Source organism: Macaca mulatta, chromosome 14 (assembly GCF_049350105.2).
Source record: "Macaca mulatta isolate MMU2019108-1 chromosome 14, T2T-MMU8v2.0, whole genome shotgun sequence".
Classification (NCBI taxonomy): Eukaryota; Metazoa; Chordata; class Mammalia; order Primates; family Cercopithecidae; genus Macaca; species Macaca mulatta.
In genome coordinates, this window is record NC_133419.1 from 77,737,701 (window position 1) to 77,989,375 (window position 251,675).

Below are 251,675 nucleotides of genomic sequence, written 5' to 3' on the forward strand. Positions count from 1 at the left end.
ACTCGGGAGGCTAAGGAAGGAGAATGGTGTGAACCCAGGAGGCGGAGCTTGCAGCGAGCGGAGATCGTGCCACTGCACTCCAGCCTGGGCAACAGAGCAAGACTCTCTCAAAAAAAAAATGTAGTTTTATTACTGCTTGTGCCTCAACTGTTTAAGTGAATATTAAAGGGCTTGGAGAAAAAAAAAAGTTTTCTCTGGCTAGTTGCAGAAGCAAAGTCAGAGAGATATATTTTAGCTGACCTGGAAGAAAACAAACATGTATTTTGTGAGTTACCTATGGGAGCCATGTGGCAAGAAACTGCAGGCATCCTCTAGGAGCTGAGTGGTCCCCAGCTGACAGCTAGCATGAAAATAAGACCTTAGTCCTACATCTATAAGGAAATGAATTCTACAACCAACCAGTGAGCCTGGAAGAAGACTCCCAGCTCCACATGAACCACAGCCTGAACCAACACCTGGGGGATTTCATTCAGTTTGATGAGGCCCTGAGCAGAAAATTCAGTCATGCTGTGCAGGCTTCTGACTTATAGAAACTATCAGATAATCTGTGTTGTTTTAAGCCACAAAGTTTATGGTAATTTGTTATGTAGCAATAGAAAACTAATGCAGGCAATAAATGTATTCAAGACATATAGAATTAGACAAGCTGCAAGTGTCTATGAATAGAGTTTCAGGGTTCTCTTGCCTTCATACTCTGCAGGCAGTAAAATATATAGGAATGTGTTGTGTTAGGATGCCTGGGCATGATCCACTGTCTGAATGGATATCTAGACATCCTAGTAGTAAACAGTCATTCCTACAGAGCCTAAATTGTGTTGGAAAGTTCACAGGACAACCAATGCTTCTGTCTTAACACCTAATGAATCAGACAACTCTACGAATCCAGAGGGGTGATCATTAATGATTCCTTAGTCCTCATCAAACTTACCAGTTTACCATCACAGTCTTAAAATCAGGGTGCAATCTTTGGGTTCTCATCACTCCTGTCTCCTGGATGGGCTATACCATCAGCTAGCATTCTCTATATCTCACCCATAAACTGTCAGTCTAATTGTTACCTGTTCTTTCAGCAACTGCATGGAGGCACTCCTGTACCTTTTGGGATTTTTTCCCCAATAAAACAACATTGGGGGTCACCAGTCTCATCACTTTTGACCCCTTGATCTAAAAGCCATTACCCCATAGCATAAGAGCCGTCAGCTCAGGCCGGGTGTGTGGTTTATGTCCGTAATCCTAGCACTTTGGGAGGCCAAGGTGGCTGGATCACTTGAGCTCAGGAGTTTGAGATCAGTATGGGCAACATGGTGAAATCCTGTCTCTACAAAAAAAAAATCATAATAATCATAAATAAAATAAAATAAAATCAGCTGGGTGTGATAGCTAATACTTGTAGTCCCAGCTACTTGCAGGGCTGAGGTGGGAGTATCACTTGAGCCCAGGAGGTGGAGGATGCAGTGAGCTGAGATCCCACCACTGCACTCCAGCCTGAGCAACAGAGTGAGATCCTGACCTCGAAAAGAAGAAAAAAAAAAAAAAAGCTGTCAACATAGTTGGTCTCCCCTAAGGGATATCTCTTTTACCTAAAATTGTGGTTAAAAAGGGTGACAATTTTTTTTTTTTTGAGACGGATTCTCACACCATCGCCTGGGCTGGAGTGCAGTGGCGTGATCTCGGCTCACTACAACCTCTGCCTTCAGGGTTCAAGCGATTCTCCAACCTCAGCCTCCCAAGTAGCTGGGATTACAGGTGCCTGCCACCATGCCCAGCTAATTTTTTTTTTGTATTTTTAGTAGAGACAGGGTTTCACTATGTTGGCCAGGCTGGTCTGAAACTCCTAACCTTGTGATCCTCTTGCCTCAGCCTCCCAAAGTGCTCGGATTACAGGCATCAGCCACCACGCCCGGCCCTGAAGGGTGACAATTTTATGAGTCAACTTGACTGGGACATGGGATGCCCAGATGGCTAGTTAACTGTTACTTCTGGCTGTGTCTGTGAAGGTATGTTCAGAAGAGGGGTGCACTTGATTTGGTGGACTGAGGAAAGCTGGTGGCACGCCCCAGCATAAAAGGGCATCATCCCTTCTGCTGATGGACTGAATGGAACAAAAAGGCAAAAGGAAGGTTGAATTTGCTGTCTGCCTGTTTTGAGTTGAGACATTGATCTTCTCCTGCCCTCACAGCTCCTGTCCTCAGTCCTTCAGACTCAGACTGGAGTCTACACCATTGGCTCCCTGGCTCTCCGGCCTTCAAACTATGCCACCAACTTTGCTGGGTCTCAAGCTTGTGGAGCAGATCCCAAGAGTTAGTCTCTGTAATCACATAAGCCAATACCTTACACAGTAGCCCCCCCTTATCTGCAGGAGATATGTTCAAGACCTCCAATGGGTGTCTAAAACCATGGATAGTACCAAACCCTGTATATACTATGTTTTTTTTTTTTTCCTATACATAGACCTATAATAAAGGTTAACATATTAGGCACAGTAAGAGATGAACAAGAGTAATAAAATAGAACAGTTATAACAATACATTGTAATAAAACGTATGTGAATGTGGTCTCTCTCTCTCTCCAAGTATCTTATTGTTCTGTGGGTTACTAAAACCACGGAAAGTGAAGCAGCGGCTAAGTGGGGACTACTGTACTAGATATCTTTTTTGCATCTCACATAGACCACCTCTTTAGGCCTTCCTAATCTTTGCTTTTTAGGAAAGAGCAACACCTTAGTAACACTGACATCTCAAGCTGCTCCTCACTCACAGCCAAGGGAGGAACATCAGGGAAGGTCCCATTTGATTGGCTCTGCTCAGGTAAGGTCATATGCCATTCTTTACACAAGGGGCATGTCATCAGGGGACATATTCCACATGATTAGTTTAAAATTCATCCAGTACTGATTCAGCCTTACTCTCAATGAACCCCTCCTGGGAGACAGCTTCCTCCAAGGTCATTAGTAACCACAGAATTCTGTCCCTGAAGAGATCATCACCAACTTCTACCTCAAGTCTCTGGTTCACAGTGAATCTAAGCTTCTCAGGAACTTAATCAAAGCTAGTCGTCCAGCCTTTCCTGCAGTGGAAGTCTCCTCATAGGTGACTCTAAGGTTCTTAAAAACAACCTTGGAATACCATCCTGGGTGATATCCCCCACCCCTAGATCTCCATTCTCAGGAATATAACTCTTAAATTCCTTGGCTTGGCAGGTTTTGTTTCTGCAACCGGTCAGTGACCCACAATCCCAGTCCTTGAATATGGTTGGCCAGCTGTCCTGTGCCAAGAGGGCATTTTCTCACCCAAGGTGAATCTTGGTTCTCTAATTCCTTGGTTGGTTTCCATAATACCCAGTTACTGCTGCCATTATGAAGCAGACAAGGGCAGCTGATAAGGCAGTATCCACTCCAGACCTTTTAGAGCCTGCTTTATTGGTGGAAACATGTGGTTACAGAACATTAGCCGGAGTGTGGAAACTCTAATGTCCATCACCTTCTGGGGCAAAGAAATGTAGTAGGGCCCAGATATCATACTCCAGAGAAGGACTCCAGGCACTGAGCCATGGGGATTATATTTTGCATACCTAAGAAGCACCACATCTTCTCTAGTAGTTATTAGGTGCTGTGATCCAATAGTAAAACCACACAACAGAACACTGGCCTCTAGCTCTGTTGTGCCATCTTTGAGTAGCATTTTCTCTGGTGTGATCGGAGCTGGGGCTCAAGCCTTATGGTTGTAGCTGTAGGATGTGACAGACCCGTGGCCTGATTAGCCACCTGAGAATTCTACCAGGTATGGCTGCCTTGAGCAGTTGGCTGTAGTCCATTATGACAGAGTTCTGCAGAAAGCCAACTCCTTTGGAAGGCCAGTCCTCAGAGAATTCATCTTGGACAAGTTAAAACTTTCCTCTCAAGTACTTACAGCCGGAATAATAAATGAACTAGAGCTACACACAAACTAGGTACATATATCTTAAAAACATAATCTTGAGTGGAAACAATAACAGGCACAAAAGAACGTATCTATTATGATATGTTTATTTAAAGTTCAAAAACTGGCCGAACTAAAATCAACTTGTATTGGAACACACCTGAATGTGATGAAAGTATAGAGAAAAGCAAGAAAGTTATTTAAATAAAAGTCAAGACAAGTGGTTACCTCTTGGGTGGGGGCTATAATGAGAAAGGGAAAGACAAGATAGAGAAGGTTCTTATTATCAGTGTTCCATTTCTTGATTTGATGGATACAAGTGTGTTTATAATTCTTCTTTAAACAATACAAATGGTTTTGGCCCATTTATCTTAATTTATATTTAACATAAAAGTGTTAAAAAGAAAGAATACACATTCAAGTATATAGTGGTAAAGGGGCATCCTATCTGCAACTTACCACTCTCAAATTGTTCAGAAAGAAACTATTCATTATTTCATATAAAAAATTAGAAAAGGAAAGAGAGAACAAAAGAAAAAAGGCATACTCCAATAGAATACTTTCATCTCCTTTTATTGACGGACATAGAAATTTATGCTGCAGAGGCAGTAGTACCTCAGAGCATGAGAAGGTAGTCAATGGGGCTGACATGACAAGTCACAATGCTGGCTGGGGGTCCTACCATAGTGGGAGAACCAAAACCACAAAAATAGCAGGAGGTAGCAAACATCCCCAACACCCAGTGTAAGCATTTCCATTGGCAGAGAGCTTGGCCATGCATCTTAAAAACAGGGTCCCCTCACAGCTGGCAGGGTATCATGTCAGGCCGCCAAATCCATCCAGAACTAACATGCAGTCTCTAATCTGGAGACTCTGTATTGTGACCAAAAGATTTAGACCATTAGAAGATCCAAGTTAATCTTTCAGCTCCTTACCCCAGGTAGAAAAAGGGGCTGAGTTCCTGAAACATCACACAAGTAGAGCTGGACAGGTGCTGATGCCCAGCCTTGCTCTAAAAGTAGTCACCTTTTTTCCCCTGACTTCTCAACAATGCTCTCACTCAGTATGTGCCCTAGAAAACCTCTCAATGTTATAAACAAGGGACAAGATAGGGGCAGCAGCCTAGGGTATGCAGGGAATCAAAAGCTGCTACATAGCCGAGAGCATTTCACAAGAAACAGCATGGGAACACTATTGGGTCAAGGTCCTCCCAAACAGCTGCTAGAAGCACACATAAAGAAAAATGTGGTTGTTCTCCCATGTCAGGATCAGCTGTGCCAAAGTCATGGTCCAGGAAGCTGAGCCTCTTCATGTCCCTGGCAGATTATCAAACCCCATGGCATTCCCAAGCTGTTCCAGTTTTCAAGTACAATGAGGTGTCTGGGCAGTTCAGTCACAGAAAAGCAAGCACTAAAGAAATCTCAACTGATTACAAATTGATATTATCAAACCATAAATTTATATAGTCAAGAATTAATTATAAGGGGATGGTTATGAAGGAGGTGAGGATTTTGCCGTATGGAAGACTAGAAACATTTATTCATATAAACTCTTAATCAAACCACCCTCATATCCATGAATTGGAAGGAAATTCCTTATTTAGAAGTGGCCATCATCTGATTAGTCATTCAGTTGCCATTCTCTTCAATGCTGGACACATGGTTTCCAAGGATCAAAGTCTTGAGAGCACTAGATCAGGAAATGGGAGAAGCAAGGCAAGGAGAAGAGGGCATCAGGAGTTGGAATTTCTGAAATGTGCATTTATCTCACAGAAGGCTTGGCACAATGAGGCTGGGGTGGGTGTGGTTTTAGTGATTGTTCTTTGTTGCCTCCTTTGCGGCAGCAATCAGTGGAGTGAGGCTGGAGAGGGGCTTGGCAATCTTCAGGAATTGATGCTAGAAAGGAGAAAAATAGCAAAAGACACATGACTATTTACCATTCTTCCCCAGTAAGCGTTACAAGACATAAGGGCATCCTTGTTTGTAAAGGGTGCTATGTGGAAAGCTTCCGATCATCCCCGAATTGAAGGACATCTTAAAACAGACCACTTTGGAAAACTGTTTGGCAGCATCTACTTACAGATAAACATACATCTACCTATACCCTAGTAATTACAATCCTAGGTATATTCCCAAAAGAAATGAGTTTGTATAGCCACCAAAAGATATACACAGAAATGTTCATAGAAGATTTGCTTATAATAGCCAATAACCAGAAAGAACCCAAATGTCCAAGAGAATGGAAAAATGAATAGTGTTATATTCATATAATACTACACAGAAAACTACATAGCAATAAAATAAGTAATCGGTACACTGACAATGGGTTGAATCTCACAGACATGTTAAGGGAAAGAAGCTAGACAAGCGAGTTCATATTGTTTTATTCCATTTCTTCTGAGGTAAGCCTAAACCATGGTGATAATCAGAATAATAATTACCTCTGGGGAAGGTATTGAGAGATCATGACCCAGTAGTATATTGCAATACTACAGTTTAGGAGAATTGATCTAGGAATTTATTGTTCTATCCTCAAATCCAATAATGCTAATTCATTTAGTAAAAAGTTCAGTAGCTTGGTCCTTTCCCAAATTACTTTCACTGCGCTGTACTTTGGGCCATACCTTCAACCTTTAATGACTATTTAGGAGAAAATATATGAAAATTGCATCTATATTTTCAGTAAAACTGTTACGGAAAACAATTCCCTTCTTTTTTTTTTTTTTTTTTTTGAGGCAGAGTCTCACTCTGTTGCCCAGGCTGGAGTGCAGTGGTATGGTGTCAGCTCACTGCAACCTCCACCTCCCGGGTTCAAGCAATTCTCCTGCCTCAACCTCCTGAATAGCTGGGACTACAGGCACCCACCACCATGCCTGGCTAATTTTTGTATTTTTAGTAGAGACGGGGTTTCGCCATACTGTCCAGGCTGGTCTCGAACTCCTGACCTCAAGTGATCCACCCGCCTCAGCCTCCCAAAGTGCTGGGATTACAGGCATGAGCCACCATGCCTGGCCTAACAATTCCTTATGTAATTCTCAGAGCCTCTTAACCAAAAATGGTGTTTTTTGTTTTTTTTTTGTTTTTAAACATTTAGTAGTAAAAAAGCTTTGTGTCTTAAAGATGTAGGATATTTCTTCTATTTGATAAAAAATATAGGAACTATCACATTTCCTTTTCTGCCCTGGCTACCAGGAAATTGAGAACCAAATTTGACCTCTAAGCATAATTATTCAACTCACATGAACATATCTGATTCTTCTGCCATACTTCTAATTCCCTTGATTAGTCATATTGTATATATGTATGTACACACACACACACACACACAAAGAGAGGGAAACATATATACAATATTCTTTGCTGAGAATTTTTTCAACTTCTGTTGGGACAGAGATAGTATAAAGAGCTACTGAGAACAAGAAGGTACTATTACTATGAAAGGAATAAAAGATCCTAGCTAAATCATGAAGATAGGAATTCCAATATATATCATCCTATGTATTTCTGTCCATAAGTGTGTTCTCACAGGAGAAACAGATGTGAAGCTTTTATGATTTACGATTCTCAAAGTCATGGTTTTCAATATTTACAATGTACACGAACAAGTTAAAAAGCCAGCTTTCTCAGATCACATGTTTCTACAATTCCCCTAAGTTGAGAGCAGCATGATCCAACACCGAACTGGAAGGCCTCAGTTTCCTTCTCTGTCTAATAAACAAAACAGACTAGATGAGCCCTAAGGGCTTTCCAGTTGTGATACTCTTTGAGCCTGTAAGAGCAGTGGCCAAGAGCATACACACTTCGGAGCCAAACAGGCTGAAATCCTGGATCTGCCACATATCAGCTATCATGGAAAAGTTACTAAATACTTGAAACCTCAGTTTCCTCATCTGTAAAAATGAGAATAACAGAACCTATAACTCATAGAGTTGTTGTGAAGGACAATATATAAAGTGCTTATTAGTGCCTAAATATATAAAGTGTTTAGTGCCTAAAATATGGTAAAGATTCAATATAATGCATTTATTACTAGTTATATTACTGTATCAGGAAGAAAACTTTAGAGGGCACTAACCTTTCAAGAACTATAGTTTGGTACTTAATTAAGAATGGTATCTTTACTAATCATAGGCTTAGCATATCGTATTTACACATTTCCCAGTGCCTACAGTTTGCAGAATACAACTCTCATGAACAGCAAAAGGGGTCCTACATTGTACTAAGAGACTTTTAGTCCCAACAGATACTAGAGACTAATGGGTTACACTTGGCAGAACCCAGATCTCATATCTAATAGGCCAGTACTCCATAATCAGTAACCTCAATTACAAAGAGATGATAAATATGTTCCAGAGGATGATATTCCAATGTAGGTTCTTCCAGCAATTTCATTCAATTCAATAAATATTTTTTGAGTACCTATCCTAAGTCAGGTTCTAGGTAAAACAAGAAACTCAGGGATTAATAAAATAGAGGTTATAATCCAGTAGGAAAGATTCATAATTAACACAGGGCAGTATGCTAGGTCCTGCCCTGCCCTGCCCTGCTCTGTCACTCCTGGGCTTTATAATACGAAAATAAATGACAGTGCATGCCTTCATAAAGTTGCACATGATACTTACTATTAAATCACTAGTGGGCAATACAATAAAAGAACACTTGTTATAAGAAATTGTACTGGAAACAAATATGTTAAATACAAATGACGTGGCCTGCTAAAGGCAATTTTTTCAACCATGTAAAATTATCAGGATTAGGGGGGTGGGAGTATAAAAGGCCTGGTAAACCCCTGACTCCGGGTTTCTCCACAAACTGGCAAAATCTCACTCTCAACAAGTAGAGTATCATTGCCATTATCTGAGGATTTCCAGTGAAGAAAGTATAGACTCCAAAAGCCATACTCACTAATTATCTTCTAAACTTATGTTCCATGGATGGGCATGGTGGCTCATGCCATGCCTGTAATTCCACACTTTGGGAGGCTATAGCGGGCAGATCGTTTGAGCCCAGCCTGAGCAACATGGCAAAACCCTGTCTTTACAGAAAATATAAAAATTAGGCAGGTATGGTGGTGCACGCTTGTAGTCCCACCTACTCTGGAGGCTAAAGTGGGAGGATCAGCAGAACCTGGGGAGGCTGGGGCTGCAGTGAGCCATGACTGCACCACTGCACTCCAGCCTGGGCAACAGACAGAGATCCTGTCTCAAAAAATAAAACATAAATAAAATAAAATAAACGTATGTTCCTTTGCTAAAAATGTATCCTTTGAGCTAATCCCAGCAAAAATATAACTTGCGTAAGATTTGGATGTCAGAGAGCCATTTCTCAACAAGACTCAAACAAACTCTGCCAGACTAATTCAAACAGAACAAAGGATGTGCTAATGAAAGATACAAGCAGGCCGGGCATGGTGGCTCATAACTGTAGTCCCAGCACTTTGGGAAACCGAGGTGGTCACATCGCTTGAACCCAGGAATTTGAGACCAGCCTAGCTAACACAGCAAAACCGCGTCTCTACAAAAAACTTTTTAAAAAATTAGCCCGGTATGGTGGCATGTACCTGTAGTCCCAGCTACTTGGGAGGCTGAGGTGGGAAGATCACTTGAGTGAACCCAGGAGAGGAAAACTGCAGTGAGACAAAATCACACCATTGTACACTCCTGCCCGGGTGACAGAGTGAGACCCTGTGGGGAGGTGAGAGTAAGGGAGGGGGGAAGGGAAAGGGGAGGGGGAGGGGGAGGGAGAGGGAGAGGAAAGGAAAGGAAAGGAAAGGAAAGGAAAGGAAAGGAAAGGAAAGGAAAGGAAAGGAAAGGAAAGGAAAGGAAAGGAAAGGAAGGAAGGAAGGAAAGGGAAAGGAAGGAAAAGGAAAGAAAAGAAAGGGAAAGGAAGAAGAAAAGAAAGAAAGGAAAGAAAGGAAAGGAAAAGGAAGGAGGGAGGAAGGGAGGAAGGGAGGAAGGGAGGGAGGGAGGAAGGGAGGATGGGAGGGAGGGAGGGAGGGAGCGAGGGAGGGAGGGAGGAAGGAAGGAAGGAAGGAAGGAAGGAAGGAAGGAAGGAAGGAAGGAAGGAAGGAAGGAAGCAAGCTACAAGCAAAGCTCAATAGGTGCTCAGAAAATGATTGTAAACTGAGCCTAGGAGAATGTGTAGAGTTTTAACAGGCCAAGAAAGAGGCTAAGAAAATAAATAAGCAAAGCCCCAGGGATAAAAGTTAGAGCAGTAGGAACAGAGTGAGGGTAGGAAATGGTAAAAGAGAAGCCTAGTTCTATAATATCCAGTACCTTACAGACAAACATGAAGTAAAAAAGGCCTGGTTTAGTGATTCCCTGAATTAGGTGCTTCCCTGCACAGGGACAGTTACCTGCAGCAGCTCTTTAGCTGAACCTCTCTTCTCCACATCCATCTCAAGACAGCGGTTCAGAAAGTCCCGGAAGATAGCTGACAGCTTCTCTGGGTTCTGAAGTTCTGGGGTCCCATTGGTGGCAATGAGGTACAAGGCCTGGCAATAAAAATGGTGAATCACCTTGAACTCCAACTGAGGCTCTCTCTTGTTCTCCATATACACATTCTAGAAATATGGTCAGCTGCTTTATGCTCTAGGATGCAAAGTAGCAGCTGTGTATATATACTGGAAAGAGTATGACCTAAGGATCAGGCTGAACATTTAAAGGCCATGAGACTATGTGCAACTTCCCTATCTGTAAAGTAAGGATGATGATAATGCCCATCTCACATATCTGTAAAAATAAGATAGTGTATTTGAAAGTACTTTGTAAACTTACGAAATATGTTACAGACCTAAGGGTTTATTATTATTATTATTATTATTTTTTTTTTTTTTTTGAGACAGAGTCTCGCTCTGTCGCCCAGGCTGGAGTGTAGTGGCAAGATCTTGGCTCACTGTAACCTCCACCTCCTGGCTTCAAGCGATTCTCCTGCCTCAGCCTCGCAAGTAGCTGGGATTACAGGTGCCCACCACTACACTCGGCTACTTTTTGTATTTTTAGTAGAGACAGGGTTTCACCATGTTGGCCAGGCTGGTCTCGAACTCCTAGACTCAAGTGATCCGCCTGCCTCAACCTCCCAAAGTACTGGGATTACAGATGTGAGCCACTATGCCCGGCTTTATTATTATTCTTGCTTACACATCTGAAGGGTTTATTATCCATTTAGCCTGTTGAAACATCTGCCCAGCTACTGGCAGAAATTATTCCTGGTGCCTTCACCTCAGTCATCCAAGAACTGATCTCTTCTAGCAGGAAAGGAATATTAAATATAAGTGAAAACTGTTGCCACCTTGGTCCCCTAAATGAAGCATCTCCTGGGAAAGGTAAAGAAAAACACAGTAAGACCAAATCTTTACAATCAGTCAGCACTTAATTCAAAGAGTACTTACATAAGCACTAATTTAATGGCCACAATTAACTCTGGGCAAGAATTATCATCCTCACTTCACAAATAAGGTACAGAAACATAAAAAGATATGTCTAGGGCCGGGCGTGGTGGCTCACTCCTGTAATCCCAGCACTTTGGGAGGCTGAGGTGGGTGGATCACCTGAGGTCAGAAGTTCGAGACCATCAAGACCAACCTGATCAATATGGCGAAATCTGGTCTCTACTAAAAGTACAAAACTTAGCTGGGCATGGTGGAAGATGCCTGTAATCCCAGCTACTCAGGAGGCTGAGGCAGGATAATCGCTTGAGCCTGGAAGGTGGAAGTTGCAGTGAGCTGAAATCACACCATTGCACTCTAGCCTGGGTGACAGAGTGAGACTCTGTCTCAAAAAAAAAATATGTGTGTGTGTGTGTGTGTCTAGGATCACTCTGTCTTGTTTCCAACATATCCCAGCAATTATTATCTTCAAATCTCTGCAAGGCCATTCTAAGGCAGGGAAGAATATGTTGCATGTGGAGTCAGAGGCAAAGCTGGGACCAAAGAATAGAAACTACAGAAGGTAGTTTCAGTTTGGTGCACTGAAGCAATTTCCAATAATCAGAGATATCCAAGGATGACATGAGCATGTAGATGACCACCTACCAGCAACAGTGCACAGGGAACTCCTGCACTAGATGGGAGGTGGGAATAAATGAGAAAATAAAAGCAATCAGAATAAATTTCACATTTGCCCACACAAAGATTACCAACCTATTTGCATCTGTGTTGATATGCTCTGTTACAAGGGATAAATTGTCCATGCTAATCTAATGTCCTTTACTTCAGTACTTGATCGAACCCCTCTCATCAACTTAAGGATATCACTTCTATAGTTGTCACTTCCTTTTTGTACATGACCATTTTCCTCCTCTCCACTAAATCATTCCCATTAGCACACAGACATCTTTTAGAAAAACCCTCCCTTGACTCCATTTTAAGAGAGTGTTCCATTTTTGTTACCCTTCCCAGCAAAATTCCTTTAAGAGAAAAAAAACCTGTTTATACATGCCATCTCAACGTCCTCTTCTTCCACTTTCATGAATTTAATTAGACTTTCATCCCCATCTCTCTACTGACAACTGATTGTTAAGGTCATTAAGAACCTCTACATTGGCAAATCCAATGTTCATTTCTCAGTTTCATCTTAACCTATCAATCACATTTGACACATAATCTACCCTCCTCCTCCTTCAGGAAGCACACTGTTCTATTCATCTCCAGGACACTTCACCTCCAAGATACTTCTCTGTTCTCTCACACTAGAAAGGCCATTCCTTGGTCTACTTTGCTAGTTCCTCCAACCTGTAAACAGTGGAATAACCTAGAGCTCAGTACTCAAATCTCTTTTCTTTAACAGTACTCATTCTCTAGGTGAGTGATCTCATCTACCTCTGATTTTAAATACCAACTATATATTATCTACTAATAAATTTATGATTATTGTCCTGACCCCTCACCCTTGAACTCCAGACTCTTAAGCCAAACTCTACTCCCAGCTCCACTTAAATGTCTAATTAACACTTCAAATCAGCACATTCAAAACCAACTCTTAATTACCCAACTTAAGTATGGTCTTCACCATTTCAACAGATGGCAACTGAATTTTTTCAGCAATTCAGACCAAAAATCGTGTAGTAATTGCTGATTCCTCTTTCTCTAATATTCAGTTCATCCTGTCAGCTAGTCCTTCAAGACATTTCCTGAGTCTGACCACTTCTCACTTCCACTCCTACCAAGACACCACCACTCTGAACTATTACAACAGTCTCTCGCAATCTATTTTCCATAAAAGCGGCCAAAATGATCTGTTTAAAACATAAATCAGATCACATTACTCCTCAGCTCAAAACCCTCTAATGACTTCCCAACTCTGCAGAATAAAATAACTTACGAGACAGAACTTCCCTCTCTGCTCTAAAATAGCACACCTCTTCCTCCATTACTCTTAACTTCCTTACTTTGCTTTTTCTCACAGCATTTACCATCTGTTACTACATATTAATTTATTTTATTTTCATTAGAATAGTTTCTTGCACTTGAAAGGGACTCAGATAGTTGTTGAATAAATGAATGAGTGACTTCTAATATTCCTTTTCTTTGACCATTTATATTTTAAGTTCAACAGTGACTAGTTGTATCCAGAAAAGGGATCTCCAGGTTGAAAGCCATAGAGAATAGCCTGGATTCTTATTTCCTGGGACTAGAGACAACAGCCCAAATAAATTGAAATAGGAATGGTAACACTCACTCTCAGAGGGTTTTCATTGAGGTATGGAGGCTCCCCTTCAATCATTTCGATGGCCATGATGCCCAGGGACCAGATGTCAACCTTGGGCCCATAGGCCTTTCGTGTCACAACCTCTGGTGCCATCCAGTATGGGGTTCCCACCATGGTGCTCCGTTTGCTCTGCTCTGGGGTTATCTGTGCACAGAATCCAAAATCAGCTAGAAAAGAAAAATAAGAGAAAGAACATACATTTAGGATATACACTCACTTCAGTAAGTGTTGACTGTGTGCCTACACGTAGGTGACAAGATCTGCCTGGCTTCCAGCTCTGCTATCCTTTGTCTCTCCAAAGTCACTTGACTGCCACCTTCATGTCTAGCTCCTAGCCTATTTCCTATTGAACCCTGAAGAGAAATAGGAGGAATATAAGAAACACCATCTCTGGCCTCCTATCTCTCCTTAAACCAGGGGACTTAGTGTTAAAGTCCAAGCTGCCCATTTTGGTCTTGATTGCTTGTCCCAGTTTTGCTTTGTTCTTGAAAAACCATTCTCATATTCTCAAATATGGCAACGAGGTCCTTGCCTTATTTCTTGGGCACGAGTCCTTGATTTAAACCCCAGTCACCTATGACTAAGCATGGCCCTGTTTTTATGCCCCAGGCCCAGGGCTGCTAGCAGTCCTTCCATAAACTGCCCATCCACCCATAACATAGCCTGTTTTTCTGGTCTACTGGTCTTTACACCTTTGAACAAAATGTTCTACCTGCCGTGGTTTTCACATTATATTGCAATTATAAATTTATTTAAATTAGGAAGTCTTTGAGAGTACGGATTATATCTTCTTACTTGTCCTCATATCCCTAGGACTGGCATGTACTAGACATTCAATAAAAGTTTGCTGAATAACTGAATGAAAGAAGTTACGCAAAACCCTTTTTTCTAATTATCTATTAAATGTTTTCCATACTAGATTGAGAAGGTAGGGAAAATGTACTCTCAGTGCCCATCACAGGACCTAGCACAGAGTAAGCATTCAGCCAAGTTTTTTGTGGTTGTTGTTAAATGTATACATGAATGAAAAAATAATGAAATGATATCCTATGATTAATATAGAAGAATATAAAACAGCCCTCATATCCCATGAAATAATAAAGACCCTTTGGTGAGTGTCGTGGTTACTATTATATGATGACCATCTCACAGGAGACAGGGCCCCACAGGGAGAGAAGTATTATCATTCCTAAGGCTCCTACTTACTTAGCTTGACAGAGCCATCCATTCCCAACAGAATATTGTCACTCTTGATGTCTCTGTGAATGACCTGGTTCGAATGCAAAAACTCCAGAGCCTGCAGACACTATTGAAGTGGTGTGGGCAGGGGGAGAAAGAAAGGACATACATATAATACAGAAGACTTAATAGAAAATCAACTAATTCAACCTCTTCACTTTAAAATAAAGGAAGTAAGGCCCCAACGAGTAAAAGGACTTGCCCCAAATCACTCGCAGAGCCATATCTAGAACCAAGTCTTCCATCTCCCAGCTAAACATTCTTTTAACACTTCATGCTGCCTTTCACCTTAAAATAGTTTTTTAAGTAAAGGAGTTCCTCCAATGGTTTTTTTTTTTTTTTTAATTAGATCCTTGGTAAAGAACCTAAGGCCCAAGAGAAATTACTGAAGAAAAATGGAAAGGATCTTATAATGACAGACTGGAGGAAAACAACAAATAAGGGTCATATTTGAGGAAGCAGACATATGGAAGTGATACTAGAAGCAGTAAGTTAGCAGGATAATCTTATTTTGGTGAGGAGATATTTTGTACTATTTTGGATATGCTGAATTTGACATCTGAAGACAAATGTCCAGTAGGCAACTGCATTTATAACTCTTAGTTTCCATACAGAGGTAAATATTTACAAGTCATTTGGGAAGAGATGATTTTTGTTTAAGTTACAGAAATGGTTGAACCTGGCAAAGGGTATAAGAGAAAGAGAAGAACCTTGGAAAACACCTATGGTACACAGGCAGAATGAGTAACAAAGAGACACAATGGTACAATTAAAATGCCTGGTTCTGCTGCTACCCCACTAACTATATAATTCTGGACTCCCATCTATAAAATGTGGGAATTAGATGAGATCATCTCAGCTTTTCTACTAAATCAATAATTTGCTTTCATTGACCCAAAACTAATTTTTTAGAAACTTCTACCAATTAAAAAACACTAAAGATATAAGTGAACAGGAAAATACTATTTAAATGGTCCTAACCTAATACTTTACTTTCTAAGAATATACCAATGGCTAAATTAAGAATAAAACAATATCCAGAATTGGGTTTTCCCTGAAAATGTAAGAGCTGCTCTTCTTACAAGGGTGGAGACATCTCAGGATGTCAGAAATTATGATGAAAAAGAATGATCTTGAGAAATTGGAACCTCATACATTGCTGGCAGGAGTGTAAAACAGTACAGCTACTACAGAAATGGTTTGGCAGTTCCTCAAAAGTTGAGTACAGAGTTGTCATATGACCAGCAATCCACCTGTAGTTATATACCCACGAGAATGAGAACATACCTCCACACAAAAACTGGTATATAAGTGTTCATAGAGTAATTTTTTATTTTTTATAACAGCTGAAAACAGAAAGAACTCAAATGTCCATTCTATTACTTGGCAATAAAAAGGAATGAGGTACTGATACATGCTACAAAATGGATGATTCTTTGAAACACAATGCTAGCTAAGTAAAAGAAGCCAATTACAAAAGAACAAATATTACATGATTCCATTTATATAAAATGCCCAGTACAGGGAAACTACAGAGGTAGAAAATAGATTAGCGGTTACATAGGGCTGGGAGAGTCAGGGCAGGGGACATGGGGATTGACTGTTAATGGATATTAATTTCCTCTTTGGAGTGATAAAAAGGATCTAAAATTCATTATGATGGTGGTTGTACAACTCTATGAACATACTAAAAGCTAGTGAATTATATACTCTAAATGGGTGAATTATATCTCAGTAAAGATGTTTTAAAAAGGAGATGATCTCTATTATAACTGAAGAATAGTAATATCATCTATTATACAACATTAACATTTTTTTCCAAGTGCTTTTTCATCCATATAGCACCCCTAAGGTATATACAGTGTGAATGTTACGATTTCCATTTTATAGATTAATAATGAGGCAAAATGATTTCCCAAAGTATACGTATGTATGTATTCTCCACTAGTGAAACTTGGTTCCTGAGGGTAAGCAGGTGTGGTGAAAAAAATCTTAGGTATTACAATGGTTTATGACCCTCCAAAGGGCCATAGTATGTAAACAGTTGACCTATGTATCTGTGATATTAAAATTTCATGGCAGGGAGTATGATTAGGAAAAAGGCTCCTTAAGAAGGAGACAATGAAAAGAAGGTTAAGAAATACTGCATTAGTAGTGGAACAAGGAAAAAAAGTCAGAACCCCTAAGAATCCCAGCCTGGTATTAATTCCATTAATTAATTCCAATTACTTGTGAATATTCTAGATCCCAAAGTTGTTTGCAAAGGGGACCATATTTTCTAGGGCAGTATTGATTTCACATTTTATTTTTCTTAACACTGATTAAATATGTAACTACATAATTTCAGCAGTATGCCTTCAGATCTTGTACCATCAAACCCCAATCACACTATTATACTCATCCCCACAAAATTCTGAACCTCATCTCATCTTCTATGCTTCCCCTAATTTCCTAACTTTTCTATTATGTTGGTGCAAAAGCAATTGTGGTTTTTGGCATTTTTTTTTTTTAAGTAATGGCAAAAACTGCAATTACTTTTGCATTATTGGGCCACCAGAAAGTTCTAGTCTGTCATCAGCAAAACACCCAATATCCTCAATGTCTCTGAATATTCCCTTCATCTTCTTGCTCTAATGGAAATGAAATGTGGTTATTCCCTGAGGACACTGTCCAGGCCTTCTGGAGGGCTTTTTTTCCTCTTACATCAGCATATTATTGATTCTAGACATTTAATCGCAATGAGGAGAAAGGGAATATCTATTTGACCTTTTTTTTTTTTCCTGGAAGTATTTTACCCTAGATTTTTGCTGGCTTGCTTTTATATATCATTCAGATGTTTACTCAAATCCATAGCAAAACCTTCCCTGAGTATTCCGTCTAAAATAGAACTTCCTCCATCACTACCTTCTTACTCTGCTTTATTTTCCTTATAGCACAAAAATAAAGCAAGAAAGCAGAATAAAAATGATTAAAATATATGCCCAGATAAAAGAGATAAAGGAATATATAATAATGTGCTTAGAGTGGTTATCTTTAAGACTGGAATTACGAGTGACTTTTTACAATATATACTATCTAGTACTTTATAATTTTTCTACATTGGGTAGAATAAAGTTATCTTTAAAGAAAAAAAAATCATGGTGATAGAAATGACAAACACAGGTACAATACAGGAATGATAGGAGTGTCAGCACTAATTTCTACCAATTCCACAGAGCCCAGACTGAGATCTCACTGGGTAGGGAACTTCAGGAGGCAGGAATACGGAGGCAGCTTTCTACCCAAGACTGCTTGGCCCTTGGCCTTACCTCACGGCACACAGCTGCAATCTGGCCTTCATCCATGCATGTTTCTGTCACCACGTCTGTCAAGGAGCCTCCAGCCAAGTATTCCATAACAACCCATAGCTCATCTCCCACGAGGTAACTGCAGGAATACAGATAAAGGGTGAGAGGGAACAATCAGAGTACTCTGAGCCATGGCACTGGGTTTCAAAGGCTAAGCATATACACAGAGTGAAACTACGTCTTAGCACAAAGTAAAGTAAAAGATTCTTTACTTTGGGGAAAAGCAGAATCTGGGGGACAAAATCACTAACTTTGAATTTCTCAAGGATGCTCCTGGAGAAAACCAAGCATACATGTTCTGTGAAACCCCAAAGGGCAGAACTAAGATCACTAGCTTAAAGTGATACAATAAAATTGCATTTCATCACAACACAAAGGAAGACATTCTAAAATTAGAAAGACTGACATGATTCCCTCTAGAAGCATCCAAACATTTTACAATGATAGGATTTACAGTCCATGTTACCCAAAGAAGAGAGAGCTACTAACCCTCCCAGAGAGTCCTACCAGATCTGAGATCTATGAGACCAAGTATTGGGTCTTGTTTAAGACTCTATCCCCAGAGTCCAGCACAGCAAATGCCAATATTTACTAAATAAATCAATGAATGAAATAAAAGATAACTAAAAATATTAAATGAAATAATGTTTATGAGTCCCTTAAAAGCTGCAAAGTGTTGTATACATAGTCATTATGCTGACAATTGACCTCTACTTTGAGTGTCTGTGATTCAAGAATGGAATGAATTTAGCAACGGCTTACGGAGCCAAAGCCGTCTGATAAGCCAAGGCTACCATTTAGTAAGGTATCCCCGGAGAGATTGTGGGCTCACACGAGTTAGAAGTGATGGCTTCACTCAGAGGTTGGATCACTCAACCCTATTACATGATAAATAAAAAGGTCACTTAGCCTATCTGGTCAATGTTTCCTTACTATAGAATCGGACAAATAAAAACAAGGTGAGCCTAGAGCCCTAAAGTCTTCTGCCAGTCTTGGACATAGACGCTGGATTGGGAAAAAAACATTCCTTGCACTGGCTTGAACTGTGTGGTATCATCTTATCTTCATCCTGATATTGGGAATACTGCTGGACAGATGTGGAGACTGTTGGAAGATTTTAACAAATGCACTCAAGCAAAGGGTAAGATTTGAATCCTATTTTTTTGACTACTAATCGACTGCTCTTTCCATAAAACTTTGTGTTCTGATTTGTAATTTTTAAATGTCCATGACAAATAAACATGACAGACTAAGTGTTTCTTCAACAATCTCTTTTGAGAGAGAAGACTATGGGGATTTGAACTGCTATGGTCTGAATGTTTGTGTCCCTCACAAGTTATATGTTGAAAATCTAATCACTAATGTTATTAGGAGGTGGGGCCTTTGGAAGGTGATTACATCCTGAGGGTTCTGCCCATGAGTTCATCCATATGTGATGGAGTTCCCCCTGGGACATCTCACAAAAACCACAGACCCTCATTTGTAACACCTTCACTGAATGCTCAGGTTAAGATCCTCTTCTATGATTTTACAGAGTGTACTTTTTTCTATACCAGACCAGGAACTATTTGAGGGCAAAGATAGCATTATTTACTTCTGATTTCCAGAGTAAAAGCCTCTGGGAATACCAGTAAAGGTATGATTAATAAACAAATCTATAAGTCTCTTAATCCTACTCCCAGAACACAAATTCCTTCAATAACATGGTCTTATCATTTAGATGCATCCACTGATGGGTAACTCACCATTTTGTGAGACAGGCCATACCCTTACTGACAGCTTTCATTTTTCCATATCCTGAGCCAAAATCTAAAACCCCTGTCGCCTTCAGTAGTTTGCACGAGCTATATTCTCTGTATAATAAGTTCTGAAAGAGATGATAAGGTACTAACTTTCAGAGGATTCTTCAGAGCCAGTCAGGACCCACATTAAGGAGACATAACCATCTCAAAGAAAAAGGCTTTATTCTTTACAGTGTTGGGAATGTCAAAGTTCAACTCTTTTCCTTTTTAAGGAAACTGAAGCTTACTAGTGTTTTAGATGCAGAATAAGAAGGCACCCTTATGAAATCGATCAGTAACAGGAAGAGGTAGCTGGTCATGCAATATAAGAGGTAAAGAAATTAGAGCCCAAGATATAGTCCAATTTCACCTCCACCTATGATGTCTCTGAACCCTGGGCAAGAAGCTTAACTTTTTTTTTGTTGTTCAGGTATCAGAGAAAAGAACCTGATATAATAGAAAGGGCATTGATATTGGTGCTAGGAATATTCAAATTCAAAACACTGCTTTGCTGTTTTATGGCTTACTACTCTTAGACAAGTTATTAACATCTATAAACCTCAGTTTCCTCGTCTGTAAAATATGGATAAAAAACCCTACCTCACAATGAGATACTGTTCGTGAAAGTGCTTAGTACAAAATAAAGCACAATACAAATATTATATACAACCACTCTTACTATTTTGAAAAACAATTTTGATGAGCTGGAATGATGGGCTAAAACAATAAAAATGGGACTTAATGAAGATAGTGAAAAAGCTCTGTATTTCCAGTTTAATGCAAGCTATGTAAAAAAAAAAAATCAGAAATTTTAGTTGACTGCAAACTTACTAGGAGTCAAAGCACACATCCTAAAAGATAAAACAAGAATGAAATCATTAAGCTGTGTTGAGTTTAGAAAGAGTCCCACTCTCTCCGTAGTGGTCAGATCTCAAATGAAACATCTAGTTCTGCACGTTGCATTTTAAGAGAACATAAACAAACAAGCAGTTATTCAGGAGGATGAGCAGAATAAGGAAAGACTTGGGATATAAAATGAGTTAAGGACCTAGATGTTTGACTCAGGCAGATGGGCTGGTAGGTTTCCCTTAGGCAAAACAAACAGTAATAGGATCAACTGTTACAAGCTACATGGTGGTAGAGTTCAGCCTAATACAGAAGGATTTCCCAGCAATAAAGGTGTCCAGCATTACACAGGGTCACCTACAGAGAGCTCAGCATCACAGAAGACTCTTAAATGGAGGCAGTTCTGAGTGCTGGCACCGCCCTCTTCTCTGACAGTCTACCAGTCAGTCCCAAAGGCCCTATCCCTCTGATGGGACCCACCACTCCATACCTGTCCAAGTAATTCACAATGTTTGGGTTCTTGTTTTCCCTCATGACCAGGATCTCATTAATAATCAGCTCTTTCTTGGGCTGCTGCTGAAGATTCATCTGCTTAATGGCCACCTGAAATCAGAGTATATTCAATGTGCAACCATAGTCATTCCCATTTATTAAGCACCTACTAAGTACCAGACCTTAAGTACTCAGGAAACAAAGATGAGTAAGATACAGTCTTAGCCCTCGAGTAATTCACAATTTGTCTATGTAGACCAGTGGTCTTCAAAGTGAGGTCTCAAGCCAGCATTATCATCATCTGGGAGCTTGTTGGAAATAAAAACCTGGGGTCCCACCCCAAATCTACTAAATCAGAAACTATGTGATGTAATAAGTCCTCCAGGTCACTGTGATATACACCAAAGTTTCAGAATCAAACTTTGGTGTAGAAAAATACTTTTAAAAAGTCACAACAGAAAAGAGATGCTATAACAGAGGTTCATATAAAATGCTAGCAAAACACAGAATACGGCAAAAGCCAAGAACTCTTTCAATCTGGCCAAGTATAGGGACTTCATAAAGGGAGAGGTGACTTTCTGAACCTGGTGTAGAAAGATAAATCAGAGTTGACCAGGTCAAGAAAGAATAGAAAAGGAGGATGAGAGTTCTATCTATAGAAATAATAAATTTCCAGACAACATGAATATAAGGTATACTTTAGTTTCTAAGGTACTTGGTATCAATTCCTTCTATACGTAAGGTACTATTATAAGGTGTTCTCAAATTTGTTATTTCATTTAATCTGCAAAGACACCTTGCGTGCTAAATATTACTAATGATTCAACAGATGGGGAAACTGTGTTTCAGAGAGGATGTGACTTGCATACATAGCTATTCAACAGCAAAATCAGGATTAGAACCCTCAAAAGGGATGCCAAGTTATCCTGTACATGTAGCCAGATTAATTTTCCCCCACAGTACACATTTGATAACCTTGTTCAAAAACTTACATGGCTCCTGGTTGCCTAGAAATGTTTCTCAGTACAACATTCAAAGTTCTCATGATCTGGCCCCTACTTTACTTCCAACTCTATTCCTTCACAGAGGAGTGTTCATGGAGAACACTCCATGTTCTCCCTGGTATCTAGTTCCCCTTCCTTTGTTCAGAATCTTCTCTTCATCTGGAACAGCCTGTATCATTTCCATACATTCAAAAGCTACTTACGCTTTGTATCCGGCCAAAGGAAACTTCATTCTCCAAACCCAATATGCCTTTTCCCTTCTTTAAAGCCCTATAAGATCATATTTATCCCTCTTTTATGGAACTTACAACTTGCTATCATGTGTAATGATTAGTTAGGGGTAGTGTATCAAGAAGTTTGAGGGCTTGACTGAAAGCCCAGAACCCCAATGCCAAACACAGGCCTTTACACACATAAGAGTTGGTGCTCAAGAAATGTCTGTAGAAAGAGGGCAAGAGAGAAGTCAATAGGTTGGTCAGTACTTTGTTTTTAAATAAAAACAACAAAAAAATGGCAATGGGCTCCTCTATCCCATAGGAGTATACTTTAAATTATTTTCTAAGTGTTCATTCTCTAGAGATATTTTGCCTTTTTCCTGCTTAGTGGACAAGAACACGAACATCTAATAGAACGAAGTTGTCTTTCTAGAAGCAGCAAGAAGTATAAAGAAGGAATGATTCAAACTTTTATGTGACAAATCCCTGACTCTATTATTTCTTCAAGTCAAGAATGGACAGTCTTTTGCAGAGACCAAGTTAATCATTAAGAATAGAAGTAATTCTGTAAAAAAATCTGACCACCTCCATTCCCTACCTCAAGTAAGGAAAAATTGCTTTGGAGTGGAGTTTCCTGTTAGGTCAAGCTTCTAGTCTGGTGGCAGCTGTCTATAACAGCTGAGCATTAGTTTTTCCTAACGTTTGAAAAGCAACATGTTGATCTAAAGATATTAAGTATAGTTAGCCCTTATAACACACATTAAGGACTGGAGCTAGAAGAATGTCTTTTGAGTTACTCATGCCATCTTGGAGGATGGGACACTGCTTATGAACCTCACAGTGGTCACTGCTGGCAGCAGCAAGGAAGGAGAGGCATAAAGAGGCTAACATGGAGGCTGGGGCAGGACATGGGAGTCCTTTTCTTTTTTCTTTTCCTTTCGAGACAGAGTCTTGCTCTGTTGCCTAGGCTGGAGTGCAATGGCAATCTCTGCTCACAGCAACCTCCGCCTCCCGGGTTCAAGCGATTCTCCTGCCTCAGCCTCCCGTGTAGCTGGGATTACAGGGATCCGCCATCACGCCTGGCTAATTTTGGTATTTTTAGTAGAAACAGGGTTTCACCATGTTGGCCAGGCTGGTCTCAAACTCCTGACCTCATAATCTGCCTGCCTCGGCCTCCCAAAGTGCTGGGATTACAGGCGTGAGCCATCGTGCCCAGCTGGGAGCCCTTTTCAATAGCTACTAACTATGGGCTAGGCTGTGTCCTTCATCTATCAGACCCCACCTATATAGGCTAGGATATAGCATTCCTATAACAGAAAAAGAACTAGACTTGAACTCTGAGAACTTAAGCTCAGGACCTGTCACTTACTGACCTTGACCAATCACAAGCTCTCTGAGCCTCAGTCTCTTCATCAATACGTTGAAGATAATCTCAACCTTGATTCCCCTCTTCTCAAGATTGTTTTGAATACCAAGTGAGACAATGGCAAATGCATTACTCACATATAAGTAAATAAGCAATAAAGTTAGACAATAATGAAAATGGTAATCATAGTAATAACATCATTTAATAAGTACTTGGCACAGCAACCACTCTCCCACCACTACTATTTATCAAATACCAACTGTGTGCCAGGCTCTGTGCTAGATGCCCTACTTATATTATCACAGTAAAACCTAACAGCCCTGCAAAGTAAGAATCATGATCTGCATTTTCAGGTAAGAAAATTGAGGCGAAGACTCAAGAAAATTCTAAGGTCATAATCAATATCCACAGGTCCATGTGACTCCAAAGGCTCTTCCAGTCTGTTCTTTCTATTATACACATTCTCTCTAAAAACACGCTTGAAAAATAATTGTTGATCTGTAACTGGAAGACTTCCCAGCACTAACATTCTTCCTATACGTGAGACAATAGGTCTGCCCTTCTCAGCTGGATAACCCCCAATAAGCACGCACTCACAAAGACCGAGAGCATCCTGCTGACTCCACTAAAGATTTATTCTCCCTGGGGCAGGAAATGAAGCCTTCCTGACCACACTGCATTAGCCACCCTGATGGACTCCCTTCCATTCATAGTTTTGTAACCACAAGGCAGGCATACAATGAATTTAAATTTCTCTTTCCTCTGGCCAGCTTCTCACACAGCCAGCCTCCAGGCCTTCCAGAAACCACCATCATCACCTACCTGCCTCCCATCAAGGACTGTGAGGCCTGAGAGGCCAGAAACACGACAAGGGACTCTAGTATCTAACCTCAGCTCTGTTGTGCTCTTGCAGCCCAAAACACACAGGATTAGGAGTCGAAGATTCTAAACCAGTCCCTGCTAATCGCTGACAATACAACTTTGCAAAAAAGTTATTTATACACCCTGAGCCTCAAATTCCTCAGCAGTAAAGAAAAAATAATATTACCTACCTCATAGAGTTCTTTTCAGGATTGGTATAACCTTCTTTATTTTAATCTCTGCATCATATTCACCATCATTAAAATGTCATGATAATACTATCCTTCCTTCCTCACCATTATTTTTACTTTAAGGCAGATTTCTGTCAATATTACAAGGCTTTTATATGTACACAAAGGAAATTACGGTCTCTTACATTTACACATGATTTTAATGTCTGTGAACTTTCACAGAATTCTTAGCATAAGGTGTGGCATAAAGCAAATGCTTTGTGGAATACATATATATGCATATGAGTAAAAATGAATAAATATGAATATGTAGTTCATAAAGTTTATAATGCATTTTCACATGTATTGCTTTACTGAATTCTTTCAACACTTTTGTGGACATTTTATCATGCACATTTTATAAATATATAAAATTCAGGCTCAGAGAGGTCAGATGACTTGCCCAAGGTTATATAAGTAGCTAAAGGCTTATAAGCATCTAGTTCTTTGCATTCTCACGTCAAAGAACAATGAATAAATCCTTAACCATAATAATGATTTTTAAAACTTGGCTTACCCTAGGTGGAGCCTTAATATTTGGCTTTAACACTTGAAAAACTCATGAGAGCCTAGTGAGATATATGCTACCGCTATTAACCATGACTTCTCCAGGATGCCACGTGGTTTCAACCACCAGAAATATAGAAGCACGTGTCTAGCAGCCTCCCTTACAGGACCCCAACTCTATTTTCATTGGAAGAAGAGGTGCCTCTCTCAATTGCTATGTCCCGGTACTCTCTGAAGAAAGAACTTCTCTGGGGCAGCTGCCATCCAGTTCACTGGCTGACACTCCTACTCTGCAACCAAATATTAGAATGCAAGGAAACCTCAAGTACTCTATATTCCCTTCTTAACTTCCTTCTACTGAATATAAGACCTTGGGTCAGCAGGCTTTAGCTATAGTTCTCATGGCTTAATGAAATGAGAGGGACAAAAAACTGCCTCCAAATAAATGAGGATTGCACTGTTCAGTGAAAAGTAAAGGTAGCACCAGTAGATTAGGAGTCAAGAGACATGGTTTAAATCTCCTGTAGATCAGATTTCTCCCCCAACCCCAGACTTGTATAAGCAACTATCCACTTGGCAATCAGGCAATATCCAATTTCTTTTTCCTTTCTCCTTGAATAATATCACTCACTTGTAAACAATGTTCACATTCAGTCAATCATCTAATCCTGTCGAACCTACCTGCTAAGTATCTCTCAAATCCATCCACTTCCCTCCATCTAACTATTTCACCTTAGTCCAAACCTTACGTTTCATCATGTTAGCCTGCTATTTGACTCTTGTATGCTACAGTAAGAAACTAGAAATGGTCCAGCTGGGCGCAGTGGCTCACGCCTGTAATCCCAGCACTTTGGGAGGCCGAGGCAGGAAGATCACCTGAGGTCAGGAGTTTGAGAGCAGCCTGGCCAACATGGTAAAACCCCATCTCCACTAAAAAATACAAAAATTAGCCAGGCATGGTGGCAGGTGCCTGTAATCCCAGCTACTCAGGAGACTGAGGCTGGAGAATTGTTTGAACCCAGGAGGCAGAGGTTGCAGTGAGCAGAGATCACGCCACTGCACTCCAGCCTGGATGACAGAGTGAGTCAACCCCATCTCAATTAAAAAAAAAAAAAAAGAAATTAGAAATGTTCCTATTTACCTAACATGGGCTAAAAATTAATCCCAAATAAAAAGAAACAGAACTAAAGGGCAACAGTGGGTGGTGGATACTCACCTCCTGTCCTGTGGCCACATCCATTGCAGTGTACACGGTGCCTGAAGCACTGAACAGTAAGGTGGCAGAGAAAGAGGGAAAAAAAATAGTGTTCAATGAAGTGATATTTGTCAAATGTAGTTCTACACACAATCTGTGAGTGTCAAAAACAACAGCAGTAAAAATAATCCTGTCCCTGCATCATCCATTCTCATACTTAAGAAGACATTAAGTGGTAGTAAAGAGAATGTAGGCTCTAGTGGCCAAGAGACCTAATTCCAACCTGCTACTTCTACCTAGTACCTACTAGGTAGGATCTTAAGAAAGTTATTTAACTTCTCTGAGCTTCACTTTCCTCATTTGTAAAGTGGACATAAGAGAATATAAGATAATTTAAATTGATTAGTTCATGTAAAGTACTTAGCCAATTGCATAACATATAACGGATGTTCAATATATATTAATTTCCTGTTCCTGCTTGCTTCTCTCTTCGCCTCCATCACCCTTGGCAAGTGGCTCTAATTTCTTCTGGCTTCAAACTCTTCATCTATAAAAGGGGTAAGATTAGATCTATGATTTTCAACTAGGGGGTGAGAGGTGAGGAGAAAGGGGTCTTGGAGAGAATTTCAGAATGTATTTGGGGGTGAGCCAGCATGTCTTATATATTTATCAAAAAGCAATATGAACTTTTGGGGTATCAGTAATATTCTTTTTCTTAATCTGGGTACTGGTTACATGGGCGTGTTCACTTTTTGAAAATTCATTGAGTTGTATACTTATATATGCTATCTTTGTGAAAATTTCCATCAAAAAACTATAAATAGTAAAAAACTATAAAAACTTGAAGAACCACACTGAATAATCTAATCTCAAAGTACCCTTCCTGCTCTAATATTATAGGATACACTTTGACCCTTTAAAATAAAATAACGGTTTTCAATCATTTATTCCATCAATAGGATATGTAAATTTTGTTTTCTGTAGTTTGTATTATAAAAGTGGTTTTTAGTTTTCATTTTTCAAACATAAAATGATATGAAATATACTCTTTCAAACATATATGTTCCCAGAAGATCTGAGGGTACCTCTGCCCCACCCCCAAGGTAAGAATGACCCCACTAGACACGTGTGTACACATATGTATGTAATTATACACACATTCATATATACAGACAGAGAAGGGGGAAAGAAATGCAGAAATAATGCTAGTAAAGTAATAATTCATTCAAAATAACTAAATCCATTCAAAATAACTAAAACCCTCATTTTATGCTTGTAACCATAAACCCTGTGTATTTACAGGTAAGTAATTTGTAAAACATATTTGTACCTATACATGCCATATGTTGGGTACATATGATGCAATTTGAAGAAAATTAAAATTCTGCTCTATTACAAGACTGCTTCCTAGGCAAGCCCTGAGATTATAATTCTTGGAGAAGTCAGGTCAATCCAGGGGGAAATGTCACGTGTAAGCATGCCTTGCAGCTAGAAACTATGGTCACCAGCTCCCTAACCATCACTCTCTAGTTGGGACCCTAGCTACATTCCTGGAAACTGTGATTATAACATATTGGCTATCAAATAAGGATTGGATGACTTGCATAGGCAGTTATTTCTTCGCTGCCTGATTATCCTGCCCCTAACTATCTTCTGTTATAAAGCTGGTATCTGTCTTCCTAACCCCATCCTTTCCTGATCCTACTAGATGTACTATTCTTAAAGGGCAAACATGCCCAAGCCTCAGGGCACTGGACATTTGGGGACTGTCTCCATGATTACAAAGTTCTAGAAAGCTACTCAGGCCCACTGGTTAATACCTATTTCTAACTTGAATAGACATATAATTAGACTATGAATTCCAAGTCCAAAAGAATAATAATCTTCAGGTCTTTAAGGAGAAATAAAAGCAAGCAAAAATTACAGTATTACCAATTCATCATATTGGTGTGGCATTTATATTTTAAAAATTATGCAACGTGGAAACATCAGCATAGGTGCTTAATAAATATTTCATTCTTCCTTTAGCACTAACAGACCTGTCAAGTAAGCAAGGAAAGAACATCGTGCAGATGTTGCCTATTTATAGGTCTCATATATCAGTAACTAAAAAACAAAACAAAACAAAAGTCACAAAAGTTCTGGAGTTTTGTAAAAGGCCCTCAATTTACAACCTGTCTTCCTTAAATTTACAGGAAGAAACTCCAGTCCAGAGAAGAAACCTGACTTGCCTATGCTTGTCCATGTACATTTCTGCTATATTCTTAATATCTCAATTTCACTACCTAAAGGAAATACCATCCCACATTACTCTGAGGTAAGCAAAATAATTTTTTTCTCAAGGTGTTAAATACCTTACACCAGTTCAGACTCACAAAAGCATGTCTAGTCTGAAAAACACTGCAACCAGAAAAAAACTGAGATCCACTCAAGCCCAGAGTTGTTTTGAGGATTAAACAATAAATGCAAATAACAGATGTGAATTGTAGAATGCTGTATAAACATAACCTTCCTATATTATGCAATCTTTTATCTTATTTTCGGAAATTCTTGGGTGTATAATTAAAAAAAAAAAAAAGAAAATTTCAATGACATCATTAGCAACAAAGCTTTCATTCCACTAACACTGAGAGCCAGACATTTTTATTTTTCAGTTTCTTTTTATCTCTTTTGGTGGGTCTTTAGAAATCTCATTATTTTTATTTTTTATAGAGAGGTATAACTTAATTTGCACAAATCTTAAGTGTACAACTTGATTTTTATATATCTACACACCCATGTGTTCACTATCAAGATCACCCCCAAAGATTCCCTCATGACTATTCCTACTCAACATCCTCCTCCCAGAAATAACTACACTGTTCTGACTTCTATTATCATACATTAGTTTGCTTGTTCTTGAATTTCACATAAATAGAATGACATAGTATCTGCTCTTTTATATCTGGCTTCTTTCACTCAAAAAAATGGCCAAACACTTTCAAAAGACACTACAGTCATTACCCCCAAAGATTCCTTCATGCCTATTCCCACTCTACATCCTCCTCCCAGAAATAACCACTATTCTGAATTCTATTATCATATATTACTTGTGCCTATTCTTGAATTTCATATAAATCAAATGAGACAGTATCTGCTTTTTCATATCTGGCTTCTTTCACTCAAAATAACAGCCAAACTTTAAAAACACAGGACAGTCATGTGTCACATAACGATGTTTCAGTCAACAATGGACCACATATGATGGTGGTCCTATAAGATTATGATGGAGCTGAAAAATTCCTATCACCCAGTAACACTGTAGCAGTTATAACGTCATAGCACAATTACTTTGTTTTTTAATAAATGTAATGTACAGTCTAAGTGTACAGGGTTTATAAAGTCTACAGTAGTGTATACAGTAATGTCCTAGGTCTCCACAATCACTCACCACTCACTGACTCACCCAGAGCAACTTCCAGTCCTACAAGCTCCATCCATGGTAAGTGCCCTATACAAATACACCTTTTTTTTTTTTTATCTTTTATGCTGTATTTTTACCATACCTTTTCTATGTTTAGATATACAACTACCATTGTGTTACAACTGCCTACAGTATTCAGTACAGTAACATGCTGTACAGGCTTGTAGCCTAGGAGCAAGAGGCTACATCATATAGCCTAGGTGTGTAGTAGGCTATACTATTTAGTTTTGTGTTCACTCTATGATGCTCACATGACAAAATTGCCTAAGGATGAACTTCTCAGAATATATCCCCTTTGTTAAGCAACATATGACTATACAATTGTTTGCCTATCTTTTTCTGTTGACTTGAGGTCCTTGAAAGCACCGATTGTCTCTGAATTCATAGTGCCTAGCACACAATAGGAACTCAGTTAAGATTTGCTGAATTCATTACACTGAGGGCAGCATACAAAATACAGAGAAGGATGAATGCCAGATGGATATATTCCGGCATCTACCTAGAAAAATAGGTCCTATTACACTAGTAGAAGGGTTTGTAGTTTGGGTCTTCCATTTTATATTAGTGCTGTTGGAGCTCAGTACTAGGACAAACAGGGTTCATCCAGAAAAGCAGAGTTATAATTTGGGAAGCTGGCTTTGTGCTAAGAAAAAAAATCGTTCTCTCACTGTCACTGCAGGGGTATTTTTAGCCACATGGTCAGCTAATGGCACATCTCTCACATTAAGTGCAATTCTGCCAAATCTGAAGTCATTCTAACATAACAACTCCAGATGGGTGAGGGGTGAAGTGGAGAAAGAAGAACAAGGTTTATGAGAGGCAAAACAAAAGCAAAATCATATATGCCAGCACACACACTTTAAAGTCATTTCTCCAGGGAAAGAAAATGCCCCTACTAACCCTTGTCCAATCTTCTCAAACCGTGTATATTTCTTCTTAGGATCGCCCACACTCACTATGCTTCCTTTGAAAGAAACAGAGACCATGAATCATTTTTTCCAAAATCAAGATACAAAAAAGGTCCCACATTTCCCCAAACCCTGGAGTTGGCATGGGTTAAAGAACTACCTCCAATAGCCAAAAAGCATTCTAAAGAGGCCCTCAGTTTTTCCCCCATAAGTCCCAACCAAAAGTTTCATCACCTTGACTGCTTTGATTCACAGCAAGCTATTCCATTTCTAAACTCCTAAAAGTCATTCATGTTTTAATTAATACAATCAGTAAATATTTACTCATTTAATACGCACCAAGCCATATGTTGTGTTAGGAATGAAGAGATATGACACAGTCAAGGCAGTTCCTGCTCTCTAGAAGGTCAATTTCATGGAGGAGACAGATAAGTAAGCATAAAGTTCCATGAAAACATAATTGCTATGATAAATACCAAAGGGGTACAGAAAGAGGCACCAAAAAAAAAAAAAAAAAAAAGACTGGAAAAGCTTCAGAAAGGTAACATATGGACTGATTTCTACTTTAAGTAAAAGCCAGAGAGATAAAGTAGAGAAGACGTTTACAACAAAGGATATTTCAAGCACAATAACATAGAGGTTTTCCATTGGGTTTTACAACTTGTATTTTAGAGATGGAGAAACTGAGGCCCACAGAAGGAAAGAAGATACTTCCCCAAGGTCACACAGCAAATTGGTGTCAGAGCTAAGATTAGGAGTTTCATTTTTAGTCTCCCGGTCCACTGTACTCTCCATTAACACCCAATTACTAGGAATTGGTACTTTTCACATATATTACTTCATTTGATTTGCAAATGAGACAAGTATTAACATCCCTATTTTAAAAATGAGAAAAATGAGGTTTAGAGAACAGTAGAAAATTGCCTAAGACAAGTCAGTGGCTGAGCAGAAGTTTCAACTCAAGTGTCCTAACTCCCAGGCCAAGTCTTAATTCTGAATCATAATTCTAAATGTTATTGTTAAAAAAACAAAACAAAACAAAACTCTGGTTTAGAGAAGAAGACTACATACAGGAGTAAACAGATGACTAGGGAAGTGGCTTTTCTTACTTTGTCATTTTATGAGGGATCCAGAAAAGGGCAATTTTTAAAACAGTGAAAATTTGTTTTAAAGTCATATACAAATTAATCAGGAAGAACTAGAGAACCAGAAAGCAATGCCAGTTTGCAGACGTCGCCAAGTCGGTCACATTGAATCCTTTTTGGAAGTAAGTAGACACAGTGAATAAATTAAAGCCCTTGTCAAATGATTCTTCCAAGCCCATAGATCAACCTAGTTCTTCCTTCTAATATGAATTCTCCTGCAGTTTACTGAAACACAGAAATAAGCTACCCTAACATACCCCCATTTCTGGCAGCTAAAGAAAGTAAAATGGAAGTTTCCACTTGACAGCAAGAGGCAGTATGCTCTACTTACAGGAACAAAAACTGTGTTCTAACCTCAGCCCTGTCACTTTTTAGCTGTGTGATTTTGGGCAGGATATTTAGCCTCCCTGAGCCTCAGATTATCTTAATAGCAAAAATTAGGATCACAACACTTTTCTTCACAGGGTTAATAAGAGAATTAAATTTTTTAAAAATCAAGAAAATATTTTGCTTGTCATTTGATACATAAAATGTTAACTTCCCTTCCCTCTTTTCCTACAACCAAGATGGCAGATCTGTCTTCTCCTAGGTCAATGGCAAAACATCAATAATCAATCACAGCGCCCTTTTCCACTAGGTCCTCAGTCTTTCTCAAGCATGGCATTCTAGACAATTCATTAGATGTCATCTCTATAACACATGCCTAGGGGTGAGGGGTACCCTGCCCTCAAAGTGAGCTATCTACACTCTCTCACCACATCCCCATCCTAACACAGTATCCAACCAGGGCTGTGAGATGGGGAACATAGGTGCAGAGGCAGGGTGGAGAAGCAGTCTGAGGCTAAGGTACCAAGCATGGCCAGCCAGCTGCATGGACCAAGCCTACGACCAGGAAATCTCTGTGCTTGACCAGTCATAAAGCAAAGAAAGGTTCAGAAAGTGACAAATTCCTTACGTAATTTCTCCAAGATCTCCTCATCAGACATTTTAGGCTTCTTCTTCTGCTTCTCAGTATTCCGGGTCAAAGCATCTGGTGGAGTGGTGTTATTTTCAGTAGGTGAAATGGGAGATGTAGCCACGTCCCGAGTTGAAGTGACAGGAAGTGGTTCAATCACAGACCGTGTGTATACCTGCATTATTGGGACAAAATTTTGGCAAGACCAGCCTTTGTCAGCACAGGGGAACCTCTCCTAGATGTGAGGTTAGAACATCCACAGAGCAAACCCCAATAAATTCATCCTTTCTCCTATGTCAAAATCTCTATTACTCCTCCTCTGTGCCCAGGCCCATCCATTCTGGGTAAAATGGCCTTCCTTACTCTCACTGTAAACAAAAGAAGTGAGTCTCAGCACTAAAGATATTCAATAGAGGCTAGACAACTATCAAAAGAAATTAGTTAAAGACAATTCTATTAGATAAGGATCCCCTTCATCTATAATATTTTATGCTTCCCCAAGCTAAAAGAAATATCCTGTATTCCCACAGCACTTTGCATTACTAGCACAACACCAACTTCTATTGAGTTATTCCCTCCTTACATCCTGAACCCTTGCAGGGAAGGAACTACTTTTGTTCTTCATCAAGAGGCAGTAGAGTGTGGTGATTTAGAACATAGACTCTGGGACCTGACTGCCTGAACTAAAATCCCAACTCTTATTCTTACCTTCTGCCTGACTTTGGGCAGGTTACTTAACTTCTCTGTGTTTCAGTTTCCTCATCTATAACATGGTGATAATAATGACACTTATCTTTGGGGTTGCTGTAGGAGTAAACTGATTAATATGTTAGGTAATCAGAATCATCCCCAGCAGACATTAAGCACTCAAACTTTACCTTTTAAAAATATTAAATGTCCTATTATTAATTTACATAACGTTTACTGAGAATCTACTTGTTGCCTCACCCTGTACAAAATGCTGCCCCATCCTCTCATTCTCATAAAGGAGGTGAGAAAATCATAACTACAAGGCAGAAAGTGATACACGTTATAAAAAAATGAGCAAGCTATATACTACTGAGGTACAGAAGTGATCATAAGTTATACTTTTTCCTAGGAGATGCTTCAAGGTATTTATCAGATTTTATCATAAAAATATCACAATTATCTTTTGGATAGTCCATAAACTGTATAAGGACAGGGAATGTGGGTCATTGATCCCTGAGTTTCTCCATCTAACCACTTACTAAAAAAAAGCAAGCATTCAGGTAAATATTTGATGGAATAAATAAACAAACAGGATCCTGCAGCTAGATCCTGAAGGATGGATAGGTTTCTGCAAAGAACGGAGGATCATTTATCTATGATGATCATTTATCTGGATGATGCAAAGCCATTGGCAGCAGTGGGACTCAAACCCATGGCTCCACAGAGACTAAAGCCTACTAAATCCTGCACCTTCGACTGCTTGACCAAGCTACCTTTTGACTGGAGAGGCTTTTAATAGGTGGAAATGGGAGAGAACTTTCCAGTAGTGGGAACAGCAATAAGCCAAGACACTGAGATCAGAGGTGATGGTTTCTTTCCTGATTACTACTCTAGTATAATGATTTCTCAATTTTCTATTCTTGTACCTGTAGACAAACTATATCCCAGGTATCTAAACCTATACTTTCATGCCCTGTCCTCTTTTGACTGTCTTGATATGTCTCCCTGAAGACAGAAACTTTGCCTTTTCCTTCTCTAATAGTCTCCTTCTCTGGCTCCTAGCACAGGTTTGTACACACAAAAATACCACTGTGCTATGGTGGAAAACAACCTGGAGTTGGCGTTAATTACCTGCTTTCAAATCCTGGCTCTTTAGTTTACTAAGAGATTGGGCAGATCAATTCACCTCTCCAAATCTCAGATGCTTCTTCTATAAATTAGGAATTAACAATACCCTTTTAGAAAGAAATGCTACGAAGATCAATTAATTAATTAATTAATTCAATATTTACTGTCCTCTGATATTTACCCACCTCTGCAGGTGCCAAGAACTATGTTAAACACTAGAAATACATATATATGGATTTCCTCTACTTTTTGAGGTGTTCATGGTTTAGTGGGGAAAAAAATGTTTTAAATGAACATGCCTACAAATAAAAAAAAACGTATCAGTGTTAACAACTCTCCAATTTTGAAGCCCATTTTCCCTTAAGGTAACTTTGTGACCTACAGAGAAAATGATTCCACAGATTCTGTTTATAAGTTCTCATCTTAAAAGGTCATATAATTCCTTTGAATTTCCTCCACAGCATCTCCAATAGTCACTCAACCAATTTCTGTTCGAACACCTCCCTGAATGCCGTATTCCAGAGGTAGCCCTTATTTATTTATTTATTTATTTATTTTCAAGATCACAGAAGTGCTAGATGGTTCCTTCATTATGGACCTAAACAAAGAAACACTAGTAGAGTATCATCTGATGGCAGGTCAGTGCTCAGTGATGCCAAATTAAGTAAAAGGCACGGGGACTAGATTTTTCAAAGCAAGGGTAGAGGGACTATGGCTATTCTTAGATGCAGGAACTTCAAAGAAAGTTAAACAGAAATCATTGCCAACATCCGGCATCAAAATGCACTCCTGATGCCCAGCATATTAATAGCGCTAATGTATTTATAAATTCTCTTGGGTCTTTCAGTATTATCGATAATGCTCTAAGAGGCTCAATGCTGCATATTTAACAGAGAAGAAAAGATCTGTAGCAAGACAATTTGTTGCTTCCCTGGAGACTGGAATAATTTATGTTTGTCCTGCACTAAGTAGCATCAATCCTGTATATCTTCCTGTCCTATCTGTGGAGAACAGGCTAAGCAAACCAAGACTGGATTGGTATAAACATCAATTACATAGGACACTTTGGGACTATCTACAAACCGATGATAAATAAATACACCATTTTTTGTCTTTAATCATACAGAAAGTACCTTTAGTCAAGGTAGTTCAGTGATTTCACCAGCTCCAAAATCTAAGGACCCCTACCAGAATATTAAATTTCTAGGTCTTAGCACCAACTCCTCCCTCTCCCCACTTACTCTAATAAATCACAAAACTGTCCAGGTCCCAAAGACTCACAGATTTTGTGTGCTCTGGGCGTGGAGCAATCACTGGTGGTGGGGTAGCATCATCATCATCATCATCCTCATCTTCTGAAACTGGTGGCACTGCAGGAGTCTCAGACACAGCCTTCACATTCTGTGCAAAGAAGAAAAGCAAGATGCATCTGGTCCAGCTGCCATGGAACTTAACTATCAGGATCACCAAACCCCCCAGGGAGAAACCCCAACCTGATACCCCTTCTGAAATCCACATTAGCCTCCAAGCTCTCACCTCCGTGTAGCTAGTCTCAGAAACTCAATCTGTTTCTCCCTCTTCTCTTAGCCATCATATCCACTCAATCCCTTGGAGCTTCCTTCTCCCACCCAAAGCCTAACTGTGAATGGGAAGCTAGCTTACAGCTTTTCTACCTGCCTCTCCCCCAACCCAACCCCTGAAGACAAGCTCACAGTACCTTCTTATTCTATGAATTTTGCTCTCCATACTGAATAGGAAATAAAGTATGAAATGTAGGGAAGGGATCAAAAGTTTCTAATTTTTCAAAATTCATCATTATAATTTCTTACTCTCTCCTGATATGGTAAATGGCAGTCTAAACAGGCTTTTGCCCTGTCCTTTTCCTCTCTTTGCAAAAATTTCCTGGACCCATTACGTCACCAGGGGTCCTCACCTCAACCTGAAGATAAAGAACATCAGCATCAGGATCATGTTGTCTAAAGAGAACAATGAATTTCTCCCCAGACTGGATACTATTTCCCTAAGCTTCCGCCCTACCCTGGAATGGAACTTATCACTAATTAGATCTGCTCACAATCTGTGACAACCTGATTTCCCCATGCAAACTGTAACAGAGCTGGGCCAAGAGTGGCAGGTTTTAGGGCAGGTCCAGGCAAAAATAGCATGCCATTACTGTTTATTACACAGAATTAAGAGACAAAATGCCTCCAAAACATGAGATTTTTGATAGAGACCAAATGATTCTATCATTTGGTCAGCAAAGAACCAGAGAGGCAATGGGGATCTTTTAATATATACTGATATAATTCAATAGTTTCAGGTATTTTCAGAGCACCTACTTTGTGCTCAGTAAGACTGATACTGTTGACATAAATGTACAAAGATGAAAAAGATGGTCCATGTCCTAAAGTAGTGACCATCTGGTATAGGCGATAGACAGAGGATGAGAGCCCCTCCTGCCTGACACCTGGAGCCTCCTAAGAGGAAGGTCAAGAGTCAGAATAACGGGATAAATGGAAGAACTAAGGAATAATATACTAGAGCTACTGACTGTGGAAGACTGTCTTTTACCACATTTGACATACAAAAGTAGGAAAAACTGGCACTCTCATAGACTTTAACAGGGCCTCCAGCACAAAGCATAACTTAAAAACTGACAGTGCTGGGCATATATAAGCAGTTGTGGTGACCACAGGCAATAAATCTGTCTTCTTGGTTTGAAGTTTAATCACCTGAGGAATGTGAAGGAAGAGGAGTGTTATAATTTGAGGGATGACCTTAAATCGTTTTCAGTTCCAAAACTCAAGAGAGGTTCTTTCCCTGTCAAAATATGTATTTCGATATTTTTCTGCTCTAATTTATTTTCTCCCCACTAGTCAACAAAATTTAACTAAAAACCTAATGTGGGAATAAAGTTGACTCAGCAAGGCTCTTCATCATCAGGTAGCCCTGGAGCTCCCCTGATGTATACTATAAACACTAGGTTTGTTTGCTTTATAAAACTGTAGAGAAGGGGATTTCATCACCTTCCTCAGTAAAAGATTCTGTCTTCCATAGGTGATAGCTTTGGGCAGTGATAATAACATCTGTCAGAGAGAGAAAGGTCTAGGTTATTACCTAGATTTTTACTTGTTAGCCCTGTGTCCTTGGGCAAGGGTCTAAGTTAAGTCTCACATTTTTAATATATAAAATAGGGATAATGACTACAGCTTTCTGCCTACCTCAGAGGGCCATTAAATGGATGAAATGAGGCAAAGTGAACATAAAATCACTGAAAATGGTAAAGAGCTAGAAAGATGTAAGGAATCAATTAAATTATCATTATGTCTAATAATCACAAATCTCTGTTTCAAACAAAAGCCACACATTCCACTATTCATCATCCATCTACCCATCTAGCCATCCATCCATCCATTCACTGTGTGCCAGGCTCCATTCTAGGCTCTGGGGCTAAATAAAGAATAAAACGGATAAAGCCTCTGGTTCTATAACTTACATTCTAGAAGAGAATAGAGTAAAAAACAATCACCAAAGTCTCTGCTCCACATAGGAGCAGAGATTGGTTGGGGGGTGGGGAGACACTATTTTAGATACCATAGGCATGGGCAAGCCTCTCTAATGAGATGTCATATAACAGTGACCTGAATGAATTAAGGGAGCAAGCCATGGGGCTGAGAAAAGGATATTCCTGGCAGATGGAAGAAGTTAAAGACTCTGAGACAGAAACATGCTTGGTGTGTTCCCACAACCCTTAAGAATTCTACCTATGTGGCTGTAACAAAGTCAGTAAGGGGAAGTAAGGAAAGAAACAAGGTCAGAAAGTTAGTTGGGAACCAGATTACGTCAAGTCAGAGAGGCGGTAATAATACCTTTGGAGTTTAGACCTAGAATAAGAAACCACTGGAGTACTGTGAGTAGAACAGTGATGTAATCTATACATTTTTTTCTTTTTAAAGTGTTTTATTAAGATGTTTCTCACAAATTAGAGAAAAGGTTTTTTTAATCAATGGCAATAAAATACAAATTCCTATTTTATAACAGAATAGTGAAAAGCACCAAAAAAAATTTGCACCTATGACTCTAACAAACTCAAGGGTTCCTTGTTCTCAGTTCTTTTAAAGTATAATCTGATAGAGTACTCAAAGCTTTCAGAAAGAGTACCAAATTTATTACTTCCTGAAATGTTGTATGAATAGCACTTTTATTCCTCATATGTTCAAACATATATACTAATATACCATCTCCACTGCCTTAAATACAAAAATATTCATCACAGGCAAGTTTTCTACTGCAAATAGGCAAAGAATATTAACTATAATCTATAATACTGTCTACTTTTTTGAAAACAAGATACTAGAACCAAAACACTGTAGAACACAAATGTTACTAATTTAAGAACCTACATCTTAACTTCAGATAGCATCAACTGTTCAACAATATTTTAAAGGTGTTTCTATATAAATTCATCTACCAGTTTGGGTTTTCTTTATTATGGAAATGTATGAATAGTACCCTGGATTACATCCTTGCAATCTGGGCATTTGCTTAAAGGTGTATATTCTTAGCATACTACCGGATGACAATAAGGAATAAATACATGGAAACGTCTTTGTCTGTAACTACTTTGTAAGTTCGTTCTTCTTGCGACTTCCTCAATTGTTCTTCTAGTGACAGATCTCAAACGTCCTCTGTTGGAATATACTTTACGTACTTTTCCACTGATATCAATTTTTAGTTTGATTTTCCTTCTTTTTTCTATTTCTTCTTCATTAGAAGTACTAACACAATATCACTGGCTACTTTATAATTCTCTCCAATTGTTAAGGTTTTATGTTGAATTGTCTGTTTTACCAGGCAGGATAGAATAATACTTAAAAACTGACATTTTGGAATCAACTAGCTTAGGATCAAATCATGCCTTTATCACTTACAAACTATGAGTTCTGGGTAAGATATTAACTCTCAGTTTCCTCAGATATGAAATACAGCCCGTATTAGTACTTACTTTAGTGTTAGTGTGAGGTTAAATGAGATAAAGCTATGTAAAATTCATTTTTAAAATACTCAAATATTAGCTATGATAATGATGTTGGCCAGATGATTAGAAAGTGCTCAGTATAGGATTGCTAAATGAATACGTCTTATCCAACAGTAGTATAAACTGGAATGAAATATCTAAATGATGCGGCACTCAACAATTGAAAAAGTGGAGATAATGGGAATAGGATTGTGAAGGAAGATACCAAAATGGCAAAGAACTGTACTATTAACTGACTTAAACCATTAGCCTACATTCTACAGTAAAAATTAGTGGGTCTGATGGTTTTTTTCACACCCTATAAAAGTTTGTTTGCTTTATCATATCTTCAACATGATCAAAACGAGCTCTCATTACAGATAGGCCAGTTAAAAAACCACCTTGGGAAGGCTCCAAGGTTCAGCTAAGATGGTCAAGGATAAGACTATATCCTAAGGCAATTTTGGGTGGCTGCTGCCTGATCAAATAGAAGTTTTAAGGTCAAGGAAAAATAGTGAAGAAGAAAATGACTAGGTACTGGAATCAAAACTCAAGGCTCTGGGCAGCTCAGAATGATATAATGCAAACAGATTGAAAATGGCCACTGAAATGTGACAACCCAACCCAGAGAGGAGATGGTAGCCAATGCATGTTCACCAAGCATTCTGTCCCAGTAGGAAGACTATGCTCACCCTACAACAAGATCAACTTGATACTTTTCCTTGGGATAGGGAGACCAAGGATTGATACCTGACTAAACATAAAATCTTTTCCCCACTCCGTGAGAAGCAGTATGGTAAAATGGAAAACAAACTGTATCAGGATTCAAGAAGTTCTTTCCATTAAACCCTCTGTTCCTTAGCCTCATAACCACTGCTTTCACTTAGGCACCATATTCTCTTACCTTTACTAATCCTTTACAAGTCTTCCTTATTGCTTTTTGGGCGCCCAGTCTTGCTTTCTCTAATGCATCTTTTATTATAGCCCAGAATAATCTGTCTTTTATCTTTTTAAAAATATTATAAGCAGACTGCCAGGTATGGCAGAGAGAGAAGACTGGCAAATCCTCTCCCCAAAAAGCAACTATAAATCTGGACAATATTGACAAAAACCATTTCAGTTCCCTGGAAATCCAACAAAGGTCAACAAAATACTGAGAAGTGTTCATGACTGATAAACTCCTGAACTCTGGGTTAAAAATAGAATCTCTGGCATTCTGGGTAAGGGATGCTCCCATCCATCCCAGCCCCAACTCCAGAAGTGTGGCGGTTCCACCAGGGCAGACCAGGGTATAACTGCATAGTCCAAGAACATTCACTTTCCGTTGGAGATGTGGGCAATGCCCAGGCCCAGTGGCACTGTCATTGGAAGTGACTTCCAAAGACGGTAGTGGCAGAGGGCCAACTATTCAGTTCTACTAGCCTGAGGTTACAGTCCTGAGTAGGGCAAACTAATTTCTGATAAGGCTATTCACAGGCACAGCAGACACTAGAAAAGCCACATGCTAATCACACATGCCTGGCTGTGTGCATGCACATAAAAGATTAAAAAGACCCCAACAGAAAGTAAAAGCTGGAACAGACTTGAAAAAGGCCTAAACAGTAAATGTACTCCCCTACCTACACACAGATCCATCAGTAGAGGAAAGAAGCCTTACAGAGTTGAAGTTTTTGAGCACCATCTCTGTCAAATCATTGGCTAAAGATTCAGCTAAGCAAACACAGAAGCAATCTCTGGAAAGCCGGGCTGCAATAAAACAAAACAACAAAACCACCACAAAAACAAACAAACAAAAAAACAAACACTGAGCAATGAAATCAATGACCACAGATAGAGACTATTTCACAGATTTATCCCTAGTAAGATAATACAAAACCAACAAATAAACAAAAAAGCTAGCAACTTTTTTTGGGGAGGGGGCTATCAGTATCCAGAATTGGTACAGAATATTATCTAAATATTGAATTTTCAACAAGAAATCGTAAGATATAGAAAGAAACAGGAAAGTATGCCCTAGGGGGAAAAAAGCAATCCACAGACACTCTCTGAATGTCCCCAAATGTTGGCTTTAGAGAATAAAGATTTCAACTCAGATATAAATACATTCAAAAAACTAAAAGAAACAATGTTTTAAGAGTTAAAAGAAAGCGTAACAACAATGAATCAAATTATCAGTAGAAATTACTTCAAATGAACCAAATGGAAATACTGCAGTTGAAGGATAAAATAACAAATGAAAAACTCACCAGAGAGCTAAACAAGGGATTCTATATGGCAAAACAATCAATGAATTTTAAAATGGAGGTCGGGCGCGGTGGCTCACGCCTGTAATCCTAGCACTTTGGGAGGCCAAGGTGGGTGGATCATAAGTCAGGAGTTTGAGACCAGCCTGGCCAATATGGTGAAACCCCATCTCTACTAAAAATATAAAAATAAAATTAGCTGGGTGTGGTGGCACGTGCCTATTGTCCCAGTTACTCAGGAGGCTGAGGCAAGAGAATCGCTTGAACTCAGGAGGCAGAGGTTGCAGTGAGCCGAGAAAGCGCCACTGCACTCCAGCCTGGGCGACAGAGCAAGACTCTGTCTCAAACAACAACAACAAAAAAGAAAATGGACCCATAGAAATTATCTAATACAAAGAACTGAGGTAAAAAAATTAAAGTAAAAAACAGAGCATCAAAGAATTGTGGAACAACATAAAGCACACCAGCATACATATAATAAGAGTCTCTGAGGAAGAAAAAAAAAAGCAGAAAAAAATATGTAAAGAAATAATAGATAAAACTTCCTAAATTTGATAAAAAATATTAATCTACAGATCCAAGAACCTCAATAAATCCCAGGTAGGAAAAACACAAAAAGATTCACACCTGGCTGGGCACAGTGGCTCATGCCTGTAATCCCAGCACTTTGGAAGGATGAGGTAGGTGGATCACTTGAGGTCAGGAGTTTGAGACCAGCCTGGCCAATATGCTGAAACCCCATCTCTACTAAAAATACAAAAATTAGCTGGGTGTGGTGGCACGCACCTGAAATCCCAGCTACTCAGAAGGCTGAGGCAAGAGTATTGCCTGAACTCAGGAGGTTGCAGTGAACCAAGATTGCACCACTGTACTCCAGCCTGGGCGACAGAGCGAGACTCCGTCTCAGTAAAAGAAAAATTAAAAAAAAAAAAAAAAAAAAAAAAAAACCACCTAAACGCACAGTCAGACTGCCAAAAACTAAAGCCAACATGAAAATATTTAAAGCAATTAGAGAAAACTGACATCATGTACAAGGCCAATCAGTATGATTAACAGCTAACTGCTGATCAGTATATTTTAAAAACCAAAATAAAAACTTCTGATCAGAAATAATGGAGGCCAAAAGGCAGTGGGATGACATATTCAAACAGCTGAAATTTTAAAAAATTGCCAATCAAGAAATTATACCCAAGAAAACTATCCTTCAAAATGAAGATGAAATGAAAACATTCCAGATTAACAAAGAGAAAGAGAATTTATGGCTATCAGATCTGATTTACAAGAAATATTCAGAGAAGTCCATCAGACTGAAAGGAAGTAATACCAACTAGTAACTCAAATCCACAAGTAATAATGGAGAGCAGAGGAAATGGTAAATATGTAGATTAACATGGAACACTCTAAAAAAATACTTTTTGTTATTTCTTCCATTAACTTCTTTAAAAAACATAATTGCATAAAGCAATTGTTAGGCTTCCAACATATACAGTACATACATGCACATACACACATTCATACACATTCGTGCATATGAATGAATGGCAGTAACAGAACAAAGAAGGGGCAGGGAATGAAGATACATTGGGAATTCAGTTACTATTAATGTGAAGTAGATTGTAATAAATTAAAATGTATAAGACATAAAATAGCCACCAAGAAATACAGTTTAAAAAAGAATTTAAATGATACAATAAAAATATTAATATAGTGGGGGAGGGGGGAGGGATAGCATTAGGAGATATAGCTAATGTAAATGATGAGTTAATGGGTGCAGCAAACCAACATGGCACATGTATACATACGTAACAAACCTGCACGTTGTGCACATGTACCCTAGAACATAAAGTATAATAAAAAAAGAAATATGCAAAGTAAAAAAATAAATATTAATACAAAAGAAGGCAGTGAAAGAGGAATAGAAAAAGTCAGAACCCATACAGAAAATAAATAGCAAATGGGTAAACATTAAGTCCAAACCTAACAAAAATTACATTAACATGAATAGTCTAAATACCCCAATCAAAAGGCAGAAATTGTCAGACTGAAAAGAAAAAAAGATTAGACTATATGTTGTCTACAAGCGACACATTATAGATTCAAATACATGAATAAATTGAAAGCAAAACAGGAAAATATGTACCATGCAAACAGTAACCATAAGAGCCAAAGTGGCTATATTAACACCAAAAAAAAGACTTTAAGAGAAGAAATATCATTTGAGACACAGAGACATTTCATGATAAAAAGTCAAAACAACTGATATACCAATTCTATCAATTATAACAATTATAAATATAACAACATAAACATATGTACACCTAACAAAGCAGTTTTGCATAAACCAAGAGATATTGGAATTAAAGTGAGAAAGAGACAATTCTATTATAGTTAGCAATTTTAATTCTAGTTGGAGATTTCATTACTCCACTCTCAATAATTAACTGAACTAGAAGGAAAATAAGCAAGGATAAAGGAACAACACTGACCTAACCAACATATAAAGAACATTTCAACCAATGTCTACAAAGTACATATTCTTTTCAACTACACATGGATCATTCTCCAGGATAGACTATATGCTGGGGCATAAAACACATTTCAATAAATTTAAAAAGACTGAAATCACATAAAATATACTATGTGACCACAGTCGAATTAAATTACAGATCAATAACAGAAAATACATTTTTTCAAAGAAGATATATAAATGGCCAATAAGCACATGAAAAGATGCTCAACATCATTATCCATTAGGAAATCCAAATAAAATCACAATGAGATACCACTTCACATCCACTAAAATGACTATAATAAAATGACAGACAACAACAGGGACAGGCAAAGATAGGCAGAAACTGGAACCTTCATAACTGCTGGTGGGAATGTAAAATGGTGCCAGCACTGTGGAAATAAGTCTGGCAGTTCCTCAAAAGGTTAAACATGAAGTTAACCACATGCCCCAGCAGTTCCATTCCTTAGGTATATACTCTCAAGAAATGAGACCACACAAGACCTTGTACGTGAATGTTCATAACTGCATTATTCATAATGACCAAAAAGTGGGAACAACCCAAGTACACATCAATTGATGAAAAGATAAATAAGGCCGGGCACGGTGGCTCACGCCTGTGATCCCAGCACTTTGGGAGGCCAAGGTGGGTGGATCACCTGAGGTCGGGAGTTCGAGACCAGCCTGACCAACATGGAGAAACCCAGTCTCTACTACACATACAAAATTAGCCAGGCGTGGTAGTGCATGCCTGTAATCCCAGCTACACAGGAGGCTGAGGCAGGAGAACTGCTTGAACCCGGCAGGCGGAGGTTGCGGTGAGCCGAGATCACGCCATTACACTCCAGTCTGGGCAATAAGAGTGAAACTCCGTCTCCAAAAAAAGAAAAAAAAAAACCGAAAAGATAAATAAAATGTAATGTATCCATACAAGGGAATATGATTTGGACATAACAATAAATGAAATACACCATACTGATACATGTTACAACATAAAGTTCAAAGCTAAGTAAAAGAGGCAACACGCAAAATACTACATGTTGTATGAGTTTATTTATATAAAATGTCTAGAAAGACAAATTTATAAAGACCAAAAGCAGATCAGCGGTTTCCTAGGGTTGAGCATGGGAGTTTAAATAAATGGTAAAAGGGCACCAGGGAACTTTTTCAGGTGATGGTGGCACAACTCTACAAATTTATTAAAAGTATTGAATTGTTCACCACCAATGAGCTTAAAATTCTAGTGAGCTTTTTAGTACCCCAATCATAAATATGAGCAGACCTCTGAATATGCAAGGAAAACCTCTAACATAAAAGTGTGAAACCAAAACAAATGAGGCAAAGGGCCACCTGGAAAAACCAGGCTAAACAGGGAGGAAAAAACACCCAAAGAAAGCCTATCATTAACTTCCTTAGAGAGAAGAAAATATATCAATTCTGGAAATAAGAATGCTATATATTTTCTTAAAATAGTGTTTGAAAATTAAACATGAGAATAGAAATGAAAAATTAAATTGACTGAAAGATGAAGTTGAGGAAGTCTCCTAATTCTTCAGAATAAAAACAAACGCAAGGAAAATAGAGAAAATCCTTTAAAAAATGGAGAATCAGTTTAAGAGGTCCAAGATCTAGGGCTGGGCGTGGTGGCTCACGCCTATAATCCCAGCACTTTGGGACGCTGAGGCGGGCAAATCACAAGGTCAGGAAATCGAGATCATCCTGGACAACATGGTGGAATCCCGTCTCTACTAATATACAAAAAAAATTAGCCGGGAGTGGTGGTGTGCGCCTATAGTCCCAGCTACTCGGGAGGCTGAAGCAGGGGAATTGCTTGAATTGGGAGGCGGAGGTTGCAGTGAGCTGAGATCGCGCCACTGCACTCCAGCCTGGTGACAGAGCGAGACTCCATCTCAAAAAAAAAAAAAAAAAAAAAGATGTTCAAGATCTAAATAATGGAGGTTCCAGGAAGAGAGAACAAAAGAAGCAAGGGGAAGAAATCATCAACAAAATAATTCAAGCAATTTCCTAGAACTGAGGGTAGAGTTTCCAGGCTGAAAGAGTTCACAAAGCTCCCTGCAGTATAAATAGATGTAAATAGGAATACAATTGTGAAATTTCAAAGCAGTGGTGACAAAGATGATCCTACAAGCTTTCTGAGTAGAAAAAAAGATTGGTCATATACAGGGAAGGAGAAATAAAATGGCTTTGGACTCAGCAGTACTGAAAGCTAGATGACAAAAGCGTAATGTTTTCCAAATTCTGATGAAAAAATATGTATAATCTGCAATTCTATAAGCAGTTAAAGTATTAATTAAACATGAGGGTAGCATAGAGAACACCCCCATTTTGAGACCTGAAAGATATTAAATGTTTACTTTCCATTTACTTTCTTAAATCTACGAGAGGATGTGCTCCACCAAATTCAAAAGTAAACAAAAAATAATGTAGACATGGCACAGAGAAAGTAGGAATACCAACACAAAAATGCAAAGGGATTGCCAAGACAATGGTGAAGGGAGATCGCAGAATGACAACTACTTATTACAAGGCTTTTAGTCCTACTTGACTTTTTTTTTTTTTTTTTCTTTTTTTTTGAGACGGAGTCTCACTCTGCCGCCCAGGCTGGAGTGCAGTGGCATAATCTCAGCTCACTGCAACCTCTGCCTCCCTGGTTCAAGTGATTCTTTTGCCTCAGCCTCCTGAGTAGCTGGGATTGCAGGCACACACCACCACGCCCAGCTAATTTTTTTGTATTTTTAGTAGAGATGGGGTTTCATCACGTTGGCCAGGCTGGTCTCGAACTCACCTCAGGTGCCCTGCCCACCTTGGCCTCCCAACGTGCTGGGATTATAGGCGTGAGCCACCATGTCTGGCCAATAAAAATATTTTTAAGTGAGTATTCTCAATCACCATCAACCCTAGAGGTAATTATTACTATTTGGTGTTTAGCCTTTCAGAAGTAATCTATGGGTGGTAATCTTTGATCTACACGTGTCCAAACGTATCTTTATATTGACACCTTATAGTTAAAATATTAGTTTGATTAGGTACAGAATTCTTGGTTCTAAACAATTTGCCTCATCTCTCTGAAGATACTACTGTTTTTTCCACTATTTCTAACGAGATGTCTGATGCTAATGTTCCTTTGGACATGAACCATATTCTCTTTGGAAGCTTTTAAGATTTTTCTCTTTATTCTTGGATCTCTTTTCAATTATCTGACTTGGTCATTAATAGGCCCTTCATATGAAGACTCATGCCTTTCTCTAGCTGGGAAATTTTTCTCCTAATATTTATTTATTTTTTCACTCTACTGCCTCTGTTCTCTACTTATGCTTGAATCCCCTTGACCAACCCTCTATTGTCATTTATTCTCAAATTTTTTATCTTTTATATCATTAATTCCCTATTTACTTATATGCATTTGTTGTTTAAACCTTATAACTTTCTTTTTTCTTTTTTTTTTTTTTTTTGAGATGGAGTCTCGCTTTGTCACCCAGGTTGGAGGGCAGTGGCATAATCTTAGCTCACTGCAACCTCTGCCTCCCAAGTTCAAGTGATTATCCTACCTCAGCCTCCCGAGTGGCTGGGATTACAGGCATGTACCACCACACCTAGCTAATTTTTATATTTTTAGTAGAGATGGGGTTTCACCATGTTGACCAGGCTGGTCTCGAACCCCCAACCTCGGGTGATACACCTGCCTCAGCCTCCCAAAGTGCTGGGATTATAGGTGTGAGCCACCGTGCCCAGCCATAAATTTATTTCTTACGTTTTTAATACTAAGAACACTCTTTCCTCCTCTGGTTGCTCTAATAGCAGGGTGTTTCTGTAGATGCAACAACTATAGATCCTCTCTGAAAATATTAGATTTTTAAAAAAGTTATTTCCTGAATTATCTATTTCCTCTGGGGTTAATTTTCTTTCCTTATCTTGGTCCCTCTCTTTAATGTTGTGTTTCTCTCAAATGTCTGGAGATCGTTGGCTATTCATTCATATTTATAAGTGAACGACAGATTAGTGTAATTAACATTAGTTTTTCTGAAACTTATGTAAGTCTGTTTTTCCACTGTCCTCCTCTGAATGGAGGTCTGATATGATCTGTTCGTGAGTTATGGAGAGATGGTTATTGGCAAGTGTTACTTTAGGGTACGCAGGCATGGAAAAGTAGAGATTCCCCTCCTCCCAGGTATCAAAAGTATGACAAATTTACTCTTGGGATGGAAAACTTTAATGTATTTTCCTTCACTGCAGAGCTACTTCTCCTGTTTCCTTTTCTTTATATCTGTGGTAGAATATTGCAGTTAACTCAGGTTCCTCTCTGTTTCTCTCTCAGGCCCCTATACCCACAGCAAGAGCTTTCCTCAAGTAGGCAGTTTACTTTCTCCAGAAAATTAGCTGATTTTAGCTTAGAATCAAATGCACCCACTGCCTTTTGTGCACTGTAAGGAGGAGGCTGCCCCTACTGTTTCAAAGGTAGAATTAAATTAATTTACCCTTGAAGATGGCCCATGACTCTTTCCTGCTTCTTGTATATATTCTTTCAGCCCATTTTCTCTGGAGCTACTTTCATTTTCCTAGGCATCTTCTCTTATACTTTAAGTTGTGGCTTCTTCTGCTCTGATCAATCTGACCTTTTCTGCTTTCTATCTTCCATGAATTCCTCACAACAGTTGATTTACGTCATGCTTTTGTTTTAGAACATTGCTTTTAATTTGATTTTTAAGAAATCATTTCTGAAATTAAGAAATTTGAGATAGCAAGAGAGATGGGCACATGAATTCAGTTTACTATCTTGATCCAATTTCTAAAGAAATCTAAGATGTTAGTTTAGACATCACATATCCAACTACATCAATCTTCTATTTAAAACACTCCCTCAGCTCCAGCATAAAGTCCAAGCTCTCTGGCCTAACATACTGGATCCTTAACCCAACTTTTGTTCATGCTGTCCATCACACAGGAAAGCACTGCCTTTTTCTCTGCCTGGTATCATTACCTGATGCTTACCTAACACTGTATTATAAATCCTTGTTTACATGTTCTGATTCACCACAAAAACTGTGAGACCAAGAGCAGAGATCTTACTAGTCCTTGACTTCTCAGCACCCAAAGAACCTATCATGTGGTAACTATTCATTTTATAAATGAGAATCAGGCATTAAAATGCCATGGAATCTTAGAGTCAGATCTCAGACCAGTGAACCACAGATAACAGAATTTAGAGCTAAAAGGGACTTTAAGATTATGTTTGTTAAACGAACAATGTTTTAAGGCCCAAGAACTCTGCAAACTTCCTTGTACTTCAGAGCAGAATAAATCACTCCATCAAATATAACCCCATTGTACATTATTCATGCCTTTCTTGCAGCCCTTCTCTCCCCAGTCTGTCATTAATTTTTTTTCTCAAGGATTAAGATAGTGCACGTTCATTTTTGTGTCACCTGTACTTTGGCATAAAGAAGATACTAACTCAATATTTAGGGTGTGAGTGAATACATGAATGCTCAGGAGAGCAGAATTTTGTGCTGGTTTCTACTACTAACTCAGTCAAACGTAGAGAGTGAGTCACTTAATCTCTCTGAGTCTTAATTTCTTAGGCAGCAATTGTATTTGATTATTTCACAAGTGGAATCATCTGTGTGAAACCAATATGGAAAATAATGACATGCTACCATAATACAAAACATTTCCTCCATGTAAAACTAGTAAGGATATATAGAGCACTGAGCTAGTGCTGGACAAATGTTCTGAATTGAGGGAGAACAATGTCCTTCACAGTCTTAGTAGTTTTAATTGTAGATACTAAACCAGTACAAGTTTTTACCAAGCAGGTGTTATCCTCCCTGCCATATGGCATGAACCCCAGGGCTCTTCCTCCTCAATAACAAACAACATAGCTACAGCTTTACTGCAGTCTCCTTTATAAGACCTCAATGACATCTTTTTTTGTTCCTTGCCACAGTGAAAAGAAACCCAAACTGGGATTCAGAAGACCCCAGTTCTAATGTGGTTCTAATTATAAGTCTTCAGGAAACTCTCTTTTTCTGCCTATGAAATGGAGATGACAATACTTTCTACATAGGTAATTGTGAGGCTAATCATGCTTATATAAAGTTTTTAACACAGTGCATCGTAGGCACTCAATATTGATGGCTATCACTCTTTCCACAAAAGCATAAAGACATTTGAGCCATGAAGCACAATTCGGCTTAAAGTCTCTTCTTCAATAATTTACTATTCAAAGATCCTGTATTTGCAAATTCTTTCCCATCTTTTAATTACATCTCTTCCATTTGATGAAAGGCAGCAGGAAGCGGGGGAAAGCAGTATAGGCTGGGAATCAGATGCCTATTGCCATTAACTCTTTTCCATTTCAGTTTTATCATCTATAAGGATAATAACTTACCTCAGTAAGCTCCTGTGAGGATTCAGAGAGTCGGTAAGAAAGGATCCAACAGGTTGCAAGGCACTGAACATGTGAATATTGTTTTTTATAATCAATAAGTGTAAAAATGACTCAGAATAAACCAGTACCCACGGTGGAAGCATGGTTCAAAGTATTTTGATGGTGACTCGGTATTGTGTTAGAACTTAACCACTCTCCTGCTTAAGTTCTTTAAGCTTCTCATCACCTTTAAGATAAGTCAAACTCCTACATGATTTGTCCCGCTTACCCCTACCACTCCTCCTCATCGCCCACCTCTACTTCCTTCACAATTCACATTCTAGTCATAACAAACCACTTCGCAGTTCCCTGTGCAAGTATACCTCATGAACTTCCTTGCCCACACACATGCTATTCTCTTTCTGTGTGGAATATCCGCATTTCCCCTTAATCTTTGCTCTAGATAACTAACTCATTCAACTCAGACTTTACCATCAGGAAGCTTTCTCTGACACCTCCAACCTTTCATTCAGTAAATGTTTACCAAATGCCAAGACTTGCCAGATGCAAACGGTATAACAATTAACAAGTCAGAAACAGCCCCTGGCTTCATGAAGGTTAGCATGCTGCACTATAATTATCTGTCTGTGCCTTCAAGCACAAATGGGAATCATGAAGAATTGGCTGCTTGAGGTCTTCAGCCTCAAGACTGGGAGGTTCTTAGGTATTGGGACATGTCTGACCATCTCTGTAATGTCACTTATTCACACCGGACTTGGCATAGTATAAACTAGGGCTTTTGCAAATGTTTAGTAAATCAGAATGGCATAACCACCTATGTACAAGAGACATCAGATGTAAAAAATAAATAGCAACCAGGTGTGGTGGCTCACACCTGTAATCCTAACACTTTGGGAGGTCGAGGCAGGAGGATCACTTGAAGCCAGGAGTTTGAGAACACAAAATGAGAATCCCATCTCTACCAAAACTTTTTAAAAATTAGCTGAGTGTGGTGGCTTATGCCTATAGTCCCAGCTATTCAGAGGGCTGAGGCAGGAGCATCACTTGAGCCCAGGAGTTTGAGTTTACACTGAGCTATGATCACACCATTGCACTCCCGCCTGGACAACAGAGCAAAACCTCATCTCTTAAAAAAAAAAAAAGGCAGTATTCTCTTACATGCATCACAATTTATTATTTATAGGACCCTTTAAAATACATCAACATCGCATTTTATCCTTGTAATTGCCCTGGGAAATAGAATTTGTAAGTTGAGAGAGACACAGAGATCCTCTAGTTTAATCCCCAGCCAATTCTTCATGATTTCTGTAACATCCATTCGAGTGTCAAAGCATTCATTACAACTTCAGAGGACAGAATGAATGACTTTAAATGAATAAAATCTGTTCCCTTCAACAATTAGTACTAATCTTGGTTTTGCAGACTCCATAGACCAAAGAGGAAATTTTCTTCTAAATGTAGGTATCTGAAGACACGTCCAGGTAAGGGCAGAGTATATCATTCTCATTTTATTGATGAAGAAATTGAAGCTCAAAGAGGCAAACTGACTTTCCCAAGGTTCAAAGCTACAAATTAAAAAACTGAACCTAAAGCCATATCTTCTGGTTCCAGAATTTCTAGAACATTTTACAACTATTATGAATCCATAAAAATTAAAAATAAAAAAATTATCACAAAGAAAGAATTTCTAGGACATTAAAGCTGAAAGGGACACTCCTATTTATTATATCTAATTTCTTTATTGGATAGATAGGAATTCTGAGGCCAAGGGTGCAGAAGTGACTAATATGAGTGCCTCCAGCTCAGGCTCTGCCTCTGCCACACCGTCTTGATCCTTACCTCCACGTCTGCCCACATCAACATAGAGTAAATACTTACCAAGGCATTAGAAGAATTATAATCCTCAGCTGACTTATCTGCACAGGAAGAAAGACAAGGGACTTAGTCAATAAACAATCACAGTTAATTCTTTCTTGACAGCAAAAGAAGTCTATCTGGTCAAGCACATGCCAGATTCAGAGAATAGTAATAGTATGACTGGTACTACAGGCTAGATATCATGCTAAATGCATTATACATATCACCTTCTTTAATCCTCATTATGGCTCTGAGTACTGTTATTATATCTACTTTTATTGATTTGGAAACAAGTTCAGAGATGTTAAGTACAGTTGTGTGTGGCTTAGCAATAGGGTATGCTCTGTGAAATGTGTCATCAGGTAATTCTGTCATTATAGGAACATCATAGAGTGTACTTACACAAACCTAGATGGTATAGCCTGCCACATACCTGGGCTATATTGTATAGCCTATTGCTTTCTAGGCTACAAACCTGTACAGCATGTTACTGCAGGCAACTGTAACAAAATGGTAAGCATTTGTATATCTAAACATAGAAAAGGTACAATAAAAATATAGTTCAAAAGGTAAATAAAAGGATATATCTACATAAGCACTTACCATAAACAGAGCCTGCAGGACTGGAAGTTGCTCTGGGTGAGTCACTGAGTGAGTGATGAGTAAATGTGAAGGCCTAAGTAGGACATTACCAGTATACACGTAGGCTACACTAAATTTATTTTAAACTTAAGTAATCACTAGGTGATAAGAATTTTTCAACTTCCTTATAATATTATCAGACCACCATTGTATATGCGGTCTGTTGTTGTGGCACATGACTGTTATCTGTCCAGGGTACACACAGGTTAAAGAGAGGAATTAGATTCGAATTCTGGTCTCATTTTAAATACTATGCTAGAACTGTATCCACATCATCAGCTATATCACTGTAAGGCTTAAATAGCTAAGAAAATCTGCGTTCTAAAAGAATAGGAAAGAATCCATAGCACCACCCCTGAGTCATACATGCCAAATCATGGCCAGTCTCCGGCTTCAGCTTTCATAAAGGATCCTTCTATATCCATATCTATTGCCCACAGGGACAAAAGGACTAAGGTTGAGGAAAAGACAGGTATTAATCCTGTCAAGTCTAATTAAAGGTAGGGTCTTGTTTTCCAAGAATAGAGTCAAGCTCCCTCAATGAAGCAATTACCATGTTTAATTGATTCTGAGAGGTACATTTTTCACATTAAAGTCTCTGAAACAGAGGTGTGTCCTACCATCCATGTTATGGTTTAATTGGCAGCTTTATTTTCCTTGATTGGTATGGAAATAATTGTGCATCTTACAATCAGTGGTATCTTAGACTTCATAAAATATGAAAGAGAGACCCAACGGAGATCTTAGCAAGAAATAAGTTTAAAGACCAGTTAATGTCTTCAGTTTTGTTCTTTAATTCCCATGGGTCCAAGAAAAACTGACTTTGCCAATTCACCACTAATGGAATTGAAGAGGAGAAATATTCTACCAAATCCAATATATTCCTCACCAAGAACCAAGCCCAGAGAATGTACAATCCCAATTCCATCATATAAAAAGTGCTAGATACAGCTTCTTTGACCCTACAGCAAATCATGAACCCACACAGCAGGAAATAAGGCAAGCTCTGACAACATGTTCTTATAACAAATCCAGAATAGCTAGCAGTATTCTGGAGAAATAAATTCAGGATATACTTTAAACATAATTCATTTGTTTTTTCTTGTCCAGAAGACTATCAACTTTGGCAGAGTACAACACTATGCCTTCACTGCACTACCCCCAACTTTATGTACTGCTAGTATTTTTGAAGATTGGGTATTTTGGTAATAAGTATACTTGTTATGTCATATAAAAAATAAGTAAACACTCCCTTCAAAGGTGATGAACTATATATCAAAATCAAATTCCAAAGCACAGAATGACGGAACAGAAAGTACTTCCAGCACTTTCATTTACAGATGAGTAAAATGAGGTTCAGAAAAGGAAAAAGATTGGTTCAAGGTCACGTAAGTCATTGGCAAAATAGGGCTAAGACCCAGCTGCGTTGTCAGTCTCATCTACTTTTTCCCTATTACATTAGCTACTAACCGGTATAAAAAATTAAGTGTTGCTGGGCGCAGTGGCTCACACCTGTAATCCCAGCGCTTTAGGAGGCCAAGGTGGGTGGATCACAAGGTCAGGAGTTCGAGACCAGCCTCACCAATATGGTGAAACCCTGTCTCTACTAAAAATACAAAAATTAACTGGGCATAGTGGTGTGCGCCTATAGTCCCAGCTACTTGGGAGGCTGAGGCAGAAGAATTGCTTGAACCCAGGAGGTGGAGGTTGCAGTGAGCCAAGATTGCGCCACTGCACTCCAGCCCGGGTGACAGAGTGAGACTCCGTCTCAAAAAAAAAAAAAAAAAATGAAGTGTTGAAAAAATAGAAACACTTGACCAAAATTAGCATGGAGGATTGTGTTTGGGTTATAGGTAGCAAAGGAGTTAAAGGCCCAAGTCAAAATACATTTCCATCATGTATCAGCTGAGTCACTTGGGGTATGTCACTTAACTTCTCTGAGTCTAATTAATTTCTTTGCATATATAAAAGGAGGATAATAGTCCTTGCCCTGCCAGTCTCCTAAGGCCATCGTAAGAATCACATGAGGGAGCCAGGCTCAGTGGCTCATGCCAGTAATCCCAGCACTGTGGGAAGCTGAGGCGGGCAAATCACTTGAGGTCAGGAGTTCAAGACCACCCTGGCCAACATGATGACCCATCTCTACTAAAAACACAAAAATTAGCTGGGTGTGGTGGCACACACCCGCAGTCCCAGTTACTCAGGAGGCTGAGGAAGGAGAATCACTTGAGCCCAGGAGCACAGGCTGCAGTGAGCTGAGATCGTACCACAGGACTCCAGCCTGGGTGACAGAGCAAGACTCTGTCTCAAAAAAAAAAAAAAAAAAAATCACGTGAGGTAATTCACATGTGAGCATATACAAATTGAGGTAGTATTATCATAACTAATAGTATGAGAGGATGGCAAATAGGGAAAGGAGAGATATGACACTTTAAAAAACCTGTGCCAAATATGCACTTTTGCCTAGAGTTGGCCCTAGTCTTCAACTTACAGAAAATTAAAATTCTGGCATACATATATATATATATACATGTGCACAAATTTGTACATACAAAAGTAGATGTACACACATGTATCTGTACATACACACTCAATATTATTCATATATGCATGCATGAATGAACATACACATAATTACCTGAATGTGTATATTTATACATATGTTCGTTCATGAATACCTGAGTGGACTTTATCTTTGTTCATGAATACTTAAGTGGGCTTTAATTCCAAATATATGCAAACCCATAGGGCTATGCCTCTGTTTACGTACACACTTACATGCCACTAGCACATATCTACATATATACACGCAGGAAAGATCCTTCCCAAGACTTAGCCACTGAGGTTTTCAAAGACAGCCTCTAACCTGATGTTTCCATGACAAGTTCCTTAACATAAACTCTAATTTCCTGACTAGAAAACTTTCCCACTCAGTAGCCCTCCACCCCAATTCCTCCTTGAAATGACTCAGTCCCTCAATGGAAGAAGTGAGACAGACTCAGCGGGGCCAGACGAGAGGAAGGAAATACTGCTGGGCACATGCATGGCCCTCTCCTGGGCACCACCATGGCAGCATGAGTGAAGCTGTAGCCTGTCATCTCCACCATCTGTGCCCTTGAAACAAGCCAGATACCGGCTGGGGAAAGCATCCTTCAAATTCCCTAGTTCATCCTGGTTCTCACCTTCCCAACAATACTGCCATTTGAAGGAGGCAACATGAGTAAAGAGCCTGGAAATTAAAAGATTAGCCCACTATTAATTTAACATATTAGAAAGGCCTTCTTTGGCTCTCACACCTGCAAAACAAGGGAGAAAGTTGGTCCTCTATGGAAGGAGAGCCTCCAAATAACATTATTAGGGGCAAGCAGTAAATTCAAAAGATGATGGTATAGGAATTAGGAGACCTGGGTTCTAATCCCAATTCTGCTATTAAAAACACTCTGAAAAATATAGTCCCTTCTACTGAGGGTACATGTAAAGAAATTTATTATTTAATGGCCTGTTTTTCATTTAACTAATAAAAATTAGTTCCCTGAGGAAGACATACATTATTAGTGTTATTAAATAACTAATAATAATATTAACAATAATGATGATAATGATAGTTACATTTCTATGGTGATGTTTTACAACTTATAAAGAACTTTCACATCTGTCGGCTCACTTATTTCTCACTATAACCTTTTTTTTTTTGAGACAGGGTCTCAATCTGTTGCCCAGGCTGGAGGGCAGTGGTGTGATCCTTGCTTACTGCAACCTCCACCTCCCAGGCTCAAGTGATCCCTTCACCTCAGCTTCCCAAGTAGCTGGGACCACAGGGATGCACCACCACACCTGGCTAATTTTTGTATTTTTTGTAGAGACAGGGTTTTGCCATGTTGCCCAGGCTGGTCTCGAACTCCTGACCTCAAGCGATCATCTTGCCTCGGCCTCCCAAAGTGTTGGAATTACAGGCGTGAGGCACTGTGCCCAATCATTTCTCACTACAGCCTCTTGAGATAGGAATTATTCCCATTTTGAGGCGCAAAGAAATGAAGCGACTGTTAGAATCTAGTAAGGGTCAGAATCTAGACCTTCTAGCACAAAATCTGTGTTCTCTCTATATAATACCATACTATTTTTAAAAAAACATGTGCAGTGTCAGAGTGAAGACTTAAGTTTGATGCAAAGTCCATCATCTTGGCTGTCAAATTCCAAAATTCCACGTTAGTTAAAGTGCCACTTCCACTCTTTCAACTACTTTGTTCTCTTATCCCAGACCAATAGGCATGTGAGTTTTCCCATCCAGATTAAAACCATCTCTTGCTGAGACTGCCCGGGACACAGTTTTCATACCTGTAAAGCTCATGTATTTCTGGCTGTTGGATGTCTTCTTTGAGTTGTAAAACTCCAACACATCCAGAACAGCCTGCGGGTTTTTCTTCTGCTCCGACTTAGTGATATTTGATGTCTGAAGCAAGCGGGCCCACTGCTCTGGCATTCCCTATAAGAGAGACATGCAAGACTAATAGGAAGGCACAATCACAGTGGACCCTGAAAGAACATCAGAGCTAACTCTGACACTTGCTAGCAGCAAAAGATGCATTTGTTAGTCATTCCTTTCTCTCTATACCCTCAGAGTTTACATAAGCCTCTTTTATAATATCTTTCTCATTGTATTAGTCATTTCTTAAGATGTCTGCTCCTTCACCAGGCTATACCTCCAGGATGGTAGGATAGGATGCTGTTCCTGCATGATCAGTGCCCCACACAGAGCCTGCTACCAAGCCTACCACTTAACAGAGGTTTATTATTTAAAGAATGGAGATGGAAAGGCTTCTCTGGATACAATTTTAGCGATGCAAGTGTCCCACTGATGAATGTGAGAAAATTGTAATCAGGGTCTCAGGCAAAGACAGAAGCATCAGGAAGATGAGAAAGGGTTAAATCTAACAGTGCACAGCCAGAGCTCTAAAAGACTGAAGACCTTTCTGTGACCCAGGACTTACCGTAAACTCCCCTGTGACAGCATCAAAACCAACATGAATTGTGTGTTCAAAATCTGAAGGGAGAGAAATCTCTGGCCGCTCTTTCTCTTTCTTTTTATTTGCTGCAAGAGAAACAGGGAAAAGGAAATAAAAAACAGGAACATTATTGTTTTTAGGCTTATTTTAGCTCTTTATTGCGCTGTAGTCTCCTTGAGAGGGCAAAGTCTATCTATTAATATTTCACATATGTTGAAGACCCCAATTATGGACCTGGATTGGAGCAGATACTCAATGCATGTTTAAAGACTTAATTTCTTGTTGAACTAAAATAAGATGGTGGCTCATGCCTGTAATCCCAGCACTTTGGGAGGCCAAGGCAGGCAGATCGCTTGAGTCCAGGAGTTCAAGACCAGCCTAGGCAACATGGCAAAACCCTGTCTCTACAAAAAATACAAAAATTAGCTGGACATGGTGGTGCATGCCTGTAGTGGCAGCTACTTGTGAAGTTGAAGCAAGAGGATCATTTAAGCCCAGGATGTAGAGGTTGCAGTGAGCCAAGATCATGCCATTGCATTCCAGCCCAGGCGACAGAATGAGGCCCTGTCTCAAAATAAAATAAAATAAAATAAAATAAAAGGAGAGGCAAAAAGAATGTGTGTCAGAGTTAACAGTCCTGGTTTTACCAGTAACTACCCATTTGATATAGGGTAAGTCTTCTTTTTTGTGAAGCCCTCCTTGATCTCTAGGCTGGGCAGTTCTTTACCCTCTCTGTTCCTATAGCACCCAATATATGTAATAGTAATTGACTATTATAAGTGTTTATCTTCCATACCAGACTGAATTCTAAGTGCAGGGGCCATGTCAAATTAGTCACAGCTTCCCAGAGGTTAGCACACACCTGGCACAAAGTAGGTACTCAGACAGTAAGTGAAGAAAGGAAAAAATGACCAGACATTTACCTCAACTGGGCAAGGAGTTTAAGGAATCTGCCTAAGACAGAAAAATTCTCTCCAGGGCAGGAATAAATGTTCCTTTCAGCAGCTCTGGCCTGACTTTCACAACACTTGTTACCCAGCACCTGTGAACCTTATTTTAAAATCCTGTTGTCTGGGAGCTCAATACACTAACCAAAAGAAATTCTGAAGTTCTAATACCTCCACAGACCCAGCATAACCCTGATAAAAGGTAGCAAAATGAGAAGGAAAACACAAAAAGGTCTAGAGTTCAAGCCAGTTTCACCTCTACCTTACCACAATGCGCGCGCGTGTGCGTGCGTAGAGAGAGAGAGAGAGACCAGGATCTCTGCTGTCTCATCTAAACAAGGGCGAGTATGAGCTGGATGATCTTAAGGGTCCCTCAAGCGCCTACATTCTGTGAGTCTATGAAAACAAGAAGCTATGCCTTCTCAAAGCTCTGCAGTTAAGATTCCTTCCTGAGACGGCATTCCACAGTTTTAAATAGGTATTTCATACATATCATGTAATACAATCACCACAATCCTGAGGCAAGTTTTACTTGCAGATTAGAAAATTTGGGAACAGACTTGCCTACAATCATTAAGTAATTAAAGTCCAAAAAGTCTGGCATCAAAGCCAAGGTTCTTTACATTCTATTTTACCTCCCCTAAAACATTTCAAGTTGAATCAAGAAAACATACTTCAGTGTAATAAGAAGAAATGACATTAAGAACTTGCTATGTATACAAAAATGATGTCAATATAGTATTTTTCTTCATTCTTACAATCCTACGAGATAGATATTACTACCATCATTCTTACAATCCTATGAGATAAATACTACTACTGTCATTTTACAGATGAAGAAACTGAATAATTTACTCATACAGCTACTGAGAGCTGGGATTTGAACCCAGGTCTGATTCCAAAGGTTCATTCTTCAGTATCTTAATGAGAACCATTTGCCTACATGCCAAGTGCTAGGGTGTAAGCTATTTATGTACTTGGCAATTTCCCTTTCAGAAGCAGCTGCTTTGAGAAAGACAAGGCTAAGGGGTATACCAGGGCCCCAAGTCAAGCAGTCCTTTATGACATAAGTCCATCTGTCTTTCTCATAGCCAGAATGCACTGGAACATGTGGCAGGGCTTTGGAACTACTTTCTGTTTCTAAATTCCCTCTGATCTAGTCACTTAGGGAAGTACAATTATATTTGTGTTTTATTTCAATTTTTATTTTTTATATCTGTGCATGTTTATACATTAGTTCTATTATATATAATTGATATACTATATAATACATCACAGGCATGAACTGTCAAATGCAGAAGAAACTTTAGTAAAGGACGCCCAAAAAGAAAGTTAGCTCAAAGCATGAGTAGTTTACAGAAAAGAGTTCCAGGGAAATGGAATAATTTAATACATGAACACACAGGGTAATGCTAAAGTCAGCTCTGCTTCTACTGAGCACTCTTTACCCTGCAACCTTTGAATATACCTCACACATTCCCACCTCCACGTTTTTGCTCGCTTTTTCTTCTCCTTGTTTGGAATGCTCTCTTCTCCTTCTCCCTATCTCAGCCATCTTTTAAAGACTGGCTCAGGTCCCCCTTTTTCCAGGAAGGATTTCCTGACCTTTCTTCTTCCTGTTAATTCCCAAGACACTGAGTCTGCTACACCACCAAGCATCTAGTCATTTCCTGTCTTATATGATTCCTTGCCAGTTTACAAATCCAAAATGTAAGCTTCTTGAGGACCAAAATTATCACTTCCAATTACAATCACTATACTTCTGAATTTCAATCCAGCACATGGCTTACTGGATTGAAGAATACTCTAGAAAATATTAGGGAATGGCCAGGCGCGGTGGCTCACGCCTATAATCCCAGCACTTTGGGAGGCTGAGGCAGGCAGATCACCTGAGATCAGGAGTTCAAGACTGGCCTGGCCAACATGACGAAACTCCATCTCTACTAAAAATACAAAAATTAGCGGGGCGTGGTGGCACGTGCCTATAATCCTAGCTACTCAAGAGGGTAAAGCACGAGAATAGCTTGAACCAGGAGGCAGAGGTTGAAGTGAGCTGAAATTGTGCCAATGCACTCCGGCCTGGGTGACAGAGTGAGACTGTGTCTCAAAAAATAAATAAAGAAAGTATTAGGGAGTGATTCTAGAGACCATGTAATCCCATTCCCTGAGGAAAGAGGCCCAGGGAAGTAAGTTGACTTGTCCTGATTCACAGAGCACATGACTGTAAGTCCACCTGATCAAGTCTTTCACTCTTTATTATACCCCGATCCCTACTGAAATTTGACTGGAATCAACTACTAACTGAAATAACAGTTTAACATAGTGGAGTACAAAAATAGCAATGACTTGGCTGAAGTGGGAAAGGAGAGAAGTAAAAGGAATGGGGAAATCTAGGTGGCAGGATTTAGCTTGGGTACTGCGTAATTTTTTTTTTTTCAGACTTGTTGCCCAGGCTGGATGGAGTGCAATGGCATGATCTCGGCTCACTGTAACCTCCACCTCCCCGGTTCAAGCAATTTCTCCCTCCCTCAGCCTCCCAAGCAGCTGAGATTATAGGCATCCACCACCACACCTGGCTGCTTGTATTTTTAGTAGAGACAGGGTTTCACCATGTTTACCAGTCTCGAACTTCTGACCTCGGGTGATCCACCCACCTTGGCCTCCCAAAGTGCCGGTATTATAGGCATGAGCCACTGTGCCCGGCCTGGTACTGTGTAATATTTAGACTGAGTATTCACCAGTTGGGGATCACCAGCAGAAAACAGGATTCAAGAGGCAGGAATACAGAAGAGAAATGGAGAAGTCATACAGTCCTAGAGCCACCTGGAACCCAATTAATCCCTTCTGGGAAGTAACAATCATCCCCTTCACCTGTGTACAGCCCTTCACCAAGCTCTGCCAGTCATTGTCTCACTGGCTCATCACCACAAACCCAGGAGCTAAACAGCTGAGGTCAAGGAATTAAAAGAAATTTCTGTTAGTGGAAAGAATCTCAGAGGAAGGATTCAGTATTATGGTTGCCAGTAACTCACTGGGTGACCCTGGAAAAGTCTGAGTTTCAAGCCTTCAATCTGCAAAATAGGACAATGGTGCAAGCTCTGCATACAGATGAAGGTAAGTAATAAACCACCTTTCTGGAGAAGATAATACCTGAAAGAAGTCATAAAGGATGAACAGGGGTTAGCCAGACCGAGATGGGAAAGGGCATTTCCAAAAGAAACAGAATAAGCAGAGGCCAAGAGAAGTAAACAGTGTGATCTTTCTTTCTTCTTTCCACCTGTTCAGCAAGTCAACCAAATTTCATAAACTCTTACCAGATTCACAAAGCACATGATTGCAGGCAGGAAGGCACTATGAGCTTCAGACTGAGGGAAGACACAATGGAGAAAATAAAGCAAACCCAGGATCCTGATGGTCCCATATCCCAGGGTTATAGTATCCCTGGGACTACTGCTACGGTAGCAAATATTTTATGATGACTAGAAGTATGTCTGCAGGAATCTGGTGAAAACTCATGTCTACACAAAAACTTGTATGTGAATTTTCATAGCAGCTTATTCATAACAGTCAAAAAGTGAAGGCAACCCAAATGTCTCTCAAGTGATGAACAGATAAAATGTAGTACATCCATATACTATTATTCAGCCATAAAGAGAATGAAGTCCCGATCCATGCTACAACATGGATGAACCTTGAAAACATTATACTAAGTGAAAGAAGCCAGTCACAAAGGGCCATATACTGTGTAATTCCATTTATATGAAATGTCCAGAATAGGCAAATCCATAGACAGAGAGTAGATTAGTGGTTGCCAGAGCAGAAGGGAGAAATGAGGAATGACTGCAATGAGTATGGGGTTTTTTTTCTGGAGCGATGAAAATGTATTGAAGTTAGTTGTAATGGTTGTACAATCTTATGAATATACCAAAAACCACAGAACTGTACATTTTAAGATGGTGACTTGTATGGCATGCGAGTTATATCTCAATTTTTTTTAAAAAAGTGAATGTAATTTACATTTAGAAAATTAAGAAGAAAATATATATAATCAATTCAATTAATGCAGAAAAAAGCATTTGCTGAAATGTGATATCAATCGTGATTAGAAACTCTTAGCAAACTAGGATTACAAGGGAATTTACTTAATCTTATAGAAGGTAATTACCAAAAACTCTGGAAAAAACATCATACTTAATTCTAAAATGCTGAAAGCTTTTCCTGAGATTAAAAACAAGAGAAAGGTATTCCTCATCACCACTTCTATTCTTCATAGTACTGAAGGTATTAACCAGTGCAATTAGGCAAGAAAAAGAAGTAAAAGGAGGATTATAAAGAAAGAAAAAAAAAAACTATTACAATATACAAATAATGTGCTCATGTACATGAATACAGAAAACTCAATAGAAAAATCAAGTCTCTGAGTAGCTAAAGATTTCAAAATAGAACCACAAAGCATTAGAAAGGAAATGACTAATAAATTTGACCATATTAAAATTCTATCTCGCATCATGCCAAGCATCTGTCTAAGATTACAGGGGAATTTACTTAATCTAATAAAAGCTAAGAGCACAGTAGAAGATACTTGTAACATATATAACTGACAGAAGACTTATATCTAAATAAGGATTCCTACAACTATGTTAAGAATTCTTGGCTGGGCACGGTGGCCCATGCCTGTAATCCCAGCACTTTGGGCGGCCGTGGCGGGCGAATCACCCGAGGACAGGAGTTCAAGACCAGCCTGGCCAACAAGGTAAAACCCCGCATCTACTAAAAAATACAGAAATTAGCCAGGCGTGGTGGCAGGTGCCTGTAATCCCAGCTACTTGAGAGGCTGAGGCAGGGAGAATTGCTTGAACCCAGGAGGTGGAGGTTCCAGTGAGCTGAGATCCCATCACCGCACTCTAGCCTGGGCGACAGAGTGAGACTCTGTCTCAAAAAAAAAAAAAAAAAAGAATTCTTTAAGTTACAGAAAATATGTGTGCTTTGTAAACTAAACAACTTTACAAACATAAGTTGTCATTAATATAAAAAACTGTTAGGTTTCTCAGCCCATTCATTAAGACAGAGAAACTGTGGTTGAGGTGAGAAAGAGGAAAGAATCATCTTGATTTCATGTATCTAGAGATCTTGGGATTGAGAAAATAAAGTGGGAAAACAAGCTTCCAGCCTCACCCATCCCAATTTTAACCCTATCTTTGACCTAGACCACTTGGCCTTCTGATAGCATGGGAAATGAGGCTGACACTGCAAAATCCCATTGTCTCAGTATAGCCATCAAAGTTTTAGCACAAATCACTGGCCTTTTTTAAAAAAATTATTTTTAAGCAGCACCTCTCATTGGCTCCACTGAGCTAATCTGAGCTCAAGGCAGTAAAACGTTCCAAACTTGGAGAGATAAACACTGACATAGTCCAATGTTAAAATTAACTTTGCTAAACTCTTCCCAAGCTCAGAGAATTCCACTTTGCTTGTGAAAATGCAGCCAGAAAAAGATTTCAAACTAAATGCTGAAAGACTTCTTAGAATAAACCAAAGGCTCCAGATCCTAACCACAGGAACCAGGCTTTCCCACATGGAATTCTGCAACTCAGCATCACCTATTACAGGCCCTCAATTACAGCTTCTCTTTCCAATCATTTATGCATCCCCCAGGCACATACTGAAGCCATGCTAGAGAGGTCAGCATTAGGTAATGCCCAAAGACATTCTACCCGCTGGCAGCTCAAACCTCAACCATTACTGCAGCCCACAGATCATTCTTCTTTCTCATCTCCCAAAAATCTCTCTACAGACCCAAAACAACTCCTCTAGAGATTCTGACTCCAAAAGTCTGGATGGAATCCAGGTATCAGTATTATTTATTTATTTATTTTTGAGACAGAATTTTGCTCTGTCACCCATGCTGGAATACAGTGGTGTGATCTCAGCTCACTGCGACCTCTGCCTCCCGGGTTCAAGCAATTCTGCCGCCTCAGCCTCCTGAGTAGCTGGAATTACAGGAGCCCACTACCGCGTCCAGCTAATTTTTTTAGTTTTAGCAGAGACAGGGTTTCACCATGTTGGCCAGGCTGGTCTCGAACTCCTGACCTCAAGTGATCCGCCTGCCTTGGCCTCCCAAAGTGCTGGGGTTACAGGTGTGGGCCACCACGCCCGGCCACTTTTTTTTTTTTTTTTTTTGTAAAGGAGTTTCACTCTGTTACCCAGGCTGGAGTGCAGTGGCATGATCTTGGCTCATTGCAACCTCTGCCTCCCAGATTCAAACGATTCTCCTGCCTCAGCCTCCCGAGTAGTTGGGATTACAGGTGCCCACCACCACAACCGGCTAATTTTTGTATTTTTAGTAGAGACAGGGTTTCGCCATGTTGGCCAGGTTGGTCTAGAACTCCTGACTTCAAGTGATCCGCCCGCCTTGGCCTCCCAAACTTCTGGGATCACAGGCATGAGCCACTGCACCCTGCCCTGTATTTTTTAAAAGCACCATAAGTGAGTCCAATGTGTAATCAGGGTTGAGAACTAAGAGATACAGTTATGTGACAATGGAACAGATAATTTAGGAAGACTTAGTTCCATACTCAGCCCTCCCACTTGCCACTTGTGAGACCTTGAGCAACTTACTTTTCTCTAAGCCTTAGCCTCCCCAACTAAAAATGAGTTGATGTAGGTATCAAATAAAACAATAAATGAGGTTTCCATTTTTGAAAAACAAACCTCCTATTTGTATTGCATTTTAGTTTAGAAAATGCTTTTATATCTACTATGTCAAATGACAAAAGCCTACTAATGATACAGGGTGAATGGGAAGTAAGGATATTGAAATGAAATTTAAAAAATAAATCAGAGTTAACAAATGTCAGTGGCTGGACTCAATCTGTGTTACAAGTCCAGTTCTAGACATAACTCTATGCAGCTGGTATAAATGCTCAAATACTACATGAAGGGCATACCACTTCAAAGACTACCAACACTGCTGTGTATCCTTCTAGGACTAAGTTGAGTAGCTTACTGGTTGATCAAAGGTTTCAAACAAAAGAAAAACACCTCAGACTTCTTTCATTTTGATGTATGCATTAATTATAGCCATCAAGGGTCTTAAAGCAAAGGGATGAAACCTATGTGCCCAGGGCAAATATAGAAAATCTATACCCAAAGGATGAAAGATTGTTAGATCATTTTGCGAGAAATTCTTATAACTCTGTATGTTTCCTACCTCTATGCCCTCAACCTACAGAGATGCAGTTTTGATCTTGAGGTTATGAGATGTATTTTCAGATCAGATTTAGCCTAGGGTTACTCAGCTAGGATTTTCTAGAGCTGCATCACTGAATAAAGTACTTTACAATGGCCTAGTTTCTTCTCACCTATATAGACAAGCCTGATCTAACCACGCCTTTGCAATCTCTCATTTATGTAATTATAGGATTCTAAAGCTAAAAGAAACTGCACATGCCTACTGCTCTCTCTCCTCTTCTAGATGAAGGCACTGACGTCTACAGAGAAATAATTGACCCAAATCAGCCAGCCAATTTATGGAAGAACCAAGACTATAATCCCAATATCTAGACCCCCACTTTCCCATTTAGCACATAAGATTGTCCCTTCAGGTCCCAATGATGTCCGAAGGCTCTGCTTCCATCTGCTGTTTCAGACAGGAATCTTCTTTTTTAAAAATCAGCTTTATTGAGAGATAATTCACTTACCAAACAATTCACTCATATAGTGTAAAATTCAATGGCTTTTAATATATTCAGAGAGCTGGACAGGTATCACCAAAATCAATTTTAGAACATTTCATCACTACAAAAAGAAACCCCACCCCTCTTAGTAATCATCTCCTAGTTTTAATTGCCTCTCCCTCTCTGCAGCCCTAGGCAACCACTAATCTACTTTCTTTCTATGAATTTACCAATGCTGGACATTTCCTACAAATAAAATCATATTACATGTGATCCTTTTAACTGGCTTCTTTCACTTAACGCAGCATTCAAGGTTCATCCATGTCATGGCATGGATCAGAACTTCATGTCTTTGTTACCAAATATTTCATCGTATGGATATTCCACATTTTATTATTTATCTATTCATCAGCTGATGGGGTATTTGGGTTGTTTCCACTTTTTGGATATTATGAATGCTGCTATAAACATTCATGTACTGCTGGTAACTCTATGTTTAACCTTTTGAGGAACTGCCAGACTGTTTTCCACAGAGGCTGCACCATTTTACATTCCCACCAGCAATTATGAGGGTTGCAACTTCTCCACATCCTCACTAACACTTGTTATTATCTTTTTTATTATAGCCATCCTAGTGAGTGTGAAGTGGTATCTCATTGTGGTTTTGATTTGCATTTCCCTGATGGCTAATGATTTGAGCATCCTTTCATGTGCTTCTTGGCCATTTGTATATGTTCTTTGGAGATATGTCTATTTACATATTTTGCCCATTTTAAAATTACTTGTCTTTTGGTTGTTGACTTGCAATAGTTCTTCTTCACATATTTTAGATACACATCCATTATAAAATATGTAATTTGGGAAAATTTTCTCCCTACTGTGGGTTACCTTTTTGCTTTCTGGATGATGCCCTTTGAAACATAAATGTTTTTACTTTTGATGATGCCTACTGGATGAGAATTTTATTACCCTTCTAGTTTGAGTCAGCAAGAACAATTTAAACTTTTTAATTTAAAAAGTTCTCTTTTACTACATGTAGACACTTGGGCTGAAAGCCTATTTATTTATAGAGATCAAGAATACTGGTTGATAAGATACAATATTAAAAATAAATACACATCTAAATTGAGGGATAAAGAAAGTGGCTATATATGTGGAAGAAGATTGCAGGGCATTTAACACTGCCTCAGATCATAGCCCTTGTACCAAGGAAGTTGGCAGCTACTATATGAATGAATTAGTCAGGAAATCAAAGTTAAGCAACTTATCCACATCTTTTATTTTATTTATTTATTTTTTTGAGATGGAGTTTAACTCTTGTTGCCTAGGCCGAAGTGCAATGGCGTGACCTTGGCTCACGGCAACCTCTGCCTCCCGGGTTCAAGTGATACTCCTGGCCTCAGCCGCCTGAGTAGCTGGGATTACAGGCGCCCACACCATGCCCGGCTAATTTTTTGTATTTTAGTAGAGATGGGGTTTCACCATGTTGGCCAGGCTGATCTTGAACTCCTGACTTCAGGTAATCCACCCACCTAAGCCTCCCAAAGTGCTGGGATTACAGGCGTGAGCCACCACGCCCGGCCTATTTTATTTTTTTTTAAGACAGGATCTCACTCTGTCACACAGGCTGGAGTGCAGTGGTATGATCATAGCTCACTGCAGCTTCAAATTCCCAGGTTCAAGCAATCCTCCTGCCTCAGCCTCCCAAGCAGCTGTTACTACAGGCACACACCACCATGCCTGATCTTTTTTTTTTTTTTTTTTTTTAGTAGAGACAAGGTCTTGCTATTTTGCCCAGGCTGGTCTCAAACTCCTGAGCTCAAGCGATCCTCCCACCTCAGCCTCCCAAAGTGTTGGGATTACAGGCATGAGCCCCTGTGCCTGGCCTTCTTTTCTACCCAAACCCCCAAACCCACAGGGAAGGGAAGGTGGAGTAGAAGGATTCATACACAAAAAGATATAAGCCCAACGTACTCATTAAAAGTACTCATTATGTCTCATTTCACTTTTACAACAAACATTACAATACATGAAGTCTGCTCATAAGATGTATCTATATATAAAAGCTATATGTCCGAAATCATCATCTTCCCTGCTCTCCAATCACCAACGCTCCCAATTTGTTCCTTCTTTCTGTGTTTCCTATTTGGCTAATGACACTACCATCTACCATCTCCCCTGATCTGCAGTTAGGCAATTATATTTTTTCTACAACATGAGATGTTTTCTGCAATCCACCATTGTGCTTGTTGTATCTGCCCTACTGTTTCAGAATCTCAGCTCTGATTTTACCATGTAGTCTACTAGCTATGTCTCCCAGTTTCTATTCATCGACAAAGGAGTAAAGAGACAGAGACAAAGGAGTAAAGAGACAGAGAACTAACATTTAAGTACCTTCTGTGTGGAAGTTACTCTATTAGGAACTTTGTATGTAGTCTTCACAACTACCCTGTGAAATGATATCTCACTTCTGAAATAGGAAACTAAATAAAGGTCAAAGCAGTTAACTGACATGCCTAAGATGAGAAAGCTGGTAAGTGGTGACCCAGCTACATCTAAACTAGAAGCTCATGATAACTACTTACACAGAGAAAGCCAGTATCTTTAGCACGCTATAAGAACAGGGCCCACAAACATACGGAGAGAGAACTTTACTTCAGAGCAACAGCCACTTAAGTCAACATTTTTGGTATCAAACAAAAGTGATCTTCTGTTGTGGATAGCAAAACCTTTATTTTACAACCTTGTCTACAAGGATCTTGGCGACTTTTTCATATACACTGTTAAATTAACAGTGTTAAAATCAACACTATTCATCCTATGATTATTCTTCTATTAATAGAAGTTTTATCAATAAAAAGGAAATGAGGCTGCCCAGGATAATTTATTCATAGTAAACTCATGCTAAATGCTAGTTATCTCCGCATCCTTTTCTCAGCTGTTACTTGCCATTCTTACTGATATGTAGTCCCCAAACCTGAAAGTGGGACCAGGAAGTCGGAATAAAGAAAAGGCAATCAAGATTTTGGAAAGAAAACATTTCCAATTGAAACTAATTCAGGGGAAAAAAATTCCAAATAAAGACATTCCAATTTTTCTTACATTTTGTGACTTCCTAAACAGTTTAAGAACTTAAAAATAAATAAATCACTTCAGATTGTCCCAAATCTGGCAAGAGCATAATTATTCTCTTACAGTTTTGCTCAGATATAGTTAATACAGTATAAAAATAGGTCTATTTTCCATTTGGTTTCAGCCACTGTCGGAAGAAAGAGAAATATTTAACCAGAAAAAAAAAGCATTAAAGGAAAATTAAGTCAAAGACGACAGATCTTTTATCCAGGTTACCCAAAATAATTTTTTTAAAGCATACAAATGATGAGAATAAAATCAAATACTGTACTTTTATCTCCAGGTAAGATGGATCGGTAAAATCGGTCCTTCTTTTTCTTCTCCTCTGGGTTTGGAGGCAGAGGTTTAGAACCATGGTTTAGGGTTCCAGCATCTTTGCTGCCAGCTCCAATCATAGTGCTGGTATTTCTCATCGGAGGGGCTGGGGGTTTGTCTTGAATGTCTAGGCCGTTATTTGACATTGTCACCACCAGCAGCAGCTACTAGAATCAGAAATAAGAAAAATATAACTCCTTTATTATTGTTGACCAAAAGGAAATACATGTTAAAAAATTGCAAAGAATCAAAATTATACAGCCCTTCCTTCAGGGTTCAGCTCAAGTCCTTCCACTGCATGCCACGATATTGCTAACACTCACTGATGTAAATGCCTACTATGTGCCAAGCACTAATGAAAAATCACAATGTCTTGCTTTTCTTTGCATTCCCATTCTGGGACATTGAAGAGCATGGAAAACCATTACGATGTAGCTGAAAGCAGATATTTGGTCTAGCAAAAACTAAGTGTGAATCCCAGTACCACTTACTAACTTTAGAGAAATTCTTTAACCTCTTAGGTTTCATTTTTTCATCTATGTGAAGATTAAATAAAATTGCTAACAGCATTCCACATAGTGAGTTTTCTGCCAGCCTCTAATTTTATAACCTTAGACAAGTTACACTTTCCCTCTCGGGAATGGACTGTATCAAGGGTCAGCAAAGTTGCTGTTTTTGTAGATAGTTTTATTGGAACACAGTCACACCCTTCATTTATAAATTGTCTATGGCTTTTTTTTTTTTTTACCCGATACTGGCAGAATTTAGTAGTTGCAACAGAGACTGTATGTCCACAGACCTAAAATATTTACTATTTTGCCCTTCACAGCAAAAGTTTGCTAACCCCTGAGACTATATAATCTCTTCAGTGTCTCCCTCCTCTAAAATTCTACCTTGTTCTTTACAAAGAAGAGAGAGACAGACACACACACACACACACACACACACAGAGAGAGAGAGAGAGAGAGAGAGAGAGAGGATTATTGCTCTGTTACCCAGGCTGAAGTGCAGTGGTACAATCATAGCTCACTGCAGCCTCAAACTCTAGGGCTCAAGAGATCCTCCCCACTCAGCCTCCAGAGTAGCAGGAACTACAGGCATGCGCCACCATGCCCGTCTAATTTTTAAAAAAATTTTTTAGAGACAAGAGTCTCCCTATGTTGCCCAGGTGGGTCTCAAACTCCAAGTCTCAATCAATCCTCCCGCCTCAGTCTCCCAAGCAGCTGGAATTACAGGCGAGAGCCACCGTGCTTGGCTTTCTTCTTCAAAACATAAAATGGTCAATGCAGTAACCATCCTGTCCTAATATGGTACAGAATTTACTGGCAAAATCTCCACTACTTCTGAGAAACAGTAGAATAAAATCTAAAAGATAGGGGATAGGACAAGCACGGTGGCTCATGCCTGTAATCCCAGCACTTTGGGAGGTCAAGGTGGGCGGATCGCTTGAGGTCAGGAGTTTGAGACCAGCCTGGCCAATATGATGAAACCCCCTCTCTACTAAAAATACAAAAATTAGCCAGGCATTGTGGCAGGTGCTTGTAATCCCAGCTGCTAAGGAGGCTGAGGTAGGAGAATCACCTGAACTTGGGAGGCAGAGGCTGCAGTGAGCCAAGATTGCACCACTGCATTCCAGCCTGGGTGACAGAGGGAGACTCTGTCTCGAAAGAAAAGAAAAAGAAAAAGAAAAAGAAAAAGAAAAAGAAAAAGAAAAGAAAAGAAAAGAAAGGAAGATGGGGGGGGAATCCCTATCACATGTTATCAATAGTTTTAATGAAAATATGTTATTACCTTAAAATAAATAAATGTCCTTGACAATGGATAGATATGAATGTATCCAGAGTTAAAAATATTTCTCATTAGTCTTCCATGCTGCAGTAGAAATTATACATTTAACCATGACTATTTAAAATATAAGCTCTTTGGAGTTAAACACAACAGTACTTTAGAGAGTAATGAGTTTAAAAAACCAGCACAATAATCACCAAGAGCTTTTAGAAATATAGATATCCTGGCTTGGCCCCCATAAATCTTGATTTAGAATGGCTGAGTTAAGGCCTAATTCTGTATTTTGAAAATTAGTGATCCCAATGCCAGTCAGATTTGAATACTATCGCTTTAGACATCAATGACCTAAAATACTATGAATAAAATCTATAGGAGTTTTTTTTTTGTTTTTTTTTGTTTGTTTGTTTTTTAAACGATTTCTAATAAAGAACTGATTCCCCCACATCCAGTTTTTTTCCGCAATCCTTTATCCAGGGGCTGTCAGGAACCTTAGAACACACTACTCTTCTACTTTTAAAACCCTTCATTGGCTGGGCACAGTGGCTCACGCCTATAATCCCAGCACTTTGGGAGGCCAAGGTGGGCAGATCATGAGGTCAAGAGATTGAGACTCCTGGCCAATATGGTAAAACCCTGTCTCTACTAAAATGCAAAAAATTAGCTGGGCATGGTGGCACGCACCTGTAGTCCCAGCTACTCAGGAGGCTGAAGGAGGAGAATCGCTTGAACCTGGGAGGTGGAGGTTGCAGTAAGCCAAGATCGCGCCACTACACTCTAGCCTGGCAACAGAGCGAGACTCCGTCCCGAAAACAAAACAAAATGAAAAACCCTTCATTGACATCTCAGGATAAAAGCTGATGTTTTTAGCTTGCTTTTAGAGGCCCTCTGTTATTTGACCAAATGCACCCAGCCTCATTTCTCACCACTACCACTCCCTCTAATTTCCCTTACACTCTATCTACATCCAACTTCTCCAACTTCTTCAAGTATCCCATAGCTTTTACACTTCTATGCTTTTGTGCATGCTGATCCTTCTGCCTAGAATACCAATTTCCCTATGCTTCAACTGTGAATTCACTCATCCTTCAAGGCTTAATTCAATTGTTATTTCTTCCATGAACCCATTTGGAAATGTGTCATCACTTCAAGAAGTTAGGTGCCCCCTCCTCCATGTTCCCAAAGCAATGGCTAACTTTCTAGGTTATCCCTTTTATTATTGCTATTGTAATTGTTTACAGGTATGTCTTCCCTAGGAGCCAGAATGTTCCTCAAATATTGGGCCCAATTTTGTCATCTTTGCAATCCAACAATACTTTAGATAGTATCTAGCTCACAGTGAACTCAAATATTTTAATTAATCACACTTTGCATAAAGATATATACCTTGCCTTTAGGAAGTTTAGTACAGATAAAATTCAAGGTGCTTTACTTTCTGACATTGACCTGCCTTATCAACTAAGCCACTACACCTAGACACAGCCTAATTCAAACTAATTCAAACCTCAGAAATCTGTTCCACTGTACTTGCCAAGTATTCTTACTTATTTACTTATACACACACACAGACACACACACAAACACACACCCCAATGTGCTTTCTGTCAATGATTTCTCCTTTCTCTGACTGATAAAAATCTTACTCATCCATCAAGGCCAAACCCTAACCCCACTTCTTTGCATAATTCATTCTGACCCACCTTTGGCAAACCAACCGCTCCTTCTATTTTTGAACAAAAGAAATCAATCAAGCAAGGACAATCTTGTTAATGCAGATTAACTCTGTGATGTGCTTTTTATCCATTTCTTCCAGTTTGTCTTCCCAGATTTACCTTTGTTTTCTCTCCCAACTATAACTCAAGTCCCTAAGCACCCACAAGAGAACTTTTACTGTCTCAGTTCTCAAGTGTACCTTCCCACTCCAGGCTGCCAGTTCCAAAATTACACTCCCTGCAGTCATCTGATACCCGAGTAAAGCCCTTCCTTGACTCCCAGGTCCTTCAATCAACAGTTTCATTGAATGTAACTCCATTTCAGGCCCACAGCCCACGATTATGCCAAGAAAGTTTTCACCAACTTTCCTGATACAGACTTTTCTCCATTTCTCAGTGCTTTTACTGTGTTTGGAGAATTCTGTGGTAGATATTCACTTTCAAAGAGATTCCATTATTCCTTAAAACCTAAAATATGCATTGGAATCTAATATTTGAATTCTTTTACTGCATTCCAGCCTAGAAGTCATCCAGCCTATGCTTGAAAAGTTGCAATGACAGGAAATCTAAAATCTCCAAAGACTATCTATTCTATCTTCAGTCATCTCATTTAATGAGTTATCACTTATAATAAGCTCTGTCTTACACTGCATTGCAATAATTTGTTTACATATTTGCTTTCCCTTTCACCCCTCCCCTGCTAGACTTAGACTATAAACACCTCAAGAACAAAGTTCATGTCCTATGTATTTCTCGATCCGCAACACCAGGCCTGGCACAGAATAGGTAATCAATAAAGATTTATTGAATAAACAAACGAATGAATAAACAAAGAAAAAAGTTCCATCTGTTAGTACTAAATCCTGTATCTTAGAGCTATTCAGAAAAGACCACTATCTCTTCCCCAGACAGAACTTTAAATACCTGAAATACTCTTTTGAGACCCCCCAAATCTATTTTCTCAATGTCAAACATTTCCAGGACCTTCAACTACACTCACAGAACACAATTTTGTGCTTTCTTAATCACTTCCTTCTGAACTTACCTAAGGTTTCCATACTACTTTCCAGGTTCCTTGCAGCCCTTTCCTATAGGTTCTCCACAAGTCTTTCCTCTTTTTACCCTTATTGATCCCCTCAATGGTCATTCTGTATATCTACACTCACCATAATAATTAGCACATTTTAAAACCTATACCATTTTAAACTATGGGAAAACAGGTCCAAAACAAGAAACATGCTCAACTTTTGAATAAGGTGAGCAAACACACCTTAATCTTCTAATAGTCTCTGTAGACCAAAAGTTTGGAAGGATGAAAAACCAATGCCTCAGACATGCTGCAATATAAAGCTAGGGATGAGGCCAACATTATGACAGCTCAGATAGCACCATTCTATCCATCGTGGACAACAAATGAATACAACAGAGAGAAAGACACAGTGATCACATTTTACCAATGCCCCAGAGGCTCAGGGAACCTAATAATTTATGAGCAACTAATTATATTGAAGCATTAATTATGAATCAACTGAATGACTCTATAATAAATGCAGGATCACTGTGAGGTTTCAAAAGGTAGGGCAATTTTTTAAAAGATTACTGGAATTAAAGTCACGAGACCCAGGTTTAAGTCCTGGCTCTGCAATTTATAAGCCATGGCCCCTGTAGAAGTCCCATCACCTATGACCTGTAATTTGATGTTTCTCACTATGCAGTCTCTAGACTTAATACTGGTCAAGAGGCAACCAAAGAGGGGAAGTGATTTGTGCCCCTTTTGAAGCACGCTATATAAGGCATAAAGATATAGTGCTACAGTATAAAGATGGGAAAGAAAACAATTTTCAAGTAGCCACTATGTGTAAGGTACTTTACATACTGAATCAAAGCAGACAGGGATTCAGAGAAGGAATGTGCTCACCAACAACTACCTCTTTCCACTCTTATTACCCTGGATTCCACAGTCACTGGTATAAAACAAAACCAAGTTAATCAAATATTTTAAGATGCACATAATATCAAAGCCAAAGGCTTCCTTGGAAGTCATCCAACCTGACTGCCTAACGTTACAGGTAGGAATACTGAAGTCCAGAGTGCAAGAGGAAATTACCTAAGATCACACAGCAATTTATAGGTAAAGTAGGCACAGAATCCTCTTTAAACTGACAGAAATTTTACTTATCCTTCCCAGCAAAACTCAAACCTCATCTTTTTTTAATATTTAGTTTTTGTGGGTACATAGTAGATGTATATATTTATGGAGTACATGAGATATTCTGTACACAGGCATGCAACGTGAAATAATCATATCATGGAGGATGGGGTATCTATCCCCTCAAGCATTTATCCTTTGTGTTACAAACAATCCAATTATACTCTTTTAGTTATTTTTAAATGTGCAATGAAGTTATTATTGATTATAGTCACCCTGCTGTGCTATCAAAAAATAGGTCTTATTCTTTCTATTTTTTTGTGCCCATTAACCATCCTTGCTTTCCACTAGCCCTCCACTACCCTTTCCAGCCACTGGTAACCATCCTTCTATTATCTATGTCCATTAGTTCAATTGTTTTGATTTTTAGATCCCACAAATAAGTGAGAACATGTGATGTTTCTCTTTCTGTGCCTGGCTTATTTCACTTAAGATAATGACCTTCAGTTCCATCCACGTTGTTGCAAATGACAGGACCTCATTCTTTTTGGTGGCTGAATAGTACTCCATTGTACATGTTCCATCCATGTTGTTGCAAATGACAGGATCTCATTCTTTTTTGTGGCTGAATAGTACTCCATTGTGCATATGTACCACATTTTCTTTATTCTTTCAACTGTAAATAGACACTGTGATTGCTTCCAAATCTTAGCTATCGGGAACAGTGCTGCAACAAACAGGAGTGCAGGTATTTCTTCAATATACTAATTTCCTTTCCTCTGGGTAGATACCCAGCCACGGGATTGCTGGATCATAAGGTAGGTCTATTTTTATGTGTGTGTTTTTTTTTTTTAAATCAGACCTCATCTTTAAACTCTCTGCCAAAGGATTTTCCAACTATACTGTTCCTGAGGTAATTCTAGCCCCTTTGTGTTCTGCTACTTCTAATTTATGATTAGTTTAGTCAAATCTAGCCAATGGCAAATATAAAAATATTATTAGCACATTTGGGCTAGACTTGACTTTTACTAAAAGTCTACCCTAAGCACCAGAAATGATAAATGAATTCTTATTCCTCCAATCAAAAAAAAAACAGAATATGTAAGTAAACACATATGAAAGTTATATACACCTTCTGCTGCAGTTGCAGGTTCTTCATTCAAATGCAGTTCAAGTGCAGTTCACCTTACATATAAAAAAAACATACATATAAAAATATGTAAGGTGCTATGTATGCTAGAAACCAAGAAAAAATAGGTGAAAGAAGGCACATAGGTAGATAGGTAATGAATAAAATATGACCTGACCCTAGAGGCTATCACCATCTAGTTAGCAGAAGGTGGAACCTAGAAAACCACGATACCAGGTCAATTGTGAATAGTGCTGTAGAACAGTACAAACAGTAGAATGTTCAAACACACATGAAAGAAAGGTTAAATTGAATTTGAGTGATCAGTGAAGTTTAAGAAAAGAGGTGGTATTCAGAGTAGCAGCTTAAAGAACAAATAGGTCAGACTAGTGGTTTTTAACTCTAGGCTATTAGAATCCCCTGTGAGCTTTTTTCTTAAAGTTCACTGGTGCTGAAGTTTAACACCAGTGCTGAAGTACTCGGGGAGAAGTATATTAATATTTGCAATTTATTTTCAAATGCATTTTTAAGAAATAAGATTAATGAACAGGGATATAACAACATACATGTCAATATATAATGCATATGATAAAGTTAGTATATGAAAATGTTAATGGTAGGAGAATCTAGGTGGTGGGTACACAGGTACTCACTATAAGATTCTTTCAATGTTTGAAATTTTTCCTAATAAAATGTTGAGGAGGAAAACATTAATGCTTGAACTCTACCCCTAGAGTCACTGATGTAATTGGTCTGGGGTAGGTCCAGGCATTAGTATATAGTGCTTGGCCCAAAGAAAAGAGACAATAAATGAGTGATTTTCATGGAGAAAGATGATGGCAAATGCATCTAGACCACAGAATAACATAAATGTGAGAGTACAGTGTGGCAGAACGCAACATAAAAGAATAAAATGGGAGACTGAAAAAGTGGAACAGTGCAGATCACAGCAGGTCTTTTATGCACCACATAGAGCACTAGTCAGAAAAATGGTCCATTCTAAACAGCTCTAGAATTGTGCAATAAATGCCCCATGTTAAAAATAAAAGATGGGGCTTTTAATTAAAAAACAAGGCTGTGGAGAGATGACAATGAGAAAAGAGGTATTGCGTGGAGGAGGAGACCATCTGCTATCCATCTGCACTGAGGACTCAGTGATGCCTTGAGTTCACACAATGGGACTAAGCACAAGAGAAGATAAATGAATTCTGGTGCTTAGTCCAAGTCACACAATAAGACCTGGAGTTTAAGAGAGTCTTCTACACTGCCTAATAGAGTTGCTAAAATTCTAGAAACAGTTTCCTCAGAAAACCTTCAGGATTAACCATTTTTACAACTAGGATTTTAGCATTATTTGGGGCTGTTTTAATAATCACTAACATTAGATCACACTTTGGAGTTTACAGAAAACTTAGAAGTCTATCTGGTATCATTTTTCTCATTCATCAGTGCAAATATTTATTCATCATCTACTGTTTGACAAGCTATGCATGCAGAACAGTAAACAAGTCAGAAGAAGCAGCAAAGTTTCAAAGATGCTGCCAGTCACCCAGGGCCATACAGCTAGTGGGCAGCAGAGGCAGGAACCTGAAGTTAGGCCTGTGTGATGATAGAACCACTACACCACACTACACTGTTGACTCTAGAGGCAAAGGAAAGGACTAGATAACCTCTAATATTAACTCGAGAAGAAATAAAACTTGTTCCATATACTAATCACACTTCTTAGTCCAAACAGCCCACAGCAGCTGCAACTGACATGATCAACACTCCATCCAGAACTGGGGAGTACTGTATGCCCTTGAGGCCTGGTTATGAGAATCTGATCTTTAATTATACTGTGCCAGGAGGTTTTCTTTGGCAGGGGACTGGAATGCTGCAGTCTTGAATTTGCTGAGGGATGTCCTTCTAACATGTCAAAGATACTCCCACTATGCAGCCCGGCCACTTGCTCTGGTTTAGCAACAACTGCTAGAGCAGCAGGGAGGAAAACTGTTGGCTGTTTCTGGGCGGTTAGGAAAGCTACTTTACTTTCTGATCCTCAGTTTCCTTTTATGTAAAAAACAAACAAGACTACCTACTTTATAGAGTTATCATGAGAATTAACAAGCATATATAAAAGCACCTAGCATGCTGCCTGGCACAAAATAAATGTTCAATAAATATCTGTTCCCTTCCCCCACTTATATTTCTAGTTTCATCTCTACTATTTCCTAAACATGTCATTCTAGCTTACTATGCTTTCATGTTCCTGCCTTTGCCTATGCTGTTTTCTCTGCCTAAAATGTCCCAACTTGTCTGCCAAACAAACTCCTACTCATTCTTCAAGACCCAACCTGACTCATTTCCCCTATGCAACCTTCACAGAAGCCCCTCCTCACCTCTATCTTTCCCCCAAATTTAACAGATCCCACTACTTCTGCTCCCGAAATGTAATAGCATTTTATATGTACTTCTATGCAACAATTTCCAAATTTCATCATATCAACCATAATCCATGCTTCTTGTCCTCACCAGGCCATGAATAACTCAAGGGAAAAAATTGAAGTTTGTTTAATCTCTACATCCCCAGGCTGAGCTGTTACACACCTAGTAATCAGCCAAGGTTCACTGACTAAGGCAGCCCGGATTAGCAGAAAAAACACAGGAGCTAAAAGGATCCTGAAGAACCAGCCAGTTTTATTTTTATAAAATAAAAACCTTTATTTTATGGGAACCTGGAACCTATAGGGATATGCAATTTACCTAAGATCACTAAATGAGTGATAAAAACATTACTAGCTTCTGATTATTCTCTTGAAAACTCTCTTTCTACACTAATTACATAATTTGAGACAGAATGAACAAGTGACTGTATCTGGGAGGCTTCCTACAATTAGAGAAGAATGAGAGGCAGCAAAGTGAAGTGGAAAGGCCAGAGAAATTTAGAGTGAGAGACTGAAGTTCTTTTAGGCTGGCTCTATACCTCTAATCCTCCCCACCCCCATCCACACCTACGCAACTTCCTCACTCCTACCACCTTGCAGACAGTCACTAGAGTTACTTCCAGAAACCAGTACTTACAGGTCTTATAATCCTCTGCCTACCATCTTGGGAAATTCCTAATCTGCAACCCCAGTTGAGTTATTCCCAATAATTAAGGCAAAAATTCAAATTTAACCTTCAAACCTCCAAACCTCCCATTGGATGACCTGCAATGATAAAGTTGAGGCCCTTATAATCTGAGAGCTGGAAGGAATCATAAAGGGGCCACTCCGTTCAACCTCCCAGGAAACAATGGAATCTATTGTACTGTCTCCTAGTTGGTTGACCTTCCAGCCAATCTCTGCCTGAACATGTTCTGATTTCCCACATTGCCATATGTTGCCTCAATGGAATAGTTTATCTCAAAGTGTCAAAAACCATAGCATGAAAATGGGATTGTCTCCCTCCTCTAAAAGGTAATTAGGACTAAATCAATCAATCAATCCTACAGTTTTCATTTACTTCAGTCATCCAAACTCTCATCTCCAACCTTTTCTGTGAACTTCTCTAACCTGACCAAATTCCCTCCCCCTGTCCTGACTCTGAAACCTTTCCACTATTCCCTCTGGAACTTCTCATTTGCCACTGGCTAACACTCCTCTGCTCCTTTACCTTAAAAGAAATCTGGCTATGCCCTGAAGAAGAGCCTTCTTTAGAAACCCTCTCAACTGGAGGCTGTTTTCCCTCTTACACCCTACTTATCAGTGTTGTCCTTAATTTTCAGTGCCATTTCCAAACTATGTCTTTCTCTCCCTCTTGTAAAAACCTATATTTTCCTTTGAGTAGCTTCCACTGGCTGCTATCACACGTCTTTGCAGCCTACTAATCACTTTCTGGTAACTCCTACTGAAAGGCTTTAGTTCCTGCTTCAGTCTTCTTCTGAACCCCTCTAGTCATCATTCTAGGTGACGTCAACAGCCACAATGATGATCATGTCAACACCCTAGTCACTCCATTTTCTGACCTACAGTCCAAGTTAGCCAATACTCTCATGATTACACCTGGGATCTTATCACCAAAATGTGCAACAATTCCAATATCTAGAATGAATCATATACACTTCAGATACAACCTCCTATCCATGCACTTACTCAAGAATTTCCACAATTCCTAGACTTCAATTTGAGCTCCAATAAACTATCCAGCAGTCCCCTGCCTTTTTCTCTCTCTTTATCTAATCATGGTCCATCAAAATTACTCAAACATCAAAAACTATCAACACCTTGCCCTTCTCTCCTTTTCCAAAATTTAACTGGCAAAATCCCAGCTTTGGGATAGTTGAACTCAACTTTCTCCCAACTGTCATTATACTGAAGCAGCCAAATGTCCTAGAGAACATTACAAAATCCAGTTAACCGCTTTCACTTGAAAGTTATGATTACCTTCTGCTTTGGTTTGAATGTGTCCCCCAAAGTTCAAGTATTGGAAATTTAACCCTCACTGCAACTGTTGAGCGGTGAGATCTTTAAAAGGTGATTGGATCATGAGGGCTCTGGCCTCATGAATGGATTAATGTTACTATCATAGGTGTAAATTAGTTATCAAGAGAGTGGGTTCCTGATCAAAAGGATGAGTTCACCCCCCTTCCCTTGTTACTCTTGCTCTCTTGCCCTTCCACCTTCTACCATGGAATGACATGGCAAGAAGGCCCTCACCAGATGCAGGTACCTTGGACTTCCCAGCTCTAGAACTTTAAGAAATATGTTTCCTTTCTTTAGAAATTGCCTAGTCTGTGGTATTCTATCATAGCAACACAAAATAGGCTAAGACACTTCCCTACATATGATTACCCTACCTCAAATGGGAATTCAATAGGATTTTCCAATAGCCCTTCCCTTTAGCTAATGAGCTTACTTTCTTTTTCCTTTTTTTCTTTTTTTTTTTTTTTTTTTTTTTTGAGATGGAGTCTCACTCTGTCGCTCAGGCTGGAGTGCAGTGGTACGGTATCAGCTCACTGCACCCTCTGCCTCGGGGGTTCAAGTGATTCTCCTGCTTCAGCCTCCCAAGTAGTTGGGACTACAGGCGCCCACCACCACACCAGGCTAACTTTTTATTTTTAGTAGGGACCGGGTTTCACTATGTTCGCCAGGCTGGTCTCGAACTCCTGACCTCAGGTGATCCCCTGCCTCGGCCTCCCAAAGTGCTGAGATTACAGACGTGAGCCACTGCGCCCAGCCAATGAGCTTACTTTCAATGAGAAAATAGAAATCTTGGCAGAATAACTATATCTTCCTACCCTCAAATCTATGTGCCTCCCTGTATCTGCATCCATGTTCTCCTTCTTCCTTCCAGTTACAATGAAGGAGGTGTTCTTCCTCTCATCCAGAGCCAATTCTCTCTTATCCCTGTATTCCTTCACTCCTTCTCACCTGGTATAATCTGCTGTTTCAGCCATGTCAACCTTTCCCTCTCTGTTAGATATATTCAGTCATTCAACAAACATTTATTGAGCATCTACCAAGTACCAATACTAATCCAGTTGAATAAGAGAAAGGCCTTGCGCTCTTAGAGTTTATGGTCTAGTAAGAGATGCAGACAGAGAAATACACAAATAAATACACAATAGCAAGTCTATGTGTATGTGTGACTATTGGGGGAGGGGCATGCATGGGGTATGGTACATAAGAGAAGATAATCAAGACATGCTTCTCTGAGAAACAGTTACTTAAGACCTCAATTAAATGAGACAGCAAATCATAGTAATATCTGGAAAAGCATTTTAAGCAGAGGGAGTAATAACTACAAATGTCTTAGATGAGAATATACTGGGCACGTAGAACAGCAAAAAGATTGGCAAGACTAAAGCTGAGTAAACAAAGAGAAATGTGGTAAGGGACTGAGATCAGAGATGTAACCAGAGGTCAGACTGTGTGGAACTTTATAGGCCACAATACATTTGGCTTTTGCAGCAAATGTGGAAAGACACTGACGGGTTTTGAGCACTGATCTATGTTTTTAAATAGACCACTCAAGCAGCAGAGAAGAATAGGCTGCAGGGGAACAATGCAGAAGTGGAGATCCCATTAGGGAGTCATTACAATAATTCAGGTGAGAACTAATGGTGGCTTTGATGACTGGCAATAGGGGAAGAGAAGTAATTCAAAGGCAGATACATATTGAAGGTAGAGTCAAACGGTTTAAAGATTAGATACAGCATGTGATTAAAAAAAAAAAAGGAAAAATTAAGATGATATCTAAATTTCTGGACTGATCTGAGAAATACTGGGTGAATATAAACAAGTTCTGGTGTCTCCTATTCAAAGACAGACAGACAGACAGACAGACAGACACACACACACACACACACACACACACACACACACACACACACCCCTTTCCCTTGACACCCACATCCTCCTCCAAATACCACCTATTTCTCTGCTCCCCTTCGTAGCAAAACTTCTCAGAACAACTGTCTACTTAAACTATCTCCACTTCCTCCCCTTCTGTTTGCCAACTAACAATCTACCATTTCATCAAAAGCAGTCTTGTCAAGACTATCAGTTATCCCCATCTTGCCAAAATAAATGCTTACTTTTCTGTCCTCACATTACTCAGTATCTTGGCAGCATTAAATGTAATTGACCTCTCTTCTCTTTCAAATACTCTACTTTCTTGGCTTCTAGGGAAGTACACTCACTTGGCTTTTCTTTCATCTTTCTGTCTACTCCTATCTCTTTTGCATAATCCTCCTTCTCCAGCTATCATCCACACATCCAAGGCTTGGGACCTTCGTTGCTCAGAACCTTCCTTACTGATACACTACACTTTCCCCAAGATTATTTCCTCCATTCTCATGGCTTTACATATTAATACGTTGATGATGCCCAAGTTTTGATCTCTAGACCAAACAGCTCTCTTTCAGCCTAAAAACCATCTACTAGACAGCTCCACCTGCGTTTCTCATCAGTACCTCAAATCTAACAAGACCAAATGGAACTCTTGGTTTTCACAGCATCATCATGAGTTGTAATTATATTCGTTTACTTATTATACATCTCCCTCAATAAACGATAAGCTTTGTAAAGAAGCAACGGTATGCTTTTGTAAGTCTACTGTGCTTACCAATGTATACTCAGCAACTAAACAGGACTTGGCAAGAGTAAGCACTCAGGGCCAGGTACAGTGGCTCATGCCTGTAATCCCAGCACTTTGGGGAGGCTGAGGTGGGTGGATCACCAGAGCTCAGGAGTTTGAGATCTGCCTGGGCAATGTGGTGAAACCCTGTCTCTACAAAAAATACAAAAGCTAGCCAGGTGTGGTGGCTTGCACCTGTAGTCCCAGCTACTCAGGAGGCTGAGGTGGGAGGATTGCTTGAGCCAAAAGGTCAAGTCTGCAGTGAGTGAGCTGAGATTGCTCCACTACACTCCAGGCTGGGCAACAGAGAGAGACATTATCTCAAAGGAAAAAAAAGAGTAGACACCCAGTATCAACACCAAAATTTACTAGACCCTGTCTCTGCCCTCAAAAATCTCACAGACTAATGGGAAAGGTAGACACATTAACCACAGTAACAATACAATATGGTAACTGCCACTATTGAGTGGTGAGAGGAAAGACATAGGTGCTGCATGAATCCAGAAGAGGGACACTTAATAGCCTAGGAGTCAGGGGACTTGTAGAATAAGTATAGCTATTAAGTGCCTACTATATAATTATTATTTTTTCTTTTTTATATGATTATTTTTAAGCTTTATAATAACCCTTCAAAGTAGGTATAAATATCTTCCATTTTTATATATGAAGCTTAAAAATACTAAAAATCAGGTAACAGTAAGTGGTAGAACCAGGATTTGAACTGAAGTCAATCTACTTTTAAGTCCTCCCTCCCCTTTTTTGTTACATCATAAAAAGTCACTAAAAGTATCTTTTATAATTGCCACCTACTATCTGTTCGACTTTAAATAAAGCACATACTTCATGGTCTCTATCTGACCATGGAGCTCATTACCAGTCCCAAAGCCCTATCTACCCCACTCCTTTTCCTTTACTCATTGAGGATTGAGGCTCAATCCTCTCCTATTAGTCTGTGAATCTTTCGAGGGCAGAGAAAGGGTGTAGTAAATCTTGATGTCTATTCTTGCCTGTCAGTGGCAACCCTAGGCTTTCAGGCTATAGCATCTGAGCATTTTTTCACAGCTTGAAAATGCATTCGGGAACAACCACAATAACATCTATACAGCACTTTACAAAGTACTTTCACACATTCATGATTTCATCTTATCCTCACCAACCCTATGAGGTGTTAAATCCCTATTCTACAGAGGCCAGTGGAAGTAAAAATGCCTAGCCTAGCTGCATCTGGTCTCTGGACTCTACACCCCACCAGAAATTGAATTTAAGAAAATGGAACAGGGAGGAAAGGAAGGAAGAGATCAAATGACTCATAGAGGGAGCTCAGCACATAGTCACCCAAGTGGCCTCAAGCCAGAAGTTAACAGGGACGAAGTCTGTTTCCCTTGCAAGGTAATGAGTGTTGTTTGGCCATGGCACAGTGACCTGCCACATGGGATTGTTCTTTTTTTCATGTCAGCAGTACCTAGAGTCTCCCCCCAAAAGTAGGCAGAAAAGAGGAGATAGGAAAACTCCTTGTACACTGTATGTATACACAAACTCAGGAGATAATAGGGTATAAGAGAATAGATATCACCTTCAGAGAAGACTTAAGTTTAAGTCCTAGCTCTGCCACTGTCTTGCTAAATCAAAAGTGCCCTCTTCTGCATTATTACAGCCCCTTCTGCTTCCTTCTACAATACTTACCACATGAGCTTCCACATTCCTTGACCTGCATTTGAGGGCAGCAACTGAGGCCAGTTTTAATTTTTGTATCCCCACCAACCTAGTACCATAATTACCATAATGAGCCTGGGAGGTTGAAGCTACAGTAGGCTATAATTGTACCATTGCACTCCAGCCTGGGCAACAGAGCAAGATCCTGTCTCAAGAAAAGAAAAAGAAAAAGACAGGCAATAATAGATACTGGCAAGGACAGGGAGAAAGAGGAACCCTCATATGCTGTTGGCGAAAATGTAAATTAGTAGAGCCACTATAGAGAAATATATATAAATACACACACACACACACACACACACATTCCACATTCTGACAGTGAGTGTCAATAAAACAGCAACTTTGTCATTCTCATCTCGGCTTTCCTTCTAACTCCCCGACTTTAAGGACAGAGCTCACAAAAATTTTGTTGATTAACAAAGTGAAGAGACAACCCACAAAATGGGAGAAAATATTTGTAAGCTATCCATCTGACAAAGGATTAATAACCAGAATATATAAGATGCTCAAACAACTAAATAGCAAAAAAAACCCCAAGTAATCCAATTTAAAAACTTGCAAAGATCTGAATGGACGTTTTTCATAACAAGACATACAAATGTCCAACAGGTACATGAAAAAAATGCTCAACATCACTAACATCAGAGAAATGCAAATCAATACCATAATGTAGTATCATCTCACTCCAGTTAAAATGGCTTGTATCAAAAAGACAGGCAAAGGCTGGGCACGATAGCTCATGCCTATAATCCCAACACTTTGGGAGGCCAAGGCAGGTAGATCACTTGAGCCCAGGAGTTCACGACCACCCTGCGCAATATAGGGAGACCACACCTCTAAAAAAAAATTTTTTTTTTTTTATTAGCCAGCATGCTGGCATGTGCCTGCAGTCCCAACTACTTCAGAGGCTGAGGTAGGAGACTGCTTGAGCCTGGGAGGTTGAAGCTACAGTAGGCTATGATCATACCATTGCACTCCAGCCTGGGCAACAGAGCAAGACCCTGTCTCAAAAAAAGAAAAAGAAAAAGACAGGCAATACTAGATGCTGGCAAGGATGGGGAGAAAAAGGAACCCTCATATGCTGTTGGTGAAAATGTAAATAAGTAGAGCCACTATGGAGAATAGCATGGAGGTTCCTCAGAAACTAAAAATAGAACAACCATATGATTCAGCAATTCCACTATTGAGTATATATCTAAAAGAAAGCAAATCAATATATGAAAGATATCATACTCCCATGAACACTGTAGCACTATTTATAACAGCCAAAATGAAAATGTATACATATATATATGTATATATACACACAACGGAATATTATTCGGCCATAGAAAAGAATGAAATCCTGTCATTTACCCCAACATGGTAAATGTTTATGTGGGAGGTAAAAAGATGAATCTTATGATGATACAGAGTAGACTGGTGGTTACCAAAGGCCAGAAAAGGGAGTAGGGAGGAGGAAGGGGGAAAAAAGGATATAAATGTACTTACTGAAACTGAACTGTACAGTTAAGTACAATGGAATATTATTCAGCCATAAAAAAGAATAAAATCCTGTCATTTGCAGCAACATGGATGATACTGGACGCCATTTTTTCAGATTTAAAAAAAGCCAGGTACAGGAAGACAAATATCACATGTTCTCACTCATATGTGGGAGGTAAAAAAGTAGATCTCATGATGATACAGAGTAGACTGGTGGTTACCAAAGGCCAGGAAAAGGAGTGAGGAGCATGAAGGGGGAAAAAAAGATATAAATGTACTTACTGAAACTGTACACTTTAAACATGATAAACATGGTAAATTCTTTCAAATTTTTTAACTAAAAAAAAATTTGCTGAGTAGAAATCAGTTCAAAAAGACAGTAATCAAAGGGGAAGATAATTAACCTATACAGTCCCCTTTCCCAGACTATAATCTTTCTCTTTCTATACACAGCCCTACCCCAAATAACCCTTATCTTGTCCAGGCCACTGTCTTCTTCAAAGAAGCACTGTCTTCTCCTCCAGGCCTCCTCTGCCTGTCCCTCCAACCCATCCCTGCTATCCTCCCTCTTCTTCCCTGAGCTACCTCCTTTCCTCCACAGCTATCTCACAGCTGCCAGAGTTTCTGGTCCTCCCAGTCACTCATCTCACTAAAGGGAACTTGAGCCTCTGCCCAGCACTACTTGACATTCTTGCTCTCCTCCCACTCAGGCCCCGCTTTCCCATCTTGCTTATTCCCTACTGCCTACCTGCTGCCCCACCACCACCAGAAAAGATAGGAAACAAATGCAGGAAGAGCAAGTGCTTCTTGGCAGGCCCAAAGCAAGGCACAGAGGCAGTAAAGAGAGAGAATGGTACCTGGGGAAGATAAAATTTGGAGGTAAAAGCTAGAAGCAGGTGAGTTAGGTAGAAAACAATGTTTGGACCTCACAAACACAGAAAAGGTCTCTACAAACCAGTAACCTACGAATAATGAGAAAGCTTAACCAAAAATTTTTGAAAAGAGAAGAAAGCCTAATCAAGAGGGGGAGGATCCAAGAGAGGGAAGGAAAAACTGGCTACACAGGGGGAGAAATACAAAAGGGGAAGCAAGAGGGGAGGAGGAAGGGTGAAGGGGATGGCAGGAGAAAAGGTAGGCAGGGGGCAGGAAAAATGATCAGGAGGAGGAAATAGAAAAGTGAGGAGAGGAAGACATAGAGTCATGAAAAAACTAGGGGGAGGAAAGAGGTCCAAAATAATCAAAGTAGGTTATTATCGGGCCTGACATGAGCTTCTTGGTGCCAGGTAATAAAGAAGGAAGGAATTATAGTGATTAAGATATTACCACAGGCACGTCTGTCATTAACTCAGCAGAATAAGGAAGGGGCTCCAGAGAAGAGAGTCTAGTTTAAAGCAACTTTATATCTAAGGACAGAAAAATTGGCCAGTTTAGAAGCATTAACATACCTTGACCTTCTACTTCCCAACCCTACCTCCCTACACCTAACGCACCTACGCACCACACTAAAATAAGCATCAGCATTCTCAGTCTTTTTTTTGCCCCTGAAGAACCAGCAAGATGCCATTCGAAAGGCTGGCTGGAAGACAGGATACCAAAGTCTACTTCCCAAGTTCTCCTCTCTTCTACAGTGTTGAGGGAGGGATATCTCTGCAGCCCATTTTAGCACTTTAAACCAGCTCACCTTTCCAAAAGATGGTTTGATGGTCTGGAAAAGCCAAAGTAACAAACAATGTCAAGTCCTTCACTGCACAGATATGGCAACTCAAGCCACAGAGGATGTCTGAACAGGACTAGTCCCCCCAGTCTCCTCCCTCCCAGTTCATTCAACCTCTTAACAGAGAAACGCTCCCACAGTCCCAGCAGGCCAGCGACTAAGCCAAAGCAGAGGAAAGCACCACCTTGGCCACCAAGTAGAAGGTGGCTTGCAAAGGAGCAGAGCTTCTGAGGCAGAGCAGTTCCCCAAAGGCGCAGCTTCCCCTTCACACCCTTCCCTGGGCAGAGCTCTGATTCCAGCGCAGGCCTAGCCCTGGGTGGGCTCATCTAAAGGTTCCACCCTCAGCCCCTTCTCTCATTTAGGTCCCTTAAGGTAAGAGGAAAGTAAGACACCCCTCAAAATCTACTGGATCCCGTGTCACCATTCTCCGAAAGCCGGAGATCCCCCAGAACCCGGCCCAGCTAGGGGAGCCCCAGGCAGGGCCGGCATTACCTGGTGGGAAAGGCTGGCCCCGGCATCTCTGGAGATTGTTTCCGTCGCAGAGCCGCACCTCTCCCTGCCCAGCCGGGTACCCACAAGGCCCCTGTTCCACCGGCTCCGCTCGATTTGGCCGGGCTGGGCTCCTGGCAGCTCAGCCGCCAGCTCCCGAGGTGCAGCACGCTCGCGCCCTCGCAGGGCGGCAGCGAAGGCGCCGCGTCGGGGTTGGCGAAACAGAAGGGGCGGGGGAAGAAAGGAGGGAAGGAGGCGGGAGGAAGCCGCGCGCTTCTCCTTTTCTGCAAAGCAGAGCTGAGGGCGGGGAGACGGCTATCTTCTCACCGTCTCAGCTATTCTTCCCACCCAGTCTCCAGCAGGAGGTAATTTCTCTCCAGGGCCAGGTTTTCCAGGGCTTGTCAGAATCCTGTGTGAGCTCCAGAGTCAAGGAAGACAACCAGAGCTCCTCTGTGCCTTAGTTTCTACAGCTGAGTATAGAGGAGTCTCTTCTAGGATTCCTCAGGTCAGACCTAGGATTCACATTAGGCCTCAGGGAAAGAGATACACCTACCCCCTCCCCAAACGTGCCAGGTTCTAATTCTAATGCTCCCGGAAGAACGCTAGGTGGGCCCCTATAACTGCTTCTAAGCAAAGAAAGCTCAGCAGCTGCAGCTGCTACATCATCATCATCATTATTATTATTATTATTATTATTATTATTATTATTTTGAGACAGAGTCTTGCTGTGTGCCCAGGCTGGAGTGCAGTGGTTGGATCTTGGCTCACTGCAGCCTTGACCTTCCCCGGGCTCAGGTGATCCTTCCACCTCAGCCTCCCAAGTAGCTGGGACTACAGGTACCTGCCACCACACCCCGTTATTTTTGTATTTTTTGTACAGATGGGGTTTGCCATGTTGCCCAGGCTAGTCTCAAATCCTGTTCTCAAGCAATCCTCCTGCCTTGGCCTCCCAAACTGCAGATTACAGGCGTGAGCCACCACACCTGGTCAATGCTACCATTTATTAAGAACTATCGTGTACCAGGTACTTTATAAATGTTATGTCTCTCTCAAAACACCCTTATGAAGTAGGCACTATACCAATTCACATATGTCAAAACGGAGGTCCAGGGAAAATGTCCAGGGCTCATACAATATTTTTTAACCAACTATTGTGTATCAGGCATTGTGATGGAACCTGAGCTGAACAACACATTATAGAACATTTACCAACATGGCCCAGACTAGTAGTGCCTCTAGTAGTGCCTCCCAATTACTGAAACAATAAAACACACCTTCACACATTTGCAAATGCTCCCTAGGAGGTAGTATTACCTCATTCTGCCCCCTCCCAAACCTTGCTCTTAAGAGGCATGACAGAAGTCAGATTATGTGGTGTCTTTCGGGTCATAATTAGGAGTTAGGCTTTTGTTCCAAGTTTTATCAGTGGGAAGGCTTTGAAAGGTTTGAAAACAATGACAAACTCTAACTTACATTTTTTAAAAGATCACTGGCTGTTCAGTGGAGAAAGGGGGTAGGAGTGGAAATAAGAAACAAGATAATAAATTCTCTCAGAGGTTCAGGCAACAGAAAATGGTAATGATTTAGACTAACATATTGTAAGCTAATATAAAAAGAAGCAAGCATATTTTCTAAAGACACAGCTTGGAAGAAGCAGCAGCAGAACTTGGTGGAAAACAGAATATGATGGGTGAAAGAAGTCAGTGACTTCCCCAAGACCACACATCTGGTAAATACTCAGGAGTTCAAGGCCATCCTGGCCAACATGGTGAAACCCCGTCTCTACTAAAAATACAAAAAATTAGCTGGGTGGTGGCGGGCACCTGTAATCCCAGCTACTCGGGAGGCTGAGGCAGGAGAATCCCTTGAACCCAGGAGGCGGAAGTTGCAGTGAGCCGAGATCGCACCACTGGACTCAAGTCTGGGCAACAAGAGCGAAACTCCATCTCAAAAAAAGAAAAAGGAAAAAAAAAAAAAAGAATTGGTCAATAATAGAGACCCGGAGAGTTGCTGTAGTCTGAGGATTCAGCTTCAAAGTCATTTTAAGATTTTTTTTAACCCCACACCATGTCCTTCATCCCAATTTACACAGGGTGAATGAGAGCCAGAAGTAGTCCTCTGCCTTAGACACAGCTTTTCAAACTAATAATCAATAATCATAGCAACTTATCTTACTCAACTTCCCACTCCATTCAGCATCCCCTTTGGATGGTCTTCCAGGCTTTTCTAAAATACATGCAGGAATGAGGAGCTCACTTTCCACTAGCACTATGAGGCAGTGTTTCCTCACATTCAGCGAGGTGGCTCTCTGTAAATTTCTAATTCTGCTCCAGGAGCAACGTCCTCCAGGGCAGGTCACAATAAAGGCTTGCAACTATGTATGTATGTAAGCTAAAGTGCCCCTCCATTTTCTCTCTTCTCCAAGATAAATACTCCCAGTTCTTTTACTCGTTTGTTCATTCAACAACTATTTAAGCATCTTGTGCAAGTCACTGGCGATAGACACATCAGTGAACAGAACCACATCTTCAAGGAGTTGATAATTTTATGGTTTAGTATGGTGGCTTTCAATTCCCCCTGTCCACCAGAATAACCTGGAAAGCTTTAAATATGTGTAAATATACTAGAGTCCCAGCAGAGATTCTGACTTGGTTGGTCTGGGATGTGGCCTAGGCAATATATTTTTATAGATATAACTATATTGATATCTACTGGAAGACTGAGTTACTATAAAGCTACAGTGATAATGACAAAGTGGTATTAACGAAAAAAACAGATAAACAGATCAGTAGAATTGAAGTAAATAGCCCAAAATAGACCCATACAAATGTGGTTAACTGACTGTAAAAGAAAAAAGGAAATTCAGTGAAGAAAGGACAGTCTTTTCAACAAATTGTGCTAGGACTGGACATCCACATCCAAAAAAATGAACCTAGACACAGACTTTATGCTTTTTACAAAAATTAACTCCAAATGGATCACAGACCATTGCATTTGCAAAATGCAAAACTAAAATATCTAAAATATAATGTAGGGGAAAATCTAGATGACCTTGGGTTTGGCAATGACTTTTTAGATACAGCCCCAAAAGCAAGATCCATGAAAGAAAAAAATTGACATGTTAGACTTGATTAAAATTTAAAATTTCTGCAAAATATAGTGTTAAGAGAATGAAGAAACAAACCATAGACTGGGAGAAAACACATCTGATAAAAGGCTTGTATCAAAATATACATAGAACCCTTAAAACTCAATAAGACGTGACCCAATTAAAGAAAAAAAAAGCTGGGCAAAAGATCTGAACAGACACTTCACCAAGGAAGATATACACATGACAAGCATATGAAAAGATGCTCAGCATCTTTTATCATTAGAGAATCGCAAATTAAAACAACAATAAGGTATTACTACACATCTATTAGAATAACTAAAATCCAAAACACTGACACCACCAAATGGCAATAGGGATATGCAGCAACAGGAACTCTCTCATTCATTGCTGGTGAGAATGCAAAATGGTACAACCACTTTGGAAGACAGTTTAGGAATTTCTTACAAAGCTAAATACAGTTATGTGTCACTTAATGACAGGCATATATTCTGGGAAAGGTGTCATTAGGTGATTTCATTGTTATGTGAACATCACAGAGTGTACACATACAAACCTAGATGGTACAGCCTACTACACACCTAGCCAATATGGTATAGCCTACTACTGCTCCGAGACTACAAACTTGTATAGCATGTTACTGTACTGAATACTAGGCAACTGTAACACAATAGTATTTATGTATCTAAACATACATAAACATAGAAAAAGTACAGTAAAAATACACCATAAAAGATTAAAAAACAACAACAACAAAAAAAACAGTACATCTGTAAAGGGCATTTACCATGAATGAAACTTGCAGGACTGGAAGTTTCTCTGGATGAGCCAGTGAGTGAGTGGTAAGTGAATGGGAAGGCCTAGGACATTATAGTACACTACGGTAGACTTTATAAACTATGTTTAGACTGCACTAAACTTTAATTTTTTTTCTTTCTTCAGTAATAAATTAACCTTAACTTCCTATAACTTTTTACTTTAAAACTTTTTAATTTTTTAAAAACATTTTGACTTGGCTGGGCACAGTGACTAAAGCCTGTAATCCCAGCACTTTGGGAGGCCGAGACAGGCGGATCACAAGGTCAGGAGATCGAGACCATCCTGGCTAACATGGTGAAACCCCATCTCTACCAACAAATACAAAAAAAACTAGCCGGGCGTGGTGGCGGGCGCCTGTAGCTACTCGAGAGGCTGAGGCAGGAGAATGGCATAAACCCAGGAGGCGGAGCTTGCAGTGAGCTGAGATCCGGCCACTGCACTCCAGCCTGGGCAACAGAGCAAGACTCTGTCTCAAAAAAATAAAAATAAAAAAAAATTTTGACCCTATTGTAGTTAATACTTGGCTTAAGACACAAGCACATTGTACAGCTATACAACAATATTTTCTTTATAGCTTTATTCTAATGCTTTTTTGTATTCTTTGTAGCATTATTATTATTATTATTATTATTATTAGAGACAGAGTCTCAACTCCGTCACCCAGATAGGAGTGCAGCGGCATGATCTCGGCTCACTGCAGCCTCCACTTTCTGGGTTCAAGCAATTCTTATGCCTCAGCCTCCCGAGTAGCTGGAATTACAGGCATGTGCCACCATGCCCAGCTAATTTTTGTATTTTCAGTAGAGATGGAGTTTCACCATGTTGTCCAGGCTGGTCTCCAACTCCTGAGCTCAAGCTATTCACTTGTCTCGGCCTCCCAAAGTGCTCGCATTACAGGTGTGAGCCACCACGCTTATCTATTTTTATTTTTTACCTTTTAAACTTTTTGTTAAAAACTAACACATAAACACACACTTTAGTCTAGACCTACACAGGGTCAGGACTGTCAATATTAGTGTCTTCCACCTGTACATCTTGTCCCACTGTCAAGATTAGTGTCTTCCACCTCTACATCTTGTCCCCCTGGAAGGTCTTTAGGGGCAGTAACATGCATGGAGCTGACATCTCTTATGATAACAATAACTTCTTTTGAAAGACCTCCCAAAGAACCTGCCTGAGGCTGCTTTACAGTTAACTTTTTTTATAAGTAGGAGTACACTCTAAAATAACAACAAAAAGCATAGTAAATATACACACCAGTAACAGAGTCATTTATCATCATTATCAAGCATTATATAATACATATAATTATGTGTTCTATACTTTTATATGACTGGCAGCACAGTAGGTTTGTTTACACCAGCATCTCCACAAACATGAGTAATATGTTGCATTAATATGTGATGATGGCTATATCATATGTGGTCCATCACTGACTGAATCATCATTATGTGATTATAGTATTCCTAGGTATTTACTCAAATGAGTTGAAAACTATGTTCACACAAAAACCTGCTCATGAATGTTTATTGCAGTTTTATTCAGAATTGCTAAAAACTGGAAGTGACTGAGATATCCTTCAAGATTGAATGAATAAACTGTGGTATGTCATACAATGTAGTATTATTCAGTAAAAAAAGAAATGAACTATCAACCCACAAGAAGACATGGAAGAACCTAAAATGTAGATTTCTAAGTAAAAGAAGCCAGTCTGAAAAGGCTGATTCCAACTACATGATATTTGGAAAAAGGCTAAACTATAGAAATAGTAAAAAGATGAGTGGCTGCCAGGTATTTGAAAGGTTGGGGTTAATGGTTAAGGAATGAATAGGTGAAGCACAGGGCATTTTTAGGGTATAAAACTATTCTGTATGATACTATAATGATGGATACACACACTATGTATTTGTCAAAACCTACAGAACTATATAACCCAAAGAGTAAACCCTAATGTAAACTATGTACTTTAGTCAATAATAATGTATCAATATTGGTTCATCAATTCTACATTAATGAGATGGTGATAATAGAGGAAACAGGGAGAGAGGGATTCTGCATTTTCTTTTTTTTTTTTCTGAGACAGAGTTTCACTCCTGTTGCCCAGGCTGGAGTGCAATGGCATGATCTGGGCTCACTGCAACCTCCACCTCCCCAGTTCAAGCAATTCTCATGCCTCAGCATGAGTAGCTGGGATTACAGGCACACGCCACCATGCCTGGCTAATTTTTTGTATTTTTAGTAGAGATGGGGTTTCACCATGTTGGCCAGGCTGGTCTTGAACTCCTGACCCTCAGGGGATCTACCTGCCTTGGCCTCCCAAAGTGCTGGGATTACAGGTGTGAGCCACTGCGCCCAGCCGGATTCTGCATTTTCTACACAATTTTTCTTCATGGAAACTAAAACTCTAAAAAATAAAGTCTATTAAAATAAAAAAATCATCAAGCCAAAAAAAAAAAAGAAACAAAGACATACAAGATAAAGTTCATCTTCCTTTTTATTAGATTCATTACACATAAAATTACTCTGACAAATTGCTATAAAGATTTCTAAGTACTTTCAATTTCTACGCTTATCCCATTGTGGGCTAGGAACAGTTCAGACTACACTTTCAGTAATGATGATCTAGAGTACCCTCCACTAAATAGAGTTCTGTTTGCAATGATCCTCTTACTGCCTGGTACCCCGAGGGGAACATGATACTCTAAGTGTAGTCTGTCCCCTGCAAAACATAGTGGAACTATCACCTCCTTTAACTGTACTTAATACTTCCAATAATTCAGCCTGAAGTTGCATTAGATTTTTATCCACTGCAATGCCTTTGGCTGACATTGAGCTTCAGCAGCCAAAACCACCATTTTCATAAGAATAGCATCATGCTAAGTCTCCTCCAGCCTGCCCATATGTTGCCATTTCTTTTGAGACTTAAAATGCAGAACTTCGCTGTCTTCCTCCTAAATTTCATCTTGTTGGCTTCAGCCCATCATTCCAAGCTCACTCATCTAAATATTAGTTTTCTCTTTCAGTTTTTGTCACCTACAAAGCTAATAAGCATGCCATCTCTTCAAACATTTTTCAAACATCTGTCATGTGCTCTTGCCTGTTCCAGGTTTTGAGGATTAAAGATGACCTAGAAATGGCCTACGTTTCGAGGAAATCACCACTAATAGGGGAAGTTGGCAAATACAAAACTAAAAAGTGCTACACTAGAAAAATGACTGAACAAAATAAATAGGATCAGGTAGACAAAACAACAAAACGTCTATGTACAGTATTAGGCAGAACCACTAATATCTTCAGCAGGAACGATCAAATTCAGACATCATCTATTTTAGATTTCAGTTCTGAATAACCAAATACTGGTTTGGTTACCAAAGGTTAACTGGCTGGCTAATACACTGTCTCTCTCTTTCAATGGTGGGTGCTGCTATAGGAAACTTGGCTAAGTTTAGTTCCCTCTGATGAAATACAATACTTATGAAATTGAGGCATACTGGTAAGATGCCAGCAGTTTTATTTATTACTAACAGAATCAAATGAGGTAAAAGCAACTTCAGAGATGACTCTGTACATTCAAAGAAATTAAATCTTGGAGATCTCAAATGACTTGCTGAAGTTACACAAGTTAGCAATTAACATATTTTAAGTGCAATAACTCCTTTCATTTAAATAGTCCTCTGGTTTTCAAAGTAAATAATTAACAAATTATTCTTATAAGCCATGGACCTTGGCCAGCAATGTTTTGTCTCTGTAGTCATCTTAAGCCTAACCAGGCCTTTTTAAGTCACTTATCTCTCCTCTGTAGGCATATGAGTTAGCAACTCCTGCTAACTCTATTATAAAAGCGAATGATCAATAATCATTCAAAAATTTGGTTTTGTTTGGAGACTACAACTTTCAATCTAATGGTTTATAACTGATGAACAGTGTGACTGAAGTGCCTAAAAGATTTGAAAATGATTATTTTTATTGGGTTCTTTAGAAACCACAAATAACTTTTAAAACAATATGTGTACTAAGTGAAAATTATAAATCTCCTGACACAACCAGTTAAATGTACAAGGAAATCAGTCAACAATGATGATGCTGGATTTAAAACAACATCTGAAATGACATTTTTTCTTGTAGTGATTAGATGGTAAGGCCAGTTGCCTGTTAAGGTCACTTTCTGTGGAGTATACTTTCAGTAATGATGATCTAGAGCACCTTAGATCTTGATATGAGGTGGAGTATAAAATAAATAATAATAGTAGCTTACAAAAACACTGTAAAGAAACAAGCAAAAGAAAGATGGAAATGAAAAAAGGTACTAATAAATCTATTTAGTGGCAATCAGTCATAAGTCAAAGCAACCAGTCATAAGTCAAAGCATACTTGAATTTCAAACAAGGCAAAGAAGTGCAGAGAAGGGAGACATTAATTATACCTGCAGAACTAAGAAAAGCTTCGTGGTAGAGGCAGTATTTGGGTTGGTATTGAAGAAGGAGTAAAATTTTCATAGCAATATTGAGATTTCCCTTGAGTGAATCACAAAAACAAAGGGCCAAAGGAGTAAAAAGTATGAGTGGTTTAGGAAACAGTAAATAATTTGGTCCTTCTTGGAAATAGTAAATAATCTCATCATTCATTCACCACTTATTGAACATATTCTACATGCCAGACACAATGCTCGTCACTATGGATGCAAGGATGACATGACCTAGTTCTTACCCTCAAAAGGAAAAGCATTTTTAAAGACAATAGGAGACAAAGCTGTGTCACTGATTGTCAGACTTAATAGGTCAAAACTCTGTTCCCCCTTCAGGTGTTTCCTCCCCCCACCCCTCAATAAATGGCAATTCTACTCTTACAGTTGCTAAGCCAAAAATCTGATTCATTTTTTACTCCACTTTTTGTCTATCAGCACCCACAAGCATCCATCAGCAAATTCTATCAACTCTACCTTCAAAACAGATCTATGGTCCAACCACTTCTCATCACCTTTACTGTTATCACCTTGGTCCAAACCATCAGCAATTTTTGTGTACAACAGTGGATCTCAATAGTGGGGTGAAGAGGAGTTGGGGAGGGGAGGACAGATTTGCTCTGCTCCCCAGTGGATATTTGGCAATGTCTAGGGAAATTTTGGATTAAAACAACTGGGTAAGTGCTACTGGCATTTAGTAAGTGGGAGCCAGGGATACTATTAAACATCCTAGAATGCATAGTATAACCCCCTCACAACAAAGAATTATCCTGCCCAAAATGTCAATAGTGCCATTGTTGGGAAACTCTGACCGAGAATATTACAACATCCTTCTTAACTGATCCATTCTTGCCTCCCAGGGTGATCTATTTAAAATATGTCACAGATCACATCACTCTCTTCTGCTTAAAATCTTCCAGTGGCTTCCCCAATCTCAGTGGAAAAGCCAAAGTCCTTACAAACACATACAAGGCCTTATATGATCTTACCTTCCTCTACCTCCTCCCCTCATCTTACCCTGCTACTTCACTGACCTTATCTCCAACTTTTCCCCACTTCACTCACTCTGCTCCAGGCACCAAGGCTTTCTCCAACAGGCTATATACACTCTCTCCTCCAGGCCTTCGTACCCTATGGTGACTATGCCTGAAAACATATTTCCCCTCAGATATCCATATGGCTTATTGCCTTCCTGCAAGTCTCTGCTGAAAGATCACTTTATCAGATAATTCTTCCCTAACCATTCTTTATATTTGTATTCTGGCACGTATCATCAACTGACATTTATTTGCCTATTGGCTGGCTCCCTCCAATCAACATATGCTCCACAAGGGCAAAGACTTTGTCTTTATCTCCAGACGTCAGAACTATTCCTTGCAAACAGTAAGTGATAGATAAGTAATGGCTGAATGAAGGAATGAATGAATAAATGGAGCTAGAAAGACCAGTCAGAAAAAAACTACAGAGAATCCTGAAGGCTAGGAAAGGAATGTGGATGCAGTCTTAGAGTGACTTAAAGTAACTGTCCAAGAGTTTTCCTCTCATCATGTCATACAAATCACCTTTTGCCCTTCTGACCAAAAAGGGAGACAGGGAAGGGAGGAAGAAATGGAGAATTCTATAAGAACATTATAATAATCAGAGGTATCTAATAATGAAATGGACAATCTCTGAGGTATTAACATTGCCAATCAACCCCTCAGCAGGGAAGATACAGCAACAAGTTACTGCATAATCCCATAAGTTTTCATCCCTTTGCCTATCCTTTAGGACCCAACTTAAATGTCACCACTTCTATGAAGGCTTCCTATAATCCCTCAAACAGATTTAATGACTCCTAAATATGGCCCTTATAGAAGTCTTCCCAAACACTTATCCAATTTACAGAAAGTATTTGATAGTATTTCTTTTTATCTCTAGACTGGAAAGGTAGTATTTATCTCCTCATTTACTACTATATCTCCAGCCCAAAAATGAAGTAGCTCCAATAAAACACAGGCACCAGCACACATTTTTATAAAATCATACAGAGTACAAATACATTTTTTAAAACCATATTAAAAAGTCACTAAAGGCAGGGCACAGGGGCTCACGCCTGTAATCCCACTACTCTGGAGAGGCTGAAGCGGGGGGATCACCTGGGGTCAGGAGTTTGAGACCAGCCTTGCTAACATGGTGAAACCCCATCACTACTAAAAATACCAAAATTAGCCAGTCGTGGTGGCGGGCACCTGTAATCTTGGGAGGCTGAGGCAGGGAGAATCACTTGAACCCGGGAGGCGGAGATTGCAGTGAGCCGAGATCGCGCCATTGGACTCCAGCCTGGACGACAGAGCGAGACGTCGTCTCAGAAAAAAAAAAAAGTCACTAAAATCAAATGACTTTAAAATCCCTAATCAATATCCATTCATCCCTTCATCCTTGCCAATTTTGCCAACCCTAATTTTATCCAGGAAAGTAATGAGACAATTAAACACTCATTTTCCCAGCCTCCTTTAAAGTTGGGCATGTCCCTGTGACAAAGTTCTAGTCAGTAAGTTTCTAAGGATTCTGGGGAAATGGTTGCTTTAATTATAAAATAGAACACAGGCAGAGTGCTAATTCTGCCTTTCCACCCCTTTCTTCCTTTTTCAAACATTCTTTCTGGAGCTGCAGTAGCCTCGTAACCTTGAGGTCATAAGTACAAGAGTGGAAAGCACACACTCGATGGCAGAGTGGCCGAGTGGAAAAGGCTGGCAGCGTAGAAAAACAGAAGGAGCCTGGGTTCTAAATGGTATTGTATCCCATCCTATACAAGCAACCAATACCCTCCCTCCAGAAAATTAATTCCTATATTTTAAATCACTGTTAGGTTTTCTACTACTTACGGCTGAAAATATTTCTAATTGAGACAAACAAGAAGCATACTAGAGAATCAAGAAAAAGATGTTTCTTACTAGTCTGAAACATTGATTCCTTATTAGCCACTGGTCTCTAACCATAAATAAATTCCTCTTATTAGCATGAGAATGAAAAAGATCTGAGCAAATTAAGACAATACTAGGTAGATATGAAAGGAAGACTGAGAATATTCTTCACAATTTGATACGTTCCCAATAAGGCAGGCAATCACTCTTTCCAAGTTCTTTAAAAAAAAAAAAAACAGAATAACAGTATAATCTGTCTACTTCAAAAATGGCTTTCAAGTTGCTTACAAGCATAAATATGTATATATACACACACACACACACACACACACATATCCCTTAGGACAACAGTAATCATCAATGGAATACAAGTAATAAAGTAGGAGACAATTACAACATAGTACCAACACTCCATGCTTTGCAATTCATGACCAAATTTTGCTCTGAGCATCCTGGAAGCCAAAACCAAAATTTAAGAGAAAAGGGTGAAACTCAAACTAATACTCATTGTCTCATGAAGGAAATATTTCAGTGTTGTTAAGGGACAACCATTATTAAAGTAGGGGTTGAAAAATTCTACAAAAGGCCAAATGGTAAATATTTTAGGCTTTGCAGGCTCTATCATCTCTGTCTCAACAACTCAACTCTGTCTTTGTAGCACAAAAGCAGCCACTGACAATATGTAAATGAACGTGTGTAGCTATGTTTCAACAAAACTTTATTTATAAAAACAGGCAATGGGGCCAGATTTGTCCCACAGGCTGTAGTCTGATGACCTCTGACTCAAAGGATTCTTAGATGTAAGCACCAGATTCTGAGTCTGGTGAAAATCAATTTAAAATCTGAGTCTAATGAAAATCAATTTACTGAAAGAATATTGGGTGGCTCACAAAATTTGGTGAAGGTTGGAAAAATAGGCTTAAGGCTAAACTTCCAGAATAAAGCACAAAGTTACACTGCAGAACTAGTCCAATGAGGAAACCACTGCAGCTACTTCTGATCATTACATGCTAGAATGGGTACCACTGTCACTTCTGTATCAAGAATTCAACCTCTGTACAGCAACCACAAGCAACAATGCCACTTCAGTGCCAGGAACCCAACCTTGCTGGGGATGCTACTGCCTCTGCCATCAGAAAAAGAAAGTTAGTTTCCCATTACGTTCTCTCTCATGTCTTTAAGTGCTAAATCCAAGTGTGGTCTGGGCATATCGGATTGGATTGGTGAAACCTAGGTCACTGCCTATGCCCCAGAAGCAAGGACGCCTGGGAAGCAAGTATCTAAATTATCTCCTTTAGGGAATTGCATATTTGCCCCTAATGAGACTCATAAAATGGGGAACACAAAATACTGCACAGTAAAAACAAATGTTCCACTCTAAAATCTTGTAACTAACACTAACAAACTAAAAATGTTCTATCTCTTCAAAAAGGGGACAATATACAAAGTTTTATCAGTTACTACACTCCAGCATTAAATTCTGAGGAATGTTTCTCTTATTTGTTGGCGCTTTAAGTACCGGGCACTATTTAAATCCTGGTGCCTTTCTTCAAGCTATTACCACTGCATAGAACACACTTATCTCCCGTTATTCCCTTCTTTTTCCTCCAAAACTTTTAATCTTCAGGTGTCATCTCCTCTAACTTGCCATCTCTGATGCAGTCCTCACCCAATGGCTTGAGTAGGTCCTTCACCTTTAAGATCTTAGAGCACCTCATAAAAATGCGTATCACTAACCACAGGTGTCTTGTATCTCCAGCCAGACTATATGTCCCCTTGTTTATGAAATGCTTCGTTCATCTCTGTCCCCTCAGTACTTCATACAAAGCCTAGCACATAGAAAGCTCTCAATAATTACAACTACTGAACCCAAACAAATCTAAAAAATAAAAACATTACATATCTTTTGGCTCAGCCGCCCAATTTCTCTTTGTCTTGTCCTGATTCATTTTATTCCCCAGGATACATACTTGTTTACAAGGCTGTTTTAAATATCTGAAATGCTGCAGGAGCACAAGTGGCTTTTTTTTAAGTGATATTTAAGTCCTTTATAAACTCAAAAGTAGCTGAGGTCCACTGTGTCATCGAAGTAGAAGACAATTTTAATAGGCATACACACCCCATTTTAAGGACACCTGGACTCCAAAAACTTCACACACACGCTTTTGCTTTTGTTTTTTTAATAAAATTCCAATCTACTAAAATCTGTCTTCTCATTTTAATTAAGTTTGGACTCCAACTATGGTGTTCTACTAGGTCAGCCAAGGTTTCTAGAAAAGAGGCAGCTTCTGTAAGAATTGACAGTTGTAAAGAGCTGCATTTATGTGGTAACTAATAAAGCACATTCATACCCATTATCCAATTTAATTCTTACATACCCTCCTTTGAGATTTCTCCTCAGAAGCAAGGCCCAGCCCCACGGCTATCTCTGTGGCACCCTCCTGGACCACTCCTACCACAGCCACCATTATCTTCTGCCACATATACATTTGTTATAACTCTTTTCAATTAAACTAATTATCTGTATCTATCATCCTTAGTGAATTATAAACAGCCTGAGGGAAGGGACAGGCCTAGCACAGTGTAAGGCATAATAAATGCTCGATAATTATTTGCCAAAGTGAGTTAAGAAGAATAGTTCATATTTCTGTTTAAATAAAGTAGAAACTGAGTTGACTTTCCCAAATTATCCTAGCTAAAACTATAAAATCAAGATATTCTTAGTGCAGTGGCTTCTGCCTATAATCCTAGCTACCTGGGAGGCTAAGGCAGGGGGATCACTTGAGCCCAGAAGTTCAAGGCTACAGTGGGGTATGATCACACCACTGCACTCTAGCCTGGGTGACAGAGCAAGACCCTGTTTCTGAAGAAGAAAAAATACTCCTGTGTTCAAGGAATCTTCCCACCTCAGCCTCCCAAAGTGCTGGGACTACAAGCTTGAGCCACTGCACCAAGCCCATTCTTGACTCTCAATTGAAGGCCTTTGGTTTTTTTGTTTTTTGTTTTTTGTTTTTTTTTACATACCACACAGCCCTCTCCTAAGACTGGTTAAGAACAAAGGGAGTCTCAGACTAGGAGTCAGATGTCTTTGTTTTCAGACAAGCCACTCAACTTCTCTGAGTACCAATTTCCTTATTTGACAAATGGGAACACCACCACCATCTTTTTTTCTCTAATCACAATATGAAGGTTACATAAGATAATGGGAGTAAACGTAGCTTTAGTGTGAAATTATGGCATATACTAAGCCAGGGACAATGCTTAGGTTGATGACTCCAACCTCCCACTGTTGGTGACAAAGTCAAAACCAGAGTCAACCCTACAAGAATCATATCACTTAACCTAACAACAGCCCTTTAAAAATTGGCTTTATTACCCTCATTTTACAGATAAGAAAACCAGGACACAGAGAGCTTAACACTTGCCAAAGCTTATAAACCTAGTAAATTTCAGAGTTGGAATTAGAAAATTCAGGTTCATCACATTCTAAGGAGTTTTCCATGCTGTTCTCCAAACAATTATAAAATAAAAGCTTTCCTTCCTCTTCAGTTTCAATTAGCACCAGGCAGATGGAATAGTGCTAATCTTAAATTGGGAACATTCTACTGTGTCTCAGGCCAAATCAAAATAAGAGTTAGCCTTGTAGGTAAGTACACCTTGATTCAACCCCTGTGGAGGCAAAAATTGAATCTGTATATTAGAAAATATTCTGATCTCAATTTAGAAATTGTTTTAATGAGACTGAAAACCTGACAGGAAGGCCGGGCGCGGTGGCTCAAGCCTGTAATCCCAGCACTTTGGGAGGCCGAGACGGGCGGATCACGAGGTCAGGAGATCGAGAGACGATCCCGGCTAACACGGTGAAACCCCGTCTCTACTAAAAAATACAAAAAAAATAGCCGGGCGAGGTGGCGGGCGCCTGTAGTCCCAGCTACTCGGGAGGCTGAGGCAGGAGAATGGCGTAAACCCGGGAGGCGGAGCTTGCAGTGAGCTGAGATCCGGCCACTGCACTCCAGCCTGGGTGACAGAGCAAGACTCCGTCTCAAAAAAAAAAAAAAAAAAAAAAAGAAAACCTGACAGGAAAAGCGAAAATAAGCAATCTTTTTTAAAAGAAAAAAAACCATTCAGTGCTATGATTATGAAACACAAAAGAGCCTAGGCTTTGAAATCAGACAGTTCAATCTCGGGGTAGAAAAGAAAACCCAGACAAAGCCCTGGAAGAATGAAAGAGCAGAACAAAAAAAGTTCAAGGTGCTGCTATGGCTGGAGCAAATGGGGTTGGTAGTGGGATCTAAAGAAATACAGCCTCCTATCTTTCCCTTCCTCTCTAGAAACCCTCACATGCTGCAAGGAACCTAGCCTGTGATGATTCTCACAGAGCCCCAAAAAGTGCAGACTGGTAAGTCACTGAGAAAGTCTAAAACCCTCCTTTGCTGACACTTCAGCCTAAGTGTCTCTGTAGAGACAGACTGAGGGTCTCTACAGGGATAGGCTGTCAGGAGACACATGTCACAATGCTGGCCTTCAGACAATTTGGGGCAGGCTTTTTTAGTAGGATGATGTCACTGCTATTATTTGCAGTTTTAAATACCTATACTTCTGTAGCTAGGAATTATTTTATTTAGGATGAGAATGTAGATAATTTTTTAAAGACATATTTGGAATTTACCAAAGAGGAGAATAGTGTGAATGTATCATTTTCTCAGAAAGAGCTCTGGCACAGGGCAGATATCTAGACCCAAGGATGCCAGAGTCCAAACCCTTTCTTGTAGTCAGAGCCTCTCAGACCTCACTGGGACCTGTGAATGGACTTCAAATGAAAGCAACAGATTCACTACTGTGGTAACTTCACCACCCAAAATTCATTCCTTGACAAGTTCCATCAGCATTCCCTGAGTGTCTACTAAATGCAATGCCCTGTGTTGAGTGCATTCAAGGAGCAGCCAATGAATCAGGGGCAACAGACTGTAAACAGCTGATTGTGAAAAGAGAGAGAACGAAGTAAATACTCCATCAGAAGTAGAAAAAAAGGGGACTGTTTATGACTACAGAGGTCAGAGAGGTTTCACCAGTTAATTCCTTCCTCTTACGGTTATCTTCTTCACTGCATTCAGGCTCTGACATCCATAGCAGACATCTGAACTAGGACTCTGAGGAATCTTATCAGACAGTGAAGAGAGTTAGCTAAGCCAGACAGAGGAGAGGATAAAGGCAAAAAGCCAGAGTAGTAAATGTACTGGGGTATGTCTAAGGAGTAGCCAGTGGCCATAACTGGAGTGCACAGTATACCAAGGAACTAATAAGAAATGAGGAAGAAAGGTACCTTTGGGTCAGATACTAGAGGTCCTTGAATGACAGCCCAAGGAACTTAAAATTTATTCTCTAAGCAAAAGGGAACTATTACAATGTTTTTAAGCACAGAGTGGCATGATTTGACTTATATTTTAGAATGATCACTCTTGCAGAAATGTGAAAGGTATAAGAAGATTGAAAGCAGGGAGATCAGTTAGGAGGCTTTGTGTTATAATAGTCTAGTTAAGAGATGATGAAGGCAGCCCAACACTGTGGTCAGACCCAACCAGGGTGAGTCCAACAGGAGCGGGAGAAAGAAGAGACAAGTAGTCTAGCGAGGAGAATCAGAACCCAAGCAAAGTGAAACGAGCATCCACATTTGGGGCAGGGAGGTAGACTGGTGTGGAATATCATAGTCTGAGTATAGCAAGGAAGTCATCCATATCAGGAGAGAGGGGTGCCCTGGTGAAGTGTGTCAGAAGCCAGCCACAGTTAAGAAAGAGTTGTCATGGAAGAGCACCCTGGTATAGGGTACCAAAACCCAAGCAAGATAAGGAGGGCATCCACACAGTGGGGAGAGCTTGTGATGGGGGTGTCAGAACCTCATTTCCTCATTATGTCTATGAGAAGGCCTGGGAGCAGCAATGGCCCAATAACAATGAGCATTATCTAGGAACCAGATTTTGGATTCTAAATGCCATTTAACACTAAAAAATAAACAAACAAAAAAACACAAACAACAACAACAACAAAAAAAAACACACCAGGATTCCTTGGCTCGTATAGAGAAAGTACAAGATGAACCTAGAACGTCTTATTGGGCTAGAAAGCAAGGAAGGGGTCAAAGAATGACAGGGACATATCAAAAGTTGACAGAAGCCAACCTGAATGGGGCTCCTACTGGCCAAATCAGAGAGAATTTGAGCACCAAAACAAATGATGCTAGCAATAGATTATTACCCATTAAATAAAATGAGTCCATACTGATATAAATAACTAAATAACTGAAAGTTTGGCAAGGAAAGGGATATTTACATAGTACCGCCTACAAAATACTTATTAATTATAAAAGAGAAAAGAGTAACTTCACAGTGAAGAAGGCTGGTAGACACCATCTTAAGCAAGATGCTGAAATGAACATCAATAGTCATGGGACAAACTAAAACCACCACCATCTAAAAGGATGCAATGAAATGAATACAGCACCAGTTCTGTAATATTTACTGCCAAAGATGCATAACGTAAGGCTGGTGATGACATTCTATAAAACACCTGCTATATCTGATATTCTACAAAATAATTGGCCTGTAATCTTCCAAAGTGTCAAGGTTATCAAAGTCAAGGAAAGACCAAGGACACTAAAAAGATATAGCTTCTAAATGTAACATGTGATTCTGAACTACATTCTTTTGCTATAAAACACAGTTGGACAATTAGCAAAGCTTGAATGAGTGTGAGGAATAGATAATAGTAACCTAACAGTGTTTATTTCCTTATTTTTATGGTTGCATTGTGCTTACACAACCATCTTATTATGTAGGAAATAATGTGGAGTTGATGGAGGGTCATGTCAGAAACTCATTCTCAAATGACCCAGAAAAGCTAAGCTTGATATCATTTTTTAAATTATTTTAATAAAAACAAAACAGATGGTGAAGATCTAGAAATACAGCAGTAGCAGTGGGAGTAGAGAAGAAAGGTATTTTTCCAGGGTCACAGAGTGAAGTTAAAGGTAAGACTGAGACTAGACTCCTTCTGAACCTCGTATTTCCTTCCTGCTATATAGAGCTTGTGTAGTGCCAAAGAAAATACTCTTCTAAGAATTAGGTTACGTGTCTGGTAGTGATTAAATATTGGGGGATATAGAAAAAAAAAAAAAGAAGATAACAAGTCTTCAAGTGAGTCAGGCTGAGGTTTACAGGACATCAGGTTTCTGGTGAGGAAAAACATATTCCAGACTCCCCCATTTGATGAGAACAAAGTTTAATGACCTCAAATGTTCTTCAACACTGAGATAATGACCTTGTTAGTCCTTGTTCCCATTTTGGCCCAGTCCTATGAGTGTCCGAATAACCAGTGACTAAATTAGTCTCAGACCTACTGTCTCCTCCAAAGTCTAGTACTGTTTAGACAGTGGGAACAAGCTGTGGCTGTCAACAAAAGCAAATTTTATCCTTTCTTAAAATGGACCACTGTGACCCACACTATCAAGACCTTTTCGAAACAAGTGCGATAGAGGAAAACATCTCTTTACCAAAAGGCAGCAAAAATATAATAGAAAGAATATGAACTCTAGAGTTAGATCCAGTTGTGATTGCTGACTGTGCCCCTTGGGCTGATTATTCAATCTCTTTGAACTGGAATTTCCTCCTCTCTTAAATGGGGACGAATAATTGTTGTGAAGTGTTAGGAAAAGAATCTTTTTTTTTTTTTTTTTTTTTTTTTTTTTGAGACGGAGTCTTGCTCTGTCGCCCAGGCTGGAGTGCAGTGGCGCTATCTCGGCTCACTGCAAGCTCCGCCTCCCGGGTTTACGCCATTCTCCTGCCTCAGCCTCCCGAGTAGCTGGGACTACAGGCGCCCGCCACCTCGCCCGGCTAATTTTTTTTTTGTATTTTTAGTAGAGACGGGGTTTCATTGTGTTAGCCAGGATGGTCTCGATCTCCTGACCTCGTGATCCACCCGTCTCGGCCTCCCAAAGTGCTGGGATTACAGGCTTGAGCCACCGCGCCCGGCCGGAAAAGAATCTTTAAAGTACATATCAAATGTGCCAAAAACACAGTAGGTGTCTAAAATGTAGTAATTTATTTCAGGGGTCCCCAGCTCCCAGGACCAGTACCATGGCCTGTTAGGAACTGGGCCTCACAGCAGAGGGCGAGGGAGCAAAGCTGAGCTCCAACTCCTGTCAGATCAGCGGCAGCATTAGCTTCTCATAGGAGCACAAACCCTACTGTGAACTGCACATGAGAAGGATCTAGGTTGTGTGTTCCTTATGAGAATCTAATGATAAACATAATATATTTGAATCATCCTGAAACCACCCCCACCCCCACAAGCTCAGTCCATGGAAAAAATTGTCTTCCCTGAAACCAGTCCCTCATGCCAAAAAGGTTGGGGACCACTGATTCATTTAGTGCATTTTTCCTACATTATTTGCAACATTTTGCTAGTATTTACATTATCTCCACTATTTTACAACATTTACAAGATAATTTGCACTTCTGCTACATTATGCAACTCTACCTTTTGCAAATAACCAATATATAAAGCTTTGTATGCATCTAAGATATAATTATGTCTCATATCAACAACCCTGAGAGATTTATGCAATAGAAGTGTTATTCTCTAAGGAACCGAAGTATGAACAGAATGAACTGACCTACCCAATGTTTAACAATGAGTTAAATATACAGCTGAGTCCTGAAAAACATGTACTCCTAACACCCTCTTCAGTGGTCTTTTCCTCTCATAGGACTTATGTGATGCTAAGGGAAACGGTCTTTCTTAAGAGTTACCCCTTTCACCAGAATGTGGACTGATATGGAAGGCAATCATCTCTCTGAGATGAGAGTGCAGTTAAGGCCAACTAAGAAAGAAGTAAAGCATCTCTTCCCCTCTGAACCAGAACAGGGAGACTCATCTTTCTAGCTATTTGGAGCAATCAAAATGGCACTCTTCATAAGGACCTAAGTGAAGGAAGCCCCACAAAAGTCAAGTAATTTCACAACATGTCATAACTAGAAGGGGTCTTAAATACCAAGTCTAACTTGCCCATGTATAGATGGTGAAGCTGATATCTGGAGAAGAGAAAGGATATACCTGAAGTCACAAAAAGTAACAATATGCCAATCCTGCAATTGCTGAATGGCCTTAAAATAAGGTCACTCTAAAGTTCATTTCGTAACTGTTTATCACCCATCAACCCAAGGTACTGTCTTTATCCCACTCTTGTGCTCTAAAGTTTAAGCCTGTGTGGGTTTTTTTTTTTTTTTGTCTCCTCAATTAAAGTGAATAGCCCCATCTTACTCATCTGTGTACTCCCACAAGCTTATACAGTTGGTGCTCAACAAGTACTTGTAATAAGACATAATGATTCCAGATATGCAAGGTTGTTTTAATATCCAAAAAATCAATTCATTAATACCCCACAATAACACAATAAAGGGAAAAAGCCGGAGAATTATCTCTGTTGACACAGAAAAAGCATTTGACAAAATCTGATACCCTCTTACAATAAAAATACTCAAGAAATGAGGAATAGAAGGCAACTTCCTTAATCTGATAAAAGGCATCTATGAAAAACCACAGTTAATATCATACTTACCTGGTAAACAACTGAATGCTTTCTCCCTAAAATCAGAAACAAGACAAAGATGTCCATTTTTGCCGCTTCTATTTAACATTGTACTGAAGGTTCTAGCCATAGCAATTAGGTGGGGGGGGGGGGGGGAGGGAAGAAAGAAAGAAAAGAAAAAGAAAGAGAAATAAAACCACCTAGATTAGAAAAAAGGCAGTTTAGCTGGTTGTGGTGGCATGCACCTGTAGTCTCAGCTACTCAGGAGGCTGAAGCTGGAGGAATGCTTAAACCCAATAAATCAAGGCTGCAATGAACTAAGATTGTACAATTGCACTCCCGCTTAGGTGGCAGAATGAGACCCTATCTCAAAAAATAAAAAGTAAAGCTATTTATATTCACAGATGACATAATCTTGTATACAGAATATTCTAAGGAATCAACACCAAAACAACAAATCTGTTGGAATTAAAAAGTTCAGCAAGGCTGCAGGATACAAAAATCAACTGTATTTCTCCACACAGCAATGAACAATCCAAAAATTGAAATTTAAAAAAAAAATCATTTACAATAGCATTAAAAAGAAAAACAGAAGTGTAAAACTTGTACAACCTTGAAAAAGAAAAACAAAGAAGACTAACAATTCCCAATTTCAAAACTTGATTATAAACCTAGAGTAATCAAGACAGTATGGTACTGGCAAAAGAATAGAGATACAGATCAATTAAATGGAACTGACAGTCAAGAAATTAATGCTTATGTTTGTGGTCAACTGTTTTGCAACAAGAGTGCCAAGACAATACAACAAAGAAAGAATAGTCTTTTTAACAAATGGTGCTGAAACAACTGGGTATAAACATGCAAAAGAATGAAAATTGACCTCTACCTCATACCACATGGAAAAACTAACTCAAAATGGATCATAGCTTTAATTGTAAGAGCTAAAAGTATAAAACTCTCAGAGGAAAACATAAGTGTAAATATTTATGACCTTGAATGGTTTTAGATATAACACCAAAATCAAACAACAAAAGAAGAACTAAATAAACTGGACTACATCAAAAATAAAAACTTTTGTGCTACAAATAATGTCATCAAGAAAGTAAAAAGACAATTCACAAAATTGGAGAAAATCTTTGCAAAACATATATTTGATAGGAGACTTGTATCCAGGGTATATAAAGAACTCTTATAATAATAGTAAAAAAGAGGCCGGGCGCGGTGGCTCACACCTGTAATCCCAGCACTTTGGGGGGCCAAGGCAGGCGGATCACGAGGTCAGGAGATCGAGACCATCCTGGCTAACACGGTGAAACCCCATCTCTACTAAAAATACAAAAAATTAGCTAGGCATGGTGGCACACACCTGTAGTCCCAGCTACTGGAGAGGCTGAGGCAGGAGAATCACTTGAACCCAGGAGGTGGAGGTTGCAGTGAGTCAAGATCATGCCACTGCACTCCAGCGTGGGTGACAGAGCAAGACTCCGTCTCAAAAAATAAATAAATAGTAAAAAAAGAAACCAATTTAAAAATGGACAAAGGATCTGAATAGACATTTGTCCCAGGAAGATATCCAAGTGGCCAATAAACACATGAAAAGATACTCAAAATCATTAGTCTTTAAGGAAATTCAAATTGAAACCATATGAGATAGATACCATTTCACACCCACTAAGATACCTAAAATAAAAAGATAGTAAGAAGTATTTACAAGGATGTGGAGAAATTAGAACTCTCATATATTGCTGGTGGAAATGTAAAATGGTACGCCCCCTTTAGAAAACAGTCAGGTAGTTCCTCAAAAAGTTAAACATAGAGTTAGCACATGACCCTGCAATTCTACTCCTAAATATATACCTAAAGGTAAATGAAAATATATATCTACACAAAAATATGTACATAAATGTTCATAGTAGCATTAGTCATAGCCAAAAAATGGAAACAACCCAAATATCCATGAACTGAAAAATGAATAAATAAAATGTGGTATATCCATACAACAGAATTCAGCAGTAAATACAATTACATAGATAGAAATAAACAGAATTTCATACAATAGAATATTTTTCAGCAAAAAATATTGCCAAATATTATTCAGCAATAAAATGAAAAACACACATTACAACAACCATGTTTCTTTTAGGAGGACAAAGTATTTTTTTTTTGGACGGGGGATGGGGTCTTGCTCTGTCACCCCCAGGTTGGAGTGCAGTGGAACTATCACGGCCCACCTGTAACCTCAACCTCCTGGGCTCAAGAGATCTTCCCACCTCAGCCTCCCAAGCAGCTGAAACCACAGGGACACGCCACTATGCCCAGCTAATTTTATTTTATTTTATTTGTTTGTTTGTTTATTTATTTATTTATTGAGACAGGTTCTCACTCTATCACCTGGCTGGAGTGCAGTGGCATGATCTCCGCTCACTGCAACCTCTGCCTCCCGGGCTCCACTAATCCTCCCACCTCAGCTTTCCGAGTAGCTGGGAAGACAGGCGTGCACCACCACGCCTGGCTAATTTTTGTATTTTTTGTAGAGACAGAGTTTTGCCATGTTGCCCAGGCTGGTCTCCAACTCCTGAGCTCAAGAGATCTGCCTACCTCGGCCTTTCAAAGTGGTGGGATTACAGACATAAGCCACCAGGCCTGGCCCAGATAAATTTTAAATTTTTTTTGTAGAGACAGGGTTTCCCTATGTTGCCCAGTCTGGTTCCCAAACTCCTAGCCTCAAAGGATCTTCCTGATTCAGCCTCCCAAAGTGCTGGCATTACAGGCATGAGCCAGTATGCCTAGCTAAGACAAAATATTCTAAAACTAGATTGTAGTACTTCTACAACCCTGTGAATATACTTAAAAAAAAAAAATTGAAATTAAAACCCCACTGGAAACAAGGAAAAAACCAAAACACTGAATTGTATATACTCTAAGTAGGTGAATTTTATGGTATGTGAATTATCTCAGTAAACCTGCTAAACATATCCATACACACATACACAACTATGGTAGAACAGCAAGAATATTCACTGGACTTAAAGGGTCAGGTTGAGGTCAAATCCTGGTCTATCACTCCCTATCTATATGATCATGACTTCACACTGAACCTTAGTTTATCTGTAAAGTTAGGATAAAAATAGTAATCTCTGCCTTTGCAAGGTGGCTGAACGATTATGTAAGAAAACAGACATGGAATATATATATTGCATATAGCTAATTTCCAGAAACACATATTTTCTTTTCTTTTCTTTTTTTTTTTTTTTGTTTGAGATGGAGTCTCACTCTGTCCCCCAGAATGGAGTGCAGTGGCGCAATCTCCGCTCACTGCAAGCTCCACTTCCCGGGTTCACGCCATTCTCCTGCCTCAGCCTCCCAAGTAGCTGGGACTACAGGTGCCCGCCACCATGCCTGGCTTTTTTTTTTTTTATGTTTAGTAGAGACGGGGTTTCACCATGTTAGCCAGGATGGTCTCGATCTCCTGACCTCGTGATCTGCCCGCCTCGACCTCCCAAAGTGCTGGGATTACAGGCGTAAGCCACCACATCCGGCCCACATATTTTCTCTTAGTAGATATCCCTTATCACTAGTATTACTGAACAAAATAACTGAAAATGGAAGAGGACATTTTCCTCAACTAATTTAAGTAGCTTTGTGTGTTTTTCCAACAAACTAAAGGGAAAATGAGCAGACCCCAATGTTTACAATGAAGAGTAAGAAGGCGCTAGAGTATGTGTACATAGGCACTCACAGTGCAGTTCTGAATAAAGAAGCGTTAAAGTAGATACTCCAACTGCCTTCTTCCCCTATAATCCAAACTCTGCTTTCTGTTTCAATCGGTAGACGATGACCACCACATCACCACTGAAATAGGAAGGTGTTCAGGAGAAAGAACATGATTCCCAGTTCCAGGTTGGCAGGGAGAATGAGGTTTCCCTGTTTCTCAGTAGACACTTATTCTATGGTTGGAGGCCACACCGGGATATCACTGATGGGCAACCAAAGATGGGAAGGAGAAAAGAACAGCTGTTTAATACTTTTGTTTACAGAAAAGAAAACCAACAGATTTGCCTAAGACCACAGAACAAAACCATATAGCTCTAATCATGATAGGCATGTGGCAACCAGCACTATGTTGTACAAAGAATTCTGGGCTTAAGGATAGAAAAAAATCAGATCTAGTCCCAGAAGTGCTACCAAACTGCTATATAATCTTGACTAAGTCAATTTATCCCTCTCTCTTAATTACCTCTCATGTGCCTACTGATTCAGAATTTTCATATAGTGACCACTGCATGCAAGACACTTTGCTGGAATATTGTGAACAAAACAGAGTTCTACATTTATGTAACTTATAGAACAGAACACTGCAGAAGTCAGATGTTAAAGAAATAAACAATCTAATTATAACATAATTACAACTTGTGATACACAGCCAGTGCCAATTAGGAAGTAAGATGTGCGTAGGAAAGCACATATGCAGAAGAAAACCTCACCAACAAACTCCAAATGACAAATGAGAAGAAGCTTCTCTCAGCTCTCCCTCCGTCACAAACAGGGACTCAGTATTTTTTTGCTGTACAGTACGTCACCTGACTGCTTGCTTCTTAGTATAGTTGGAAGCATCATGGTCAATCACAAATAAACTAAAATGTGCAACAGATGCCAATCAGTTGCATCAGTTACTATGAGATCTTACACAAGCCTCTTTCTCTCTCTGAGTCTGTTTCTTTATCTAAAAAATGGGGATGATACTACCTATTTCACAGTATTGTTCTGAGGATAAAATAGGAAAAAGTAGTCTGGAAACTAAAACAATGAATTGGGATAACAACACTAAATCATTAAGATAAAGACGTAAATCATTTACTCTAGTATGTCTTCAACATTCAGTAGCAGGTTAGGCATAGAACAGATCTATGCCTATCTGTTCCCATCTGTAAAACAATGATAACATCAGAACTCACTTCACAGAGTGATTGTAAGGATTAAATGAGATAACATATAGGTCAGGTACTAGCACAGTCCCTGACACATACTTATAAAAACATTAACTGCTATTAATTCACTTAACTTTACTTTCCTGCAATTTCCTCATCTGTGAAACAGTGACAGTAAGAGTACCTAACTCATACAATTATTATGGGGATTAAATAAAGGCTTAGAACAGTGTCTGGCACACAGTGAGTGCTAAACAAGATTATAATAATATTATTAATTGGCACATGTATACATATGTAACAAACCCGCACGTTGTGTACATGTACCCTAGAACTTGAAGTATAATTTTTTAAAAAGTTAAAAATAATAATAATATTAATTTTATCTTTTAGCTGTCCCCACAGTTCACATGAATACAGACCATTGGTTGTCAACAAAAGTTGATTTTGCCTTCCAGGTGACATTTGGCAATGTCTAGAGATGTTTTTTATTGTCATGACTTGGGGAAGAGGCAGCTACCGCTGGCATCTAGCAGGCAGAGGACAGGGATGCGACTAAACATCCTATGATGCACAGGGCAGCCCCATTCTCCCCCGAAGACTTATGTGGTCCAAAATACACACAGTACCAAGATTGAGAAATTCAAATATAGACTAAACAAATGAAATAAAAGTCCTCTCATGAACTCCTCTGAACTCTTTAAGAGTACATGGATCTCCCTTCTAGACTTTATTAGATAGGTATAAATGTTTTAGGTATCTCCAAGACTTAGAATGAGCAAGTCATCTACAAAAGAATAGATATTCAATAGGAAAGCCAGCACTGGAACTCAGGTCTCCTGATTTCCAGACTTGTGCCGCTTCCAAGAACTAACTCAACCGTATGTCTCAGGTACCTCACAAGCATTTCCTCTCCTTCTCCCTCTTCTCCTTGGACTACCCAGTTTGAAAATAACATCTATTTCTTTTCCAGCATCATCAGAGGTCAAACACAGCGCTGGTCTCTGTATCCATCCTCCCCAGTCAAAATACCTTCCCAAGGACCTGTCCTTCTGGGGAGGCCCCAGGACACTTACAATCATGGCAGAAGGTAAAGAGGGAAACAGGCACATCACACAGCCAGAGCAGGAGTAAAAGAGAGGGGTGCAAGAGGTGCTACACACTTTTAAACAACCAGATCTCATGAGAATTCACTCACTATCATGAGAACAGCACCTAGGGGATAGTGCTAAACCATTCATGAGAAATCCATTCCCACGATCCAACCACCTCCCACCAGGCCCCACTTCCAACATTAGGGATTACAATTAAACGTGAGATTTGGATCCAGGACACATATCCAAACTGTACCAAAGGCTTACCTCCAAAACAGACAATGAGCTCCTTTAGGTGCTTCTATAAATGTTTGTGGATGGAGCCCTTTACCTTCTTGTGTTAGGCTGAAGAACAGCTTGATATTTTTAGACTGAAATCTGTATAATTTTAACTAATGCTGTTGCTCCCAACAGAAATCTCAAGGTACACAGGTCACATGGCACTTAAAAATATATAGTTTTAGAGCTTGGTAACAGCTTCTCTAAAACAGCTGTTTATGGAAAGACATCTAGGTCTTGCTACAAGGAAACCACAGCCCTAACTTCAGTTCTGTCACAGAATCTCTGTGTATGACATTGGGCAGATGGTTTTACCTCTCTGGAACTCAGTTATTAATCTATAAAATGGTGATGAAACTAGACTATATGATCAGTAAATTTCTTTCCACTACTAGTACATTCTGCAAGCCCATGAAAAAATAAATTATTTTAATAAAAACCACTCACCCACAAAGACATGAGGATGAATTTGAGGCTCTAGAACTGAGCTCCTGGGTCTCTGTCTTGCCTGATTCTCTTAGCTGGAGGCAGAGTGGAAGAGTCACACCCAATGGTCTGATATACATCATTTCATTTGCCTAAGCCTCAGTTTCCTCATGTGACAGGCCAGTGATTCGAAGCCATGAAGAGCATGCTATCTCCTCTATCTTTTAAATGTTAGGACTTTGGCTTTTAAGTCAAACTAAACTTTAGTTTAGTTTTTAAAAGAAAAAGCCAAAATACCTAACCAAGAAAATGAGTGCTTCTACTCTAGTTTTAAAACTAGAAGCCCCACAGAGGAGCATGCTATCTCTTCTATCATTTAAAAGTTTGGGCTTTGGCTTTTAAAACCAAAAAGCCAAAATATCTAACCAAGAAAATGACTGCTTCTACTTCTAGTTTTAAAAGCCAAAATTATAGATATACATAAAATAAAAAATGAGACCCAAAATATCTAACCAAGAAAATGGCTGCTTCTAGAAGTAAAGGGCTCGCCAACATGGAAGTACGCACACCAATACTGGAAAACTGCCTGGCAGGAACTTTGGAGAGAGAATTCAAACAAGGGATAAAGGCTGTGTTAGAGGCCCCTAAAGGGAAAGTTCAGTCCCTAATATTCTACAATTCTCTTTTCAGACCAGAAAGAATAACCCTTAGCAGACTTCTAGAGAAAAAAATATATATATATCCAAGGGGTTTTCTGGTCCTATCCTTTCTCCTGCCCTCCTTCTATGTCTCTACCTCAGTACAATGGGTCATTCACTTCCAGAGACATCATGGCTATACTGCACTTGCCTTCTCTTTTCTGGGTTTAACATATGGAGGGGGAAAGAGGACTAAATTGTCAAGGAAATTTATATTGTCAAGAACCATCAGATGCCTGAGTCTATATTAGGGAAAATTTCTTAGGAGAGTGGGAAGGTGTAAGATTGTCTCTACTCAGCAGTACCTAAGCTCAAGGTGGCCACTGGCTTCTCAGGTCACACACGTTAATGGCCCTCAAATTAATGGTTAGAAACCTAGTATGGATATTTAATCTAGCCCCAGTCAACCAGACTAGTCTAAGATACCCCTGTCATCGGAGAATCAGGTATTATAAACTTAATCCCCGGTGCCTCCACTGGGAAACGTTGGACCATTCACTGCTTCACTCTGAGCTTGAACAGTTCCAAGTGTAAAATGTGCCAATTCCAAGTATAAAATGAATATATCAAACAAGATCATTTGAAAAATTTCTTCAGTACTGATTTTGTTACTCTGCTACAAAATGATATTTTTTAGAATTTAATTAGCATCTATCCTAAACTTTCAAATATACAAGAACAAAAATAGCCAGGTGCAGGGGCTCACATCTATAATCCTAGCTACTGAGGAGGCGGAGGCAGGAGGATAGTGTGAGGCCAGGAGTTTGAGACCAGCCTGGGCAAAATAGTGAGACCTCCATCTCTAAAAATAAAAAATAAAGAACAAAAATAATAATAATAAATACTTAGCACCTACTATAAGGGCACTTACTATAACGGCAAATACCATACTTAACACACTTATTTCCTTTAACCTTCACAGCAATCCTAATTTATAAATGAGGAAACAAACTGAGAAAGGTTTAAAAACTTGCCCATAGTCACACAGGTAAGGAGAAGACCTGGAACTTGACTTACCTCTACTGATTCTAAGTAGAACTCTTAGAATCTTTCTACTAAACCATTAATTTCCAGGCTTCTATTCCAAAATAGAATATTTACTTGGAAAGAAGGAAAACAGAGAGTAGGGAAAAGATGATTAGAGATAAGCTTCAATCAGCTAGTAAAGACCTGCTGCATACAGCAAGGGAAATAATATGCATTGAAGCTACCAAAAAACAAGAGACCTTCTAAGCTGCTGGAAGCAAGATTCATCTGAATTCCTCCCACCTCTACCTCCTCCATTAGTTTGTTCTCCAAAAGATAGATGGGCTTGGGGATCCATATGGGCCAGGGAAAGTATGTTTACAGCTAAATAACCTGAAGGAGGCAGAGGCCAACTTAGAAGACCAGCCCTTCTCACCTGCTGCTAACTCACTTGACCCCCTCCCTCTCCCAAGAGGCCTGTTCCATACTCTGCCTTTCAAAGGAAGGCCTGTACCCCTGCAGACCTGGATCCTGTTCCTGAAGAAGCTTCAATCAGCTTAGAGACAGGAGATGCAGCCATCAGTATTTAATGCCCATTGCTCCCAATACTGTCTTAAAAAAAAAACAACAACTAAAGGAAAGAAGGTGAGGAAAAGGCCTAAGTTTCTTAGGAGACATGTAGGTCCATTTCTCTGCAATTCCTATCTGTAAAAAGGAGATTCCATACCCCTTGGGCTACTCCTTGCTCAACGGCATCAGAAAAGCCAACCGGTTACTTTTCACTGAGAAGTCCTTTGAGAATTCAATCACTCAATCCAGTGGTTTCCAAGCTTTTTTCTCTCCACCTCTTTTTCCAAATAAATCTTACAGTAATGCCAATATCTCAACAGATGAAAAGTAGAGCTTCTCTGGCTGAAATGGAGGTGGGTAAGTTCTACTTCCTCAGCCTCTTCCCACCTCCCAACCTTACCCAGGTAGCCTGTGAGGCTCCACTTCAAAGCCATGAGACTCTAGTTTAACACTTCCTTGTTATACTTAAGGGAAGGATCAGATGGTCAGTTAGTGGCAAAGCAGGAACTCAAACCCAGATGTACTGACTTCAAGGTTAGCTGATTTTCCACCTCATCACTATTCCTTTGAGACGATCACGTAAAACTGAATGTGAGTTTTTAAAAGCATTAAGTATTGGAGATGTACAGTTTCATCAGGTAATTTTCTCCACAAGTAAAAGAGGCAAAACGCTCAGACCTGCAAGGACAGTATCACCAGGTAGCACCCAATAGCAAAGAAATCCTCTTGTGTTCCCGACCCTCACTAAAGTGTCTGGTTGCTGGTAAAACAGGCATGGTTGTGTTACCAACTTAGAAAAATTAATAGTGGAAAAATCAGACCCAGAAGGCTTCTGAAGGATTCCCTGCTCCCTGCACACTCAGAAACTATCCCTTAAAGACATACGAGAATTCTCCTCATATCCACCATGCCTGGAACACGGAATAGAATCTTAACCTGTTTATTAAAGTTAACTCCTTAATACATGATATGTATAGCCTGGTCTCAAAGTTTTTCTACCACTGTGAAAACCATGACTTGGAGGTAACCAGCCTCTAAGATAGTACCCTATGTTCCCTGCCTCCTGGTATTTGCATCCTTGTAGAGTCCTCTCCCACAGGGTTGGTCTATGTGACTGAAAGAATACAACAGAAGTGACGGTACGTCCCTTCCGAAGTTTGATTACATTAGACACAGCAGCTTCTGTTTTGATTACTCTCCTCTCTCTTGGATCTCCTATTTGAGGAAGCTGGCTGATATGCTGTGAACTGCCCTGCCCTATGGAGAGGCACACATGGCAAAGAACTGAAGCTTTTAGCCAACAGCCAGGAAGAAACTGAGGCTGGCCAACAATGAATGGCATTAGTGAACTTCGAAGGAGTTCATTCTAGCCCTGCTTGAGCCTTCAGATGACTGCAGTCCTCGGCACAGTTTGGCTGTAACCCCATTAGAGACAGTGAAGCAGAACCACCCAGCCTGGCCACTCTAAGATTCCTGACCCTCAGAAACTGTGTGAAATAATAAATGTTTATTTTTTAAAAACTGCTAGTTTTGCAGGTAATTTGTCTACACAACAATAGATAACTAATACAACCATCAAACTAAGGTTTCCTGGGTTAACATCAGAAAGCTCCCATTATGAAACCAAAAGTCCAGCTGAAATGAAACCCAAAGCCTCAAGGCTTGGGGCTTCTCCTTAAACAACAACAGTTTCTGCTGCTTATTCACAGGGTGACCTTGTGTAATTCATTTCATATTTCTTAGCCATGGTTTCCTTATTGAAGATACAGAGATATCACCTTCCTTGCAGATTATTGTGAGGATTAAATGAGAATAGTTTCTAAAAGTATCAAAAACAGTATAGGATCATACAAAGTAGGCCGGGCCTGGTGGCTCACGCCTGTAATCCCAGCACTTTGGGAGGCCAAGGTGGGCAGATCACGAGGTCAGGAGAGCAAGATCATCCTGGCCAACATGGTGAAACCCTGTCTCTATTAAAAATACAAAAATTAGCCGGGTGTGGTGGCGCATGCCTGTAGTCTCAGGAGGCTGAGGCAGAAGAATCACTTGAACCCAGGAGGCAGAGGTTACAGTGAGCTGTGATCGCGCCACTGCACTGCAGCCTGGCGACAAAGCGAGACTCCGTCTCTTAAAAAAAAGAATTATACAAAGTAAATTGACTGTGGAAGGCTCCCTAGCAAGCCTATTCCTAACAGCCACCAAAAGGAGATGGCTCTGCTCAGTGAAGTCAAATGGAAAGGCCTCTACTACAACACTTATCCAACTGTAATGTAAGTATCCCCCTCTATTACTGCCCCTTATAAAAACAAGAAGCCATAATTACCAGAGCTTATTACATATTAAGCAAAATGCTAACTACATTTACATTATTTCCCATTTGATACTCCATTTAACATATAGGAAAACTGAAACTTAAGAGGTTAAAATGATTTGGTTACTAATGGAGGCAGGATTGAACCTCAGATTCATGCAACTCTAAAGACCACGGTTTTTTCCATTAATTCAGTAAGCTTTTCATGATACCAAGGGATCTGGAAGTATCCAAAACAGAAGGCATTCAGGTACAACTTAATAAAAGAAAAAGGAAGCAAAATCACATTTCAAATTAATGAGAAAATTACAAGATTCTGAACCTGTCTAGGGCACCAAGCAACTGTGATACCTTCAGCAAGTTGTCTATCAATGAAAAAAAAATCCCTCACATTTACAGTATATAGTATTCTGGAATCTACAAAGCATTTTGAAATATCTGCAAATATTTTATTGTCACAGCAACACTGGAGAGCAATTTCAATTATCTCTATTCTATAAATGAGCAAACCAAGACTCAAAAAGAATTCCAGTGACTTGCCCATGGTTACTAAACAGATGGAACTTGCCAGACACAATATACCCAGATTTCTTTATTCTCAGACATAATATACCTAGATTTCCTTATTCTCAGAAAAGATGTACTTGAAACTGGAAAGTTTTAGGGAATAGCCAAAAGGTCACAGCAAGGACAAGAATCCAGTTTCCTTCTTATTCTTCTAACCCAGTGAGCTGCAACCAGGTATGTAAACCTGGAGAGCTTAAAAAAAAAAAAAAAAAAAAAAAAAAACCCCAATGCCTGGGTCCCATACCAACCACCATCCCCCAAATTTAACTTATTCGGTCCAGGGTGGGACGTGGGTATCATCAGGAAGCTTATATTTTTAAGCTTCCCAGGTGTGGTCATGCTCAAAAACTATTTGCCTAACCCCCAGAGCCACAGATTAAGAAATGTCCTGATTCACCCTCATTTTCTAATGTGAAATTCTCTGAGTGAAGCCATCTAACTCTTTGTAAACTCATCACATTTATGAAGCAAAACATCTTCTATTATTGTGAATGGCCACGTAAGTTAAAATAATTTAATTTCTGTTGCCTAAGAATAGATTGTTATATACCATGCAGTCAACATCTTAACGGTCATGATTAGAAATGTGGCATACAGCAACAAAATTGCTTCTAGAAAAAGAAAAGCTGCCCACAATAGTATACTATACACAAATACAACTAAGTAAAAATCTGAAGTTGTCTTTTTCCTCCAAATGTCCCTGTTTGGGGGATCTCAAAACTCCCTGGTTCCACCAAGATGAATTTACTTCAAGTGTTCTCTGATGGAAGTCTGAATACTGCAAGGACTTATCCCACAGTATCTCTACTTCTCTCTGCTAATCCAAATCCTACCTGACCAAGTTCTTTTCCTGACCATCCAGCCTACTGTTATGGGTTGAATTGTGTCTCAAAAAAAAAAAAAAAAAAAAAAAAGTTGAAATTCTAACCACCAATACCTTAGGATTGACCTTATTTGGAATTACAGTAGTTACAGATGTAATCAAGTTAAAATGAAGTCATTAGGGTGGACCCTAATCCAATATAATTGGTGTCCTTATAAGAAGGGGAAATTTGGACACAAGAGACAATCACACACAGAGGTAAGATTATGTGAAAGGACAAAGGGAAAAGAAGCCATCCACAAGCCAAGGAAGGCCAGAGGGTAACAGAAACTAGGATAAAGGCCAGGAACAGATTCCTACCCTAGCACTTCCAGAGGTGGACCTGCAAAAACCATGATTTCAAACTTCTGGCCTCCAGAACTGAGAGACCACAAATTTCTGTTTTTCTAAGTCACCCAATCTGTGATACAGCAGCACCAGGAAACTAATACAGCCACCTTTCTCTAAACTACTAAAGTTTGTACCCAGTTTACTTGGTGGAACTGTTCAATTTATTTTTAGTATATATATCCTACATTCTTAATGAAATCAAAGTTTTTCAAGGGCAGGAACACTATTTTATACTTCTTTGGTATCATCTACCATTCTTAGGGAAAGACTGACCTCAGGCAAGGTATTTGGGAAACATTCGCTCTCTTGTTCACTTTCTGGAAAATGTTCAACAACCACTGTTGTTTTAGAATGTGATAACCAGAAAATCACTTTTCCTACTTCTATAATTGTGTTTTACACTGGAGTGAGCTATTTACAAATCTACACTTTTCTTCATGAGCTTTTTATATACATAGTATCTTATCATATATAGAACCATGGAATGTTTGGGGCCAAGAGAGAGCTTAAAGATCATGCAGTGCAATCCTGAAGTGGCGTCTTCTTCAACTTACAGATACCACTACTCTCTTCTTCATCGTAAATGCCCTATTCTCCCTTGTCTGTTGTGTTAGTTATTGACTTACAGGGCTCCTTCTCATCACCCCACCCCCACTACACAACAAGTACATTCAGGGTTGAAACTGTTTCATTCATCTTTATATCTCCAGTACTTATCACAGTTCATAGTACACGCTCAATCAACAGTTCCTAAAGTAGTATTTTCTCTTTCTTTGCCACTAGTCTGCGAGCTTCTCCAAGAAAGGAAGTGAATTTTAGTCATCTTTGTATCTCTAGGGTCTAGCACTAGCAGATAATAAATATAATATTTGTTGTTCATGATATTAAAATGTTTGACTCACTGTCTCTGTGCTAGGCTGTGCTGGCCTATCCTTTATTAAGAAGCTCAGACCCAGGCTGGGCACGGTGGCTCACACCTGTAATCCCATCACTTTGAGAGGCTGAGATGCAGGGGATCACCTGAGGCCAGGAGTTCGAAACCAGTCTGGCCAACATGGTGAAACCCCGAATCTACTAAAAATACAAAAATTAGCCACGCATGGTGGTGCAGGCTTGTAATCCCAGCTACTCAGGAGGTTGAGCCATGAGAACAGCTTGAACTCAGGAGACGGAGGTTGCAGTGAGCCAAGATCATGTTCTTCCAGCCTGACTGAAAGAGCGAGACCCTGAGAGAAGAGAGGGGAGAGGGGAGAGGGGAGAGGGGAGAGGGGAGAGGGGAGAGGGGAGAGGGGAGAGGGGAGAGGGGAGGAGAGGAGAGAAGAGAAGAGAAGAGTTCAGACCCAAGGTCATATAGTTAGTAGATGATGGAGCTAAGATTTGAATCCAGAATATCTCATTGGAAGGTCTATCCTCTCATGTACCTTCATGGTAAAGTTTTTATAACTCTAGATATAAATGCAACTTCAGTTTTCTATTCGTTTAACTTCCTTTGAAGTTTGTTGCTAGTTAAAGCTGGCAGATTAAAAACACATTACTAATGTTCCCTCCCAAAATCACTCTAAAATGACGGTAAAGCTATAAAAGAGGTATAAACGTCAACAATAAAGAGAATAGGTGAGGGGACATCAGACGGTAAGAGATTTCAAAAACTTTTTAGAAAAATAGTGAAGAGGGAAGCTGTGACCAAAAAAAAAAAAAGAACACGGAGAGCAAAAGAGGCTGTAATCTAGAGCTCTGCATGGTCCCTGAGCAGCAAAGATGTGTGGTCCCTGTAAAACAGGATCCCTTCACCTGTAAAGAATCACTGGATTAAAAACACATAAAGACACAGGAAGTATAAATCACTTACCCAAAACCACACAGAGATAAGAAGAGCTAGATCCTATTTTCGTTACCTTTCTATAACACATCCGCTATTAGTCAACTTAAAAGAACATAGGATCAATCAGCAGCCCATGCCACAAAACAAGGAGAGAGAGGTGTTTCCCAGGGTCTACATTTTGGCCTTCTTTACCAACTCCAGAGAGGTCCTTTGTGTTTGGGCTCTCCCTGGTGAGAACCTGTTCAAACAGTTAGGGTAAGAATCCCATTATTCTCATTGTCTGATTCTATAGCTCTGAAAGGTAGGTTAACAGCACCTAACAAAAATAGGACAAAACTTGGAGGCGAAAGATTTCAGAAGCACTAACACTGTTTCAAGTCAAAGCTGAGCTCATCTACCTTGCCCGTGGTAGTGTGAGAGAAGCAGCTTTTCATCCCTTTTTAGAACAGAACATGTCCAAAGGTAGGTGTTGTTATATCTGCTAACCAGCTGAAACAGATTCTCTTTTTTTTTTTTCAGGGGAAGTCTCGCGCCCAGGCTGGAGTGCAGTGGCACAATCTCGGCTCACTGCAACCTCCGCCTCCCAGGTTCAAGCAATTCTCCTGCCTCAGCCTCCCAAGTAGCTAGGATTACAGGTGTCCGCCACCTCGCCCAGCTAATTTTTGTATTTTTAGTAGAGACGGGGGTTTCACCATGTTGGCCAGGCTGGTCTGGAATTCCTGATCTCAGGTGATCCGCCCACCTTGGCCTCCCAAACTGCTGGAATTACAGGTGTGAGACACCGTGCCCAGCCGAAATAGACTCATTTTTAAATGCCAAATTACAGAATTGTAATTGCCTACAGTTGCAATTAAGGCATTAATAACTCTAGGGCTATTTCTTAATACACAATTATGAGAGTACCACAGCTATTTGCTACCCATTCCACCATACTCCCATTTGAACTCTTGTCCATCACTGCATTAAACACATCTACATACTCAATTTGTGTGTTTTTGATGTGCACAGAAAGAATACTGAATTAGGAGTCAGAAGAATAGTTCCAAATACAACTCAAGCTGTGGAGTCAGCAAACTTGGGTTTGAATCCCAATTCTCTGAGTTACCAGCTGTGAGATCAGAAATTAATCATTTAATCTCTCTGGGCCTCAATTACCTTATATGTAAAATGGGAGACTCATATGGGAAAAAAATGGGAAAATATGTCAGAGACCTGTTGTGAGGATTGGGAATATTTATTAGGCAACTTGCACAGCAGTAAGGCACTCAATGCATGGTACTTTCCTCTTGTATTGACCACCTACTATTTGCTACGTATTTCTAACTTTGGAATGGTTGTTTTGAAGAAGTGTTTAAGGAGAGGCAGAATACACAAAGTAATTACAATATAGTACAACACAAAATGTAACACTGTACAAACAAGTATAATATAATAAATGATGTCACAGCTATTAGAATAGAGTAACACATGAACACTGAAGGAAGAAATATTAATTCTGCCTAGGACAGGAGGACAATGTCAGAGAAGGCATCAGAGACAGAGATATTTGAAGTGGGTCTTGAAGGTTGTTGAGTGTAAGTACAGCAAACAAAGGAAAACATGTTAAACAAACAAAAAGCTATCAGATACAAGTTAAGGGAACATGAGAAAGAATGTTTGGCATATTTCAGTAATAGTGTGAAAACTTACAAAGAAGTGATAGGCTATACAGAAACAGAAGTAAGATTAGCATAAGGAAGGGACTATCCTTGGGAAGTTTTTTGTGGAGAGAAAAGTGGTGTAATAGGCAAAAAGAGGTAGTTATCTGAGAAACTCTTGAAACTATTCAGCTGGAGAAGAACAGTAATAAAATCACTATTATGATTATAAAGAATTGTCATGTGCAGCAAAGGTTGAATTCATTTTGTCTGATCCAAGGGACAGATTAAAGAAGGTGGATAGAAATTACAGAATGATATTATACAAAAATGGCTAAGGAATATTAATGATATACAGAATGAGTGCTTGAAATTTAAAAGAAAATGTCCCTTCTGTAAGTTTTGAAATTAACCCAGAAAGCTCAAAAGAGAAACTCCTTCGATCTTAGCCTGGGCTAAGAACCCCAGGCTTTCTCTTCCTCTTTGGGGACAAGACTTGACTTGATGGGCCTTTGGTGCAACCAGGTTTGAGGAAGGTGCTTCCACCACTTCCTGAGGCCTTACACAATTCAATTCAACCTCAAAAGGGAACACTAGCCCACACAGAAACAGCTTAAAAAGAAAACTAAAGCAGGCAACAACTTTAAAGGAAACTAGGCAGTGGGCTTAAGGAGAAATGGGCAATGGAAACAATAAGAACATTAGAGGCATCAACTACCTGTTCTTATGTTAATGAAGGAAGGAAGAGCAGCTAGACCATTCAGTTCAACATCTCACTGTACACATACAGAAACTGAAGCCCAGAAAGGGGATAGGGCAGGTAAAGCCAGGCATGAAAACAACTTAACATAACACGTTAGAGTTCAGGCAGACTCTTTTACTTGTATTATCTCACTTTTCCTCAAAATAACACAGTGAAGGAGGTGTTATTTTCCCAATGAGACACAAAGATCCTTAAGGCATTACAATGTTTGTGTTAGTTTTCCTTATGAGTTGCTGGAATTAATAATGCTTAATCCTTTCCTTTCCAATCCCATAGGTTTAAAAAAAAAAAAAAAAAATCACCTTAAGGACTGGAGCTTCTCCAGGGAAATAATGTGGACTAGGAAACAGTTTCTCAATACCGTCACCCCAATTGCCCTATTCTATCTAGGACTTTCCAATGTATTACATATTCAATTTTTTAAAAAAAACATCTGTTTCAGCCCTGTGCTGAGAACAGGGAGCAAAGATTCAAATCAGACATACATGCATCTTCAAGGAGCTCCCATTCTGACAGCATAGACAAGCATGACAATTGATGATTATCTTTCAGTCATGAAGACTTTGTTTCAAATCCTGGGTCTGCCCTTACTAGCTAAGGCAAGTAATTTCCTTTCATCTAAACTTCAGACTCCTTTTCTGTGAAATTGAAAGCAATACCCTCAGTCTAACTGAAAGTATTAACTTGTGAGTATTTGGAAAGATAATTATTTAAAGCACCCAGCAGAATGTCTGATCCACAGTATATATGCTCAGAAGGTATTTACTGAATTAATGGCTTACATAAGAGTATCAACTCTAGGGGTAGAGTTGGGAAGAAAGAACATCCCAGCATTATGTTTTCTCATAACCCTGGACCCACTGAGAGAATGATGTTTGCCTGATCATGTGGGTTTCATGTTCCCCAACTCTCATGCATTAAAACCACAAGCCCCACCCCAGCATTAAAAACCTGAAAGAACCTGGCAGGTCCCACACAGTGACTAGGGATGAAGGAAATAGCTGTCTGGCCTGCCCATATTTGCAAAGGGAAGTAGGCAGCAGAGCAAGGCCTAAAAAACCCAAGACCTGAAATCCTGCAAATCCTTATGATTAAAGACTAGAAAAGCCTTGTTAAATACAAATATCTCTGCAAGGTGAAGCTGGGATGAAGAATTAGGAGCCATCAGGGATTTATGGAACTCCATGGGCCACAGAAGTTCTCCACTCTACATAGATATTCCTTCAAAAAACTATATTGGCATATCTACTGTGGGTCAGGTGTTGAAGCAGCAGAGGACTTAGACTTGGTTCCAGCTTTTGAGACACCGAGAATATCAGAGACTGAGATCACAACGAAAAATGGTTTCACCACTAAGGTCCTGACATACTGCTATACAGTGGGCTGCAACTGCCTGCAGAAGTGACCCAAGTTTCCCAGTTACCAAGTTTCCTCCTCCTCTTTTTCAATCCATTTACCACAAAACCTGCCATCTCTAGAGGCCCTTCTCTGGGCAAAAGAGCTTGCCTATGTGCCACAGGAGTTTAGAATGGAAATCTGACTAACAGCAAAGCTCATACCTTACACCACCTATAGCCTCTGGAATCAAACTCCACAAAACACTTTAAAACCACAGAACAAGAAGTTCTGATATATTTATTTTAAGACTTTAGGGAAACAGTTCTGAGAAGATAGAACTAAGTCTTCTGAGAATATCTCAAATATTTATTGACTACCTATTATGTTCCAGCCACTACTTTGAATGCTTTATATCTTAGCATATGAGAAAACAGCAGACACAGGAAAGTATTCTCACTCCCAGCTTCTCCTCACCCTTCTCCCCTGAAGCAGGTCATCAGATCCTCATTCAAGAGGTACCCTCCTTATTTCCAGAGGAAAGGCTCATTTTTCTCTGAAAACACAGGGACATACAGAAAAATCTGAACAAACCGGCCTTGCTAAGCTCCCTCCAACCCTGATCCTATTTATTACCATTACATCATACCATCTTTGTCCAATCATATTTCTCCATGACTACCCACTTCTTCCATCAAACCTAAACCTAAAAATACACAAGTTTGCCTGTTTCTTTGCGTCTTCATTTCCTTAAGAAGACTCCCATGTCATGTAAAACTTGTATTAAATATATTTGTATGCTTTTCTCTCGTTAATGTCTTTTGTTACAGGAGCCTCAGCCATGAACATAGCAATGGGAAAAATATTTCTTTTCCCCTATATTTATATATATTAGCATCCTCAAAACAACCCCGTAAGAGAGCTATTATTGTCTCAATTTTATAAAGAAAAGACTAGGTTCACCGAAATTAAGTGACTTGCCCAAAATCACACAGTTAATAAGTGATGGAGCTAAAATTCATAAGTAAATTGGCCACGTCCACTTTGAAGTCTTCATTTCATTTTTTCCCCTGCAATTCGTATTTCATTCTAATGATAACCCTGTGAGGCAGAGTATCAACATAATTTCATTTTACAGATAGGAAACTGGTGCCTAAGGAAGTGATATTACTTTCTGAGAAACAGGTCAGTAAGTGGCAGAGCCACAGTTTGTACTCAGATTTCAGGCCCTCAAATCTGCACTCTTTACACTACCCCACAATTCCTCTTATACTTGCCTTGCAGAGAGGTGTAGTGAAAATATACTTAATAGGGAGTCAGAAGTGCTGAGATGTGGTCTTGACTCTGTAACTAACTTACATTATATAATATTGAATGCGCTGCTTTTCTTCTCTTGGCTTCAGTTTCTCATCCATAAAATAAGGATGTTGAATTAGACATCTCCTAGGGTCCCCTTCAGCCAGTAACCCAACTAGTCTATGAGAAGCAGTTTCTCTAGTTTCCTTGCCACTCAAGCAGTAACTTTCTAAAAGAAAAAAAAAAAAAAAGACTGGTTATTTACAGTATAGACAAAGGTGGAAAATGCTCAGCACCAAAGACTAGAAATTACCCATTCAAATGCATATTTACCTTCCTCAAACACCCTAGATAAAAACAAAGAAAAAGCCATAAGCCACCTAATAACAGTGTTGGCATATCTAATAACATACCAAGTAGGAGTAAAGAGTATGTCCATGGTAGGATCTAAGATAGAACACTTCTTAGTGGATCCCTAACACTTCTATTCACTAGCTTTCTCTCTTCCTAGGTTGGCACATCAGCTCTGCCTCACTTACAGCAAATCAGGCTTATGACTTTAACTAAATCCCACCAGATCTAAACAATCTACAAATGACTTTTGACTAATATTACAGAACAAAAAAATGAAAGCCCTGGATGTAAATTCTTCCATGCCAAGAAGGAAGAAATGGGATATATAAGATTTTGGAGGCCAGGTGTGGTGGCTCATGCCTATAATCCCAGCACTTTGGGAGGCCGAGGCAAGCAGATCGCCTGAGGTCAAGAGTTCGAGATTAGCCTGGCCAATATGGTAAAACCCCATCTCTACTAAAAATACAAAAATTAGCCAGGTGTATGGTGCACGCCTATAGTCCCAGCTACTTGGGAGGCTGAGGCAGGAGAATCGCTTGAACCCAGGAGGCGGAGGTTTCAGTGAGCTGAGATTGCACTATTGCATTCCAGCCTGGGCGAAAAGAGCAAAACTCAGTCTCAAAAAAAAATTTTTTTTGGAAAAATTATTTCCCTGTCTGCCCTAGTTTCTTCATATATAAAGCAAGGGAGCGAGTCCAAACCGATTCTAAACACTTTTCCCACTCAAACTTAACATGAACTTGTAAGTATTCTATATTTAGAAAATGTGAGATATATTTTTTAAAAAAACAAAACAAAACAAAAAACAAGAGGGAAAAGGGCATGGTATTACAAATTTTAATTACCTCACAGAAGAAAATAAAAAGGAATGAATTATAGTGCCAGGGAAGAACATAAAATATGTATGGTCACAGCAAGCTGAATACATATTAGTTACAAGAGCAAAAGGAACTGCACTATCCCTGTTTAACAGTCGAAGTAAATAATTCATATAATGCCCCAGGGTAAGACTGCAGAGGCAGAACCCATGTTCATGCAGTTAAACCAGAGCTGATCTGAATATGATCAAAGTTCCAACACCAGGCTGGGTGCAGTGGCTCACACCTGTAATCTCAGCACTTTGGGAGGCTGAAGCAGGAGGACTGCTTGAACTCAGGAGTTCAAGACCAGCCTTGGCAATATGGCGAAACCCCATCTCTTCAAAAAAATACAAAAAAATTAACTGGGTATGGTGGCCGGTGCCTGTAGTCCCAGCTACTTGGCAGGCTGAGGTAGGAGGTTGAAGCTGCAGTGAGCTATAATCAGGCTACTGTACTCCAGCCTATGTGACAGAGCAAGACCTTGTCTCGAAAAACTAAACAAATAAATAAATAAGTAAATAAAATTCATACTACTTTAGCCAAGTATCATCATTCATATTCTCTAGATCTTTACCTATTAATATGCTACATTATGAACTAGGTACTTCCACATATATTTGTTCATTTAATTGTCTTAACACCCCAGTGGTTATATTCCCTATTTTACAGAAGGGGAGTCTGAAACTCAATGAGGTAAAAAAGACCAGGATGAGAATCCAAACTCTGGCTCCAAGTTCAATATACTCTATCCGTATTATAACCTATCTCCTTCGTTGTACAGGTCCCTCAGACACACATTATCCAGTTTTATATCTCACAACAACCACCACCTTGTGAGCTAGACATTCAAGATTCCTCATGAACTGGTCCCTATCCATCTTTCCAGTTTTGAAATGGATGCTGTTGGCTGCCTACCCAGCATCCATTCCCTTCTTCTCCTTTCCTAACAGAGCCCAGACCTTTTTTCTATCAGGTGTTCATCCCTCATCAAACAGTTTCTAAGGCAGTTCTCAAATTTTAGCAAGAAACCAAAATCATCTGGAGGGCCTGTTAAAACATAGATTCCTGGGTCCCACACCCAGAGTTTTTGATTCGTAAGTCTGAGATGTGGCTCCAGAATTTGCATTTTTAGCAAGTTCCCAGAACACAACACTTTGAGAACCACTGTCCTCAAAGAAAGCTGACCCCATTCCTAGCTCCAAGAGTAGGTCCTGATTGTACATCCAAACCAAACATGGTAATTCCATTCTCCTTGCCAGTGATTAGTTCTTGAATCAGATTTAGGTTTACTCAATCAGCACCTGGCATGTCCCTAGAAACTCTTGTAGTTCAGGGATGGGCAGGTGATCTATATTGATTCAATTTGACTGAGGAGAAGAAATTTGTGCCCATTTTGTGAAATAAAGTCAGTCAATCTCTCTCCCTTTCTCTCTCATCCACTGGTGAATAAAAAAGCTTATCTCCCCAGCTGGTCTTGTCAGTCAATTTACTACCATGATGGAAGCCAGCTTGTGGATAAAGGTAACACAAGTATGGTAAAAACTTCAACATGGTCTCGATCTCCTGACCTTGTGATCCGCCCACCTCGGCCTCCCAAAGTGCTGGGATTACAGGCGTGAGCCACCACGCCCGGCGTCTCTACTAAAGATAGAAAAAATTAGCCGGGCGCAGGGGCGGGTGCCTGTAGTCCCAGCTACTCGGGAGGCTGAGGCAGGAGAATGGCGTGAACCCGGGAGGCAGAGCTTGCAGTGAGCCGAGATTGCGCCACTGCACTCCAGCCTGGGCGACACAGCGAGACTCCGTCTCAAAAAAAAAAAAAAAAAAAAAAAAACACTTCAACATGATTTCAGCCAAATTTGAGTCAGAATTTCTGTTTACAGAATTCCAAATGATACACAATTTGGTACTAGAAGAGGGTACAGCCACCTGACTATTCTCTAGGGCGCAATGTGTACACCGCTTTGCTCAACACGTATTCCAACTCCTTTCTAGCTTAGCAGGCACTACAGAGGTCGAAAACAAAAAAACATTACTTCTCAGATTTCCTTCTAAATGTGATTTAGGTTCTGCCAATCAGATGCTCTCAGACTAGATACTGATTGGAACTAAATTGGATGATGGGAGAGACTGGCACAGAACATCCCTTTTGTTGGAACAAACTGCAGCAGCAGCAGCATAGCTCTCTATCTAGCAACTGTAGCAACAGGTTCCTGATTCTGGCAAAGAGCAACATCCTTGAGGACTCAGTTATTTAATGTAGTTTGGGGAGTTTGTTCCTGGAAGCCCAGCCTGCGTCCATTTCTTCAATTCTCCCAAAGATTCCTAAATCTCTCTGATATTCTTTAATAAATCTGTTTTGCTTAAACTTGCTAGAATGGACTCTCTTGTTTGCCCCTATTAATAAGAGCCATGACAAATAAGATAACATATAATATCTACTATCATATTCCCGTAACACCTGGCCCTTTCCTACCATGTCTTTGCATCAGCTCTTCTATCAGTGTGGAATGTCGTCCCTCAAAATCACCCCATTTGGGCCGGGCGCGGTGGCTCAAGTCTGTAATCTCAGCACTTTGGGAGGCTGAGACGGGCGGATCACGAGGTCAGGAGATCGAGACCATCCTTGCTAACACGGTGAAACCCCGTCTCTACTAAAAAATACATAAAACTAGCTGGGCGAGGTGGCGGGCATCTATAGTCCCAGCTACTCGGGAGGCTGAGGCAGGAGAATGGTGTAAACTCGGGAGGCAGAGCTTGCAGCGAGCTGAGATCTGGCCACTGCACTCCAGCCTGGGCGACAGAGCTAGTCTGTCTCAAAAAAAAAAAAAAAAAAAAAAAATCACCCCATTTGCAAAAGTTATCTACTTCTTCCATGAAGAGATTTACATAAAGAGGAAGAAAGACTTACATAAAGGAAGAAAGACTTGACAGGAGACTGAGCCCTGAAGAATGAGTGGTGTGTCATCTGGTAGAAAGGGACAGGGAGGAAGGAGAGGGCTATTTCAAGTGCAAAGATCAACGTTTACAATAGTAATAAGGTGTCTCTTGCCACCAAAGACTGCACCTGCACCTACAAATTCACAACTTCTTAAGAGTTGGAAATGACACCACTGCACTACTAGTTTTTGCTCAAAAAATTAATGTTGAATACAAGTGAATTTTACAGTCAGTTGTCAGTAATTACTAAGCACTAATAACTGTATTTAAAAAAAGAAATACCATACTAGAAGCTATAGGGAGATTCCCATAGGAGAGATCACAGTCTCCCACTCTTGGAGACTTACAATGTAGAAGGAAACAAGGATACCTGAAAAGATCAAAGACACAACATAAAAACTATTTTTTAAGTGCAAATTCATATAAACAACAGTAAAGAAAAAAAAAGATTCAAGTAGCTGAAGTAACTAAACCTAGATGTTATTCAGAGAAAATGTCCCTAGAATTCATTAATTCGCCAAATATTTATTAGGCATCTACTATGTGCTAAAAATTGTTCTAGGTGCTGAGGACGACAGAGAAGCAAGCAGAGAAGGTCTTTGTTTTCACAAGGCTTATATCCTAATTGAAAATTAGGAACAAAGGTTTTGAGGGCAGGGCTATAAATTAAAGCACGTCATTTAAAATCATTTTAGCTTCTCTACCCTGTAATGATAATGATAGCTGACATTTGTTAAGGCCTTCTTATGTGCCAAAATTTGCTAAATGCTTTACAACTACTACCTCATGTAATCCTAATAACAAACATATGAAGCAGGTACTATTATTATTTTTTTTTTTTTCCTTTTGAGACAGAGTCTCACACTGTTGCCCAAACTGGGGTGCAGTGGCATAATCTCGGCTCACTGCAAGCTCTACCTCCAGGGTTCATGCCATTCTCCTGCCTCAGCCTCTCGAGTAGCTGGGAGTACAGGCGCCCGCCACCACGCCCAGCTACTTTTTTGTATTTTTAGTAGAGACAGGGTTTCACCATGTTAGCCAGGATGGTCTTGATCTCCTGACCTCATGATCTGCCCGCCTCGGCCTCCCAAAGTGCTGGGATTACAGGCATGAGCTACCGCACCCGGCCGAAGCAGGTACTATTATTAGTACCATTTTGAGTATAAGGAAACCAAAACTGCAGAGGTTAACTAAAACTACTCCAGCCAGATCACAGTCAGAAAATGGCAGGGCCACAGGATTCAAAGTTAGGTCAGTAGCAGAGGTTTTTAACAGCTACACAATACACAGAGAAAAGAAAATTATATTTACATGTTACAGCCTTGTTGAAATATGAGGTATGGAATTATTAATTTGGCGTGAAGTTCATCACCTCTGTCGTTGTTTTTCCTTATTCTATAAAGTGAGCTGTTAGACTTCCAAAACTAAGGTCGTGTTCAACTTCTGTTTCCATGGTTTCAAAAACAACGTGAAAAGATATTCAGGTGCCTGGTCCAATTGTTAGTAAAAAGGTGCTTTGAAGGCTACGGCTCTGCAGTTCTTATCCACTGGCTGTGACCATGTGCTTCCATGGCTTCATTAAGGATCGCATTAGCATTACATTAATTGGTATAAACAGCTGTAGCACAAACCTCCAGCAGATAGGAGGCTAGAGGCACAGAGAACAAAGGGAGAGGCAGGAAAGCAATGATTGGCTGACCTGAAGCTGTCTAGGTCAGGCATGGCATTTGGTCCCTCTTCATTTCTAAGTTCTCATGAATGTGGACGCCCAGTTAGCAGCCCAAAGCCTTTCTCATTTCCATCTCAATCTCCAGGAAGAATTACAATGAGAATAACAGCTATTGAGGCAGAGAACAGATTCTGAATATTAAAATACACACTAGGCAGGAGCTGGCAAAAGGAAGAGTAAGAGAGGTTTTCCTTTTGGTCTTAACAAAGCATGACAGTCAAATGCTACCATACACCTGCTGTATAAGCTCTGTATCAGACAAGACCTTTCAAGGACCTTTACCAAGTCCCTGCAATTATTATTCACTTCTTATCTCTATGCATTTATGAGGCATCTCTGAGGTACCAGACTCTGATGCAGCCATCATAGGAATATAATTTAAAAAACACAATCCCAACCTCAGGGAACTAAATCTAATGGAGGAATGAGCATATACAGAGGGCATTCTTGTTACGTGAGGGTAACTACTATCCAAAAATACCACTTAAAGTTAACTGACAAGGGACCAAAATTTCTTAGTAAATTTTTTTTAAATGTTGATGGGGCCTTTAATTTATCAAGACAAACATTTTAAATTTTTTATAATTCCTAATAAAACTTGCTACATTGCCCACAAAGCTAATTCTTAGAACAATGAACATCCATCACTTCACATTTGGCTTTCAAAACATATTGATAAGAGGATCAATTTTATAAAAATATTCAAGAGCTTCATCAATTTTTCCCAAGGGTCTCTTTTAATCCTTTGTTACTCAAATCATTGTCCTCTGAATGTCCTGTTATCTCATTACCCACGTTAATTTTCCCTTCAATTTTAAATCGGTCTAACTTTACCTAATCCTCCTTTGTCAGTGATTTGTGTGTGATTCAGGCCATTATCCAATATTGCCTTATTTCAACTTCCTAAAATTTTTCAATGTTCATTTTAGAATCCATTTGTATTATATTGTTCAATGTTAATAATCCTACCATTAGAAAAGCACTTACTGACAAAGAGGGGTGACTGTACAGACCTTGCTGGTGAGCAGGGAGGGATGTTTGAGTGGGGGCTAATTTTATAAGTCCCTATAGATAACAAATGAACTTCAATACTAATTATAGCACAAAGGATGGGGAGAGTGTACTATGAAAATTCAAGAAAGTCTGATGAATATATGTCAAGGGAGTGCAACAGTAAACTATTGTATTCAATCATTCAACAAATATTTATTAAGAGCCTACTACCTGCCAGGCACTTATCAAGATACTGAAGATACAGCAAAGAAGAAAACAAAGTACTACCCTCCAGGAACTTAAAATCATGAATGGGAGGATGAAAACTGGGGAAGCCTACATGGAAGAACTGGCATCCAAGTCGTATCTTGAGGAATAAAGAGTTTTAAAAGCATAGAGGAAAACAGAATTCCAGGCTGAGGGAATAGGGTAATATGATATGAAATGGAATGAAACTGAAACCACCTATTTAGAGAGAGTGAGTAGGGTCAGAAGAGACGCTGAAGAGGTAGGTGAGGTCAAATTGTTAAGTTCCCTGAATAACTAATTTACATATTATCCTATAAACAATGGAGACACACTGATGGCTTTTGGGCAGAACAGTGACAGGATCAGAAATATTACTCCAGGCAGAATAATGAATAAATAAGAGGGCAGAAAGACTGGTTGCCAGGACACTAGTTAAGAGGTTACTAAAAGTCAAGGGAAGAGATGATTAAAGTCTAAATCAGAGCAGAAAGGATAAAGAAATAAAAATAAACTGGAAAAAAAACTTCAGAGATAAAACTAACAAGGCTTGATAATCCATTGGACTGATAACATGAGCTTATTCATTCTGCAAATATTTACAAGCCTCACTGTGTTCCAAGCACTGTACTAAGTGATGAGGTACAATGGTGACCAAAAGACACGACTTTTGACTCCATGGAGCTAAAAGTCTAGACATAACCAACAGTCAAATAAATATAGAATCACAAATCATTATAAATGCCATTACAGAAAATAACAAAGTGCTGTAAGAGGAAAACAGAGGGGCTCTTCTTTAGATTAGAAAGGTCCTGGTTTACAGTAGATAATGAATATTTGTTTATTGAACGAGAAGGAGAAGCCAGAATTGTGAACAGCAAACCAAGGGTAAAGAACAGGTGTGAAGGCCCTGAGGCAAGACAGACTTTCACAAACTCTGTAGAATAGGCAAAAAAAAAAAAAAAAAAAAGATGAAAAGGAAAAAGGGAGAGAGAAAAAGAAAGAAAGAAAGAAAAAAAAGAAGGAAAGGAGGAAGGGAGGGAAGGAGGGAGGAAGCGAGGGAGTCAGCCAGTCAGCCAGCCATTGAGGTACAGGATTATTAGGTACATCTGTGGCTAAGAAGTTTTTTGTTTGTTTGCTTGCTTTAAAAAAAAAAAAAAAGGGCCGGGCGCGGTGGCTCAAGCCTGTAATCCCAGCACTTTGGGAGGCCGAGACAGGTGGATCACGAGGTCAGGAGATCGAGACCATCCTGGCTAACACGGTGAAACCCCGTCTCTACTAAAAATACAAAAACTTAGCCGGGCGAGGTGGCAGGTGCCTGTAGTCCCAGCTACTCGGGAGGCTGAGGCAGGAGAATGGCGGGAACCCGGGAGGCGGAGCTTGCAGTGAGCTGAGATCCGGCCACTGCACTCCAGCCTGGGTGACAGAGCGAGACTCCGTCTCAAAAAAAAAAAAAAAAAAAAAGTAAGTTTGGCACCATGAGCATCATTAATGGCCTTAGCAAGAGCAGTTATGATGGGGTTGTGGAGACAGGAGGGGAGTAGGCTGCAGAATAAATAGGAGGTAAGGTAAATAGTTGTAAATAGCTATTTAAAGAAGACTAGCTTTGAAGGAAAGTAGAGATAGGGTTTATCTAGAAGCTGACATGGGATCTCATGAGCACTTTTTTTTTTTTGGTGAAGAAAAGGAAAATTATTTTCCTTTAAGTAGAATATTTGAAGGCTGCTTAGGATAACTCAGAAGGCAAAATTTAAGGATGCTGTAAAGTGAGGAGTCTAAGATGGGACCATGGGAAACAATCTAGAAACATGTGGAGGAGCAAGCGAAGAAGAGATGAGGAAAGAGAACAGAATTACTTCTTTCATTGTAAAAGAAGGGGCAAAGGAAGGAATGGGTACAAATCCAAGTAAATCCTAAGTAGGAATATGAAGCTTCTATTTTATCTGTGATATATGAGGCAAAGTCTGGAGGGTGGGGGCAGAGAGAGGTAAACGGCAGAAAAAAAGTGGCAGAAGAAGAAGAAAACTGAAGACAATACCGAAGAAAAGTATGCAATTATTTCCAGAGATGGAAAACAGGCAGAAAACTAGGCTTGTGGAAAAAGTAAATGAATCAGTTGAATGGGCCAATTCCTGAAGAAATCATCAAAAGAAAGGCTGTAGTGGTATTTTCAGTTTGCAAATGTCAAATCCTGTCAAGAGTCCATTAGGTCTTCTACCCCTTGATCCAGTAATCCCACCTATAGAAATTTATTCTAAAAAAATAATATTTGAAAGAAGAAAGCTATATGTAGTGTTATGGGTAAAATTACAGTATAATTTATAGTAGGAAAAGAAAAACCTAAAAACCTACACCTGATAGTTTTATGTGTCAACTTGGCTAGGCGATAGTCCCCAGTTATTCAATTAAACATTAATGTAGGTGTTGCCAGGAAGGTATTTTGTAGACGTAGTTAACATCTACAAGCAGTTGACGTTAAGTAAAGATCATTATCCTCCATAATCTCGGTGGGCTTCATCTAATCAGTTGAAAGGCTTTAAGAGCAAAACTAAAGTTTCCCAAAGAAAGAATTATTCTACTGGTTCTGTTTCTCCAGTAGAACATTGACTGATACAATAGTTTTAGGTAAATTATGGAATATCATCTTAAATTTTACAATGAAGACTAAAGAGTAACATGGAGAAATGTGTATAAGTCAAGAAAAAAGGGCAAACAACAAACTTAGGTCTACATTATGATTACGACTACATGTATGTTTATGTATGTCTACATATACCAAAAAAGGAAACAAAAAAGGGTTGTCAGGATGGCATCATAACTAAATTTTAAATTGATTAATAGTATTACAAAAGTTTGTGAAACAAAGCCTTTTTTTTTTTTTTTTTTGAGACGTAGTCTCGCTCTGTCGCCCAGGCTGGAGTGCAGTGGCGTGATCTCGGCTCACTGCAAGTTCCGCCTCCCAGGTTCACCCCATTCTCCCGCCTCAGCCTCCCAAGTAGCTGGGACTACAGGCGCCCGCCACCACGCCCGGTTAATTTTTTGTATTTTTAGTAGAGATAGGGTTTCACTGTGTTAGCCAGGGTGGTCTGGATCTCCTGACCTCATGATCCGCCCGCCTCGGCCTCCCAAAGTGCTGGGATTACAGGAGTGAGCCACCGTGACCGGCCAGCCCTGTTATTTTTAATGGAACAAAGTTAGTAACATTATTCATGTTAAGCTTGTGTGGCCCTTTAAAGAAACCCATACTAATCTAAAAGAAAACAGCCAATTTTGAAACACTGCCTTGGATAATACTAAAAAGAGTTGACCCACTAGAAGGCAAATAGGCCTTCAAGGGTCTCAGTTCAATGCCATTTTTCAGTAACATGTAATTCCTCAGCTTAAAGGAAACGAAGAAAGATCCAGAGTAGCAAAGTAGCTGCTGATCGACTTTAAGAATTTTCCACGTCCTGCCAGGCCTGGCAGCCGGCGCCAGTAGACACAGTTACTCAGGAGGCTGAAGCAGGCCAATGGCGTGAACCCGGGAGGCGGAGCTTGCAGTGAGCAGAGATCGCACCACTGCACTCCAGCCTGGGCGACAGAAGATTTCGTCTCAACAAAAACAAAGAATTTTCCACGTCCCATCGCTAGGCACGGTGGCTCACGCATGTAATCCCAGCACTTTGGGAGGCCGAGGCAGGTGGATCACAAGGTCAGGAGATCCAGACCATCCTGGCTAACACAGTGAAACCCCGTCTCTACTAAAAACACACACACACAAAATTAGCCGAGGGCGGTGGCGGACGGCTGTAGTCCCAGCTACTCGGGAGGCTGAGGCAGGAGAATGGCGTGAACCCGGGAGGCGGAGCTTGCAGTGGGCCGAGATTGCGCTACTGCACTCCAGCCTGGGAAACAGAGCGACACTCCGTCCCCCCCGAAAAAAATAAGTCATGTGCCTCAAAAAAAAAAAAAAAAAAAAGTCATGTGGACCACAGTTGGAATTCTGGCTCCACTTTCACTCATTTTTTCAATCAAAAAATATTTGTTGAGTGCCTATTATAGGTTAGGCACTGGGGATACAACAGTGAGAAAAAAAAAAAGATGCGGGGGGCGGGGCTTTTAAGAAAACGGGTAGTATGTTAAAACTCATTCTCTTAAAGGTGCCAAGCCTTAAAGAGAAATGATTATCTGGAGTGTAGGGTCTAGTAGGGTAGACACAGATATTCATCAAATAACGCCACAGAGTATCAAGTAAGAGTATAGTTCCATGTAAGCAAATAATGATATGGATGCTAAAGTGTTTAAGGGTGTACTGATACCTGCAACTTATTTTGAAACACTTCAAAATAAGATAGGTTAATGAATGGATCAAGAGATATATAGACATGCAATAAAGCAAACTGCAAAATACCACACAGTCTAAATAACAGGCATATAGGTGTTCACTGCACATACTCCCCTGCCAATGTTTTATTTAAAAAATTTTTTAACATACATAAAATTAAAGAAATACAGTATAAAATGAAACAGTTTCAAGAAGAGTCAGCCTACAGGAAAATTTTTATGAAAAATTCAGACTTTGAGAGGGTCCACTTACGACAGATACCCAGAGGCAGTCTCAAGACCACTTGGAAACTTGTATTAATCAATTTATTCTTCATCAATATTCATTCACTTGTTTTAGCTGACAATGAAATAGAGCATTCTAATCCCAAGAAACTATGCTGAAAGTGCTTGCTCATGTCCTCATTCTAGCACTCTAGAGAGAAGAGAGACTTTGGCAATTACTAACTGTTTCAATATATAAAATCAGACTTGATAATCCCCTCAGTCCCTTCGGATTAACTAGGATATTACACAGGGTAGCATTCTGAAAGGTCTCTTCATACCACTCCAACTTCATCTCAGACCATTTACTCTTGCTTCCTATACAACAGCCATAATGGCCTTTTTTTTAGTTCCTCTATGTTGAGCTAAACCAGCATTATCCAATTGAAAGATAATGTTAGCCTTAAAAACAAACCACATATGTAATCTTAAATTTTCTAGTAGCCATATTTTAAAGTTTGTAAAAAGGTGAAATTAATTTTTAAATACATTTTAACCCAATATATTCAAAATATTAACAATTCAACATATAACCAATATAAAAAGTTAATGAGTTATTTTACATTATTTTTTCAGTATTGTCTTCAAACTCTGGTATGTATTTTACACTTACAGTGCATCTCTATGTGAATCAGCCATGTGCTCAACAGCCACACTGGCTAAGTAGCCACCATACTGAGCAGCACATCTCTAAACTTTTACCTACCTTCAGGGTCTTTGTGCATTTAAAATGTTCCCTCTGCCTGACATGCTTTTTCCCCTCAATGTTCTGCATGACTAAAATCTATTTATCATGCACATCTCAGTTGAAAAGCATCATTTCCTCAATGAAGTCTTTCCCTTATCACTCCAAAACTCTCTACATTAGTCTTTTGTAGGACTTAGCAAAACCTGCAACTGTGCACTTGTATATCTACTTACTTTTCTCTGTATTACCCTCTGGAATATAATATTTGTAAGAGCAAGGACAAGGACCATGCCTGTATTATTTATGATTGTATCCTTAGTACTAAGTGCAAAAGCTTGGCACACAGGAAGAAATCAATAAATATGTGTAGTCTAATTAAGGAATAAATAGAAGCACTATAGAGTTTTACAGATGCTCCTTGACTTACAATTAGGTTACGACCTGATAAACCCAACTTACGCTGAAATACTTTAAGTCACAAATGCATTTAATATACCTAACATACCAAACATCATAGCTTAGCCTACCCAACCTTAAACAAACTCAGAACACTTACATTAGCCTACAGTTATGCAAAATCATCTAACACAGAGCCTATTTTATAATAAAATGCTGAATATCTCCTGTAATTTATTAAATACTGCACTGAAAGTGATTGGATGGGTATTCCAAGTATGGTTTCTACTGAATGTATACTGCTTTGACACCATCATAAAGTCGAAAAATTGTTAAGTTGAACCACTGTAAGTCAGGTTCAGTTGCATTGGATTGGCACATATGTGAAAGTGTGTGTGCGTGCGCGTGTGTGTGTGTGTGAGTGAAGAACAATATACTCAGCAGCCATTCCTAACTGTCCTGGAACCTTTATCACACAGTCAACTAAGTCAATTGTCCAGCAAGTAGCAATGGATAGGAAAAAAATGATTCTTTGAAAGAGTCAGAGGAAACTATAAATATATTTTACCATTCTCCTAGGAACCTAGAATTTTTTAAAAAGTGCCACTGGTCAGGGCAGCACCCGAATGATAAGGAGCAGGTGACCAGATGTAGAGACAGAAAATACGAATTAAAGATTCCGGTTTGCAACTTCCCAGCTATATAATCATGCCACTTAACTTCTGTTCATTTATAAAAATATGCCTTAAGAACAGAATTAAGTTAAATGAGACTCTATATAAAGGGTTTTGAAAACAGTAAAGCACAAAAATTATATATACAATCTTATATATAATCTCTAGAAAGTCCAGGAAACTTAGACTTTTCAAAAGTCTACCACGATGGGTTTTCTAATTTTGCTCACCTGGTTCTTTATTTTTTTAAGTTACTTTACAAATTACATACATAATTTATTAAATTAAGCAAAATCTATCCTGGATACCAAAAAAATCTCAGACTCTGGACTGGTCAGATAATTCCATATGAGAAAGTAAGTGGGAGGGAACGTTATAAAATAGTAATTCTTGGGCCGGGCAAAGGCCCAAGTATTGTAATCCCAGCATCTTGAGAGGCTGAGGTGGGCAGTTCACTTGAGCCCAGCCTGGGCAACATGGCAAAACCCTGTCTCTACAAAAAATACAAAAATTAGCTGGGCTTGGTAGCATGCCCCTGTGGTCCCAGCTACTTGGAGACTAAAGTGAGAGGATTGCTTGCTCCTGGTAGGGCAGGGCTGCAGTAAGCTGTGATGGAGCTACTGTACTCCAACCTGGACGACAGAGCAAGACTCTGTCTCAAAAAAATAAATAAATAAAATATTAACAGTAATTCTCCAACAGGTAACTGAAGAACCAAGAGCCCCTCCAACTATACCAAGTCCCTCTTCACCCATCCCCCAAACTGGAAATTTAAATTTTGTTCTTCTAGCCCACTGGGAACTATTTCCATAGTGAAATACTGTTACTGATGGACTATGTCCTTTTGTATTACAGAGAAAAAGTGAGGGCAAGGAGTAGGTGAGAAGGTTAAGAATCACTGTCAAAATATTTGAGCTAAGAAGTTGGCATCAAACTCAACACATCTATATGACAGCTAAGGAAAACTGAGTCTCAGGATGGTTAAGTGACTTGCTGTGGTTACACAGTAATAATTTTTAAAAATGTCTTCAAGGCCAGGCGCGGTGGCTCACACCTGTAATCCCAGCACTTTGGGAGGCCAAGATGGGTGGATCACGAGGTCAGGTGATCGAGACCATCCTGGCTAACACAGTGAAACTAAGTTAGTGAACCCTGTCTCTACTAAAAATACAAAAAATTAGCCGGGCGTGGTGGTGGGCACCTGTAGTCCCAGCTACTCGGGAGGCTGAGGCAGGAGAATGGTGTGAACCCGAGAGGTGGAGCATGCAGTGAGCCGAGATCGTACCACTGCACTGCAGCCTGGGCAACAGAGCAAGACTCTGTCTCAAAGAAAAAAAAGTCTTCAAATGACAGCTTGGTATCTCTGCTCCTAAATTTCCTCATCTGTAAAATGAGTTAGCCCACATCAGTCTAGCATGTTACAGCTTACAAATTGCTGTCATTTGTGATGACATACAATTGCTGTATCCACAGAGTTTACCTGATCTCTACACCACCACAAAGGTCTAAGATGGCTATAGTGTAATAGAAAAAGCATGACGGGCAGGGCGCGGTGGCTCAAGCCTGTAATCCCAGCACTTGGGGGAGGCCGAGACGGGCGGATCACGAGGTCAGGAGATCGAGACCATCCTGGCTAACAAAGTGAAACCCCGTCTCTACTAAAAAAATACAAAAAACTAGCCGGGCGAGGTGGCGGGTGCCTGTAGTCCCAGCTACTCGGGAGGCTGAGGCAGGAGAATGGTGTGAACCCGGGAGGCGGAGCTTGCAGTGAGCTGAGATCCGGCCACTGCACTCCAGCCTGGGTCACAGAGCGAGACTCTGTCTCAAAAAAAAAAAAAGAAAAAGAAAAAGTATGATGTACTGAACAATCAAAAGAACCTGGCTTCAGATCTTAGCTGTGCTGTGTAGCCTCAGAAAGTCAATTAACCTCTTTGTGTTTTCTATCAAATGAATATGAAACAACACCTGTCCTAGCTAACCCAGAGAATTGTCCAAAGAATAAAGTCAGATAATATCAGTAAAAGTATTTTGTACATTATACAAAAGGCCCTTCATCATCTGGGCCCTGCCTCCTCTCTGCTCTCACCCCTCCCCACCTTACACCCTATCTTCTAAGCATACTAAACTACACAGGGCTCCCCAAACATGCTCTCAAATCTTCTGCTCACATATTGCTCTCTCTTTCGAGAGGGTCCATCATCTCCCTTTCTTCTCAACCCTCCCTGACTGTGCTTCGTTAACCCCTGCTCATTTTTCAGAACCCATCTTAGATGTCACCTCCTTTAAGAATGCTTGCCAGTCCACCTCCATTTCAAGTGCAGCAGATGCCCTTCCTCTGTGTTCACATGGCACTTGCATTTATCTCCATATTTTTGTCATTTTTTGTCTCAATGTAGTGTAATTGTCTATGCACATGTCTATTTCTCCCGGAAACTATAAACTCAAGGGTAGAGGCTATGATTCATCTGTTTATTCAGAACCTGTGACAATGCCTGATGCATAGTATTTATTTAGCAAATGAAGGAACTTAAAATGGCAAGAAAAATACTACTTTTCATATAATACTTACGTAAGACATTTATGCAAAATATTGTAATATAAGACAGTGCTTCTCAACTTTGCATATAAGAATCACCTATAAACCTTTCAAAATAGAGATGCCAAGGCAACTCTTTTACATCTTCACAAGTAATTCAAGTGCACAGCCAAAATTAAAACCACTGCTATACACCATCATAGTCATAAAATTACAACTACTCTACCTAACATCTATATAGCTCAGTATCTTACAATTCACTTTTACATATATTATTAATTTAATCTTCACAAGAACTCTGTAAGTTAGGTATTATTTCTTCCAAATGAACAAATAGAGATTTAAATAAATGTCCAAGTAGCTCTTTGTCTAACTTTAAATTTTGTGCTCTTCCTTATACCCTCCCTTGGAAAGTGCAGTAATACACAAAGTACTATGAGAACGAGGGTTCCAGTGAGGAAGACATCAATCTTAGCTTTGTGGGAATAAAGGAGGAAATAAGGAAAGCTGGACCTTAAAGATACAGGCAGGCAGATGAGGGTGGAAGCCATGCATACACTGTCATTGTCATCTGCCATCCCCAAAGATTCAAAAGGCAGATTCTATAAAGGAGAAAATGCTCTTGCCAGCCTCAGTTAGTACTTACAGTCTGAAAGGTAAAGAGATATTGGAGAAGGCTGGAAGTAGAAAAGTAATAAAAGAAAGCAGTCCATAAACAAGAATGGATTTCCCAATCCTGCATGCAAATTACCTAACCCTGACTCCAGGAACAAAAGCCAAGACATAATTGACTTTTTATAACTAAGAATTAGATGAATTCTACAGTCAATCAATACCACACAAACTCATGAGGGATGAATGAACCTCTGGTTCTTTCTAGACTTACTACTACACTATTCCTCAAGAAGGGATAGTCCGGAGAAGCCTAGCACATACATGACTTTCCCCATCTCAAAAACTAAAAGAATGGGAGAGAAGAAGAAGATATTCATGAAAGAAAAGGCTCACAACAAAGGTAGAAAAATGTAGTACATTAAGTTAATAAATTTATGATGGCACAGGGAAATATTCAGGCACAAGTGATTCCAAATACTGGATAAAGCCTGATCTGGCGGCTTCAGTAAAGAAGTATTATCTTCTAAGTCTGCAACATCATGACCATCTGACATAGGGTTTTATCAGCAATTATCCTTTCTAATTCAAACTGTGGACTTCAGTCAGGGTTTTCTTAGGGAGAAGAAGCTAAAGAGATTAGGAACCAATTTAAAAGGACATGTCTAGTGCCCCAAAATTTAGTTTGATAGAGTTTAAAAGGCTATATGTTATAGCGGCAAAGTAAAGTACTACACTTAGAATTTTAAAATGTGGTTTAAAATGAATATTCAGGCATTTGTTAATGATGTGCCTCTGAGCAAGCCAAGACTTCTATTAATATGATCCTCAGCCTCCTAACTCGTAAAATGGGAATACCTATCTCATAGGGCTGTTATGAAGATTGAACAAAATAACATCCAGGAAAGATGTTATTATTTTTCCTGTATTAATGATAAATGTAATGAATGTAAATCTGTCTTCACCAAGCCTTCTAATACACAAAAAAACCCATACTAAATGGAAACTTTAACTCTCACTGCAATATATTTATTTGCAAAACATTCCTATATCCTCTGTGCAGAAAAATTAAAATCAGCCTGTGTACTGAAAATAGCACATAGCTGCTGGAGTCAGATGGACATGGACTAGAACTGTCGGTCTGCCACTTACTTGCAGCAAAACCTCAAATAAGCTCCCTTTACTAGTATGACTCTCAGGCTTCCTCACCTATGATACAGAGATACCAACAATCATCTCATAAGGTTATTCTGAGGGTTAAAAAGAACATGTTAAACATCTCATGTAGGGCCTGGTACAGAACAGGTATTCAATAATGTAAGTCATTTTTAGTAAGCTTACCACCACCTAACAACTAACAAGCAAATTATACTTTTCAAAGATTCCTTTATAGTCATTATTTTAATTGCTTCATGATCCTGTAAACTAGTCATAGCAACCATTACTATCCCCATTTTATAGTTGGGACAAAACACAGAGATAAAAATTACTTCTACAAGGTCATGCAGTAACATACACTAAAGAAGGTCTCCTAACTTTTCCAGGGTTTCATTTTCCCCCACTACAAATTACATTACCCCTTAGAAATTAAAACACCATCTGTGAAGATATGTTTTTTTTTTTTTTTAATAATTGGCATACAAAAAGACCCAGAAGGAGGAAATACTGGTGTGGGAGAATGTTTTTAAATTTTTTATCTTCAAGTTTGAATATACTGACTATTAATTTTGAATCAATGCATTTTTCCTTTTGTTTTTAGTTGGTATGTAATAATTGTATGTATTTATAGGATAGAGTGATATTTTGATATGTATATGTGTAATAATCAAATCAGGATAATTAGCATATTCATCACTTCAAACATTTATCATTTCTTCATCATAAAGTCAAAAGCCTCTGTTTTTAGATGCATATTACGTTTATAGCTTTTCAAAAATATACAATAAACTGTAGTGAGATGTATTCTTTTGATAACCTTAAACTTGTCTCTTTACTATGCCAAAAAGAAATATTTTTCTCCCACTTTCTGGTTATCATTTTGAAAAATAACATGGAGAGGGATCACAAAAATCATTAAAACCAGCAACAACAGAATTAATTAATGTCTCAAATTGGCAACTGCTGATTCTACCTTGATTTTTGTTTTAGTTTTCCCCAACAAAGCCCATGACCTCTTAAAATTTTTTAAAAGTCTGCCTGTCGAAATGATGCTTGTTTAACAAATCATTCCTAAATTGAGGGAATCAAATAGAAAGGCAGCTTTCTCCCACCTTTATGATCATATACCACCTTTTTTCACCCCTGTATTTCATCTCTTCATTTCAGCACTTATCATGTCATACTATCTCTAGCTCCTTAAAGACTTGGGCTGCACTCTTGTATATAGCTGAACATCCTGCCCAGCACAGGGTCTGGCACATGGTAGAGGAGGACTCATAATTTTATAGTAAATGGATGAATAAATGAAGTCACTCTCGCAGAAGGAAGCTAGGAAAGGAGAAAACTGGGCATGGTATCTTAGGGCTAATAAGAAAGTGAAAGAAACAAAGCATTTTAAGAGCTTCACAAGGAAGGGAAACCTTTGTGTGGAGTCAAACAGACCCTATAGAGCACTAGAGAAAGACAAAAACCACAGGAGACCAGGAAGAGACAGTTTTAAGTTAAAAGACTCAAAAGTTAAGAGTGCTCATTTAGACTTGCAAAACCAAGTTGCAAATTCCCAGGAAACAATCCTGGCTTGGGATATTGCAACAGCAGTTTTCAGGTGGTGGTTAAAACAAACAAAAGACTGGGCTAAAAATTCTTGCAGGCTTTGGCTGGAGACACATAGATGTAGAAGGGAAAAGCTCAACCTAAAATGAATCCCCCAAAAATGTGAGGATCCCCTTGGATTCGCATATTGGACCATGATTCCTATTCATTCTGAGAACTGTTCTTTAGTAAAACCCCAATGTAGCAGCTAGCAATACATAGGATTAAATCATCTTATATTAGTCATTCAACAAATACTTGAGTGCCTGCTATATGCAGTCACTATTCTAGGCACTAGGATTAAAGCAATGACCAAACTGACAAAACTTCCCAGTCTCAGGAAGCTTTCATTCTATTGGCAAGAGTGGGGTGGGATGGGATGGGATGGGATGGGATGATGTCAAGCAGTGAGTGCTATGGAAGAAAAACAGGGGACAGCGGGAGCTGGCAGGGTGCTTGTTTTTATCAAGAGCAGATCTTTTAACCCTGTGGTTCTCAAACTTTAGCAAGCATCAGAATCATTTAAAGGGCTTATTAAAGAAATTCACAGGCTACCGAAAAAAGGCACAAGCTCAAGTAATTACAATAGAGTGCTATAGAAGACCATAAGAGTGGTATGTGTATGAGCCAGAGGATGGAAGAGCAACTCATTCTACGCAGGAAAAGGAAAGACTAAGGGACTGCATCGCAAAGGCCCAACAAGGACACCTCCACAGGCAGGTAAAGGGTGGAAGGGAAGCATCCAGGAAGAAAACAGAACATGCAAAAGCGAAGATGAGAGTGGCAGGGGAGCCACAGAAAGTGAGGCTGCAAAGGCAGGCAGTGGTCTGATGCCTGAGAGTTTCTTATTCCATGTTAGTCTGAAATTTATCTTCAGAATATGAAGAGTCAGGGGTAGGGGGCATTGATGTGGTAAGGTTTTGTTTCACGGAAATCTTTCTGGATGCACAGTACCTTCCTTTGAGGCACTGCTTCCTTCAAACCTAGCACAGGGACTCAAAACATGCGCTTAGTAAATGTATATTGAATTGAACTGAACAAGCTTTTTACCAAATGCCCTCTTATGGATGAGGCAGGTCACCTTCCCTGCAGGACTCACTTTGGCCAAGAGAAGACTTGTAAAACAGGTCCAGCAGCCTCAATTATTGCACACTACTACCTGTACAACTGGAGTCCCCCAGAGATTAGGGCAGACCTTCATTGTTTACTTGTCTACCTCACCCATTAGACTTTGAGCTCTTTGAAGACAGGGAATATCTTAATAGACTGAATCCCCATAGCCTTAGCAAGAGGCCTGAAACATAGTAGCTCTCCAAACTCCAGTAATGTTGGATAAATGAATTGACTGAATTAGCAAATTCACCAAGGCAGACACATGAGTTCATGTAGTTAAGCGTATGGATAAACTTCAGGGAAAGTATGGGAAGTTTTCAGCGTCAATGTTCCCAAAACCCTTTTTGAAAGGCATAGTTGCTAGTTGGGGGGGGGGGGGTTCTACGCACGTGATTTAGAATTTTCCAAATAGGAACCAAAATGTTGTAAGTGCTGTGGTAGAAATCTCACCGGGCCAATGGGAAAAAGTCAGTTCTGTCTGAGAGGAGGGACAGGATGGAGGCCAGCAAAGATTTCACAGTGTGGGAATTCTTCAGTGGACTCTTGAAAGCTGAGTTGGTGCTTGCTACCTGCCCGTTTTGGGGCATAAAACCAAACTTCTGGAGCTTTTAAGGCTGGAAGTGACCTGCTCAAGGTCACACAAGAAGTAGATGAAGCCACAAGGTAAGAGATGAGGTATCTGTACTGATAATTCCTACTTTCTCCTGACAGAGTTGAAAGAGAACCCACAAATGTAGGAGGCAAAATTAAAGATTTTTCTCAAGAACAATTCTTAAAGTCAAGACTAACGAATTGAATTTTTATTAGTAACCACAGAACTAACCCTTCCCTTCACTGTTCAGTTTTTGTTAAGAGTAGAACAATTATCCAAGGGGTTTAAAAACCAAGGACGTTGCTCACAACCCACTACTTCTCAAGTATTCTTCCAAAACATTCCCAGTAATGTGTATTGTTGAAATAGGATAGCGAAGACTACAACAATCATGTCTTTTCAAATGGATTAATGAACATAAAATAACTATAAATCTCCTTTCCCGGTTGTTTTTCACTTCCCAAGTTACAGAATATTCCGCGGTGGGGGAGGGGCTGCGTAAGTCAAGTCCTACCAGCCCTTATTTTTCAGGGAGTAAAACCCTAAAGGTGACTGTCCAAGCCTAGAAGGGGTCATTTATTCCATGCAGAAGGAACTGGGGCGCCGCTTTGCTGTGCCTCCTCGTAGTGGGACAGGGTGAGCTCTGCAGGACTGCAAAGTTCGGAAGGGACTCGGTCCCGGACCGGTACCCGTGGGGGCTCCCGGCCCCAGCCTGGCCTGGCCCCGCCCCGCCCCTTCCCTCTCCCGGGTCTCTCGATCGCCCGGCGTCTGAGACCCGCGACCCCGCCGGTGAGCGCACGGGGGGCCTTTGTTGGCCCGACGGGAGCGGGCCTCGCTGGGCGACGCCCGCCTCACCTTACCTGGAGCCTCCGCCGGCCCAAGCGCCCGGCCCCGCCACGCGAGATAAATGGGCCCAGACCCCTACTCCACCCGTCCGCACCCCCGCGCCCCAACCCTGGCAGCCCGGGACGCGAGGGGTACCGGGCGGGAGGCCCGCTCTCACCTTCCGCGCTCGCTCAGCTCCTCTCGGCTCCTCCTCCTCCTCCCGATGGTGGGTGCCGCCGAGCCGGGAGTGAGGGCGCGAGTGTGTGCGAGCTACCGCTTCACTTTCTCCCTCCTGCCGCCGCCGCGCCGCCAGTGCCGGGGATCCCCTCAGGACAGGGGAACTGCGAGGGAAGGGATGATGGGGGGGCGGCAGGGAGCGAGGCGACGCGGGGCGGGGGCAACGGTGGGGGGCTGAGGGGCGAGGTGCGAAGAGCTCGGATGGCCTCTGAGGCAGGAGATGGGAACTGGATGCGGAGACCAGGTTCTTCGAGGGGGCTCACGAGAGCGCGGGGCTCCGTGAAAAAGGGAATAAGAGTCCGAGGGGGAAAGCGTCTATGGAGGAGGACGGCGGAGCCTGCGAGGGAGGCGCAATAGGCGAACGAGGGGGCGGGAGCGTGTGGGGGAAGCCGTGAGGGGGCGTCTACTGTGCAGCCGCCACCTTCGGCTCCGGCTGCAGCCGCGGCAGGGCCGCCTCCCCCGCCTACAACTGCGCTATTGTACGCCGCTCGGCGGGCCTGACCGCCTAGTTCACTGGCTCCCCTCCTCCTCCTTCTTCCCCCTTACCCCCGCCCTTTCCCCCTTCCCTCCCCCCCGGCCTTTCCCCCTCCCCGGCGCGGCGGTGGCTCCGGCGGAGCCGTGCCCGCCCCGCCTCCCGCAGGTGGGAGGGGGCGGGGAGCGCCTGACCGACCCGTAGGAGCGAGGCCAAACCCTGGCCTGCAGAAGGGCGAACGCCTGGGATTGCGTCATCGGCGCGTGACGCCAGAGGCTGGGGAATCACCCGGCTGCTGCGTGACGTCATCGCGTCGCGTCACTCTTCTCGGTCCGCTGTCCTTGGCCGGCAGTTTCCGTGCAGCATTTCTACCAGACAATTTTGGGACTATTTCTGGGAGGGCTAATGGTGTAGCCAGGATGGAGAAAGACGGCTAACTTCCGTGGCTGAGGATCCTCTTCAGGTTAACGAAGCACCACCGCATCTATAAACTCGTTGTCAAGGGCTGAAGTTGAAAACTCTCCGACGTTGTGTGATCGCAGAGCCAGACGTGTATTATGTTTTCTTTGTGTGGGAGGTGGGAGAGGGGACGGGGATGGGAGGAAGACAAAGAAATTATAACGGAGAAGTTTGAACTACTGTGAACTGATATAGGATTGTGAATTGATATAAACAAGAGTTAAGTTCCTGTGGCATATTTCTGGTCACAAGACATCACCAAACTTCTAAAGAACAAAACACCTCTAATATCAAACATTGACATCAATGTGACTTATACATACATTTAAGAAAGATTAATAAAAAGAGGCCAGACCAGGTGCCTTGGCTCACGCCTGTAATCCCAGCACTTTGGGAGGCCAAAGTGGGCAGATCGCTTGAGCCTAGGAGTTTGAGACCAGCCAAGGTAACATGACAAAACCCCATCTCTACAGAAAAATAAAACCCAAATACAAAACATTAGCCAGGCATGGCAGCACACACCTGTAGTCCCAGCTACCCAGGAGGCTAAGGTGGGAGGATCACTTAAGCCCGGGAGGTCAAGGCTACAGTAAGCCATGACCACACGTCTTTGCACTTCAGTCTGGGCGACAGAGTGAGACCTTGTTTCAAAAACAAAACAAAAAACAAAAGCCTGGGCACAGTGATTCATGCCTGTAATCCCAGCAATTTGGGAGACCAAGGCAGAAGATCACTTAAGCTGAGGAGGTCGAGGTTGAAGTGAGCTGTGATCATGCCACTGCACTCCAGGCCAGGAAACAGAGTGAGTGGAATAAACAGAGTGAGTGGAATAAATAAGTAAGATAAGTGTCTCAAAATAAACAAGATCATTATTTACCCAATTTTTCCAGTTCAGGGTTGAGAGTGGCTAGAGCCTATCCCAGCAGCTCAAGGTGCAAGGCAGGAACCAACCATGTATAGAATGCTACACTATTCCAGGGTGCACTCACATGCACACCAACACTCACTCAGACCAGGACAATTGAAATATGCCAGTTAACTTAATGTGCACATCTGGCCAGGCGCGGTGGCTCACGCCTGTAATCCCAGCTCTCAGGGAGGCAGAGGCGGGAGGATTGCTTGAGCCCAGGAGTTCGACACCTGCCTGGGTAATATAACGAGACCCCATTCTCCACAAAAAGGAAAAAACAAAACAAAACAAAAAAGACAAAAAATGTGCACATCTTTGGGATGTGGGAGGAAACCAGAGTACACAGAGAAAACAGAGTCCAAACTACACTGGTGACCCAGGCCAAGAAGTTGTTTGGTTTTTTTCTCATCAACATTGTAACAAAATAACATTATTCAATGACTTGCTGTATTTCACTTTATAATAAATTGCCAAACTGTTTCCCAAAATGGTTGTACCATTCAGGATCCTTTTGACACGTCCTCATCGTTCTTTGAGCTCTTCCTTGCTTTTTGGTCTAAGATATTCTAAGCTCTTCTTACACTTTCTTTGACCCAGCCCTCAAATGAGCCATTACGCCAAAGAGCTCTGATTCTTTTCAATGAAGAATGGTATTTAAACGTTAAGATCTGGCCGGGCACGGTGGCCCAAGCCTGTAATCCTAGCACTTTGGGAGGCCAAGGTGGGCAGATTGCCTGAGCTCGGGAGTTCAAGACCAGCCTGGGCAACATGGTGAAACCCTGTCTCTGCTAAAATACAAAAAAAAAAAAAAAAAAAAAAAAAGTTAGCCAGGTGTGGTGGTGGGCATCTGTAGTCCCAGCTGCTTGGGAACCTGAGGCAGGAGAATTACTTGAGCCCGGGAGGCAGAGGTTGCAGTGAGCCTCTCAGATCAGGCCACTGCACTCCAGCCTGGCAACAGAGTGAGGGTCAACATTTAAATGTTAAGATCTAGGCCGGGCACAGTGGCTCATGCCTGTAATCCCAGCACTTTGGGAGGCCGAGACACGCGGATCACGAGGTCAGGAGATCGAGACCATCCTGGCTAACAAGGTGAAACCCTGTCTCTACTAAAAATACAAAAAATTAGCCAGGCGTGGTGGCGGGCGCCTGTAGTCCCAGCTACTTCAGAGGCTGAGGCAGGAGAATGGCGTGAACCCGGGAGGCGGAGCTTGCAGTGAGCCAAGATCATACCACTGCACTCCAGTCTGGGCAACAGAGGGAGACTCCTTCTCAAAAAAAAAAAAAAAAAAAAAAGGAAGAAGTTAAGATCTAAGCATTAACATTCATTGTAATAGATGCCACTGTTCCCAAACTCAGACCTACTCTTGCTCCCTTTTGACCTTTAAGAAGCATATCGTCTCGAGTTCTATAGCTTCAAGGAAATGAATTCTGCCAACAATCTGAGGGAGCTTGGAAACCGCTGATGAGAATGCAGCCCACCAATGTCATGATTGCAGCCTGTGAGACCCTGAGCAAAAGACCCATCTAAGCCATTTCCAGACTCCTGACCCACAGAAACTGTCAGATAATGAATATGTGTTGTTGTAAGACACTAAGTTTGTGGTAATTTGTTGCTGAGACATAGAAAACTTATAGGGGGCCAAAGGAGAGAAGCGGGAGAAGAAGAGGAAAGGAAGAGCTCTGGAGACGTTTTATATTTCCTAATTCTTCTTCCTTCCTCCTGCCTTGAGTGTACACACAAAGGCTGGAGCTGGAGCAGCTATTCAGAAACCATGAAGAAATGGCCAAGAAAAATTAATTTTTTGTGTGTGTGTGACAGAGTCTCACTCTGTCACCCAGGCTGGAGTGCAGTGGTGCAATCTCGGCTCAGTGCAAACTCCATCTCCTGGGCTCAAGCAATTTTCATGCCTCAGCCTCCCAATTAGCTGGGATTACAGGCGCCCGCCACCACACCCAACTAATTTTTGTATTTTTAGTAGAGATGAGGTTTCACCATGTTGGCCAGGCTGGTCTCAAACTCCTTACCTCAAATGATCCACCCGCCTCAGCCTCCCAAACTGCTGGGATTATAGGCATCAGCCACAGTGCCTGGCCCAAAATCACAAAGATCTTGAACTAAGTACTTTGAGTCATCAACCTAATGCCAGGAACCACCTGCCTCCAGAATTTCTATTAGGAGAAAGAGAAGTTTTTTAAAGCTGTTGTTTCTCAGGACTCTTTTACTTATAGCCAAAAGCTGTTCCTTAATGGTACAGTGTGTTTTGTAAGTTTCCATATGTATGCTTTGTTTTGTTTTGTTTTGTTTTGTTTTAACTATCTTTTCACTGCTGTTTGTTGAACATGGCAAGCACCCTCCCAACTCATGGCTTTTGATCTTGCCATTCACTCTGCATGGAATTTTCTTCCCCTACATAGCTGCATATCTTGCTTCCTCACTCCTTTCAGGTTTCTGCTCAAATGTTACCTCATCAGAGAGGCTTTTCTTTTTTAAAAAAAATATATATATACTTTAATAAGTATAAAGTATATGCACAATTAGGTAAGCTTGTGGAGAAGCTGACCAAGATATATAAATTAGGAGATACAAGTGTCTGTCTAAATTTTCTATATTTTATTATTTTACAGAATATTTATTAAAGGTGTTTAATATACACTTTCTCATCTGTCATTTTGGAAGTCCTTTACTGTAGAGATAATTCTATTGTCTGAGTAACCACCACGTTTTTTGTTTTGTTTTGTTTTGTTTTGTTTTGTTTGAGATGGAATCTTGCTGTTTCCCAGGCTGGAGTGCAGTGGTACAATCTCAGCTCACTGCAACCTCCGCCTCCCAGGTTCAAGTGGTTCTCCTGCCGCAGCCTCCCGAATAGCTGGGATTACAGGTGCGTGCCACCATGCCCAACTAATTTTTACATTTTTAGTAGAGGCAGGGTTTCACCATGTTGGCCAGGCTGGTCTTGAGCTCCTGACCTCAAGTGATCCACCTGCCTCAGCCTCCCAAAGTGCTGGGATTACAGGCATAAGCCACCACGCCCAGCCTAAATATTTTTTGAAATTTGTTTATCATCTGTCCTCTTGCCCTCAGAATGCAAGCTTCCTGACAGTAGGACTTCATCTCATTTGTTTGTTGCTATGTGCCCAGCTTCTAGAAAATTACCTGGTGTATAATACATGCTTAATAAGTATATTATTTCTCATTTAACTTCATTGTCAGGAGACATGCTTTGTATAACATCTTTTTAAATTTTCTTGAGAATTTCTTTTGCCCTTGTACATGTTCTAGCGCATATTTTAAAAGAATGCATATTCTCTATTTGTTGGATGCAGCATTCTATTTCTATTATATCAAGTATGTTAACTATGTCACTCCAGTGTCTATTCTGTTTAATTTTTATCTGATCCATGAACTTAATGTAAAAATGTGATAAAAATCTCCAAACATATATAACCGTGCATTTGTCAATTTCTTCCTTTTTGCTTTATGTGGTGATTCTCTGTTGTTAGGCTTATGATTTGGGTGATTTGTGTCTTTTAACATTGTATCTTTAGGCCAGGCACCGTGGCTCATGCCTGTAATCCCAGCACTTTGGGAGGCCGAGGCAGGCGGATCACGAGTCAATAGGTCAAGACCATCCTGGCCAACAAGGTGAAATCCCGTCTCTACTAAAAATACAAAAATCAGCCAAGTGTGGTGGTGGGCACCTGTAGTCCCAGCTACTCGGGAGGCTAAGGCAGGAGAATTGCTCGAGCCTGGGAGGCAGAGGCTGCAGTGAGCCGAGATTGTGCCACTGCACTCCAGCCTGGTGACAGCAAGACACCATCTCAAAAAAAAAAAAAAAAAATTGTATCTTTTGGGAGTAGCACAATTGCTAGATTCTATTTTTATCCAATGATAGTTTTTGGATTTGTATAGGTGAGTTTAATCTGTTTCACTATATTGTGTCTTCCTGTACTAGAACATGTCTCTCCATGAAAATGTAAGCTTCATGAGTGTGGGGAGTTTGTTTTACTCACTGCTATATCTCTATAGCTTAGAACAGTGCTGCACTTATTAGGCACTCAATAAATATCTATTCCTTGTTTTATAGTGATTATTGCTATGTTCATACTCATTTCTATTATCTTAAATGTTTTCTTTTTACTATTTTGCTTCTTTCTTTCTTTTTTTTTTTTTTTTTGAGATGGAGTCTCGCTCTGTTGCCCAGGCTGGAGTGTAATGGCGCTATCTCGGCTCACTGCAAGCTCCGCCTCCCGGGTTCAAGCGATTCTCCTGTCTCAGCCTCCTGAGTAGCTGGGATTACAGGCGCCCGCCACCACGCCCACTTAATTTTTGTATTTTTAGTAGAGACAGGGTTTCACCATATTGGTCAGGCTGGTCTTGAACTCCTGACCTCAGATGATCTGCCCACCTCAGCTTCCCATAGTGCTAGGATTACAGGCGTGAGCCACCATGCCCAGCCTATTTTGCTTCTTTATGGTTATTTTCTGTATTCTGTTGGAATGATAACATTTTCTTGGCTTCCCTCTCCCCCACTGATGCCTTAGAAGATAAAAATTGTCTTCCTATTCTTTTAATGATTATCCTTAAAAAAGATATATATAAATTTAGCTATGAACTTTCATAAATTGTCAGTGTCTCCATCCTCCTCCAAAATAAGATGAAACCTTCAATATATTTTAACACTCACTGATCACCCCTCTTGAATTCCTTTTTTTTTTTTTTTTTTTGAGACGGAGTCTCACGCTGTCGCCCAGGCTGGAGTGCAGTGGCCGGATCTCAGCTCACTGCAAGCTCCGCCTCCCAGGTTTACGCCATTCTCCTGCCTCAGCCTCCTGAGTAGCTGGGACTACAGGCGCCCGCCACTACGCCCGGCTAGTTTTTTGTATTTTTAGTAGAGACGGGGTTTCACCGTGTTAGCCAGGATGGTCTCGATCTCCTGACCTCGTGATCCGCCCGTCTCGGCCTCCCAAAGTGCTGGGATTACAGGCTTGAGCCACCACGCCTGGCCTTGAATTCCTTTTAATTAGTTTTTGTACATGTCTAAAAATGATTTTATTTTTCCCTCACTCTTTTTTCTTTTTCTTTCTTTCCTTTATTTTTTTATTTTTATTTTTATTTTTTTTTTGAGATAGGGTCTTACTCTGTCACCCAGGCTGGAGTGCAGTGGCATGATCTTGTCTCACTGCAGCCTCGACCTCCTGAGCTCAAGCAATCCTCCCACCTCAGCCTCCTGAGTAGCTGGGATGACAGGCACTTGCCAACCTGCTCAGCTAATTTTTTAGTGTTTCTTTTTGTAAAGGCAGGGTCTCCCTATGTTGCCCAGCTGGTCTTGAACTCCTGGGCACAAGCGATCCTCCCCACTTCAGACTCCCAAAGTGTTAAGATTACAGGCATGAGCCACCACACCCAGCTTTTCCCTCACTCTTGAATGATAGGTAATCGCCTGTAATCCCAGCACTTTGGGAAGCTAAAATGGGAAGATTCCTTGAGCAACCCAGGAGTTCAAGACCAGCCTGGGCAACACAGCGAGACCCCATCTGAAAAAAAAAATGTTGGCATTGCAGAGGAGGAGGTGGAGCAAGATGGCTGAATGAAAAGCCTCTACTAATTGTCCTCCCCACAGGAACACCAAATTGAACAACTATCCACACAAAAAAAGTACCTTCATAAGAACCAAAAATCAGGTGAGTAATCATAGTACCTGGTTTAAACTTCATATTACTTAAAGAGCACGTAAGAGGGTAGAAAAAACAATCTCAAATTGCAGACGCCACCCCTCTTCCATCCCCTGGCAGTGGCCGTGTGACATGGAGAGAATCTATGTGTTTGGGGGAGGGAGAGCACAGTGATTGTGGCACACTTTGAATTGGAACTCACTGCCACCCTGTCACAGTGGGAAGCAACACCGTGCAAAACTCAGCCAGCACCCATGGAAGCATGGAAGAGCATTTAGACCAGCCCTGTCTGGGTGGGGAATTGTCTATCCCAGTAGCTGAGACCTGAGTTCCAGCAAGTCTCATCGCTGTGGGCTAAAATGCTCTGGGCTTCCAAGGAAACTTGAGAGGCAGTCTTAGCCACAAGGACTGCAATTCCTCAGCAAGTCCTGGTGCTGTTCCAGGATCAAAGCCAGTGGACTTAGGGGGCATGTGACCTAGTGAGACACTGGCCAGGGTAACCAAGGAAGTGCTTGCACCATCTCTCCTGCAGCACCAGGCAGCACAGCTCATGACTCCAGGAGAGACTCCTCCCTTCCGCTTGCGCAGAGGAGAGGGAAAAGTAAAGAGGACTTTGTCTTGCAACTTAGATACTTGCTCAGCCACAGTAGAATAGGGCACCAGGTAGAATCCTGAGGACCTCATTCCAGGCCCTAGCTCCTGGATGACATTTCTGTACACACCCTGGGCCAGAAGGGAACATGCTGCCTTGAGAGGAAGAACCCACTAATGGCAGAATTCATCATCATCTGCTGACTATAGAGTCCTTGGGTCCTGAATAAACAGCAGGGATAGCCAGGTGGTACTCACCATGGGTCTTGGGTGAGAGTCAGAGATGTGCTGGCCTCAGTTGTAAACCCAGCATATTCCCAGCTGTGGTGGCCACGGGGAGGGGCTCCTTCTGCTTGAGAAAAGAGTAGAGAGGACTTTGTCTTAAAGTGAGGTACCAGCTCAGCCACAGTAGGGTAGAGCACCAAGCAGGCTCTTGGGGTTCCTGATTCCAGGCCTTGGCTTGTGGATGGCATATCTGGACCTTCCCTGGGACCAGGGCCCTAAAGGGAGAGTCCCAGGACCAGCAGCATTCACCACAAGTTGACTGAAGAGCCTTGGGTCTTGAGTGAACATTGGCGGTAGCCATGCATACTCACTGTGGGCCTGGCACATGGTGGCCACAGGGAGAGATTCTTCTGCTTGTGGAAAGGAAGGGAAGAGTATGAAGAACTTTGTCTTGTGTCTTGGGTACCAGCTCAGTCACCGTAGAATAGAGCACCAGGTAGACTCCTAAGGTTTCTGACTCTAGGCCTGGCTCCTGGACAGCATCTCTGAACCCACCTGGAGTCAGGGGAACTCACTGCCCTGAAGAGAAGGACACAAGCCTGGCTGGCTTCTATTGTAGAGCCCTAGGGCCTCAAGTGAACATAGGAAGTACCAAGCAGTGATTACTGTGGGCAAGAACCAGTTATGTACTGGCTTTAGGTCTGACTCAGTGCAGTCCCAATGGTAGTAGTTGCAGAGGTGCTTGTATCACCCCTCTTCTAGCTCCAGGTGGCTCAGCACAGAGAGAGAGACAGACTTTATTTGTTTGGGAGAAAGTAAAGGAAGGGAGCAAGAGTCTCTACTTGGTAATCTGGATCATCCTTCTACATCTTATCCCAGACCACCAAGGCACTACCTCTGTGAGTCTGTAAGAGCCATAGTGTTACTGGGCTTGGGGTTGCCCCTAAGGCAAATATGGCTGCAGTGACTAAAAAAAAAAAAAAAAAAAAAAAAAAAACTGGAATCACAACACCCAAATCCCTTCAAATACCTTCAAATAGGTGCAAACAAGCCCAAATTGTGAAGACCACAATAAATGCTTAATTCTTCAATGCCCCAACACCAACGGACTTCCACAAGCATCAAGACCATCTATGAAAACATGAGATCACCAAATGAACTAAATAAGGCACCAGTGACCAATCCCAGAGTAATCGAGATATGTGACCTTTCAGAAGAAGAATTTAAAATAGCTGTTTTGAGAAAACTCAGCAAAATTCAAGATAATACAGAGAAGGAATTCAGAATCCTATCCAATAAATTTAGCAAAGAGACTGAAATAACTTAAAAGTGTCAAGCAGAAATTCCGAAGTTGAAAAATACAATTAATATACTGAAGAATAGAGAAATCTCTTAACACAGAATTGATCAAGCAGAAGAAAGAATTAGTGAGCTCGAAGACAGGCTGTTTGAAAATAAACAGTCAAAGGAGACAAAAGAAAAAAGAATTTTTTAAAAGGAAGTATACTAAAAAATCTAGAAAAGAGCCTCAAAAGGTCAAACCTAAGACTTATTGGCCTTAAAGAGGAGGTCAAGAGAGAGATCCGGGTAAAAAGTTCATTCAAAGGGAAAATAATAGAGAACTTAACAAACCTAGAAAAAGATATCAATATTCAAGTATAAGAAGGTTATAAAACACCAGGTAGATTTAGCCCAAATAAAACTACCTTGAGACATTTAATAACCAAACTCCCAAAGGTCAAGGGTAAAGAAAGGACCCCTAAAAGTAGCAAGGTGAAAGAAACAAATAACATACAATGGAGCTGCAATACACCTGACAGCAGGCTTTTCAGTGGAAATCTTACAAGCCAGGAGAGAGTGGCATGACAAATTTACAGTGCTGAAGGACTATACTATTCTATTTATCCTAGAATAGTATAGGCAGTGAAAATATTCTTCAAATAATGAAGCAGCATTATTCACAACAGCCAGAGAAACAAAAGCTGAGGGATTTCATTAACACCAGACTTGTCTCGTAAGAAATGCTAAAGATAGTTCTTCAATTTGAAAGAAAAGGATGTTAATGGGCTATAAGAAATCATCAGAAGGTACAAAACTCACTGACAACAGCAAGTACACAGACTATTATAACACTATAGTCATGTAGAAAGACTAAAAGATGAATCTGTCAAAAATAACTACAACATAGACAGTACGATAAGATATAAATAGAAACAATAAAAAGTTAAAAGCAGGGGGATGAAGTTAAAGTGTAGAAATTAGCTGGAAATGGTGGCACGCACCTGTAATCCCAGCAATTTGGGAGGCTGAGGTGGGAGGATTGCTTAAGCCTGGGAGGTCAAGGCTGCAGTGAGCCGTGATCGTGTCACTGCACCACACACCAGCCTGAGTGAGACTCGGCCTCAAAAAAAAAAAAAAAAAAAGAAAGAAAGAAAGAAAGAAAAGAAAAAAAAAGTAAAGTATAGAGTTTTCATTAGTTTTCTCTTTGTTAGTTTATGCAATCAGTGTTGTCATCGGTTTAAAAAACAGGTTATAAGATATATGCAAGCCTCATGATAACCTCAAATCAAATACAACAGATACACAAAAAATAAAAAGCAAGATATTAAAACATACCACCAGAGAAAATCACCTTCACTAAAACAAAGACAGGAAGGAAGGAAAGAGGAAAGAGAAGTCCATAAAACAACCAGAAAACAAAAAAAAGACAGAAGTCTTTACTTATCAATAATAACACTGAATGTAAATGGACTAAACACTCCACTCAAAGACATAGAGTGGCTGAATGGATCAAAAACAAGACCCAATCATCTGTTGTCTAAAAGAAACACACTTCACCTATAAAGACACACATACACTGACAATAAAGGACTATAAAAAGCACATGGAAACTAAAAGCTGAGTGTTGCAACAAGGAGTGGGAAACTGAAGAATCTAGTGAGACTGTGCTAGGGTGAATTCAGTTAATCAACACATTTCACTCATCCCCTGCCCTGTGTCAGTCTTATACTGGTTTCTACAGATACGGAGATGGATCATGAACATTTCCTTCTCTCAAAGAGCTCATGAGCTAGCCGGGCATGATGGCAGGCACCTGTAATCCCAGCTACTCAGGAGGCTGAGGCAGGAGAATCGCCTGAACGCAGGAGGCAGAGGTTGCGGTGAGATTGCGCCACTGCACTCCAGCCTGGGCAACAAGAGCGAGACTCCATCTCAAAAAACAAACAAAAACAAAGCTCAAAAGCCAGTTGAGGAGACAAACACATATGCATAAATCACAGTACAACATGTTATGACCCATAAAAGGAATTAATTAAATGCAATAGGAACCCAGAGAAGAGAGCAATAAGTATGCCTCTGCACAGGGTATTAGGAGATTAAAAGATGGTATTTGAGCTGAGGTGGGTCTTTTTTTTTTTTTTTTTTTTTTTAAGACAAGGTCTCGTTCTGTCGCTTAGGTTGCAGTGGCACAATCATAGCTGACTATAACCTCAAACTCCTGGGCTTAAGCTATCCTCCTTGTTATGGTTTGAATATGTGTCTCTGCTGGGCAAGGTGGCTCGATCCTGTAATCCCAACACTTTGGGAGGCGAGGTAAGCAGATCACTTGAGCCCAGGAGTTCAATACCAGCCTGGTCAACATGGTGAAACTCTGGTTCTACAAAAAATACAAAAAAATTTGCCAGCGCCGGGCGCGGTGGCTCAAGCCTGTAATCCCAGCACTTTGGGAGGCCGAGACGGGCGGATCACGAGGTCAGGAGATCGAGACCATCCTGGCTAACACAGTGAAACCCCGTCTCTACTAAAAAATACAAAAAATAGCCGGGCAAAGTGGCGGGCGCCTGTAGTCCCTGCGACTCGGGAGGCTGAGGCAGGAGAATGGCACAAACCCGGGAGGCGGAGCTTGCAGTGAGCTGAGATCTGGCCACTGCACTCCAGCCTGGGTGACAGCATGAGACTCTGTCTCAAAAAGAAAAAAAAAAAAAATTTGCCAGCATGGTAGTGCATGCCTGTAGTCCCAGCTACCCAAGAGGCTGAGGTGGGAGGATTGTTTGAGCCTGGGAGGCAGAGGTTGCAGTGAGCCACTGCTCTCCAGCCTGAATAACAGAGCAAGACCCAAGAGAAAAAAAAAAGAAAGAAAGAAAGAAAGAAAGAAAGAAAGAAAGAAAGAAAGAAAGAAGAAAGAAAGAAAGAAAGAAAAGAAAAGAAAAATAAATAAAAATAAAATAAAAACTTAGGTTGGGCTCAGTGCCTCATGCTTATAATCCCAGCACTTTGGGAGGTCAAGCCAGGCAGATCACTTGAGACCAGGAGTTTGAGACCAGCCTGGCCAACGTGGCAAAACCCCGTCTCTATTGAAAATACAAAAATTGGGCGCAGTGGCTCATGTCTGTAATCCCAGCACTTTGGGAGGTTGAGGCGGGTGGATCACGAGGTCAGGAGATCGAGACCATCCTGGCTAACATGGTGAAACCCCGTCTGTACTAAAAATACACAAAAAATTAGCCAGGCGTGGTGGTGGGCGCCTGTAGTCCCAGCTACTTGGGAGGCTGAGGCAGGAGAATGGTGTGAACCCAGGAGGCAGAGCTTGCAGTGAGCAGAGGTCGCACCACTGAACTCCAGCCTGGGCGACTGAGCAAGACTCTGTCTCAAAAGAAAAAGAAAATACAAAAATTAGCCTGGCATGATGGTGAGTGCCCGTAATCACAGCTACTCGGCAGGCTGAGATAGGAGAATTGTTTGAACCTGGGAAGCGGAGGTTGCAGTGAGCCGAGATCTTACCATTGCACTCCAGCCTGGGCAACAGCCTATATCCCCCAAAAAGCAAAAATCAAAATAAAATGAAAAAACCTGAAATAGGTGATTTGAACCCAGAACCAGTCTCACTAGCACCCTTTGAACTGAGGAGGCTCTTCCCTAGGCAGGGCTCTGGTAAAGGTCCATGCTCACGCCGGAATCTGCAAGGTCAATGGAGCTGATCTAGCCTGAATCTGTCCTGCTATAGAGAGGAGCAGGACAGGGTGTGGGAAGCCTTCAGGAACTGGGCGAACATCTGCAAGTCCAGGCAGGGGAAGGTGTGCCCAGGTCCTTATCTCCCCATGGAGATGAGTCTGTGGGCTGGTTATGGTGGGAGGCACTAGAGGTATGGAGATGAATAAAATATAATTCTTGCCCTCAAAAGGTTGACCAATGATGATTCACATCTGAAATAATAATTTTTACGTAGGTCTGTATAGCCCCTAACAATTTATAAATCACTTTCTTCTTCTCACTTGATTCTCCCAAAAGCCATATGGGGAAGCCCCATTTTACAGATGAGGAAACTGAGACCCAGAAGGAAAGCGACTCACTTAGAAGGAAAGTGACTCACTCAAAGTGCTCATACCAACTGCCTTTTACCAACTGCTTTCACAGCCGTTAATTCATTTACAAGTGCACAGCCTGGCTTAGGAGAGGGATATGAGGAGAGCAGTGCTGGGCTCTGAGATCGTGTGTGTGGTGTATTTCTATCAAGTGATGCATTCTGTTCAGCTGCTTGAGCCAAGAATTCCATCCAACTCAGCAGCATATAGGGAGTCAGTTCTATTCCAAAGGGCAAAGCTGTTCAGTACATCACTGTGGAAGGAACAAAAGGATCTCTCTCTTGCTGTGTCTTCTGATTCTTACTTAGTCCTACTTTCCTAGGTTCCTCTGCATTTTCTGACTTTGAGATAGTGCTCACAATGCTGTATGCAAGTGTTTTTTGTTTTTCACTAGAATATTAATCTTCATAATTGCAAGAATACTTAATTTTTAGGTGTCTTCTAAGACTTTCTTTTTAAAAAAAACTGCTACCTTCAGTAAGAAATACAACCTCCAAGTGTAGTAGAAACAACTTTTCATAAAATAATACTTAACCTTAGTCTGTGCAAGTACTGATATTTTCTATTCTATTTTATATCATTTCATTTTTTAAAAAATTCTAATCTTCTAAATGTAATGTGGTATTCTGGATTGAAACCTAGAACAGAAAAAGTACACTAGTGGAAAAACAGGTGAAACCCAAATAAAATCTATAGTTTAGTTAATAATATTATATTAATGTTAATTTATTTTAACAAATGTACCATGGTTATGTTAACATAATGTAATATGTTAACATTAGGGGGAGCTGGTGAAAAACATGTGGAAACTTTCTGAACTATCATTCTATGCTTTCTATAAATCTAAAATTATTCCCAAAGGAAAAGTTTATTTAAAAACAAAACAAAAATTTCCAGTCTTGACCACTTAAACTAATTTCATGACCCACTCATGGGTCAGAATTCACTTTCAGTGTGATGTCTGCTATCTTTTTGGATAATGCTGACAGTAATCGTTGCAGTTATTTATAAAAGCTCATTATTGCTCTTTCTCAGACACACATACACAGACACAGTGCCATGGCCCACCTCTCACAGTCCTTGACCTCTCTGCCTTGTCTTACATTCATTTTTTATCTATATGGCCTGCCTTTGAAGGGCTCTCCCTGCCTGAATCATCTGAGCAACCTCAAAAGAATACATGATACATATTTGTTAAATGAATGCCCAAATAAATAGTTGTATTTTTAACACCCTTGCTTGTAATTTTTTTTTTTTTTTTTTTGAGATGGAGTCTTGCTCTGTTGCCAGGCTGGAATGCTATGGCTAGATCTCAGCTCTCTGCAACCTCTGCCTCCTGTGTTCAAGTGATTCTCCTGCCTCAGCCTCCTGAGTAGCTTGGACTACAGGCGCGCGTCACCACACCAAGCTAATTTTTGTATTTTTAATGGAGACGGGGTTTCACCATGTCGGCCAGGGTGTTCTCGATCTCCCAACCTCGTGATCCACCCGCCTTGGCCTCCCAAAGTGCTGAGATTACAGGCATGAGCCACCGCGCCCGGCCAAATTTTCTTCCCTCTTTAAACTGCAAGAAATTTTTTTTATACATAGAAATCTAATGTAAAGCCTTATATTAAATTTTCCAAAGTTGGCAGAAGGTCTTTAACTTTTCATATTAATGAGTGATACCCACTCACTACTGAAAAAAAAAAAAGAAGAGAAGGATAATTTTTAAAGGGAGGAAAATAAAATTCTAAAAACTCACTTATAATCCTACCAGAAATATCTATTGTTAACATTTTTCTTCTTTGTATTGACATGGAGTCTCATTATGTTGCCCAGTCTGGTTTCGAACTCCTGGGCTCAAGCAATCCTCCCACTTGGGCCTCCTGAATACCTGGGACTACAGGTGCATGCCACCACACCTGGCTTATTGCTAACATTTTGGTGCATAGTCTCTTCCACATATATACATGTAAATGAATTTTTTTTAGACAAATGTTCCCACTATTCATACAGTTTTAGAGATGTCTTCACTCAAGCTCTTCCCTCATCCTGGAATGCGTTTCCTCCTTTTTATCCTTCACTGTATAGTTCCTACTCATCCTTCTAGATCCAACCCATGATCCCACCTCTGGGAAGTCTTTTATCCCACTCTGCCCTTCTCAACTTTAGAGGAAGTAGGTACTGCCTCTTAGGTATTCCAGTGATACTTTGGTTATACCTTTATTACACCTTTTGTCTTAATTAGTTGTTTACATGCCTGTCTGTCCCAACCATCAGGGAATGTTAATTTATGTGAGTTGATGTGGGCCGTGGGTCCATATTGCTCCCAAAGCACTGAGTTGGTTTGTGCTGACACTGCACACACACACACACACACACACACACACACACACACACAGAGCAGTAGACTTTCTGGCATTTTGGCTTCTACAGAACAGAATGGATACAGCCTGGCTAAATGTCCTACCCTCTTGACTTTCTCTAGCACTCACCCAATAAATCCACCATCCGGCATCAGCGAACACTTCCATCTCTGCTTCTACACCTGGCTCTGAAAGTGACTGGAAGGCCTCTGAACACACACGTCTGAGATAGGCAAGCTCTGACCATAAGTGAGTGGAAGAAGTTTGCTCCCTTGGAAAATTTTGTTATAATCTGGTCATAAAAATGAAAATTCACAAACACAGAATTTGTATAGCGAAGATGAATATACATAACTCAGATTCAACTGGGAGCCCTCCTGCCCTTAAAGATCAAAATATAAACTGGGCATGGTGGCTTATGCCTGTAATCTCAGAACTTTGGGAGGCCGAGGTGGGCAGATCACTAGGTCAGGAGTTCAAGACCAGCCTGGTTAACATGGTGAAACCCCGTCTCTACTAAAAATACAAAAATTAGCCAGGCATGATGGTGCATGCCTGTAGTCCCAGCTACTCAGCAGGCTGAGGCAGGAGAATTGCTGGAACCCAGGAGGCGAAGGTTACAGTGAGCCGAGATTGTGCCACTGCACTCCAGCCTGGGCAACAGAGTGAAACTCCACCTCAAAAAAAGAAAAAAAAAATCAAGATATAATTGACTGGATTCCTCCCTCCAATTCCACATCTTGTGGAAATCCAAAACCCTCCTCAAGATTTCAATTCTGGCTGGGTGCAGTGGCTCACACCTGTAATCTCAGCACTTTCGGAGGCTGAGGCAGGAGGATCATTTGAGCCCAGGGGTTCAAGACCAGCCTGGGCAATACAGTGAGACTTGTCTCAAAAAAAAAAAAAAAAAAATTAGCTAGGTGTGATGATGATGGTCGCAGCTATTCAAGAGGCTGAGGCAGGAGGATTGCTTGAGCTTGGGAGGTTGAGGCAGCAGTGTGCCATGTTCACACCACTGCACTCCAGTCTAGGAGACAAAGTGAGACCCTGTCTCAAAAAAAAATTTTCAGTTCTTTCCCAACAGCCTTCTCTTCCCACAGCCAGCTAGCCTCTGGGCTCCTGGCTCCCCACACTGTCCTCTGTTCTGCAGTGTACATATGGATCCAGATTCAAAACTTAGCCACTCCAATTTCCACCAAAACCCAATCCCAGGTAATTAGCCAGGCGTGGTGGCAGGTGCCTGTAGTCCCAGCTACTTGGAAGGCTGAGGCAGGAGAATCACTTGATCCCGGGAGGCGAGGTTGCAGTGAGCTGAGATCCCACCACTGCACTCCAGCCTGGGTGACAGAGCTTCCGTCTCAAAACAAACAAACAAACAAACAAACAAACAAAAAAACCCACTCACATAGAGCAGTTTTGAGGTTAGTAGAATTTGCCGGCAATGTAGAGGATGAAGGGGAAATACATAAAAGTGTCACATCCAGCCGGGCGCGGTGGCTCACGCCTGTAAACCCAGCACTCTGGGAGGCCAAGGCGGGCGGATCACGAGGTCAGGAGATGGAGACCATCCTGGCTGACACAGTGAAACCCCGTCTCTACTAAAAATACAAAAAAATTAGCCGGGCCTAGTGGCGGGCGCCTGTAGTCCCAGCTACTTGGGAGGCTGAGGCAGGAGAATGGCGTGAACCTGGGAGGCGGAGCTTGTAAGTGAGCCGAGATCCGGCCACCGCACTCCAGGCTGGGCGGCAGAGCGAGACTCCGTCTCAAAAAAAAAAAAAAGTTTCACATCCATAGCAAAGCAAACAATTCAAAATGGAAGGACCACTATCTGCCACAGGGGAGCTTCCCCTGGCCCTTCACTCCACCCAGACTCAGTCTCTCCACTGACTCCTCTCTTCTTCATCCTTCTCTCTTCTCTCTACTCCCTGTGGTGGCATCTTTTCTCTGTGCCTGCCCAGCATTCACTGAATTCGACCCCTCTTCTCGGGTAATAAGCAACAGTTTTCCCTTGGGGAACCACCGTTACCCCTTCCCTCAAATGACTTGAGCAGGGCTGATCCCACCCTGTTCCAGTGATCCAAACAAGTGACCAGTTGGTGCATCCCACCTTCCTGGTCACACTGCTGCTCAGGGACAGGCTTGTGGGAATGTCTGGTGAGTGAAGGACTCTTGCCCCCAGGGTCTCTGATAGGAAGATCGGTATTGCTCCTGGTGTCTTTGCCACCCCCTATGAAGGCCTGCTTGAGAATGAATCAAGACAAAGAAAAACAAGAGTCAAGACATGAAGAGAGAGCTCAAATATGGATGGGAAAGCTCCAGTCCCTGAATCCAAACGTTTCTAACTAGTTACCTGGGTTTTTTCGTCTACCCAGATAGAGTTAAATTTTTGTCATTTGCAATTGTGAGCACCCTGACCAATACCTTCCTCCTTCCCCTTCCTTTTCAGAAGCAATAAACCAAATTCCTCCTTACTTCATGCAAAGCAGCTTCCCCTTCTCTGAGCTGGGAATCTGCTGACACCTGCCTGCTGGGCATTTAAAATGTTTTCACCAAGACAGTTTTCTCCTTATGACATATATTGGCACCAACGATTAAGATGATTTTTTTTCCACCTTGTCACAAAAATATTTATGTAATTGAGACTGTACTGTAAATAGTTTTGTGTCCTGCTTGTGTGTATGTGTGTGTGTATGTGTGTGTGTTTTCCTTTTTAAAGTTTTCTAAATTTTTCAGTTTTTGATCAACAAATATTTATCCAGGAACTACATATATGTCAGCCATATACAAAAGCAACTAACATTCTATGTTGGGAATTTTCCCATGTCATTAAAGACTTCATAAATGTCTATTATTTTCAACCAGCACAGAATATACAATCACACAGTTTTAAAACTAAACCTTTATTGTTAAACATTTAGTTTCATTTCCAAGGTTTATGAATAATGATAGACACATAATGAGTCTAAATCTTTCATCATTTCCTTAGGATAGATTCTCAGAAGTAGAATTCCCAGAGGAAATTCTTATTTTACCCTTCCCCACAAAAATGCAGAAAGAAATTTACTAGTCGCTGCTGTAGTAGTGTCAGTCTTCTCTAACCCCACATAGCTGGAAGAGATCTGCCCTGAAGTGTCTTCAGATGGCAGAAGCATCAAGCTTCTTCGCAGGAGCTTCCTGTTCCCTCTGAGTGCCCTGCCTCAGCTGCCCTCAAGGAGCTATGAACTCGCCAGCAGCTGTCCCACTCCACCAAGCGGGGGGCGCCCTGTCAACCCCACAGACCTCACAAGGCTGGCATGGTATACATATCTGCTTGTAAGGACTGTATGAAAAGAATGGCATTCAGAGCAAGCCCAAAAAGGAGAGATGCCAAGACAAGAAAGTCAGGGCTAATTATGACCAAATTTTCTTTTCAAGACTCTTTTCTTTTTACTTTTCTTTATTTTCCTTAATGAGCATGTGTGATTTATAATGGAAAAAAACAACTTATTGGGGAAAACAACAACAACATGAATTTATCAAATTTGGTGTGAGGCCGGAGATGATCTTCTGGTTCCTGGGAAAGCAGCTGTGAGTTATCTGGCTTGGCAATGCTGCCTGCAAATCACTGGCTGACTCAGAAAAATGCATCTGCACTTTAGTCACCAGAAGGAAGGACTGATTCCCTCTGGGGCCACCACAAAGAGCAATGGATGACTATCTTCCAGGCCTGGAAGAGGGTTCCAAATTGCAACGCGTAAAACCAAGGAGTGGGTCTAAGACCAATCAGTGGGGAACCTCCAGGAGACACATCTTTGACTCATTGCCAGAACTTCTTAGCAGACAGAGTAGTGCAAAGATAAAGCCAGCTGCTCCCCGAAGTGGTGGCTTCCCCATCCTATGCAGCGTTAAAGCACACGCTAAGGCCAGTTGCCCTGGATGGGTTGGTTGTGGTTCAAGCGCAAGGCAAGACAGCAGTTCTCAAACTGTTTGGTCTCAGGACCTTTTTACACTTAAAAATTATTGAGAACCCCAAAGGTTGTTTATGTGGGTTATATCTATCAATATTAACCATATTAGAAATTAAAATTAGAAGTTATGAATTATTAGGTCAGGCATGGTAGCTCACGCCTATAATTCCAACACTTTGGGAGGCCAAGATGGGAGGATTGCTTGAGCCCTGGAGTTCAAGACCAGCCTGGTCAACAAAATGACATTCCACCTCTACAAAAAAAGTTTAAAAATTAGCTGGGTGTGGTGGCACATGCCTGTGGTCCCAGCTACTCTGGAGGAACACTTGAGCCCAGAAAGTCGAGGTTGCAGTGAGCCATGATCGCACCACTGCACTCCAGTCTAGGCAACAGAGCAAGACCTTGTCTCAAAAATAAATAAATTAATAATGAAATAAAGTATTTATGAATTTTTGTTGTTGTTGTTTTGAGATGGAGTCCCTCTCTCTCCAGCCCAGGCTGGAGTGCAGTGGCGCAATCTCAACTCATTGCAGTCTCTGCCTCCCATGTCCAAGAAATTCTTCTGCCTCGGCCTCCCAAGTAGCTGGGATTACAGTCACCACCACCATGCTCAGTTAATTTTTGTATTTTTAATAGAGACAGGGGTTTTACCATGTTGGCCGGGCTGGTCTCAAACTCCTGACCTCAAGTGATCTGCCCGCCTCGGCCTCTCAAAGTGCTGGGATTATAGGCGTGAGCCACTGCACCCGGCCCCTATTAATTTATTTTAAAACAACCTTAATAAAGTATTTGTTTGTTAATATAAATAGCATATTTCCATGAAAAATAACTATACTTTCTAAAGATATATATATATATATATATATATATATATATATATATAGTGAAAGGAGTAGCGTTCCTCATATTTTTGTAATCTCTTTACTACCTAGATTAATGGAATACAGCTAGATTCTTCTATTTGCTTCTGCATTCAATCTATTTCAGTGTGTTCCTTGAGTTGAAGTATAATGAAAAAAATCTTGTATGTGGTTAGAAAAGGCAGGAGTATTCTAATTGCTTTTTTCTGATAAGTGTGAATATTCTTTGACAGCACATTAAAACTTGACAAGTGGGAATTTCTTAAAGGTTGTTGCAATGTGGAATCTGAGATCATATCAATGAACTTTTCATATTGCATATACTTGTATGAGAATGAGACTGAAAAAGGCAAATAATATCTTGGCATTATTTTGAAAGTGGGTTTAACTTTATGGACACCTAAAAGAGGTTTTGGGGATCTCTGTGTGTTCTCATACCATACTTAAGGACTGCTGAGGTAGGGACTTGAAATAGAAGACTGTTCAGTCATTCATTCATTGTATATACATGCATTGAGCACCTAAGGTGTTAGGCACCTGAAAACACTTATGAGTGCTCACCATTATCCAGACACCATATCAAGTATTCTACAGACATTACTTCATTTAATCTTCAAACAATCATATGAGGGAAATTTGCCTATTTTTACAGATGAAGAAACTGAAGTATAGAAAAGTCAGATACTTGCCACCAGATCACACAGCCTGATAGCCTAGTGGAGCCACGATTTGGAGTTAGGATGAGAACCACAAGGCTAATACTGCTTCTCAAATACATTTTTTAAAATTTATTTTTATTGCAGTAAAATATACATCATGTAAAATTTACCATTTTAGCCATTTTTAAGTGTGCCATTCAGTGGCATTAAGTACATTCACAATGTTGTGCAACCATTGCTACTTTTTTTTTTTTTTTTTTTTTTTTTTTGAGATGGAGTCTTGCTCTGTTGCCCAGGCTGGAGTGCAGTGGTGCAATCTCAGCTCACTGCAGCCTCCACCTCCTGGGTTCAAGCGAGTCTCCTGCCTCAACCTCCTGAGTAACTGGGATTACAGGTCCCCGCCATCAGGCCCAGCTAATTTTTGTATTTGTAGTAGAGACAGGGTTTCACCATGTTGGCCAGGCTGGTCTCAAACTTCTGGCCTCAAGTGATCCACCCACCTTGGCCTCCCAAATTGCTGAGATTACAGGCGTGAGCTACCATGCCTGGCCATTACTATTTATTTCCCTGGCTTTTCTCATCTTCCCAAACTGAAACTCCATATCCATTAAACAACAGCTCCCCATTCCTCTCCCCATCACTTGCCCTTGATAACCACTATTCTACTTTTTGCCTCTGAATTTGCCTATCCTAGGTACCTCATGTAAGTGGAGTCATACAGTATTTGTCCTTTTGTGACTGGCTTATTTCCAGTAAGGTCCTCAAATTTCATCCATGTCGTAGGTGTAGCAGAAATAATTTCCTTTTTTTAAGGGTGAATAAAATCCCATTGTATGTGTATGTCACATTTTGTTTATCCTCAACTGTTGATGGGGGCTTCTCAGTACATTTTAAATAAACAGTGACAAGAAGTGTGAAGAGTGCTGTGTTAGAAGTAAGAGCAGGACCTAAGGGGGACCAATTAGCCCAGCCAGGTCGGGTGCCAGGGACTGGTGCCTGAGCTGAGACTTGAGAGATTAGTGGGAGCTGGGGTGGAAAAAGGTGGCAAGGGAGGAACTCTAAGGCCTGGAGGTGTAAGAGAGAAAACTGCAGCCAGTCCAACAGGGCTCCCAGTCAGGTTTGGATGGAAAGGGGCATGAAGTGAGATTAGAGAGGCAACGATAACTGATAACCGGGGACGACTGATATTAAAAGACATTTAGGATGGGCCAGGCACTGTTCTAAGCCCCTTGCATGTTTTAACTCATTTAAACATCACAGCAACCTTGTAAGAGAGAAAACCAGCTGTTCTTGCGCATACGCTGAGGGCGAGACACTATTCTCAGTACTTTGCATGAAGTAACAAATTTAATCCCACAACGACCTGAGGCTGGAGCTATGACTCCCATGTTATAGATAGGAAAGTAAGGCATAGAGAGGATTCAAAAAATCGCCCAAGGTCATGCCAGATCAAACCTGGATTTAAACCCAGGTTTCAGCAGCTTTGCTTGTCACTACTGTGCCTGACAATTGAGGACATAAGGACGAGGTAAGGAATTTAGATTTTTAGCTGGCAGACCCACTGGACAGGTTTAGGCAGAAAGCAGCCAGTTCTGATTTGTATTTTATAATCATCCTATTAATAACTACTGTATGGAGAATGACAGGCAGGGACAAGACAGAGAGAACAGTAAGCCAGCTGAGAAGGGGAATGGAGGAGGGGTGGTGACAATACAGGAAAAATGGTGGGTTGCGGAGGTGGTTGAAAGAAATTAAGGAATCAGAATAGTCAACATATGGTGACTTATTTATTTATTTACTTTATTCCTGATGGACCTATGACATATGATGATGTATTAAAGGGGGGTCAGGGATAACTCCCAGGTTTCTGAGAGAATAACAGTGCATTTCGTAGAGATGGGGGGGTACATGGGAGGAGCAAACTTAGGGTTGGGGAGAAGCAAGGGATAAAAACAATGAGATAATATGAGAAAAACTGAGTTTTTAGTACATCCAAGGAGCATAATTTAAGCATATAAACTCCATGAAGACAAAGATCTTCATCTGTTTCATTCACTAATCTGACCCAGTGCCAAGAAGGATACCTGGCATAAAAAGATAACCCCATAAATAGTTGTTGAATGACTGAGTATGGGTCTAGCAGAGAAAAAAGCTCTGAATTGGGTTAGGAAATTACAGTGAGAACTGGAGCTACACAGCAGGTCAGCAGCATGTACAGTGAGGAGAGTTGTAAAGACAGAGCTCTGGGGCCCCTAGCCTTTAAAAGACAAACAGAGGAAAAGCAAGTGAACCTTAGAGAGACTGATGAGCGGCCAGAGATGGGGAGCAACCAGGGGCCAGGGGACTGTTAAAGGCCATCAACAACCAGAGCACCTGAAGGTCCTCTCCTTCACTGGGTCCTCTGGTCTGCATCTCTAGCCAGCAAAGGGACACTCAGATTTTGAAGGTAAAGAAGCCTTTGCAGCTCTGCTTCTTTAAGCACCATGCATATTAAGAGCAACTAAGGTTCGAATCATGCTTTCCAGTTTATAAAACATGCCTTCTCAGATTCTTCTTTTTCTAATTTCAAATCCAATATACTTTTTTTTTTGACAGGGTCTCACTCTGTCTTCTAGGCTGGAGTTACAGCAGTGCAATCGTGGCTCACTGCTAACTCGACCTCCAGGCTCAAGCAATCCTCCCACCTCAGCCTCCTGAGTAGCTAGGACCACAGGTGCACACCACCACACTATTTTTAATTTTTAAAAATAATTTTATAGAGCTGGGGTCTCCCTACATTGCCCTGGCTGGTCTTGAACTCTGGGCCTCAAGCAATCCTCTCACCTTGGCCTCCCAAAGTGCTAGGATTACACACATGAGCCACCACACCTGACTCCCCAATATACCTTTTACTAAACTTTTTTTATTCAAGTAAGAAGTGTCTACTATAAGATGCAATAATCTCAAGAGTATATAATGATGAATTTTTGCATCTATATGCATTTGTGTAACCACCATCCAGATCTCTTCAGCACTCCAACATTTCCTTCATACCCCTTCTCAGTCCCACCCCCCTCCCCAATGGGGTAAGCATTCTTCTGGCTTCTATAACCTTCTTTCAGTTTCTGAACTTTCATCAGTTCTTAATTTTTCATATAAATGGAATCATAGAGTATGTGTTACTTTGTGTCTGACTTCTCTCACTGAAAGCTGTGAGATTCATTTGTGATGGTGCATATTTTAGTAGCTCCATCTCATGCATTGCAAAATACATTATTATCATTGGAGATACTACTGCCTACCTCCACAGGCTGCCTTGGGAATTACATGTGATTGTGTCTGGCAGTCACCCTGTGAAATGTTTATTGATTATCTAGGTTTGGGTCAACACCAAAACAATTTAATCCTTACAGGGGAGTCATTATCCCCATTTTTACATGATTTGGTGTATATTGGATGGGACTGTGACAGCGGTATGTTGGTAAACCTGTCCTGTGAGAGAAAGACATCCCTAATTTGAGGTGTTTGTCAATTTTCATAACTCTTCCCACCATAGTTGATATTAAACTATCAGTGGTTTAACAACTGTCCAGTTCCAGCAAACCACTGAGTGCCACAGATTCTAAAGCTCTGAGCAGCTAAGAATTTGCTCACGGTCTCATAAGTGGGTATTGAAGACCAGTCTTTTCTGACTCTAATTCTCTATGCCTCTCCCCCTACATAGGGATTCTTTAAAATGAGCCAGCATCTGCTGATGGGCCTGAGTCTTACTGATGGACCTCAAAAGGACCCCAAAATTCGTAATTTTATAAGTCTACATTTTCACTAGTAAACTACTAAATGAATTATCCATTATAAAATGTGATGTTCATAAACAAACACTGGGCTGTTATAAGAGTTTGTTAAAGACTCTAAGTTTTCAGTATTCCACTAGGAAGTTTGTCTTCCAGGCCAATTGTGGCAACCTCAGTTTGCCTCCTACTGTTCATGGCTCACACAGATAACTGGTGATATAGTTTGGATATTTGTCCCCACCCAGATCTCATGTTGAATTGTAATCCCCAACGCTGGAGGTAGGGCCTGGTGGGAGATGTTTGGTTCATTGGGGGTGGATCCCTTATGGTTTGGTGCTGTCTTTGTGATAGTGAATGAGTTCTTGTGAGATCTGGTCATTTAAAAGTAAGTGGCACCTCCCACCACACTTACTCTTACTCCTATTCCCACCATGTGAAGTGCCTGCTTCTGCTTCACCTTACATCATGAGTAAAAGCTCCCTGAGGCCTCCCCAGATGCCAAGCAGATGCTGGTGCCCTGCTTCCTGTACAGCCTACAGAACCATGAGCCAATTAAACCTCTCTTCTGTATAAATTACCCAGTCTCAGGTATTTCTTTATGGCAATGCACAAATGGCCTAACACAGCTGGCATGCCCTGAATTTGGGGAATAGACTCTGTTATCAGATCATCAAATCCTTGGTGTTGTCTTGAGTTTGTCATGATTTTCAATTGCTGCTATTCTTCCTCTTTAATTTTAAACAACTGTTAGCTTACCTTTCCCTCTTTCGTTTAGGTTGTTAAGTATTATAGAACATGTAGGGAGACATATTTTCACCAGTAGCATTTTTATCCTATAATTTGCTAATAACTGGACATTAAGACATGTGTACTTTGTGATTCAGTTATGACTTAGCCATACATCCCCATTGCTAAAGCCAATGTAAATATTACCTCTCTAAATTTTGTTTTCATTATCATACTTTTGCGGTGATATGTGTGACTGCCTGAGAAAGGGTACTATTTAAACAACTTGCAACACACTCTCAATATAATGCAATAAATTACTGAGTTATTATTAACTTTATCAGGAATTGTTTATAATTCAAAATTGTGGCCGGGCACGGTGGCTCACGCCGGTAATCCCAGCACTTTGGGAGGCCGAGGCGGGCGGATCACAAGGTCAGCAGATCGAGACCATCCTGGCTAACACGGTGAAACCCCGTCTCTACTAAAAATACAAAAAATTAGCCGGGCGTGGTGGCGGGCGCCTGTAGTCAGTCCCAGCTCCTCGGGAGGCTGAGGCAGGAGAATGGCGTGAACCCGGGAAGCGGAGCTTGCAGTGAGCCGAGATCGCGCCACTGCACTCCAGCCTGGGCGACAGAGCGAGACTCCATCTCAAAAAATAATAATAATAATAATTCAAAATTGTGTGAAAGTACATGTTCTTCCAGTTATACATACAGCTGTATTCTTTCATGTGGTAACAAGTAGGAACAAGGAAAATGGGAAAGTTTATTGAGGTTTAGGAACAATTTCCACACTGTATACCAGGACGCGGTAATATGATATAGTCAAAGACACAGGCTTTGGAATAAAAATGACTGCCTACATGCCAGCTGTGTGACCGAGGGCAAGACACTTCTCTCCGTTTCAGTTTCAGTTTCCTTGTGTTTAAATGAAGCAAATGCCCACCACCACAAACACATATTTTAAAGGTTCAATGAGGTAACTATATGCCTGGAACAAAGCAAATTACATCTATTACTGTTTTTCCATATGTGTTCTCTTATCAGGTAAAATCATAGAACTTGCCTTCCCTATGGCTTCTCCAAGATTTCACCAGGTACACAAGTATTGTTTGATAATACAATCCGTCAAGAAGCCAAAATCTATCTTTTTGGAAAATCTGAGTAGAATTCTATTTGAATAACTGGACAACCTTGTAGGCTCATAAGTTATTTCTTTAACCCACATCCAAAACATAAAAGTTCAAGGCCCAGCTTTCAGTTATTTTAGGTACAGTGTATACCCAGTAGTGAAATTGCTGAATCATGTGGTAATTCCATTTTTAATTTTGTGAGGAACCCCTATACTTTTTTCTATAGTGGCTGTACCATTTTACATTCCCACCAGCAGAGCACAAGGGTTCCAAGACTACTTACTTTTTATATATTTTTAAAATTGCAATATGCAGTACTAATTTTATTTTATTTTACTTTACTTTGAGACAGGGTCCTGCTCTGCTGCCCAGGATGGAGTGCAGTGGCACAATTATGGCTCACTGCAACCTCAGCTCCCAGGCTCAGGTGATCCTCCCACCTCAGCCTCCTGAGTAGCTGGGAATACAGGAACATGCCACTATGCCCAGCTAGTTTTGGTATTACAGTACTAATTTTAAAACGTAGTAAATCAAAAGTAGGCTGACATTATTGTTAGTTCTTTAAAGATCTTTCAGAGATAGACTAGGCCTAAACACACATGTCCAATTTTGGAGTCATTAGCATATAGACAGTATTCAAAGCCATGAGACTGGATATGCTCTGCTAGGAAGAAAGTGTTAAGTGCTTACTATGTGAAGCACTATTCTAAGTGCTTTACAAGTACTATCTCGTGTAACTCTTACAATAACCCAGTGAAGTCGTTATTAACCTCCATCTTACAGTAACTTACCTAAGGTCCTGCAGTTGTTAAGTGCCTAAGTGCTAGAGCTGGGCTTGGAACTAGAGCAATCTGACTCTAATTCATGGAGTTAGACTCTAGCTCCATGACTCTAGCTCATGGAGATGAAGCTTCATAGCCTTTCACTCAACAGGCCTCTTCCTAGATTGGTAGCAGTATAGTTGCATGGTCATATGTTCTCAAAATTTTGCAAAGGTAAAATTCTCTCATCACAATCATTTAAAACCACTTTTTCTTTCCCCTACAACTACTTCTCATGCAGGGTGGCAGTGGAATGACTACAGACATTTTTGGAATACAGCTAAGGGGAAGATGAGTTGAGAATACCTTTAATTTGGGTTTAGTTGGACATTGCTATGGTTTAAATGTTCTCTCTAAAACTCATGTTGAATTTAATTGCCATTGTGACAGAATTAAATGGTAAGACTGTTAAGTGGTGATTGCGGCATGAAGGCTCCACCCTCATAAATAATGTCATTATCATTGGAGTGTGTTAGTTTTCTTGAGAGTGGGCTTTTTCTAAAAATGAGTTTAGCCCCCTCTTGCCTGCTCACTTGGGCACTCTCTTGCCTTTCTGCCTTTCACCATGATGACACAGCAAGAAGGACCTCACCAGATGCCAAGCAGATGTCAGTGCCATGCCCTTGGACTTCCTAGCCTCCAGAACTGTGGGCCAAATACATTTCTTTTTTGAAATAAATTATCCAATTTGCAGTATTCTGTTATAGCAACACTAAACAGACTAAGATATACTTATATAGTTCACAATAACCTTCACATATGGTTATTGAACCAATAGAACCAGCATTATGACGTGATGGTGCAGAGCCAACAATACTTATCAATATTTAATATGAATGAATACTATGGTGTCCAGCATGAAAAGTATGTGGGGAATGGAAGAGAAGCAAAGGTTGACAATAATGGAGGCTTAAGTTAGTCTGTAGAAAAATCTTCCAGTCATCACATGTGCAAAATTATAAGTGGAGGATTTAGTACTCATTGACAGCTGGTTGAAATAGACGTTCTCTTATGTCAAGAGTATACTCAATAATGCAGCAATCATTTTCTTTTTTGATGGAAATTGTATAAAATTGAATTTACCAAAAATTTTATTTGTAGGGCACATTGCCAAAAATAGCAAATAAGTCTGTGTTCAGTATCTTCTAACACCAAATATATGTCATTTTTCCAGAACAATTCTCCAATTCTCTGACACCAGCTGGGTGTCCGGCAAGTCAATTCAATCCTGACACTAAGTCCCAGAGGTAGCACTGATCTCAGTCTCACAAGACTGCTCTTGCTTCAGCTGCCATCATGAATGAGGTGCCCAGGATACCTACACTTCTGCCCAGCCAGCTACAAATTCAGGGGTTCTCATGACACCCTTCTTAGACTCAATAATTCACTAGAGTGACTCACAGAATTCAGGAAAGTGCAACACTTACTATTACAGTTTTGTTATAAAGGATACAGATGAACAGTCAGATGAAGAGGTACATAGTACAAGGTCTAGAAGGGTCCCAAACACAGGAGTTCCCTGTGAAGTCAGGTTGCTCCACCCTTTCAGCACGTGGATGTGTTCACTAACTTCAAAGCTTTCTAACTCTTGTCATTCAAGAGCTTTTATAATTCAGTCTCCAGCCCCCTTCACTTTCCGGGAGGTCAGAGGGTGAAGCTAAAAGTTCCCACCTTCAACCTGCACAGTGGCTCACTCTTGTAATCCCAGCACATTTGGAGGCCAAGGTGGGAGGATCACTTGAGGCCAGGAGTTTGAGACCAGCCTGGTCAACATAGCAAAAACCCATCTCTATTAAAAATACAAAAATTAGCTGGGTGTGGTGGTGCGTGCCAGTAGTCCCAGCTACTTGGGAGGCTGAGGTGGGAGGATGGCTTGAGCCCAGGAATTTGAGGTTACAGTGAGCTATGATTGTGCCACTGGTTACAGTGAGCTGTGATGATGACTCCACCCTAAGTGACAGAGTAAGACCTTGTCTCTGAAAAAATAAAAATAAAAGTTCCCAACTTCTAATCACATGTTTGGTCTTTCTGGAGACCAGCCCCGATCCTGAAGCTATTTAGAGGCTCCACCCTGAGTCACTTCATTAGTATAAACTCTGGTTGTGGTGCAAAGGGGTGCCTGATGAATAACAAAAGACACTCCTATCACTCAGGAAATTAGGGTTTTAGGAGCTCTGTGCTAGGAACTAGGGACAAAAACCAAATACATATATATATAAAATTTTTTATACCACAGTCTGTGTGTGAAGTTGCATATACATCCAAATCAGTGTTCTAATTCTCATTTATTTTATTGGAACCTTTAAAAACATCTTTCCAAATTTCAGTTGAAAGTGGTATATAAAAATTTTATCAACTTTTTGAATAAACTTTGAACATTTTATTTGTTCAAGTTACTCTTCCAAGTCTTTGAAAATATATTTTAGCATTCTTAATGTTTTTTGTATCTATATTTCAAGACTTAAACAATTTTATAAACAATTTTATAATGGATAGACTATTTTGCTACATTTTAACTCTTTAAAGAAACTCGAGGCCAGGCATGGTGTCTCACACCTGTAAATTGGCCTGTGTGTTCAAACTACTGAATCTATAAAACAATATACACACAAAAACATACAAAAAGCAAATGTTATAATTCAAACCATCTAATTCATTTTCTTCTTGAGTATCCTCATAGTCGACAGACTATTTACAAACAGGATGTTATGAAACAGGAAAAAGTTCAGAAAATCAAAAATATAAATGCCAAAAAACTCACTATAAAGGTTCTAAGATGGTAAAATAAATCTCCCATATAATAGGAAAAAAAAAAAAAAAAAAACACTGCGGCTGGGCACGGTGGCTCATGCCTGTAATTCCAGCATTTAGGGAGGCCAAGGCAGGTGGATCACCTGAGGTCGGGAGTTCAAGATCAGTCTGATCAACATGGAGAAACCCCGTCTCTACTAAAATTACAAAATTAGCTGGGCATGGGTGGCACATGCCTGTAATCCCAACTACTCAGGAGGCTAAAGCAAAATAATTGCTTGAACCTGGGAGGCGGAGGTTCTGGTGAGCTGAGATCGCACTATTGCACTCTAACCTGGGCAACAAGAGCAAAACTCCATCTAAAAAAAAAAAAAAAACCTGCATAAAATGGAAGACAAAAATAGCAAGTTTAACATTTGACAAACAGGAGATCAAAAAAAAGAACAGACAAAATGACAGAGACAAAACTGGCCAAGCATTAATAGAAAAGAATTACCTTAAGCTGCAGGACATAAGTCCTCAGGCTTAAAAGTTCACAGAAACCTAGCATGATGAGAGAGACTCAAGGTCCACACTCAGACATGTTGCTGTGAAATAGAAGGATCACAAGGATAAAGAGGGGAAAAAACACAGGTCATCTATGAAGGATGGCATCTGACTGGCATATATCCTGAGAAATGGCATATCTGAAGACTGTCGAACAATGCCTTCCAAATTGTGAGCGAATATGGCTTTACAGTTGTACAATTTAAATTGAGAAGCAAGAATATCACTGAGAATAATATAACATCTATGTGTCCATTATAAAAAAACTCACATGAACAGTTTTTCATTTTTGCTTTAGAATTTTTAAAGTTAAAAACAGACAGCACCCCTTACTCCAAGGCAACTATTCTCACACATTGGCTTGTAATTTCTAGTCTATGTTTTCATACTTTTAGAATCTGTGTGTGTGGCTGTAAGCAACATAGAGTGAGATTCATGTGTCTGAAAAGTATCTAAATTAAAATCTTATAGTGTCTAGCCTTCTGTTCGCTTGCCCCCTTCTCTATTCTATTTATAAGCAATGTAGCTGACTGCCAGGGCCACTTCCTGATTTAATGGACACTGAGACTTATACAATTTGAGGGACTTCTTTAAGAAAAATAATATTAAATTATGAGTATAAAATTATATCTGACAGTAAATTTGTATTTAGAGTGGGAAAGGAAATTGTAACAAGTGACAAGTTTTACAGTTGACAGCCAGAGATACATAATATTTTTATTAATTAACCGCATGACACAGTTCTATATACTTATTTTCTCTACAACTTTTAATTGTTAACTTTTTTTTTTTTTTTTGAGGAGTCTCACTCTGTCGCCAGGCTGGAGTGCAGTGGCGCCATCTCAGCTCACTGCAACCTTCACCTCCCGGGTTCAAGCAATTCTTCTGCCTCAGCCTCCCGAGTAGCTGGGATTACAGGCACGTGCCATCACGCCCAGCTAATTGTTGTATTTTTAGTAGAGATGGGGTTTCACCATGTTGGCCAGGCTGGTCTCAATCTCTTGACCTCATGATCCCCCTACCTTGGCCTCCCAAAGTGCTGGGATTACAGGTGTTTACAGGTGTGTACACCGTGCCCGGCCAGCTGTTTACTCTTTGATAGCCTCTTCCTAGGACAACGATTTTGTAATATCATTTTCAACTCAGCAAATGGAAAGATATTCAGTTTTGTCTCTATGGTTGACCAAAGTTTGTGCTTTGCAATTGATAATTTGGAAAAGTTTCTTTCTGCTTCACATATGACATTATTGGTAATGTTCTCTAAACTGTTAGGATTGTTATCAACTTTGGGAAAGCCTCTATCTTACACTGTGAGTTCTTCCCTTTTCATAGCAACCTGTTCTTATTTTGTAGATGCACCATCTTTATGAGAATACTAAAGAGGTGATTCTTTTAAATTTGTTTATTTCATTTATTTGGCTTATTCCTCTGAGTTATCTCCCCTTCCTCCAGTATTGTTTCTTTCTGTTACGTTAACTTACCCTTTTTGTTTTACTGAAATGTTTTTTCTTGCACATGTTTGAGAAGGAGGGCAAAGAAGAGCTGACTATGACTTCTGTGTGGGAAGGTAGGTGGGAGTTGTGTTACTGAAAGCTTTTTTTCATAACGAGCAGACAGGGAACCAACCATTATACAATATTTGGCAATCCTGAAATACAGTCTAGTCCTAATTCACTGTTTCTTTAGAATAAACCATCTTCCTTTTTGCAAGGGTTGAGGAAGGAGCCTGATGGCTCTGCACACAGGAAGGGGGACAGGGTTTATTATTAAGGCTTCAGCTTTATAGCTCACTTCTGCCATGAGGATGGGGGTGGCAAAAACATCGAGAACACCAGCATACACACCTCTACAATGATTTGTCTTTAAGATCTATCACTTGTTACGGTGAGTGTGGAGTCTTGTTGAGTCTAGGAGTCTGTCTTGCCATCTTCTTTCCAGTGTCAGCACTGGCTTAGATGCTTTTTATTATTTTTATTCCTTTCAGTATTAAATCTCAGAGATAGCTATCTACGTCTCTGGAGTTTTGCCTGCAGGCTATACAATGCCCTCAGCTCCAAGGCCCTTTCTCTTCCATGCTCACAGCTCAGAAAATGCTTCCCAACACTCATCTTACCAGACTGTAAGCAAGGTGCCAAGACGTGACAAATATCTATGCCACATTTTTTAATTTTTAAAAACTGGGTCAGTCACAGATCTGAATAGCACTGAAACACAGCTGCTTTAAATTTTTTTCCCCTAAAACAAGGCCTAATTATAAGCTGCATGAGCAACTAAATCAGAAGTGTGCATTTGATTAAAATATGAACATTGTCTTTGACTGGTGGGTTTTGCATTGACTCTATGTCCCAGCTCAGAGAGTCTCCAGTTTGACTTAAAAACACAGCGCCCCAAATCCTTAGTGTTTGCAACTTGCACTATGCATAACAAGGTAGGGGTTGGGGGGCGTTCCACATCATCCCAACACAAAGGCAAGGTCAAGCTAATTATGTCCAGTCTCACTTTGGTAGGGGGATAAGGTTTCCCTTCAGGGCACCTTAACCCCTTGAGGAGGCCAGGTCCCCTCACTTTATGTTCTGCAGCTTACAAGAGTTGATACTGCTAACATGGGAAGGGTCAGATGGGGAAGGAAAGCTGGCCACTGCCTCCAGGGCAGAAGAGCTTATTTCAAATTGGATGCTCACGGGCAACCGAATTTTGCAGGCAGTTGATAGTCCACTCCAGACAGCAGCATGAAGGACAGCTGGTCACCGAAGCAGTTCCCCCTTTGTGGTTCCTCCTCCCTCCAGTTTTCCCTCCCTTCCCCCATTTCAGATTTCTCCCCGTCTTCCTATTCTGTGGTCCATGGTGAGTGCCACCCTCACCCTCTTCTCCTTCTACCCCAGCCTGTGGTCATTTGTTTGGTCTCTGTGAGCAGGAAAACCTGCAAGTTTTGCAGACCAAACTTTGTGTTTGGAGCAGTATTTCTAATCTTTGTAGGTGACTCATGTCTAGTGGTACAGGCCGGGAGTGGGGATGGGAGCTAGCATTGGGGATAGCAATGGTGCAGGTTCGATGCTCTCAGTGGTACTGGTAAAGCATGGTGAAGGGAAGAATTAATGTATCTTTTTTTAAGGAACATTCCCTCCTGTAATCAACTTTTTCAATTAATTGACCAACTTCTAGTTCATAGAGGAGGTCTCCTACTATGCTATTACTAGCTACAATGCATTGAATACCTATGAGTACCTATTATGTGTCAGCAGTGGCTTAGATGCTTTGCACTATTTTTATTCCTTTCATCATCCTTCCAAGGTGTATGCACTTGTAGCTGCATATTATAAAGAAAATAAGGTTCCCAGGCCGGGCGTGGTGGCTCACACCTGTAATCTCAGCACTTTGGGAGGCTGAGGCAGGTAGATCACTTGAGCCCAGGAGTTCAAGACTGGCCTGGGCAACATGGCAAAACCCCGTCTCTACAAAAAATACAATAATTAGCTGGATGTGGTGGCACACGCCTGTAGTCCCAGCTACTTGGGAAGCTGAGGTGGGAGGATGGCTTGAGCCCAGGAGGTCAAGGCTACAGTGAGCTACGACGGCACCACTGCACTCCAGCCTGGGCAATGGAATGAGACCCTGTCTCAGAGAAAAAGAAAAGAAAATGAGATTTCCAGAGGCTGTTTACCTCACTCAAGATAATCCTGCAAGTAAATAATGGAATACGAATTTTATTAATAGTCTTTCTGGCCAGATATGGTGGCTCACACCTGTAATCTTAGCACTTTAAGGGGTTGAGGCAGGTGGATCAACTTGAGGCCAGGAGTTCAAGACCAGCCTGGCCAACATGGCAAAATCCCATCTCTGCTAAAAATACAAAAAATTAGCCTGGCGCAGTGGCGCACCCCTGTAGTCCCAGCTTTTAGGGAGGCTGAGATGGGAGAATCACTTGAGCCCAGGGGATGGAGGTTGCAGTGAGCCAACACCAGGCCACTGCACTCCAGCCTGGGCGACACAGTGAGACTCTGTCTCAAAAAAAAAAAAAAAAAGTATTTCTGCTGAAAGACTGAGAAGAGACTGTGTGTAGGGACAAAGCAATAGGCTATTCAGATCAGATTCTTTGTGATGATGGTGGAAAGGAAGCATTGAAGGAAGGCCGGCCTGCTGTTCCTTAGCTCACAGTTAACAGTGTCCTCTCTATATTCCCACCTACTTATATTCCCCTGTTAGGAGACTAACACATTTATTAGGTATTTACTATGTGCCAAGTACTGTGCTGGACAACTGTCACTTCATCTCATTTGCTCCTTATTCCATTTGTTTGAAATGAGAATTATTATCCTCATTTTTCTGATAAGGAAATTGATAGAGTCATTATATAACTTTCCCAAGGTCAAAGAGCCAGTGAATGGTAGAGTCATGATTTGAACCCATGATTTGGAGAGATTCCAGAGCCTGCTCCATGTGGCTTCCATGAATGGGAACCTATTCCTTTTGAAGTTATTCCTATGGCCCCTTTAAGCTTCAGGACAAATCATTTTGTGACTAAGTATAAGACAGTCACAGTTGGGCACAGTGGCTAACGCCTGTAATCCTAACACTTTGGGAGGCTGCAGCAGGTGGATCACTTGAGGTCAGGAGTTTGAGACAAGCCTGGCCAACATGGTGAAACCTCGTCTCTACTGAAAATACAAAAACTTAGTCAGGTGTAGTGGCAGGCACCTGTAATCCCAGCTACTTGGGAGGCTGAGGCAAGAGAATCGCTTGAACCTGGGAGGCAGAGTTTTCAGTGAGCTGAGATCACACCACTGCACTCCAGCCTGGGCGACAGAGCAAGACTCCGTCTCTAAATAAATAAATAAATAAAGACAGTCACCTGTGCTGGTGCTCTTCAGGATTAGTTAATAAATCAAATGTTAACTGAGAACCTGGATGACATAATGGTGTCAGTATCTAAAAACATCTAGAAAAGTTTCCATCTACATTTATGAAAATCTGCTTCAGCTCACTAAGGGGCAAGAGGAGCCAAGAGCAGGCAGTGATGTACTAGTCTGAGGCTTCCTGGGGCAGGGGCTGTCTCGTTCATCAGTTTCCATAGCTCCTAACATGGGATCAGCACATCAAAATTAAGGCCATTTATTGAGTACCTACTGTGGACCAGATAACTTAATAAGCATCATCTCAATCCTTATAACAATCCTGCAAGGTAGATATCGTCTCCATTTTACAGGTGCAGACTCTAAGGCTCAGAGACACTAAGCAACTTACCACTAATGAGTAGCAGAATTGGTAGAATTCAGACCATCAGAGGTTTCTCAAAAAAGATCATAGTTGAGCTGAATCCTGGAGGATACATTTGAAGGAGGAAAATATGATAAAAGTCCTTCTAATTAGCAGCAATAGGCAAAGAGGAGGAAAAGAGCATGACGTCACCTAACTGAATAGCAATAATTTTTTTAGAGAAACTCTATTAGTCTTTCCAAAACATCCAACTTAGCTTTCATAGGAATAATAGCTCGACTTCTTTTTACACTCATATTTCATAGGTTTCCATTGTACATTTAATTTAATTTAATTACACCATATGTGCCTGGCAAAAACTGGTTAGCAAACGTCATTGACTCCTGGTAAGCAGATAATTCAATTGCTGCTGAGTCAAGTCCTTTATGCCTCATTTTTCTCATTTGTATCATGGCAGTGTTATGTGGCTTTAATGAGTTAATCTAGATAAAGAGATTTATAAGCACTTAATAAATGTTTGGATGAGGAAGCACACAGGTATATGTTTTCCCTGAAGGAATGTGGAGCATCAGTAAACCCTGTGCATGATTTGGTTACATGGAGGAACATTACCAGCTTCTCTTGTGTTGTGGGATGGTTTTATTAGCCAAGAATGCCTTCTATGGATCATGGAAAATCTTCCCACACAAATACTACCTTCTGGATCTCTAACGAAATGTGCACTTTGTCCCCAGGATACCCGACTCATTCCTTATCCAAAAGCCTTCTTATTTGCAGGTCTGGCCTGAAGGCAGGAAGCAGCACAAAAGTACTGTCTCCTCCTTCAACATTTGAATGACTGCCATAAAAATAAATAACATCCTTTTTTTTACTCCCAAAGGGGACGCTTACAATAAGTGTCTTAACCTCTCCCCAGTTACAGCAAATGTATGTTCAGGAGTATCAGGTTGCAAGATGTACACCAATTCCAAGAGCACTGCTGCAAGCAAAATATGCCATACTCTCTGATGTTAGAGAATTCTCCAAGTTGACTTCATTTCTCGGTTTCTGGCAGCCAATCATAAGCATCCTAGAAATGCTGCACCTCTAGTGGAAAAGTTGGAATGTAAGGCAGGAAAGAGGAAGGGCTTTAGAGGCAGACATGACTGGATCCAAATTCAGTCTGTGCCACTTGTTTTTAGCTGTGCAATTTGGTCAAGTCACTTAACCTCTCTAAGCCTCAGGTTCCTCAACTACACAAAGAATAATCTTTACTGCATTAAATTCTTGAAAAGACTTAATGTGTTAAGGCAGAAATTCACCTAGTTTAGGACTGGACACATAGTGTGCATTCAATGGATGGTAGCCATTATTGATTATTTTTCAGTATAACTCCAACATTGAGCCTTAGGTGTAATGAAGCTATAGAATGTCATGATTAAAAACCAGGCTACGTGGGTTTGAATTCCAGATCTTCTACTTCTGAACTGGGTAAACTTGGACAACTTTTTAAAGCTCTCTGTGCTTCATTTTCCTTCTCTAAAATGGAAAAAGTAACACAACCTATCTCAAAGGGTTGTTATCAGAGTTAAATAAGTTAGTATATGTAAAATATTTAGTACTTAGAACATATTAAGCAGTAATGTAAGTGTCAGGTATTATATAATTACTGATTTATAACTGTCTTTTTAACTGTGAACTGTGAGACAAGGACTGTTTTCTTTCTGTATCTCCAGGGTGCCCACGTGACTAGAGCAGACTAATAAACGTTAATTGAATAAATGAAGCATCCCACATGCCATGCTAGTCAAGACTTTCCCTAATTTAAACCAACCAATTTAAACTAACTACAAAGTCTAGGCACGGTGGTTCATGCCTGTAACCTCACTTGAGAGGCTGAGGTGGGGGGATCAGCTGAGCCCAGGAATTCAAGACCAGCCTGGGCAACATAGTTAGACCCCGTCTCTCCAGAAAACAAACAAACAAACAAACAAAAACAGCTGGATGGGGTGGCACATTCCTGTAGTCCCAGCTAATCAGGAGGCTGCGACAGGAGGATCGCTGGAGGCCAGGAGTTCAAGGCTGCAGTGAGTCATGATCGTGTCACTGCAGTCTAGTGTGGGTGACAGAGTGAGACCCTGTCTCAAAAAATAAAATAAAAATAAACTAACTAAGAAAAAGTAAGGCAATTTATTGCTGCTCATATTTAAATAATCCAGGGGTGAATCTTGCTTCAGGCATAATTAGAACCCAGGGCTCAAATAATTTAAGGAATTGTCTCTGACGTTTCTGTTTTGTTGGCTCTCTCCACACGTAGGGCATTATAGCCACCAGCAACCCAAGCCTCAGAGCCAGCCACTTCAGCACTCAGTGGAAAAAGAGACTCTTCCAAAATATCTTGCCAGGATAGGATTTTAATGTGCCCAGTTTGAGTCATGCACCCATCCTACTATTAACTTCTGTGGTCAAAGAAATGAGGTAATCTGATTAGCTAGGTCTGCCCCACTGTGTAAAAAGGAAGGGGCAGCCCTATGCAGACACACAGATTTCACCAAAGGAAATAACATTCTATTACAGGGATGAAGGGAAAGGGGTGCTGAGGAGGCAAAAATGCCAGATGGCTTAGAATGGTTGTGAAGTCCATTGGTCCTAGGTCAGCAGTCCCAAATCTTTTTGGCACCAGGGACCGGTTTCATGGAAGACAATGTTTCCACAGACCAGTGTGTGTATGTGGGGAGGGATGGTTTCAGAATGAAACCACAATCAGTGGAAGCCCTGAGCTTGTTTTCTTGCAACTAGACAGTCCTATCTGAGGGTGATGAGAGACAGTGACAGATCATCAGGCATTAGATTCTCATAAGGAGTACATAACCTAGATCCCTTGCATGCCCACTTCACAATAGGGTTCACGCTCCTAAGAGAACCTAATGCCATCTGACAGGAGGCAGAGTTCAGGCAGTAATGAGAGTGATGGGGACGGGCTAAAAATACAGATGAAACTTCGCTCGCCTGCCACTCACCTCCTGCTGTGTGGCCTGTCCTAAATTATTCCAGACAATAAGACTCTGCCCACTTTTAACAGGCCTTTTAAGAAAAACACCTTTTAATCTTTCTAAGTAATTATTCCAGATTTCAATAATCCCCACATAAAGTTTTTCTTAAATTCAAAGTATTCTAAATTCCTTGGTATTCAAGGTATTTTTCTTCTTGTTTGTTCTGCTGTGGAAATGAAAAAAATGGCTAAGCAAGTTCTTTAATCTATAAATTCATTTGAATACGTTTTATGAAGGAAGGACAAATAGATATTATGAATATGGGGCCACATGGAGAAGCATGGTGAGAAGTCAAATCTAATGGGAAAGAAAGTTGTGATCAATTAGCGAAGTCTACTAGAGAGGAGAGTGGTCACAGAGTTGGCTGTGTTTGCCATCTCTGGTTTTTGTAATTCTTCATCTTAAAAACAAAGTTTTGTCTACTTACAGGGCTAAAAATTATTCCCCAGTGAATCAGCAAAGAGAGTATGATTAGCATGTTTCTGATGCGAAAGAGCACTGCAAACCACTCAGCACTCTGCTTAGATTTGCTGAGGTGCCATCTCAGGTGTTAACAAAAATGAGATGCGTGAGAGAGAAAATCATTACACCCACCAGCAGCCCTTCCTTCCACCCTGATCTCATCGTCTGAAGTGTTATCACTGACACCAGATGTGCTTTTGTGGCATCGTGGCAGCTGGCAGCTAAAGATGAGCAAGTTAGTCTGATTTGCAGTAACTTTTCCCATTTATTTTGTTCCATTGATACACATGGACCAGGCTGAATTGTCATCCAGAAGATTCTATTTTGCCTGTCTCCACACTATCTTTTTTAATAGAAGCAATTTAAAATAAACAAAATTAGAATAGTATTGTTTAAATGCCCATCACTTAGATTCAACAATTATTAGAATTGTGCCATATTTGCTTCATGTATCTCTCTCCTTTTTCTATTTGAGTATTTCAAAGCAAGTCTCAGACCTCATGTTATGTCTCCCTTGATACCGCACACACAAATATTTTCTTACATAACCACACTGCTACCAACACACCTAACAAAGGTAACAACTCTTTGGTGTCATCAAATTCTTAGATAATTTTTATACTTTCCTGATGTTTAAATAAATGTATTTTATTTATTTATTTTTATTTATTTATTATTAGACTTTAAGTTCTAGGGTACACGTGCACAACTTCCAGGTTTGTTACATATGTGTATATGTGCCATGTTGGTGTGCTGCACCCATTAACTCGTCATTTACATTAGGTATATCCCCTAATGCTATCCCTCCCCCTTTCCCCCACCCCACAACAGGCCCCGGGGTGTGATGTTCCCCTTCCTGTGTCCAAGTGTTCTCATTGTTCAATTCTCACCTATGAGTGAGAACATGCGGTGTTTGGTTTTCCGTTCTTGCGATAGTTTGCTGAGAATGATGGTTTCCAGCTGCATCCATGTCCCTACAAAGGACACAAACTCATCCTTTTTTATGGCTGCATAGTATTCCATGGTATATATGTGCCACATTTTTGTAATCTAGTTTGTCAATGATGGACATTTGGGTTGGTTCCAAGTCTTTGCTATTGTGAATAGTGCCACAATAAACATACCTGTGCATGTGTCTTTATAGCAGCATGATTTATAATCCTTTGGGTATATACCCAGTAATGAGATGGCTGGGTCAAATGGTATTTCTAGTTCTAGATCCTAGATCCTAGTTCTAGATCCTAGGAGTCACCACATTGTCTTCCACAATGGTTGAACTAGTTTACAGTCCCACCAACAGTGTAAAAGTGTTCATATTTCTCCACATCCTCTCCAGCACCTGTTGTTTCCTGACTTTTTAATGATCACCATTCTAACTGGTGTGAGATGGTATCCCACTTGGTTTTGACTTGCATTTCTCTGATGGCTAGTGATGATGAGCATTTTTTCATGTGTCTGTTGGCTGCATAAATGTCTTCTTTTGAGAAGTGTCTGTTCATATCCTTTGCCCACTTTTTGATGGGGTTGTTTTTTCTTGTAAATTTGTTTGAGTTCTTTGTAGGTTCTGGATATTACCCTTTGTCAGATGAGTAGATTGCAAATATTTTCTCCCATTCTGTAGGTAGCCTGTTCATTCTGATGATTGTTTCTTTTGCTGTGCAGAAGCTCTTTAGTTTAATTAGATCCCATTTGTCAATTTTGACTTTTGTTGCCATTGCTTTTGGTGTTTTAGACATGAAGTCCTTGCCCATGCCTATGTCCTGAATGGTATTGCCTAGATTTTCTTCTAGGGTTTTTATAGTTTTAGGTCTAACATTTAAGTCTCTAATCCATCTTGAATAATCTTTGTATAAGGTGTAAGGAAGGGATCCAGTTTCAGCTTTCTACATATGGCTAACCAGTTTTCCCAGCACCATTTATTAAATAGGAAATCCTTTCCCCATTTCTTATTTTTGTCAGGTTTGTCAAAAATCAGATGGTTGTAGATGTGTGGTATTATTTCTGAGGGCTCTGTTCTGTTCCATTGGTCTATATCTCTGTTTTGGTACCAGTACCATGCTGTTTTGGTTACCGTAGCCTTGTAGTATAGTTTGAAGTCAGGTAGCGTGATGCCTCCAGCTTTGTTCTTTTGGCTTAGGATTGTCTTGGCAATGCAGGCTCTTTTTTGGTTCCATATGAACTTTAAAGTAGTTTTTTCCAATTCTGTGAAGGAAGTCATTGGCAGCTTAATGGGGATGGCTTTGAATCTATAAATTACCTTGGGCAGTATAGCCATTTTCACGATATTGATTCTTCCTATCCATGAGCATGGAATGTTCTTCCATTTGTTTGTGTCCTCTTTTATTTCATTGAGCAGTGGTCTGTAGTTCTCCTTGAAGAGGTCCTTCACATCCCTTGTAAGTTGGATTCCTAGGTATTTTATTCTCTTCGAAGCAATTGTGAGTGGGAGTTCACTCATGATTTGGCTCTCTGTTTGTCTGTTATTGGTGTATAAGAATGCTTGTGATTTTTGCACATTGATTTGGTATCCTGAGACTTTGCTGAAGTTGCTTATCAGCATAAGGAGATTTTGGGCTGAGATGATGGGGTTTTCTAAATACACAATCACGTCATCTGCAAACAGGGACAATTGACTTCCTCTTTTCCTAATTGAATATCCTTTATTTCTTTCTCCTGCCTGATTGCCCGGGTGGGAACTTCCAATACTATGTTGAATAGGAGTGGTGAGAGAGGGCATCCCTGTCTTGTGCCAGTATTCAAAGGGAATGCTTCCAGTTTTTGCCCATTCAGTATGGTATTGCCTGTGGGTTTGTCATAAATAGCTCTTACTATTTTGAGATACATTCCATCAATACCGAATTTATTGAGAGTTTTTAGCATGAAGGGCTGTTGAATTTTGTCAAAGGCCTTTTCTGCATCTATTGAGATAATCATGTGGTTTTTGTCTTTGGTTCTGTTTATATTCTGATTACATTTATTGATCTGTGAATGTTGAACCAGCCTTGCATCCCAGGGATGAAGCCCACTTGATCATAGTGGATAAGCTTTTTGATGTGCTGCTGGATTCGGTTTGCCAGTATTTTACTGAGGATTTTTGCATCGATATTCATCAGGGATATTGGTCTAAAATTCTCTTTTTTTTGTTGTGTCTCTGCCAGGCTTTGGTATCAGGATGATGTTGGCCTCATAAAATGAGTTAGGGAGGATTGCCTCTTTTCCTATTGATTGGAATAGTTTCAGAAGGAATGGTACCAGCTCCTCCTTGTACCTCTGGTAGAATTTGGCTGTGAATCCGTCTGGTCCTGGACTTTTTTTGGTTGGTAGGCTATTAATTATTGCCTTAATTTCAGAGCCTGTTATTGGTCTATTCAGATATTCAACTTCTTCCTGGTTTACTCTTGGGAGAGTGTATGTGTCCAGGAATTTATCCCTTTCTTCTAGGTTTTCTAGTTTATTTGCGTAAAGGTGTTTATAGTATTCTCTGATGGTAGTTTGTATTTCTGGGGGTTGGTGGTGATATCCCCTTTATCATTTTTTATTGCATCTATTTGATTCTTCTCTCTTTTCTTCTTTATTAGTCTTGCTAGCAATCTATCCATTTTATTGATCTTTTCAAAAAAACAGTTGCTGGATTCATTGATTTTTTTGAAGGGTTTTTTGTGTCTCTATCTCCTTCAGTTCTGCTCTGATCTTAGTTATTTCTTGCCTTCTGCTAGCTTTTGAATGTGTTTGCTCTTGCTTCTCTAGTTCTTTTAATTGTGATGTTAGGGTGTCAATTTTAGATCTTTCCTGCTTTCTCTTGTGGGCATTTAGTGCTATAAATTTCCCTCTACACACTGCTTTAAATGTGTCCCAGAGATTCTGGTATGTTGTATCTTTGTTCTCATTGGTTTCAAAGAACATCTTTATTTCTGCCTTCATTTCGTTATGTACCCAGTAGTCATTCAGGAGCAGGTTGTTCAGTTTCCATGTAGCTGAGTGGTTCGGAATGAGTTTCTTAATCCTGAGTTCTAGTTCGATTGCACTGTGGGGTCTGAGACAGTTTGTTATAATTTCTGTTCTTTTACATTTGCTGAGGAGTGCTTTACTTCCAACTATGTGGTCAATTTTGGAATAACTGAGATGTGGTGCTGAGAAGAATGTATATTCTGTTGATTTGGGGTGGAGAGTTCTGTAGATGTCTATTAGGTCTGCTTGGTGCAGAGCTGAGTTCAAGTCCTGGATATCCTTGTTAACTTTCTGTCTTGTTGATCTGTCTAATGTTGATAGTGGGGTGTTAAAGTCTCCCATTATTATTGTGTGGGAGTCTAAGTCTCTTTGTAAGTCTCTAAGGACTTGCTTTATGAATCTGGGTGCTCCTGTATTGGGTGCATATATATTTACGATAGTTAGCTCTTCTTGTTGAATTGATCCCTTTACCATTATGTAATGGCCTTGTCTCTTTTGATCTTTGTTGGTTTAAAGTCTGTTTTATCAGAGACTAGGATTGCAACTCCTGCCTTTTTTTGTTTTCCATGTGCTTGGTAGATCTTCCTCCATCCCTTTATTTTGAGCCTATGTGTGTCTCTGCACATGAGATAGATCTCCTGAATACAGCACACTGATGGGTCTTGATTCTTTATCCAATTTGCCAGTCTGTATCTTTTAATTGGAGCATTTAGCCCATTTACATTTAAGGTTAGTATTGTTATGTGTGAATTTGATCCTGTCATTATGGTGTTAGCTGGTTATTTTGCTCGTTAGTTGATGTGGCTTCTTGCTAGCATTGATGGTCTTTACATTTTGGCATGTTTTTGCAGTGGCTGGTACCAGTTGTTCCTTTCCGTGTTTAGTGCTTCCTTCAGGAGCTCTTGTAGGGCACGCCTGGTGGTGACAAAATTTCTTAGCATTTGCTTGTCTGTAAAGGATTTTATTTCTCTTTCACTTATGAAACTTAGTTTGGCTGGATATGAAATTCTGGGTTGAAAATTCTTTTCTTTAAGAGAATTTAAAGAAAATTCTTTTGTTTAAGAAAATTTAGGCCGGGCATGGTGGCTCAAGCCTGTAATCCCAGCACTTTGGGAGGCCGAGACGGACGGATCACAAGGTCAGAAGATCGAGACCATCCTGGCTAACACGGTGAAACCCCGTCTCTACTAAAAATTACAAAAAACTAGACGGGCGAGGTGGCGGATGCCTGTAGTCCCAGCTACTCGGGAGGCTGAGGCAGGAGAATGGCATAAACCCAGGAGGCAGAGCTTGCAGTGAGCTGAGATCGTGCCACTGCACTCTAGCCTGGGCGACAGGGCGAGACTCCGTCTCAAAAAAAAAAAAACGAAAGAAAATTTAAAGAAAATTCTTTTCTTTAAGAATGTTGAATATTGGCCCCCACTCTCTTCTGACTTGTAGAGTTTCTGCCGAGAGATCTGCTGTTAGTCAGATGGGATTCCCTTGTAGGTACCCCGACCTTTCTCTCTGGCTGCCCTTAACATTTTTTCCTTCATTTCAACCTTGGTGAATCCAATGATTATGTGTCTTGGGGTTGCTCTTCTTGAGGAGTACCTTTGCGGTGTTCTCTGTATTTCCTGAATTTGAATGTTGGCCTGCCTTGCTAGGTTGGAGAAGTTCTCCTGGATAATATCCTGAAGAGTGTTTTCCAACTTGGTTCCATTCTCCCCATCATTTTCAGGTACACCAATCAAATGTAGATTTGGTCTTTTCACATAGTCCCATATTTCTTGGAGGATTTGTTCATTTCTTTTTATTCATTCTTCTCTAAACTTCTCTTCTCACTTCATTTATTCATTTGATCTTCAATCGCTGATACCCTTTCTTCCATTTGATTGAATCAGCTACTGAAGCTTGTGCATGTGTCACAGAGTTCTCCTGCCATGGTTTTCAGCTCCATCAGGTCATTTAAGGTCTTCTCTACACTGTTTATTCTAGTTACCCATTTGTCTAATGGTAACTAGGGGTGCCTCCCAGTTAGGCTACTCAGGGGTCAGGGACCCACTTGAGCAGGCAGTCTGTCCATTCTCAGATCTCAAACTCTGTGCTGAGAGAACAACTGCTCTCTTCAAAGCTGTTAGACAGGGACATTTAAATCTGCAGAGGTTTCTGCTGCCTTTTGTTTGGCTATGCGCTGTCCCCAGAAGTGGAGTCTACAGAGGCAGGCAGGCCTCCTTGAGCTGCGGTGGCTCTACCCAGTTCAAGCTTCCTGGCTGCTTTGTTTACCTACTCAAGCCTCAGCAATGAGAGGTGTCCCTCCCCCAGCCTCGCTGCCGCCTTGCAGTTAGATCTCAGACTGCTGTGCTGGCAGTGAGGGAGGCTCCAGGGACCCTCTGAGCCAGGTGTGGGAGATAATCTCCTGGTGTGCCGTTTGCTAAGACCCTTGGAAAAGTGCAGTATTAGGGTGGGAGTGACCTGGTTTTCCAGGTGCTGTGCATCATGGTTTCCCTTGGCTAAGAAAGGGAATTCCCTTACCCCTTGCGCTTCCCAGGTGAGGCAATGCCTTGCCCTGCTTTGGCTCTCACTCGGTGGACTGCACCCACTGTCCTGCACCCGCTGTGTGACACACTCCAGTGAGATGAACCCCGTACCTCAGTTGGAAATGCGGAAATCACCCATCTTCTGTGTCGCTCACACTGGGAGCTGTAGCCTGGAGCTGTTCCTATTCGGCCATCTTGTAACCTCCCCAAATGTATTTGTTATGGTTAGTTCTTTAGAATCAGAATCTGAACAAGGTCCTTACATTGCATTTGAAGGTTATGTCTTTTGAGTCTTTTAAAACCTACAACAGTATTTCCCAGCTCTACCCCACCCTTTTTTTCATGCTATTGACTTGTTGATTAAACTAGTTCAATAGTTCTGTAAAATATCCCATATTCTGGATTTATCCATTTATTTATAAGTAGTATCACTTAAACTTGAGTCTGTATCCCCTGTATTTCATGTAAACTAGAAATCAGTCCCAAAGGCCTTATTAGATGTGGGTTCCTTTTCTTTTTTCTCCCCATACATCTCAAGAGGTACATACTGTCTGGCTGTCCCACTCTGAGTGTAGTCAACATTGATCAGTGGTTGCAGGGGTGTCAGCCAGATCTCTCTATTGTAAAGTTCTCCAGAAGCTTTTTATCTAATGCTTTCATCCCTTATTGATCTTTGTAAAATTGTGATTTTTTTTTCTAATTCTATCATTCCTATCACATTTTTTAGCTGGGATTTGTCTGTAAAGAACTTTTCCTCCTCAGGTCTATTTGGTCACTTGGAAATGTAGACTGTATTGGGAAGGCAGGATAATACTGTTGCAGAATTTTGCTCCTTAGTTCAGCTACTACCAGGTTCTAGTCACAAGCCAGGAAAATTTAGACACATGGACACACTGAAGGGTAAATAGAGCAGGATTTCATTGGGCAAAAAGGGAAAAAAAGAAATAAGACTCAACAAAGTGAGATGGAGTACTGCTAACAGGCCTCTCACCTCAGGGACTGAATCCCAGGCCACCACACAGGAATTGGAGGCCAGGCTCCTCCCCCTGCCCATGGCTCCACCCCATTCCCCCAGGGCACATGTGGGCATGCTCAGACAAAGCTCTATGCAGGTTCCCTCATCTGAACAAAAGCATCTGATATAAACACTTGTGGGGCTGGTCAGAGGTTCTCCAGGAACCCCTTTTTATCTGCCTATGCATTTGGCTGTCTCATTCCCCACTCTAAAGAAGTCCATCTAACTGCGTTAGAATAAGGATAAGGATAAGGAGGAAGACCACTCTTAGCTGCTTCCTGTGACAGGGCACTCTGTCAGATCTCCCTCAGAGGCCTATCTAAAGGTCCCTGGCAAAAAGAGCCATCATCCAAGGCTCCAGTTGCATGACCATTTGGAGTATGATGGCCTGAAGGGGAGAAGAGACAAACTGGGTTATTAGAAAACATATATCAAAATGAAACAAGGTGGGGGTAAGGACAGCTCAAAAAATCCTGAGGCTTTTTACCAGTTTGCACAGGGAAAGGGAGACCAAAAGCCGGACTGGTAAAACAAACTTTTACACTTTTGCCAGCATGTCAGGCTTCTGGGTTCCCTTCCCCAAGCCCAATCCTAAGCCAACCAGTTTATAAGGTTTGGGAAATTAACTTTTCCCAGTTTGGAGGATGCATCTGAGAGGAGTGTCCCATACTATGGAGACACAATTACCTGTCAGTGAAGAGAGGACAGAGGAGGAAAAAGGAAAAAAGACGGCAGTTTTTCAAAGGAGTCCCAGGGGTTCAGAATACTTTTGAAAGGATTACAGAAAGTGAATGGCTACTCATCTAGAAAGAGGGCACCAGGCATCCCTTTTTTCTTTCTCTTCCTAGCAAATATCTGGGGTATGTAAGGGAGAGAAAGTGAGGTGTTGCTCTTTCTCTCTTCCATCCTTATATCCCCGAGTCCTGGCAACTGTGACAGGGTGCCACCCATGAGTGTCGAAGTGGCTTTCACCCATGTTAACAGGGAGGCTGAGGGAGTGGGAGTATCCACTTTTATCCATATATCCTATCTTCCCTGCTGTCAGTAGCCTTTGAATTCCCTAGACTTCATTTATGCCATGGATACTAGCATGACCTTTATGGGACCTTTATGGGAAGCATGGCTTGATTGGCAGGAAGTAGTCATGCTCACTTGTGCTGTGCCTTTTAACTTCTGTTATTTTCTGCCTCTGGATCCCTCAGATCCAGTTTTCTTTCCTAGGGCCTTGACCCAAAGCTTGGAATTGAGTTTGGGTCAAAAATGTGAGGCCAGGTACGGTGGCTCATGCCTGTAATCCCAGCACTTTGGGAGGCCAAGGCAGGCGGATCACCTGAGGTCAGGAGTTTGAGATCAGCCTGACCAACACAGAGAAACCCCATCTCTACTAAAACTACAAAATTAGCTGGGCATGGTGGCACATGCCTGGAATACCAGCTACTCGAGAGGCTGAGGCAGGAGAGTTCCTTGAACCTGGGAGGCAGAGGTTGCTGTGAGCCAAGATCACGCCATTGCACTCCAGCCTGGGCAGCAAAACGGAAACTCCACCTCAAAAAAATGTGTCTGGTGGCGGGTGGTGCATGTACTCCTTATCATAAACTGAATGCTAAGGTGCAGCTGTGGAATTGAGTCCTCCTCCAACAAGGGAAAGAAAAGGATGTCTTGTGACACACCCAGATAGCTAGTGGCAATAGTTATGCTTGCCAAGATTTGGGTGCATGGGGTTTGGTTTGGTTAGCTCCCTTGGTCTTTCTTTCCCAAAGGAAACCTCCAGGGCATCCTGTTTATTCCCATCACCTGGCAGGATTTGCAGGATAATTGCTCAGAACTAGAATATTGATCTGGATTTCTATGTTACTCATCCCTTTTGTTCTTTCTGAGCTGCAGCCAGAGATTGCTGATTGGTTCACAGGAATAAGCAGGGTTAGCCAAAAATATAGGCAAAAACTTAAAAACACCTAATGAGTCTAGAATCTAATGACGATGAGATTTGAAACATAATTTCACTCTCTCTGGTCCTCATTTTCATTTAAGACAAATTATGAAAGGATTGCGTTGTTTGCAAAATAGAATTTAGTCTTATACTTGGTCTGATTATTTGCATAAAGTATAGCAAGAATAATTATTTCTACATAGGTCTTTTACATTGGCTTTAATGGAACTCTGTTCCACAAGGAATCTCAGATAAGACCTATTAAAGCCATGCCCAGCAACGGGTTTGTATCCTCAAATACCTGCAAGTTGAATAAACTCCTCTTTTCTTGAGGTCCCAAGAACATGTGGTTCCTGGGCCTGTTGGAAAGTGACATTCTTTACTTACCATAGGTTAGGAATCCTGTATGGGGACTGTGTAGACAAGGGTGTGAGGCCAGGTTTCCCAAGGGGCTTTTCTCAGTTCTGCAAGTTGAGCTTGACTCCTTAAAAGGAAGCATATCCCCTTCCAGTCAAAGCCTTAATAGGACAACCAGTTTCTCCAATTGCATCCTGTTGTGAACATCACTAATCATCGGAGAAATGCAGATCAAAACCACCGTGAGATACCACCTCACACCAGTCAGAATGGCTATTACCAAAAAGTCAAAAAATGAAAGATGTTGTTGAGGCTGCAGAGAAAAGGGAATGCTTATACACTGTGTTAGAGGGAATGTAAATTTATTCAGCCACTGTGGAAAGCAATATGGAAATTTCTTGAAGAACTAAAAATAGAACTCTCATTTGACCCAGAAATCCCATCACTGGACATATACCCAAAGGAAAATAAGTCATTCTACCAAAAAAACACGTGCACTCATATGTTCATCATAGCACTGTTCACAACAGCAAAGACATGGAATCAACCTAGGTGCCCATCAATGGTGGATTAGATAAAGAAAATGCTGTACATATACACTACGGAATATGACACAGCCATAAAAAATTATAAAATCATGTTCTCTGCAGCAACATGCATGGAGCTGGAGGCCATTATCCTAAGCGAATTAATGCAGAACGGAAAGTCAAATACCACATGTTCTCACTTACAAATGGTGGCAAAACACTGGGTACACATGGACATAAAGATGGGAACAATAGACACTGCAGGCTACTAGAGAGCTGAGAGAGGGAAAGGGGCAAGGGTGGAAAAGCTACCTATTGGGTACTATGCTGACTACCTGGGTGATGGCGTCAATTATACCCCAAACCTCAGCATCATGCAATATATCCATGGAGCAGACGTGTACATGTACCCCTGCATCTAAAATAATAGTTGAAAAAAATTTTTTAAAGGTTCTTATCCTTAAGAGATACATACTAAAATATGTAATATCTCAGATTTATGTCAAACTAATGCAGGTCAAGGAGAGAGAGAGGATATAAATAAAACAATTTTTGGCTAGGAGTTGTTAATTATTGAAGCTGGATGATGGGCACGTGAGGGTTTATCATTCTATTCTCTCTACTTTTTTTTTTTTGAGATGAAGTCTCACTCTGTTGCCTAGGCTAAGTGCAGTGACACGATCTCAGCTCACCACAACCTCCACCTCCCGGATTGAAGCGATTATCCTGCCTCAGCCTCCCCAGTAGCTGGGACTACAGGCACGTGCCACCGTACCTGGCTAATTTTTGTATTTTTAGTAGAGACGGGGTTTCACTATGTTGGCCAGGCTGGTCTCAAACTCCTGACCTCATGATCCTCCCACTTTGGCCTCCCAAAGTGCTGGGATTACAGGCATAAACCACCACGCCCGGCCTCTTCCTACTTTTAAAATATGCATTAATATATGAATGTTTCCGTAATAAAAAGTTTTTCAAAATAAGAATTTAAAAAATATAATGACAGTGAAGTGGCAATGGAATTGTTAAATTTTTCCAAGCTCCAGTTTCTCAGAGTATCATGTCTGGACCAGATCACGGCCTTGTGTAATCTGGCTGCACGTTGCCAGTGTCTGTGGACATCAACAACAGCAAATCTTTACTGAGATCCTTCTGTGTGTCAAGTCCAATCAGAGAGAAAGGAGCTTTTACAGCAATAGAGAGACAGAGAGAGATGTGCAATGTACCGGTAATACAAATAGGGAATGAAATCATTGCTCCCACAGAAAGGCCCCAGGGAGTCTTCCAAAATAAACTCATATTATTTGTGTAATTTTTCAAATACACCTTTATCAAGAAAAGAATAAAACATCATTGGACCATGATATATTGCTGATTAAAATGATCCACTAATGTTCTAATTGTCATCAGGACAAAGGCCCTTAGCCATGGCTGCCTCACATCTGGACTTTTCCTCCTTCCCCCTTCCCCAGCTCCATCTCCTGCCCATCCCAACACACTTTAAATTTCAGCCACAAGAAGGGACTTACAGTTCCCAGAACATGCCCCCTGGAGTTTGCACTCCACTGGGGCAGCTTCATCCATTCAACTGCATTCCTCGATCTCCTAGCATGACTCATGCCACGTGCATGCGATGCTCGCTCTCTTCCCTACCTGGACCGCCTTTCTCCCTCATCAGTTTCATTCTTCAAGTTTCATCTTACTTGTCATCTTCTTTGAGAAACTTTCTTTGAGCAAGCTGGGCAAGCCTGCCCTCTTCTGTGTTCTGTGTGTAGGGGAGGGTTGGAGGAGAGAAGAGCACACATCTTATTTCTCCCACTAAATTCTGAGGTTAGGGCTAAAATCCTGTTTATTCACAGTATGTGGCTTAAGGCCTGAGTCATACTAGAATATCAATGGGTGCTTGTTGAATGAATGAATGAATGAATGAAGTTTCCTCACCAGAATGTAAACCTACAAGGGCAAGAATTTTTGTTTCTTTTTTTTTTTTTTTTTGAGACGGAGTTTTGCTCTGTCACCCAGGCTGGAGTGCAGTGGCCAGATCTCAGCTCACTGCAAGCTCCGCCTCCCGGGTTCAAGCGATTCTCCTGCCTCAGCCTCCCGAGTAGCCGGGACTACAGGCGCCCGCCACCTCACCCGGCTAGTTTTTTGTATATTTTAGTAAAGACGGGGTTTCACCATGTTAGCCAGGATGGTCTCGATCTCCTGACCTCGTGATCTGCCCGTCTCGGCCTCCCAAAGTGCAGGGATTACAGGCTTGAGCCACCGCGCCCGGCCAAGAATTTTTGTTATTTTGTTTTGCTTTATCTTTAGCACACGGGACAGTACCTGACACACAAATATTTGTCAAAATAATTAAAATTACCTATCAAAGAAAAAGCAACATGTCTACAATAAGGCTCATATCCAAACTAACCATTTGCTGGTTGTCAGCCTCTGTAGATTAGTAGAAGACTTTGATCCTGGGCTTAAAAACAAATTAAAGACAAAAAATGTTTTGAAGATTGAATACAATGAGATGTTTTTCAAGCTTTACTGAGTTAGTAACTTGGATTTAAAAGTGTAAAATAGGCCAGGCACTGTAGCTCACTCCTGTAATCCCAACACGTTGGGAGGTCGAGGCAGGCAGGTTGCTTTAGCCCAGAAGTTTAAGACCAGCCTGGGCAACATGGCAAAATCCCACCCCTACCAAAAAAATAATACTAATAATTGCTGGATGTGGTGGTGTGCACCTGTAGTCCCAGGTACTAGGAGGTTGAGGCTGGAGGATCACTTGAGCCCTGGAGGCGGATCACGCCACTGTACTCCCACCTGGGTGACAGAGCCAGACTATATCTCAAAAAAAAAAAAAAAAAAAAAGGAAAAAAAGTGTGAAATTAAAACTTATTGCTAAGTCCAAGAGTGATCAGGACATTTATTAACTTAATTATTTTAGAACTTGAATGGCTCTTACACGGAGCAGGCCATTTTCTATGTGCCCATATTATGGACTGAAAGAAGTACATGCAGCCAGGGAGCAACTCATGATTTCCCACATCAGGAATAGCCAGCATGCAAGGAAAGCCTTACATCATGATTGACATCACCTTACTGACCTAATTTCTACAAGACAATGGAATAATTTCTTCTTGCCCAAACCTTGCAGCAGCTTGGACAAGCAGCTTCATAGTAGGATGATGGGAGGGCTTCATGGACAAAGGACAATTGTTGGCCTTCCCTCAACAGAAGAGTGGTTTACAAAGTGATCTTTCTCAGGAGTCTGCCTGGGACCAATGGTATACCACATTAACAGGTGCTCTCACATAAGTAAGGCAGAATTGGATTCAGTTTGGGTTTCTTTTCTTTTTGAAACCATCTTTCTCTGGAATTGTCCTCTCTAAAAGTCACTAGAACAACAGGAGGGAAAAGTGAGATCTTGAACTACCCAGGGAATCAAGGTGGCACTTCCTTCCTCTTTCTTTCTTCGTCTACCTTTGCACGGTTGCCATCTGCTGGGATCTCTTTGGAGAGGAGGTTTTATTCCCCCGCTTTCTTTCAGAATCCTGCCTCACATAATCTTCACTAGCTCTTCACAAAGAAAACTAGGATTCCCATTTATTTTATCCAATCCACCACCACATCCAGCCTTGAAAACAGCAGGCAGCCTATTATTCTCTAACAGGGACAAATAGCAGGATGGAGCTTGACTATTTTCCATGAGGCTGATTTTTGCTAATCTAACAAATTTATTCTCTGACACCCTTTCATGGCCAGTTGAGAAGTGGTACCCGGAAAGACAGTAATGCAACTTAGAAACATATGAAAAATTGATAATGTTGAGATCTTAATTGAGGTGAAAATAACCAAATAACTTGTGGAGGGACATTAGGACCATTTTGTAGTATTGATAAAATATACATGACACATAGCCTTCCACTCAACAACTCTGCTCTAGGATTCTAGCTCACAGAAATACACCAGGGAGCAAAGGCATATGAGTAACATTGTTTATTGAATTATAACTGTAGAAGCACATGAAATGACATAAAACGATATGTATTGTAATGTGGAAAAAGTAAAATGCAGAACAATATTATATGTGTGGTTTCATTTTTGTTAAAAAATACCATATGTGGTTGCATGTACCTGTGTATATTTATAGACATAAAGAAAAAGGCTGGAGCCAGGTACAGTGGCTCACGCCTGTAATCCCAGCACTTTGGGAGGCCAAGGTGGGTGGATCATGAGGTCAGGAATTCAAGATCAGCCTGACCAACATGGTGAAACCTGGTTTCTAGTAAGAATACAAAACTTAGCTGAGCGTAGTGGCAAGTACCTGTAATCCCAGCTACTCAGGAGGCTGAGGCAGGAGACTTGCTTGAACCTGGGAGGTGGAGGTTGCAGTGAGCCAAGATTGTGCCACTGCACTCCAGCCTGGCCAACAGAGTGAGACTCCATCTCAAAAAACAAAAAGGCTGGAAATATACACACTAAAGTCTCAGTAGTGGCTCCTTTTTCTGGAGAGTGAGATTGGGGATGTGGTGAGGGAAAATTTCACTCTTTATTTCATACACTCTGGATTATTTAAATCTATATTAAAAACCAATAAAGGAAATTAAGAATAAGTGGATTGGTATAAGGTAGTTAATTTATTTTTCTATTTCCTTTATTTTTTTGAGACAGGTTCTCACTCTGTTGCCCAGGCTGGCATCCAGTGGCATGATCTTGGCTCACTGAAACCTCTGCCTCCCAGACTCAAGGAATCCTCCCATCTCAGCCTCCTGAGTAGCTGGGATGACAGGTGTGTACCACCACACTGGGCTAATTTTTGTATTTTTTGTAGAGATGGGGATTCACCATGTTGCCGAGGCTGGTCTCGAACTCCTGAACTCAAGTAATCCTTCCACCTCAGCCTCTCAAAGTGTTGGGATTACAGGCATGTGCCACCACACTGGGCCTAGGTAGTTAATGTATAGAGCATTTATTTTGTGCCAGGCACACGATAGATACTCTATACAGATCACCTCACATGTCCCTCCAATCTTCTGACGTAGGTAATGTTATCCCTATTTACAAGTGAGAAAACAGATTCAGAGAATTAAGTAACTTGTCCAAGGTAATAGAGGTAGTAAGTAGCAGGGCTGGGGTTCAAACTCACACCTTTCTGATTCCAAAGCCAAGATCTTTCCATTGGTCTGACAATGCTCTCATATAATACAGTCCTGGCTCAGTAGATGAGCTATTAACATTGCCACATTGTCACTGAATGTTAGGTTTATTTTTAGAAACTTGGAAAATTTTATACACAAAAAGGAAAAGTATAATGAATCCATGTGCTCATTATTGCCCAGAGTCAATAATTATTAATACTCCGTATCATTGTTTTATCTATCCCCACAAATACTTTTTTTTCTTTTTGAGACAGGGTCTCACTCTGTCACCCAGGCTGGAGTGCATGCAGTAGCTCGATCACAGCTCACTGCAGCCTCAACCTCTCAGGCTCAAGTGATCCTCCCACCTCAGCCTCCCAAGTAGCTGGGACTACAGGTGAGTGCCACCATGCCCAGCTAATTTTTTCTATTTTTTGTAGAGATGGAGTCTCACTATGCTGCTTAGGCTGGTCTCAAACACCTAGGCTCAAGCAGTCCTACAGACATGGGCCACCCCACCCAGCCTATCCCCACAAACACATTTTTGGGAGAGCGTTTTAAAAGTAAATTCAAGGTTTATCATTTCATCATCAATATTTCAATCTCTAAAAATAAGAACTTAAGAAAACATAGCCACAATACCATTATCACACACAATAAATTTAACAGTAATTCCTTAATATTATCTAATACCCAATCCATGTAATTTTCTCACATTGTCTCCAAAAAATATCTTTTCTTTTTGTTTGTTTGTATGTGTTATGTATGTCTCTCTGTCTCTCTCTTTTTTTTTTTTTTTTTTTTTTTAAGAGATGGGGTCTTCCTCTGTTGCCCAGACTGGAATGCAGTGGCACAATCATAGCTCATTGCAGCCTCAAACTTCTGGGTTCAAGTGATTCTCCCACCTCGGCCTCCTCAGGCACATGCCATCATGCCTGGCTAATTGTTAAATTTTTGGTAGAGACGAGGTCTTGCTATGTTGAGCAGACTAGTCTCAAATTTCTGGCCTCAAGCAATCCTCCCACCTAGGCCTCCCAAAATGCTAGGATTACAGGCATGAGCCACCACACCCAGCCTGTCTTAAGTCTTCAAACCTTCTTGAATCTATACTTTTCCTGCTCCATTTTTCTTCATACCATTTATTTCTTGAAGAAATTGAGTCATTTGTCTTGGAGAATTTCTCATCTTTTTTATTTGATGTTTTATGTCCTTACGGTGTCAATTTGCATGCTTCTCGGTTTTTCATATTTCTCACAAACCAGTGGTTAGAAAATTGTTAAATTCAGGTTCAATTATTTTAGCAAGAATATTTCTTTTTTTTTTTTTTTTGGGACGGAGTCTCGCTCTGTCGCCCAGGCTGGAGTGCAGTGGCCAGATCACAGCTCACTGCAAGCTCCGCCTCCCGGGTTTACGCCATTCTCCTGCCTCAGCCTCCTGAGTAGCTGGGACTACAGGCGCCCGCCACCTCACCCAGCTAGTTTTTTGTATTTTTTAGTAGAGACGGGGTTTCACCGTGTTAGCCAGGATGGTCTTGATCTCCTGACCTCATGATCCGCCCGTCTCGGCCTCCCAAAGTGCTGGGATTATAGGCTTGAGCCACCGTGCCTGGCCCAAGAATATTTCTTAAGTGGTGTTGTATACTTCCTACTACATCCTGTCAGGAGGGATTAATGTCTGGCTGCCCCACTGTTAATAAAGCAAAAGTGGTACAGAAGGTTCAAAGGTTGTCAGCCTCATCTATCCATTGCAAAGTTTCTTATCAACCATTCACCTAATAATTTTAGCAACCACTGATGATTTTTGCCTAGATATGTTATTTTGTTAGGGATTAAGTTCATTTTTAATCCTGCAAGACAGGTATTTTTAAACACCATCCTGAGATGGGATCTAGGTCTCAAAAATATATATGTTATGACCTATTGTATATTTTCACAAGAATAATTGAGCTTTTAGCCTTATTTTCCTAAGACTATCAGCATTCTGCCACCTCATAAGGCCCATTTAGAATCATTTTGCTACTTACAGTCACATTTTTATTAATCTATGTGGAATTTTTATCCATGCTGCAATCCCTAAATAATTCATAAAAAGGAAGAAGGCAGGAGGGGACACAGAAAAGATATTATATCACCAGTCCTGATAAATGCCTTAGTAAGCCATTTCAACATCTTCCAGTCCTTTTAAACTTCATGCCCAGGCTTTTACATTAGAAAAAGATGTTATTTTAGTCTCAGGGATTCTATATCTATTCTTATTTATTCCACATTCACTGTAGCTTCTGTCCTGAGCCAAGTTCTGAAGGTAAACAGAGGGGAAGGCCTGGGTTCTGTTCTCCAGGGGTTCACAATCACCTACCCTGAGGTAACAGAGAAATGCCCAGAAGGCTCCTGGAACACAGGAAAGAGACACTCTCAGACTACAGACTCAGGGGTAGCATCTCAAAAGAGATGTTCAGCAGAGTTTTGAAGGATGAGCAGAAAGTAAGGGGAGGGCATTCCAAGAAAAGAGAAAACCCATAAAAAAGCAAGGAGACGGAAAAGAATAGGCCCTTTCAGAGCACTGCACATGGTTTTGAATGACTGGGAGAGCAAGGTTTATAGGGAGGGGTAGCTGTGCTGGAGCAGTGACAGGGATAGGCCATGAGGAGCCAGGCCAAAGAGTTAGGATGTCTCTGAAGGACTTACAGCAGAAGAATGGCAGAGTCTGATTGATCTTGTCTTGTTCCCCAGTACATTTTCTTCCTCCTTTTTCCTACTTGGGTGAAAGTCACAAAATATAAAATTAACTTTTTTAAGGTGAACAATTCAGTGGCATTGAGTACATTCATAATGTTGTGCAACCACCACCTCTATCCAATTCTAAAACATTTGCATCACCCTAAAAGGAAATTCTATACCCATTAAGCAATTACTCCCCATTCCCCTCTCCCCCCAGCCCCTGATAACCTACAGACAGCTTTCTATCCCTGTGGATAGATCTATCCACTCAGCACATTTTCTTTTTAAAATTTATTCAAGTAAAATGGATTTATTATAGAAGAATCAAGATAGAGAGGAACAGAAAGAAAAATAATTATTGCTATCATCTTAGCATCATGGGTAAATTTTGTATGCTGTATATTCTTCTAAACAATTTTCTAAGCCTTCTCCCTCTCCTCACCTCAGCATGTCACCCAACCCCCGTATATTTCACAAGGTCCTCCAACCTTCTAGTGTCTCCCCAACCTTTGAGATATAAAAGAATCCTGCTCAAACCCCTACCCTGTGAATGTCATGAAACCCAAGTCCCTACGAATATCTCTGAAGGGTCTCATATTGGGCCAGATGTATATTTCTTTTGATCACCTCTACCTCTGATTTTCTGCCTTGATCTCCACCCCTCATTACACTTCCTGCGCTCCTTGCCCTTTCTTCTACAACACATCACCCTGTTGGACACTTTCTCAACCTCTTCTCTCCCCAAAAGATGGCCTAAATACGGTTGTGTGTTTAGCCGTTTAGCAAACTTTTAGGAAAGATGTGGAGGCTAGAGGGGCTAGCTTATACTGAAGCTCAGAAAACATCTTGAAACCAAGTATTCGCAGTTCTTTTAAGAGTCCACCAGTCATTCTTGGCACTGGGCAATTCTCACTGGCCATGCTTCCGCCAGCTGCCCACCCTCTCCCCCTCTTCCCTTCCTCCCCTTTTCATTTTCCAGATTTAATCTTCTCTAGCTGTAAACTCCAAAGCACTTACTGCCAATTCCCATTTCCTTTTGTGCAAGGCAATTTGTTGCTCCTTTTGTTTGCTCCAGCTGACAGAGATTCTAAATTATTCTGCTAACTCAAAACAGTCTCTCCCTATCAGAACGCTAGTGCCAGCTTGTCAAGCTAACATTTCCCCCCCTACTGGCTGCATTTCCAGATTGCCTTGTTGTTTTAAATGTCCTTCCTTAATCTGTCCAGGAGGTTTTCAGAATTTGTTGTTGTTTTTAACTTTTATTTTAAGTTCAGAGGTACATGTGAAGGTTTGCTATACAGGTAAATTGCATGTCACAGGGCCTTTGTGTACAGATTATTTTGTCACCCAGGTAATAAGCACAGCATCCGATAAGTAGTTTTTCAATCCTCTCCATCCTCCCTCCCTCCACCCTCAAGTAGGCCCCAGTGTCTGTTGTTCCCTTCTTTGTGTCCATGCGGACTCCGTGTTCAGCTCCTCCTTGTGAGAACATGTGGTATTTGGTTTCCTGTTCCTGCTTTAATTTGCTTAGGATAATGGCTTCTAGCTCCATCCATGTTGGGTTTTCAGGTTCTTACTGGAAAACCTCCAGTAAAAAACTAAGTAAATAGGCCAGGCACAGTAGCTCACGCCTGTAATCCCAGCACTTTGGGAGGCTGAGGTGGGTGGATCACCTGAGGCTGGGAGTTTGAGACCAGCCTGGCCAACATGGCGAAACCCCGTCTCTACTAAAAATACAAAATTAACCGGGCATGGTGGCGCACACCTGTAATACCAGCTACTCAGGAGGCTGAGACAGGATAATTGCATGAACCCAGGAGGTGGAGGTTGCAGTGAGCCGAGATTGCACCACTGCACTCCAGCCTGGGCGACAAAGCAAGACTCCATCTCAAAAAAAAAAAAAAAAAACTAAGTAAATAAATACATCCTTTTTAAATTTGTTGTTGTTGTTGTTCCTACCCATTCTTCTACTTCTTTTGAAGTGGCTACATATATCCCCTGTTTTTGGTCACTGAGGTTTCCAATTCTTTATTATTATAAGCAGCTTAAAATATATCCTTAATTATTTCTTAGCTATACATTCCTAGGAAAACACCCTCTATAAGGACTGTATACATTTGTAGAGCTAACCATGTTTGACAATGCCTGAATCTCCAGACTCTTCTTTGCAGTGCATATATTAATCCTTGTTTTTTTCTTTGTGGTTTTAATTTGCATTTTTTTGACTAAACGTGAAGGTGATAAATGCTTGAGGTGACAGATACCCCAATTACACTGATTTGATCATTATGCCTTGTATGTTTGTATCAAAATATCACATTACCTCATAAGTGTGTACAGTTATATACCCACAAAAATTTTAAACCATAATAAATAAAAAAAGTTGAACATTTTTCATGCTTGGGTCATCTTGGGTTTTTTCTTATGTAAAATGCCTTTTCTAGTCAATTATATATTTTCTTTTTCTTTTTCTTTTTCTTTTTTTTTTTTGAGACAGCACCTTGCTCTATAGCCCAGACTGGAGTGCAGTGGCGCCATCTCAGCTCACTGCAACCTCTGCCTCCCGGGTTCAAGCGATTCTCCTGCCTCAGCCTCCCAGATAGCTGGGACTACAGGTGTGTGCCACCACACCCAACTAATTTTTTGTGTTTTTAGTAGAGACGGGATTTCACCATATTAGCCAGGATGGTCTCAATCTCCTGACCTCATGATCCTCCCACCTCGGCCTCCCAAAGTGCTGTGATTACAGGTGTGAGCCACCGCACCCAGCCCTCTTTTTCTTTTTAATTTAATTTTGTTTTTAGGCTAGTCAAGTGAAGCAGTGTGAGTGGAGAATTATTTTCATTTATTTGATTTGAAGAAAATCTCTGAATGTTAAAGAGAAGAATCTTTGGTCAGGATGTGGTGGCTCAAGCCTGTAATCTTAACACTTTGGCAGGCTGAAGTGGGAGGATCACTTGAGTCCAGGAGTTTAAGACAAGCTTGGGCAACATAGTGAGACTCCATCTCTACTAAAAATGAAAAAGTTAGCTGGGCATGGTGGCGCATGCCTGTAGTCCAAGCTACTTGGGAGGATGAGGCAGGAGAATCGCTTGAGCCCAAGAGTTCGGGTGATTCACTGCACTGCAGCCTCAGCAACAGAGTGAAACCCTGTCAAAGAAGAAAAGAAAAACAAAAAGAAAGAATCTTTGGTTAAGGATACTTTCCTCCAATGTAATTTGTCTTTTAACTTAGTTTATGATAAATTTTGCTACATAAAAGTTTTACATTTTCATACAACCAGATCTATCATCCTTTATACTTTAAGCCTTTAGTTTCATGTTTACAAAGTCATCCCTTATCCCCAAGGTTTTATAAATATTCACCTGTATTTTCTTGTACTTACATTAAAATGTTTAATCCTCTGGAATTTATCTTAGTGCACTATGTGAGTTTGGATTTAACTTTGTTTTAATGATTAAACAGTTCATCTTAAAACTCTCTCCACTGACATGAGGCAGCAGATTTATTATATACTAAACTCTTATACACATTTGGATATATTTCTGAACTGTCTCTTTTTTAGCTAAAACAGCAATGTTTTAGTTATTTTTTTAATTAATTAATTTATTATTATTATTATACTTTAAGTTCTAGGGTTGTTTTAGTTATTATATCTTGCTAGTTCACATTAATATGTGGTAGAAAAAGAATTTTTCACTACTGTTCTTCCTAAAAGTGTGCTTGACATTCTTCATTTATTTTTCTAAATAAACCTTAAAATAGTTTTTTTTCACATTCTAAAAATAGTTCCCAGGTATTTTTATTGGGATTTTGTTAAATGTATAGGTTTAGCTTGAGGAAATTTAATACCTTTACAATACTAAATTTTCTAATTACAGAATGTAGACTGCCTCTCCCTGTATTCAAATTTCTTTTTAGATTTCATGGTTAAGTTTTGTAGATATGTGCATTTATCATTAAGTTTATTCCTAGGTGCTTTGATTTTTTTTATTGCTGTCATATATGAGCTCTTTCTTCCATTATCTACCTTAACAGAGTATTGCTGATATATAAGAGAGCTATTAGTTTTTTAATATTTCTGTTATAATTGCCAAACTTTCTGAGTGTCTCAAGTCTAATAGTTTTTCAAACAACCATATCATCTTAGAAAAATGATAATTTTGTCTCTTCCTATCAAATATTTATACCTCCCTCACTTCCTTCTCTCGTTGTTACATTGATGAGCACTTCCAGAATAATGTTAAATAATGGTAATTATAGTTGAGTTACTAACATCAATAGAAATGCTTCTAATGTTTTATTGCTAAGTATAATATTGGCTATTGGTCTTTAACATATGAAATATTAACTTTGATTTTTCTTAAATCAAAACTGTATGTTGAGAGGAGTGACATTAGCTATGTGGCACAGTAGTATGTGTCTGCAACCTCCATCCCTTTCAATAGCAGAAGGAAAACTGGAAAATTCATAAATATGTGAAAATTAAACAACACGCTCTTGAACTCTGTCAAAAAAGAAATCAAAAAGGAAATTTAAAAATACCTTGAGACAAAAATGAAAACACAACACGTCAAAGCTTACGGGATACAGCAAAAGCAGTATTAAAAGGGAAGTTCATAGCGAAAAATGCCTACATTTAAAAAGAAGAAAGGCCGGGCACAGTGGCTCACACCTGTAATCCCAGCACTTTGGAAGGCAGGCAAATCACTTGAACTTAGGAGATCAAGACCAGCCTGGGAAATCTGGCAAAACTCCATCTCTACAACAGATGCAAAAATTAGCCAGGTATGCTGATACATGCTTGTAGTTTCAGCTACTTAGGAGTTTGATGTGGGAGGATGGCTTAAACTTGGGGAGGCTGAGGCTGCAGTGAGCCAAGATCAGGTCCCTGCATTCCAGCCTGGCCAATAGAGCCAGAACCTGTCTCAAAAATAAAATAAAATAAAGATTTCAACAACCTAACTTAACAAGCCAAGGAATTTTCTTAAAAAGAATAAACTAAGCCCAAAATTACCAGAAGGAAGAAAATAACAAAGATTACAGCAGAAATAAATAAAATAAAACAATAGAAACAAATTAATAAAACTGAGGGTTTTTTTAAAAGATAAAACAAAATTGACAAACTCTTAGCTAGACTAGGAAAGAAAAGAGAGAAGACTGAAATAAATACAATCAGAAATGAAAGAAAAACAGATGTCACAGAAATAAAAAGGATCATAAGAGACTATTATGAACTATTATATGCCAAAAACAAGCTGGACGATGTAGAAAAAAATAATGAATTTCTAGACACATGCAACCTACTGAGACTAAATGCAAGTCTGAACAGATTTATAACTAGTATGAAGATTGAGTCAGTAACCAAAAGTCTCCCAACAACAGCAACAAAAATACCTAAGGCCAGATGGCTTCACTGGGGAATTCTACCAAACATTTAAAGAAGAATTAACATCCTTCTCAAACTCTCCCAAAGAATTGAAGGAACACTTCCAAACTCATTTTATGAATACAGCACTACCCCAATACCAAAGCTAGACGAAGACATCACAAGAAAAGAAAAGTACAGGCCAATATCCCTGATGAATATAGATGCAAACACTTAACAAAATGCTAGTGAACCAAATCCAATAGCAAATTGAAAAGATCATACATCATGACCAAGTGAGATTCATCCCTGGGATGCAGGGATGGTTCAAAATATGCAAATCAATAAATTTAATATACCACATTAACAGAATAAAAGATAAAAATCACATGATCTTCTGAATAGGTACAGAAAAAGCATTTAACAAAGTTTAACAACCTTTCATGATAAAAGCTCTCAACAAACTAAGACCAGAATGAAATTACCTCAACATAATAAAGGCTAAAAATGAAAAGTCCTCAGCTAATATCACACTAATGGTGAAAATGGAAGAACAAGGCAAGAATGCCTACTCTCACCACTTCCGTTCAACATAGTACAGCAAGTCCTAGCCAAAGCAATTAGGGAAGAAAAAGAAATAAAAGCATCCAAATCAGAAAGAAAAAGTAAAATGTTCCCTGTCTGCAGATGACACAGCCTCATACGTAGAAAACCCTAAAGACACTATCCAAAATAAATAAATAAATAAATAACCTGTTAGAGCTAATAAATAAATTCAATGAAGTTGCAGGGCACAAAATATAAAAATCAATTGCATTTTTGTATGCTTACTATCTGGAAAGGAAATTAGGAAAATAATTTAATTTACAATAGCACCAAAAAGAATGAGATACCAGCCGGGCACAGTGGCTCACGCCTGTAATCCCAGCACTTTGGGAGGCCGAGACGGGTGGATCACCTGAGGTCAGGAGTTCGAGATCAGCCTGGCCAACATGGCGAAACCCTGTCTCTACTAAAAATACAAAAATTAGCCAGGGGTGGTGGCGGGTGCCTGTAATCCCAGCTACTCGGGAGGCTGAGGCAGGAGAATCGCTTGAACCCAGGAGGCAGAGGTTGCAGTGAGCCGAGATTGCACCATTGCACTCCAGTCTGGGTGACAGAGCAAGAATCCATCCCCCCCCCCAAAAAAAAAATGAGATACCTAGAACTAAATTTGACTAAAAGGGTGAAAAGTTGTATACTGAAAACTTAAAACATTGATGAAAGAAATTAAATAAGACATAAGTAAATGGAAAGACATCCATTGCTTAAAGATTGGAAAACTTGGTATTGTTAAAATGTCTATACTACCCAAAGTGATCTACACCTTCAATGTAATCCCTATCAAAATTCCAATGGTGGCCAGGCGCTATGGCTCACGCCTGTAATCCCAGCACTTTTGGAGGCCAAGGCGGGCGGATCATGAGGTCAGGAGATCCAGACCATCCTGGCTAATATGGTGAAACCCCATTTTTACTAAAAAAATACAAAAAATTAGCGGGGCGTGGTAGCGGGCCCCTGTAGTCCCAGCTACTCAGGAGGCTGAGTCAGGAGAATGGGGTGAACCCGGGAGGCAGAGCTCGCAGTGAGCTGAGATTGTGCCATTGCACCTCCAGCCTGAGCGGCAGAGCAAGACTCCATCTCAAAAATAAATAAATAAATAAATAAATAAATAAATAAATAAATATCCCAACAGCATTTCTTACAGAAATAGAAAAAAAAAAAAAAAAATTCTGAAATCCACAGAGAAATAGCCAGAGCAATCTTGAGCAAAAAGAACAAAGCTAAAAGGCCAGACACGGTGGCTCATGCCTGTAATCCCAGCACTTTGGGGGCCAAGGCAGGCGAATCACCTGAGGTTGGGAGTTTGAGACAAGCCTGGCCAACATGGAGAAACCCCGTCTCTACTAAAAATACAAAATTAACTGGGCATGGTGGCGCACGCCTGTAATACCAGCTACTCGGGAGGCTGAGGCAGGAGAATTGCTTGAATCTGGGAGGCAGAGGTTGCAGTGAGCCAAGATAGCGCCATTGCACTCCAGTCTGGGCAACAAGAGCAAAACTCCATCTCAAGAAAAAGAAAAAAAGAACAAAGCTGGAGTTATCACACCTCCTGATTTCAAAATATATTACAAAGCTAATATATTAGAATATATTACAAATCAAAACAGCATGGTACTGGCACAAAGACAGACATATAGACTGACGGAATAGAATAGAGAGCCCAGAAATAAATCCACATATACACAGTCAATTGATCTTTGATATGGATTTCAAGGATACACAATGTGGAAAAGATAGTCTTTTCAACAAATTTTCAAAAAATGGTTTTGGAAAAACTGGATATCCACGTGCAAAAGAAAGAAATTTTCAGCCTGGGCAACAAAGTGAGACCTCATCTGTAGTACCAAAAGCAAAGGCAACAAAAACAAAATAAGCAAACGGGACTATATCAAACTAAAAAGCTCTGCACAGCAATGGGAAAAACTCAACAGAGTGAAAAGGCAACCTAAAGAATGGAAGAAAATATTTGCAAACCATATAACTGATAAAAGAGTAATCTCTAAAATATATAAGAAACTTCTACAATTCAATCGTTAAAAAAAAGAACCAAAACCTAATACCCTAATACACTATTGGAAAACAGGCAAGAACCTGACTTGAACAGACATTTCTTCAAAGCAGACATATAAATGGCCAATAGGCATATGAAAAAATGTTCAACAGCATCGCTAACCATCAGGGAAATGCAAATCAAAACCACAATGAGCTATCACCTCCCACCTGCCAGGACAGCCATTATCAAAAAGACAAAAGATAACAATTGTTGGTAAGGATGTGGAGAAAAGGAAACCCTTGCACACCATTGGTGAAAATGCAAAATGGTACAGCTGCTATGGAAAACAGAATGAAATTTCTTCAAAAAACTAAAAATAGAACTGCCATTTGACTCAGCAATTCCACTTCTGGATGTTTAAAAAGAATTGAAATTAGGATCTTAAAGAAATATTAGCATTCCCATGTTCACTGCAGCACCATTCACAACAACCAAGATGTACAAACAACCTAAATGTCCGTCAACAGATGAACAGATAAAGAAAATGATGGTACATACAGACAATGGAATACTATTCAGGAGGACACTCTACAATATGTGACAACATGAATGAATAATGAGGATATTATGATAAGTGAAACAAGCCAGGTACAGAAAGACAAATATGGCACAATTCTACCTAGTCCAATTCACAGACTCAAAGAGTGAAATGGTGGTTACCAATGACTGGAGGAGAGGAAAATTAAGAGTTAATAATCATAGGGCATAAAGTTTCAGTCAAGCAAGATGATTAAGTGTAGAGATCTGTTGTACGGCATTGAACCCGTAGTCAACAATAATGTAAAGTTAAAAATTTGTTGACCGGGCACAGTGGCTCATGCCTGTAATCCCAGCACTTTGGGAGGCCAAGACAGGTGGATCACCTGAGGTCAGGAGTTCAAGACCGGCCTGGCCAACATGGTGAAACCCTGTCTCTACTAAAAATACAAAAAATTAGCCGCAGGTGGTGGTGGACAACTGTAATCCCAGTTACTTGGGAGGCTGAGACAGGAGAATCACTTGAACCTGGGAGACGGAGGTTGCAGTGAGCCAAGATTGCACCACTTCACTCCAGCCTGGGCAATATAGGGAGACTCCATCTCAAAAAATAAATAAATAAATAATGACTTATCGAATGTGAGATGTGAAGGAAAGACAGGAGTTCAAAAGAACTGCCCAGTTCTTGGTTTTGTGACATTTACCAAGACAGGGTCACAGGAAGAAAAGCAGGTTTGGTGGCGATTGGGGGGGGAAGTATAGAAGATGAATCAATTTTAGCAATATTATATTTGACATCCTGAGTTGAACATCCAGGTAGAGAACAGTTATACACATAGATCTGGAGCAGAGATTTGGGCCTCAGATATTGATTTGGCAATGATCAGCGCATAGAAGATAGCTAAATGTGGAGAGTAAGGATACAAGAAAGAAGGCTGAAAATGGAACCACAGAGAATAAAGAGATGGAAAAAAGGAAGACGTCCTTAAGAGACACAGCCAGAGAGGTAGGAACAGAACCTATTCTGTGGATCAGGAAAACAGAAGGAGGACAGAGTTTCGGTTAGAACATAGCCAGTTGTGTCAGATGGAACAAAGCTGTCCAATAAGACGACTAGAAAGGGTTCTCTGGATTTGCCAAGACCTCTTCGATGACCTTGGCAAAAGCAATTTCAGTAGAAAAGTGGGGGTGAATTCTGCCTGTGTTGTGTATTGGGCATAACCTCATGCTGCCTGTCACATTCCTTCAACTGCTTTCTTCTCTCCAAAGACACCACTCGCCTCTCACTATTCTCGACCTTTGCTGACTTCCCTGAGTTGCCTGAAGTCAGAACTGAAGTCCTAGACCTGCATGGCCTACATACGCTCCCTTGCACATAAAATTGCTCCTCCACTTTCAGATAGAATGAAACATTTGTCATACCTACCACAGGGCATGAAATCTTGCTTCCTGAGCTGGTGCCAATGGACCAGACGATGCACCATGGAAGTTACACAGCAGAAGTAGGAGGGAATTATCTTCTTGTGGGGCAAACCTTGTCAAATGGGAAATAGGAGACAGAAGTGAGGCAAACAGATACGTTTTTCTCATTGTTCGCTTGCATTTTAAGGTGTGATCGCTCCTTGCAGCCATGCCAGAGAACCCCCATGGCTGAAGGACACTACCTGCTAAGTCACCTGCCATTTCTCCTCATGGCTTGTTGGAAGCAGGGACCAGCATTGTAACACATCATCCTGCCTCTGCTGACTTGTCTTCATTTTTCCTTTCTAAGATCCCAGAAAGGGAATCAGCACCTGAATCCTGACCCCAGGCTCTGTAATCTAGAGAACCTGGGCTAAGACACAGTTAGTGAGATAAGCTGTAAGTTGAATAGGATGTAAGATATAGAGAAAGACAGTGTAGACAATATTTTCAAGAAATTCCCTTCCCTGTGAAGGAAAGGAAAAAAGTGGATTTTGGGAAGGGAGAGGAAACAGGTCCCAAAATTGTTTAGAAGGTGCCTATAAAGCTGATACAGGCTTTGGTTAAACTTTTGCTATAAGAAAGAACATTTAAATTAACTCTTCATTTAGACAACTTGAGCCAATAGGCTCTCTAGAGCATGTGTTCTATTGTTCTGATGTTTCAATACGATGTAATGAGAAAGGGAATAAAAAAGAGGGGACCATAACAGAGTGAATAGGAATTAGATTTGAGAAAGGCAGACTTGGACAAGGTAGAGAATTGTCAAATTAGAAGATGGAAGGAATATTAAACATCCATGTTAGAGCAACTATTGATCTGGCTCAGACTCATATATTTGCTGTATTCCCCAGGTCAGGTTATCCAAAGAACATAGCAATATCATTTTATTTATAGATGACTATCAAAAGTCCTAGTAACATACAGCAAAAACTATCATCCAAAGGTGTGTATTTACTTTGCTACAACAGAACCAGCCTTTAACCCAATTCAACTTAACAAATATTTATTTGCCCCTGTCATGCTGGGGCTCTGTGGAAGTAGGGTGGTTGGGGACACAGGGACCCTTCTCAGATGAATAAGATCCACTGATAAACTAAAGATGACTATAATTTCAGAGTTAGAAATAAAATAGAGCATACAGATTATTATCATTGAAGGTCCGTGATGGTTAATTTTATGTGTCAGCTTGACTGGGTTAAGAGATACCCAGATCACTGGTAAAACATGATTTTTGGGTGTGTCTGTGAGGGCGTTTCCAGCAGAGATCAGCATTCCAATCAGTAGACTGAGTAAAGAAGATCCCCTTGCCAATGTGAGCAAGCATCATCCCATCTGGTAAGGTCCTGGATAGAACAAAAACTCAGAGGAGGGGTGCATTTGCTCTCTCTTTCTGGGACATCAACCCTCTCTCTTGTTCTGGGACATCAGAGCTCCAGATTCTCTGCCTTTGGACTCTGGGACTTACACCAGTGGCCTCCCAGTTTCTCAGCCTTTGGCCTTGGACTTTAGAGTAACACCATCAGCTTCCCTGGTTCTCAGGCCTTCAAACTCAGACTGAATTAACCACCTGCTCTCCTGGTTCTCCAGCTCGAAGACAGCATATCATTGGTCTTCTCAGCCTCTATAATTGCATGAGTCAATTCTCATAGTAAATCCCCTCTTATGTAGCTAAATATATTCTGTTGGTTCTGTTTCTCCAGTGAACCCTAATACAAGATTGGATAAAATAAAAGCCATAAAGAAGATACAAACAAAATTCTAAGGAGGTCCTAAGCAGGGAGAGATTATGCTAGTGGAAAATAATCAAGAAAAGCTTAATTGAGAGAGGTAACACACTCCTTAAACATAATTTTAATGGTTGGATATGGGGGGAGGCTAGGCAGATATAAGAGTAAATCCAAAGGCATGGAACCAGGAAATAACAGAGTAGAATTGAAGAATGATAGACTTTGACAGTTTTGAAGGATATATCCAAGAACTTTTAGAACCCTAAATGTTCCTATATACCACTATATCAAGAAATTTTTCTCATAAAGTGCACATCTGATGCTGAGTATATAGCTACCAAACTACACATGCTGTAAAGGATGGACCATTAGCCAGGCTAGCTTAGCAACTAACTATGTGACTTGCTTTTTTAAAGTAATAAACACTAGAAATTGATTTCTCCCAGTTCTGGAAGTCTGAGATCAGAGTGTTGGCATGGTCAGGTTTTGGTGAGGGATTTCTGGGTTGCAGGTCACTGACCTCTCATTGCATCCTCACACGTTAGAGAGCAGAGCTCACCAGCCTGCCTCTTCATGTCCATGTCCTAATGCGCAGGATTTAGATTTAGGTCTCAGAAAAATGACACATGACCACCGTTTACTCAGGAATGGTAAAAACCTTGAATGTTAAATCCATAAATATCTACTGCCCACAGCAGTTCCATTTGGCTGCAGTGCTCAGCATGAATCATCCCAGAGACGAATCCTACTTATTTTAAGGTGAATAAGAACATTCTATCATTTGTTGGAAACTTCTTAATATTTCTTCTACTTTGATGAATCACTTCTGCATGAACATACACAGTGTTTTGTCTTCTCTCCTGTCCCACCTCTTAGCTAAAACAAAGGGAAAATGGATTTGCAGATCAAGAACTGGAGAGGCCCAGCCCTTCAGGAGGCCTCGTAGGCCTCTTCCGACCATCTGAAGAGTGGCCCATAGGAGCTCCCCAACCATAGGTCAAGAAATGCTGTCTTTTTTTTTGAGATGGAGTCTCGTTCTTGTTGTCCAGGCTGCAATACAATGGCGCAATCTCGGCTCACTGCAACTTCTGCCTTCCAGGTTCAAGTGATTCTCCTGCCTCAGCCTCCTGAGTAGCTGGGATTACAGGTGCCCGCCACCACACCTGGCTAATTTTTGTATTTTTAGTAGAGATGGAGTTTCACCATGTTGGCCAGGCTAGTCTCGAGCTCCTGCCCTCAGGTGATTTGCCCATCTTGGCCTCCCAAAGTGCTGGAATTACAGGCGTGAGTCACCGTGCCTGGTCTGAAATACTGTTTTAAGTACAAGCCTTAGAGATAAGCATGACCTTATGGCACTGACTGGGGGGAAAAACCTCTAACCTTGGTCATATCCCAGCTTCTCTCTCCTGCTGCCTCTGGTAGCCTTTAAGCTGTAGAAGAGGAGATTGCAGAAAGAAACACATTTAAGCCAGGCACGGTGACTCACACCTGTAATCCCAGCACTTTGGGAGGCCGAGGTGGGTGGATCACCAAGGTCGGGGGTTCAAGACCAGCCTGACCAACATGGAGAAACCCCATCTCTACTAAAAATACAAAAAATTAGCCGGGTGTGGTGGTGCATGCCTGTAATCCCAGTTACTCAGGAGGCTGTGGCAGGAGAATCACTTGAACTCGGGAGGCAGAAGTTGCAGTGAGCCAAAGTCACGCCATTGCACTCTGGTCTTGGCAACAACAGTGAAACTCCATCTCAAAAAAAGAAAAAGAAACACATTTAAGATTGCACAAAACAAACAACAATGACAAAAACAACAGCACAATCCCACAAAACCATGGTCTCCACCACTTGACTCACTGCCAGAAACAGTAGGCACTGGCCAGGCACAGTGGCTCACACCTGTAATCCCCACACATTGGGAGGCTGAGGCGGGCAGATCACTTGAGGTCAGGAGCTCAAGACCAGCCTGGCTAACATGGTGAAACCCTGTCTCTACTAAAAATACAAAAATTAGCCGGGTGTGATGACATGCACCTGTAATCCCAGCTACTCAGAAGGCTGTGGCAGGAAAATCATTTGAACCTGGGAGGCGGAGTTTGCACTGCACTCCAGCCTGGGTAATAGAGTGAGACTCTATCTCAAAAAAAAAAAAAAAAAAATAGTAGGAACTGAAAGAACAAGAAGCAACGACCAGGAAGAACCTCTGTCCACAAAGCAAAGCCCTGATGAATAACTGACTAACTGAAACCTAACTAGGTTTCCAGAAGCTGCAACTGAGGGCTTCAGCAGGCAAGAGCCATGATCAGAGCACTGAGGATTTGAGAAGAAATAAGCACCGATTTGACTCACGGCCATTATCTTGAGATACTAATACTGCAAATCCAATTCTGACAAAGGCCTCCAAAACCAAAAAGACAATGTCCTACTTATTAGAAAAATAGTTTTCTATCCTCTTGGTGTTGTAACACATTGAATGGATACTGCAAAAAGAATTAAAGCTGTGCTTGAGAACATTGCTTAAATCATGAATTAAAAAGGGAGACAGAATTTTTTTTTTCAGTAATCCTTGAACTTCATCTCTAAAGGCCTTAAAATATGTAAATTGATAAGACTGTTGGTCAGCAGGCAGATAGATAGCTTGGGCCCAGGAGTTTGAGACCAGCTTTGGCAACATGGAGAAACCCTATATCTACTAAAAATAGAAAAATTAGGCTAGGCGTGATGACTCATGCCTGTAATCCCAGCACTTTGGGAGGCCGAGGCGGGCAGATCACCTGAGATCGGGAGTTCGAGACCAGCCTGACCAACATGGAGAAACTCTTTTTTTACTAAAAATACAAAATTACCCAGGCCTGGCAGCTACTCGGGAGGCTGAAACAGGAGAATCACTTGAACCTGGGAGCTGGAGGTTGTAGTGAGCTGAGGTTGAGCCAATGCACACCAGCCTGGGCAACAGAGTGAAACTCCGTCTCAAAAAGAAAGAGAGAGAGAGAGAGAGAGAGAGAGAGAGAGAGAGAGAGAGAGAAAAGAAAAGAGAAAAATTAGCTGGGTGTGGTTCTGTTGTCCCAGCTACTTGGGAGGCTGAGGTGGGAGGATCACCTGAGTGCAGGACACAGAGGTTGCAGTGAGCTGAGGTCACACCACATTATTCTACTCCATACTGGGCCACAAACCAAGACCCTGTCTGAAAAAAAGAAAAAAAGGAAGGCTACATAGGGCTGGGCATGGTGGTTCAAGCCTGTAATCCTAGCACTTTGGGAGGCAAGAGGATCACTTGAGCTCAGGAGTTCAAGACCAGCCTGAGCAACAGAGTGAGATCTTGCCTCTACAAAAGATTTTAAAATTAGCCAGACGTGATGGCACACACTTGTGGTCCCAGCTACTCAGGAGGCTGAGACAGGAGGATTGCTTGAGCCCGGGAGGTTGAGGCTGCAGCGAGCTATGATCACACCACTGTATTCCAGCCTGAGTGACAGTAAGACCCTGTCTAAAAAAGAAAAAAAAAAGAAGGCTACATAGAAACATGAGTAAATGATCCTTAAATAATGTTGAGTGAAAATAATCAAAATAATAGCCTGCGTTTATTTACAATAGAATTGACAAAGAAAAATATGTACTATGAGTATGAATTAGAATGAAAATAGTTGTATTAGAATATGAGACTTGGGGTAATCCTTTTTATTTTCTTGAAAATTTTCTTTGATATTCTTAACACAGCAACTGATCAATTAAAATAAATATAATCAAATAAAGACAAACTATGGCCAGGCATGGCGGCTCATGCCTGTAATCCCAGCACTTTGGGAGGCTGAGGCAGGTGGATCACTTGAGGTCAGGAGTTCGAGAGCAGCCTGGCCAACATGGCGAAATCCCATCTCTACTAAAAAAATAAAAAATAAAAAATAAAAAAATAAAAAATTAGCTGGGCGTGGTGGCATGTGCCTGTAGTCCTAGTTACTCAGGAGGCTAAGGTATGAGAATTGCTCGAACCCGGGAGGCGGAGGTTGCAGTGAGCCAAGATCATCCCATTGCATTCCAGCCTGGGTGACAGAGCAAGACCCTGTCTCAAAAACAAACAAACAAACAAAATAAATAAATAAAAACAAACTAATGAATACCCAAATTACACATGATTACATATGAAATAATGATTTTCATGTGCTCTGTCCCGTGTCCAAGTTTATAACAGAAAGTATTGATGGGAAATTTGACTTTTATGAGAAACCATAAGTAAATCACTCTAAAAACATACATTTTTTAAAAAGCTGAAAATGAGGGATTTGGTGTGAAAGTGTGAAAAGAAAACTTAAAGCAATATGTCACCAGGTACGGTGGCTCATGCCTGTCATCCCAGCATTTTGGGAGACCGAGGTGGCAAGGTCAGTAGTTTGAGACCAGCCTGGCCAACACGGTGAAACCCCGTCTCTACCAAAAATACAAAAATTAGACAGGCATGATGGTGGGCACCTGTAATTCCAGCTACTCAGGAGGCTGAGGCTGGAGAATCACTTGAACCTGAGAGGTGGAGGTTGCAGTGAACCGAGATTGCACCACTGCACTCCAGCCCGAGCGACGGAGTGAGACTCCATCTCAAAAAAAAAAAAAAAAGTGATATTTATATCAGACACAAGACAGGAGGGGACCATGTTATCCCTTCTGCTGTCCTAGGGAGCCCCATGCAAGGCTTACATTGTGGTGGTTTTGCAGTTGGGGACCGCTGTATCCAGACTCCAGCTCCAACACTTCCTGGCTGTGGGTCCTTGGTCCAGTTATTAAGCTCTCTAATCCTCAGTTTCCTCCTTTGTAAAGTGGAGATGTAGATAACCTATCTCATTAGAGAGTCTTAAACAGTATAAGGCATGTAAAGCAAGCACCTAGCACCTCGCCTGATAGGCAACTTTTCAGTAAATGCCAGTTCCCTTGTCTCTCCAATCTCTTCTCAAAAATGTACCATGTAGCTGAGCGCAGTGGCTCATGCCTGTAATCCCAGCATTTTGGGAGGTTGAGGTGGGTGGATCACGAGGTCAGGAGTTCGAGACTAGCCTGACCAACATGGTGAAACCCCTTCTCTACTAAAAATACAAAAATTAGCTGCGCATGGTGGCGCACACCTGTAATCCCAGCTACTCAGGAGGCTGAGGCAGGAGAATCACTTGAACCTGGGAGGCAGAGGTTACAGTGAGTAGAGATCGCACCACTGCACTCCAGCCTGGGCAACAGAGCGAGGCTCTGTCTCCAAAAAAAAAAAAGCAAGTACCGTGTAAAATTGGACCTACCTGTGACTGAGTTAATCATCAGGTTATTAAGGATTTACCACTTATTGACTGCCCACTAGCACACTCAGTGCCTGTAACATAGTAGGCTCCAAGTAAAGATATGTTTGATGGTGGACAGATGGATGGATGCATGGATGGATGGATGGATGGATGGATGGATGGATGGATGACTCAATCTCTGTCTTCAGAGCCCTAGAAGAAGAGACACTTGTTTGTTCTACATATATATTTTTTCATTTCTTTTAATTTTTTTATTTTTTATTTTTGTGGGCACATAGTCGGTATATATATTTGTTTCCTTCCCTCCCTCCCTTCCTTCTTTCCTTCCTTTCTTCCTTCCTTCCTCTCTCTTTTTCTCCCTTTCTTTCTCTCTTTCTTTCTCTCTCTCTCTCTTTCTCTCTTTCTCTCTTTCTCTCTCTCTTTCTCTCTTTCTCTCTTTCTCTCTTTCTCTCTTTCTTTCTTTCTTTCTCATACTCTGTTGCCCAGGCTGCAATCTCGGTTCACTCCAACCTCTGCCTCCCATATTCAAGCCATCCTCCCATCTCAGCCTCCTGAGTAACTGGGCATGCACCACTACACCTGGGCAGTTCTTGTATTTTTTGTAGAGATGGGGTTTTGCCACATTGTCCAGGCTGGTCTCAAATTCCTGGGCTCAAGGGATCCACCTGCTTTGGCCTCTTAAAGTGCTAGGCGTGAGCCACCACACCTGGCCTTGTTCTATATATTTCTAAGGAATACATTTGAGACCAGGAAGTGTGGTATTAATCTCTCTTTGTTATTTTATTTTTTTGAGATAAGGTCTTGCTCTTTGCCCAGGCTGAAGTGCAGTGGCACAATCATGGCTTACTGCAACCTCCGCCTCCTGGGCTCAAGCCATCGTCCCACCTCAGCCTCCTGAGTAGCTGGGACTATAGGCATGTGCCACCATGTCCAACTAATTTTTTTAAATTTTTTGAGAGACAGGGTCTCACCATTTTGCCCAGGCTGGTCTCGAACACTTGGGCTCAAGTGATCAGCCCACCTCAACCTCCCAAAGCTCTGGAATTACAGGCATGAACCGCCTGCCCTGGCCTCTTTGTTATTTTGGTCAGAGAAAGTGGGTTTGGCTAAACCAAGTCCAGGCTCTTGGGGAGAAGCCCTTGGGAAGAATAGAAGTGAAAAGGAGGCTTCTCTGAGCCAGTCGAATGCTCTCCAGATCTTCAGACTCTGCTGTTCTCACATCGCTCGGCCCAGATGCACTTAGTTTCTTTGTGGAGTACGTAGAAGCTACAAGGAAGCAGTTTTCACATAAAATCAAGAACAATATTCTAATAAACTGACCACACATGGGAAAAGTGCTTCGAAAAAAGCGGGTTTCTCATCACCAGCCCCTGAGATGGAAGAGATATTGCCATAGTTGTTGTTACGTCAGGGAGGGAATTCTAGCTTTGAATTGGTGGTTAGATGAGAAAAATTCCTTCCAGCCTGAGATTTTGTGATTTCATTTATGAGACACTCACGCTTTCACAACTAGGCTTTCAACTGCCACCTGGAGGCTTACTTATAGAAAAGAGAATAAATATTACTACAAATCTGAACCCGAAGAGAACGCTGTTCTTTATCATTTTGAATTTTCAGCTCCACTTGGGCCTACAGCCATCCCTTCCCTAGGTATTTCCAAGGCCAGAATCTTATAACAGACTAAATGTTATGCTCTTGCAATATCAACACAGCTACAGGACAAGTACAGAAACACAGTTAGAGGAGGCTTCTTCTCTTTCTCAGCCTCAGAGATAAGGACGCAAGTCATATACATGATGAAATAAATTACCATGTGAGTTAGAATTTGCCAAACAGCTAATGCAGGTGATTATTGCCATGAAAGTTGAGTCGATGAAGAGATCCCTGTGGTCTGGGGTGGAAGGGCTTTTGGGGAGGGTGTAGAATTACAGCTAGCTCTTGATAAAGAGATAACCTGGGGAAGGTAAGATGGAGCAGGAACAGATGGAGGTGAGTGTAGCTAAAGAGCCTAGGCTTTGGAGTCCAAAAGACTGCATCAAATTTTGAACTGTCTTCACTAGCTGTGACTGTAGCTAGTCTCTTAAAGTCTCTGAGCAGCAGCTTCCTCCTCTTACAACGGGGATACGCTCACCTTTCTTGAAAGCGTGCTGTTTGGATTAGAGATAATATATGTAAAGCAGCACAATAATAAACACTCACACGGCTGTTGGCATTGCTGTGGGTTAGACACTGGGGTGGACCTGGTGTAGGCAGAGCATTTGTGGAAGCACAGGAAGTGAGCCCAAGGCAGTGTCGAGTGCCGAGAGAACCCATAACTAGGAGTCAGCATACCTCAGTGTGAGTTCTTGATTTCATGTCACCAGGCAAATCACTTTCATTTTCTCCGGGCTTGTCTTTCCCATCTGTACAGTGAGGGTATTGGTCTGGAGAAATAATTCTCTACCCTGGCTACATAGTACATGAGGAGACTGAAAATCACCTGGTGACCACTGAACAGGCCCCAGAAACAAAAACTCCTTACCTGAGAATTTAAAAGGGAGCAAATACCACCTGGTGACCATGAAACAGGCCAAACTCCCTACCTGGGGAAAATTAGAAGTAATTAGACTTCCCTATTTTCTAAAGCAGGTATCTGGTTCCTCTGGTTTTTGGTAACAGATGTGCTCTGGATTACCTCCTAGCTGAACAGGGAGGAGTCTTTGCTGTCATCAACAAAACCTGTTGCACCTACATTAATGTGTCCAGAGAAGTGGAAACTAACGTCCAAGAAATTTTCAAACAAGCCAAATGACTACACACACTTTCCCAAAGTAACCAAAACTGGACCAAAACTTTTACTAATTGGTTTCCAAAACTCACTTGGCTTCTCCCATTCCTTGGACCTTTGTTCCTTGTCATTCTTCTTTTAATATTTGGTCCCTGCTTTTTTTTAACATGCTCATTAAATTTATATCTTCCAGATTGCAAAGATTCCACCTACAGAAGGCTATGCAATCCCAATACCGGCCAGTAACAGCAACTTCTGTTTGCATGGGGCCTCTTGATGGAATCCGGTTTTCCCTGTCCTGAACAAGTTTTTCATGACCCTTCATTCCCTTCATGACAGAGCAAGAAAGGAAAAAATGCAACCTATGCCTTCAATGCCCCCTTTCAGCAGGAAGTAGCCACACTCCACACCCCTCTTCACTGTGGTGTTTTCCCTTTCTTGAGACCCCAATTATCAGGCCTCTGAGCCCAAGCTAAGCCATCATATCCCCTGTGACTGGCACATATACATCCTGATGGCCTGAAGCAACTGAAGAACCACAAAAGAAGTGAAAATAACCAGTTCCTGCCTTAACTGATGACATTCCACCACTGTGATTTGTTCCTGCCCCACCCTAACTGATCAATTGACCTTGTGACATTCCTTCTCCTGGGCAATGAATCTCAGGAGCTCCCCATCAAGCACCTTGTGACACCCGCCCCTGCCCAAAAGAGAACAACCCCCTTTAACTGTAATTTTCCACTACCCACCAAATCCTATAAAACTGCCCCACCCCTATGTCTCTCCCTTTGCTGACTCCTTTTTCGGATTCGCCCACGGGCACCCAGGTGATTAAAAAGCTTTATTGCTCACACAAAGCCTGTTTGGTGGTCTCTTCACACGGATACCTGTGACATTTGGTGCTGAAGTCCTAGGACAGGGGGACTCCTTCAGGAGACTGGTCCCCTGTCCTCACCCATGAGGAGATCCACCTACAACCTTGGGTCCTCAAATCAGCCCAAGGAACATCTCACCAATTTCAAATCAGGTAAGTGGTCTCTTCACTCTCTTCTCCAGTCTCTCTCGCTACCCTTCAATCTCCCTGTCCTTCCAATTCCAGTTCTTTTTCCTCTCTAGTAGAGACAAAGGAGACACATTTTATCCATGAACTCAAAAACTCCAATGTCAGTCATGGATTTGGGAAGAAAGTCTTCCCTTGGTTTCTGATCACTGCAGGGACGCCTGCCTTGATCATTCACCCACATTCCATTGGTGTCTGATCACCGCGGGGATGCCTGCCTTGGTCATTTACCCACGTTTCCTTGGTGGCAAGTCAATCATGGGGATGCCTGCTTTGGCTGCTCACCCACATTATACCTAGCCCAGCGCTGCTCACCCCCGCCCCCGACCCCGTGTCTCTACCTTTCTCTTTAAACTGACCTCCTTCACTATGGGCAACCTTCTGCCCTCCTTTCCCCCTTCTTCTCCCTTAGCCTGTGTTCTTAAAAACCTAAAACCCCTTCAACTAACACCTGACCTAAAACCTAAACATCTTATTTTCTTCTGTAATACCACTTGGCCCCAATACAAACTTGACAATAGTTTCAAGTGGCCAAAGAATGGTATTTTCGATTTGTCTATCCTATAAGACCTAGATAATTTTTGTTGAAAATTCGGCAAATTGTCTGAGGTGCCTGACGTCTAGGCATTCTTTACACATCGGTCCCTCCCTAGTCTCTGCTCCCAACGCAACTCGTCCCAAATCTTTCTTCTTTCTCCCCTGTCTGTTCCTTCAGGCTCCATCCCAAGCTCTGAGTCCTTTGAACCCTCCTTTTCTACAGACCCATCTCAACTTTCCTCCGCTCCCCAGGCTGCTCCTTGCCAGGCTGAGCCAGGTCCCAATTCTTCCTCAGCCTCTGCTCCCCAACCCTATCCTTCTATCACCTCCCCTCCTGACACCTCATCCTGCTTATAGTTTCGTTCCATGACGAGCCCGCCCCCACCTGCCCAACAATTTCCTCTTACAGAGATGGCTGGAGCTGAAGGCATAGTCAAGGTTAATGCTCCTTTTTCTTTAGCTGACCTCTCCCAGATCAGTTAGCATTTAGGCTCTTTTTCATCAAATATAAAAACCCAGCCCAGTCCATGGCCCATTTGGCAACAACTGATAGACACTTTATCACACCAGACTGAGAGAGGCCAGAAGGCCGTCTTATTCTCAATATGCATTTTATTACCCAATCCGCTCCTGACATTAGAAAAAGCTCCAAAAATTAGATTCTGGTCCTCAAACCCCACAACAGGACTTAATTAACCTTGCCTTCAAGGTGTACAATAATAGAGAAGAGGCAGCCAAGTGGCAATGTATTTCTGAGTTGCAATTGCTTGCCTCCACTATGAGAGAATCACCAGCCACATCTCCAGCACACAAGAACTTCAAAATGCCCAAACCGCAGCAGCCAGGCATTCCTCCAGGACCACCTCCCCCAGGATCTTGCTTCAAGTGCCAGAAATCTGGCCACTGGGCCAAGGAATGCCCACAGCCTGGGATTCCTCCTAAGCCATGTCCCATCTGTGCAGGACCCCACTAGAAATCAGACTGTCCAACTTGCCTGGCAGCCACTCCCAGAACCCCTGGAACTTTGGCCCAAGGCTCTCTGACTAACTCCTTCCCAGATCTTCTTGGCTTAGCAGCTGAAGACTGATGTGGCCCAATCGCCTCGGAAGCCTCCTGGACCATCACAGACACTTCAGGTAACTCTTACAGTGGAGGATAAGTCTATCCCTTTCTTAATTGATACGGAGGCTACCCACTCCACATTACCTTCTTTTCAAGGGCCTGTTTCCCTTGCCTCCATAACTGTTGTGGGTATTGACGGCCAGGCTTCTAAAGCTCTTAAAACTCCCCCACTCTGGTGCCAACTTGGACAACATTCTTTTATGCACTCTTTTTTAGTTATCCCCACCTACCCAGTTCCCTTATTAGGCTGAGTCATTTTAACCAAATTATCTACTTCCCTGACTATTCCTGGGCTAAAGCCACATCTTACTGCTGTACTTTTACCCAACTCAAGGCCTCTTTTACATCCTCCCCTTGTATCTCCCTACCTTAATCCACAATTATAGGATACCTCTACTCCCTCCTTGGTGACTGATCATGCACCCCTTATCATCCCATTAAAACCTAATCACCCTTACCCTACTCAACACCAATATCCCATCCCACAGCAGTTTTAAAAGAGTTAAAGCCTGTTATCACTCGCCTGTTACAACATGGCCTCTTAAAGCCTACAAATTCTCCTTACAACTCCCCTATCTTATGTGTCCAAAAACCAGACAAGTCTTACAGGTTGGTTCATGATCTTTGCCTTATTAATCAAGTCATCTTTCCCATCCATCCTATAGTGCCAAACCCATATACTCTCCTATCCTCAATACCTCCCTCCACAACCCATTTTTCTGTTTTGGATCTCCAAGATGGTTTCTTTACTCTTCCTTTACACCCTTCATCCCAGTCTCTCTTCATTTTCACTTGGACTGACCCTGACACCCATCAGTCTCAGCAACTTACCTGGGCTGTACTGCCACAAGGCTTCAGGGACAGCCCTTATTACTTCAGCCAAGCTCTTTCTCATGATTAACTTTCTTTCCACCCCTGTGCTTCTCACCTTATTCAATATATTCATGACCTTCTACTTTGTAGCCCCTCCTTTGAATCTTCTCAATAAGACACCCTTCTGCTCCTTCAACATTTATTCTCCAAGAGATATCGGGTATCCCCCTCCAAAGCTCAAATTTCTTCTCCACCTGTTACCTACCTCAGCATAATTTTCATGAAAACACACATGTTCTCTCTGCCGGTTGTGTCCGGCTGATCTCTTAAACCCAAACCCAAACCCATTCTACAAAGCAACAACTCCTTTCCTTTCTGGGCATGGCTGGATACTTTCATCTTTGGATACGTGGTTTTGCCATCCTAACAAAACCATTATATGAACTCACAAATGGAAACCTAGCTGACCCCATAGATCCTAAATCCTTTCCCCACTCCTCTTTCCGTTCCTGGAAAACAGCTGTAGAGACTGCTCCCACACTAGCTCTCCCTGACTCATCCCAACCTTTTTCATTACACACAGCTGAAGTGCAGGGCTATACAGTCAGAATTATTATACAAGAACCAGGACTGTGCCCTGTAGCCTTTTTGTCCAAACAACTTGACTTTACTGTTTTAGGCTGGCCCTTATGTCTGCATGCGGTGGCTGCCATCACTCTAATACTTTCAGAGGCCCTTAAAAAGCTATGTTCCACTTACTCTCTATAGTCCCCATAACTTTCAAAATCTATTTTCCTCCTCACGTTTGACGCATATACTTTCTGCCCCCCTGGCTCCTTCAGCTGTACTCACTATTTGTTGAATCTCCCACAATTACCATTGTTCCTGGGCCAGACTTCAATTCGGCCTCTCATCTTATTCCTGCTACTACATCTGAACCCCATGACTGTATCTCTCCAATCCACATGGCATTCTCCCCATTTTCCCATATTTCCCTCTTTCCTGTTCCCCACCCAGACCACACTTGGTTGATTGATGGTAGTTCTTCCAGGCCAAATCACTAATCACCGGCAAAGGCAGGCTATGCCATAGTGTCTCCCACATCTATCATTGAGTCTATAGCCCTGCGCCCTTCCACTACCTCTCAACAAGCTGAACTCATTGCCTTAACTTGAGCCATCATTCTTGCAAAGGGACTGCGTGTCAATATCTATACAGATTCTAAGTATGCCCTCCACATCCTTTGCCACCATGCTGTTATATGGGCAGAAAGACGTTTCCTCACTACACAAGGTCCTCCATCATTAATGCCTCCTTAATAAATAAACTCTTCTTAAAGCTGTTCTACTTCCAAGGAAGCTGGGGTCATTCACTACAAGGGGCATCAAAGGGCATCAGATCCCATTGCTCAGGGCAACACTTATGCTGATAAGGTAGCTAAAGAAGCAGCTAGCATTCCAACTTCTGTCCCTCATGGCCAGTTTTTCTCCTTCTCATCTTTTCACTTTACATTTCCAGTTTTGCCTTACGCAAGGTCTCTTCTTCCTCTGTGGCTCCTCCGCCTACATGTGTGTACCTGTTAATTGAACAGGCACATGTACACTAGTTTTCCTTACCCTCAAAAATCAATTTGCAAATAGCATTGAACAGCTTCCTGTTCCCCTCATGACACCGACACTTCACTACTATTTTGTTTTGTTCTTATTATTAATATAAGAAGACAGGAATAGGCCTTGACTTACTGCTCAAAAAGGACTCTGTATATTTTTAAATGAAGAGTGTTGTTTTTACCTAAATCAGTCTGGCCTGGATATGACAACATAAAAAAAAAAAAACAAAAAAACTCAAGGATAGAGCCCAAAAACTCGCCAACCAAGCAAATAATTACACTAAACCCCCTTGGGCACTCTCTAATTGGATGCCCTGCATCCTCCCAATTCTTAGTCCTTTAATACCTGCTTTTCTCCTTCTCTTATTTGGACTTGGGTCTTCCATTTAGTTTCTCAATTCATACAAAACCGCATCCAGGCCATCACCAATCATTCTATATGACAAATGCTCCTTCTAACAACCCCGCAATATCACCCCTTAACCCAAAATCTTTCTTCAGTTTAATCTTTCCCACTCTAGGTTCCCACGTTGCCCCTAATCCCACTCAAAGCAGCCCTAAGAAACATCACCATTATCTCTCCATATCACCCCCCAAAATTTTCGCCACCCCAACACTTCACCACTATTTTGTTTTGGTTTTCTTATTAAAATAAGAAGACAGGAATGTCAGGCCTCTGAGCCCAAGCTAAGCCATCATATCCCCTGTGACTGGCACATATACATCCAGATGGCCTGAAGCAACTGAAGAACCACACAAGAAGTGAAAGTAGCCAATTCCTGCCTTAACTGAGGACATTCCACCACTATGATTTGTTCCTGCCTCACCCTAACTGATCTTGTGACACTCCTTCTCCTGGGCAATGAATCTCAGGAGCTCCTCACTGAGCACCTTGTGACCCCTGCCCCTGCCCACAAGAGAACAACCCCCTTTAATTGTAATTTTTCACTACCTACCCAAATCCTATGAAACTGCCCCACCCCTATCTCTCTCCCTTTGCTGACTCCTTTTTCGGATTCAGTTCACCTGCAGTCAGGTGATTAAAAAGCTTTATTACTCACACAAAGCCTGTGTGGTGGTCTCTTCACAGAGATGCATGTAACACCAGTAGGCAGTAGGTAGACATGAGCATGGGGGAATTAAAGGGTCAAAGATTTGATCAAAATATTGGTTGGGGGAAAATGAGGAGAGTGAAAATCACCTGGTGACCACTGAACAGGCCCAGAGACAAAAACTCCTAATCTGAGGAATTTAGAAGGGAAAAAAGACCACCTGGTGACCATCAAACAGGTCATACAGAGGCAAAACTCCTTATCTCGGGGAAAATTAGAAGTAATTAGACTTCCCTGCAGGGTGTGGCGGCTCATGCCTGTAAACTCAGCACTTTGGGAGGCTGAGGCAGGCAGATCACCTGAGGTCAGAAGTTTGAGACCAACCTGGCCAACATGGTGAAACCCCACCTCTAATAAAAAATACCAAAAAAAAAAAAAAATTAGCCAGGCTTGGTGGCAGGTGCCTGTAGTCCCAGCTATTTGGGAGACTGAGGCACAAGAATTGCTTGAACCCAAGCGGCAGAGGTTGTAGTGAGCCAAGACCTCGCCAAAACGACTTTCCTATTATCTAAAGCAGGCTTCTGGTTTCAGATTTCTTTCCCCGAAAAAAACCTATAAGTGACTAAAATTTCTATACACCTCTGGAATGCCGAAACTCATTTGACAACCATAAATACCCCTAAGGAAAAACCCATGGAGGGTGGCACTCTCAGTCCTCTCACTGAGGCACCCCGCTGCACCCTTTTGCAACATTCTTCCTTTCTAATAAACTTTCCTTTTTCAAACCTACACTGTTGCCGGTAAATTCTCTTACCAACCCACAAGTCGACCACTGCCGGTGTTCGGGCTCTGAAACCTTGCCTGGCAGTAGAATCATCCAGAGATCTTTAAGAAATCCCAATGGGCTGGGCGCAGTGGCTCACACCTGTAATCCCAGCACTCTGGGAGGCCAAGGCAGGTGGATCGCAGAAGGCAGAAGTTCACAGCCTGGGCAACACGGCAAAACCCCATTTCTACAAAAAATACAAAACTCAACTGGGTATGGTGGTGCATAGCTGTAGTCCCAGCTACTGGGGAGGCTGAGGTGGGAGGATGGCTTGAGCCAGGAAGTCGAGGCTGCAATGACCCATGATCTTGCCACTGCACTCCAGCCTGGGGTGACAGAAGGAGACTGTCTCCTAATGCCTATGCTGCACCCCAGACCAGAGCCTTGGGCTGGGACCCTAGGCAGCAGACTTTTTCAGCTCCCCAAGTGATTCCAAAGTGCATCCAAGATGGAGAGGCATTGGACTAGATAATCTCTAAGGTTTCCTACCATTGTGGCATTAGGAAGCTAGAGAAAAACAACAATGAATGATTATTATATAATGGTTACTACACATTGAGTGGTGTCAAGCACTTCACCTAGAGCTCTATGTGTGCTACTTAATATTCACAGTTAACTTAAGGGGTAGGAATTATACAAATGAAGAAATAAGTTTGAAATGATTTTCATTTCCCCAACATCATGTAACTAAATGTCAGAGCTAGAATTTTTACACAGTTCTCTCTGATGCCCCAAATGGAAACTTGAAATTATTGCATTCTACTATTTTGCATAACTCTCACATGGCATTGGAAATGGTTTTTTTAAATCTTGCTTACTTGGATGGAGGCAAATGCCTAATGCTTGTGAATGGGTAAAATATTTGTGAACTTAGGGGCTTTCACTCTATTTCCAGATAAATATTTCTTGTTAAAATGCCTCCATTTCCAAATATGGGCTGTAACCCTCTTTTTTTGAGACAGAGTCTAGCTCTGTCACCCAGGCTAGAGTGCAATGGCATGATCTCAGCTCACTACAACCACAGCCTCCAAAGTAGCTAAGACTACAGACACGCACCACCACACCTGGCCAGTTTTTATATTTTTGTAGAGATGGGGTTTTGTCATGTTGCCCAGGCTAGTCTTGAACTCCTGAACTTAAGCAATCCTCCTGCCTTGGCCTCCCAAAGTGCTATTTTTTATTCAGTATCTTCATACTGAAAAAGTCAACTGTGGAGCATGAATGGCCACCAAACAAATGAGTATAAGATGCTGCCATCTTGTGGCACTTTGGGCCAGGCCAAGTGTGTAAGTAAGCATTAGCGAGGACAGCCCAGCACACGAAACTCTAGCCACACCTGCTGTTTTGCCATCTTTCCAGTGCCTTCCTGGCGGTAACATCATTTTCTTTCTTCAAATTTAATACTAAGAAGGAATCAATGACAGCAACACGAGAAAATAAATAAGAACTGAGGATCAAATAATAAAGTCCTCTAAGGATCAAATAATAAGACCTTCTCCTTTTTTTTTTGAAATGGAGTCTCGCTCTGTCACCCAGGCTGGAGTGCAGTGGTGCTATCTCAACTCACTGCAACCTCCACCTCCCAGGTTCAAGCGATTCTCCTTCCTCAGCCTCCTGAGTAGCTGGGATTACAAGCGCAAGTCACCATGCCCAGCTAATTTTTGTATTTTTAGTAGAGACGGGGTTTCACCATGTTGACCAGGCTGGTCTCGAACTCCCAACCTTGTGATCTGCCTGCCTCGGCCTCCCAAAGTACTGGGATTACAGGCATGAGCCACTGTGCCCAGTCCTCCTTCTAATAACTTGTCTGTATAACCTTTGTCAGGTTAATTTTTCTGGGTCTGAAATTTTCTTATCTATAAAATGGGGACAGTAACACTCATCTCATTAGTATTTTAAGTTCAAATTAGAACACGTGTGTAAAATCCTGGCAAATTGTAGGCATTTGACAAATGTGGCCAAACGTTCCTCCACTTAAGCATTTGTGCTGTTGTGGGTATTGCAATACAAAACCCTCCCTCTGAGTTCCCCCCACCGCCCCCAGCGGTTTCCCCATTACTCACAGCCATTCCAAGATCCTATCAGAGTCTGTATCCTCCAACTCTGCTTATCTCCTACCCCTGGCCCTTTCACCCACCCGACCCTGGGTGACCTGATACACAGCTCTCTCTCTCTGGCCTCAGTTTCCAACACCATGTCTCTCCTTCACCCTGCTCTGCCCACTGGCCTCCTCCCTTTTGCTGTTCCCCTGCCTGAAAGGCTCCCCTAGATACTCTCACAAAGTAGCACAAACACACAAATCCATCCCCAGTCCCTTTCTATCCCCTTTGACCTGTGTAGTTTTAATTTCCAGCACCTCCACCACTCATCTCATATTATATGTTTATTATTTTCTGGCTCTCTGCCCCAACTTAAGCACCTGAAGACAGAGACTTCATCTGTCCCTAGTGCCTTGCACAGTGCCTGGCACAGACTAGGCACTCAATTCATATTCATTGAGAGAATGAACAAAAACCCCAGGTAAGGGAATCTAGATGGGTGGCCAAGGCCATTTCCGGAGCACTAGTTCTCACAGTTTCAAGAGTCACTGGGAGCTTATTCCAGGACCCCATCCACAGATATCTGATTAAGGATCTGTAAGTAGGCATTTTAAATGACATCCATGTGAGTCTGAGGCAGTGGTGTGTGGCTCCTTTTGAAAAACACGCTGTGGGGGAACAGATAAGCCTAAGAATGAGTTTACTAGAACAGGGATGCCTTTAGGGCAGTTTCTCAATTTTGGCACTAATAGCATTTGGGACCAAATCAATTCTTTGTCCTGGGTGCTGTCCTGTGCACTGCAGGATGTTTCATAGGATCCCTGGCCTCTGCCTGCTGGATGCCAGTAGCAATCCCTGCTCCCACCTGCTGTGACAATCAAAACTGTCTCCAGACAATGCCAAATGCCCCAAGGGGCAGTGGGGTGGGGTGGGGGGTGGGGTGCAAAATTGCTGCCACCACCTTCCACAGAAGACTATTTCCCTGGAACGTGCAAGGCCCTGGGCCAGTGTGTGTGAGTGTGTACGTGGGTGGGGGGAATGTTAATATTAGCAATATGTTTTAAAAGGTATTGCAAAACTCATGAGCTCAAGTGAGCTATGGTGATTTACTGATGAAGATTTAGAATGAGTAGAGAAGAGGTGTTCAGGTATTTGTTGTCAAGTCAGTGCACATGGATCTTTTTTTTTTTTTTTTTTTTTTTTGAGACGGGGTCTCACTTTGTCGCCCAGGCTGGAGTGCAATGGTGCAATCTCGGCTCACTGCAACCTCTGCCTCCTGGGTTCAAGCGATTCTTCTGCCTCAGCCTCCCGAGTAGCCGGGACTACAGGCGCCTGCCACCATGCCCGGCTAATTTTTTGTATTTTTAGTAGAGACGGGGTTTCACCGTGTTAGCCAGGATGGTCTCGATCTCCTGACCTCGTGATCCGCCCGCCTCGGCCTCCCAAAGTGCTGGGATTACAGGCGTGAGCCACCGCGCCCGGCTCACATGAATCTTCTTTGTAGTGTCCAGGTGCTGTGTCTTTCTGTTCTGGTTTGAGAACCATCTTTTTATGTTCTTTATTTGCAAATGCACCATTCCTCGCTGGTTTCATAGCTCCCACTCCTGAAGAAGGTAGCAATGCTGTTATTACTCACAATGCCATGACTGTTTAGAACCTGTTTGTATTGAAGCAATATAGACATTTTGGCCTCTGCTGACCCTCAAAACCTTTAACTCATGACACTGAATCATCCACCATACACATGTGGCTCCAGTGACTCTGTTATAAAGATTGTTATCATGCTTCATTGATGACTAACACAAATGCACGTCTTACCCAGAGTCTGAATGGAAATGATAACTACTTTTCTGGTGATATTAAATTATCATTTCAGATTTTTTTTTTTTTTTTTTTTTTTTTTTTTTTTTTGAGACAGAGTTTCACTTTTGTTGCCCAGGCTGGAGTACAATGGTGTGATCTCGGCTCACCACAACCTCTGCCTCCCAGGTTCAAGTGATTCTCCTGCCTCAGCCTCCCGAGTAGCTGGGATTACAGGCATGCGCCACCATGCCTGGCTAACGTTTTATTTTTAGTAGAGATGGGGTTTCTTCATGTTGGTCAGGCTGGTCTCAAAGTCCCGACCTCAGGTGATCCCCCTGCCTGGGCCTCCCAAAGTTCTGGGATTACAGGCGTGAGCCACCATGCCCAGCCTATCATTTCAGATTTTATGGCACAAACACACAACTCACCTTCCAACTATGTCTTCTTTTGAACTCATTAGGCTGTTATCATTGCATTTCCTTGAATGTAATCTTCTTCAATGTCAGTAGAACCCTTTCCTTTCATCAGCAGGCAGAATAGATGAGTGGCCCACCTGCACAAGGGTGCTCTGGATAGGAGGTGTCACAGTGTACACAGGCAAGAGTCAGTGGACAGGCCCACACATGCAGCCCAAGCCAAAAGGTCAGTAGTAGAGAAGCAGCAGAAATTCCAAGATATATGAGGGGGAAGATTGACCAAGTGTAAGGTATAGCAACTCAGTGTCTGCTTGTGACAGTCAACCGAAATCTGCATCAGCACCATCCTAATGGTCCAACTTCACATAAGCTAATAAAATAATATTGTATTGGCCAGCAGGCGTGATCTGCCCCACAGGCTGTCCTTTTGGAAATGTGGCCTCGCCACTGGGCTCTGAGACAACCCCACAGGCACATATTCTGCAGCTCCTCAGGACATCTGTTTGACCCCATGCACTAGGAAGAAGGTTAGAGAGCACTTGAAGGGGAGAAACTGAGTTTGGAGCATCCCACCTGGAGAACACTACTAGTCCCAGCCGGTGCCAGTCAAAAGGGAGAAACTTAAAATTTCAAGGTAGGTACTCCACAGCGGGATGGGGTCCTGTCTGCCCAGGGCCAAGGGTGGTAGTGCTGCACTAGAGCAATGGTGAGTAGTCAGTAGCTTCTTAAAGCGTTCTTTCACGGGAGGGCAAGGTTCACTTGGTGGAGCATTGGGTCTTTAGTAATGGATTATTCCTGGGATGTTAATTATTAATATTATATATGTTAGCTGGTGGTAAAACATGTAAGATAAAGCTAGAGAAATTTATTTTGCTTTTTTTTAATTTTTAATTTTTATGGGTACATAGTAGGTATATATATATTCATGGAGTGTATAGGATATTTTGATATAGGCATACAATGTGTAGTAATCACATCAGGGTAAATGGGGTATCCATCACCTCAAGCATTCATCCTTTCTTTGTGTTACAAACATTCTAATTGCACTCCCTCAGTTATTCTAAAATATACAACAAATTATTGCTGACTGCAGTCACCCTGTTGTGCTATCAAACACTAGATCCTATTCATTGTATCTAACTATATTTTATATACGTTACCCATCATCCCCATTTCTCACCCACTGGCCTTCTCAGTCTCTGGTAACCATCACACGCTCTGTGAGTTCACTGGTTTTAACTGTTAGCTCCCACAAATAAGTAAGAACATGAGAAGTTTGTCTTTCTGTGCCTGGCTTATTTCACTTAACATAATGTCCTCCAGTTCCATCCATGTTGTTACAAATGACAGGATCTCATTCTTTTTTATGGGTGAATAGTACTCCATTGTGTATATATACCACATTTTCTTTATTCATTCATCTGTTGATGGACATCGAGGTTGCTTCCAAATCTTGGCTATTGTGAATAGTGCTGCAGGAAACAAGGGAGTGCAGATGTCTTCAACATACGGATTTCCTTTGATTATACACCTAGCAATGGGATTACTGGATCATATGGTAGCTCTATTTTTAGTTTTTTGAGGAAATTATATACTGTTCTCCATAGGAGTTATACTAATATATACACCCATCAACAGTGTATGAGGGTTCCCCTTTCTCCACATCTGTGCCAGTGTTTGTTATTGACTATCTTTTGGATAAAATCCATTTTAACTAAGATGAGATGATATCTCATTGTAGTTTTCATTTGCATTTCTCTGATGATCAGTGATGTTGAACACCTTTTTAAATACTTGTTTCCCATTTGTATGTTTTCTTTTGAGAAATGTCTATTTGGATCTTTTATCCAGTTTTTAATCAGATTATTATATCTTTCTCTATTGAGTTATTTGAGCTCCTTATATATTCTGGTTATTCATATCTTGTCAGATGGATAGTTTGCAAATATTTTCTTTCATTCTGTGGGTTGTCTCTTTACTCTGTTGATTGTTTCCTTTGCTGTGTAGAAGCTTTTTAACTTGATGTGATCCCATTTGTCCATTTTTATTTGGTAGCCTGTGCTGATGAGCTATTACTCAAGAAATCCTTACCCAATAGCTACAAATAAAAGCCATCTATGACAGACCCACAAAATACCCCTGCAGAGTTTCCCCAATGTTCTATTTTAGTAGTTTCATAGTTTCAGGTCTTAGCTTTTAAGTCTTTAATCCACTTCGATTTTATTTTTGTATATGGTGAAAGATAGGAGTCCAGTTTCTTTCTTCTGCATATGGATATCCAGTTTTCCCAGCACCATTAATTGAAGAGACTGTCCTTTCTGCAAGGTATGTTGTTGTGAACTTTGTAAAAAATGTTCACTGTAGTTATATGCATTTGTTTATGGGTTGTCTATTCTGTTTCACTGGTCTATGTGTCTGGTTTTATGCCAGCACCATACTGTTTTGGTTACTATTGCTCTGTAATATAATTTGAAGTCAGGTAATGTGATGCCTCCAGTTTTGTTCTTTTTGCTCAGGATGGCTTTAGCTATTCTGGGTCTTTTGTGGTTCCATATATATTTTAGGATTACATTTCTGTGAAGAATGTCACTTATATTTTGATAGGGATTGCATTGAATCTGTAAATTGCTTTGAGTAATATAGACATTTTAATAATATTGTTCTTCTAATTCATGAACAGGGAATATCTTTTCACTTTTTGGATGTCCTCTTCAATTTCTTGCATCAATGTTTCATAGTTTTCATTGCAGAGATATTTCACTTATTTGATTAAGTTTATTCCTTGATATTTTATTTTATTTATAGCTATTATAAATAAGATTATTTCTTTTTTCAGATTGTTCACTGTTGGAATATAGAAATGCTACTGATTTTTGTATGTTGATTTTGTATTCTGCAACTTTACTGAATTTGTTTGTCAGTTTTAGTAGTTTTATGGTGGAGTCTTTTAGGTTTTTCCAAATATAAGCTCTTATCAGTTGCAAACAAGGACAATTTGACTTCTTTCTTTTCAATTTGGATGCTTTTTCTTTCTTCCTCTTGTCTGATTGCTCAGTACTATGTTGAAAACAGTGGTGAAAGTGGGCATCCTTGTCTTATTCCAGAACTTAGAGAAAATGCTTTCAGTTTTTCCCCATTCAGTGTGATACCAGCTGTGGGTCTGTCATATATGGCCTTTATTGTGTTGAGGCATGTTCCTTCTATACCCAGTTTGTTGAGGATTTTTATCATGAAAGGATGTTGAATTTTACCAAATGCTTTTTTGGCAGCAATTGAAATGATCACAGGATTTTTGTCCCTCATTCTGTTGATATGATGTATCAAACTGATTAAGTTGAACCATCTTGGTATCCCTGGGATGAATTCCACTTGGTCATGATAAATGATCTTATTAATGTGTTGTCGAATTCAGTTTGCTAATATTTTGTTGAAGACTTTTGCATCAATGTTCACCAAAGATACTGGCCTGGCCTGTAGTTTTCTTTCTTTGTTTTTTGTTTTGTTTTTTTTGTTTTATGTGTCTGTGTGTGGTTTTGATATCAAGGTAATACTTGTCTTGCAGAATGAGTTTGGAAGTATTCCTGCCTTCTCTATTTTTTGGAATAATTTAAGTTGGATTGGTATTAGTTTTTCTTTAAATGTTTCGTAGAATTCAGCAGCAAAGCCATTGGGCCCTGAGCATTGCTTTGCTGGGAGACCTTTACTACAGCTTTAATCCCATTATTTGTTACTGGTCTATTCAGGATTTGGATTTCTTCATGGTTCAATCTTGGTAAGTTGTATGTGTCTAGAAATTTATCCATTTCTTCTAGGTTTTCCAATTTATTGACATACAGTTGTTCCTAGTAGTCTCTAATGAACTTTGAATTTCTGTCTGTGGTATCAGTTGCAATGTCTTCTTTTTCATCTCTGATTTTATTCATTTGGAACTTCTCTCTTTTTTTCTTAGTCTGGCTAAAGGTTTGTCACTTTTGTTTATCATTTCAAAAATGCAACTTTTCGGCTGGGCGCAGTGGCTCACGCCTGTAATCCCAGCACTTTGTGAGGCCGAGGCGGGCAGATCATGAGGTCAGGAGTTTGAGACCAGCCTGATCAACATGGAGAAACCCTGTGTCTACTAAAAATACAAAAAAAGGCCGGGCGCGGTGGCTCACGCCTGTAATCCCAGCACTTTGGGAGGCCGAGGCGGGCGGATCACAAGGTCAGGAGATCGAGACCACGGTGAAACCCCGTCTCTACTAAAAATACAAAAAATTAGCCGGGCGCGGTTGTGGGCGCCTGTAGTCCCAGCTACTCGGGAGGCTGAGGCAGGAGAATGGCGTGAACCCGGGAGGCGGAGCTTGCAGTGAGCCGAGATCGCGCCACTGCACTCCAGCCTGGGCGACAGAGCGAGACTCCGTCTCAAAAAAAAAAAAAAAAAAAAAAATACAAAAAAAGAAAAAGAAAAATTAGCCGGGCATGGTGACAGATGCCTGTAATCTCAACTACTCTGGAGGGTGATGCAGGAGAATTGCTTGAACCCGGGAGGCGGAGGTTGCAATGAGCTGAGATCGCACCACTGCACTCTAGCCTCAGTGACAGTGCAAAACTCAGTCTCAAAAAAAAAAAAAAAAGCAACTTTTCATTTTGTTGATCTTTTGTATTGTTTTCTTCATTTCAAATGCATTTATTTCTGCTCTGATCTTTATTATTTCTTTTCTTTTTCTAATTTTGTGTTTGATTTACTCTTGCTTTTCTAGCTTTCTCTCTCTGTCTCTCTTTCTCTCTCTGTCTCTCTCTCTCTCTTTCCCTCTCTCTCTCTTTTGTATTTTCTATACAGATGGGGTTTTGCCATGCTGCCCAGGCTGGTCTTGAACTCCTGGGCTCAAGCAATCTGCCCACTTCAACCTCCCAAAGTGCTGGCCACAAGGTGTGAGCCACCAAGCTAGCCTTCTAGGTCTTTAAGATGCATCATTAGGTTGTTTGTTTGATGTTTTACCTTTTTTTAATGTTGGTGCTTATTGTTACAAACTTTCCTCTTCATACTGCTTTTGTTGTATCCCATAGGTTTTGGCATGTTGTGTTTCCATTTTCATTTGTTGCAAGAAATTTTAAAATGTCTTTTTTAATTTCTTCATTGACCCATGATCACTCAGGAGCATATTGTTATTAATTCCCATGTGTTTGTATAGTTTTCAAAACTCCTTATTGATTTCTGGTTGTATTCCATTGTAGTGAGAGAAGATACCTGATATAATTTTTTTTTCAATTTTTTTTTTTTTTTTTTGAGACAGATTTTCGCTCTTGTTGCCCAGGCTGGAGTGCAATGGCACGATCTCAGCTCACCGCAACCTCCGCCTCCCAGGTTCAAGCAATTCTCCTGACTCAGGCTTCCAAGTAGCTGGAATTACAGGCATGCACCACCACACCCAGCCAATTTTATTTGTATTTTTAGTGGAGTCGGGGTTTCTCCATATTGGTCAGGCTGGTCTCGAACTCCCAACTTTGGGTGATCTGCCAGCCTCAGACTCCCAAAGTGCTGGGATTACAGGCGTGAGCCACCACGCCTGGGTTTTTTTTTTTTTTTTCAATTTTTAAAGTCTTATTTTGTGGTCTAACATATAGTCTACCCTTAAGAGTGATGTAAGTGCTGAGGAGAAGAATGTGTATTCTGCAGCTGTTGGATGAAATGTTCTGTAAATATCTATTAGGTCCATTTGGTCTATAGTACAAATGAAGTCTGATGGTCCTTTTTTGATTTTCTGTCTGGATGATCTGTCCAATGTTGCAAATGTGGTGTAGAAGGCTCCAGCTATTGTACTGGGGTCTCTCTCTCTTCAGCTCTAATAATATGTGCTTTATATGCCTGGGTGCTCCTGTGTTGAGTGCATATATTTTTATAACTGTTATTATCTTCTTGCTAAATTGACCCCTTTATCATTTTACAATGATATTCTTTGTTTTTGTTTTTGTTTTGAGACAGAGTTTCACTCCTGTTGCCCAGGCTGGAGTGTAATGGCTCGATCTCGGCTCGCCGCAACCTCTGCCTCCGGGGTTTAAGCGATTCTCCTGCCTCAGCCTCCCAAGTAGCTGGGATTACAGGCATGGGCCACCCTGCCCAGCTAATTTTGTATTTTTAGTAGAGACAGGGTTCTCCATGTTGGTTAGGCTGGTGTTGAACTCCCGACCTCAGGTGATCCACCCACCTCAGCCTTCCAAAGTGCTGGGATTACAAGTGTGAGCCACCGCACCCGGCCTCTTTGTCTTTTTTAAATAGCTTTTGTCCTGAAATCGATTTTGTCTTATATAAATACAGCTACTCCTGCCCCTTCTTTTTCCATCCATTTACTTTCAGTGTTTGTGTGTCTTCATAGGAGAAGTATATTTCTTGCAGGCAGTAGATCATTGGGTCTTGTGTTTTTAATCAATTCAGCCACTCTGTGTCTTTTGATTGAAGTTTAGTCCATTTGTATTCAATGTTATTATTGTTAAGTAAGAACTTATTACTGCCATTTTATTTGTGTTCTGGTTGTTTTGTAGTCTTCACCTACTTCTTTCCTTTCTTCCTGTCTTCCTTGTAGTGAAGGTGATTTTTTCTGGTGGTGTTTTAAATTCTTGTTTTTTATTTTTTGTGTATCTGTTGTATGTTTTTTGATTTGAGGTTACGAGGCTTGCAGATAATATCTTACAACCCATTATTTTAAACTGATGACAACTTAACACTGATTGCATAAACAAATGAACTAACAAACATGCAATGAGAAAACTTATACAAACTCTACATTTTAACTTCATCTGCTTGCTTTTTACGTTTTTGCGGTTTCTATTTATATCTTACTATATTGTCTATATCTTGGAAAGTTGTTGTAGTTATTATTTTTGACAGGTTCATTTTTTGTGAGGGAGGCTTCCAGTAAAAACAAGAAAGCCTGCTGGACAAATTCTTAAAAAGCTGTAACACTGACAGGTTCGTCTTTTGTCTTTCTACTGAAGATGTGAGTAGTTTACATACCAAAATTACAGTGTTACAATATTCTGTGCTTTTCTGTGTACTTACTACTACCAGTGAGTTTTATATCTTCAGATGACTTCTTATTGCTCATTAACATTCTTTTCTTTCAGATTGAAGAACTCTTGTTTGCATTTCTGGTAGGACAGGTCTGGTGTTGACAACTCCCTCAGCTTTTGTCTGGGGAATTCTTTGTTTCTCCTTTATGTTTGAAGGATATTTTCACTGGATATACTATTCTAGGATTAAAGTTTTTTTCCTTCAGCACTGTAAATTTGTCATGCTACTCTCTCCTGGCCTGTAAGATTGCCACTGAAAAGCCTGCTGCCATGCATATTAGAGCTCCATTGTATGTAATTTGTTTCTTTTCCGCTTGCTGCTTTTAGGGTCCTTTCTTTACCCTTGACCTTTGGGAGTTTGGTTATTAAGTGTCTCAAGGTACTTTTATTTGGGCTAAATCTGTGTGGTGTTCTACAAGCTTCTTGTACTTAAATATTGATATCCTTCTCTAGGTTTGGAAAACTATCTGTTATCTCTCTGAATAAACTTTCTACCCAGATCTCTATCTCCTCTTTAAGGCCAATAACTCTTAGATTTCGCCCTTTGAGGCTATTTTCTAGATCTTACAGGCATGCTTTCTTCTTTTTAATTCTTTTTTGTCTCCTCTGACTGTGTATTTTCAAATAGCCTGTCTTGAAACTCACTAATTCTTTCTTCTGCTTGATCAGTTCTGCTAAGAGACAGCTGGGACTGGTCGCTGGTGCTTTATTTAGTTCATTCAGTGAGGTCATGTTTTCCCGGATGGTCTTGATGCTTGTGGATGTTCATCGGTGTCTGGGTATTGAAGAATTAGGTGTATATTGTAGTGTTCACAGTCTGAGCTTGTTTGTATCTGTCCTTCTTGGGAAGGATTTCCAGCCATTCGAAGGGACATGGATGCTGTGATTTAAGTTTTTTTTATCACTGCAGCCATATCTGCACTAGGAGGAACCCCAAGCCCAGTAATGTTGTGGCTCTTGCAGACTTGTAGAGGTAGTGCTTTAGTGGTCTTGGGTAAGATTTAGGAGAATTCCCTGGATTACCAGGCAGAGACTCTTGTTCTCATCCTTTACTTTCCCCCACAAATGAAGTCTCTCTCTGTCTGTACTGAGCTGACTGGAGCTGGGAGAGGGGTGACATAAGTTCCCCTGTGGTCACCACCACTGGGACTGCCCTGGGTCAGACCTGAAGCAAACATAGCACTGGGTTTCACCCAAGGTCCACAGTGACCATTGCTTGACTACCACTTATGTTCACTCAAGACCCAAGGGATCTACAATCAGCAGGTGACAAATAGGGCCAGGCTTGTGTCCTTCCTTTTAGGGTGGTAAGGTCCCCCTGGCCCTGGGTGTATCCAAAGATGCCATCTCAGAGTCAGAGTCTGGAGCCAAGAACCTTAGAAATCTTATCTACTGCTGCTGAGCTGGCACCCCGGCCACAAAACAAAGTCCTTCCCCCTCTTCACTCCCCTTTCCACAAACAGGAGTCTCTCTTCATGGCCACCACTGCCCTGAGCCTGCAGCAAGTACTGCCAGGCTACCACCAACGTTCACTCAAGGCCCAAAGGCTCTTCAATCAGCTTGTGTAAATGCTGTGAGGCCTGGGACTCACCCTTCAGGGTAGGAGACTCCCCTCTGGCCCAGGGCAGGTCCAGAAATGCCATCCATGAGCTGGAATTGGGGACACCAAGAGACTGCTTGGTGCTCTATCCCACTGTGACTGAGCTGGTACCCAAGCTACAAGACAAAGTGCCCTTTACCCCTCCACCTTCTTTCTTCAAGTAGCCACCACAGCTAGGAATGTGCTGGGTCACATCTAAAGGCAACACAGCTCTGAGTTTTACCCAAGGCCCAGGGTGAGTAATACCTGGTTACCACTGCTGATTATTCCTTCCCTTTAAGGCAGTGAGTTCCCTTCTGGTCCATGGGTGTGTCTTGAAATGTCATGTGATGGCTAGACCCTAGAATGGGGTCCTTAGGACTCTGTCTGGTGCCCTATCCTACTGTGGCTGAACAGGTATCCAAGTTGCAAGACAAAGTCCTCTTTACTCTCCCTTCTCTCCTCAGGTAGAGGGGAGGAGTCTTTCCCAGAGCTGTGAACTGCACTGTCTGAGGTTGGGAGAGGGATGATGTAAGCACTCCCTTGGCCTCCCTGGCTCCATGTACATGTCACAAGTACCCAAGTATGAGTACACTGGCTCCAAGCCCAGCACAGCAATAGGACTTGCCCAGAAATTGCAATCCTTAGGGCCTAGACTGCCTTTACATTTATTTAGGACCCAAGACTTTTACCAAATGGTGGCGGCTTGCCAGAGGTCAAGTTCTGACCACTGGGATGGGCAACATGCCTCTGGCTAGGGCTGATCCAAATGCTCCCTCCATGGCCTCCAGCTGAGTTCTGCCTTGTGTTGCTTTCCACTGTGACAGGGCAGCACTAAGTTTCAATGCGAAGTCCCATAATCACTGCACTCTCCCTCCCACAAGTGCACAGATTCTCTCTCTGTCGGCTATGTAGCCACAGCCAGGCAACGAGAGAGGGGTGCTGTAGGCAATTTGAGACTATTTCTCCTACCCTCTTCAGTGTCTCTTTCCTTAATGTG

The 251,675-nt window shown here is 40.8% G+C and overlaps 1 protein-coding gene, 3 long non-coding RNA genes and 1 other non-coding gene across 54 annotated transcripts; 3 read left to right on the forward strand and 2 right to left on the reverse strand.

The window, feature by feature from the left end:
* Nucleotides 1-4,474: 4,474 nt before the first annotated feature.
* Nucleotides 4,475-153,663, reverse strand: PAK1 (p21 (RAC1) activated kinase 1). Of its 50 annotated transcripts, none has more exons than XM_077963967.1 (17): nt 153,607-153,663; nt 152,878-153,040; nt 70,702-70,912; nt 58,661-58,761; nt 58,008-58,155; nt 53,052-53,089; nt 51,174-51,236; nt 36,277-36,396; nt 33,178-33,352; nt 31,070-31,133; nt 26,728-26,776; nt 21,327-21,439; nt 18,171-18,288; nt 14,830-14,929; nt 13,594-13,790; nt 10,272-10,409; nt 4,475-5,812 (listed from the first exon to the last, which is right to left on the reverse strand). In XM_077963967.1, exons 3-17 carry the CDS (start codon nt 70,889-70,891, stop codon nt 5,726-5,728), a joined length of 1,701 nt encoding a protein of 566 aa, XP_077820093.1. In that variant the 5' UTR covers nt 70,892-70,912; nt 152,878-153,040; nt 153,607-153,663; the 3' UTR covers nt 4,475-5,725. The 50 variants fall into 50 exon arrangements, with proteins under 50 accessions (XP_077820093.1, XP_077820100.1, XP_077820126.1 ...); XM_077963974.1 differs by lacking the exon at nt 153,607-153,663 and adding an exon at nt 9,477-9,542 and having other exon boundaries at nt 152,878-153,538; XM_077964000.1 differs by lacking the exons at nt 51,174-51,236; nt 153,607-153,663 and adding exons at nt 9,477-9,542; nt 130,870-131,035 and having other exon boundaries at nt 70,702-70,909; nt 152,878-153,538.
* Nucleotides 48,142-51,575, forward strand: LOC144334411 (uncharacterized). Its single transcript, XR_013404211.1, has 2 exons — nt 48,142-48,497; nt 50,249-51,575. It is a non-coding gene; the product is annotated as an uncharacterized LOC144334411 (long non-coding RNA).
* An 82,999-nt stretch (nt 153,664-236,662) lies between the features above and the next one.
* Nucleotides 236,663-237,405, forward strand: LOC144334413 (uncharacterized). The gene is made up of 2 exons (XR_013404213.1): nt 236,663-237,103; nt 237,161-237,405. It is a non-coding gene; the product is annotated as an uncharacterized LOC144334413 (long non-coding RNA).
* A 102-nt stretch (nt 237,406-237,507) lies between these two features.
* LOC144334407 (uncharacterized) lies at nt 237,508-240,619 on the forward strand. Its single transcript, XR_013404207.1, has 2 exons — nt 237,508-237,892; nt 239,579-240,619. It is a non-coding gene; the product is annotated as an uncharacterized LOC144334407 (long non-coding RNA).
* An 8,311-nt stretch (nt 240,620-248,930) lies between these two features.
* On the reverse strand, nt 248,931-248,991 carry LOC114672501 (U7 small nuclear RNA). Its single transcript, XR_003722910.1, has one exon. It is a non-coding gene; the product is annotated as a U7 small nuclear RNA (small nuclear RNA).
* Nucleotides 248,992-251,675: the final 2,684 nt, after the last annotated feature.

Bases quoted from the DNA above. Each gene is read 5' to 3' on its own strand.
- PAK1 (XM_077963967.1), bottom strand. From the start codon at position 70,891: ATGTCAAATAACGGCCTAGACATTCAAGACAAACCCCCAGCCCCTCCG. The intron at 58,156-58,660 runs GTAAGTCCTGGG...TCTCTCTTATAG, and splicing joins CTGTCACAGGGGAGTTTACG to GGAATGCCAGAGCAGTGGGC. The intron at 10,410-13,593 runs GTGAGTGTTACC...TTTTATTGCCAG, and splicing joins TCAATGAAAACCCTCTGAGA to GCCTTGTACCTCATTGCCAC.